The sequence below is a fragment of the Dendrobates tinctorius genome, unplaced genomic scaffold (assembly GCF_039654945.1).
Source record: "Dendrobates tinctorius isolate UK_male_01 unplaced genomic scaffold, ASM3965494v1 ptg000197l, whole genome shotgun sequence".
Taxonomy (NCBI): domain Eukaryota; kingdom Metazoa; phylum Chordata; class Amphibia; order Anura; family Dendrobatidae; genus Dendrobates; species Dendrobates tinctorius.
Window position 1 is genome coordinate 4,927,031 of NW_027361864.1, and position 232,970 is coordinate 5,160,000.

General features: G+C 44.9%; 4 protein-coding genes and 1 long non-coding RNA gene across 8 annotated transcripts in view; 3 read left to right on the forward strand and 2 right to left on the reverse strand.

Annotated features, from left to right (window-relative positions):
- The first annotated feature begins 1,561 nt into the window (after window positions 1–1,561).
- Window positions 1,562–94,968, forward strand: LOC141056388 (uncharacterized). Of its 2 annotated transcripts, none has more exons than XM_073553168.1 (6): window positions 1,562–1,847; window positions 40,984–41,469; window positions 45,416–45,526; window positions 46,639–46,704; window positions 61,820–61,910; window positions 93,010–94,968. In XM_073553168.1, exons 1-6 carry the CDS (start codon window positions 1,796–1,798, stop codon window positions 93,026–93,028), a joined length of 825 nt encoding a protein of 274 aa, XP_073409269.1. In that variant the 5' UTR covers window positions 1,562–1,795; the 3' UTR covers window positions 93,029–94,968. The 2 variants fall into 2 exon arrangements, with proteins under 2 accessions (XP_073409269.1, XP_073409268.1); XM_073553167.1 differs by lacking the exon at window positions 93,010–94,968 and adding an exon at window positions 62,410–62,695 and having other exon boundaries at window positions 1,563–1,847.
- Window positions 94,969–96,846: 1,878 nt separating this feature from the next.
- Window positions 96,847–100,982, reverse strand: NUDT2 (nudix hydrolase 2). Of its 3 annotated transcripts, none has more exons than XM_073553170.1 (3): window positions 100,891–100,982; window positions 100,061–100,186; window positions 96,847–97,256 (listed from the first exon to the last, which is right to left on the reverse strand). In XM_073553170.1, the coding sequence occupies exons 1-3, from the start codon at window positions 100,913–100,915 to the stop codon at window positions 96,937–96,939; spliced, it is 471 nt and encodes a 156-aa protein (XP_073409271.1). In that variant the 5' UTR covers window positions 100,916–100,982; the 3' UTR covers window positions 96,847–96,936. The 3 variants fall into 3 exon arrangements, with proteins under 3 accessions (XP_073409271.1, XP_073409270.1, XP_073409272.1); XM_073553169.1 differs by lacking the exon at window positions 100,891–100,982 and adding an exon at window positions 100,700–100,873; XM_073553171.1 differs by lacking the exon at window positions 100,891–100,982 and adding an exon at window positions 100,339–100,480.
- A 27-nt stretch (window positions 100,983–101,009) lies between these two features.
- KIF24 (kinesin family member 24) lies at window positions 101,010–153,784 on the forward strand. The gene is made up of 13 exons (XM_073553166.1): window positions 101,010–101,095; window positions 116,192–116,772; window positions 117,006–117,186; window positions 117,876–117,973; window positions 119,536–119,751; window positions 126,417–126,504; window positions 126,574–126,695; window positions 128,155–128,260; window positions 131,628–131,699; window positions 133,052–133,161; window positions 134,402–136,492; window positions 136,597–136,690; window positions 147,670–153,784. The coding sequence occupies exons 2-13, from the start codon at window positions 116,213–116,215 to the stop codon at window positions 147,844–147,846; spliced, it is 3,915 nt and encodes a 1,304-aa protein (XP_073409267.1). The 5' UTR covers window positions 101,010–101,095; window positions 116,192–116,212; the 3' UTR covers window positions 147,847–153,784.
- A 3,484-nt stretch (window positions 153,785–157,268) lies between these two features.
- Window positions 157,269–232,970, reverse strand: part of UBAP1 (ubiquitin associated protein 1) — an 87,691-nt gene continuing 11,989 nt past the window's right edge. The window contains exons 2-7 of the mRNA XM_073553172.1: window positions 232,824–232,864; window positions 221,264–221,388; window positions 219,180–220,058; window positions 175,260–175,460; window positions 162,402–162,503; window positions 157,269–158,834 (exon numbers count right to left, since the gene is read on the reverse strand). Coding sequence (XP_073409273.1) covers window positions 158,694–158,834; window positions 162,402–162,503; window positions 175,260–175,460; window positions 219,180–220,058; window positions 221,264–221,388; window positions 232,824–232,857 — 1,482 coding nt within the window. The 5' untranslated portion in view covers window positions 232,858–232,864 and the 3' untranslated portion in view covers window positions 157,269–158,693. The remainder of the gene's footprint in view (window positions 158,835–162,401; window positions 162,504–175,259; window positions 175,461–219,179; window positions 220,059–221,263; window positions 221,389–232,823; window positions 232,865–232,970) is intronic.
- Window positions 199,375–207,606, forward strand: LOC141056392 (uncharacterized). Its single transcript, XR_012221625.1, has 3 exons — window positions 199,375–199,879; window positions 202,915–203,038; window positions 204,917–207,606. It is a non-coding gene; the product is annotated as an uncharacterized lncRNA (long non-coding RNA).

Consider the following 232,970-nt stretch of genomic DNA (forward strand, 5'->3'; position numbering starts at 1 on the left):
TGACACATTGTTAAGGAAGTTCATGAAGTACCGTGCTCGGTGGTGGTGAAAACAGAGGACTGAGTAAGGCAGAACTGAGTCATTCTGGGAAGGACAGAGAGCATGTATATGAAGATGTTCATGAAGTTAAACACCCGCTATCTGTTGTACATAATATCCACTAAGTTACTGTTTAGTAAAAGACCATTTGAGTAGTGGCCTTCCTCATTGAACTTTACAAGACCTGTTTCTGGCCAGCTGAAGTCACCGGCGTCATGCGGCCTGCAAAGTCATAGTGCCCACAAGTCCAAACACCCAGCCAGGACACCCATTTCCATGTATCGTGCTACCACCAGACGCCATGTTACAGATCCAGAGCTGAGAATCTCCCAAAACACCTTTATCTATAAGTGTGACTGATGTCAGCTGCTAGACATACAACCTTGATGCATTATTATAAATTCTACATATTTGGTAAAGTTGTCCCTTACAAATTAGGATAGGACTAAAAGGAGTAGTATGAAGGATATGTTATACCCTATAGATGTCCCATAGTTGGGATATTGATTGCTGGGGACCCACCTGCTGGGACCCGGTAGCGATCCCAAGAATGGGGATCTGCAGAGTTCCATTTTATATACAGTAATGGCAAACTCAACAGAGACTTCTACCACTGATCTAAGAACAATTCAGTGATTACCAATGGTATTCCAAGCATGATGGAGACCACGTCGCAAGGGAAAAGTGATTACTACGTGACTCGGTGAAGAAAACATTGAAGTTTTGGGTCTTTGGCCAGGAAAATCCCCAGGACTCAATACCATTGAAAACCTGTGGTCAATTCTCAAAAATCAGGATAAAAATACCAAAATTGTGATAAACTCCAAGCACTGATTAGACAGGAATGGGATTGGTCATCAGTCAGGATTTGGTCCAGAAGCTGATATCCAGCTGCCAATGTGAAGGGCAGAAGTCTTGTAAAATAAGGGTCAACACTGGAAATGTTGAGTCTTTGCAGAAACTTGATGTATTTGTCAATAAAAGTATAAAAACTTCTGTTATGTTGATAATTGTCCTTCAAGAACAATAGAAACCTCCGACTTGAAGATCTAAAAACACTAAAGGAGCAAACTGTGTGACCACCAAAATTTGTGTCAGTCTCAAAACTTTTCCTCATGGCTGTAGAGCGGCTGTCAAGCATGCATACCCGCACTCAATTCATTCTCTAGTGGACTTCCAGAGATAGCCGCATTCTTGGGATTGATGACCGTCAACAATCAATACAATTATCGAAGGATGGTTAGATCCCATTCTTTATTCATGGCATTTGTATGTTGGTAACCATAGAACCATCTGACTAAAAGATCTGAGAATAGTGAAGAAGAAAACGTTACGAAAACCCAAATTTGTGTCAGTCTCAAAACTTTTGGCCACAAGTGCACTTTTATAAATCTGACGACCGAGGACACATGAACATCTTTGCCAGAAAACATCTTGATAAATCTACGCATAAGAGAATTCTGATGATGATACGGGAATGGATGGGAGGGGATAATGGATTCTGAGTTCAGTCTTCCTGATTAACATTCTTCCCTCAACCTCTGGCTGCTGCCGTCTAGCAAAAGAAAACTCCTAAGTTTTTTCTTTTCCACACGCCAAGGCCTGATTTCCCATCATTGTGCAGACCTCCTTCCCTTACAGGAATGGGCGCTCCACCCTGACACTGAAAAGCCCGGACTCTGTGTGGCCCCGAGGATTTAATATCGCCCAGAACTCAGGTCCAGACACAGAATTTAGTCTGTTATTACAGGAGATAATGGGGATTCCCAGTCTATGGCTGCTGGCGTCTCTCTGCATCCTCCCCAAGGGTAAGTAAGAAGTATTATTTTATAAAAATGATACAAAATACTACCCATATAAATAATTTTATGGTGATTATTATTAATATCCCCCAAGAATTATACAGTTATATTTTTATTTATTTTATTGCATTGCTATGCATATATTATTATTATTATTATTATTATTATTATTATTATTATTATTCTATTGTTATATATGTTATACTTTTAGATTATCATATACAGTATATACTGTTATTAATATATTATTACGATTATTAATATTACTATTATTATTCTATATAGTATATACTGTTGTTATTAATATATTATTATTAATACTATTATTAATTATTATTATATATACGGTATACATATATTATTTACTGTTGTTTTTAATATATTATTTATTATTATTAATATTACTATTATTATTATTATTATTATTATATACAGTATGTACACTTGTTATTAATGTATTATTAATATTACTATTATTTTATTATTGTATACAGTATATACTATTATTAATTTATTATTATTAATATTACTATTATATACCGTATATACTGTTATTATTAATTCATTATTATTTTTATTATACAGTTAGTTTAAAGAGTCAAGCTAATCAATTTGCAGGGCCCTGGTCCAGCGGCCATGTCTGTAATCCATAGCAGCCGCACCAGAACATCGCGAACTTCCTACTACCCCCTGGCATCCTGGGCTCCTCTTCTGACTTATAGGCCCTGTAATATTATGACGTTGTGACACAATATACCGTATGTTATGACATAGTCACATTGTTCTGGGGGCCTGCTAGTGAGAAGGGGCAGGACGATTCTTAAAAATCGAGCACTTTTTTTGCCCTGTCCATAAAATTTTTTGAATTTCTTTTGGGATTTTTTTAAAACTTATACAGATTATTCTGACTGTAAGGGCAGGTGCAGACGAGCATATTTTCGGTCCGAGTGCGACCCAATAAAACATCGGATCGCACCCGGACTAATATTATGCTATCGGGCCATGTGTATGTCCAATCTTCTTGGACAGAGCCGGACCGGGGAAATGAGGGGGGGGGGACGCTGCATGCCAGAATTTGATCAGATAGTCAACGAGTCTGTGGAAACCATTTCACTGACATCTGAGTGCAATCTGATTTCAACGGACTCACGGAATGCAGAAGATGGAGATATTTTTCCACAACATTCCTCGATTCTGATTATCAAAGGTTGTGGAGCCTCTTTCTGCAGCATCATAGGCTTTTAGAAGCAGCCACTCCTGGTTCCCGCTGTGCTCCGCGACACCCGGCAATTATGATGAGTGGTGACGTCAGCTATCTGCTTTACCTTGGCTGGTTAGGTTACCTAAAAACCAGGCTAAACACCCTTTAGTTCCACATAAAAGGCAGTAAAAGGGTGCTAGTTTTAATATGTAGGGGGCTTGTGACATTAAATATCTACAGGATATCTATCCTATCTATCTGTCAAACTAAAGAGAGTCATTGCCCTATTATTAGGCACAATGTGTGGACTGTATTAGCCTATGTAGCGACGTTTCTGTCCTATCACAGAACCTTTCTCAAACAAGTGAATATAACCATCAAGTCCAAGCAAATTCAGTGACCAATTAGTCCATAATTTACACCAAAAAATTTAAAACCTCACAAACAATTCCATAATAGTTAATTTAATGTGTGTAATCCCATGTGACATATTGTATCATAGCAAATCCATTTTTTACATACTGTGTATATCCATAATGATGTGCATTTGTGCATAAACAGAGTAAATAGTATACATGGGCTAAGTACCTTAAGCCCCCTTTACACATAGCGATATCGCTAGTGATATCGCTAAAGCGTCACCGATTTTGTGACGCAACAGCGATATCGCCAGCGATCTCGCTACATGTGCCACGTACCTCCGACCGCCCCCCCCGCTGGATATTGCTGATCGCGCTCGAACGTCCCAGGCCGTTTTCTCCTCGTTGGCGTCCCGTTGGCGCCGACTAGCGACGCATGGACGCAGGCAGAAGTTGTTGTCATCGCTGCCGTGTGACAGGTAAGAGCTTATCGCTGCTGCATTGCTAGTGAGATCTGCCTGTGTGGCAGCTCACTAGCGACCATTTAGCGATGCACCAGCGATCCTGACCGGGTCGTATTGTTGTCAGGATCGCTGGTGCATCGCTAAATGTAACGGGACCCTTAGAATAATGACTCACCCAGCACAGATGTAAAAGCAAACCACACAAGCTGGGTTTTACATGTCTGCGTCCCTCCCAGTCATTGTAAAATAAGAGGGAATCAATGGTGTTTCATGGAGCATGCTCTCTGCAGCTTAGGAACTCAAATCCTCCATCTTGGTTGTGGGTAAGCTTCCCCTTCAACACAATCCCAGTGTGCATGCTCCTAGACACTAAAATCTCCACCTTTACTCTGGGAAACCCAACAATCAAGCCCTCAATATTATCGTCAGTACAAATATACAATTAATAATCCTATGTAACACATCTCATAGTATACATCATATATTCATTCATCTGATGCACTATACCACATGGATAACTATGGGCTGCACATTGTACTACATGGCTGACTATGAGCTGTGCATTATATTACATTTATGATAATGGGCTGTGCATTATACTACATGGATGACTATGGGCTGTGCATTATACTACATGGATAACTATGGGCTGTACATTATACTACATGGAGGACTATGGGCTGTACATTATACTACATGAATAACTATGGGCTGTTCATTATACTTTATGGATGACTGTGGGCTGTGCATTATACTACATGGATGACTATGGGCTGTGCATTATATTACATGTATGATAATGCGCTGTGCATTATACTTTATGGATGACTATGGGCTAAGCATTATACTACATGGATAACTATGGGCTGTGCATTATACTACATGGCTGACTACGGGCTGTGCATTATATTACATGTATGATAATGCGCTGTGCATTATACTTTATGGATGACTATGGGCTAAGCATTATACTACATGGATAACTATGGGCTGTGCATTATACTACATGGCTGACTATGGGCTGTGCATTATATTACATTTATGATAATGGGCTGTGCATTATACTTTATGGATGACTGTGGGCTGTGTATTATACTTTATGGCTGACTATGGGGTGAGCATTATACTACATGGATGATTATTGGCTGTGCATTATACTTTATGGATGATTATGGGCTGAGCATTATACTACATGGATGATTATGGGCTGTGCATTATACTTTATGGCTGACTATGGGCTGAGCATTATACTACATGGATGATTATGGGCTGTGCATTATACTTTATGGATGATTATGGGCTGTGCATTATATTACATTTATGATTATGGGCTGTGCATTATACTTTATGGCTGACTATGGGCTGAGCATTATACTACATGGATGATTATGGGCTGTGCATTATACTTTATGGCTGACTATGGGCTGAGCATTATACTACATGGATGACTGTGGACTGTGCATTATACTTTATGGATGATTATGGGCTGAGCATTATACTACATGGATGATTATGGGCTGTGCATTATACTTTATGGATGATTATGGGCTGTGCTATATATTACATTTATGATTATGGGCTGTGCATTATACTACATGGATGATTATGGGCTGTGCATTATACTTTATGGCTGACTATGGGCTGAGCATTATACTACATGGATGATTATGGGCTGTGCATTATACTTTATGGCTGACTATGGGCTGAGCATTATACTACATGGATGACTGTGGGCTGTGCATTATACTTTATGGATGATTATGGGCTGAGCATTATACTACATGGATGATTATGGGCTGTGCATTATACTTTATGGATGATTATGGGCTGAGCATTATACTACATGGATGACTATGGGCTGTGCATTATACTTTATGGCTGACTATGGGCTGAGCATTATACTACATGGATGACTGTGGGCTGTGCATTATACTTTATGGATGATTATGGGCTGAGCATTATACTACATGGATGATTATGGGCTGTGCATTATACTTTATGGATGATTATGGGCTGAGCATTATACTACATGGATGACTATGGGCTGTGCATTATACTTTATGGCTGACTATGGGCTGAGCATTATACTACATGGATGACTGTGGGCTGTGCATTATACTTTATGGATGATTATGGGCTGAGCATTATACTTTGTGGATGACTCTGGACTGTACATTATACTGCATGTATCCCTATGGGCTGTACATTATAATACATGGATGTCCATGGGCTCTGCATTATATTATATGGATGACTGTGGGCTCTGCAATATAGTACATGTATGACTATGAGCAGTGCATTGTACTTTGTGAAGAACTATATGGGGTGCATTGTACTGTATGGAAGGCTATTGGGAGTTCTCTATACTATAGGGAGGGCTATGGGGAGTGTATTATACTTCAAGAAACAGTGGCAGAACGGGAGACATATACCAGGATGGGGGATATATACTGTATACCATGATGGGGCCAGGATGAGGGGCATAAATACCAGGATGGAGGAAATTATAGATGGAGAGGGCCCGGTCCAAATCTTGCTTCTTTAGTTACGCCACTAATTAATAAAGTCCAGTTTTTGCCTAATAATGGAGTGCTGCCTCTTATCTTTATATATCTGAAGGATTATGGGATTGTCCAGGAGGCTTGCACCATGAGTTTATTTTTAAATGTTTTGCATGTTGTGCTGCTTCATTTTTATCTATCTAATATCTTTCTGTCATCTATCTATAGCTTTATATATATTTTTTTGGATTTTTTTCTCGCATCTATTGACCTGCATTGGTGAGTCTCGGCTGTTTTATGTGACCACACACAGATTAAAAAAAAGTGGGCAGTTTTTATGCACCAGAAAAATCACTGACGTCTGAATGAGGCCTTAGTTGCAGATATTTCTACAACAAAGTTACCACACAAGAACATATCATCAACCACAAATGATGGTGATGTGATGTTTGGGTGTGTTCACACTTAGGTTTTGTGGGTATGTAAAGTGCCCAGGGTGGCAGCCATGGATGAGCTGCTGCTTCTCCACACCCTGACACCCCACAAATACCCAGTGTCACAGTCCATCGGTGTTGTGCTGAGCACAATGTAGTGTACTCACTTTCAGGCCGGAGGCCTCAGCTACATCCACGTCCTCAATTCCACGACCAGCCGCACAAGCATCAGGGAACACCGGCTTCATTATAACAAGTAACATAACTGGACAGTTCAGATACATCAGTCTTTAGCACGCAGAGTCGGACACAGCGCCCTCCGGTTCTAGTTTCACCAATACAGTACATTTCAAGCTTCTGCTTATGTTCAGCTCGGACTGTCCCTACGCTTGATCCTCCTGTCAGCCCCAGGAATTTCCCATCCGGTCCAACAGCAGCCCCGAGATCCGCTACATTTCACTCGTATGGTTCCCAGTCCTGCTTCCTCTGTATGGAAGGGATTAAGGCAAACTAATCAGTGCCTAGTTCAGGCCGTAGGTCCCAGAAGTTACAGCAAGGTCTGCAGGAAATTTGGTGGAACGTCATGCTGCCAGTTTGATATGTACTCTAGTTGCGTCCACCCCACTGCAGCTTGAACCTCAACTTCACACGAACCTCTCATTAACTCAGTCTGAGTAAACCAGGAAATAATTCCCTTTTTTGTTTGACCTATTCCTTTCCCATGCTGGGCTGGTCACAAACATTTAACTGCAACTTGTTCTGCAGTCTGTTGCTGGGATGATCTAACCTTTCACCTACATTCTAGCACATAGCTTGAATTACTCTCCTATATTAACACTATACTAACAATACTTATACTAACTAACTAATAGGCCCACCACTGCCTATCTTAATCTATCTGTAACTACTCTGGGTCCTGGTTCCTATCTATCACTACCTATATACTAACTTATATCCTATTTTTTCCCTAAACCTGAGCTGAGTGTACAGTTACTTTAGGCATTACCAATGCAGTACCCACACAGCAGCATCAGTACTTATAACATTCAATGCATTTCACATTACACCATAAACCTCAATGAAACCACATGTCACAGTACACACTTTACAATTGTTGTCTTCAAGGGCAGTTGCACAACGGTGTCTGTCACACCCTTACAGGTACGCTGAGTTTTTGAGTTTTATGTGGGGATTTTCCCATAGAATTGAATTAGATGCAGAGAATCCACGAGTAAAAACCGCACATGCGCTTTTAGTGCGTTTCATCAAAAATGCATGTAATCTTTATTAATAACGTTAATAAAAAAATGTAAAGAATGCAAGTAACTACTGTAATTTACTCATTAGGTGCAGAAAATATGCAACATTATAAATCGCACAAGTGCTATCTGATTTTTTAGTGGACAGCACTCTGACCATGTATTCAATGGGGCAGTGCCGATGACCAATTTTTCTTTTTTTACTGACAGAATCTAAAAAAAATTGCAGCATGCTCAGATTTCACTCTGAAATCGGATGGCTGCAAGAAAAAAAAAATCGGATGCCGTACGGACTGATTTTGTTTTTATAACATTCATTATATGGTAAAAATGACCTGGCAGTATGATTTTTCAGGTCAGTACAATTACGTGATACCAAACATGAAAAGTTTATTTTATTTAAGTGGTGAAAAAATTGGAAATTCATGAAAAAAGCAAAATGTTTCGCCTTTTCTGAGAACCGGAATGTTTCCAATTTTCAGTCGGTGTGGCTTTGTGAGAGCTTGTTTTTTGCTCCCGATGTTTTAATTGATCTATTGTTTGGGATAGGTACAATGCCTATTATTGCATTATTTTTAGGTGTTGTGGCAACCAAGAAAATGCAATTCTGGCTTTTTAATTTTTTTCCTCATTACAATACTGCTCCTATGTACAAGAATATAACCACTATAAGGCCGGTGTCACACTAACCGACGCAAAATACGGTCAGTATTTTACATGTGTAATACGGATGAATGGCCCCTAAACAGTGCTCCGTATGTCATCCGTAATCAAGGTGTGGTCGCGTATTTTGCGCATGTCAGCATCCGTATGTAATCCGTATGGCGAGATTTTTTCGCAGGCTTGCAAAATGGACATATAATGGAGCCCTATGACAAGGTTTATAACACAAACCAAAGAATAGATATGGACACATAGAATGCATATATATATATGCTATACAGTAAACTCACACTGACAGTTTTAATAAAGAAACGAATGAATAGATATATACACATAGAATACATATATATATATATATATATATGTATTCTATGTGTATATATCTATTCATTCGTTTCTTTATTAAAACTGTCAGTGTGAGTTTACTGTATAGCGCACTGAATTGCCAGCTTTGCTAAAAGACACCGGGTGCGTATTTCTCGAAAGTCACATGTGTGGTCCGTATTTTTTGCGCACCCATAGACTTGCATTGGCGTACTACGGGCGTAGTACGCTGACAATCGCAGCATGCTGCGATTGGCACGGACCGTAGAATACGGATGAGAAATATACGGCTGGTGCGAGGGACCCCATAGAGAATTATTGGTCCGTGTCTAATGCGTGCTTTTAGCGCCTCTCACTCGGCCGTATTCCTCACCAGTGTGACCCCGGCCTAATACTGAAAATATACAAAAAAAAGTTTAGTGTCTGTTCACCTCCTCCTGAAGCACGCGGATCCTGCTGTGCGGCAAGTTTTCAGTGCTTAGAAAAACAAGTCCAGTGCTGTAAGTCCATTTTATGGACTTACAGCGCTGGACTTATTTTTTCTAAATACTATAAATACTATAATACTGCCTCCTATGTACAAGAATATAACTACCATAATACTGCCCCTATATACAGGAATATAACTACTATAATACTGCCCCTATGTACAAGAATATAACTACTATAATACTGCCCCTATGTACAAGAATATAACTACTATAATACTGCCCCTATGTACAAGAATATAACTACTATAATACTGCTCCTATGTACAAGAATATAACTACTATAATACTGCCCCCTATGTACAAGAATATAACTACTGTAATACTGCTCCTATGTACAAGAATATATAACTACTATAATACTGCCCCTATGTACAAGAATATAACTACTATAATACTGCTCCTATGTACAAGAATATAACTACTATAATGCTGCTCCTATGTACAAGAATATGACTACTATAATACTGCCCCCTATGTACAAGAATATAACTACAATAATACTGCTCCTATGTACAAGAATATAACTACTATTATACTGCCCCTATATGCAAGAATATAACTACTATAATACTGCTCCTATGTACAAGAATATAACTACTATAATACTGCCCCCTATGTACAAGCATATAACCACTATATTACTGCTCCTATGTACAAGAATATATAACTACTATAATACTGCCCCTATGTACAATAATATAACTACTATAATACTGCTCCTATGTACAAGAATATAACTACTATAATACTGCTCCTATGTAAAAGAATATAACTACTATTACACTGCCCCTATATACAAGAATATAACTACTATAATACTGCTCCTATGTACAAGAATATAACTACTATAATACTGCCCCTATGTACAAGAATATAACTACTATAATACTGCTCCTATGTACAAGAATATATAACTACTATAATACTGCCCCTATGTACAATAATATAACTACTATAATACTGCCCCCTATGTACAAGAATATAACTACTATAATACTGCTCCTATGTACAAGAATATAACTGCTATAATACTGAAAAGATACAAAAAAGTTTAGTGTCTGCTCACCTCCTCCTGGAGCGCACGGATCCTGTTGTGCGGCAAGTTTTCAGAACTTAGAAAAAATAAGTCCAGCGCTGTAAGTCCATAACATCCATTTTTCTTTTATTGACATTTTGAGTCTAAAATGTTCACTCTGCCATTAGATGTCTGTCAATGATTAAGACGCATGGTTTTGCGTTGAAACACGTTTGATTTTAATGTTTTGGACTATGACGTAATTTTATACTACTGGAAGTGATGGAATAAAAGAAAAATGGATTTTATGGACTTACAGCGCTGGACTTATTTTTTCTAAGTACTATAATACTGCTCTTATGTACAAGAATATAACTACTATAGTACTGCCCCTATGTACAAGAATATAACTACTATAATACTGCTCCAATGTACAAGAATATAACTACAATAATACTGCCCCTATGTACAAGAATATAACTACTACAATACTGCCCCTTATGTACAAGAATATAATTACTATAATACTGTCCCCTATGTACAAGAATATAACTACTATAATACTGCCGCTATGTACAAGAATATGATTACTATAATACTACCCCCTATGTACAAGAATATAACTACTATAATACTGCTCCTATGTACAAGAATATAACTACTAGAATACTGCCCCTATGTACAAGAATATAACTACTTGACAATTGGGTATTCGTGATACCTGAGAGCCTACCCATACCCCAAGTGCCACCCAACCAATCCATCCAACCAACCACTACCAGACCTAGGTGTGAAATAAAACAACTCACTCCTTTGGATAAATTGGCCACAGCAGCCGTTTTATTAACAATTGACATAGCAATTTAAACATTTTTATACATTCTTCCAAGGAGGGGATGGTCATCGAAGCCCTAAAATTAAAACATCCTCATGTTAAAGCCCAAATCTGGTCCAATGTAGAGTCCTGCCTTCAGCCATTAAACACCAGCTCGAAGACATGAAACAAGACTCTCCTGGCCAGTGACCACCAAAAACCCGCAGGTTTACAAACACATTCCTGTCCACTTTATCCACCTAAGGGGAAGTCCAGGACCTGTAGAGATCCCCCCCCCCCGAGCCGCCATTTCCTGTTATCACCAACTTCGAGGACCTCCCCCCCACGCCATGCTGCCGCGACAAAATGACAATAACAATGAAACTGCAGATACTCCCCACTTAAGTGCTAACAGAAATAACTGATTATTCAACCTAAACTGTATTGCCCCTTCCATAATAAAACCCCACTCCCCCTAAATAGGGATGGGTGGGTGGGAGCTTGCTATTCGTGTGTTAAGGGCACCTAAAATAGTTGCCCTTACAAAGATAGTCCCCTCCCTAAAGCCTCCCCATTAAGCTCCACCTATCACCCCTCCTAAGCCATTCAGACCGCCCTAAACCTCCATGAACCCATTAACCCTAACTCTGCCAAAACTAACACCTGTCCGGCTCATTAACTGTCCCCTCAACCCTGTCATGTAGGCCTTCCCTTTAACAGCCTAAGGCCTAGTCCGGCCTAACTTGACAACTGGGTATTCGTGATACCTGTGAGCCTACCCATACCCCAAGTGCCACCCAACCAATCCATCCAACCACTACCAGACCTAGGTGTGAAATAACGAAACAACTCACTCCTTTGGATAAATTGGCCACAGCAGCCATTTTATAAACAATTAACATAACAATTTAAACATTTTTATACATTCTTCCAAGGAGGGGACGGTCCTCGAAGCCCCAAAATTAAAACATTCTCATGTTAAAGCCCAAATCTGGTCCAATCTAGAGTCCTGCCTTCAGCCGCTAAACACCAGCTCGAAGACATGAAACAAGACTCTCCTGGCCAGTGCCACCAAAAATCCACAGGTTTACCAACACGTTCCCGTTCACTTACTCCACCTAAGGGGGAGTCCAGTAGAGATCCCCCCCCCCGAGCTGCCATTTCCTGTTATAACCAACTTCGAGGAACTCCCCCCCACGCCACCAACATAAATGTCCTGATCCCCTCAGACATTTATGTCCCTCCACACTTTCAACCCCTTTTCAATGCCCTCCTGTATGGCTAGACACCACAAGTCCAACCCCACCGCATTCAAATGGACCCCATCCTTTCTCCAAAATTCCCCTTCCCCTGACTCCAGGTCCCAATGGCGCACTACAACTGCATTCCTCACCATAAAGCGGGATACTTCCCTGTTCACTTTTATCCTGGCCCTATTTACACCTTGGACCGCCCTTGCCCCATACCAGACTTTTCTCGGAATGATGTCCGACCACACTACTAAAAGTTTTTGGGAACATAGACCACAATCGCAACATGTCAAACTTGATGTCTTTGATCAAGTCTCTGCGTGGTCGTGTACCTAGATCTTTCCCGGCCAAATATATGACTAAAATGTCCGGTGTCCGATCTAAACGAACAAACCTGTGGAACTTGGGCAATAAACGGGTCCAAATCATGCCCCAGCTTCCCAATCCACTGTACAACCAACAAAGTCCTTGATATACCCAACTGCCACCCATCCGGATGAACCGCAGCCCTCAGCGCTGCCCAGAAGACAAAGGAGTGCCCCATAATCCACGTGAGAAGCTGCTCAGGTTCTGAAATGAAAACTGACAAAACACAAACCACAAAAGTTCAAGTCAATATGCAAGTATACAGTAATATAGAGGAAGACAAATAAAAGAGAGAACTTATAACAAGGATGGGCGCACATATGATCGAAATCTAATCGACTCCCAGCGCCCAATCCGCTTGACCACTTCTTCACCCAAACCCTGCTTGGCTGCCTCCGTAGCCGCACCTATGCGAAAAGAATGCCCAGTGTAGTCCTTTGGTGAAATTGAAAGCGGGATAGAAATGACCCATCCTCATGCACCAGCAACGGACCAGACCAAGTATTCCTGACTTTCAAAAAATTCCTCTTGGATTTTACCGGGCATAGGGGGGAACCCGTTACTTCGAAGAGTACTACCGAACAACCCTTCCCCACCGTATCGGTCTTGGATGACCGCAGGAATATCACCAGCCTATCTTTGAATAACTCGACATCTTGCCTCAAAAGACCTCCTCTTTTATCCCTAGAAGGACTAAGCAATTCCCCCAAACGAAAAGCCCCAAAAATGCTAATAAAAAGGCCAATTCAAAGAGAGTTATTTCCCACCGGGAATAACACACCTCCTTTGACCTTGCACCTAAAATCAACAAAACCTCGTACGATACCGGACGCCTTCTATCCACCCTTTTTTCCAACCCTTAACTGTGTGTAGAACCAAAAATGATTTTGTCACATCCTGCAGCCCCCGAATTTGGAACCAAAAGACAAACCCGACAAAAATGTAGTGAGTTTCGGAACCGTCCAACCTAACTCCCAATGATAACCCAGAAACAATAGCAACCTGCTCTCATCACCCATGTCACCACCCAACTTTGTACCCCAATCCTCCCACATTTCCCAAGCCCTGGTATAATGCGCCCACATTCCCGATGCCAAAGATCTGGTTAGCAACTTCCTCACTGCCCGAACAGTAGGCTCCACAAAGCTTCTGGACAGATCATCGCACGGACTCGACTGGAGAGGAAAATTCCCGTGCCCGCTCCTGTTGTAAACAAAAAAGAGATTCCATGTTTGGGGCAACCGCTGCCTGACCCACCGTAATCCAGACATTCAGGCTCAAACTCAACCAAACCAGATGCTGCAACACTCTCAATACCGCTTGATCTGGTGACGACAGAGAATTAATGGTCTTTACTGACCCAGCTGATTCACAGCCGTAACAGATCTTCCTATCGCGGACGCTCTCTGACCACAACGAAAGTGCGACAACACCTGATTGGTTATCCAACCCTTATCTTTCCAAACCTGTGGCCATTGTTCATCCAGCCATGCACCCCGAAAGAACAGCCCGAAACCTTGCTTGCCAACCGAGTCCACCAAAAGGCCCAAAGCCTCTGCAGACACAACCTGTGCGATCCAAAGCGACCTTCCGTTGTATGACTCTAAGAAAAGAGCCCAAACCCGTAGATCATCTTTCAGATCCTTCGTAAGTCTGATAAAATGCGTGGGGGACCTGACCCCACCGTCGCCAATGACAGCCGACGGCAAAAAGCTCTTCCCATCGGCATGATCCGACAAGCGAAATTCAACTTGCCCAACAGTGATTACACTTCCTTCAACATCAATTTCTTCGCTTCGCCTGCTCATCTCACCTTCAATCTCAAATCCAACACTTTGTCCATAAGCAATCTGCATTCCATGGCGATTGAATCAATCTCAATGCCTAAAAAACTCAAACAAGTAACCGGGCCGACCGTCTTTTCAGCCGCCAACGGAACCCCAAAACTGTGCGCTATCCTTTCCATTGTATGCAGCAACACCGAACAATCAGAAGACTGCGCCACCCCAATAAACAAAAAATCATCCAAGTAGTGTATACATGAACGCAAACCCGACACCTCCTTCACTGTCCATTACAAAAACGTGCTGAATGTTTCAAAATGGTCCACGAAAAAAACACCCGTTCCAAAAACAACCTAACAAATGCATACTATCGGGGTGAACTGGCAACAAACGAAAAGCTGCCTCTATATCGGTCTTCGCCAACAATGCCCCTTGACCGCACTCCCGAACCAACACAAACGCAGAATCGAATGATGTGTACAAAACCGAACACAACTGGGGGTCGATGCCATCATTGACCGACGAACCTTTTGGAAGGGAAAGGTGATGTATTAGTCTAAATTTGTTAGGTTCTTTTTTGGGCACGACCCCCAATGGTGAAACTCGCAAATTGATGACAAGAGCGGAATCAAAAGGGCCAGCCATCCGCCCCAATGACACCTCCTTATTCAATTTTTCCGAAACAATGTCAGTAAATTCGATATGCGGATTTCAAATTTTTAGTTGATAACTTCACAGGAACGTTTACAAATGGGATTTTAAACCCATCCCTGAAACCCTCCCTCAATAATGTTGCCGCCTCTTGATCAGGGCATTTACTTAAAAATCGATCCATCTTTTCCAGTCGGACCAGAGTCAGTCCTTTTTCCAGCACCATCTGACCCCCTTTGTCCACTGCCCTTATGGCATCTTGAGACCCCATGGTTACCTCCTCAGGAGGAACACTCGTGCTTAAATTTGCATTTTGCCTCAAATCTACAGGCTCCTTCATTAATCGAGAAACACAGCCGTTTTTGCAATGCCACCGAGTGTCCTGACTGTCCCAAACCCCCGGTGCTTCCGTGAAAGGACTGGACACCCTGGCCTGGTCTGCTCGGGGCAGTTACCCTCATCCATAATGCAATGACCTTATGGTCCCACCTAATGCTAGGCCGCGCTGCCTTCCGTTAACGGAATTGCTCGTCATATCTGAGCCAACCCTCACCCCCGTACACCCTGTACTCCTCCCCTATCGTATCCATATAGCAAAAAAGCGCTGAACAATTCTCAGGCGACTTCTCCCCGATGACACAGGCTAGAATCGTGAAGGCCTGCAATCAGTTATTAAATGTACATGGAATCAGCCGATATCTCCTCCTTTCCTCATCCTCTCTTATTGACTCATCCCTTCTTACCCTATCCAGATTGAAACGCTCCAGGGGGAGCAAAGAGAATATGTCTACATGCTCTCCTTTCCAAATCCTTTCCTTCAGTTCCATTTTCAAATGCATACCTAAAGGCCCCTCAAAACACACGTAAACCTCTCCTCTGGCCGCATCCTCTAGCCGAGGTGCATCATCTTTCCCATCACTAGCCTGCGATACCCGTTCAGGCACTGCACCGTCATCCGCTGCCGACACACTAACAGTCGCCGAACCCCCCGGCATCAAATCCACTGCTAAATTGGATGAACCCACCACCCCGGCACCACCCAAAAGTCCACACGAGTTACCTAGCCACGCTGACACAGCCCCATCAGATTCTCATAACTTCCATAACTAACTCAGACCCCGAAAAAATGCACCCATACCGACACCAGCACCTCTTTCACTCACCCCCGCATTTGCACTTGCAACTGATGCTAGCACCGGTTGTACAAAGGGTAATGGTTCTGCCTCACCTGACTGCCTGGGCGCTGTGTTCCCAGCAGCCGCTGATCCGGAATCCAGATGCTGACGCTCCCTTCCAGGGTCCACGGTGTTCTAAAGACTGTCGTTCCCCGAGAATCCAAATGTGGTAAGGGCCAGGATTGGGGGGTGGTCCACTGCTTACCGCGAACAGGCAATGCAAAGATGAGACGGAAACAGATTTCAGTTGTAACAGGTCCGAGTTTATTGTCCGTCCTCCTGACGACCGTAGCCATACACCGCAGCACATTTACAGCTCTCCGTATCCATACACCGCAGCACCTTTACAGCTCTCCGTATCCAGGCCCGGGTACCTTCACCTATCCTTCAGTCGAAGTGACGTTCCTCGCGGATCTTTCACTGGGGCTGTCCTAGACCAATCTACTGCCAGTGCTTCACCTGCCCGAGGTCCTCGTCCAATCGGTACCCCCGGGGCCTCGACTGTCCTGCGGTTCATTGTGTCAGGGCCACCCCCCTGACTGTCTCCTCCTGTCAGTCCCCTGGTCGAGCTCTCCACCGTCGTCAATCTTCTGTACTGAGTCTCTTCCACCTGAGCTCCTCCCGGGACTAGCCTAGCCTGGAACCCTGTCCTGTCCTAATTATCCCCTTTCTTGGGAATTTCCCTCCTGGATTCCTATCTCCCCGCCCCCCATGACTAAGCGGTTTCCTAAGCCCTAAGCTGATGTCAAGTCCTGAACTACGCTCCCCCTGCCATTTTGTGGTCAATTCTAGGTATTGCACTCCCTTTTCCATCTACCCCCAGCTGTCTCCCTTCTGTCATTTCTACCTTCCGTCTCCAGTGCACAAACATCCCTCCTCCCTCCAGTCAAGTCCGTCCGTCAAGTCACCTTCCCCTCACTCTCCCTTCCTTTGTCCATTGTCGTCCCTGACACTCGTATTCCCTACCTACGTCATTCCGAAGCTTGTCCACCGTCTGTTGTCGGACCGGTTGTTGGGCCAAACCCGCCACACGCGGGGGGCCGAACCAAGCCGGGAGCACTATGCTCCGAGCAGCCTATTGCTACTCGTCGGCGCGCACGCCACGTGACAACTTCTTTCAGGTTGGCGAGGTCCACCCGGACTACTCTACGGCGTGTACCTCCCACTACTCTCCCCTCCTGTTACTGTCCAGAATGCCACGACCGAGTCCTTTCGCCAACCAGGTCACTGTTGGCGCCCGCCCTTCCTTTTGGGGTGTCCGTGGTGTCGGGGACCTGACTGACGGACCACTGTCTGGTTCGAAATCTCTCGTCTCCTTGTCCTTCACTTAAAACGAGTCATGGTCAGCGTTTTTATCCTACCCCATACCCGGGACCTGTTACACACATTTTTTTTTGTGTTAGGGTACCGTTACACCTAGCGATGGACCAGCGATCCCGACCAGCAATATGACGCGGTCAGGATCGCTGGTGCATCGCTAGGTGGTCGCTAGTGAGCTGCCACACAGGCAGATCTCACCAGCGACATCGCTGGGGACAGGGATCGCTACTTACCTGTCAGACGCGGCGATCCTGCGTCCTCCCGCCCGGCTCCACGCGTCGCTCGTCGGCGCCACAGGAAGCACAGCAGGAAGTGACCGACGAGGAATGGTCAAGGAGCTTCTCGCGCGATCAGCGATAACCAGCGGGGGAGCCGGTCGGAGGTAAGTATCACATGCAGCAATATCGCTGCAACGTCACAAAATCGGTGACTTTACAGCGATATTGCTAGCGATATCGCAGTGTGTAACGGGGGCTTTACACACACTACTCATTAAATCAACATACCGTTACCTCTACTTTAATAACAATAGGAGTTACTCAACCAGAGTAACCCCTTTTTCTTTGTTTGTTTTTTTTGTCTTTTTTTTCTTTAACTCCTTCTTTAAACACACTATTTCAAACATAAAATGGAAGTACTCCCCCTTCCTTTAACATTAACACTTCCCCCTTCGCATCCTTTTACGGGGGCTCGTGGCTTTCGGGACAGTACTCCTTGTAGTATGACACCAAGTCCCCCTCCTGCAAAGCCCGGCCGTGACGGATGGAAGTCACATTGATATATACCTTCTGGCTGGTTGCGAGGTCCCGAATGAACCCGTAACCTTTTTCCAGATTGGTATACACGAGCCGCCCTGTGGATCAGGAAGCCGCCATGCCAGCCTCCCCTCTCTCGAGGGGCAGGTTCCAGACCTCCCACTCTCTGGCCTTCTTCTTCTGTATGACCTCCGTGACCCAAACGGAGGGTGCGGTGTAGGACGCGGAGTCCAATGGGCGGGACGCGGCCGGGGTTGAGAGCGGGGCAGAGGTGGCCGTAGGTTCCGGCGGTCCAGCAGCCGCTGGGGCCGGATGACGGGCAGGGGCAGCAGTGGTTCCCGCTGGGTAGGCCGCAGAGCCCGACAAGCAGGCCGCAGCCGACTCCGGGGGTGACGCAGATGCGACCGCGGGGCAGGCCGCAGCCGGAGTCGCGGACGGGGCCGGAGTGGCGGCCGGCTTCGGGTGATAGGCCGCTGCTGGCAGATGGGACACAGCAGCGCCGGCTGCGGGCTAGTTCAGCACCGGCGACGCGGGCCGATGCGCCGCCGGGCGGGGTGGCTCAGGGCGGAGGATGAGAGTGTCGGTCGGCCCAGCGGAGGCCGCAAAGCCCTCCGCAACCTGGGCCGTTGGAATGTGGGAGGCCACTCGGGAAAGCCGAGTGGTGGGGGCCGCTTGCAGAGCCGGGTGAACTCTCACCTTCCCCGGCGCCGCGGCCTCCGACAGGCCACACCGCGACTCCTCCCGCAGCCTCCGATCTTCACCCCGCCGTCCGGCAGGGCTAGCCTCCAGGCTCGTGGGTCCCGGGGGGAGGCTTCCCGGCAATGTCTTCGGCGGCTGCTCCAGCAGAGCCTGCAGTCGCTCCTCCTCTCCGCCCGATGTCAGGGGTGCTGTTAGCGGCTCCCGAAAGCAGGTCTCCCAGCGTGATTCGACCTCTTGACGCCACCACCATTCCAGGCGTCCGAGGCCACGACAGCTGCAGCGTCGCATCCTGTCTGGTGTACAGCAGTCGAATGGTGCCAAACAGCCGCAGCCGGCCTTCCCACCTGGGCCACTCCCGCCATTGGGTGGAGCGGTGGTCGGCTTCTCCACCCATCTTCCCGGGTCCAGTATGAGGGGGCAGTGGTTTCCAGATATACACCGCTTCACCCAGGGGTGAATTTGAGACAGCCCCAGTCCGTCCAGAGCAGCGGCAAACACCTACTCCTCTTCCTGGCGTTGGAGTACCACGGCCATGTGGTCCGGCTTCTGGTACCGCCCCGGATCTTCTGATGACAGCCAAGGATCTGCAATCAAGTCTCAAATTTGTAATCCACAGGTGAGCAAATTTGTAATCCACAGGTGAGCTGCTCAATTCCTTGTGGGGTTCTCCTGGCACAGGCCTTGCCGCTGAAGGTAGAGTATTGGCGGCGGCTATCCTGCCGACTATGCCAAATGTGGTAAGGGCCAGGATTGGGGGGTGGTCCACTGTTTACCGCGAACAGACGATGCAAAGACGAGACGGAGACAGATTTCAGTTGTAACAGGTCCGAGTTTATTGGCCGTCCTCCTGACGACCATAGCCATACACCACAGCACCTTTACAGCTCTCCGTATCCAGGCCCGGGTACCTTCACCTTTCCTTCAGTCGAAGTGACGTTCCTCGTGGACCTTTCGTTGTCTGATGTCAAGTCCTGAACTACGCTCCTCCCTGCCATCTTGTGGTCAATTCTAGGTATTGCACTCCCTTTTCCATCTACCCCCAGCTGTCTCCCTTTTGTCATTACTACCATCCGTCTCCAGTGCACAAACCATCCCTCCTCCCTCCAGTCAAGTCCGTCCATCAAGTCACCTTCCCCACACATACAGCCGGACCCCATGATCCGCTGCGATGCTTGTTGATGGCGTGCTCCCTTGATGTAATGGCTGCACGGCTGCAGAGCTGGGGCCAGCCGAATGCTGCCCATGACCATAACTGCTGCCGTCTCTCCCCCGTCCCATACTAGCCTCCCCTGGGGCTTCATAACCGAGATGGACCCCCTTCTGCTGGTACCCCCCTCCCCAACAACCTCTGCTTGACTCTGTGCAACATACATAAGGGTTCCTATAGCAACTGGTGAATAGGCTGCACTACTAAGCGTTTGCTCACCAGCCACTCCATGCCCTGCAGCTTGCAGTGATCCAGCTCCCCTGGTCTCTGTATGTTGCTGAGCGGCGAACTGACGCTGAGCTGACATCGCAGCTCCCTGGCTTGGATTTGAATTTACCGCCACTGCCGGTGGGTGTGCGGGGTCACCGCGCCGAGTCCTCTGACAAGGCGCCCAGCTTGCAGGCCCTCGTGACGCCTGCCTCACATCCTGGCGCTGCAGAGCGGGGCCCGTTCCTGGCTGGGCACCCGCCGCTCCACTACCCGGGTCCGCTCCTACCCCCTCCGCGTCTGAAGAGGGGGGGCTGACACCTCTCCCTGTTGCAGGTCCCGCCATGCGCGCGGATTCCTCCTGATTCCTGGATCACGAGCCCTCGGCCTGCGACCCGCGTTCCCCGCCGGAGGGTCCCTGGAGGGGCTCCTTACTCTGCGTCGGACCCGTGGGGTCATTTCCGAACTCAGGCGCTCCGGAGGTCTGGACCTCCAAGGCCGGTGTCCATCCCCATCATCTTGAAGCAGGCCATGGATGGAAGCCTGCAGCCAGTCGGAACCCTTGGACCCCGCAGCCACCCTCAGCCGTTTTAACACTGCCTCAGTATCCTTGAAGAGGGGTAAGTAACAGCAGCTTGCTATTCGTGTGTTAGGGGCACCTAAAATGGTTGCCCCTACAAAGATAGCCCCTCCTTAAAGCCTCCCCATTAAGCTCCACCTATCACCCCTCCTAAGCCATTCAGCCTGCCATAAACCTCTATGAGCCCATTAACCCTAACTCTGCCAAAACTAACCCCTGTCCGGCTCATTAACTGTCCCCTCAACCCTGTCATGTAGGCCTCCCCTTTATCGGCCTAAGACCTAGTCCGGCCAGCTATACTACTGCTCCTATGTACAAGAATATAACTACTATAATACTGCCTCCTATGTACAAGAATATAACTACTATAATACTGTCCCTATGTACAAGAATATAACTGCTATAATACTGCCTCCTATGTACAAGAATATAACTACTATAATACTGCCACTATGTACAAGAATATAACTGCTATAATACTGCCCCTATGGACAAGAATATAACTACTATAATACTGCTCCTATGTACAAGAATATAACTACTATAATACTGCTCCTATGTACAAGAATATAACTACTATAATACTGCCCCTATGTACAGGAATATAATTACTATAATACTGCTCCTATGTACAAGAATATAACTACTATAATACTGCCCCTATGTACAGGAATATAATTACTATAATACTGCTCCTATGTACAAGAATATAACTACTATAATACTTCTCCTATGTACAAGAATATAACTACTATAATACTGCCCCTATGTACAGGAATATAACTACTATAATACTGATCCTATGTACAAGAATATAACTACTATAATACTGCCCCTATGTACAAGAATATAACTACTATAATACTGCTCCTATGTACAAGAATATAACTACTATAATACTGCTCCTATGTACAAGAATATAACTACTATAATACTGCTCCTATGTACAAGAATATAACTACTATAATACTGCTCCTATGTAAAGGAATATAACTAATACTGCAACCTATGTGAAAGAATAAATATAACTACTATAATACTGCCACATGTAGAAGAATATATAATACTATTAGAGAGCTCCTTACTGTCAAGAATTCAACACTGCTAATTTTGAATATTTGTTATACTCACTTATATAGCACCATTAATTTCACAGCACTTTACATACATTATCATCACTGTCCCCATTGGCCCTCACAATCTCCATTCCCTATCAGTAAGTCTTTAGAGTGTGGGAGGAAACCAGAGACCCCGGGGGAAACCCACACAAACACGGGGAGAACATACAAACTCCTTGCAGATGTTGTTCTTGGGGGGATTTGATCCCAGGACTTCAATGGTGCAAGATTTCAGTGCTAACCACTGAGCCACCATGCAGTCTCTATATAGGTGTATCTTTTTTGTTAAGATAATACTAAAGCTCTGCTCAGTTTCTTGTGCCAAATTGTCCTCTGGCCATGGTATATATAATCTAGAGATAGTAGTAGGAATGCTGCAGGACAAATAGCATGGAGGAGACTTCTTTATCTAGATGGCTTCTGAGTTCTTGTTCTGGTATTACAGCCCCTCTGTCTGTGCTCAGCAGCTCAGAAATAATCACTGGGTGACTTCTTGATTTACAGCTTTTCTAGGTGCAGCCGCTTTATTGGAGAGTGAAGGATTGCATTTTTTTTAGCTTCTTTCTTTGTGTTTCCTATACACATTACAATATATATGTACAGTATATTTATATTTCTTTGTGATAAGATTCAGATTGCACCATGTTGCGGCTGTGGAAGGAAGGTTTAAAATGTCCAAATCCCAATGTTTGTCAAGTGTGTCAATACTGTGTAATATTACGCTGTGTGATGAATCCGGCACAGCTTTACAACCTCATGTCTAAGTTTACAACTCATTTTAGTTGTCTTACTTTGTGCCAGAAATTGAAGCCAAAATTTTTAGCGCATTTCATTCATAGAATCATAGAATCGTAGAGTTGGAAGGGACCTCCTGAGCCATCTGGTCCAATCCCCTGCTCAAAAGCAGGATTCGCTAAATCATCCCAGTCAGATGTCTGTCCAGCCTCTGTTTGAAGACTTCTATTGAAGGAGAACTCACCACTTCTCGTGGCAGCCTGTTCCACTCATTGATCACTCTAATTGTCAAAAAGTTTTTTCTAATATCTAATCTGTGTCTCCTCCCATTCAGTTTCATCCCATTGCTTCTAGTCTTTCCTTGTGCAAATGAGAATAAAGATGATCCTTCTACAATGTGACAGCCCTTCAGATATTTGTAATGATAATATAATTCACCGCACACTCAGAGGGGTTTTTTTATGCAAATAAGTGCTTATTTTTATTATATACAAAACATGTGGGAGCCAAACAAGTATATATAGCACGAAGTAGAAGCGATGTAATTTAGTACGACGTTTCGGCTCAATCCGAGCCTTTATCACTTTTATCGCTGTAAATAAAGAGAGATACATCAGAAAATGAAAAAATAAACACAAGAGAATTACAACACCATACAAAAAAAAAAAAAAAAAAAAAAAAAAATAATCCCAATAAACAACAATAGTAAAACAATATATACAGAGCATATACAAATATACAATATGATACATGTAGAACATTCAAGCAAAGAAGGTTCAGTGAACCAACTCCATCTTAGGTACAATAGGAGAAAAGGTGATTACCTGAATTGAAATTCGGATCTTTGAATAAGGAAGAACAGAACTCCCAAGAGAATAGCCCAAGAAAGATGGCTGAAAGGAATTGTCAAAATCGTAGTTAGTAGATTCATATGTGTAGACACCATGATGTCTCTATAAGGTCATAAAGCAGGCCATCTACACAAGGGGAATACAATGTTTTGCTGTTATATAAAGGTGGATGTGTTCCTTATGACAGATAATATAGTGTTCAGGATGTCCGTAATACCGCAATATACTGTGCACGGAGCAGGCATAGTTGTATGTAGTTTTTAAATGGTATATATATGCTATACGATATGACTGTTGGTTACATAGGCGTCCCTAGATAGTACCATATATCGCAGTATACTTTGCATGAAAAGGTTGCTGTATCTAAATAGTATGTGCTGGTGTGCACACTCTCAGATGATAGTCAGTTAAAAAAGCGTCCCTGAATAGTGCCACTAAAGATGGCCATGTGTACAGTACCTGGTGCAGTGGTGCTAGATAGCGGCGCTCCCACGCCTAGCTGCAGTGGCGTCATGCTAATACAATCAGGGTGAAGTGGTATTTAAATAGGGACCGGGTGGTAGCGTCAGACCGGAAGTGAACCTCTGAACCGGAAGTGACGTCGCGCTGTCCCAATAGGAGCACTGCGCATGTCTAAGGACTATACTATTAAGCTGTACACATACAGCGGTTGCCCTGGTGATAGGGAAAATAGCGATTTTTTTCATCCTATCAGAAGGAAAGCGGTATAATGTTGTCATTATGTATGGATTACATAGGATACAGACTAGGTAAATGTACTATTGATCAAGAACAGATAATTAGTAAAAATTGCATAATTATGGTTAGGACATCTAGACAAATAGTGAATCCTAAAAAAGAAAACCGTAGAAAAATAAGTAAAAAGAGGGAAGAAAATAAAAATAATAGTAAAAAAAAAAAAAAAATATAAAGTAAAAATAAAAATAAAATAAAAAGAGGTAGATGGAAAATAATGAAAAATCAGCAAAACATTGTTAACTCATGTAAAATACCTTATGTATGGACATGTAGACATAAGTGTATCAATATATATATATATATATATATACACAAAAAATTATATATATATACATATATACACACACACAGGGGCAAATATCTCAATCTAAGACAGAGTCCAGTGGGCGGAGCAAACTCACCTAGGGTTAAAGTGTACTAACGAGTCTGCAAAAATAACAGAAAAAGGTTGTTAGTCATTATATAAGCCAGTCTATTTCTCTATTCAGCCCTCTAGGGGTCAGAGTGTCAAGCTTATATATCCAGTATGTTTCCCTCTCTCTTAATAATTTGATATGGTCACCACCCCTCCTCGGACGGGGTACATGCTCAATTACCTGGTATTTCAACTGTGCAACTGAGTGTCGGTATTTAGTAAAGTGCTCAGGCAGGGGTAACCAGTTTTTTTGACATCTAATCGTTGACTTATGGCTGGCAATACGGTCTTTGACGTGTTGGGTTGTTTCCCCTACATAGAGGAGGCCACATGGGCATTTCACCAAATAAACCACGAAGTTTGAATCGCACGTATAATAGCCACGTATCGGAAAAGACTTGCCTGTCCTAGGGTGAGTGATATTGTCTGACCTGATCACATTCGAACAGGCTGCACAGTTGAGGCAGGGAAATGTGCCACAACGGCGAGGGGCAAGTAACCTCTGGGTAGTAGTAGAAACTTTACTGCCTATGTCAGCCCTTACCACCTTGTCACGGACATTGGTGGGACGTTTAGTACAGATCAATACAGGGGCCTCAAAAGAACCGATGTCCGGGTAAGCTTTATAAAGGAGAGGTCAGTGTTTCTTAATAATAGAGTATACTTTAGGCATCAGCGGATGAAAAGTGTGAACAAAGGGGATCCTTTCTCTAGGATATCTTGTAGGTGGAGGGGAAGGGGGTGTTAGTACCCGTTGTTTTTCGATCTCCAGCAATTTGGATGGATACCGTCTGTCCCTAAATTTCCTAGCCATTGTGTCGAGCCTCTCATTGCGGACGTCCTGATCCGATACAATACGTGCTACCCTGTTGAACTGTGAACGTGGTAGACTGTTCTTAGTGGCTCTTGGGTGACAACTCGAGTAATGTAAAAGACTGTTACTATCGGTAGGTTTACAATATAGGTCCGTTGAGAGAGTACCCTCACTATCCTGTAAAACTCTCGTGTCCAAAAAAGGAACTGATTCCATACTGAAATGTAGCGTGAATTGTAGTTCTGGATAAATGGAGTTGAGATACAGATGGAAATCCTGTAAGGATGATATCGTACCTGTCCAGACAAAGAAGATATCATCGATATAGCGATGATATTCTATAGCATATTGTGAAAAAAGATTATTGCAGAAAACATGATTAATCTCGAACAGGTTCATGTAGGCATTAGCGTAAGCCGGCGCTATGTTCGCGCCCATTGCAGTCCCGCACCTCTGTACATAGTAGGTGTCCTCATATAGAAAGTAGTTTTCATGCAATACTAGTTTAAGTAGGTCTATACAGAATTCCATGGAGTCTGTGGACAGGTCTGAAGAATTAAGTAAGAATCTTGCGGCTTCTATTCCTTTATCGTGGGTTATCGATGTGTATAGGCTATTGACATCTAGGGTGGTAAGGATACTGCCTGGTGGTACATTACCCAATTTTTGAATGACTTCCAAGAAATGCCCTGTGTCCAAGAGGAAAGACCTTGTCTGTTTGACTAGAGGTGTGAATATTTTCTCAAGGAAAATGGATAATGGAGATAGAACTGAATCCGTAGATGCTACAATCGGTCTGCCTGGTGGATTTTGTAAGGACTTATGTATCTTGGGTAGTATATAAAAAACCGGTGTAATCGGATGAGGGTTAATCAGAAAATTGGCAGTTTTTTGGTCAATTGTATGACTGTCTAGATAAGTTTTGGTCAGTTCCTTGATTTTGTGAGTAATGGTGGAAACCGGATCCCTAGGGATAATCCTATAGGTATTAGTGTCAGATAACTGCCTATTCACTTCCTTATTATAATCAGTGTAGTTCATAACCACTAAAGCACCGCCTTTATCAGCCGGTTTGATTACGATGTTCTTATTATTGTGAATAGAATTGAGAGCTTGTTTTTCAGTAGGTGACAGATTAGAGTGAGTATGGAAGAGACCGAGTTGTGCCTGATGAGAGAGTAGTTTGACCTCACGGTCCACCAGCGAAATGAATGTCTCCGCCGCATGGTATGTGCTAGGAGGACAGAATTTACTCGGGTTACGAAGACCAAGTGCAGAAATAGACAATTTAGGAACCTGAATATCGCAAGATAATGGTGTCCCCTCACCCATAGGGTTAGGAGACAAGCCAAAATGGGTCTTAAGTCTAATAGTTCGATAAAATCGCTTGAGGTCTTTTTCGAGTTGGAACGAGTTCCACATGGGAGTGGGACAAAAAGAAAGTCCCTTCTGTAGCACGGAGAGTTCTGACGGGGAGAGGAGATAGTCTGAAATGTTGATCACCAGGTCCGATGCTATATCTGTTGTCTCACCTGTGAGCGGGTTGCCATCCTTTCTCCTGCCTCGCCTGGTGGGTCTGTGGTACGCTGATTCCCCCTGCGGCTTCTTCCTAAAAAACGTTGTCTGCCAGAGTTTGTGGAGGAGTCGCTTCCGGAACTGAAGGACCCATTTCTTCGTTGGTAATAAGGTCTGCGCCAGGGACCCGTAGTAGCGGATGTATCGTTCCATTTGTATACTCTGTTCATAGAATAGTCGTCTGAATCACGCTGAAATTTCTGCCTCTTACGTTCCTGTAGAGACTTTTGATGTTCGGACAGGGCTTTCTCTGTTTTGGTTTTGAGAGATGTCCACTCCGTTGAGGAGATAGAGGTGGAGAGTTGCGCTTCAATGGCCTGTATATTTTGTTTAGTTTCCACTATGGCCCTCTGCAGATATTCCACCGTCAATATAATAATGTCTAATGAACATTTATTAAGTATCTTTTTATACTTTTCACAATACTCTGAATTGTCAGAGAAGAGAGTAGGGCGGAGATTACTCCTAAGCCCCCTTGGAATCTTATTCTGTCTATGGTACTCTGCCAGTGTAGTACAGTGTAAATCATACGAGATCAATCTACGTTTTGCTTTTTCATAGTCACGGGTCCTAAGCTCTTGGACTGGAGTTCTCAAAAACTCGTTGGAGCTAGTAACTTGAGCCAAAATATTGGTGCTCGTAGCCAAATCATATGCAGATGTGTCCGTAGACATATGGAGATAGGGGAGTGACTGGTGCAAACGCCAATATAGCAAACGTAACCAGGAGGTTAGCGTGCACTCAAGTCCAATAGCGAGGTGCAGGTGTAACAGACCTGTAGGTCCTATTACCAATGATAATATAATTCACCGCACACTCAGAGGGGTTTTTTTATGCAAATAAGTGCTTATTTTTATTATATACAAAACATGTGGGAGCCAAACAAGTATATATAGCACGAAGTAGAAGCGATATAATTTAGTACGACGTTTCGGCTCAATCCGAGCCTTTATCACTTTTATCGCTGTAAATAATTTACAGCGATAAAAGTGATAAAGGCTCGGATTGAGCCGAAACGTCGTACTAAATTATATCGCTTCTACTTCGTGCTATATATACTTGTTTGGCTCCCACATGTTTTGTATATAATAAAAATAAGCACTTATTTGCATAAAAAAACCCCTCTGAGTGTGCGGTGAATTATATTATCATTGGTAATAGGACCTACAGGTCTGTTACACCTGCACCTCGCTATTGGACTTGAGTGCACGCTAACCTCCTGGTTACTTCAGATATTTGTAGACAGCTATTAAGTCTCCTCTCAGTCTTCTCTTCTGCAAGCTAAACATTCCCAAATCCTGTAACCTTTCCTCTTAAGACAGGGTTTGCAGACGGGTCACCATTCTGGTCACTCTTTTCTGAACGTGCTCCAGTTTGTTGATGTCTTTTTTAAAATGTGGTGCCCAAAACTAGACACAGTATTCCAGATGAGGTCTAACCAAAGAGGAGTAGAGGGCAATAATGACGTCACGTGATCTAGACTGTATGCTTCTGTTAATACATCCTAGAATTGCATTTGTCATTTTTGCTGCTGCATCACACTGTTGACTCATATTCAGTCTGTAATCTATTAGTATACCCAAGTCTTTTTCACATGTGCTGTTTCTTAGCCCTATTCCTGTATATGCTTTTTTCATTTGTATTGCCTAGATGTAGTACTTTGCATTTTTCCCTGTTAAAAACCATTCTGTTAGTTGCTGCCCACTGCTCCAGTTTATTTATATCTTTTTGAATCCTCTCTTCTCTAGTATTAGCTATCCCTCGTAACTTTGTGTCATCAGCAAATTTAGTCAGTTTACCCTCAATTCCTTCTTCTAAATCGTTGATAAAGATGTTGAACAATACAGGGTCCAGGACAGAGCCCTGTGGTACCCCACTTGAGACATTCTTCCAACTGGATGTGCAGCCATTTGCGACCACTTTTTGGGTCAGATCACTAAGCCAGTTATGAATCCACCTAACAGTTGCCTTGTCTATTCCATACTTAGTCATTTTTCCAATAAGGATTGTGTGAGATACTTTGTCAAATGCTTTGCTGAAGTCAAGATATACTATATCTACAGCATTTCCCTGATCCACCCAATCAGTGATTCTGTCATAGAAGGAAATTAAGTTAGTCTGACATGACTTATTAGTTACAAACCCATGCTGACTCTGTTTAATCACTTCATTCTTATCCAGGTACTGACATATATGTTGTTTAATAATTTGTTCAAAGATCTTTCCTGGTATAGAAGTCAGACATACTGGCCTGTAGTTGCCTGGGTCCACCTTCTTCCCCTTTTTGAACATAGGAACAACATTTGCTCTTCTCCAGTCATCTGGGACTTCTCCTGTTCTCCAAGAATTTTCAAAGATTATGAAGAGAGGTTCAGAAATTTCTTCTGCTATCTCCTTCAGTACTCTGGGGTGTAATTCATCTGGACCTGGAGACTTGAATTCATTTAGGTTAGCTAAGTGTTTCTTCACTATCTTTCTGTTTATAGATATCCTGGATTCTTCTATTCCCTTAATAGGACAGCGAAGAACAGTTGATGTTACATTTCCTTTCTGAGAGAAAACAGATGCAAAATAGGAATTTAAAAGTTCGGCCTTCTCAACATCCTGTCTTACCATTTTATCATTTTCATCCTGTAAGAATCCTATAGCATCTTTGACTTTTCTTTTACTTTTGACATATCCCCAAAATCCTTTTTTATTGCTTTTATATCCCCAAAATCCTTTTTTATTGCTTTTGACATCTCTTGCAAGCCTCAATTCATTGTCAGCTTTAGACAATTCCTATAATACTGTTTTTTTTCTGCAGTAAATTGCACCAAAATTCTGCTGCATTTAGCTTTATAATTCTCCCACACATTGTCATGTAAGATCAGAGCAGTAATTGTATTATATTTACCCGGCCATTACTATATTCCATTTTACAATATCAAGACCTTTATGAGGCTAAAAGTTCACAATGAGCGTCATTTGGTGCAATGCACTATACTATTTTTGTGTTCAGTAATAAAAATCAGCACCAGGGGCGTAACTAAAATACAATGGGCCCCGGTGCAAGAATTGAACCTGCCCCTCCCCCTTCCTGTCCCCGAATGTTCCTCAGCTGTATAGACCCTTGTAGTGTACTAAATCATATAGGGACATATAAGTTGCACCTCATCCCAAATTATGTGGTAATGTCCACCATCTTGGGCTGGTATATTTGTCACTCATGCAGGTATATATATGTCCCTCATCCTGGCCCCATCATGGTATATATATCCCCCATTTTCTGGTATACATGTCCCACATTTTGCTGCTGTTCTACTCACCTCCTCTCTGATCCCCCCACTGTGCGGCATCCTCTTCTGAAGCGGGCAGCTGATTTCAGTGTGCAAGCAATGGGAATGCATGACATCACTGCCATGCGTGTCACGTGCACGCCTATGTCAGCTGCTGGCATCTGATTGGCCAGCTGCGTGTATTGCCTTGCACAGACCTGGCGGGTCTCTGCGGCGCAATATACTACACCTGAATGTGCAACCTCCAGTTGAAACTTGCGCTGGCGTCTGTGAATCCCCTCACCGCCTAGGCCCGATCGTGGTCGTGACCCCTGCAACTGCGATTGTTACGCCTCTTTCCAGCGTTAACTAGGTGTATGAACAACAGGTAGCCCAAGTGTTAAAATGTTTCTGCCATCTAGTGGCGAAATATCAAACTGCATAAACTTTATTATAAGCCACATGTTAGGCGTCAGGTTTCTGCATCTGCTCTGCAGGAATCCAGAGCCTCACATTCTGCGATCTCCTGCTATCTATCTACCGCAGAGGAGATTACTTTGCAGCAGATCGCTCCAGAGACTAAGTCCCTCTGTTCTCCTACTGGGCATGCTCACGAGACGATCTCCCATTGGAGATCGGGAGTCATGTGCCCAGGTCCTGCTCCAGATCTCATTGGTCCTTCTCGGAGATCTGGAAGCTTCCGGAAGGTCCCGGCTATAAAAAGCGCGCATGACCATTCGGACATGCACTAGTATAGTCTCTAGTTGCTACTGTGTGAATGATGATGGATGTATGAACTTGCGAATGACTCATTAAGATCCCCTCCCTCTGATATTACGAATGTGTACAGGGACTTAGAGTCAGCGCCAGCGTGTGGCAAGCCTCAAGCCATTACAGCATCATCCACAGTGCTAGCGTCCGACATTGTGCCAGCTTCCTTGCTTTGTCAACCAGCGGCAGTGTCCTACGCCGCGCTGCAGTTGCAGCCCTCTTTGGCGTCCGCAGTAGCGACGCTGCACGCACGGTAGGTCTAGACGGACGCAGCTCCTCTGTCTTAGGTCCTGCTCCTGTGACCAGATACCGTGTGTGCATTTACCTGAGACCTGTGACTCTAACAGGCTCAGCCTTTTGCGTTTACCTCTGCTGACATCTCTGTGAGCAAACAGAGATTGCTTAGCGCACTTGGGTGACGTTCAACCTGTGTGCGCATTTCCGCCATATTGCTCACCTGTCACTACTTAGCAGCAGTGTTTACATCTACTGCACGGTGGACCCCGAGTTGCGAACGCACTTTATTATTTATTTTTATTTAGAGCGTTCCGCCGTTCCTAACACCACAATTCCCTGGATATAAAAATCTAGTCAGAGTTCATTCTTGATAATGGCATTGTGGTAAAAAAAAAATCACATCTCTACAAACTGAAAAACTATACACATTTTGCTGTTTGTGTTTTTCCTATTAAATAAAGCTGCAATTCTAGAAATCAGAAAAAAAGTAAAATCCAACATAATGTCCCCCCCGAAAGAAAACCCCAAACATATTCTTTATCACAATATTTGAATGGAATTTATGAAAAATAACATTCACTTCAAGAGTAAGTTCCATAATGGACCTATAGAAATAATGTAGAGCTATTCAGTTCATATTCATTCATATTATTACTTTTTGTAATCAAAGAGCGTTTGCCCCGTTCAGTCTGATGGCTCCTCAGTAGTGTTAGGCTATGCTCACATAAAGTTTTTGAGGTGCTAAAAAACAGCAAATTTTTCAAGCTCTATTTTTAGGCTGGGGAGGTGTTTTAGGATCAACTTTTCTTTTCATGAAGTTTTTTTTTTTGCAGATCTTTTGATTGGATAGTGCCTAGTTTGGAGACATTTCCAGCAATTCAGGTATTCAGGAAAAAAAAACTAAAAAAAACCCTCTTCATATTCACAGCATAGTGGACTTCCCATAGAAATAAATAGGAAGAGATTTCAAAGCACTTTATAAACACTTTTGGGAAGGTTTTTTTTTACATTATTTGCTGTAAAAAACCTCTTCAGAAATTTGTACTGTGCATTTCAAGTCAATACAACTTTTGTAGTGTTTTGTAATCATTTTTGCTTTAAAAAAAACACTATTGGTTTCTTCATCTTTGAAAGGAGTAAGAAAACTACAGTAAAAAAAAATCACAAAAACCATGGGGAAATCCAGATACCTTGCTTGAGCACACCAGATAGGCAGATGCTCTTGTAGAATGACTTTCTCTTCCGGCTCATAGTTGGGATCCCAAGTGGAAGCCCTCCTGTATAATATCCATATTTATGCAATAAAAGTGCATTAAACTTAATATATCTGGGAAAGTATGGAATAAATTGAATTTTCCGCATTGAATAACTCAGACACATATATCAGAAAGAAGCTGCAAAGCAAATATATAATCATAGAATGTCAGAGATTAAAGGGACCTCCTGGGTCATCTGGTCCAACCCTTTGCTCAAAGCAGGATTCACTAAATCATCCCAGTCAGAGGTCTGTCCAGCCTCTGTTTGAAGACTTCCATTGAAGGAGAACTCACCACCTCTCCTGGCAGCCTGTTCCACTCATTGATTACTGTCACAGGGCAGTTTCTAGGGAATTTTGCCAACAGGGCGAACATCGAAAAAGCCCCCCCCCCCCCAAACATCGATAATACACACACACACAAACACGGGCTAAGTACCCCAGATATTACCACCAACCGCCACCCCACCGATATTACACACACACAAACAGAAGGCTAAGCACCACAGATATTACCACAAAATCCTTCCCCCCGCCCCGATATAATATAACAAACACAAACAGTAGGGTAAGCACCCCAGATATTGCCTTCAAACACCCCCCACCCCCCGATATTACACACAAAGACAGCAGGCTAAGCACCACAGATACTGCCACCAAACAACCCCCCCAATATTATACACAAAGGCAGCAGGCTAAGTACCCCAGATATTGCCAGTGCCACAACCCTCCCCCATATTACACAAAAAAACAGCAGGCTAAGCTGAGCACCACAGATACTGCCAACAAACAACCCCCTGATATTACCAGAAAAAACATCAGGCTAAGCACCCCAGATCATGCCACAAAATACCGCAATACAGAATACCTCAATCCGGGCCAGGCACGGATTGATCATTCATTGATATAGCAGCAAAGACCATGGATCCAAACAGTAGCGATCAGGCAGCGTCCGTCTCTCACTATCCTTCCTGTGTGAGAGTATGGGGGCGTTCCTCGGCCAGTCGCAGAAGCAGAGGAGCTCAGGAACAGGCAAGTGAGTTATAGGAGTGAGTGTGACGTCACTCACTTACACTATCTCTGTGCGCGGCACCCTGCTGGCTGAGCTGCTGCCTGTCACTGTGAATGATTATTTTCTGCCAGCTGTTTCACTTCAGGGAGGGGGGGTTATCGCGCGCCTGCCTGGGCTTGTAGGGAGACAGACACAGGCAGCTAGGCACTAGGCAGCAGGGCTGCCACTAGGAATTTCGGGGGCCCCATACTGGTAAAATTTCCGGGGTCCCCTTGAGACTCCGCCTAGGCTCCACCCCAGCCCCGCCTCCACCCCTCGAACTGTCCAAAGTCCCACCGCTCTCTCTTGGAAAAACTCCACTTCTCACCAATCACACATTAACAGTTCCCATCACCAGATCACACATATAGCTGGCAGCTTTTGTTTTGGCCAAAAGATTTTTTAAGCCGCCACCATAACAGGGTAGACTCTTTTGGCAGAGCTCTATTCTACTGTAACCTAAATATTTGTTAAAATGTGATACAATTTAGGTTTTTTCTATTTTTCAATTTTTAAAATGACCAATAATATCACATACAAGGGAAAAATACCACCGCACCATGTCCAGACCACATAGTGACCTATAATACCACACACAAGGAACAAATACCGCCAGACCATGACCAGACCACATATTACCACCACAGTGACCGAATATCACATACAAGGAACAGCACCGCACCTTGACCAGACCACGCATTACCACCACAGTGACTGAATACTACAATACTGATCAGTAATAAGTGCCATTATACACTGGAGATCTGTACTTAGCATGCAGTGTCTGTGTACGGGTAATACAGTGATCAATGACATTATACACAAGGCCTCTATACAGTGTATAGTGTCAGTGTATTGGTGACACACTAACTCACCAGTGACGTCTCTAGGTGAAGTCCTTCATCTTTGCTTTTCATCTTTCATCCAGCACAGACCGCCATCACTTCTCCCAGCCGGGGCTCGTCTCTGCAGGAAATAACACAGTTACCTAGAGCTCCGCTTGCAGAACATATTACTTAATTTTCCCAACTTCTACATTACATCACATGAAGAAAAAAGGCAACATAGTGTCACTCTACACAGTAACAGGACCGCCCTCCCCCCATTTAAAACAGTATACTCAAAAAATAAATACATCACTGCAGTAATAATATCCCTTAATTAGACCCTGTGGTAATAATATCCCCCATCCTAGCCCCCGTGTGTCTCATTCCTGGCTTCAGCCATCCGTTCTCCCATCCCGCCCTCATAAGTATCCATTCTGCCCCATATGATCTCCCCATCCTGCCCAATCTGTCTCCATCGTATCCATCCTGCCCCATGATCCTGCACGATCTGTCTCCAATCTTGCCCCATCTGTCTCCAATCCTGCCCCCAGTGTTTCCAGTCATGCCCCCATGTCTTTGATCCTGCCCCCTGTGTCTCCAATCATGCCCTGTATCTCATTCTGCCCCTTCCTGTGTCTCACTGTCACATTCTGCCCCCGTGTCCACTCAGCCCCCTCCTGTGTCTCACTGTCACATTCTGCCCCCGTATCCATTCAGCCCCCTCCTGTGTCTCACTGTCACATTCTGCCCCTATCGTGTCCAGCAATCTGCCCCCATAGTCTCCAGCAATCTGCCCCATCGTGCCCAGCAATCTGCCCCATCGTGTACAGCATTCTGCCCCCATCGTGTCCAGCAATCTGCCCCATCGTGTCCAGCAATCTGCCCCATCGTGTCCAGCAATCTGCCCCATCGTGTCCAGCAATCTGCCCCCATCGTGTCCAGCAATCTGCCCCCATCGTGTCCAGCATTCTGCCCCCATCGTGTCCAGCATTCTGCCCCCATCGTGTCCAGCATTCTGCCCCATAGTGTCCAGCATTCTGCCCCATAGTGTCCAGCAATCTGCCCCATTGGGTCCAGCATTCTGCCCCCATCGTGTCCAGCATTCTGCCCCCATCGTGTCCAGCATTCTGCCCCCATCGTGTCCAGCATTCTGCCCCCATCGTGTCCAGCATTCTGCCCCCATCGTGTCTAGCAATCTGCCCCATCGTGTCCAGCAATCTGCCCCATCGTGCCCAACATTCTGCCCCATGTCCAGCAATCTGCCCCAGTGTTCATCATTCTGCCCCATGTCCAGCAATCTGCCCCAGCGTTCAGCATTCTGCCCATGTCCAGCATTCTGCCCCCATGTCTCAGTCTACCCCGGGCCCCCCGGATTGCCGCTCTTAAAAATTCAAAAAAATTTAAAAAAGTTCTTCTTACCTGGCCGCGGTCCAGCGGCGGGCGACGCTTGCGCTCCCTCCACACACTGCAGCGCGTCCCAGCTGGCGACTGACAGTGACATCAGACGCCGGCGAGGTGCGCGCTGCGGCTGACGTCAGCTGCCAGCCTCCTATTGGCTGGCGGCTGTTAACTATTGATGTGCGGGCCGGCGGGCCCGCATTGTCAATAGCGTTTAGCTGCGGCAGCGCCGAGGGCCCGGTTTACCTACCGGTAGGGGACCTGGCGTATGGGGCCCTCTGCCCACCGGGCCCCATACGCCAGTCAGGGCAGTAATGCCTTGATGATGGCGGCCCTGCTAGGCAGGCGCCCCCTGGCTTGGGTGGCGCCCCGGGCGATCGCACCCCCATCCCCCCTAAAAACGGCCCTGCACTGTCAAAAAAGTTTTTTCTAATATCTAATCTGTATCTTCTCACTTTCAGTTTCATTCCATTGCTTCTTGTGTTTCTATGTAAGAAAACAGCTCAAAAAAAGGTATCAGTATCATGATTTAGAAAGCAGCAATATAGATCAAATTACAGAATATTGATACTGCAATAATGGACCCAAATGTGGACTGATCGCAAAACATCAATGAAAAGCAAGAGAAAAAAAAACAAACGATCACAAAGTCCATATTGTATTCAAAAATAGAAAATTAATTTATTGATAAATACACATACAGGTAAAAGCTAAGAACACCACGGTGTTATAGCAGCTCAAAAACGGGACACAGGTGAAGTGACTTGGTAACCCTTCATAAATACAATAAATCATTAAATGGGAAATACCAATTACAGTCATGGCCAAAAGTATTAACACCCCTGCAATTCTGTCAGATAATACTCAGTTTCTTACTGAAAATGATTGCAAACACAAATTCTTTGTTATTATTATCTTCATTTAATTTGTCTTAAATGAAAAAACACAAAAAGAATTGTCCTAAAGCCAAATTGGATATAATTCCACACCAAACATAAAAAAGAGGGGGGACAAAAGTATTGGCACTGTGCGAAAAATCATGTGATGCTTCTCTAGTTTGTGTAATTAACAGCACCTGTAACTTACCTGTGGCACCTAACAGGTGTTGGCAATAACTAAATCACACTTGCAGCCAGTTGACATGGATTAAAGTTGACTCAACCTCTGTCCTGTGTCCTTGTGTGTACCACATTGAGCATGGAGAAAAGAAAGAAGACCAAAGAACTGTCTGAGGACTTGAGAAACCAAATTGTGAGGAAGCATGAGAAATCTCAAGGCTACAAGTCCATCTCCAAAGACCTGAATGTTCCTGTGTCTACCGTGCGCAGTGTCATCAAGAAGTTTAAAGCCCATGGCACTGTGGCTAACCTCCCTAGATGTGGCCGGAAAAGAAAAATTGACAAGAGATTTCAACGCAAGATTGTGCGGATGTTGGATAAAGAACCTCCACTAACATCCAAACAAGTTCAAGCTGCCCTGCAGTCCGAGGGTACAACGGTGTCAACCCGTACTATCCATCGGCATCTGAATGAAAAGGGACTGTATGGTAGGAGACCTAGGAAGACTCCACTTCTTACCCCGAGACATAAAAAAGCCAGGCTGGAGTTTGCCAAAACTTACCTAAAAAAGCCTAAAACATTTTGGAAGAATATTCTTTGGTCAGATGAGACAAAAGTAGAGCTTTTAGGGCAAAAGCATCAACATAGAGTTTACAGGAGAAAAAAGAGGCATTCAAAGAAAAGTACACGGTCCCTACAGTCAAACATGGCGGAGGTTCCCTGATGTTTTGGGGTTGCTTTGCTGCCTCTGGCACTGGACTGCTTGACCATGTGCATGGCATTATGAAGTCAGAAGACTACCAACAAATTTTGCAGCATAATTTAGGGCCCAGTGTGAGAAAGCTGGGTCTACCTCAGAGGTCATGGGTCTTCCAGCAGGACAATGACCCAAAACACACTTCAAAAAGCACTAGAAAATGGTTTGAGAGAAAGGACTGGAGACTTCTAAGGTGGCCAACAATGAGTCCAGACCTGAATCCCATAGAACACCTGTGGAGAGATCTAAAAATGGCAGTTTGGAGAAGGCACCCTTCAAATATCAGGGACCTGGAGTAGTTTGCCAAAGAAGAATGGTCTAAAATTCCAGCAGAGCATTGTAAGAAACTCATTGATGGTTACCGGAAGCGGTTGGTCGCAGTTATTTTGGCTAAAGGTTGTGCAACCAAGTATTAGGCTGAGGGTGCCAATACTTTTGTCCGGCCCATTTTTGGAGTTTTGTGTGAAATGATCAATGTTTTGCTTTTTGCTTCATTCTCTTTTGTGTTTTTTCATTTAAGACAAATTAAATGAAGATAATAATACCAAAGAATTTGTGTTTGCAATCATTTTCAGGAAGAAACTGAATATTATCTGACAGAATTGCAGGGGTGTCAATACTTTTGGCCATGACTGTATATATGTTAGATACTCCCCATAGAGCAAATTCCCAGACCATTAGATATAACATGAGATATTTTAAAGGTATATATCAATATCCCCAAGGTATGATACAACTTTATGAAGACCTAATGTAGTCAAAAACATCCCTTGATATCACCAAGGCAGCGCAATCATAATCTATGTATATACCAAATAAGTAAAGTAATGCACATACCAGTGGATATCTCACAAGTGGTCCGGGGAGCACATGGGGAGAAGGATGAGGGCTGTCAGGACACCAGCGTCACCCCATCTTGACAGCCCTCATCCTATCAAGGGATGTTTTGCACTTTGACACCCCTCCATATATTTGTAGACCGCTATTATGTCTCTTCTCAGTCTTCTTTTTTGCAGACTAAACATTCTCAGGTCCTTTAACCATTCCTCGTAGGACATACTTTGCAGTCCGCTCTTTATTCTGTTTGCCCTTCTCTGAACTCCAGTTTTACAATGTCTTTTTAAAAATGTGGTGCCCAGAACTGGACACAGTATTCTAGATGAGGCCTGAACAAGGAGGAGTAGAGGGGGATAATTACTTCACATGATCTAGACTCTATGCTTCTCTTAATACATCCTAGAACCGTGTTTGCCTTTTTTGATGCTGCATCACACTGTTGACTCATGTGCAGTCTGTGATCTATTAGTATACCCAAATCTTTTTCACACGTGCTGTTGCTTAGTTCTATTCCTCCATTCGATAGATGTAATTTTCGTTTTTCTTGCCCAGATGTAGAATCTTGCATTTCTCCCTGTTAAATAGCATTCTATTAGTCGCATCCCATTGTTGAAGCTTAATGTCATTGTCCTCCTGCTGTAGTTGTCCTGGCAGTAGCAGGTATTTCCTGTCTGACTTCTTAATGTTACTGTTTCTTCCCATCTTGTGATCTCTGAGACAATGACCGTCCCTCAGGGCTCCTAACAACTTTTATCTATGGCAGCCAAAGTTTACATTTCTTATCAGTATATCCATCGCTTGCAATCTGTGCTGATGTTAAGAAAACAAATATGCGCCAATGAAAAAAAATATTTCTGGACAAACAAGATGTAATAAGAATTCCCATAAGTGCAAGAACAATAGTGGACACATTCTAGTATCGCAGTATCAGAGCGTGCACATACTGTTATCAGGAGTATCCATGACGGGGCATGTGTGACCACTGCGCACTGCAGTATAATAGGTCGGACATTATATTATCAGGTTCTAACATCACTGCACTACTATCATATAACGATTTGTGGAAATTCTGCATTTCTGGTGAATGAAGGGCAAATTCAGGTACACACAAGGAGGGTATGCATCTTTTCTTAATGTCTACGCCTTTCAAAGTACCGGAACTTACTTCTTCCTCCGGACAAAAAACAAATTTATTTTAATTTTTAATCTTCATAGCTGAGCAGTGCTACTCCCTGGCTGTTAGATATTTTATTACACAGGGTCTTTAGGTGATCTGAGCATAACCCGACCAACAGCATTAGAACTTCTGGAGGACAATTGATCAATGGGCGACAAAGGGTGACAAAAGCCCTGGGGTCATTATTAGGGGGTGATAGCTGCAAATCAGTGCAGATTTTAAAATAGGTTACATTGGAGCAAATTATTAATTTTTGCCAGAAATGATTAATTCTGTAAGTACAGATACAGCAATCTGATTTTGGGTAATAAACTCTTTAACGGTGCTGAACACTTCAGAACAAAGAGGTTACAGTAGTCCAAGTGGGTAATGAGGAACACACTTTTATTTGGGCAGCACGGTGGCTCAGTGGTTAGCGGGTCCTGGGTTCGAATCCCACCAAGGACAACATCTGCAAGGAGTTTGTATGTTCTCCCCGTGTTTGCGTGGGTTTCCTCCGGGCACTCCGGTTTCCTCCCACACTCCAAAAGACATACTGATAGGGAATTTAGATTGTGCGCCCCATCGGGGACAGTGATGAAAATGTGTGCAAACTGTAAAGCGCTGCGGAATATGTTAGCGCTATATAAAAATAAAGATTATTATTTATTTTATGTTTTTCCCTGTAATGAGTTGTGAGTTGGATAAGATGTGACACAACAAGTTTTTATAGTATTTTTCTTTATCTACAGTCACCCAAGGTCAGAACTTCATGATAAGAAACCTCCAGCTGCAGAAGTGTATCCATGCGGCTGAAGACACCGGCAGAGTATCATTGGCCAAGTGTAAAATTACTTCTGATCATCAGTATTGGACCTGGGACCTAGGCACCAAATCCATGATCAATGTCTATAGTAACAAGTGCCTAACAGTGATGAAATCCCACAACCTTCACACCCTGAAGATAGAACCTTGTGAGGGGAGAAGGAACCAGGCCTGGCTGTGTGACCCAAGGGGTTACCTTACGCTATATGGTCATAACTTACATCTGACTGCCAAGCAAGGTACCAAAAAAGTGTTCATGTCAAGTGGAGTGGATAAGTTCAGCAAATGGAAAACACTATTGGATTTATCAGTTTGTGGAGAGAGCCATAGTCCAGGAAGCTCCACTCCAGTATCGTCTCCCGAGCAAAGTACCAAGAAGTATCCAGAGCAAGTGACAACAGTATACTACGAAAGTAAGACAAGAAATTAATTACAGGGGCCAGCTCTCATCTAAAGTGCTTTATTAGCAGTTACAACATGGATAATGATAATACATTTACTGTAATATTAATCACGTGACGATTTAATTACAGCTGGAAACTCACATGTAGTTTTTAATACAGGTTTTAAGAAAAAGCCAGAAATTTCTGTAGTGCATACCATAGGGAAATTTCCCAGCACATGCTCAAAATGTAAAGGCTTGATGTATTCCCCTGTTTGCCATAATATGGCAAATGTCACCCATAGGTTCATGGACAAGTACTTGTGAAAAGGCACATTCATTGTAATCGGTCCATGATCTATTCGTGAAAAGAACAGCTAGCATATGTACCGAAAAACTGGTGTGTGAAAGAGGCCATTAAGGGAGTCTGCAACCCAAATAAACCACATCGCCTTGAAGGAGACGGAGTAATTAAAAAAATTGCTCTGTTTTCAAATCTGTTACTCCGTTGCACCAAAATAAAAGTTTATTGTATATATGTGTAGCAGTGGCGGAGGTGATGGTCTGCTCCCTGCACTTTAGGGGGGTTAAATGTGTGTTTCTGAAGGTTGAACCCTCTGGGGCTGCAGTCTGACCTGGGTAGGGTTAACTGTAAAGGCCGGCTCAGTTGAGAGAGGGGGGAACTGAGAGTTAAGGCCCCGTTACACATAACGATGTCCCAGCGATCCCACCAACGATCCGACATGGATGGGATCGCTGGGACATCGTTAGGGTAATCCCTGGTGAGCTGTCACATAGACAGCCCCTCCAGCGATTAGGACCAGCGAACAAGATGGTTTCCAAGGTAAACAGCGGGTAACCAAGAGCCGTGGCTCTTAGATACCCACTGTTTATATTGGAAACCAGCGTCCAGTGTCCCTGATCGCTGGTCTCTCGCTGCCACACGCAGCGATGCGCACTGGCCAGCAGGAGACCAACGATCAAAAAATGGCCCAGGACGATCCTGCGCGATCAGCGATACCCGGCAGGGGGGTCAGTCGCTGATCCATGTCACACACGGAGATATTACTGGCGATATCGCTGTGGCATAACAAAATCAGCGATCTCGCTGGCGATATCGCTGTGTGTGACGGGGCCTTTAGTGTTAAGTTCAGGAAGTGACAATATATTGAGAGGAGTAATCAATAACAGTTACAGGACAAAGGCTGCTAGGGACAACGTGGGCCTTAGGCTAGGTTCACATAGTGTTAACACAGCCCGTTAAACGCATAGCATTGACGGGCTGCATTAACGCTATAGCATAGCGCGATATGTGTTATGCTATATCACTAGCGCTGATGATTCATGCATGCATCGCGATGCGCCACATAATGGGGGTCAATGGCAGCGTTAATGGACTGCGCTACACCGCGTTATACCACGGTGTAACGCAGTCCGTTAAATGGACTGCCATAACGCCGTGTAACCCCAGCCTAATACTCGGGGCAGTGGATTGCCAGAGAACCCTTCCACACGAGTCCCTTAGCCAGCCTGGGAATCTCGAGATAGACATCATGGCCTCTGGGCACACTCTTCCTGCGGAGCTGCAGGAGATATCAAGGGAAGATAGCAAGCGGGCTACTCTACTCATACCATAAACCTGGTCTGAACTTGTGTCCAGTACCTGTGGTAAAGTCGACAGCCCGTTGGGCCTTATCCTGTGTGCCTGTTTGTAAATTGTTTTTATGGAATCCGTGACCCCTGGATTTATTAATGACGAGGTTCCAGAAGAGGAAAGCCTGGAGCCAATGGAGGCCTTCGGCCTTGAAGTGTGATGCACCCCACACTCAGCAGTACACCACGACAGGGACACGTGTTACATGTAGGATGCCAGAGCGAGTTGAAGTGAAAGCTCGCCCATGACTACCTCTCCTGGGCATCTTACATATGCAAATGGTGCGTAGCGTGCCCGTTGCATGGCTAAATGTCTCTGTGCATCGTTCCACCCACTTATTTAAACTATTGCAACTTCTATAATGATTGTCAGCACAGGTTTGCCTGGAGTCAGCACTGTATGAAAATAGATTTCCTTTATGTGGTCACTGTCCTTGTGCAGGAGAGCACACGAATAACAATCTCGTTGCAGCTGATATTACAACGCAGGTATACATGAGCGATGTAATCAGCGAGAAAAGAGTAAATTGTGAGCTGTCTTCTGCACTGAGGTCATAAAAGAGAACACAAGCAATATCATCAGTGAGGAAAGAGTGAATTGTGAGCTCTCTTCTGCACTGAAGTCATAGCAGAGAACACAAAGTCAGCAGCGAGGAGAGAGTGATTTGTGAGCTCTTTTCTGCACTGAGATCATAGCAGAGAACACAGTGTCAGAAGCGAGGAGAGAGTAAATTGTGAGCTCTCTTCTGCACTGAAGTCATAGCAGAGAACACAAAGTCAGAAGCGAGGAGAGAGTGATTTGTGAGCTCTCTTCTGCACTGAAGTCATAGCAGAGAACACAAAGTCAGAAGCGAGGAGAGAGTGAATTGTGAGCTCTCTTTTGCACTGAGGTCATAGCAGAGAACACAAGCAATGCCAGAAGCGAGGAGATAGTGATTTGTGTGCTCTTTTCTGCAAAGTGATTACAGGATGGAGATTTATCTTCAGACTGCACTGGCTTTGGGCAAGCCAGCAATGTCAATCAATATAGAATTAGTGGCAGTAACCTAAATAAGTAGGTTAAACGATGAACCAAGCATTTTGTGACTCTATGAATACACTGAGCACCCTCATTTGCAAATTACAAGAAAGTTTCTTGTTGAGGGCTTATGTAGGAACAGGTTTAAAATCAAAAAGAATGATTTTTATTGTTGCTCCATCTCCTACAAAGTTGTGTAATTAGTTTAAAGTGTCAATTTGGGGTGACAGACTCCTATTAACCAATTTACAGTGGGGCTATTTTGTCCGTTCCTGACCAGACACATTTTCGGGTTTTAGCTTAAATACATAATAAGTACTTTAACTTTTTTAATTTGAATATTAAAACAATGTTTGACTCTTTTGCTTGGCACATTGGGCTTAATTTGTATGTCATTTTTATAAATGGAAAGAAAAATAAGGAACATGTGTCTATTTTTCACATTTTTTGTTCTTGACTACCAAGGACTGCTAAACAAAAATTACCTTGCGTTTCCCTTTCCATAGAAATGATTTTCATAAATTGGACAGTTTATTTTATTATGAGAGCAGGGCTAGAGACAGCTATTCATACTGGAAGTAAGTCATTTAGCTTTTTGTTTTACTTAATTTTTTTTTTAAATTTATTTCTCATACTGTACCCCCATAAAATTTTAAAAGACCTGGAGGTGGGAGGGGGTATTTTAACATATTAACAACATATTTTCAGCATCCTGGCTACATAGCAGAGCTGACTGCATTTCCATCTCCTGCTCCTTTTCTTCACTCAGTGAACTGGGTCCGGAGGAGGAAGAACTGTCAGTGTTTCCTAATTTCTAACGAAGTTCAAAGTGCCACACCTAGTGTAATTGAGGTGCAAGTGGAGTCACAGGATGTCATTGAGAATACTCACTGCACACTCAGTTCATCCAAAATTGTAAAGTTTATTAACATAGTGCAAGTTACAGTATATTGAAGAATTCTGTAGCGCTCCTTAATTGTGACTGTAATGATGTTTTGATTTGGCAATTTTTTTTGCAAACTGTCGCTGTAGTAGGAGTAAAGGAATATATCGGTAATGACTAGGTCAGTAATACAAACAGATAAAGAGACACTATGGATTCATACTGTGCACAAATAGATATAAAAAAGGCATATATGGAAAATAACAGTATAAGTACATACAGCGCATAATACTGTATGTATAAAATGGAAAACCTAATGAAAAATGAGATAAAACGGACTATATACAGTATAAAAATCTTCTTAGATATATCTTTCCTTGTTCAATGATCCATCATATAACAGTGATTGTTGTATTTTAAAAGTAAAATCCAGCAACATCACAGATGGAATAAAATCTACAACTCGTCTGCCAAACATGAGTGAGAGGATCACAGCGACGCAGATGCCTGCACTGACTTACACAACAAACACCAGTAAGTATAATGGAATGCTATAAATACTGCTGAATACCTTTATTATGGAATTTCTATATGAAGTATTACTCTTACAAATAGGTAGACATCATTTTTATAAAGAGCTCCCTGATACCAATGCGGTCATGTAATAGTAGCCACTGGGGTAACAAGTCATGACATTTCTTCTCCCCAAAATCTTCATCATCACCTGTGAGTGATATTATTGAGAAGCGGAAGGAGCCACAGTAAGTCAGTCACAAAGTGGAGACCCCGTAACGTTACAGAGCGGGGTCACAACGTGCTGAGGAGCAGAGGGCAGAAAAGTCACCAACGCTCTGCTGACTCCATAACTGACCTCCTCTGGTATTAATGTAAGAGTGGTGGATTGTACTGTCACGTTTCTACTCCTGAAGCCACCAATCGGGTTGTAACAAAATGTGAGTAATGTTATGTGTATTTTATATAACTATTGTCATATTGCAATGTGTAAAGTATAGAGTAAGACATACTGTAGGTTAAGTTTTAGGGCTTAAGGTAGTGACTATAGATAGACTTTGATAAGCATTGCAAGTGCGACATGTTTAGTATAAAGAAAGGTAGTGCTTAGTATTTGTGAGGGACAGATATAGCTAAAGTTTGGGACTAGCCCAAAGTGGGATAGAAAGGCTGCAGTAAAAAAGGGACTGCTTCCTGATAGGCAGTCAGATAGGGAAGTTCTTTCACCAAGGTCAAGTTCAGGGTGCAGTGGGCTGATAGCAAAAGCGAGAACCTATTGTTTGAGGCAGTAGGAGGCCTTACAGAAATTCCCTGCCAACATTTCTGCAACGTGGGGAGCTCAAGGCTGCATACAGGGACAAAGACTGAAGATAGGGCCCATTATGAAGACCCTGCCTTTGGGCTACAGATAAGCTTGTCTTGCTTGGCACAGTGACTGCCACTTGCCGTATAATATGCCTGGTAGGAATGGATCTGTCGGTCCTCCTCAACCCAACCCAAATCAAGTCTGAAATTTGGATTTTAGCTAAGCCTATCAGCTGTAAACCAGAGAATTTGGAGCTACACAGTATCTGCAATGTCAGGTATGAATCCATCTTGAGGTCTCATTTGCTTTTCACCATTAATACTTTTAGGTAATGAGTGGGAGGTCAGTCCCTGGGAGAATTTAACTGAAAGGATCTATGTCGTGGAGGAAGATGGTGAGTCACGTTTTAGATGTTTTTTTTCGTAGCATAAGTTTTTGTGATTTATACAATTTATGGGTTAACTTTTATTAATTTTTTAGTGGAAACATAGTTAAAAAAACAGCAATATCTCAACTGTTTGTTTTTTTTCAATTTTTGTTCCCTTTTGTAGCAATTGATAAAATTTTTAATCAACTGTTAGTTGATACTTTGGTGGCAAATCCAATGATGAATTTCTTTTTTACTGTGAACAATTACCCCTTTATGACATGTGACTTACATGTATGTTACATGGATGCTTCCCACTCCAGACATAGCCGGTGCTGACTGTGTTACACAGGTGACATCTGTCTGCTGCTACTGTGGTCAGAGATTATTCCAATTGTGGGAATTTAATAAACGTCAATAGCGGCCACATCATCAAAGGGGTTAAGCGGAGTACGGTGTCCCCGCTTTGTCAACTGAAAAGTATTGCAATGTACTGTACCAGCAAATTAAGGATTGCAGGTTCAGGTCCTCTAAGATGTAGAAATTTTTTTTTTTTTTTTTAAAACACAACAAAGCTTTCCACCACCCTTTCCTAAATATAAAAATTAAGCATACTTGACATTATTGTGTCAGGAAAGGTACAAATTATTAAACTATCATATATTTTTATCAAGCATAGTGTAAAAAAAAATTGCAGAATTGCTGTTTTTCATTCACCTCACTGAAACGTGGTATAAAATTGAGCAAAAGTTGTACACACCCAATGCTAAAATATAATAGGGCCATTACTCAGTACAGCTTACCCCACAATAAAAAAAAACAAACAAAACAAGTTCTCAAAAAAAGTTATAGATTTTAAAACATGACAAAAGAATAGGGCAGCAAGGTGGCTCAGTAGATAGCACAGTGGTTTACTGGTTAGCACAGTGACTCAGTGAGTAAAATAAATACATTTTTCTTTTAAAAATTTTTTTATAATTTGTAAAATTAGTAAACTGTAAAGAAACAATATACACATGTGGTCAAAATTGTTGGTATCCCTCGTTTAATGACAGAAAAACCGACAATGGTCACAGAAATAACTTGAATCTGACAAAAGTAATAATAAATAAAAAAAAACTATGAAAATGAACAAATAAAGGTCAGACATTGCTTTTCAACCATGCTGTGGCGAATCGCACAGGGAAAGGGGGTGTCGTCTTCACTCATCTTGGGGGAGGGGAGAGAAAGACCCAGTAGGGATCGTCTCTCTGGCGCCACCACTTGCCCCAGGTCAGTCAGGGAACTGCACCGAGGACAAATAGTCACCGGAAAGGCTTCCCTTGTAGGTACAAGTTAATGAGGCGCTCCCAGTGAGGGGGAATATATATCACCAGTCCAGGGTGGGGATATATATATAAACCTCCCGGCCGTCACTGCCAGAGTTCCTCACTAAAACAGTACGGTTTGCTGCCACCAGTTCCTCGATCGAAATAAGCCCCGTCCGACAGTCGGCTTATATCAGGTCAGAAACCAACCCGGGTAGCGTATAATAACCAACAGAGCGTGCGGACATGGGGATTCGTGTATCAAGATAAAAGAGCAGCCCAACATTAATTTTATATTTAATCGCCAAAAAGCACACTAGAAATAAACAGGTATATATTTACATGAACAATATACAGGTATACAGTCAGGAGTGTAGTACAAGGATATTATATAGATAGGTTGCAATTACCGTGTTATGTAGCATGTGACCACAGGAAGGCGCTGATGGATCATAGGTCCAAATCTTAGTTGCGTGGTTTTCCTGGCAGCGCCAGCTAACGGATCCTCCTGCCAGTAGAAAACTAAGCTCAAAATGAGGAGCTGCCACTTATCTCCTAGGCTGTTGCCTCCCACACTCTGCACCAACCCCTGAGCTGGGCTCCCATATCTGAGAGTCTGACATACCAGGCAGAACCATGGATGGCCCATAACTTTCCGCCCGTAGCTCCAAATGGGTCAGCAGCGGTGCCACTGGGTTCCGCTGGATTTTATCTGTGCAGGGAGACGAAATATGCCTACTGTATGTAATTCCTGCTAGCTATGCTTCATAACTCCATAACACAGGGGTCTACAGGTGGCTTCCGTGCACGGGCATGTGGGGGAAGGAATGCCGGTTCCGAGAATGTGCTCGGCTAGGCTCAGAGATATTGAATTCTGTTATTATAGGTCATTTTCCAGATTTAATATCTCAGAGGCTTGCTGTGACCTATGGTGCCACAATGTCTCCATGTGCTTGAGTCAGACAAAGGAATCCAGTTTGACTGTAGCTGCAGGAGAATTCACACCCTTGTGATAATTGGTGAGGACCAGAGCTTCAAAAGGCTTGTCCTTGGAGTTAATTAAAGAAAAACATTGATCCTGGGGAATGAATGCCAAGGGAGGGGGGCTGACTGGTATGAAGCAAGTATTTTTGGGCCAAACTGTATCTTGATGGGGAATTTCATCAGAAATCAAAATGATATCATTTAGATATCATTTTATGATCTCACACATGCTTCCACAGAATTAAAAAAAAATAACTAAAACTCATGAAATAGCCCTGAGCAGAAATGATGGTCCCTTAACTTAATATTTTGTTGCACAACCTTTTGAGGCAATCACTGCAATCAAATGATTCCTGTAACTGTCAATGAGAATTCTGCACCTCTCGACAGGTATTTTGGCTCACTTCTCAAGAGCAAACTGCTCCAGTTGTCTCGTGTTTGAAGGTTGTCTTTTCCAGACGGCATGTTTCAGCTCTTTCCAAAGATGCTCAATTGGATTTAGGTTATGGCTCATAGAAGGCCACTTAAAAATAGTCCAATGTTTTCCTCTTAGCCATTCTTAGGTGTTTTTAGCTGTGTGTTTTGGGTCATTATTCTTTTGCAAGACCCATGACCTACGACTGAGATCAAGCTTTCTGACACTGGGCAGCACATTACTCTTTAGAATCCCTTGATAGTCTTGAGATTTTATTGTACCCTGCACAGATTCTAGACACCATGTGCCAGATGCAGCAAAGCAGCCCCAGAACATAACAGAGCCTCCCCCATGTTTCACAGTAGGGGCAGTGTTCTTTTCTTGTTATGTTTAATTTTTCCATCTGTGAAAATAGAGCTAATGTGCCTTGCCTAAAAGTTCATTTTTTGTCTCATCTGTCCATAGGACATTCTCCTAGAAGCTTTGTCTCATGTCAACATGTAGTTTGGCAAATTCCAGTCTGGCTTTTTTATGTTTTTTTTCTGGTGTCCTCATTGGTTGTCTCCCATAAAGTCCACTTTGGCTCATACAACGATGGATAGTGCGATCTGACACTGATGTTCCTTGAGCTTGAAGTTCACCCTTAACCCCTTCACGACCAATGACATAGGCGTCATGAAAACTGGTACCAATCTGACCAGTGATGCTTATGTGGCGTCATGACTTTAAAGCCCCCCTGCGGGTCAGGTGACCTAGGTCACTGAAAGGTCACCCGACCCGCAGATACAGGGGGCTTTGTACTTCACCATGGGGGGGTGTGGCTTTGCCCCCACATGGCTACGATCGCTCTGATTGGCTGTTAAAAGTGAAACAGCCAATCAGAGCGATAGTAATATTTCATCAATGAAAATTGATGAAATATTACAATCCAGCCAAGTCCGACGCTGCTGTAGCATCGGACATGGCTGGTGACACCGATCCGACCCCCCTCCACCGGTTAACGGGGGCGATCTGCCCCCCGCCACTGAATGACAGCGGCGATGTGCCGCCGCTGTCATCTGCCCCCCCTGCCTTCCCTCCGCTCCCCCCGCCTTCCGATCGCCCCCTCCCACCCCCAGTACTCACCGAGTGCCGCTATGGCTCCCGGTGTCCCGCGGTCCCGGACCAAGGGCGGCGCCATATTGGAAAATGGCGGGCGCATGCACAGTGCGCCCGCCGGCTGCAATTTCCTTTCATTCATTTTGATCACTGTGATAAACTCTCACAGTGATCAAAATAGAATGAAAAGTAAATAAACCCCCCCGATTATCACCCCCATAGACAGGAACAACTAATAAAATAAAGAAATTATTTTTATTTTTATTTTTCCATTAGGGTTAGGGTTGGAAAGAGGGTTAGGGTTGGAACGAGGGTTAGGGTTGGAAAGAGGGTTAGGGTTGGAAAGAGGGTTAGGGATGGAAATAGGGTTAGGGATGGAATTAGGGTTAGGGATGGAATTAGGGTTAGGGTTGGAATTAGGGTTAGGGTTGGAATTAGGGTTGGAATTAGGGTTAGGGTTGGAATTAGGGTTAGGCTTGTGGATAGGGTTGGGATTAGGGTTAGGGTTGGGATTAGGGTTAGGGATGTGTTGGGGTTAGGGCTGTGGTTAGGGGTGTGTTGGGGTTAGGGTTGAAGTTAGAATTGAGGGGTTTCCACTGTTTAGGCACATCAGCGGGTCTCCAAACGTGACATGGTGCAACCATTGATTCCAGCCAATTTTGCGTTCAAAAAGTCAAACAGTGGTTTACCCCAACATATGGGGTATCAGCGTACTCAGGAAAAATTGCACAACAACTTTGGGGGTCTAATTTCTCCTGGTATCCTTGGGAAAATAAAAAATTGGGGGCTAAAAAATTATTTTTGTGGAAAACTTTTTTTTTTTTAATTTTCACGTCTCTGCGTTATAAACTTCTGTGAAGCACTTGGGGGTTGAAAGTGCTCACCAGGCATCTAGATAAGTTCTTTGGGGGATCTAGTTTCCAAAATGGGGTCACTTGTGGGGGGTTTCTATTGTTTAGGCACATCAGGGGCTCTGCAAACGTAACAACGACCGCGGACCATTTAATCAAAGTCTGCATTTCAAAACGTCACTACTTCCATTCCGAGCCCTTACGTGTGCCCAAACAATGGTTCCCCCCCATATATGGGGTACCAGCGTACTCAGGACAAACTGGACAACAACTTTTGGGGTCCAATTTATCCTGGTACCCTTGTGAAAAAAAAATTGCTGGCTAAAAATCATTTTTTTAGGAAAAAAAATTATTTTTTATTTTCACGGCTCTGCGTTATAAACTTCTGTGAAGCACTTGGGGGTTCAAGGTGCTCACCACACATCTAGATAAGTTCCTTGGGGGGTCTAGTTTCCAAAATGGGGTAACTTGTGGGAGTATTCCACAGTTTAGGTACATCAGGGGCTCTGCAAATGTAACATGATCCCTGCAGACCATTCCATCAAAGTCAGCATTTCAAAATGTCACTACTTCCCTTCCGAGCCCCGACGTGTGCCCAAACAGTGGTTCCCCCCACATATGGGGTACCAGCGTACTCAGGACAAACTGGACAACAACTTTTGGGGTCCAATTTATCCTGGTACCCTTGTGAAAATAAAAAATTGTGCACTAAAAATAATTTTTTGAGGAAAAAAAATATTTTTTATTTTCACGGCTCTGCGTTATAAACTTTTGTGAAGCACTTGGGGGTTCAAAGTGCTCACTATGCATCTAGATAAGTTCCTTAGGGAGTCTAGTTTCCAAAATGGGGTCATTTGTGGGGGAGCTCCAATGTTTAGGTACACAGGGGCTCTCCAAACAAGCTAATGATTAGAAGTAATTTGCATTTCAAAAGTCAAATGGCACTCCTTCCCTTCTGAGCCCTGCCGTGCGCCCAAACAGTAGTCCCCCCCACATATGGGGTACCAGCGTACTCAGGACAAACTGGACAACAACTTTCGTGGTCCAATTTCTCCTGTTAGCCTTGTGAAAATTAAAAATAGCGTGCTAAAAAATCGTTTTTGAGGAAAAAATATTTTTTATTTTCACTGCTCTGTGTTATAAACTTTTGTGAAGCACTTGGGGGCTCAAAGTGCTCACCACACATCTAGATAAGTTCCATAAGGGGTCTAGTTTCCAAAATGGGGTCACTTGTGGGGGAGCTCCAATGTTTAGATGCACAGGGGCTCTCTAAATGCGACATGGCGTCCGATAGCGATTGGAGGAAATTTTCTATTCAAAAAGTCAAATGGTGCTCCTTCCCTTCTGGACCCTGCCGTACGCCCAAACAGTGGTTTATGACCACATATGTGGTATCGGTGTACTCAGGAGAAATTGTTCAACAAATTATTTTAGGATCCATTTTATCCTGTTGCCCATGTGAAAATGAAAAAACTGAGGCTAAAAGACAATTTTTGTTGGAAAAATTAAAATGTCAATTTTTTTCTTTCCACGTTGCTTTAGTTCCTGTGAAACACCTGAAGGGTTGATAATCTTCTTGAATGTAGTTTTGAGTAGCTTCAGGGGTGCAGTTTTTAGAATGGTGTGACTTTTGGGTATTCTCTGCCATATAGACCCCTCAAAGTGACTTCAAATGTGAGGTGGTCCCTAAAAAAAAATGGTTTTGTAAATTTTGCTGTAAAAATAAGAAATCGCTGGTCAACTTTTAACCCTTATAACTTCCTAACAAAAAATATTTTTCTTCCAAAATTGTGCTGATGTAAAGTAGACATGTGGGAAATGTTATTTAGTAACTATTTTGTGTCACATAACTCTCTGGTTTAACAGAATAAAAATTCAAAATTTGAAAATTGCAAAATTTTCTATATTTTTGCCAAATTTCTGATTTTTTTCACAAATAAACGCAAAAATTATCGACCTAAATTTACCACTAACATGAAGCCCAATATGTCACGAAAAAACATTCTCAGAATTGCTAGGAACCGATGAAGCGTTCCTGAGTTATTACCTCATAAAGGGACACTGGTCAGAATTGCAAAAAATGGCCTGGTCATTAAGGTCAAAATAGGCTTGGTCATGAAGGGGTTAATCTGTTTAGAAGTTATTCTGGGCTCTTTTGTTACCATTCGTATTATCCGTCTCTTTGATTTGTCATCAATTTTCCTCCTGCGGCCACGTCCAGGGAAGTTGGCTACAGTCCCATGGAGCTTAAATTTCAGAATAATATGTGCAACTGTAGTCACAGGAACATCAAGCTGCTTGGAGATGGTCTTATAACTTTTACCTTTAACATGTTTGTCTATAATTTTGTTTCTAATCTCCTGAGACAACTCTTTCCTTCGCTTCCTCCGGTCCATGCTGAGTGTGATACACACCATGTCACCAAACAGCACAGTGAGTATCTGTAGCCCTCTATACAGGCCACTCACTGATTCCAAGATTGTAGACACCTGTGATGCTAATTAGTGGACACACCATGATTTAACATGTCCCTTTCATCACATTATTTTCTGTCCAGGCCAATTTCATGAGTTTTATTTATTTTTTATAATTCTGTGGAAGCATGGTTGTAAAGCAATGTCTGACTTCCATTTGTTCAGCTACAAAAAAAAGTAAAACTTGTAATTTTTTGCCACACTTTGACTACAGTAAAAATGTAACCCCGAAACCAATGGCAGAATTACTTTTTTCCCTTTCTTAATCCGACCCCAGAAATAATGGTTTCCTGTATTTCAGCACATAATATGCTACAATAAACTGTGCCATTAACAACTGACACTTGTCCAGCAAAAAAATCCTCACTACACTATGTCCCCCCCCTAAAAAAAGATGTCTCTTAAACGGCATAGATTAAAAAAAAAAACACCCTTAAGAAAAGTGGCCAGCCATGTACCAAATTTCCATAAAGTCTACATATCGTAAAGCTTGTTTGGTCAATTGAAATTTTTAGCTTACTGAGGACTGATTATTAAAGGGGGTTTTCCAAGGACCCCTGGCTGCAGTTTGTTTAAAAAAGCAAACTGTTTGAATCACCCTCCACCGGTCCAGCACTGAGTTTCTGCTGCTGCTCTCGAAGTTTGTATCTGTCTGCAGAACTGAAGTCATCTCGACAGCACTGCATGTGTCATGGCAGCAGTGACCCGATCCGTGGCCCTGGGCGCCCAAGTAATGGGGGAATGTAGTTAAGGGAATGGAATAGTTTGTGACGCCACCTGTGGTGTTTGGCAAGCAAGATGTTAAGCCAACTGTCATGGGAAGCCTAGGTAACTTAGGCTGAAACCCCGGAGCCCCTGCAGTGTCCCTCAGACTAGGGGAAACCCTGTCTGTCCCTCAACCCAGGGTTTACACTGAAGGTGTGCCTGCCTGGGCCTCCACCCTGTCCTTGTCTCCTGTCCAGCCCTAAGCTGAACCCACCACCCTCCACCCAGTGAGGAGACCAAACACCAGACCCCACAAATAAGTATGGACAGGGATAACTGAAACGCACCACACCGCGTACACACAGGGGAATACAGTAATGTGCAAGGGAAACCAAATAATACAACACAGGGAGGCAAAATGGCAACAATGGAATATACTACACCAGCAACCGTATGCTCCTTAGACCACCACTCCAGACCGGTATCGCTTAGCACAAGGCAAGAGCTATAGTCGGCGACGCCCATAGTCACACAGGGCAATTTAAAGACAGAGGGCGTGGCTAAACCCTCAGCCAGAATGACAACCTGGTTAACCCAATCCAAGCCGGATCAGAAGACCAACCAGTGCCGCTGAGAACCATGTGGTAGGATGGGGTATTACCGCTGTCTGCCGGACACCCTGGTGCGAACAGTGTCCGACATGACAGTACCCCGCCTTCTACGAGGGACCCCAGGAACCTCACAATGTCGAGGACCCGGCTTGTCCGGATGGTGGCGATGAAACACTGTAATCAGTCGGTCCGCATGTATGTCCGAGGCCAGTGGACCAGGTACTGTAGAGTGCGACGCACTAACCGAGAGACAACCACCTTGGACACCTCAAACTCCAACGTGCCATCCACCAAGACGGGAGGTGGTGGCACGGGAGAAACATCAACAGCACCCATGACTTTCTTAAGTAACGCCTTGTGAAACACATTATGTATCTTGTATACGGCAGGTAACTCTAAACGAAATGCAACAGGGTTGATAATTGCGGAGATCCTAAATGGACCAATGAACCTGGGCCCCAACTTAAGCGATGGTATTTTGAGTTTGATGTTCCTTGTAGACAACCACACCCAATCACCCACACACAGGTCCGGACCAGGCACACGTCTACCGTCAGCCACACGTTTATACCTAGAACCTACATTCAGCAAGCGCTGCTTTACTCTCCTCCAAACGGATGACAATTGTGCTCCCAACTGGTCCTCCTCAGGGACGCCCGCAGAGCTCCCTTGGCGCAAGGTACAGAATTGGGGATGTTGACCATAAACACAAAAGAAAGGAGATTCCCCAGACGATTCCTGATAATGATTGTTTATCGCGAATTCAGCCAGAGGAAGAAACGCCGACCACTCTTCCTGATTGTCAGACACAAAACAGCGTAAGTATTGTTCCAGGTTTTGGTTCATACGCTCAGTCTGCCCATTCGACTGAGGATGGAAAGCCGATGAATGAGACAATTTAATCCCTAGGCGTGAACAAAAAGCTCTCCAAAATTTTGCCACAAATTGTGTACCTCTATCAGATACAATGTCAGACGGGAGTCCATGAAGTCTGACCACCTCGCGAATAAATACCTGAGCAAGGGTCTTCGCATTGGGCAAAGATGGCAAAGCAACGAAATGCGACATTTTAGAGAACCGATCAACTATTACCAGAATGACCGTATTCCCAGCCGAGGAGGGCAAATCCGTAATGAAATCCATGGAAATCTCAGTCCATGGCTTACTGGGCACAAGGAGAGGATGCAATGTGCCAGCAGGACGGGAGCGTGGTGTCTTGGCCCGTGCGCACGTGGTACAGGCTGACACATATGAGGCCACGTCCTGCCGGATTTTGGGCCACCAAAAACGACGTGATACAAGTTCCAGAGTGCCCTTAACTCCTGGGTGACCCGCCAGGACAGTATCGTGATGTTCCCCTAACACTTTTAAGCGTAGGTGTAGTGGCACAAACGATTTATTAGGAGGCAGATCCGGCGGTACCTCCTCCTGAGCATCAGCAATCTCTGCCTCAACCTCTGTCGTGAGAGCTGAGACCACAACTCCCTTTTGGAGGATAGGCACCGGATCCTCACGTGGCTCTCCACCCGGAAAACATCTGGACAAGGCGTCCGCCTTAGTATTCTTAGAACCTGGTCGGTATGTCACAAAAAAATTGAACCGGGTGAAGACTAACGCCCAGCGAGCCTGTCTGGGGGACAGGCGTTTAGCAGACTCTAAATAAAGCAGATTCTTATGGTCTGTTATAACAGTAATCTGATGGACAGCCCCCTCCAAGAAGTGTCACCATTCCTCAAATGTCAACTTGATGGCCAACAATTCCCTGTTATCAATATCGTAATTACGCTCGGCCGGCGACAGTTTCTTGGAGAAGTAGGCACACGGATGCAATTCGCCCAAGGATGGACCCTGAGACAGTACCGCCCCCACTCCAACCTCAGATGCATCCACCTCCACGGTAAATAGTAGGGAGACATCAGGCTGAACCAGGATGGGAGCTGAAGCAAAACTGTTTTTGAGGAATTCAAACGCGCGCACAGCAGCCTCAGACCAGTCAGAAAAATTGGTACCTTTTTTAGTCATGTCGGTGAGCGGCTTAGCAATCATAGAAAAATTCTTAATAAATTTCCTATAATAGTTGGAAAAGCCCAGGAATCGCTGAAGCGCCTTGAGATTATCAGGCCGATCCCACTGCAGCACCGCTTGCACCTTAGCGGTGTCCATTTTAAACCCTGAGGCGGAAATTACATAACCCAAAAAAGGTAATTCTTGGACGACAAATACACATTTCTCAAGCTTGGCATAGAGCTTGTTTTATCTGAGCAACTGCAACACCTACCTAACATGCTCTATGTGTGCATCACGGTCGCGTGAGTAAATAAGAATGTCATCAAGGTATATAATAACAAATTTCCCCAAGAGATGAGAAAAGACATCATTTATGAAATGTTGAAATACTGCTGGCGCGCCCGTCAACCCAAATGGCATCACCAAATTCTCAAAATGACCCTCAGGGGTATTAAATGCTGTCTTCCATTCATCCCCTTGACGGACTCTTATGAGATTGTACGCCCCCTGAGGTCAAGCTTGGAAAACCATTTGGCACCAGACACCTGGTTGAACAAATCGGGTATCAGTGGCATCGGGTAGGGGTCACGAACCGTAATCTGGTTGAGTTCCCTGAAATCCAGACACGGGCGTAATCCGCCATCTTTCTTCTTGACAAAGAAGAACCCCGCCGCCAATGGAGATGATGAAGGCCTGATGTGCCCTTTGCTTAGACTTTCTGCAATGTATTTTTTGAGAGCTTGCCTCTCAGGACCTGAGATATTAAACATCCTGGCTTTTGGTAACTTGGCCCCCGGTTTTAACCTAATAGCACAGTCATAGGGTCGGTGCGGTGGCAGCTCTGAACAACCTCTTTCAGAAAATACATCAGCAAAGTCCAGCAGTGGCTCCGGGATGCTGGGAGTCACAGCGGAGATACACGTGGCCAGACAACTCTCCTGGCAGTATCTGCTCCACTGAATTATGTCCTGGGTTTTCCAATCAATCACCGGATTGTGCATAGACAACCATGGAAACCCCAGAACTACCTGAGTAGGTAAATTACTGAGCACCTTACATGTTACCCGCTCAGAGTGTAGGACCCCAATGTGGAGTTTTACATCAGCCACAAACTCTTTAATCTCCCCTTGTGAGAGAGGGGAGGCATTGATGGTAACCACCCGGATAGGATTAGGCAGCGTCTCCACCTTAAATCCCGCAGTACGCGCAAACTTTTCATCAATAAGATTAGCGGCTGAACCACTTTCTACAAATACAGTAATCGACAGCTCTTGGCCCCCGATAACTACCTTGGCAGGGAGCATACACAGGGAGACCACCACGGAGGATATGAAAAGGCTCAGACTAGACTCCTCCAAACCCTCTGAGCCTAGCAGTTTTCCGCCGGCACGTCTTTCTTAGGTACCAGGGGGCAAGCATTAATAAAATGTCCTTTTTTGCCACAAAAAAAACAGACCCCTTGCTTTCTGGGCAAGGGACATTTATGCTTGTTATTATGTGTATGTGATATACCAGCGATCTGCATAGGTTCCACGGATTCATCTGAGGCAACCTCACCAGAGACTGCCCCTCCCCCACAGGCAATGTCTCCTGCGACCTCTGACGAAAACGGCGATCAATGCGTACTACAAGCACCATAGCAGCCTCCAGAGAAGCGGGAGTCTCATACATTAGCAGAGCTTGTTTAACCCTTTCAGAAACCCCATGCAAAAATTGACTCCTTAGTGCAGGGTCATTCCATTGCGTGTCCACAGCCCAGCGACGAAATTCCGTACAATAATCCTCCGCCAGTCGCTCACCCTGGAGTAGAGAGCGTATTTTAGACTCTGCTAACGCCAGTCTGTCAGGATCGTCATAGATTAAACCCAGAGCAGAAAAAAAAGGTCTACGGACTCAAATACAGGTGAATCAGAAGGCAGTGAAAAAGCCCATGCTTGTGGATCACCACCCAGCAAGGAAACTACCAAGCCCACACGCTGAGCCTCATTTCCTGAGGAGAGAGGACGCATGCGAAAATACAATTTGCAGGATTCACGAAATACAACAAACTTACAGCGATCACCAGAAAATCGTTCAGGAAGAGGTAACTTGGCATCAGCTGCCCTGACTGCTGCCTCAGTTTGCACAGCAGGAACTGAGAGGCCTTATTGCTGGACCGCCCCCCTCAGTTCAGTGACCTGTATGGACAGAGCTTCCAGCTGCTTGGTTATGGAGACTATAGGATCCATGGTAAATAATTCCTTTTTTTTTTTTTTTTTTGGGCCGACTATAATGTCATGGGAAGCCTAGGTAACTTAGGCTGAAACCCCGGGGCCCCTGCGGTATCCCTCAGACTAGGGGAAACCCTGTCTGTCCCTCAACCCAGGGTTTACACTGAAGGTGTGCCTGCCTGGGCCTCCACCCTGTCCTTGTCTCCTGTCCAGCCCTAAGCTGAACCCACCACCCTCCACCCAGTGAGGAGACCAAACACCAGACCCCACAAATAAGTATGGACAGGGATAACGGAAATGCACCACACCGCGTACACACAGGGGAATACAGTAATGTGCAAGGGAAACCAAATAATACAACACAGGGAGGCAAAATGGCAACAATGGAATATACTACACCAGCAACCGTATGCTCCTTAGACCACCACTCCAGACCGGTATCGCTTAGCACAAGGCAAGAGCTATAGTCGGCGACGCCCATAGTCACACAGGGCAATTTAAAGACAGAGGGCGTGGCTAAGCCCTCAGCCAGAATGATAACCTGGTTAACCCAATCCAAGCCGGATCAGAAGACCAACCAGCGCCGCTGAGAACCATGTGGTAGGATGGGGTATTACCTCTGTCTGCCGGACACCCTGGTGCGAACAGTGTCCAACATGACACCAACATCCTCTGGGGTTGATGGTGTGTTGCAGCATAGATGGTATAGCTCCCCACAGGTGAAGCTGTAACCCCAGGGCAGTGTGTAGGCGCAGGTAGTGTAAAGGATGATACCCAGATGTAGCGGTGCTGACGGTGTTGGCGCACAATGACTGGAAGACACCAGGGCTTGTAGTTCCAAAGCTTTACTCACAGTTCGTGGTACACACTGGTGCCTGCCTCCGTGCCGTGTCCTCCAGGGTAGAGACTTAATCAACCTCCTGGGCAAGTCAGGCTTCTCCTCTCCAACACTCCGCCAACATGCACCTGTCCTGAACTACTCCTATATTGCGCTTTTGGTGTGAAGAGCTCCAGTACCGTGGTACTCTGAAGTTCCTCCTGTCAGATGTTCCTAACAACTCTTCCTTGTACGGCAGACAGCTGTAGCCTACTTCGGGGACTCCCTTTCTCCTGAGTCCCGGCTCCCTATACAGATGCTGTTGTGCCCCAAGTCTTGGATGGGAGTAATGCATTTACAGCCAACTACTCCACCGGTGTCTGCTGCAGAACCATAAGTGTCCATACAACCTCGGGGACCGGGCCCCAGCCTTGCGCTGAGAACCTATAGGCAGGGTTCCTCTTCCAACCCACAACTCCTCTCTGTTCTCCTTCTCCTTCGTTCCGCGCTGTTCCTTCTCTCTCTTATGGAAGCTTAGGTTGCAGTTCTACGTCTTCCTCCTTCTGTTCCTTTCCCGTGCCAGCTGGCTCAGATCACTGAGGCAGCTGCAGCACTCCTTCTTCTCTCCTCTCCTTGGGAGTTCGTTCCACTAAGACCAGTCCTCAGCCTCTCCTGACAGACTGTCTTCCTCCGCCTTGACCTCCCGTCAGGCTGACCTCCTGTCAGCCTGCTCTCTGCTCTCGCCTGACCTCCCGCCAGACTGTCCTGTAATTCTAAACTTTCCCACTCCTTTTTATATCTAACTCCACTCACCTCCCAGCACATCTTGTGTTACAAAGCAAGGACCCACGAAAGGTGCTCTGCTAACCTCTAAGCATGGAGCCGCAATCTGGTCCATTGCTGAACTATCCTGTGTGTGGGTGCAGGTGTTGGAGTATGGAAAGAAGTTCCCAACTTACCTAGTTGGTGGGGCACTACACCTTAGAAGAAGGTGCAGTACCTCTGTGGCGACTGAGCCTCAGGGGCGCCACACAACCAGTCAGTGAGCACAGCAGCTCTGAGCGTTTTGTAGCAGCACTATTGACGTGCCCGTGGCACTGCAGACAATAATAAGCACCGCTAGCAGAGTCGGAATCTTAGTGCTGAACGGAAGGGTGGCAGAAGGAACAGTACAGTTTAGTCTTATTAAACCAATAGCTGCAGGGGGCTAGGGGTTTCTGAAATCTGAAAACCTGTTGGATACTGAGTTCTGTGAGAGCTGTCTACAGTGAGCTCCCCCTACTGGTGACTGCAGACCAAAAACATTTTGTAAACTCTTTAGCCCTACAAATGAAACCAAGGGATATGGGACCCTGTATACAGTATATTAGAAAGGACACCACTCGAGAACTTTCTCTAGCACTTTAGAAAAGTTTTTATTTTGGCTTTCTTTCAAATACACAGTGAATAAAGAAAAACATATTCACTCTAAGTTACAACTGTGCAATCATTCCCTTACGTTTCGGGGGTCTACCCCCTCTTTCAGTGATGCATGAGGTTTTATTTGGGGCTGTGTAGTAGAAAAATAAATTTCTGTTCTCTATAGAGTTATATGATGAAATTAATTTACAAAGTATTGAGGACTATGAATCAACATTATTCAATATTCCTCCTCTTCTCACAGGCAGTGGATGGAGAATCGCCATGTTGATTTTAAGCCCCTTTACATTCATCCTGGGGGTGATCATAATTGTACTGAATGTCCGTGTCAACAAGTAAGTCTAATTTAAAGAGAACCCGTCACCAGGTCAAAAGTGGGTAGTTTTTGCTCTTATTTTATTCCTAATGCTGTCCTGAAGATTCCTTCTTTATTTTTCTTTTAATCTACCATACAGTGCCAGAGATATGGGTCTTTTTATCTAGCTCTAATTTTCATGGTCTTTACTAAAGGGGCGTGGCTCACATAATTCTCCGGGGCGTGTCTTTGGACTTGAATGCATTATTACCCTATGAGCCAAGCCCCCTTAGTAAAGGCTATAAAAATTTGCCCTAAATAAAAGGCCAATATCTCTGGAACGGTATGGAGGATTTTTAAAAAACAGAAAACAGATACCACAAGGAAGTAGCGAGACTATAATAGAAACAGGAACTGGCCACTTTTGACCTGATGACAATTACTCTTTAAATACTCATTACAAGGCTAGTACAGAATATATAATAAATGTTATACATAAATTTAAAGTTGGAATATTAAAATATTATTTTACCTTCCAGGAAACGGAAACTTTTATCAGTGTTACCAAATCATGTCAAACCTCACCATAAATTTGGTTCTCCCTATGAGCAATCCCCTTTAACCAGCAAGGTCGACCTGTCAGAGTATTCGGGTCCAGATTCTAACACAACCACCCTGAGACATGGAGAGATCCTGATCGAGTGGAAGGACGGAACAATCACTCCACTGTATGATCAGCAGTAAGAGGATAACCTAGATTTATGCACATCGTGATCAAACCATGGCTGACCCAGACTCCTCAATAAATACGCTCTCCTTGACTTTCTAACGGTTGAATAACCATTACTGTAATCCCAACCACTAAATATTCATCCTCTTATTTTTAGTATTTGGAGGCACAGCAATGTCTTTTTTAGACCATCCAAGGCTTTTAAGATCGTTAGATTCCTAACTTCCCACCTAATTTATACTCGTACACATCCATGTGTCTACACTGTGTGCAGAATTATTAGGCAGTGAGTATTTTGACCATATCATTATTTTTATGCAGATTTTCCCACTCCAAGCTGTGTAAACTTGATGCTTATTGGATGAAGCAGATTGGGTGATATGTATTTGTATTCAGGTAAAATGGGCAAAAAAAAAGATTTCACTAACTGAAAAATAAAAAAAATGTATACAAGTGTTAGGCTGAGTTCACACGTGGCGTTTTTTTCGCGTTTCCATGGCGGTTTTTACCGTGCGATTTTGCCGCGAAAACGCGAAAAATAAGCATCCCATGCAATCCTATGGGATTCTGCAATGCTGTGCTAATGCTGCGGTTTTTACCGCGGCGGAATCGCTTTGCGGTAAAAAATGCAGCATGCTCATTAATTTCGCGGAATCGCGGCGATCCCGCACCCATAGGAATGCATTGTTCTGCTTACTTTCCGCATGTGGCTGTGCACACCATGCGAAAAGTAAGCAGAACATTTGCGGATGGTACCCACGGTCCGGAGGAGAGGAGACTGTCCTCTGGGCTCTGGGTACCATATCCCTGTAAAAAATAGAATTAAAAAAATATATAATGTTATTCTCACCTTCCGATGTCCCGCGCAGCCTTCCCGCCTCTCTCCACGCTCCCGGTCCCAGTAAGCCTTTGCGAGCGATGACGTCCATTCTCGCGGGATCGCGAAGTCTCACGGTCATTCGCGCGACGTCATCGCGAATGACCGCGAGACGTTGCGATCCCGCGAGAACGGACGTCATCGCGGTAATTGTCGCAAAGGATTACTGGGACCGGGAGTGTGGAGGCGGGAAGGCTGCGCGGGACGTCGGAAGGTGAGAATAACAATATTTTCCCGCGGAATGGAATGCGATTTTCCTGCGGAATGGAATTCCGGAATTCTCGCGGTAATATCCGCAAGAGTTCCGCTACGTGTGAACCCAGCCTTAGAGAGGAATGCAGTACTCCTGAAATTGCTAAAATATTGGGACGTCATCACAGAACCAAAAGTTTTGTTTCAAATGGTGAATGGGGTCACAAAAACATGGATTGAGCAAATTAGCTGCAAGTTGTGAGAAAAGTCAAATGTAAAGCGACCAGGAAGCCATCATCTTCCAATGCTGTCATATTGTAGAACTGTAGCCTCCCTGGGGGCCCAGAAGTACAGTGTGATCAAGGCTCAGAGACATGGCCGAGGTAAGGAAGGCTGAACCCGACCACCACTGAACAAGCCACAGAAATACAAGGTGCTCAGAGACATGGCCAAGGTAAGGGAGGCTGTACCCGACCACCACTGAGCAACACACAGAAGTGCAATTTGCTCATAGACATGGTCGAGGTAAGAAAGGCTGAACCCGACCACCCCTGAGCAAGACACAGAAGTGCAAGGTGCTCAAAGACATGGCCGAGGTAAGGAAGACTGAAACCTGACCACCACTGAGCAAGACACAGAAGTACAAGGTGTTCAAAGACATAGTCTGGGCCAAGAAATATGTGAAGTCAGATTTTTCAAGGGTTTAATGAACTGATGAGATAAGAGTGACCCTTGACAAACCGTGGGCACACACCTCCACCTCTACTCAGACACCAGCAATGCATTGCTATGGGCTGGTATTGTTAAAGATGAGCTAGTTGGACCTTTCGAGGCTGAAGATGGAATAAAAATCAACTGCCAAGGGGGGGCGTGGCTATGTAGCGACGGAGTGAGGACACGCTGGGCAAGAGCTCCTGCCATCCTGACGACATTCGTCCAGCAGATCCTTACGTTTGCGGCACATTTGTTAGTCCTCGGACCCCTCTGGACTCTGTGGCACTCCTGGACCCCAGCGGGAGAGCGGGGTTGGATTCATGGGTGCCTGCGGCTGTGAAGACCGGGGCAGCCGGTGGGGCCTGCACGGGGCGGCGGCCATCTTGGAGGCGCGCGCTCTGCCTGTGAGACACGGCGCTGGGCTCCCTCGCTAAAGGCGCTGACAGACGGTGAGCAGACACCCTGAATTCTTGTGAGGGACAAGCGGTGTGTGCCCTGAAAGATTGGGCCCCGCGTTCCCCTCTTTGCTATATCACCTGGCCTGCCAGCGCCATTACTGTAGGGACTTGGATCCCTCTCTGACTGCTGTTCCTGTGGGGTGCTGAGGGTCTCCCCCTGGGCTATAAGGGCCCTTGTCTGGTGCTCGGAGCTGGACATTGCCTCCCTGTGTGACTCTGCAGGTCTGTGCTGCTCCTGGGACCCTGTAGCCACCATCTGATAATTTTTCTCCATCTATAACCTTGATTCAGGGGACTCCAGAGTGCACTGTCTCTGATATCCGGCTGTGCCCTATTGCTATTAAAATGAGTCGTTCCAAGGGGTCTGGGGCGGCTGAAAAGCTGAAGGAATATGCCAGAATAGATCATGCTGAAGGCTCAAGATCTCTTAAAATAATCCCTCACAGGCTCAGCGTAAGAACTGCCCTTCTGTGGGTGGGGAGGAGAGTGAGCAAGAGGAATTAACCCTTAAGCAGGCATCTGAACAACTTATGCAGGCTATCTCCTTAACCAGGACGTCTCTGTCTGGGAAGATAGAGGACGTGCACACCGAGGTGGGACGCCTCCGACAAGACATGCAAGCCATGAAGGGCCGCATTACGGAGGTGGAAACAAGGGTATCCCAGGTAGAAGACACCATCACACCCATGGAAGTCAAATTAACGAAAGTAATATGTGACCGTCCACCTTTCTTTGCTACTTCAAGTGACATTGTTGTCTCTTCTAGATCTTACAAATTTTACATTTCCAAACAATATATGACCTTCATCACATCTTCACTCATTGGAATTCTATGTCTCCATTAGATCTTTCTATGGTTGAATGATCATTAGATATCCATCATCACAAATAATAAATATATCTGATATAATTCGATGAAGTAACAGCAATGTATGGTTCTCCTATTGCTTCCATAAATTCTATTACTATTACATTCATGACCAACTATCCAAAATATGATGTGTCCTCACTACTACATGGAGAGCTAATAAACGATTCTTTTATATCCGTCTGGGTAGTGTATGATATAATAATTGCCATTAACAAGCTGCCATAATAAATTGATGATCTATAAAATGTACTGGATGTAGTGGATGAATCTCTGAGCAGACTGGATGTGTTCTGAAGTTGAAGAGAGAAACAAGCCAGAATCTCTTTGAGAAGAGTCTGCACAGGCCATGTGCACCAAACTGCAAGTAGCCGTGGTTTCTATGGCCAAGAGCAGCTTTGTTTAACTGGGGCTAGCGCAGTAGTGTCTGAAGTATACTGTTTAGTTAGCACCTGGAAGAGGCTAGGGATTTATGTTTATGATTTTGTTGTTTTGGTGCTGTGCAACCTGGGGAAAGCAATAAGAACATCATGTGTTTGGACCAAAAGTGCTTTGCTTGTGTGAATGCTACCTAAGGCTACAATTGGTGACTGTAATGTGGGTGTTAGGTCCCAGAGAACCCAGTCTGAAAGCATGGAGGAGCTAGTTAAGCATAATCCAGGTGCAGCAACAGCAGCAGCAAGTACAACAGGATAAAAACTGCTGTTCCAGCAGTATCACCAGCAGAAGTTAAAGCAGCAGCTTCTGCAGCAGAAGCAGTTTCAGCAGCAGTTACAGCAGCAGCAGATGGCTCTCCTGCCAGAAACTGTTTAAGCAAGGGAGACGGCGAACGATACGGGAGGCCTTACAGAAGATGACTCTGGAGGTCGATGCTGTCCTGACTGAACTTGAGAGGCTGGCAGAGAAAAACTGGCAGTCCTTCACAACAGATGCACCTCTGGCGCTTCCAAAGTGACAAACACCACACAGTTCCAGATGTTACACCTGGTGCAAAAATGGATGCAGTCCAGGACCTACTCTCCAGCACAGATAGTGGAAATAGTGGTAGTGGACTGATTTATCCAGTCACTACCGAAATCCGTGCAAAACTGGGTCGCCCAAAGAGATCTCCAAAATGCAGATGACCTAGTAAGCCTGGTGGAAAGATAAGTGGCCATGGAGAACTCCCTGAGCAACCAAGGGAGCCTAAGGTCATATTTCTGGGAGACCCAAAAGAGGGGGCCCAGACCTCGTCTGAGGGACGGAAAAAGACCCAGGAGGGGTTCAAAGATTACATCTTGTACCTTTATCTGTTGGAGGTGCCAAGTCCCAGGCCATATATCAGCCATTTGTCCATTGACCTCGTAGCCGGAGGACTGCAGTGTAGGCCGGCGCTACTCCTACTTCATCTACCTGGCCGGCAGTGCTATTCCTCATCTTGGCGAGGGGCCTCTGGTATGCTGGATGACTGTGAACGGTGTCCAAGTAATGGGTCTTCTGGACTGAGGGAGTTTGGTGACCTTGGTGGGGGCCACACTTCCAAATGTGCTGAGAAGGGGGGTGGGAGTAAGGTGTATCCATGGAGACGCCAAGAACTATACCATGGCCCAGGTTGACATATGTACAGATGGTGATTCTGTGTCCCATGAAATGGGAGTGGTCAATGACTTATTGAATGATATTTTTATCGGACATGACTTTCCATTGCTGTGGGACTTAAAGCTTTAGCACCTAGTAGTCCAATATGCCACCAGAAGTCGGCTATGGTAAGAAAGTCACATGGTGCAAAAGGTGAATTGTCTTTCACTGTACTTGGTAGAAAGGGGGATGAGGAATCATCCCTTGAAGCCAATGTCCCTGACCTGGAGGAGTCCTAGGACAACTTTGGGACAGGCCGTCTTAGATACTTAACACTAAAAGGTACCAAGGAAAATGTAAATGGCTTTCCCCAGCAGATGGGAGCCAGTAGTTAGTTTGCGCAAAGAGCCAGGCATAATGTTTTATTGTGTTGTAAGGACAAAGTGAAAGGATAAGTAAAAGAGCGCCACCTCAAGGTCCAAGAGGAAAAATCCATGGAGTATAAGGCGTTTCCTATGTACTCATATTATGGCAGCCTATTAAAACCCTGGAAAAGTATGGACCCACTTGAAAGTTCTTGCAGGTTGGCCCAGTCATGGGCCAATCTTGTGAGTGACAAAGAGGCAGGAACTTTCCCTACAAAAAAAATGGGGATGACCGAAAATCAATACTCAAAAATAATTGCAGATTTGTGAAGTTACTAGGTTACCCTCATGTCATCAAGCATAAGCCTCACATTTGGGTCAATTTAAACACCTGTAGGCTGTTTGTTGGCAGATGATACCCAGTCCTCGCCTTTGGACAGAGGGGGAGGGTATGTGGCAGTACCAGCTAAGCTAGGGTCAAATCCTAGTTCAGCAGACTTTGATTAGTACACCTGGCTAGCTGTGTGAATAAACAGGCTAGGTGTTCATCTAAGTTAGTCAGCTGGGGAGGCTGAGCACACTGGATGTGTTTTGAAGTTGAAGAGAGAAACAAGTCGGAATCTCATTGAGAAGAGTCTCTACAGGCCATGTACACCAAGCTGCAAGTATCAGTGGTTGCTATGGATGATAGAAGTTTTGTTTGAACAAACTGGGGCTAGCTCTGCCATGTCTGAGGTATTAGGGGTCTATACTGTTTAGTTAGTGCCTGGACAAGGCTAGGGATTTGTTTATGATTTTGTTTTGGTGCTTTTGCAACCTGTGGAAAGCAATAAAAACTGCACGTTTGAACCAAACTGCATTGCCTGTGTGAACACTACGTAAAGCCTAATGACTAATGCCTGCCAAAGTGAATCCCTACAGAGTTTAGCACATTAGTGAGTGACAGTAATACAAAACGGGACAATACACTTCTGTACAATCATGTAGTATAGCATAACCAAGAAGAATGAAGATATTAGTCTATATACAATATGTGTCTTTCTTGTAATCTGGTGGGAACAAATTCTGAAACCAACAAATGCTTCCATACATGAGATACTATAAGATAGAAAAGGCAGCACCCCACCATCTGTTTAGACCCCATAAATAGTTCGGTTGGAGGCATCTCTAGTTGATGGATACCTGTGATGTTCACCAACACAGGTCAAGAAACTGAAAATTTGCTTCCAGTGAAGAAAGTCTAGGAAATTTGTCTACTAAGTCAGCAAAAATCAATCTGACATTTTGTGGGTGATTCAAATGTGACCATTGGTTCCTTCTGTAAGGGTGGTGGACAATGGCTATCGCATTCCTACCTCTGAAGACACCAATCGCGTTGTGTGTATTATGTATATTATTTCCTGCATCTTTGTATATATTGTGTCATGAAAAGTGTAATTTTTTGCCTGTATAATGTGTAGTAATGTTAGTAGTGTGCATTAAGACAAAGTTTAGGGCTTAGAATATAGGGTAGGTAGTATAAGGTAGTTGACTGTGGTTAAGTATCGACATTAGGGTAAGTTAGGAGCTAATGTTTGGGGCTAACCCATAGTGGGAGGGGCTTAGCGTTAGGGAAAGATACCGCTTCCTGTAGATAATGTCGAGTTCAAGTGCAAGTTTGAAGTGTTCTGTGAGTAGTGCTGCCGTTTTGGGTGAACTACAGGAAAGCTAGACTTAGAGGTCAAGGGCCTAGCGTAACATGGATCCGACCAACGAGACAGAGTAGCCTTTCAAAGAAATGGGGTCCTTGGATAGGACGACTTGTGACGAGAAACTCTGAACTTGCTAAATGCCGAAGGTAACGGGCCTAACACGACTGAGTTTGTGAGACTAGTGGGTGGTCCCGAGTGGTAGATCCAGGACACGGAACCGCTGAGCAGGTAGAGAGACTTACTGATCTGGACTGTGGCGACAAGCTAGGCTGTGATGAAGTAGGGTGAAACAGTGTGCTTCACTGGCCCTGGAGAAGACTACATTGGAAGGATACAGTGCGTATGAAAATGTTTTATACTGCAAAAGAAAAGTCCATGAGACTTTGTACCTGTTATTCCTTGTATATAACCCTTACCAAGTTACCGGTCAGTAAAGACTGTGTTTTAGAATGGAAGTCACCTTTATTGAACTGTGGAACCTATGGTTCAGGCCAACCAACACCACCGGCTAGAGGAGGTCTTCACGGGCACAAGGCCTTCACAGCATCAACTCACACACCCAGCCAGGACCCCCACTTTCATGTATCGCGCTGAGGCGAAAAAAGGAGGAGACGAGAGCTTCGGCCGCGGCTACCAGCTCTACACTGCACTACATGTCCATCGGCCATACATCACATTCAGACTCTGCCAGGTAGACACTTGTATGACTTTTTTGCTTGATAAGGTTGTATTTATGGCCGGCAAATATCCAATATTTTGATCGAGCGAAAAACAGAAAAAAATATATTAAAATGTAAAATAAAGTTTCTTCTTATAGCACAAAAAAAATGTAGAAGACATAAAATGCCATTACATGCAATGCAGAAACATAAATACAAGAACAGAAATACATAAGCAACAAATACAAATAAATACTGTAGAAAAACACACACAAAACCTTAAGGTTTAGAGATTGAAAAGCTACATTTGTCATAACAAGAAAAAACAATGGGCCGACTCATTATTGCATTTGAGGCTTGAACTTGCTTTTTATTTGCTTGCACTAAATTCATTGTTCCATTTACTCCTTTTTTATGTCTATTTTCTAGGTTTTGCTTGTTTTTTATTTTTAACTTCGCCATTTGTGGGCAGAGTTTAGAGTTTTCAGACATTTTTGCCTGATTCATCATTTGTGACTTTTCAACAAGTTGCAAAATTTGACGCAAATGGACTGATTTTATTTACATCAGATATTTTTTGAGTAATTGTTACAACTTTTTGAAGAACATGGTCAAAAACAGGAAACTGGAATATTATTTACCGTACTTTATGCAAAATTCATGAACTGTGTGAACTGGGATGAATTTGGTGCAAAAAACATAATTGAATACTACAAGACAAAAAAAAAAGAAACGCGACTTTAAAACCCCTCACAAATGAGTCAGACTCAATATCTATTCTTTAGTCAATGACTGGATCCTGAGCAAGGTAAGTGTGCCGTAGAAATTTATCTTACGGAACGTGCACATAAAGTTTATTGAGCAGTTTTTGGAGCAGAAACTGGCTATGTGGATGCAACGACTTTTTCATGCAAATTCTGCCTGGAATCCACCAGAAAAAGCGCAGCAAAACTGCCACAAAAATGGGCATAATGCGCAGCAATGTCAAAACAACATTGCTGTGTGCATGTTTAGTCTTTTGTTACTTCTTTTAACCATTCAGAAACCCTGGAGCAGTTAAAAGTAGTAGCATGTGCATTCTTTGGGCAGCTTAGATTTGATGCCACCCACTCTCTCACCGCTAAGATGTAGCAGTGCTATGAATGGTGAGCTGTGTATAACCCCGCCCACACCAGTGATTTACAACGTCCTGTGTCCAATGTGCAGTGTCCGCAAGCTGCCAATCAGTGGTGGGTGTGGGGTTACACAGATTATCTTGACTGGCCTGCAAGTGACACTTAGTCCTGCAGTGATAATCTCCTGTGGATAAAACACTGATTGTATGGAAACTACAGTCCACAGCCTAATAAGTGACACATCCCTGGAATTATGATCTCTGGCTTTATATTATGGTGTTCTCAGATTAAATAGCAAAAACCCGCTGACAGATTCTTTTTAATGTAAGATACAAGAAGGTTTTCAGTTGGGTATCACTGTCCTAGGTAGTAGTCATTGGAAAAGTCTCAGGACCTAAATTATTAAATGGATTCAAATATATACAGTGGTTGCATCCTTGTGAACTAGGCATAATCCTATTTAGGGCGATGTCATACAGTACAGACCAAAAGTTTGGACACACCTTCTCATTCAAAGAGTTTTCTTTATTTTCATGACTATGAAAATTGTAGATTCACTCTGAAGGCATCAAAACAATGAATTAACACATGTGGAATTATATAATTAACAAAAAAGTGTGAAACAACTGAAAATATGTCTTATATTCTAGGTTCTTCAAAGTAGCCACCTTTTGCTTTGATTTCTGCTTTGCACACTCTTGGCCTTCTCTTGATGAGCTTCAAGAGGTAGTCACCGGAAATGGTCTTCACTTCACAGGTGTGCCCTGTCAGGTTTAATAAGTGGGATTTCTTGCCTTATAAATGGGGTTGGGACCATCAGTTGTGTTGTGCAGAAGTCTGGTGGATACACAGCTGATAGTCGCACTGAATAAACTGTTAGAATTTGTATTATGGCAAGAAAAAAGCAGCTAAGTAAAGGAAAACGAGTGGCCATCATTACTTTAAGAAATGAAGGTTAGTCAGTCCAAAAAATTGGGAACACTTTGAAAGTGTCCCCAAGTGCAGTGGCAAAAACCATCAAGCGCTACAGAGAAACTGGCTCACATGAGGACCGCCCCAGGAAAGGGGCGGAGGATAAGTTCATCCGAGTCACCAGCCTCAGAAATCGCCGGTTAACAGCAGCTCAGATTAGAGACCAGGTCAATGCCACACAGAGTTCTAGCAGCAGACACATCTCTACAACAACTGTTAAGAGGAGACTTTGTGCAGCAGGCCTTCATGGTAAAATAGCTGCTAGGAAACCACTGCTAAGGACAGGCAACAAGCAGAAGAGACTTGTTTGGGCTAAAGAACACAAGGAATGAACATTAGACCAGTGGAAACCTGTGCTTTGGTCTGATGAGTCCAAATTTGAGATCTTTGGTTCCAACCACCGTGTCTTTGTGCGACGCAGAAAAGGTGAACGGATGGACTCTACATGCCTGGCTCCCACCGTGAAGCATGGAGGAGGTGTGATGGTGTGGGGGGGCTTTACTGGTGACACTGTTGGGGATTTATTCAAAATTGAAGGCATACTGAACCAGCATGGCTACCACAGCATCTTGCAGCGGCATGCTATTCCATCCGGTTTGCGTTTAGTTGGACCATCATTTATTTTTCAACAGGACAATGACCCCAAACACACCTCCAGGCTGTGTAAGGGCTATTTCACCAAGAAGGAGAGTGATGGGGTGCTACACCAGATGACCTGGCCTCCACAATCACCAGACCTGAACCCAATCGAGATGGTTTGGGGTGAGCTGGACCGCAGAGTGAAGGCAAAAGGGCCAACAAGTGCTAAGCATCTCTGGGAACTCTTTCAAGACTGTTGGAAGACCATTTCCGGTGACTACCTCTTGAAGCTCATCAAGAGAATGCCAAGAGTGTGCAAAGCAGTAATCAAAGCAAAAGGTGGCTACTTTGAAGAACCTAGAATATAAGACATATTTTCAGTTGTTTCACACTTTTATGCTAATTATATAATTCCACATGTGTTAATTCATAGTTTTGATGCCTTCAGAGTGAATCTACAATTTTCATAGTCATGAAAATAAAGAAAACTCTTTGAATGAGAAGGTGTGTCCAAACTTTTGGTCTGTACTGTATGCTTGGAGGCACATGACATCATCAGTGTCTAGATGATGGGTGCAGGAGTCTATACTTATCACATTTTTTAATCTCTTTCTTGGTGATAAAACAAAAACTTCAAAGAGCTCCAGTGGACCAGTCATCAAATCTAGTACCAAACCCTATTCTCAACTTTGTATGTGTCTCTTGATTTTGCTAATATTTGCACAAACCTGCTGTGAGCCTGATCCTATCACTTCAGTATGACCTAATGTAACAGAAAATTAATCCTGTAAAGGATCATTTCTTATCTTATAGGTAATCCCTCTCTGCACAGTGACTATTTATATGCAAATATCCGCTTCAGAGAGGAAGAGGATTTGAACTCTAGCACCACCTACTGGAAGTAGCAATCCTAAAAGTCAATATGGACCCTTTAACGAGTCTTGCAATATGATTTAGGATAAAAATCAAAACCAGGGTGTTGTCCAGGGTCGTACAGGCCCACCAGAGAACTGGAGGATTCTCCGATGGGCCCAGACACTGACACCTGCTGGCATACTGGCCAGCAGCTGCCTAGGGCCTCCCAGCCAGTGGCTATAGGGCCACTCAGTGAAGGGGGCCCCCCCGTATGCCAGCGGAGCAGCAGCTGGAGACAGGATCCTGTCCCCGCTGCTAAAGAGAAATGAATATTCATGCTTCCCCACGTCCCCATGGGCGTGGACAGGAGTGAATACCATTTCACTTTAATAGTGGGCAGCGTTAGCCACAGGCTGCAGCTAACACTGCCTGAATGTACCACTGCTCCACTCTCTCACACTCACACATATAAACACGCACGCAGACAGACACACAGCCCCCCCACCTCCCCGCAAGTTCTCCACAGCACATCCCAGCGTCCTGCTTCCTGCCCGGCGCTTCCTGTCTGAGACAGCCCAGCTGGATTACGTCATCATTCAGCGCGCGGCTGTTTCAGACAGAAAGCTGCCGGCGAGGAAGAGGCTGCAGGGATGTGCTGCAGGGAACTTGCGGAGAGATAATAATAATAATAATAATTTTTATTTATATAGCGCCAACATATTCCGCAGCACTTTACAATTAAGCGGGGACATGTACAGACAATAAATTCAATACAAGTTAAGACAATTCAAACAGTGACATTAGGAGTGAGGTCCCTGCTCGCAAGCTTACAATCTACAAGGAAATGGGGGGACACAGTAGGTGAGAAATGCTTGTTAATTCAGGTCTGGCAATTATAATAGGGATTTTCATATAAAGCTGCATGATCCGGTCATCAGCCCGTGTGTTTAAGTGCAATAGACAAGTATCAAGTGCAGTTATCATGTGCATGAAGGGTGTGGAGACAGATGAATAGTAGGGTGCAGATTCAGAATAATATTTGGAAGGAGGGAACAGGGCAAAGTTAGCTTGCTGAGTAGTTGATGTGGTAGGCTTGTTTGAAGAGATGGGTTTTCAAAGCACGCTTGAATAGGTCAGGGCTAGGTATCAGTCTGATCGTCTGGGGAAGTGCATTCCAGAGAGCTGGAGCAGCACGAGAGAAGTCTTGGAGACGGAGGTGCGAGGTTCGGATTATGGGGGATGTTAGTCTTAGGTCATTTGTAGAACGGAGGGCACGTGTAGGGCGATAGACAGAGATGAGAGAGGAGATATAAGGCGGTGCAGAACAGTGGAGAGCTTTGTGGGTGAGAGAGATGAGTTTATACTGGACCCTGTAGCGAATAGGTAGCCAGTGTAATGACTGGCACAAGATGGAGGCAACGGTGAAGCGGCTGGACAGAAATATGACCCTGGCTGCCGCATTCAAGATGGATTGGAGAGGAGAAAGTTTGGTAAGAGGGAGACCGATCAGAAGAGAGTTGCAGTAGTCCAGACGAGAATGAATAAGAGCGACAGTAAGAGTCTTAGCAGTTTCAAAGGTGAGAAAAGGTCGGATTCTGGAGATGTTTTTAAGATGCAGGTGACAAGAGCGAGTGAGTGATCGGATATAGAGAGTAAAGGAAAGTTTGGTGTCGAATATGACCCCAAGACAGTGGGCATGGTGCTTGGGAGTTATGGTTGAACCCTCCAGGGTTATTTCGATGTTAGGTAGAGTGAGGTTAGTAGAGGGGAGAAACACAAGAAGTTCAGTTTTAGAGAGATTTAGTTTCAGATAGAGGGAGGACATGATGCTAGAGACAGCAGACAGACAATCCTTGGTATTTTGAATTAAGGTAGGAGTGATGTCAGGGGAAGAAGTGTATAATTGGGTGTCATCAGCATAGAGATGATACTGGAACCCAAATCTGCTGATTGTTTGTCCAATAGGGGCAGTGTATAAAGAGAAGAGGAGGGGGCCTAGGACTGAGCCCTGCGGGACCCCGATAGTAAGGGTATGTGCACACGTTGCAGAAAATTTCTGCACAGAAACCTGAATCCCTTCCCAGAAACCGCACCTATTTTTCCGCGGCGGTTTTTGCGCGGTTTTGATGCGTTTTTTACCGCAGTGGTTTCTAAATGCATGGGAGAAGCCTAAACCGTGGAAAAAACCGCAAAATTAATGTGCATGCTGCGTTTTTTACCGCGATGCGGTTTTTTCGCAGTAAAAAACGCATCAATGTGCACAGAAAGTGCAAAATGCATAGAAATGAATGGGAAGCTTATTTTTAGCGGTTTTATAGCGGTTTTATAGTGAAAACCGAGGTAAAAACCGCTAAAAAAACGCTGTGTGTGAACACAGCCTAAGGGGACGAGAAGAGGAAGAGGAGCCGGAAAAAGATACAGTGAAGGAGCGGTCAGAGAGGTAGGAGGAGAACCAAGAGAGGGCTGTGTCCTTGAGGCCTATAGAGCGGAGCATAGTGAGGAGATGCTGGTGATCCACAGTGTCAAATGCGGCAGAGAGATCCAGGAGAATCAGCAGGGAGCAATGACCTTTCGATTTAGCTGTTATTAAATCATTAGAGACTTTAGTGAGGGCAGTTTCAGTAGAGTGTAAAGAGCGCAAACCAGATTGTAAGGGGTCGAGAAGAGAGTTATCCGAGAGATAGCGGATTAGACGGGAGTGGACCAGGCGTTCCAGGAGTTTAGAGATGAAGGGAAGGTTAGAGACAGGTCTGTAGTTAGCAGTGCAGTTCTGGTCCAGGGATGGCTTTTTAAGTAAAGGGGTTATGATGGCATATTTAAATGAGGAGGGAAATATACCTGAAGAAAGAGAGAGGTTAAATATTTTAGTCAGGTGAGTGGTAACCACTGGTGAGAGAGACTGCAGGAGCTGTGAAGGAATAGGGTCACTGTTGCAGGTTGTAGGCCGAGCAGAAGCGAGGAGCTTGGAAACTTCTTCTTCTGTAACAGGCTCAAAGATGTCTAGTGAGCTTGAGGTGCGGCAGGGAAGGGGATCCAGACACTGAGGAGAAAGGGCTGAGATATCCTGATGGATGTGGTTGATTTTTTCTAGGAAATAAGTGGCCAGATCCTCACCGCTGAGGTTGGTGATGGGGGCCTGTACTTTAGGTTTCAGGAGGGAGTTTAAGGTTTCAAAAAGTCGTCTTGGGTTGTTGGATAGTGAGGTGATGAGGGTGGTGAAGTAGGATTGTTTGGCCAGATGAAGGGCAGAGTTATAGGTTTTGAGCATGAACTTATAGTGGATGAAGTCTTCTGCTAAGAGAGATTTTCTCCACTGCCGCTCTGCACACCTCGAGCAGCGCTGAAGAAAGCGTGTTTGCGTTGTGTGCCAGGGCTGCCGTTGTCTGTGTCGGGTCTTTCTGCGTATAGAAGGTGCTGCTTCATCTAGGGCATTCTTCAGTGTATTATTGAAGTGTGACAATGCTATGTCTGGACAGGAGAGGGTGGAGATGGGGGCTAAAGATGTGTGGAGATTGTCCCTAAGCTGTTGGGTATTAATGGTACGTGTATTCCGATAAGTGTGGTAAGTGGGGGTGTCCCGGGTGAGGAGACAATTCTTGACAGAGAAGGAAAGAAGGTTGTGGTCCGAGAGCGGGAGAGGTGAGTTAGTAAAGTCGTGCAGCGAGCCGGGACGGGAGAAAACCAGGTCCAGAGTATTCCCGTCCTCATGTGTAGGAGAATTAGTAAACTGTGAGAGGCCGAATGAAGAAGTTAGAGAAAGAAGATGAGAGGCAGACTGGGAGAGCGGATCATTGATGGGGATGTTAAAGTCTCCCATGATGAGGGTGGGGATGTCACAGGATAGAAAGTGAGTAAGCCAGGTGGTGAAGTGGTCTAGAAACTGGCGGGGTACGAGCCTGGAGGGCGATAAACAACCGCCACTCGTAAGGAGAAGGGCTTAAAGAGTCTGACGGCGTGGACTTCAAAGGAAGGAAATGTAAGTGAGGGAACCGGGGGGATGACCTGGAAAGCACATTGTGATGAAAGGAGCAAACCAACACCTCCACCCTGTCTGTTCTCAGGTCTGGGGGTATGTGAAAATTTCAGCCCACCAAACGAGAGAGCGGCAGCAGCGGTGGTGTCTGAATGCTGGATCCAGGTTTCTGTAATAGCCAGAAGGTTAAGGGAATTAGAGAGAAAAAGATCGTGAATGTAAGTCAGTTTGTTACACACAGACCGTGCATTCCAGAGAGCACATTGGAAAGTGAGAGGAGAAGGCATGCACTGAATGTTAATAAGATTAGCAGGGTTTCTATATGCAGCTGGAGGAGAGTAACGTATGCTGGTGGAGGGAGGCCCAGGGTTGGGGGAGATGTCACCTGCAACTATTAAAAGGAGAAAAAACAGAAAAAGCAGGTGGTGGGATGATTTGTATGAACGTTTTGAGTGCTGCATGGTGGTTTTGGATGGTTTGGTGTGGGTAAGAAATGTCAATAGAGCCTCAGAGTTATACATGGGAGAGGGGAAAAGGGAGGGGTGGATATGCAGAGAGTGCACAGAATGTGTAAAAGGGCAGGCGAGTTGTTAGAAAGCAGAGGTGAAGACAAAAAAGCAGCAGGTTGATATGATCAATGCAAATGTAGTACGACTGACCAAGAAGCATGCGTGCATGAAAAGCTTATGCACCTTACCTGTCTCCTGCCCTGTCCAACTGCATTGTCTAACTGCAAAGCACTTTATCCTGTTGCACTTAATATCTGTTGCACGCGTGCTATCCCAGCCAGAGCTAAATATATATGAAATGAAATGTCTGCTAGCTTCAGCCACCAAAAGGCCACAATCAGTAATTAACCAATTAGCACAAGGCCAGAGCAGGCATTACTATGCAGGGTAAATAACTAATGCTGGACAAGGCCATCAAACAGAGAAAGGGACAAAAACAAACAAAACCTTTCTACACTTCAAAGCAGAAACCAAATAGATAAAAAAAGAAAGACCCACCACAGGAGTGATGGAATGAAATACCATAAAAATATCTGGCAATATATGATGCAGTTCACACTTGTCAGACAGCACACATGGATGATGGAATGAAATACCTGTGCGAAGAAGAGAAGAGAGGAACATCAGCTTCAATGCATTGTCTAACTGCAAAGCACTTTATCCTGTTGCACTTAATATCTGTTGCACGCGTGAGCCCGCACAGAGATGAGTGGTGCTGTGTGAGAATGATAGGGGTGGTGTGGGAGAAGGCAGAGATGGGGGTGGTGATGAGGACAATGATGGGGGTGGAGGGGGAGAACAATGATGGCGGTGGAGAGGGGCTGCATTATACCCTATGAGGAGGCTACATTATATTCTGTGGCTGGACTGCATTATTCTCTCAGGGGACTAGATTATATTCTGGGGGGCTACAGTATAGTCTATGGGGGGCTGCATTATATTCTGTGAGAGGGGGCTGCTTTATAATCTATGAGAGTGGGCTGCATTATATTCTATGAGGAAGGCTACATTATATTGTATGAGGGGGCTACCCCAACCCCTGCTACATAATTAAGACATGTACTACCTTATATTATAACTTGATATTAACGTGTTTTACCACACAATTAGTGGTTTATTTCTATGTAGCTACATAGTGGGCCCCAAGAATGATTTTCTCTAGTGGGCCCAAGGTGCTTCAGTCCGACGCTGGTGATGTCCCTCAGCGCAAAGCATGAGATCTCATTTGGCTGAATGAAAGACATGGCTTACAAGCCTCCTTACCCTGGCATGTCAGGCTTGAAACTCTTCACTAGGAGAAATGTCAGAAGCCACTCGTATAGCCAAATCAGATCTCATGCTTTGCACTGAGGAGGTTCAACACCCCTAAACACATGTCTACAAATTAAGATTCCGGTTTGGCATTGATCTTAAGTGATATGGCAAGGCTAGTTAAAAGGTCAATATTGACTTTTAGGCTATGTGCACACATAGTTTTCTGGGTGTGTGGATTTTGGAGAGAAAACCGCAGGTAAATCCGCAGGACAAAAGTACCCTTAGGGTATGTGCACACGTAGTGAAATCTGCTGCGGTTTTGGCTCTGTGGAAACGCAGCAGATTCTGCTGCGTTGTACAGTACCTTTATTTTCAATGGAAAAAAAAAACGCTGTGCACATGCTGTGGATTTTTCCGCGCGGTTTACAATCCGCAGCATGTCAATTGTTTGGTGCAGAAACACTGCAGTTTTACACCTCATCCACTTTTGTCCTGCAGATTTACCTGCGGTTTTCTCTCCAAAATCCGCGCACCCAAAAAACTACGTGTGCACATACCCTTAAGCTGGAGTCACACATAGCGACTTACCAGCGATCCCGACAACGATATCAACGTGTCAGGATCGCTGGTAAGTCGCTATGTGATCGCTGATGAGCTGTCAAACAGACAGCTTCACCAGCGATTAGCACAGCGACGCCGCGCGCGCGGCATCGCTGTGTTCGTTAGCGCTGATGCCATCCCTGTAAAAAAATAGAATTAAAATAAAAAATATTGTTATTCTCACGTTCTGACGTCCCGCGCAGCATTCCCGCCTCTCTCCACGCTCCGGTCCCAGTAATCCTTTGGGAGAATAAGGCCGGGGTCACATTAGCGAGGGATACGGACGAGTGAGAGGCGCTAAAAGCACGCATTACACACGGACAAATGATTCTCTATGGGTTTGCTCCCAACAGCCGTATATTTCTCATCCGTATCCTACGCTCCGTGCCACTCGCAGCATGCTGCGATTGTCAGCGTACTACGCCCATAGTACACCAATGCAAGTCTATGGGTGCGCAAAAAATACGGATTACCCACGGACCACACGTGTGACCTGCGAGCAATACACAGGTCTTTTGGCTGCTGACAGGAAATGGTCCAATCCATCATCAGGAAGCCTAGACATGCAAATGAGCTCAAAAACCGCTCCAGACATCCAGGAAGTACGCCTCCACGGAGTACAGCAGCAGCATGGCGCCATATTTCCTTAATGTGGAGATGCTTGTAGTATTAGTGCAGGAGCGGCCAGAGCTTTAGGACCAAAGGGATGCCAATTATGCCAACCGCGCAAGAAAGGAGGCGTCATGGAGGCGCATATGTCGCCAGATGTTCCATAACTTTGGTGATCGGCCACGTGAGGAGCAGCAGAAACTGAGTAAGTACAAGCCAAAAAATTATTTAAAATACCTCACAAACAAAACTGATTACAGATTCTGCCCCCCTCCCCTTCCTGTGCTTGTACTTTTTTCCTCATGAGACGGGTAGATTTTTATGTGACACATGGTTTCACACTGCCATAATTTTGCCCAGGCCACAAGCTCCTCATCCTCTTAGGCAACCTAGTTATTAAGTGTAGTTACTTGATACATGAACTATTCAGACCCTGTTTATCTGGCCTGGATGGGCCAATTAGATATGGCAGCCTGGCTACAAAGCACACCCCAGAAGGCCACATGCCTAGGCTACTGGTAGCAAATGTGACCGATCAAATATGTGAAATTGATAATATTTCCTGTCACATTGCAGTGGAAGATGTGATGAAACGCTGGCGAAGCATGCGAGACCAATACCGCCGGGAACGTCAGCAGCGGTCCAGGAGTGGGGATGCGGGCTACGTGAAACGAAAATATGTGTATTACGACTGGCTCTCCTTCCTCGCCCCAATTCTGGATCTGAGACCGTAAGTATATACCTGACACTACATTACACCGATACTTTACAGGGCCAAAAATATTGATGTATTTTTGCCTCTGTTCTATTTCATAACAGAACTCAATCCAACCTTACGGATCGAGGAACGGGCTCAGAGCCCATAATTGATCCTGTAGGGGATGAGGTGGCTGGCCCATCTTCTCCCCCTACAAGAAGCATGGGTGAAGATGAGTCATCACAGGAGAACCCATTGGCTGCCCAACAAACCACACCACCAGGACCGTCTGCTGCTGCCCCATCACCCATCCTGGAAGAGCAGGGCAACTTGAGCAGCAGCCCAACTGCCCAGATCCGGGGATCCCCACAGGCTGCTGTTACATCCCGGCGAGGCCGAAGAAGGCGCCAGGTCGCTGTTCAAGAGAGCAGGACCAATGTGGACACAGAGGTCCTAAATTATTTATCTAAAGTCACTACAGATGATGGGGAGGAGGCCTACTCACATAGCCTGACCCTTTATCTCAGTGCCCTTTCCCGTGAGGTCAGGCTCCGTATTAGGGGATGTTTTCAGATCCTGCTTGATGCAAGCACCCCCCCCAATACCCCATATGAGCTTTTCGAATATCTGGAGAGGTGGCAGCTTTCCCCCAGAAATCTAATGCGCATGAGACCACCCACACAGATGCTTGCTCAAGCAGGGTCTGAACATCCTCTAATACGTGGGCCTACACCTCACCCCCTTCCTCCCCCTACCCAACCTTCACAACAGCAGCAACAGATTTCTGGCTCTAGCCAACCCCACCAATATGGCCACTTATTCCCACCCAGTGTTGGAGGCTGGTCCCAACCTGGTTGGGGACGACATGGCTATATTGGTGGGTATGAGACACGGGCCTACCCGCCCCAACAAGATGCCCCTCAGCAGTATTACTATGGCCCCTACCCCCAACAAGCACAGGAGGAAGGTCATTACCAACAGCATGGGCAACAGTATGCACCCACACAGGGCGATGTTGCTCAAAGTAGTCAGCAGCAACCACAGGCTGCTCCTCCGCCTTCTCCTTTCCCAACATTCCACAATTTATAAGTGGCTAAAAACATGGAATTAGTAAACCCATACTGTACATGAGTGTTCTTAAGCGGACTGATGGGAGGAGATGTCCAGTGTGTTTGAGCTGGTGGTTAAAATCCCAAGGCAAAGTAAAAAAGAGGTTTTCTCCATCATCAAAATGAGCTAAAACAGATAATACTAACATTTCTTATGACGGTTTTCAAATCATATGATTAAGACACCATGACAGGCAAGGCTACCTTATGCGTTTCTGAGACATATTACATGTCTGTTAAAAATACAATATTTCACGGGGCTATACTGGCAAAGTCAAAGGATCAAAATAGACTACTCACTTGATAATGCATAGAAAAGGCATGCTGTCCATATTCACTTAGTCCAATTTAGTCCAGCTAACTATATTCCAAAATCAAGGCAAACAGCCTCAAGACCATCACGCTCTCTCTATGTATTATCAAGTCAGTCTTCTAATTTGATCCTTTGACTTTCCCAGTATAGTGTGGTGAAATATTGTGTTTATTACAGACATGTAATATGTGTCAGAAACGCGTAAGGTAGCCTTGCCTGTCATGGTGGCTTATTAATATGATTTGAAAACCTTCAGAATAAATGTTAGTATTATCTTTTGTAGCTCATTTTGATGATGGATAACTCCTCTTTTTTACTTTGGATTACAAATGTGTAAAGTTGCAATGTTGTTATTGCACTATGTATGTTGTAGGATATGTTTGCAATTTTGTTTTAACAACAATGTTGAAATATGCCAAAAGACCAATTTGGGCCATTGCCCAAGTTTTTCATTGGGCAAGAATATATTTACCTTACAAACGAAAAAAAAATACCAAAAAAAAAGGCGAAAGTAAAAATTTGGCAACTACACTTTACGTCTCTGTCTTAATTGTCCAAACCCCTATCAAAATACGCTTACCAAATCAATTCAACAGTCATAGATTCAGAAGCGGTAGAAATATATATATTTTGACACACATCAAACCAACACTGCCAACATAGATCCAGCATGCTCTTGCCAAGAAGGTTCCCCCTGAGGTGCCATAAAGTAATTAGTGAAAAGATCACGCACTTTGAGGCCAGAGATCGGTCTACGTTGATGGTTGATAGGTGGTCTCACCCTACGCACATTGTCCGGACTACGCACAACACCAGCAGAGGAGGAACAATCATGTATCCTGGTGAAGTGATGAAGAACCACACAGGCTTTCACTACTTCATTAACATTTTGTTCACTCAGCTGAATGGCAGACTGGAGTACCCGCCATTTGGCAAAAAGAATGGCAAAGGAACACTCCAATCCAAGGATCCAATGGCTGGATATCCTTAAAGACAAAAATGTCCAGGAAGGATGGGAAATCTTGAAAAATGAAATTCTCAATGCACAGTTGTTAACAATTCCGAAAAGAGGGAAGAATAGGAAGCATTTAAGGAAACCAGGATGGATGAACACAGAACTTAAGCACATGCTAAAAAGGAAGAAAAAAATGTTTATAAAATGGAAAGAGGGAGACATATCTAAAGAAGAATATAATGCTGTCTGCAGAACCTGCAGGGCACAAATCAGATTATCTAAAGCTGAAAATGAACTGAGGCTTGCAAGAGATGTCAAAAGCAATAATAAAGGATTTTGGGGATATGTCAAAAGTAAAAGAAAAGTCAAAGATGCTATAGTATTTTTACAGGATGAAAATGATGAAATGGTAAGACAGGATGTTGAGAAGGCTGAACTTTTAAATTCCTATTTTGCATCTGTTTTCTCTCAGAAAGGAAATGCAACATCAACTGTTATTCACTGTCCTATTAAGGGAATAGAAGAATCCAGGATATCTATAAACAGAAAGATAGTGAGGAAACACTTAGCTAACCTAAATGAATTCAAGTCTCCAGGTCCAGATGAATTACACCCCAGAGTACTGAAGGAGATAGCAGAAGAAATTTTTGAACCCCTCTCCATAATCTTTGAAAATTCTTGGAGAACAGGAGAAGTGCCAGAAGACTGGAGAAGAGCAAATGTTGTTCCTATCTTCAAAAAGGGGAAGAAGGTGGACCCAGGCAACTATAGGCCGGTGAGTCTGACTTCTATACCAGGAAAGATCTTTGAACAAATTATTAAACAACATGTATGTCAATACCTGGATAAGAATGAAGTGATTAAACAGAGTCAGCATGGGTTTGTAACTGATAAGTCATGTCAGACTAACTTAATTTCCTTCTATGACGGTATCACTGATTGGGTGGATCAAGGAAATGCTGTAGATATAGTATATCTTGACTTCAGCAAAGCATTTGACAAAGTCTCTCATACAATCCTTATTGAAAAAATGACTAAGTATGGAATGGACAAGGCAACTGTTAGGTGGATTCATAACTGGCTTAGTGATCGGACCCAAAGAGTGGTCGTAAATGGCTGCACATCCACTTGGAAGAATGTCTCAAGTGGGGTACCACAGGGCTCTGTCCTGGGCCCTGTATTGTTCAACATCTTTATCAACGATTTAGATGAAGGAATTGAGGGTAAACTGATTAAATTTGCTGATGACACAAAGCTAGGAGGGATAGCTAATACTAGAGAGGAGAGAGAGATGATTCAAAAAGATTTAAATAAACTGGAGAAGTGGGCAGCAACTAACAGAATGGTTTTTAACAGGGAGAAATGCAAAGTACTACATCTGGGCAATAAAAATGAAAAAAGTATATATAGAATGGGAGGAATAGGGCTAAGTGACAGCACATGTGAAAAAGACTTGGGTATACTAATAGATCACAGACTGAATATGAGTCAACAGTGTGATGCAGCAGCAAAAAAGGCAAATGCAATTCTAGGATGTATTAACAGAAGCATACAGTCTAGATCACGTGAAGTCATTATTTCCCTCTACTCCTCTTTGGTCAGACCTCATCTGGAATATTGTGTCCAGTTTTGGGCACCACATTTTAAAAAAGACATCAACAAACTGGAGCAAGTTCAGAAAAGAGCGACCAGAATGGTGACCGGTCTGCAAACCCTGTCTTATGAGGAAAGGTTGCAGGATTTGGGAATGTTTAGTTTGCAAAAGAGAAGACTGAGAGGAGACTTAATAGCTGTCTACAAATATCTAAAGGGCTGTCACATTGTAGAAGGATCAACTTTATTCTCATTTGCACAAGGAAAGACTAGAAGCAATGGGATGAAACTGAATGGGAAGAGACACAGATTAGATATTAGAAAAAACTTTTTGACAGTTAGAGTGATCAATGAGTGGAACAGGCTGCCACGAGAAGTGGTGAGTTAATAATAATAATAATAATAAATTTTATTTTTATAGCGCCGACATATTCCGCAGCACTTTACATTTCAGAGGGGATTTGTACAGACAATAGACATTACAGCATAACAATAATCACATACAGTAGATTATAACAAATACCAAGAGGAGTGAGGGCCCTGCTCGCAAGCTTACAGTCTATGAGGAAAGAGGTAGACACGAAAGGTGGGTGGTAACAGTTGCCCTGATTGTATGGACCAGCCATAATGTTAAGTGTGTAACAGTACAGACACAGAGGGCTAATGGATGCATAAAGCATGTGGGAACATGATGCTGGGAACCTGGTTATGGTAAAATTTTTGGCTCTGCCACACAGGGATAGGTTAGGTTAATGTGTTGAGGCGATAGGCCAGTCTGAATAAATGCGTTTTCAGGACACGCTTAAAATTGTGGGGACTGGGGACTAATCGTATTGACCTGGGAAGTGCATTCCAAAGAATTGGCGCGGCACGTGTAAAGTCTTGGAGACGGGAGTGGGAGGTTCTGACTATTGAGGATACTAACCTCAGGTCATCAGCAGAACGGAGGGCGCGGGTAGGGTGGTATACTGAAACAAGGGAGGAGATGTAGGGTGGTGCTGAGCCATGGAGGGCTTTGTGGGTGAGGGTAATAAGTTTATACTGAATTCTGGAGTGGATGGGTAGCCAGTGTAATGACTGGCACAAGGTAGAGGCATCGGTGTAACGATTGGTGAGGAATATGATCCTGGCTGCAGCATTCAAGACAGATTGGAGAGGGGAGAGTTTTGTAAGAGGGAGACCGATTAGAAGAGAGTTACAATAGTCGAGACGAGAATGAATAAGAGAAACAGTAAGAGTTTTTGCAGAGTCAAAAGTAAGAAAAGGTCGAATTCTAGAAATGTTTTTGAGGTGCAGATGACAAGAGCGAGCCAGTGATCGAATGTGGGGGGCAAAGGAAAGCTCGGAATCAAGTATGACCCCAAGACAGCGGGCATGTTGCTGGGGAGTAATAGTGGAACCACAGACGGAAATGGCAATGTCGGGTGTAGGTACATTAGTAGCGGGAGGAAACACAAGGAGTTCAGTCTTTGATAGGTTCAGTTTCAGATATAGTGAGGACATGATATTAGACACAGCGTTTAGACAATCGCCAGTGTTTTCTAGAAAGGCTGGCGTGATGTCAGGAGAAGAAGCGTATAATTGGGTGTCATCAGCATAGAGATGGTACTGGAAACCAAATCTACTGATTGTTTGACCAATAGGGGCAGTGTACAAGGAGAAGAGGAGGGGGCCTAGAACCGATCCTTGAGGAACCCCAACAGTAAGAGGAAGGTGAGAGGAGGAGGAACCGGCAAAAGAAACAGTAAAGGAGCGGTCGGAGAGATAGGAGGAGAACCAGGAGAGAACGGTGTCCTTGAGGCCAATGGAACGGAGCATAGTGAGGAGGAGCTGATGATCCACAGTGTCGAATGCTGCAGAGAGATCCAAGAGAATTAGCATGGAGTAATGACCATTTGATTTAGCTGTTAGCAGATCATTAGAGACTTTAGTGAGGGCAGTTTCAGTGGAGTGTAAAGAGCGGAAACCGGATTGGAGAGGGTCGAGAACAGAGTTTTCTGAGAGATAGCGGATAAGACGGGAGTGGACCAGGCGTTCCAGGAGTTTAGAGATGAAGGGAAGATTAGAGACAGGTCTATAGTTAGCGGCACAATTTTGGTCGAGGGATGGTTTTTTAAGTAGTGGATGTATGATGGCATGCTTAAATGAGGAGGGAAAAATACCAGAAGAGAGAGAGGTTAAATATTTTAGTTAGGTGAGGGGTGACAGCAGGGGAAAGGGACTGGAGGAGATGTGACGGAAATGGGTCACTGGTGCAAGTAGTTGGGCGAGAAGATGCAAGGAGCCTGCTTACTTCTTCTTCTGTGACTGGTTCAAAATCAGAGAGTGAGTTAGATGCAGTGGGGGAGGGAGGACAGTGCATGGTATGAGGGGATTTGGAGATAATTTCCTGTCGGATCTGGTCAATTTTTTCTTTGAAGTAATTGGCCAGATCGTCAGCTCGGAGCTCAGTGGTTGGGGCCTGTACTCTTGGATTGAGTAGAGAATGAAAAGTGTCAAAGAGACGTTTCGGGTTATTGGACAGTGAGATGATGAGGGTGTTGAAATAGGTTTGTTTGGAGAGGTGAAGGGCAGTGTTGTATGTTCTAAGCATAAACTTAAAATGGATGAAATCTTCGTGTAGATTGGATTTTCTCCACAGACGTTCGGCGCACCTGGAGCACCGCTGCAGGAAACGTGTTTGCACCGTGTGCCAGGGTTGTCGCCGTCTGCGTTGTGGTGTTCTATTTATAGGGGGTGCAAATTCATCCAGGGCAGTTTGAAGTGTTTCATTGTAATGCTTCAATGCAGAATCAGGACATGAGAGGGAGGAGATAGGGGCCAATGAAGACTGCAAGTTCTTCAGAAGTTTCTGGGTGTTAATGGCCTGTGTGTTTCTATAAGTCTGGACAGTGGGGGTGACCTGAGCAGCCTGGCAGTTCTTTATAGAGAATGAAAGAAGATTGTGGTCAGAGAGCGGGAGAGGGGAGTTTGCAAAATCATCCACTGCACAAAGCCGAGAGAAGACCAAGTCGAGGGAGTTTCCGTCTTCATGCGTTGGAGAATTAGTAAGCTGCGAAAGGCCAAATGAGGAGGTTAGAGATAAAAGGTGAGTAGCAGATGGGGAGAGGGGAAGAGCAATGGGGATGTTGAAATCTCCCATGAGGAGGGTAGGGATGTCACAGGAGAGAAAATGTGGAAGCCAAGTGGCAAAATGATCCAGGAACTGATGGGAGGGGCCGGGAGGACGATATACCACCGCCACTCGCATGGAGAAGGGGGTGTAGAGTCTGACGGCATGGACCTCAAAAGAAGGGAAGACAAGTGAGGGTAGTTGAGGGATAACCTGAAAGGTACATTTTGGTGATAGGAGCAGACCAACGCCTCCACCAGCTCTATTGTCTGATCTTGGGGTATGAGAGAAGTGTAGCCCCCCGTATGAAAGAGCAGCAGCAGCGGTAGTATCTGACTGCTGGATCCAGGTTTCAGTAAGAGCCAGAAGGTTAAGAGAATTAGAAAGGAAGAAGTCATGAATGAAGGAGAGTTTGTGAGTTCTCCTTCAATGGAAGTCTTCAAACAGAGGCTGGACAGACATCTGACTGGGATGATTTAGCGAATCCTGCTTTGAGCAGGGGGTTGGACCAGATGGCCCAGGAGGTCCCTTCCAACTCTACGATTCTATGATTCTATGATTCTATGATTCCACCAGTCGCCGAGCTCGTGATAGGCGCAACTTAAATATCCTGCGCCTGTGGTGAAGGTTGCGCCGGGGATATGGTCTCATGACATTGCGTGGTAACTGAAAGGCCTCATCTGCAACAAGGACATAAGGGACACATTCTTGAGTGGAGCCTGGTAGCTGGCGTGGTGGTGGTAGATCCAACTGGTTGGTGCATAGCCATAATGGAAGTATTGAAGACTCTAGAGTCTCCAGTCCTTCCATAGGCCCCAATGTCAACAATTATAAACTTGTATTGAGGGTCTACCAGAACCAACAATACTACAGAAAAGTATTGTTTATTATTGAAGAATTGGGAGCCAGAGTTCGGCGGCTTACGCACCCAGATATGTTTGCCATCAAGTGCCCCAATACAATTTGGAAACTGGCATTCCTCCTCAAAGTCCCTTGATATCCTCAACCAGTCTTCCATCCTGGGCTCGGGCATGACGACTTGATATAGTCTTGTCCATATTTCAATACATGTTGACCTGACTATGCCAGAAATGGTAGATCTTCCAATCAGAAACTCATGGTGGAGGGCGGCATAAGACAGGCCAGTGGACAGGAAGCTGAAGAACAACAGAAAAGGATGATTGTTGAATGCACATATTTACAAAACAAACAGGTCCATACATAACAATCTTGGTAAGATTTCAGAGCAAATAACACACACATCTTGCTTTGCACAATGAGTAAGTGATATTCAGTACATATTCCACATAACATTCGGGTCTGTAAGTTGAAACATATGTGGACTAAGATGAGGGCTTAAAACTTACTCAAAAAAGGCAAAAATTCAAACTTTGCCCAACACATCAAGAACATAGAGAATGTGGTTGTGTAGTACATACCGTATTGTGAGTAGAAGTCGCTCCTCTGCAGATATCGCTTTGCGCATCCTTGTATCCTGAAAGGTTATCCCAGGGCGCACTGTCTCCAAGAGTCGATCAAATGTGGCAATGCTCATGCGACAGTATTGGTAGAATTTGACAGGATGCTCCCGCAGAGAAGAATAGAGGTGGTGAAAATTAACTCTTGTGAGTCGTTGCCTCAAAAGTGGATGGACCCACATGCGTCTCCTCCTCCGCGGATCCACTATCACAGGGTATGGTTGGACAAAGCGGCATGACAAAAGCCAGTTGAAGAGAACCTGCTCAGTTGTGTTGAAAGTCAGAATGTCTGCCATGTTGCACATCCAACACCAACACACCTCGTGAAGGCAAGGTGACAAATGGCCAGAATGGAGGCTGCCACCTGTTCCTGAGCCAATAAATAGGGTGCAGGCTAATGATTTAAATAGTTAGCAGGCCTCAAAACCGTTAAATGTCCATTTTGCAAGGCTGCGAGAAAATCTCGCCATACAGATTACATACGGATGCTCACATGCGCAAAATACGCGACCGCACCTTGCTTACGGATGACCTACGGAGCACTATTTAGGGGGCATTCATCCGTATTACGCATGTAAACTACGGACCGTATTTTGCGCAGGTTAGTGTGACCCCGGCCTTACAGCGATGACGTCCGTTCTCGCGGTCATTCTTGCAAAGGATTACTGGGACCGGAGCGTGGAGAGAGGCGGGATGGCTGCGCGGGACGCCGGAAGGTGAGAGTAACAATATTTTTTTTTAATTATTTTACAGCTGATCGCTGGTCTCCCGCCTGTCACACGCAGCGATGCGTGCTGGCCAGCGGGAGATCAGCGACGAAAAAAATGTCCAGAGGTTTCTTGCAGCGATCAGCGATACCGGCGGGGGGGGGGGGGGCGGTCGCTGATCGCTGTCACACAAGAGTTGTGACTCAGCAGCGATCTCGCTAGCGAGATTGCTATGTGTGACGGGGCCTTTAGTATTACTACTTCCAATAGTTAGCACCAGAGTTCAAGCTCTCTTCCTCTGTAATGAGGTAATTTGCATATTAGCTGAAAACCATGGGAGAACGAGCTGCTGTGAACGCAGCTTCAGTGCCGAGCAGTGACAACATTGTGGATACCGCAGGTCACTGAAACTGCGTTCCCACACTCACTTCACTGTGAGTCATGATGATGATTGGCGGTGACGTCAATGAGATGGTAAAACAGGATGTGGATTTTTATTTCAAATAAAGGGCTTTATTCTGGGTGTTTTTTAATTTACAACTAGCTGAAGAGTGTAACTAACTGTGGTTAGTTATAACAAATTATGATTATCCTCCATCCCATAGTCCCGTGCCCATATACCCATCACACATCCTCCATCCCATAGTCCCGTGCCCATATACCCATCACACATCCTCCATCCCATAGTCCCGCGCCCATATACCCATCATACATATCCTCCATCCCATAGTCCTGCGCCCATATACCCATCACACATCCTCCATCCCATAGTCCCGCACCCATATACCCATCATACATATCCTCCATCCCATAGTCCCGTGCCCATATACCCATCACACATCCTCCATCCCATAGTCCCGTGCCCATATACCCGTCACACATCCTCCATCCCATAGTCCCGTGCCCATATACCCATCACACATCCTCCATCCCATAGTCCAGTGCCCATATACCCATCAAACATATTCTCCATCCCATAGTCCTGCGCCCATATACCCATCATACATATCTTCCATCCCATAGTCCTGCGCCCATATACCCATCATACATATCCTCCATCCCATAGTCCCGTGCCCATATACCCATCACACATCCTCCATCCCATAGTCCAGTGCCCATATACCCATCACACATCCTCCATCCCATAGTCCCGTGCCCATATACCCATCACACATCGCAACCATTTTGACATCATCGTCGATACACAAACATACACTCGTTTATATATATATATATATTGTAAATAATATGACCATGGGGTCAGTAATATGGGCGTCTTATAGACGCCTCTCCATTACCAACCCATGGGCTTGATGTAAGCTGACAATACAAAGCTGACATGAACCCTAACCCTATTACCTCATTTGCCACCACCACAGGGCAAGTGGGAAGAGTGAGGTTAGGTGCCATATTTGGTGCATCTTATGAATGCGCTATTTCTGGACCAGCTGAAGGCTGATGTTGGTAGCCTGGAGGGGCAATATCTATGACCCCTTGTGAGGCTATTAATAATAACCCACAGCTGTCTGTTTGGCCTTTGCTGGTTTTAATTTATAATGGGACCCTACATCATTTTTTTCTGGGATCCCCGGTAGATTCACCATTAAAGGCTAAGCAAACAGCTGTTATTAATAGCATTGGAAGCTTTTAGGATATTGCCCCTTTTCTCAGATTATTAACATCAGCCCCCAGCAATCGGCTTTCCCCCTGCTGGTTATGAAAATTGCGTGGGAGCCCACACCGTTTTTTTTGTTTGTTTGTTTAATTATTTATTATACACAGGAGTTACACAGCTGCTGCTGAATACAACTCCCATCATTAACAAATATATTCAGCTCACCTTTTTTATTTGTCACGTTGGAGGCAGTTCTTTGATGAAGGTGCTAAGAAATGTCACAAGCTGACATAAGTACAAAAATCCAAATATTGCAGCACATCTTCTTACTTAAAAATAGAAATTTTATTGAGAAATCTTCATAAAAATCCGAAAGCAGGATACAGGTTAAAAAACCAGGGTAAAGACAGGCATTTACTCGTTTCAACTCGACAGAGTCTTACTCATAATGAACACATACTAAAAATTCCCAACCATATATCCTACGCTAGGAACTGAAGACAAATCAGTATGCACCTGATGAATTAACTCCATGTGAACCCCTAATAAAAAGAATCATATGCTTGCAAAAAGTACCATCAAACCATCTACATATAAAGGCAACCAACCCAGTGTATATTATAAACAGAATTGAAAACGCATGAGAAAAAAAAAACAAAAAAAAACGCATGGGTCTCATGCGTTTTCAATTCTATTCACCTGCTGCTGAATATAACTCCCATCATTGTCTCCTGGTTGCACTGATCTCAGCGGGAGCAGTAGACAATGATGAGACCTGCCTTCAGCACCCGGCGACAGGGAACAGCATGAACTGTACCTCTTCTTCCCAGGTGCCGGTACGTATCACACTAATGACAACTCCCATCATTGTCTCCTGATCTCTTCTATTCACAGGCGCCGGTATGTGTCACACGGACGGCACATGGATGCCACATAAGTACGCTGGGACATGGACCTCACCAGTACTGGTTTTTCCTTTACAGGGATCACCAGGACGTGTGAAGGAGGCCTAACCCTGAGAGGAGAGGAGAGCAGAGAGAGCTGTCAGAACCGGGTGCAGGAGTTCTGACAAATTTGCAACATTTTTGCAGATTACACAACTAAAGGATTTATAGACACTGCAGCTGCAAAATGGTAGCACATTTTTAACGAAGACTATTTAGGAAAACGCTCAGTGCGCAAGTATACATAGTGTTTGATTTCAGATGTCGAGTAGATGAATGAGCCTGGCTGCCCGGATTATAATTCTAACTCTGTGGATATTTTGCAAAGTGTGTGGGGATCGGGTGTCTTTGGTGGTCACATTCACTGGAAGAACTGGAACAATCCCCTGATAACAGATGGTGCGCTGCCATTTTAAATGTGATATTTGAGAAGATCGTATAGTGATACGTCCAGACAGGATAAGACATGAAAGAAATATCCGCCTGCTCACATTTATTTTCTTCTGGAAGAATTCAGGATTTTCAAGGACATAAGAGTCAAATTTTAAAAAAAGAAAATATTAAATAACTTACAATGTAATTTATAGATAAAATTAGCATCTGGCTCCTACAACGGAAAGACGGCGGCCACGAGACCAGTACGAACATGTGAACGCCCGGTACACAGGGACAGCCTATATATGTTGAAAACAAAATGTCTTGATTTTTTGTCATGTGGATTTTGGTGGCTAAAAAGTCCACGTTGGCTTTTGGTGTGGTTTTGTAAAGACTTACATTTTTTTCATGCTATTTTGTGGTTTTTGGCACTTTTTTGCAGCATGATTGTCGGTGTTTTTCCGCTAATGCTATAATATGGGGTGTAGCAATAGTGTGTTTTGCCAAGGACATTTTTTTAAACTCTGTTTTGTTGTGGATTTCTGCACGTTTTTAGTGGGGTTTTCTTTCATTCTAATCTTGGGTGTAGCAACAGTCAGTGTTTTGCCATAATTTATGTACAGAAAATGTGCCAAAGAATTGATAAGAGGATTTTTGGTACTCATCCCAAAATCTTTTACTGGTAGCCTTCATTGGGGTACTCAGGAAACCATGGGTGTAAACTGCTGTACCCAGGAGGTTGACTCTTAGGCTATGTGCACACGCTGCGGATTGGTCTGCGGATTTTTTATCTGCGGAACCGCAGGTAAAACCACAGGTAAAATGACCTGCGGTTTTACCTGCGGTTTTCCCTGTGGTTTATCATCTCTATAATGGAGGAGATGGTAAACCGCAGCAGAATCCGCAGAAAAGAATTGACATGTCATTTCTTTCTGCGGATTCAAAACCGCAGCTTTTCCGCAGTTAAAAATCCGCAGCATGTGCACAGAAAATTGTAAATCCCATAGGATAACATGCTATCTGCTGCAGAACTGCTGCGGCCAAAACCGCAGCGAATCCGCGGCGTGTGCACATAGCCTAAGGCCGGGATCACACATGCAAGAAACCCGGCCGAGTCTCACATCTTAATACTCGGCACTTGGATCGGAGCGTGTGGCTGCATAGAAATACATGCAGCTGAACGCTCCGCTCCTGAGTGCCTAAGATGCGAGACTCGTCCGAGTTTCTCGCATGTGTGACCCCGGCCTAAGAAATACACTTAGGTCGGGGTTACACTTGTGAGAAACTCGCAAAAGTCTTGCATTTCAATACCCCGCACTCGGGAACGAAGTGTGCGGCTGCATGTATTTCTATGCAGCTGAGTGCTCCTGTCCCGAGTGCCGGCGGCAGTGCCAGGTATTGAAACACAAGACTCGTGAGTTTCTCGCAAGTGTGCGCGGGCGGCATTCCATCATCCATCGGACTGCACGCTAATAAAGGACAGCAGAGTCACAATAAGTTGAATTTGATAGCAAGACTGTTGGGTTGTATCACATTAACAGTTTTCACCTGCTTGTCCCCTTTCTGTTATCTCCTTGTAAGGAGTTTGTTGCTGTAAATTAAACTGCACTCTTGTTAACCCTTGCTCTGCATCCCCTTACCTGCTAACATATACACAATTGTTGAACTAGTGCAGTCATGTGCATGTGATCATTGGGTGTAGGGAAAGAACCGGAACTGCTACAGGACAACCTACAATCTGGCTTCCGTCCCCACCATTCCACTGAGACTGCCCTGATCAAACTTACTAATGACTTACAGCCAAAGCTAAGACAATTCTCTATACTCCTCCTTCTAGACCTGTCCTTGGCCTTCGACACAGTTGACCACTGCCTCCTACTGCAGATCCTCTCTTCCTTTGGTGTCAAAGCCCTTTCCCCCTCTGTTGGTGTCCCTCAAGGCTCTGTCCTAGGACCCCTTCTCTTCTCGATCTTTACCCTTGGCCTGGGACAACTCAAAGTCCTATGACTTCCAGTACCATCCATATGCTGATGACACTCAGATCTACCACTCTGGCCCAGACGTCACCTCTATGCTGTCCAGAATCCCAGAGTGTCTATCAGCCATATCCTCCTTCTCCTCTTGCTTCCTCAAGTTCAATGTGGACAAATCTGAACTAATTATCTTTCCTCCATCTCGCATATCTTCCCTAAATGATCTATCACAATAAATGAAACCACACTTTCCTCTGTCCCGTACATCCGCTGCCTCGGAGTAACCCTTGACTCTGCTCTGTCCTTCAAACCGCACATCCAAGCTCACGCCACCTCCTGCTCAAAAATATTTCCAGAATCTGTCCTTTCCTCAACCATCACTCTACCAAAATTATTGTGCATGCCCTAATCATCTCCCACCTAACTACTGCAACATCCTCCTCTGTGGCCTACCTTCTAACACTCTCGCACCTCTCCAGTCCGTCCTTAACTCTGCTGCCTGACTAATTAATCTCTCTCCTCGCTATACTCCTGCTTCCCCTCTTTGCAAATCCCTTAACTGGCTACCAAATTCCTAGCGTATCCAGTTTAAACTACTAACACTGACCTACAAAGCCATCCATAACCTTTCTCCTCCGTATATTTCCGAACTAATCTCTCAATATCTTCCCTCATGTAATCTCTGGTCCTCCCAAGACCACCTTCTCTCTTCCACGGTTATTCGCTCCTCACCCGATCGCCTCCAAGATTTCTCCTGAATAGCCCCCATCTTCTGGAATTCTGTGCCCCAACACGTCCGGTTATTCACCACATTTGCTACTGCAATCCTCGACCTACTGTCTCCTTCCCCATAATCCTGTAGAATGTAAGCCCACAGGGCAGAGTCCTCTTCCTTCTGTATCAGTCTGTCATTGTTAGTTTGTTTACTGTAAGTGACATTTGTAGTTTGAAGTAACCCCGTCTCATGTACAGCACTATGGAATCAATGCTGCTATATAAATAAATAATAACTGCTGGGTCCAAGGAGACCAAGTCAGTTCTGCTATCCAGGCAGGAGGCTGAACTTCCCCTGCAACTGAGGCTAATATACCAGTTCCAGGGGAAATCAGCAATAAACAGAATGTATTAATATGTCCAAATTCCCCCCCAGATACCTTTTAAAACCTTATAGAGGGAAGAATGTGTGTAATAAATAAAAAAAGAAAATAAAATAGAAAAAAAAAAAAGAATTATAAAACAAAACTAAAAAAAAGAAACAGAGTTCAAATCACTGTTTATAGCCCCGCCCCCATTTAAAAAAATAAATACAATACATAAAACAATTTAATAAAAGGGGAACACAATTTAAAAATTGTAAAAAATAGACACGTTTCCTATTCTTCTTCACATTGATCATCACAAGAAAAAAATACAGAAATTACAGATATTATGCCCCATGTATCGTGAAACAAAGGGTTAAAATTATTTGACTATCCGAACGAGAAAACTAGCAACTACTATATACCCCAAAAATGTGCCTGGTCAGGAATTGGTTTATTTTTTTATTTTATATTGGTTTAAAAAACCATGAGACAAAAAAATATGAAATATAATTTATGATGAGGCTATAGGTGAAACATCAAGGTTTATTGTGGCTCTGCAGGAACTGATACGCCTCATTCAGTGCTTCCTGCATGTCCTGGAAGCCGGAGTAGGCACAAGCCTCCTGCAGCCGCAGCCAGCGAAAATCCTGGTGCTCGTGCGAAAGCTTCACCGACACGCTTCGGTCTTCCAGCTCCCCGAGCCAGTACACCACGGTCTTTGGCTTGTTGTTGACCTTGTAATTTAATTCCTTCCTGAATCCATCCACAATACGGAACTGGTTGGGGAGCAGGCCGGCCTCCTCCTCCGTCTCACGTAACGCCGTCGTCATGTCATCTTCTCCGGGGTCAACATGGCCTGGAATAAAGAAATAGGGAAAACCTGGTTTGCGCCTTTCCTTATTTAACTCTGCATCCTTCTCATCCATCGTAAGGTGTAGAAAGCCTCATAGCCGGGCAGCAAGTGTTCAATGTCTGGAGGAGTAGAGTAAATGGGCACCACTAAAAATAGAGCGTGGGTAAACTGGGGTGCAACTGTCGCGCTAAGGAAAGTAGGACCAACATAGAGAAAGTAACGCAAAGGAATAGTGCACACTCCAAGAAAATGAAAGGTGAAAAAAGCTTTACTGAAATACAGTAGTGCCAAAAACATTAAAAACAACAGACATAAAGAGGATCATGATAGAAGCATCAATAAACAAGCATACGGGACAAATTATCCCAAAAAGGACTCCAATACAAAGTGTTTAGGAAGATACATAAAATACAATTCAAAAATGTATGTGGCAAGGAAAAGATCTCAAAAGCAATGAACAACAAAATACGTATGAGATCAAAATTGCTAATGAACAATATGCACACAGTGATGAATTGATATTCACATCATATAAGAATGACCCAAATCTGAAAGTAATCAAATATACACCGCACTATAGTGCCAAGACATGCACTGTATGGAAGCAGCCAATGTTTTGGAGCAGAATAAACTACCGCACTATAGTGCCAGGACCAGCCGTATAGTGTGAAACGCTGAAAAGTGCAAAGTGCAGAGTGATGCAAAAGCATTACAATCATAATATTAAAAAGGAAAAGGATAAATGGGTAAGAGCGACAATGAAAACGTCAAAACAAACTAGCCACAAACCGGAGCCCACAACGCCTGCCAGACCCAACGTGTGTCGCTAATACATTTAGCTTCGTCAGGGGAAGTATAAATATAGGTAAGTGCACTTACTGATCATCCAATGATCGCCAACACGTGGGTGGCGTGCATAGGATATGTAAAAGAGATACCGTAAATGTAAAAGATATCCTATCCTGCTGACTGGTTCCCTTTAAAAGAGATGAGTGAAAGAGAAAGACTCTTTAAAACCACTTTTTCCTCTGGATTAGAGAATATGATATGAATAGAAGACCCCACGTATTTCTGGATTCCCCATCGCAGGGTATATACGGTACATTTTATTTTTTTTTACTAAAATGGACAACCTCTTACAATCAGCAAAAAAGAACTCTACAGGGTGGGCCATTTATATGGATACACCTAAATAAAATTGGAATGGCTGGTGATATCAACTTCCTGTTTGTGGCACAATAGTATATGGGAGGGGGGAAACTTTTCAAGATGGGTGGTGACCATGGCGGCCATTTTGAAGTCGGCCATTTTGGATCCAACTTTATTTTTTCCAATGTGAAGAGGGTCATGTGACACATCAGACTTATTGAGAATTTCACAAGAAAAACTGTGGTGTGCTTGGTTTTAATATAACTTTATTCTTTCATGAGTTATTTACAAGTTTATGATCACTTGTAAAATGTGTTCAAAGTGCTGCCTATTGTGTTGGATTGTCAATGCAACCCTCTTCTCCCGCTCTTGACACACGGATAGCCACACCGCAGATTAAATGCTAGCACAGGCTTCCAGTATCCGTTGTTTCAGATGCTGCACATCTCGTATCTTCACAGCATAGACTACTGCCTTCAGATGACCCCAAAGATAAGAGTCTAAGGGGGTCAGATCGGGACACCTTGGTGGCCATTCAACTGGCCCACGACGACCAATCCACTTTCCAGGAAACTGTTCATGTAGGAATGCTCGGACCTGACCCCCATAATTGATGGTATGTTGTGGTATATGGGGTACAAAGATAGGGGGGCCATTCTTCATCAGTGCAAACCTCAATGCCACTGGATATCTGAAATTGCCACATGATGATGTGTTGCCCTCTTTATGCACTGAAGATGGCACGTTCCCTGAGTTTTTCCAGCAAGATGGTGCACCACCACATTATGGGTGTCAGGTCCGAGAATTCCTACAAGGAATCTGACCTCCTTAGCAACACCGCAGAAGAAATGCTAGTCTATCAGTGTCAAGAGTGGGAGAAGAGGGTTGCATTGACAATCCAACACAATGGGCAGCACTTTGAACACATTTTATAAGTGGTCATAAACTTGTAAATACCTCATGAAAGAATAAAGTTATGTTAAAATCAAGCACACCATTGTTTTTCTAGTGAAATTCTCAACAAGTTTGATGTGTCTCATGACCCTCTTCCCATTGGAAAAAATAAAGTTGGATCCAAAATGGCCAATTTCAAAATGGCCGCGCCACCCATCTTGAAAAGTTTCCCCCCCTCTCATATACTAATGTGCCACAAACAGGAAGATGATATCACCAACCATTCCCATATTATTTTGGTGTATCCATATAAATGGCCCACCCTGTACCTCTAGGTCTTAGAAGAACCCATGAGAGATCAATGGTCGGCCCCCGGTCATCGTCCCCACGGCACTGCAATCCCAAGAGAACGTGCACTCGTTCAGTGAAATGGGGACCGGACAGCTGACGATGGCGTGTGGAGCCGATTATCTCTGGGCCAACAAAGTATTTTAAGGGTAAAAAAACCCCCAAAATGTCTGAACTATATGTTCTTTGTTAGCAGATAGCTGCGGATTGTCACTACAAAGCAAACACGTCACCCAAAACCTGCAGAGGAGTCTGCTCATCCTCTACAGCCGGAGCAACTGCTAGTGGTGCATGTGCCGCCGACATGAATAGAAACCGCCCTGATTCTCCTGCCCGGTAACGTTCAGCCAGCACTATATGTATTGGACTCTCCTTTCCCTCAGCTCTCCCGATCTTTCTCCGTCCGACGTTCTTACCTTTGGGAGGGGTCCAGTGATGTGTCCCATAGGACGTCTGAAGGAGGAGAAACTCGACGTCGCCGGCAGAGGCCTCCGGGATCCTTCTGAAGATAATCAGACCGCAGGCCCTCAGCGCCATGGTCCCTGCACAACAATACCGATTATTCAGGGAGGCGAGACGAACGCCCGCACCTCAGTATGAAGACGTCAGCCATGAAATCTCCAACATTCCCACTTTATACACATTTATAGCAATATAAACCCCTCCCCCACACCCCACTGTAAAAAACACACACCGTATATAAAATGTGGACAATCCCTTCAAACAGGCTGCGTGGACCTATCGGAGCATCATTCTAATGCTTTGGGCGCAGTTTATCACTTAACACATTTCTTTTGTTATTTGTTGATATTTCTTTGCGCCAAATTCTTCAAAAATGATTACAAAATTGTGCGCGACATCATAAAATACACATAGCGACATCGGAAAGGAGTCTTCACAGTTACAGCCGTGACTCTGAGAAGCAGCCATTATTACTGTCCTTGTGGGGTCACAAAGGATCTTTCCCCATACACTGCTCATCCTCCCGCCCTGGATGACAGCAGTGCTCTATCTATGAGAAGATTACACACTGTCCCAGCAGCTTCCATACCTACCCAGGAAATTACAGAACTGCGCATGCGCGGCAGGAAACTGAGCCGCAGGTGTCACGTGACACAGCACCGTGCCGGCCATCTTTCGCGTGGGCAAGTGAACAAATTTTGGCGCAGTATCACGTGATGCAGCTCCGCCGTTTGTGGTCGGAAAGTGTCGGCGCCAATACAGATAGAAGCGCTGGAAAACTTACAGCCCCGTGTCCGGTCCGCACACATAGTGCACAGCCGGAAATTCCGACTGTCACGTGGGTGTATTTCACTATATCCCGCCCCTAGAGCGCGGGGATTGGCTGACTTGCAGCGGCGTTGTCATGGAGACGGGAACAGCTGTACTAGTACTGACGGTTGGTGGTAGAGCGGGGGAAGGAGAGTGAACGGTGCAGAGCGGCCGGACAGGTACGGAGACACTGACAGCAAGAGAACCGCCACGGCCTGCGTGTGAGAACAGGGCGCAAGGCGGTGTGGTACAGGGGCTCCGCGTGCAGATGTAGGGGCAGCATAGTGGGGAGAAGAGGCACTGTGCTGGGAGAGAGAGGAGGCATAGGAGGCACTGTGATGGGGGAGAGAGGAGACACTGTGCTGGGGGAGAGGAGGCATAGGAGGCACTGTGCTGGGAGAGAGAGGAGGCATAGGAGGCACTGTGCTGGGGGAGAGAGGAGGCATAGGAGGCACTGTGCTGGGGGAGGGGAGGCACTGTGCTGGGGGAGAGAGGAGGCATAGGAGGCACTGTGCTGGGAGAGAGAGGAGGCATAGGAGGCACTGTGCTGGGAGAGAGAGGAGGCATAGGAGGCACTGTGCTGGGGGAGAGAGGAGGCATAGGAGGCACTGTGCTGGGGGAGAGAGGAGGCATAGGAGGCACTGTGCTGGGGGAGGGGAGGCACTGTGCTGGGGAGAGAGGAGGCATAGGAGGCTCTGTGCTGGGGAGAGAGAAGAGGCATAGGAGGCTCTGTGCTGGGGAGAGAGAGGAGGCATAGGAGGCACTGTGCTGGGAGAGAGAGGAGGCATAGGAGGCACTGTGCTGGGGGAGAGAGGAGGCATAGGAGGCACTGTGCTGGGGGACATAGGAGGTACTGTGCTGGGGGAGCGGAGGCACTGTGCTGGGGAGAGAGGAGGCATAGGAGGCTCTGTGCTGGGGGAGGGGAGGCACTGTGCTGGGGGAGAGAGGAGGCATAGGAGGCTCTGTGCTGGGGAGAGAGAAGAGGCATAGGAGGCTCTGTGCTGGGGAGAGAGAAGAGGCATAGGAGGCTCTGTGCTGGGGAGAGAGAAGAGGCATAGGAGGCTCTGTGCTGGGGAGAGAGAAGAGGCATAGGAGGCTCTGTGCTGGGGAGAGAGAAGAGGCATAGGAGGCTCTGTGCTGGGGAGAGAGAAGAGGCATAGGAGGCTCTGTGCTGGGGAGAGAGAAGAGGCATAGGAGGCTCTGTGCTGGGGAGAGAGAAGAGGCATAGGAGGCTCTGTGCTGGGGAGAGAGAAGAGGCATAGGAGGCTCTGTGCTGGGGAGAGAGAAGAGGCATAGGAGGCACTGTGCTGGGGGAGAGGAGGCATAGGAGGCACTGTGCTGGGGGAGAGGAGGCATAGGAGGCACTGTGCTGGGGGAGAGGAGGCATAGGAGGCACTGTGGTGGGAGCGAGAGGAGGCATAGGAGGCACTGTGCTGGGGGAGAGAGGAGGCATAGGAAGTACTGTGCTGGGGAAGCATTGGGGCACTGTGCTGGGGGAGAGATAGGAGGCACTGTGCTGGGGGGAGAGAGAGGAGGCATAGGAGGCACTGTGCTGGGGGGAGAGAGAGGAGGCATAGGAGGCACTGTGCTGGGGGGAGAGAGAGGAGGCATAGGAGGCACTGTGCTGGGGGGAGAGAGAGGAGGCATAGGAGGCACTGTGCTGGGGGGAGAGAGAGGAGGCATAGGAGGCACTGTGCTGGGGAGGCATTGGGGCACTGTGCTGGGGACCCCATAGTTTTTGTGGAGCACATACAGGGTTGTATACATTGTGCTCTGCATATGTATATACCCCAGGGTGCTTTATCTTCCGCTGAGGATCCATGTGCACTGTAAGCTCCTGTATACTGTTGTGCTTGCTCTGTAGGGTCATACAGAGGGGTATATTGTGTGCTGTAGAGTCTGTGTGTATAGGATTGTGCAGAGCTGCTGTATACACCACAGCTCTGCAACCAATGACCACGGACATCTGCCCAGGAGATGTATGATCAGACCATGCCCCTGCACGGTCGGACACGACCATTACACAGTACATAGCAGCGGCACATTTATAAGATTATCTCAGCACAGGAATATTTTATTTAAACACATCCTATTGTGGAAATTATTATTATTCCAAGATCTATTGATTAAAATGTTGACTAAAATGAACTTTGTTCTAGGGAAACCCTTTTAACTGCAGAGGTCCTGTCGTGGCCCGCAGCCGTACTCTGCACCTGAATGTATTGCCCTAATAGGCCTTCTGTAATGTAGGAGCCGGATGATAATATCCTAAGCGCAATGAAGTTTAATACTAGCATCAAAGCTGGCGTGTCCACGTATTAATGAGTAGTTGTAGGTCCTTACTCACAGACCAGTGTCCTCTTCGTCATTATTCATCATCGGATTATCCTCTGATGATCGGGAGTGATCCAATAATGGCTTTACAAGGTGTCGGGCTGTCAGCAGAAACTTTCATCCCATGGCCGTTCCTGATGACATTTTCTAGCACTCATATGACTTGTATCTCATGCATAGGAATGATGAGGGGCTCGTGGACCGGTCGGGCTGTAAGCCTCCGTCCATTGGACTTTATATGGACCCCTCTGCGTCCATGCAGTGCGGACAGTCTCTGATGGGCAGGTGGATGCGGGGATCTCCAGCGTCTGGGGTTGGTTCACTCATATTTTTGGGGGGTGGATTCTGTGGCAATATCTAGATACAAAAACCCTACTTCATATCCGTTCGCCACAAGCTTCCCATTCATTGACCTCAGAAAACCTGCCTATGGTGCACCCGCAGCTTTCAATTCCCGGGTGCGTTTATTAACTCGCGTTTAAAACAAAAAACAAAACACGTTACGTGAATCCTTTGGTGCATTTTCTGTGTGTAAATCGTGGCAAAACGCAAGAATTAATGACGTTATTGCTACTTTTGATGTGTTTGCTTTTTTTGGGGGTGGTTTTCTGCAGGTGAAATGTGCCAAAAATACTCGATTGTTAAAGTAAGAGAGTGCCTCAAAAAAATACTCAAAAAACACATCAAAACCACATTAAAGTAGCATAAAAAAACAGAAAAAACAATGTGTTCTTAGTAAAAAAAAAAATAAATTTTAAGTTTCCTATAAGAGGGGGGCTTTGGAGTATGTCCACACAGATTTATTTATTTTTTTAATGGGGATTCTACTTCCGATTAAATGCCAGAATCTGCTTGAAATCTGTTCACTTTTTTTTTTCCGTTGTGTAAATTGTGGCCAAACATGCATGCGTTTTTTTTATGCTTTGTGAGGTTTTTCATGGGGAAGGGCGTAAATAAACCCACTATTGTTACATTCCCAATTAAATATGGATCAAAGATCGTACTAAAAAATTATAGAAAGCTCCTCAAAGACGAAGTGTTCTTACAAAACTCTGCCAAAAACCAGGTCTTTTAGAAGCAGTTTTTAGATTACTTAGGGTATGTGCACACGCTGCGGATTGGAGTGCGGATTTGGCCGTGCAGATTTTGTAAAATCCGCAGGTAAAAATACCTGCGGTTTTACCTGCGGATTGCTCTGCGGTTTTGCCCTGCGGTTTTTCATCTCCTCAAACCGCAGCAGAATCCACAGAAATAATTGACATGTCAATTCTTTCTGCGGTTTAAAAACCGCGTGGGAAAAATCCGCACCGTCTGCACTGCGGTTTTGTATTCCCATAGGGAATAATGGCACTGTACACCGCAGCAAAAACTGCTGCGGACCCGCAGCGGCCAAATCTGCTGCGGAACCGCAGCAGAATCCGCAGCGTGTGCACACACCCTCAGAGCACAAATCAATGGGAAAGCTAAAAAGTTGCCGAGAATATTTTTTTTTTTTTTTTTTGTGCTTTCTTTCCGAGTTTCTGCTGCAGAAAAGGCCAGTGTCTCCTTCATTGCTTTTTGCATTAAGCCCACTTGTGCCCGTGGTCGTCCTGCGGGAGCGGTGGGCAGGGCTCGTACAGTTGCTGCCAGCAGACAGCTGTCCCCGATATCAGCTGTGATCTTCCCGGATTAGCAAGTTATTATAGGAGCACTGAAATAGGCAGCTGTGTATGGTGAGGAGCGCACTGCCCTGTGTGTGCCGGATGTGGTACCTGAGCCCCGCGCCCGCAGCCTGGCATCTCTGCGCAGGAGATGGGTGTGTTACAGGACCGGGCAGCGCTGGAACATCTTCCCTTTCATCTCATCTATCACTGACCACTGACAACATCCATAACCTGCTTTCATTTTCTTCAAACACTGGTGTCAGCGCTTCCCTGCCCTATATTCAGCGGGTGTTCCCTTTATTGCCTGTCACGGTCCTTCACTGTATGGACATGTCGGTCATCAGGGCTTCAGCCCTTTACATTGCACAGGGGTATAATGTGCTCTCTGCCCCATCCCTGCAGTGTTAGCAGCACAGAGCTCTTCTGAAATACTATGTGCTGCTGTGGGGACCGGCCAAGTCTGCTCTTTACAGTCACTAAATGTCGGTACAAGACAGTTCCCTATGTCCTCTCAATGCCCACAGAATCGTCCTATTAATATTGATGATGCCAGGGTGTGGGTGGGGGACAGCTGTCTTGCTGTGTGACATGCAACACGGGAAGATCTACTGTTTTAGCTTGTCAGGGTGTATTTTTACACTACTCCAATAACCCTCACCCCTCTTATATGATCAGGGTCTCGACCTTCAGTAGCCAGGAGCAGCTGCTGGTACACTCACTGTGTAGATACATTATATTACTGATCCTGAGTTACATCCTGTATTATACTCCAGAGCTGCACTCACTGTTCTGCTGGTGCAGTCACTGTGTACATACATTACATTACTGATCCTGAGTTACATCCTGCATTATACTCCAGAGCTGCACTCACTATTCTGCTGGTGCAGTCACTGTGTACATACATTACATTACTGATCCTGTACTGATCCTGAGTTACATCCTGTATTATACCCCAGAGCTGCACTCACTATTCTGCTGGTGCAGTCACTGTGTACATACATTACAGTCATGGCCAAAAGTTTTGAGAATGACGCAAATATTAATTTTTACAAAGTCTACTGCTTCATTTTTTCTAATGGCAATTTGCATTTACTCCAGAATGTTATAAAGAGTGATCAGCTTAACAGCAATTACTTGCAAAGTCAATACTTGCCTAGAAAATTAACTTTATCCCCCAAAACACATTTCAACATCATTGCAGCCCTGCCTTAAAAGGACCAGCTAACATCGTTTCAGTGATTGCTCCATTAACACAGGTGTGGGTGTTGATGAGGACAGGGCTGGAGATCAATCTGTCATGATTAAGTAAGAATGACACCACTGGGCACTTTAAAAGGAGGCTGGTGCTTGGCATCATTGTTTCTCTTCTGTTAACCATGGTTATCTCTAAAGAAACACGTGCAGTCATCATTGCACTGCACAAAAATGGCCTAACAGGGAAGAGTATCGCAGCTAGAAAGATTGCACCTCAGTCAACAATCTATCGCATCATCAAGAACTTCAAGGAGAGAGGTTCCCTTGTTGCCAAAAAGGCTCCAGGGCGCCCAATTAAGACCAGCAAGCTCCAGGACCGTCTCTTAAAAGTGTTTCAGCTGCGGGATCGGGCTACCAGCAGTGCAGAGCTTGCTCAGGAATGGCAGCAGGCAGGTGTGAGTGCATCTGCACGCACTGTGAGGCGGAGACTCTTGGAGCAAGGCCTGGTCTCAAGGAGGGCAGCAAAGAAGCCACTTCTCTCCAGAAAAAACATCATGGACAGGCTGATATTCTGCAAGAGGTAGAGGGAGTGGACTGCTGAGGACTGGGGTAAAGTCATTTTCTCTGATGAATCCCCTTTTCGATTGTTTGGGACATCTGGAAAACGGCTTATTCGGAGAAGACGAGGTGAGCGCTACCACCAGTCTTGTCTCATGCCAACTGTCAAGCATCCTGAAACCATTCATGTGTGGGGTGGCTTCTCAGCCAAGGGAATGGGCTCTCTCTCAGTCTTGCCTAAAAACACAGCCATGAATAAAGAATGGTACCAAAATGTCCTCCAAGAGCAACTTCTCCCAACCGTCCAAGAGCAGTTTGGCGAACAATGCCTTTTTCAACATGATGGAGCACCTTGCCATAAAGCAAAGGTGAAAACTAAATGGCTCAGGGAACAAAACATAGAGATTTTGGGACCATGGCCTGGAAACTCCCCAGATCTTAATCCCAATGAGAACTTGTGGTCAATCATCAAGAGACGGGTGGACAAACAAAAACCTTCAAATTCAGACAAAATAAAAGCATTGATTTTGCAAGAATGGACTGCTATCAGTCAGGATTTGATCCAGAAGTTGATTGAGAGCATGCCAGGGAGAATTGCAGAGGTCCTGAAGAAGAAGGGTCAACACTGCAAATATTGACTTGCTGCATTAACTCATTCTAACTGTCAATATAACCTTTTGTTACTCATAATATTGTTGCAATTATATTTCTGTATGTGATAAAAACATCTGACAAACACACATAAAAACCAGAGGCCAGCAGATCATGTGAAAATATAATATTTGTGTCATTCTCAAAACTTTTGGCGATGACTGTACATTACTGATCCTGAGTTACATCCTGTATTATACTCCAGAGCTGCACTCACTATTCTGCTGGTGCAGTCACTGTGTACATACATTACTGATCCTGAATTACATCCTGTATTATACTCCAGAGCTGCACTCACTATTCTGCTGGTGCAGTCCTGTGTACATACATTACATTACTGATCCTGAGTTACATCCTGTAACTTTTTTTTTTATTATTATAAAAGTACAAAACAAAACTTACAGTCAAACCTACAGATAAGCTCAATAAAAAAAAACATTACTCAGAATCCCCAAAAGTCCAATGTCCAGCAGATTTATGGAAACAAAATGTTCCTCCATTTCATTAAAACCCCCCCAGCAAGGAAAGAGACCTCAACCTATATCCTTTTCTTCCCATTCTATGTACCTTTCATACTTCCTTCCTCCTGGCGTGGTCTCTGCAGAGACCACGCCAGGAGGAGGTAAGTATTTGCAGTATTCACCTTTCCCCGGTCCAACGCTGCTCGCTGCTGTCTGTCGGGTCCTCTGTCAGTGACGTTCAGGCAGCAGAGGGCGCGATGACGTAGTTAGTGCGCACCCTCTGCCTGAACAGTCGCTGACAGAGGGACCCAGCAGACAGCAGCAGCAGGGAACAGGTGAATATCTCAGGTGCTGGGGCCCTGAGCCAGCGGTGACACCGGCACCTGGCCCCCATAGCGCGCCGGTGTCTCTGCCTGCTCAGCACACCGGCACCTGGCCGCCAGCAACGAGAGGTGAGTGCCATTTTTTTTTTTTTATTTGCAGCAGCATATGGGGGCATAATGTATGGAGCATCTTACGGGGCAGCATATGGGGCCATAACCTTTATGGAGCATCTTATGGGGCCATAACCTATATGGAGCGGCATATGGGGCATATTATTCTATGGGGCATCTTATGGGGCCATTATTAACCTTTGTGCAGCATTATATGGGGTGTATTTTGTATGGAGCATCTTATGGGGCCATCATGAACTGTATGGAGCATTATATGGGGCTCCTGATTCAATATGGATATTCAAAAACATTTAACCTACTGATGTCTCAATTAATTTTACTTTTATTAGTATCTGTTTTTATTTTTGAAATTTACCAGTAGCTGCTGCATTTTCCACCCTAGGTTTATACGCGAGTCAATTAGTTTTCCCAGTTTTTTTGTGGCAAAATTAGGAGTCGGCTTATACACGAGTATATACGGTGTGTGTGTGTATATATGTGTGTATATATATATATATATATATATATATATATATATATATATATATAATTTTTAATTTATTTATTTTTTTTCTCCTAAACTAAACCTCCACCATTCCCCCAAAGGTCCCACGAAAGTTTGTGGCCTATCACACCAGGTTCCACAAGAGTTTGTGGCCTTTCCTACACAGCAAGGGCCATAAAAGTTTATGGCTTTTTTTTTTCCCCATCTTCTTGGCATCCCGCCGAAGTCCATTCTCCAAAACCCATCCCCCCCTACACGCATCATAGTACACATGCAACATATATATATACACCCTTATAATAACACATCAATAATAACAGCATATGCCAATAATCTATGAATTTTCCACTATACACCTTAACCATGACCAAAGAACAGGCCTAAGTTGAATGCTTGGAAGCCCTATACCTGGGTTACCAATTACAAAACAAAAATCTATAAGTGAGAGTTGCAGTCCACCACCAGGAACTGGAGACCATAGAGGCTCTCACCCTAATCTACCGCACATCACCCTGACCCTCCCTAACAACACAAAAAAGAAAATCCTGTCCCTATAGCCCTACCAATCTCTCCCTACCTGTCCCTCACTACCAACCTAATACTAACTACCTATCCCTAAGAACGGTCCCTATCTGTTCCTCCCTGTCCCTACACATCTATCTGACCCTACAAAATAAAGATAAAAGGATAAAAAAAGACTAACTCAACCCTATCATAGGCACACAGAACCTAGCTCTCCCTAGGGCACATTAAAGGAGAAACCATTCCATAGAAGAGAGGCCCTCCCTGCACCCAGCCTCTCAAACTCCAGCGAGCGCACTTTTTGGGCCGGAGTCCATCAATCGCCCGTCTCACTTCCTCTTCCCTGATTGCTTCTGCCAAAATATGAATAGAGGGGTCATCCCCCGGTTCAGGGATGGTTTCAGCCAGGAAAGCTGACATCTCATCCCGATCAGGATCCCTCCTCCCCAAGAGGTGTGAATAGAAGGATCTGACCACCTCCAGGATCCCTGATTTGGATCTGTTCATGGACCCCGTACTGTCGATCAGTCCTGTCACCATCTTACAATTCACTAACATCCTGCAGTTTCTGTAAGGGTTGGGCGAGCAGTACCTCCCAAAATCCCTCTCAAAAACCAAGGATCGTTCTGGCACCCCTTGAGCAAGGTCTTCACCCTGGAGATTTCCTGTCGGTCCCCTCCAGTCAAGACGAGCTGCTTGAGTTTCCTCCCAAGCTGCCGACACAGGCGGTACCTGTTCAGGCCCCTGAGGCTCGAGAGCTGACGGAAGAATCTTGCGACCCTACTTTTGAAGATCTCAGTCTTACTGCTACAAAGACCCAAGAGAGGTACCTGGCTCTGAAGAAATTCCTCAAAGGACTGTCTTACTTCCGTTTCTTCCAGAAGGGACGAATTCAGCTTCCATAGGCCTCTCCCCATCCGGGGAGTCTCTGTAACATTCAAAGTAAAGAAAATTAAACAGTGATCGGAGAACTCCACCTCAGCAGCGGACACAGCAGAAGAGACGGTTTCCTCGTTTAAAAAACCTATCTATCCTAGACCTACTGCTTCCCCTATAAAAGGTGAAACCCCCGTGACCTGGGGTGTGCTGGATGTGGACATCCACCAGGCGAGCTTCGCTTACTATGCTATTCAAGGCTATGCTATCATAAGCCAGCCGGTCTCCGATGCCTCCCCTATCACGGAGTCTGGTTATAGTATTAAAATCCCCACTGAATACCACCTGTCGGTTCGTAAAAAGATAGGGCTTGATCCTCAGGAGGAAGAGACATTTACGGTCCCACTTAGATTGCGGGCTATAGATATTGATGAGCCGAAGCTCCTGTCCCCTCATGAAGACGTCAAGGACCAACATCTCCCATTTCTACCTCGATCACTCGTATGCATTCCACCTCCGCGGTCTTAAAAAGGACCGCTACCCCGCTATACGGCTCAGCCGCAAGAGACCAGTATGAGGGCCCACTCCTCCATTCCCTCTGCTTTGTAGATGGACCCCAGCAAAAATAAAATATCAGCCTCAACCCGGGTGAAAAAATCAGAGGCCGTAAATCTAGCCGTATGCGACTTTATGCTGGTGCCAACGGTGTAGGCTCCGCCATCATGGGTGATTGAGTTAGACAGCCTGTTTTTTAACCGTACCCCCCCCCCCCCCCCGACTTCCAATCCCCCCCTGAGGAGGAGCCCGACTCGCCCCTCCTCTTTAAAGACACTGAGGTGTCCATATCCTCGTTTACAGCACTGGACACTTCCTTCCCTGAACTAGACTCCTTGACCCTGGACCCCGAGGTAGTCCCCCCCCCCCCCCCCCCCAGAGGAGTGTGAATCCACCAGAGGAAGAACCTCGCCACTCCCCGAAGGCTCCCCAGATGTTGTGTCCGGCCCCTCACCCCGACCTCCGACACAGCAGAGTCATCGAGGGCTTGGAACCGATTGGAGAGGGGGATCAGAGGGGAGCCTTTGAGCCCTTTCGTAGGCACTCTAGCGATTGGGGGGGCATTAATTTTTTTTTTTAGCCTTGTTCCTCTTCTTCCGACTCTTACCGGTACCTCTTCATCCAAACTTTCGTACTGGGAAGAGTTATCAGAAGCAGCCAACTCCTCCCTCTCCATCCTCCGGATCTCCTCGCTCACCGCCTTCTCCCCCAGGGCCTCAGAAGCTTCGGCTGCTGCCTCCAGAGTGGGGGCAGTCATCACCCCAGTTGCCTGAGCCTTATCCTGCCCCCTGCCCTTACGGCGCCTCACCTGTTGCCACTGGTGGGCAGATGTACCAACTTTGCCTTTCCTCACTGACCTCTCAGCTCCCCTCAGGCCTCCACCCTCATCCCCAGCAGAAGTTGCACCACCAGAGACAAACCCCTTGGCTCCCAGTTGCAGGGCCAGAGATGTTGCTGGAAAAGGAACGGGGGCAGCGGCTGTACGGGTGACCTAGGTCACCACACCGGTGACACCTAATGTCACCACAGGCCGTGGCAAGATGGCCTACCCCACAACACAAGGCACACTTCTGCACCTTGCAGCCTGCGCTGAAGTGGTGGGGATCCCCGCACCTGTGGCAGACCTTCGGTTGCCCCTGGTAGAAGATCTGGATTCTGTCCCTCCCCAGAAATGCTGAGGAGGGGATGTGGTTGACTGTACCTCCTGAAACCTTCAACTTTACCATGAAGGTCCAGCCCCCTGACCAAATGCCAAACTCATCCCTATTTTTCTTAGGGACCTCCATTACTTCCCCATAATGGGAAAGCCACGTCATAATGTCGACCCCAGAGAGTGACTCGTTACTTGTCAGATCGGTCACCCTCTTTACACTATTTTAGCAAGACGCCGCCTGTACGGCAAAGTCTCGCCCTTGCCAGTTCAAAATTTGACCAGAAAAGCTCTAAGCCCTCTGGCCGAACAAAACTGACATCGAAGAAGGAGGTGCCAAGCTGTTGAATCAGGGTTAAAGATGTCCGTCGCCCTGAAGTCCATCTTCAGAAGGAGCTCCACAACCCTCACCCTTGGCGGGAAGCTTCATTGCCCCACCACCGAAGACGGACCACATTCCGCCTGGCCACCCCCTGCCCAGCTGTCGGGAGGGACCGAGCCGTTTCCCCCTCCCCTTCATCTTGGAAAGCAGCCAGGTCGTATCTATCCAGCCAAAAGGCCAAGTCCACCTCTCTTCCCTCTACTTCGATCGTCCGTTCTCCCTTTTTGAGGGCCTCCAGGAAACTGCGCTGCAAGACGCTATCCCTGAGGCCGAGAGGCGAGGAAACCCCCTGAGTAGACCCCCGAGGCTCCAGCCACCACCCCCGAATAACTCAAAGGGCCGGGGGGGGGCAGATGGACTGTCCCCCTCCCCCCTCCTCCCACTGCCATCAGACACCCCATTCACACTTGCCACCTTAGACACACCGCCACTCGCATCCTCAACCACAGACACTTCCATACCCACACCCTCCTCATCCACTCCATCACTCACCCCACTCTCACTCACATGCACACTGGGGTCAATATCATTTTGCCTCACTTTTTGGGTATTTCCAGGTTCTGTTTCCCCACTGCTACCGCCACCTACTGGTGGCATTTTCCCTGCCGGGGGGTTCTGCACACACAGTGCTGCTGTCCCTTTAAGAATCATGCTGCCATAGGGTTTAAGCAGCACTGCCCCCACAGTATGCACAGAGCTTTCTCCCTCACTGGCAGGGAGGAAGCCAGGAGCAGTCCCGCCTCCAGCTCCATCCTGCCTTGTCGCCGTAACCCCCACCGCAGGTAAGCCCCCAGACTCAGGGGACCCCGCCAGGCAAGCGCCCTTACTGCTGCCTGCTGCAGCTGCAGTCTTTGCTCCATTGCTGACTGCAGCTAAGACTGTTTGTTTTTTTTCTTTTGCTTGGGAAGCCACGCCTTCAGCTGCACATCAACCCAAAGCCGCACCCACATGGGCAGCGGTAGCCGAGGAGGCCACGCCCCCCCAAGACTGGCTGCACCGGGACCCCAGGGCCCCCCCCCCCGGCGGTACCAGTCCCCTGGGGCATAGAGCCTCCCACCACCACACCCTGGGCCACAAACAGCCTGGCCACAGCAACTCTGGCGGCCGGCCCCAGGCTAGGCCACTCCCCCTCAGAGTCCACGGCGGCGGGGCCCTCAGCCCCGACTTCACCGCAGACCCCTCCAGGGGAGCCGAACTCACCATTTTCTTTTTATGAGCCGGCTCTGCCGGAGCCGCAAGCCCCTTCACTTTGCTAGGTGCCTCGTACCCCAGAAGCGATCCAGCTTTAACGGATCCGTAAGTGAGGGACCTAGACACCCTAGCGCTCACCGCCTGAAATGCCGTCCCGGCTGTCACTCTCCTGCCCACCACTGGGCCACCCTCCACATTATGCTCCATATCAGACACATCACTACCCCCTCCGTTACCACAAACAGAGGCAGCACCCTGCATGTCATGGCCTGTAATCTCCCCACTCCCTTGATGTGGACCCACAACAGAGCCTGAGCTGGGGTGGGTAGCGGGTGCCGCACAGTGGGACCGAGGGGCCCCAGAGAGGGGGACATACACAAATTTCTGCACAACAGATGTTTTCTTCTTTACCTTTTTCTTTGCTTTTCTCTTCAACCCCCTCCTGGTTGCCTCGTCTTCACAGATCTCATCCCCGAACCTTAGCTGGTTAAAACGGATCGGGGACTTGATCTGCCGGATCTGCTGCATGACGAGGCAGCCCCCCTCACTGTTACTACTACCACCATCCTCATCCTCCCCCTCACTCCTGCTGCCCTCTGAAGGGCTAGAATCTGACGGGATAGCCACTTCCTCGGGGGCTATCCCGCTATGCGACGCCTACTGTGGCCTCTACAACAGTCCGAGTATCTCATATGGCCTGCAGTGACAATGAATTTCTCACAGCTAATATAAACGGTGATTCTACCAGCAGAATAGGGAGTTCAGCTCTGGGGTATAATACAGGATGTAACTCAGGATCAGTAATGTATGTACACAGTGACTGCACCAGCAGAATAGTGAGGGCAGCTCTGGGGTATAATACAGGATGTAACTCAGGATCAGTAATGTAATGTATGTACACAGTGACTGCACCAGCAGAATAGTGAGTGCAGCTCTGAGTATAATACAGGATGTAACTCGGGATCAGTACAGGATCAGTAATGTAATGCATGTACACAGTAACTGCACCAGCAGAATAGTGAGGGCAGTTCTGGGGTATAATACAGGATGTAACTCCGGATCAGTAATGTATGTACACAGTGACTGCACCAGCAGAATAGTGAGTGCAGCTCTGAGTATAATACAGGCTGTAACTCGGGATCAGTACAGGATCAGTAATGTAATGCATGTACACAGTAACTGCACCAGCAGAATAGTGAGGGCAGCTCTGGGGTATAATACAGGATGTAACTCCGGATCAGTAATGTATGTACACAGTGACTGTACCAGCAGAATAGTGAGTGCAGCTCTGGAGTATAATACAGAATGTAACTCAGGATCAGTAATGTAATGCATGTACACAGTGACTGCACCTGCAGAATAGTGAGTGCAGCTCTGGGGTATAATACAGGATGTAACTCAGGATCAGTAATGTATGTACACAGTGACTGCACCAGCAGAATAGTGAGTGCAGCTCTGGAGTATAATACAGGATGTAACGCAGGATCAGTAATGTAATGCATGTACACAGTGACTCCACCAGCAGAATAGTGAGCGCAGCTATGGGGTATAATACAGGATGTGACTCAGGATCAGTAATGTAATGTATGTACACAGTGACTGCACCAGCAGAATAGTGAGTGCTGCTCTGGGGTATAATACAGGATGTAACTTAGGATCAGTAATGTAATGTATGTACACAGTGACTGCACCAGCAGAATAGTGAGTGCAGCTCTGGGGTATAATTCAGGATGTAAATCAGGATCAGTAATGTAATGTATGTACACAGTGACTGCACCAGCAGAATAGTGAGTGCAGCTCTGGGGTATAATTCAGGATGTAAATCAGGATCATAAATGTAATGTATGTACACAGTGACTGCACCAGCAGAATAGTGAGTGCAGCTCTGGGGTATAATACAGGATGTAACTCAGGATCAGTACATGGTCAGTAATGTAATGTATGTACACAGTGACTGCACCATCAGAATAATGAGTGCAGCTCTGGAGTATAATACAGGATGTAACTCAGGATCAGTACAAGATCAGTAATGCATGTACACAGTGACTCCACCAGCAGAATAGTGAGCACAGCTATGGGGTATAATACAGGATGTAACTCAGGATCAGTAATGTATGTACACAGTGACTGCACCAGCAGAATAGTGAGTGCAGCTCTGGAGTATAATACAGGATGTAACTCAGGATCAGTACAAGATCAGTAATGCATGTACACAGTGACTCCACCAGCAGAATAGTGAGCGCAGCTATGGGGTATAATACAGGATGTAACTCAGGATCAGTAATGTATGTACACAGTGACTGCACCAGCAGAATAGTGAGTGCAGCTCTGGAGTATAATACAGGATGTAATTCAGGATCAGTACAAGATCAGTAATGCATGTACACAGTGACTCCACCAGCAGAATAGTGAGCGCAGCTCTGGAGTATAATACAGGATGTAACTCAGGATCAGTAATGTAATGTATGTACACAGTGAATGCACCAGCAGAATAGTGAGTGCACCTCTGGAGTATAATACAGGATGTAACTCAGGATTAGTAATGTAATGTATGTACACGGTGACTGCACCAGCAGAATAGTGAGTGCAGCTCTGGAGTATAATACAGGATGAGTACATTGTAGGTAATGTAATGTCGTTTTCTATGATCTCTGTACATGAATATCTGGTTTCGTTATTAGCCGGTCTTCTCGTCTCGGGATGACGCTGTGCTTGGTGTGATGTGATTAACCTTTCATAATGTAACTCCTGTGAACATTACACAACCTATTTGCTGGATTTAATAGTAGAATTGACTTTGTGATTTCCTCCATTCCCAGCAGTACGCGGTGCTCCTGACGATGGCCTCCTGCCTCCTGGAGTGCCTCTGTGAAGCTAATCTGGAGCAGTATTATCCCAAATTCGTCTCCATTGGACTTCAGAAGATTGAGGAGTTGGCGCAGGTGACGATGAGGGATTACTCCAAGCTGGGTGTTCACCGAATGGAGGACCGCAAACGCCTCTTCCAGCTGATTAAAATCATTCAGAGCGTGGCAGCTGAAGACTGCAATGATAGCCGGACCCCTCCACTGCAGCCAGGCTGCGTCTACCTCCAGCCCCCCAATAACAGATCTGCCACCCGGAGACAGCTGCAATTCGACATCTCCTTCGACCCAGACAGAAGCACGGTTCCCTCTCATCCCATGAAACATGTCGCTGAAGTGTGTGAGACGGCGCCACCTGCTGACCAGAAAATCTTCACGCCAAAGGGAGAGGAGAGTCCCAGCTCTTCGGGCGAGGAGACCTGTGTGAAAGTTGTGGGGGGCGCAGCAGCGGGCTCGAGGGACCATGAGGGCCCCATCGTACATAGAGTGGTGCATGTGTCCGGGTACAACTATGGCGTGCCGCAGACCTGTGTACGGTAAGGAAGGTACTTGTACTTTAGTCCTATGAGCCCTTTGTTCACCTTCTTTAGAATGATTGATCATTTCACTGTCTGTTCTGAAATCATCCTTGAGGGGGAAGAAAAAATGAAACCCAGAAATTTCAGGATCCTTTCATGAAAAGGGTTTTCTTTTTCAAAAACCACAATATAATAAATGATATTGTGAGATCGTATAAAAAAAGTGACTTTTTTTTTTTCTTTTTGGACAGGCCCAGCAAGGAGGTACCCTGGACCGACAACGATAAAATCCGAGTGTGCGTCCGCAAACGTCCTCTGGGCTCGAGGGAAGAAAGACGCGGGGAAGTGAGTGTGGTGACAGCAGAGGACAAGGAGACCATTGCGATATATGAGAGGAAAGAGGCTGTTAACCTGAAAGAATACATTCTGCAGGTATGACCATAATCTGAGGGCGTGGGCTGTCTGTTAGGTCATCAATATGTTGGACTGTACCTTTAAAGGGAATCTGTCACCAGGTTTTTGCTTCCCCATGTGAGAGCAACACAATGTAGAGACAGCTACCCTGATGCCAGTGATATGTCACTTACTAGGCTGCTTGCTATATTTTTTTTTATAAAATCTAAGTTTTATCTGCAGGAGATTATCACTAGAGGATTAGTAAACCTACCGCCATGAAGTGTTCCATATTCATGAGCTCTGTATGTCCCCACCTCCAAAACTGATTGGCAGCTTGCTGCCTATGCAAAGTGTACACAGAAATCTGCCAATCAGTGGTGTGGGCGGGGTTATACAGAACTCAGCATTCAGAGAACTGCAGCAGATAAAACATTGGCTTTATCAAAACTGCAGCTTGCAGCCCAGTAAGCGACACATCGCTGGAATCCTATGCCTCATCCTCAGTCCTTGTCTCGCTAGTTTATGTACCCACCTTTATCATAGCGGTGCCCGAAGTACTATTCACATATTGGTCACCACGGGATAGGGCACTGTTCTGTGGTCGGTAGACCTTGCAGTTGTATCAGCGCAATGCTATGCCATAGTAAAAGCCTCCATTGCCTTTTTTTTTTACTCCGTCTCTATTTTTTGTGCCCTCCTCACTGGGTTTACATTTCCCTTTTCAGCACGTGTTTTATTTTGACGAGGTGTTTAGTGAGACGTTCAGCAATCAGGACGTGTACATGAAGACGGCGTATCCTCTGATCCAGCATGTGTTTAACAGGTAGGCGGCCATTGTGTCATGTATTCTCTACTCTTCTATTTGTTCATCCATCACATCTGCACTCATCATATTATCAGTTATGTTAGTTTGTGGTTTTGGAATATCAGTATGTATGAATGAATGTGGAGTGTTATGAGCTTGCGTCCCTTGTCACATGTATGTCACCACGGAATGAATGGAGCTTAAAGATAAATAATGACATGTCAATGTCAGGTTGAAGAAGGGCAGAATTAAAGGGATTGTGCCGGGGTATTCTGCGTGATCTCATGTTAGGTAAGGAGAAACACAGCCGCACACTGGAGGGGTCCGAGATCCAAGTCCTCTGTCCAGACCTCATTGAGTATCGTGCACTCATCTCTTTGGTGACAATGTTGGGTCTGCACAAGGCTCACGTGAGTAACCGGACCATCTGGCATCATTCTCTCCACCCATGATGGGAGAGTACGCCTGCACAACCCTTTGAATGAGGTAAAGAAAAAAAGCGATCATATTTTTCGGACTTTGAGATGCACCCTCATTTAGACGGCAGAGAATAAGAAACACAAATGTTCCTACTAATTATAACTTCCCTGGTGGTGTAAAGTGGAGGGGTCAGAATCACTAATTTTAATGCTCCAGGGTAGAAGAGAGTGTCAATAGATGTAATGTTTAGTGTTTATCTGTAGTGTGTGTCACATACACACAGCTCTGCTACATATACATGGTTACATACACACAGCGCTGCTAGGGGCACATTTGCAGACATGCGCAGCGATACTAGGGGCATATTTGCAGATACGCAACTCAGCTAGGGGCACGTATGCAGACACGCGCAGAGCTTTTAGGGGCACATTTGCAGATGCGCAGCGCAGCTAGGGGCACATTTGCAGATGCGCAGCTAGGGGCACGTATGCAGACACGCGCAGAGCTTTTAGGGGCACATTTGCAGATGCGCAGCTAGGGGCACGTATGCAGACACGCGCAGAGCTTTTAGGGGCACATTTGCAGACATGCAGCTAGGGGCACATTTGCAGATGCGCAGCGCAGCTAGGGGCACATTTGCAGATGCGCAGTGCAACTAGGGGCACATTTTCAGACATGCGCAGTGCAACTAGGGGCACATTTTCAGACATGCGCAGCTAGCGGGACATCTGCAGACAAACACACACACTATACATTAACATATCTTGTTGCAGTTCCTTCTAGGGATGTGAGAAATCACATAACCTGAAAGGTCCAGGATCTAGCTGGGTGGAATGTCCAGCAGCTGCTTGGCTTGTGCAGCCTCTACTGAGGTCTTGGTAGCTTCCTCTCCTGCTCTGCAGCGAGCACATAGATCAGTGCGGGGCAGGAGGAGAGAGAGCAGCTCTCTATGATCGGGAATGCTGTGTTCTCCATCACAGGAAGCTGCATCAGGACTATAAGACGCACACAAGATTTTTTTTTTTTTCTTGCTAAAAAGCGCGTCTTATGGTTCAATAAATACAGTAATTCCTTGTTTAATTTCCAAATGCCCCCTCATCACCTCTTGGTATTATTCCTGCCTTAGGATATCTTTTTTTTTTTTTTTTTTTTTTTTCCAGGGGAAATGCTACTTGTTTTGCTTATGGCCAGACAGGAGCTGGTAAAACATACACCATGATTGGCACGCCCAAAAACCCTGGTCTGTACGCGTTAGCCGCCAAAGACATCTTCCGGGAGCTGGAGACGAATTATCAGAGAACAGACCATTCTGTGTGGATCAGTTTCTATGAGATCTACTGTGGTCAGCTGTATGACTTGCTAAATGGGAGAAAAAGGTTGGTGTGAACTGAAGTGGATGCGCTCTGTCATGTCACACTGTGTCCATCATTATGACCCTATAGATGTGACGCTAATCCTTGCATCTAAAGTATAACCTAAATCCCACGAAAACCATGGAGTCATTGTCCAGAAAAATAATTGTTATTAATATCAAAAAGTTTATTCAAACATAAGGCATAATACATGTAGCAAAAACATATACCGTAAGATACTAAGAACAGATAAGGCTCAGGTGTAGAAGAAATCAAAACATCATTAGTATAGCAGGGTAGTGAAAAACTGGGCAATTAGGTCATCAAAAAAACAAGATTGGGGGCGTGGCCTGCTTGCTAATGGCACCGGTCACTTAGCTGCTGAGCTCCAGCCACTTCGACTCCTAATCGGCTCATTGCGGCTCGTCAGCGGCACCAATCTCTCTGCACACGGGGGGGGAGTGCTGCGGAGGTATCCAGGATCGTAGCATGCCAAGGGGAAAATCCCAGAAGAAGCCGTCCCCGGCGAAAGTTACAGACTTCTTCTCCAGCACGGGGCGAGGGAAAATGGCGGCAGCATCCTCCTCCACAGCTTCCTCACGCTCATCCAGGAGGGGATCCACAGCAGGCCCAGACTTGGACACAGACGCTGCAGATATACCGCTTACCAAAGGTACAATGCAGAAACTGCTCAGTGCCCTCCGCTCATCACTGCAGCAGGATTGGAAAGATATGGTGGCTGAGCTGAGGGGAGATATCACTGCCATAGGCAGCCGTACAGCACATATTGAATCTAAAATGGGGGAGCTGACAAAGTCACACAATAGCCTCATTGATGCCAATGCAGCACTGGAGGAACAAGTGCAAAAGCTCCATACCAAGGTCTTGGATTTAGAGGACAGGTCCCGCCGAAATAATATAAGAATCAGAGGAATTCCAGAGGCCATACCAGACAAGGGGCTGCAGAGTTTTCTGGGCTCCTTGCTGCAGGAGCTGCTCCCAGACCTGACTGCAACTGATTTCCTGGTGGACAGAATACACAGAGTCCCTAAGCCTAAATCCCTCGGTGCTGATGTCCCTCGGGACACTTTAGCTCGCCTGCACTTTTACAAGACCAAAGAAGCCCTGCTGCAAGCCCTGAGAAAGAGACCCCCTCTGTCTGAGCAATTCCGGCACCTGTCCATTTTTCCAGATCTGTCTGCAGGAACCCTGGCAAAAAGGAGGGAATTTGCTCCTTATACCAAAGTTCTCAGGGATGAAGCTATATCCTATAGATGGGGTTTCCTTGTAAAGATCCTGCTTTTCCGAGCAGGAAATACCCACGCCTGCCATTCCCCACAGCAGTTGGCAAAGCTCCTATCCTCATGGAACTTGGCAAATCTCCCGGCCAGATCTCCAAGAGCTACAGGATCATCCCAACAGGATAAAGTGAATGAAGATTGGTCCGTCGTGTGAGTTATGTGATATGTTTGAGTCGCGGCTGAGACTTAGTTGCTACTTTTAAGGTCCGCTGGTTCTGTTCAACCAGGACCCTGAACCCCCATGGCGGTAAATTTCCACCATACCGCAGGCCCCTTTTTTGGGCTTTTTTCTTTGTGGACTGATGCTCCCTACATCAGTAATGTTAGTGATGTCAATATTGTTAGTGTTATCTCTTTCCTGCCTAACCTTCCTTTTCCCCCTGCAGCTCTAGGCAAGAAACTTTTTTTTCATGTACAATGGTACTGAACTGTATGTCTATAGATGTTAGGGGTCTGAACTCGCCAGCCAAGAGATCCATGTTTTGGCGGGAAGTGGTTAAATCCAAATGTGATGTAATATGTGGTCAGGAGTCTCATCTCCTCCAAGGGGACTCGCACAGGTTAAATAATGCTAAATTTCCTTTCATACTGCTGGCTTGTGGAAAAAAAAAAAAAGGCTGGAGTATTCATTTGTGTAAAAAATACTGTTGCGTTCACACTACATTCACAACATTTAGACCCTGACGGTAGATACGCCATTATTAATTGCTCCATAAATGGATCTAAGTATACTATTGCAACCGTTTACGCCCCCAACTCTGGTCAGATCAGCTTTTTGCGAGGTTTCTTTCCAAGCTTTCATCCGTTAAAGAGGGTAAGCAAATAATCTGCGGGGATTTTAACATGGTAATGTCCAGCACTCTGGATTGCTCCAATACTGCTGTGGGGAGGAAGGAGATGAGCACAATAATTTCAGAAAGGCATCTCCATGATATATGGAGATACCAACATGCAAATGAGAGGGACTACACATTCTTCTCGCCTCGGTTCACCTCTTACAGCAGATTGGACTACTTTCTGGTTGATAGCTCACTTATTATGGATTGCTCAGATTCAAAAATTGGACTTATAGCTTGGTCGGACCACGCCCCCATATACCTGACAGTTCAGGAGCAAAACCGCACGCCTGTTTTTACCCGGTGGCGCATGAATGACTCCCTCCTAGCCTGTAGACAAATCTCTGAGGAGTTGCAGGCCGACCTCGCAGAGTTTTTTAACTTTAATGATAACAAGGAGGTGACAGAGGAAACGCTTTGGTCTGCACACAAGGCCTATATTAGGGGGTCATTCATCAAAATTGCCACTAGGGAGAAAAGGAGGCGTCAGGCAACTTACAAAGCTCTACTATCCCACATAGTACTTTTGGAAGCCCACAATAAATCTGCCCCAAACTTGTCGACATCTGACGAACTCAGGAAACTAAGAACACATATCCGCCAGGTGTTGATGGCAGACTATGAGAAAAACTTAAGGTCCCTCAAACAGCGGTACTATGTCATGGGTGACAGGGCGGGTGCCTTACTAGCCAGGAGGGTTAAAAAACGAGAAATGCAAAATAAAATTGAATACCTCGTGACGGGTTCTAATGCCACAATACGCAACCCAACGGAAATAGCCAACGCATTCGCTGACTTTTACCAGTCTCTCTACAACCTTAAAAATGACCCCACTGCCCCAAAGCCTACCCAAACGGCAATTAATTCCTTCTTAAACAATATTAATCTTCCTCGGTTATCTGCAGTACAGCTGGAGCAACTAAATTCCCCTTTTTCTCTGGAAGAGGTTCGCCAGGCGATGACCACAGCCAAATGAAATTCAGCTCCAGGCCCAGACGGCCTCACTAACTCCTATTATAGGCAATTCACTGAAACCGTGTCTCCTTTCCTCCTGAGACTTTTCTCCTCTTGGCGAGCCACAGCAGATATTTCACCAAATAATCTAGAGGCCATTATAACTACCCTGCCAAAACCAGGAAAACCCCCTATTTCACCAGGAAACTTCAGGCCAATATCCCTCCTAAACTTGCGACTTAAAATTGTACGCCAAAATAATCTCAGCTAGAATACATAAAGTTCTTCCATCACTGATTTCCCCGGATCAAGTGGGGTTTGTGGCGGGGAGGCGAAAGATGGGACGAGACGTATGCTGGATCTGATTGCGGTGGCTGAGGGGAGGAAAATCCCCAGTGTATTCCTGTCCCTGGACGCAGAGAAGGCGTTCGACAGGGTGCACTGGGGATATCTGAAATCTGTTCTGGCCAAGTTTGGTTTCAAAGGCCCCATACTTAATGCCATAATGGCGCTGTACTCTAACCCTAACGCCAAAGTTCTGGCATCCGGATTTATATCTCGGAGTTTTGAATTAACCAATGGGACACGCCAGGGGTGTCCGCTCTCCCCTATCATCTATGCCCTTGCTATAGAGCCTCTGGCACAGACTATCCGTGAATGCCCTCGGATCTCGGGGATTCGAGTGGGGAGTATAAATCATGTGGTCAGTCTATATGCAGATGACGTGATTTTATCTTGCACTAATGTAGAGGTGTCCCTACAACACGTAATGGAGATCCTGTCCTCCTTCGCTCAAGTCTCGTATTACAAGCTTAATATTACCAAGGCCTTAATTTTTCCGCTCTTCTTGCCAGCCTCTACCAGAGCCACTCTTTCTCATCTTTACCCTTTCAAATGGGAAGACGAGGGAATCCCCTACCTGGGTATTATACTGGCCCCGCTACACTCCGTGATCCGGAAAAATCTGCTGACCCTGCACACCTCATTGGATAAAGAACTTACTCGCCTTTCTCTTCTCCCGCTCTCTTGGGTGGCGAGAATGCAGACTTTTAAAATGATCTGTCTCCCAAAAATTATCTACTTACTTCGGTGCCTGCCCCTAACAATTCCGCAACGGTATCTCACCAAAATTCATTCGCTAATGAGTAAATTTATATGGGCTGGGAAAAAACCTAGAATAGCCCTGAGATGTATGCATGCCCCGTTCAGTGGTGGAGGAATGGGTATTCCTAATATTCTAACATATCACAGAGCTGCTATCCTGGAACCGGCTCGAGATTGGTGGAAGAATGATTCAGACTTGAGATGGTTACAGATTGAGTACACCTGGGCACAGGCCCACTCCCCTAAACAATTCATAGACTCCCTGCTCCTAACCCCTTCGCCCCCCGGCGATCTTCTACCCACCACAGCAGCTCTAAAGAAAGCTTGGTCCTTATGGAGCAAGCCAGTGTCACAGGCTCTAGGTCCCAGCCTTCCCCTTAGATCGCTGGAAGCCTTCATTCCGAATTTGAATCTTGCCGCCTGGACACGTGGAGGTCCAATTACCCTAGCAGATCTCTATAGAGAAGGCGTCCTACTCCCGTACTCAGAAATGTGTGTTAAATTTAACCTCCCCCGACACAGTTTATTCCAGTTTTTTCATATACGTCACTTCCTTCAGTCCGCTCCTCACCTACCGGTTCCCACAACAGCCGACCACGCCGCAATTAAAAAATTCTTTCAAAATAGCAAAATCAAAGACCTTTCATACATCCATAACCTGCTAAACTCCCCGGAACCGGACAAACAATTGCCGTATATGCTCAAATGGGAAAAAGATCTAGCCTCTCAGCTTCCGTCGCAAGAATGGTTCGCGGCCTCAAAATGGATCCACAAATTCTCTTCATGTCTCAATCACATAGAGCAATTAAAAAAGGTTCATCTGCGGTGGTACAACTCCCCTACTAAACTGGCTTCTTTTTCCCCACATATGTCACCTTTGTGCTGGAGGGGATGCAACCACAGGGGCACCTTGTGTCATATGTGGTGGTTTTGCCCTAAGTTATCTAACTTCTGGCAGGAGGTGTTCAATCTAATCCATGAGGTTACTAGTCTCCGTCTTTCCCCAAACCCAACCTTAGCGGTGCTACACATTGACCTAGATGGGATCCCGGATCTTTTAAAAAATATCATTTCTCACATTCTCATAGCCGGCAGGTACTGTGTGGCATACAAGTGGAGGTCGGTGAGCCCCCCTACAAAAACAGAACTAATTTGAGAGGACCAACCTACACTGGCTATACGAAACCAACTTGACCCCCAATCTAGAGAAGAGAACGGTGAGACTTAAACAATGGCATCCGTGGGCCACTTCCCTTTATGCAACGGCCCTCCCCCAGATACAGACACCTACACCATAAACAAATTGATTGTGCCTAAGAATGCCATGCATGTAGAGCTGCTTCCCCCCCCCCTCTCCCCGCTTCTATGTTCAAGTTGTTGTTGGAAGGGGTATTTAATGTCCCAGATTGATATTCTAATAATGGCTCGAGGTTATTCCACCTCTTGCTACTCATTGCTCCTGTTCTTGATGTTTTTGTATGAGAAGTTTGTATTTTTTCTGAAAACTCAATAAAAACCTTTATGATAAAAAAAACAAAAAAAAAACAAGATTAATGGTAGCCTAAAGTGCCCTGAGTGAACATGCCCAAACCATGGAGATGAGCTAAGCAAGAGCTAGTACCAGAATAAAATAACATGTAATGGGTAATAACTTATGTAGGAGTGTGCATGGAACACTATACATAGCAAAAGCTAAGTCAAAAGTCTGATTAATCAGAAAAGGCCCAATTTATCCATACTAATGTCTGCCAATGTGATGTCCAGTGCAGCCCCGACGCACGTTTTGGTGGGCTTCCTCAGGGGGTTTAGCTTTTGCTATACCTAGTGTTCCATTTACACTACAGAAGTTATTACCTATTACATGTGACTCTATTCTGGTACTAGTTCTTGTTTAGCTCATCTCCATGGTTTGGGCGTGTTCACTAAAGGCACTTTTTGCTGCACATTGTATGCACTAAGCAGTTTAGGTTACCATTAATAATGTTTTTTTTGATGACCTAATTGCCCAGTTTTCCCTACCCTGCTATACTAATGATGTTTTGATGTCCTCTACACCTGAGCCTTATCTGTACTTTTGTATTTTTATGTTCTTGCTACATGTATTATGCCTTATGTTTTGAATAAGCTTTTTTTTTTATATTAATAATTACATTTCTGGACAATGACTCCATGTTTTTTGTAGGATTTGGAGTGTCCTTGTTATACCTATTCTGACCCTCTAGATAGGCATATTGCTAGTTGGACATTTATATACTACAGTATGTATCAGTGGATTCCATCTAATGTATAACAATAATATTCTCTCCTACGCCGTGCGTCAGGTTCATAGGAATTAAATGCGTCGCTCCCTGTGATTTTGAATAGGATATAGTTTTGTGGCGGGATGAATAAGCCATGCATCATACCCTGATGTCTGCCATGCACCCCGCTATTATTGCAAGTCTCATGGTATTTAATCTCTGATCTAATGAAGTTTTGCATTGTCATCCTTCAGACTCTACGCTAGAGAAGATGGGAAGCACATCGTGCAGGTCGTGGGCCTGCGAGATATTCAAGTTATTAGCGTTGAGTTCCTCCTAGAGGTAAGCAATCCACAACGTTATCCAGCATTGCCGATAAGTACAGCAAAATAAGGAAGGGTAACTCCTTAGGTGATCCTGAAGGGAAGCAGAGAGCGCAGCACCGGTGCCACCGGGGTGAATTCTGACTCTTCTCGATCACATGCGGTCATTCAGATCCAGCTCAAAGATGCCAGGAACCGCAGACTCGGAAGGTGAGATGATCACAGGGTGAACAGTCTTGGTTTCTTTTTTTTTTTTTTTTTTATACTATTATCAGTACCATAGCACTAGGCCAATCTTTAGTTTTCAGGCTCCAAATAAAAATTATTTCTGTTGACAATGTGTAGCCACCACCAGGGGGAGCTCGCTACATACAGGCTTATACAGTCAGTACTAGATGGAACTCGCTGCATACAGATTTATACAGCCACCACCAGGAGGAGCTCACTGCATAAAGAGTTAGACAGCCACCACTAGAGGGAGCTCACTGTATACAGATTTATACAGCCACCACTAGGAGGAGCTCACTGTATACAGATTTATACAGCCACCACTAGAGGGAGCTCACTGTATACAGATTTATACAGCCACCACTAGGAGGAGCTCACTGCATAAAGAGTTAGACAGCCACCACTAGAGGGAGCTCACTGTATACAGATTTATACAGCCACCACTAGGAGGAGCTCACTGTATACAGATTTATACAGCCACCACTAGAGGGAGCTCACTGTATACAGATTTATACAGCCACCACTAGGAGGAGCTCACTGTATACAGATTTATACAAGTTACATACAACTGCATAGTAAATTCAATCACAGAGAAAACAAGCGATCAGAAAAATCAAAAAAGGGGGGGTTATGCTGGAGTGGACTGCTATATACTACTAAAACAGGTATTAAGTTTGTCATTGGACATTTGCTCATTATTTGCATTTATGTATTTGTCCTGTTTTGTCACACTCTTTATTCCTTTAGGAACTTGCAAAAAAATTTTTTGTTTTCAATTATGTCATCTAGTTACATGCCTTGTATTGATGTTCCTATTAGGTTTTTCCACTCCATGCTTACCCCATTTGGTTGCTTGCACGCTGCCATGGTCAATCTATGACTCCACTTCCTGCCGTTTCCCTGTTTTCTGAATAAACTTTTATATGTTTCATACATATGTAGTTATTTGGATTTTTCTGATCGCTTGTTTTCTCTGTGATTTAATTCATTTTGCGATTATCCTTGTATATATATCCTCTACTTTATCCCACTTTTCTATATTTTTAGCAAAGGATTGGTATATTCATATCTACGTGAATGGGATTGTTATCCTTACTATGGTTATGCATAGTAAATTCGTACGGTGTGTACTCCTATGCTCCTTCTAATGGTGGCTGTGGGGAGACAGGAATGTCATCCTTTAGCCCTATTACTATGTGAGGAGACAGTGCTTTGGCTTCTGTATCAGGACATGGTGCTCTAACAATGGTAAAGGTTTATTTTGAAATCAATTGGTGCAAACTTTTAACTCTAAAAACTAGATGATGTTTAGATTTGGTGTAACAGTAACAAATTTCTGGGATTAGGAAAAAGGGTTACTTTATTTTTTCTTTAAAAACCCCCACCCCGTGGCGATACACTAACCTGTAGGATGTATTTTTCTTCCATGCTTCTGCTCCAGAATGTCCTTCATTGATTTAGCTGGAAGTGAACGAGCTTCTGATGCCCGCGAATCTGATAAACAGACCAAAATGGAAGGCGCAGAAATAAACCAGAGCCTCCTGGCAGTAAGTCGACATCTCCGTAGGTTCAGCTGTATGGTCACGCGTACGTCGTAGCTGTGATCGAACAATCACAGACTCAAAGCTCCTGATGGGACTAGAAAAATGGGAAGAATAGTGTAAGCGCTTAAGGACGCAGCCAATTTTCCATTTTTCCCCTCCTTTTTTATAGAGCCATCACTTTTTTTTTTTTTCTCCTATACACATACAGAAGCAAATGACAAAAACGGATCTGCAAACACTAGGGTAAAAGAAAAAAGTAGCACACACCAGTATAACTGCCATATGGGGGATTTATTATAATATAGACACTGTAACAGAATATTGCCCCATAACACTCACAATACTGTGGACTGTAAAGAGACCAATTGTCAAACTGACATAAGGGGAGGGGGAAGATAAGCAACTTCCAGAAGACAATGAAGGTCAAAGTATAAAATTGCTTTATTGGACACAGGGCAAGGAACAATACAAGATTTAAAATAAAAGCTGATAGCTCATCGCAGAAATATCAAAACACCGTTGTCCACACATGCTGCTTCAATGTATCCCATAAAGGGAGGACAAAAAAGTGAGACCACCATTCGATATAATATATAAAGGCATAGCCTGCTCAAATTAAAGGTAGTAACACATAAGAACACTGCAGATAAACATATTAAACAGTAAACATGTCCTACATTACCTAATATGTGCTTGTGCACGCAGACAAGTGGGTAGACCTAGTGCACCCCCTGACGAAGGTTCCCGAAACGCGCGTCGGGGCGGGCACCAGGGATACATTGAAGCAGCATGTGTGGACAACGGTGTTTTGATTTTTCTGTGATGAGCTATCAGCTTTTTATTTTAAATCTTGTATTGTTCCTTGCCCTGTGTCCCTTCATTGTCTTCTGGAAGTTGCTTATCTTCCCCCTCCCCTTAAAACACTAGGGTAATAAAAATTGGTGAAACAATGAGCACAGGGTGGTTTTCCCTCGTGTGAATTGGACTCCTATTCATTAGGTCCAACAAAAAAAGAAAACCGGAGGAATTTTCTTAGGACAAATGTATGTACAATTAGTGCTTGTGATTACTGACCCCAAAGGAAGAAGCTAGTGTGAAACGCGCGTCGGGGTGCCACTCTGCAACCAGGTCATGTATACTTTTGATTTTTAGAGCTCCTTTTTACCTCCTTACTATCTGCTTACCGGTAAATAACTTTAATGGCACTGTGCACCTCAGCACTATGCACTTTCCAGATATTATAGGATTCTTCCCAGGTACTCTTTGCTGCCATAAACCTCATTTTAGAGTCATTGAGCATTGCAGGGTGCACCTTTAATTATAATTCTGGATATATGAGAGCTATGTGCTTTGCTTTTTTGTGAGGAATAGGGTGCTCTTTGCATTTATTTTAAGAGCACTAACTGGGATATCAAACAAACACTCTCCCTGTAGTGAATTGTGTTTCAGAATCTTTCATAACCTATACCTCTATATCAGAGATTTGTGTGCTTTACCATCTGTGAGAAATAGGCCATTCCTTGCATTTAATTTCATGAGCACTAACTGTGATGCTAAATAAATTAGACTGAATAGATATTTTTCATTATTTTTCCTACCTGTGGGATATTGCACGAAGTGTCCTCACTAATTATATCATGGCATTATTGCATTTGTCTGAGATCTCGTAGGAATTATATGCTGCTCCACATACAGCTATTGACTGAGATTTTGTTGTAATTATATTATTTGCTGCTCCATTTACAATTATACTTTGATTGTTTAACTTTGTTTAAATCCATTTGATCTATTTATATCAGGGCTTATTAGCAAATCTTTTACGTTGACTCTCACAAGCACTAACTGTACATACGTTTGTCCTAAGAAAATTGAAAATGTCTCCGTTTTTTTGTTTGTTGTTGTTGTTGTACCTAATGAATACGAGTCCAATTCACACGAGGGAAATGTAATAACCACCCTGTGCTCATTCTTTCAGCAATTTTTATTACCCCAGTGTTTGCAGACCCATTTTTGTTCATTGTGTTTTCCATTGGAATTTTACATTCTATGTAATTTTGTGCTCAATAAAGATTTATGTACCATTTTTAAAAATACTTGGCATTTGCTTCCGTATGTGTATAGGTACATATTGAGTTGTGGAAGTGCCACCTAGAGCTAGGCCTTTATTTTTCGTTTGTGTCTTTTATTTCTCCATTGACGTATCAGTAGGAGGGCTTGTTTGTTTGCTGCACGAGTTCTGGTTTTAAATGACGCCATTCATTTTACCATTTAAAGTAAGGGATAGTTGTAAAAAAAAAAAAAAAAGTGCGGTGAAATGATGAAAAAAAAAAATGCATTTCTGACAGTTTTTTGAGGGTCTATTTTTACTGAATTAATTGTGCAGTTGAAAAAAATTGCCAAATTACATGATTCTCCGGGTCAGTACAATTACAGAGATACTAAACTTATATTGTATTTTTTTTTTTTTTTTTTTTTTTTAACCACAGTGGCTTAAAAAAAAAAAAAAATTCTGAACTTTTTTTTTTTTTTTCCTCAAAGTGTGTTGCCATTTACTGTCTTGACGTTTTTTTGAGATTCTTAACTTTTTTTTGCTGTTGTGTCAACGGAGCTGTGGTGAGGGCTTGTTTTTTTTTGCATGGCATGCTGGTGTTTTTATGCATACCATTTTGGGTTACTTAAATATACTGAATCCTTCATGTTGAATTTTTTTTTTTTTGTGTGCTGTCGCAGTACTAGAAAATGGCAATTCAGTTATCCCTCAAAACCCCTTTACAGCATTTACTAATTGGGGATAACCAATGTTATATTTTGATAGATGGGACTTTTATTAAAATAAAATTCTGTGTCTGTCTTAAGAAAAAAAAAAAAAAAAAGTGTAGATTAGTCTGAAAGCATTCATGGGCTGCACCCGAAAAGTGGAAAAATCGCCAGCCATACAGCTGGTTGGGACACTTGGCTTGAGCCAATGAAGGATCTGTGAGGTTATAATATGTAATGAAGCTGCATGATTTAAAGGGCTATTCCCATCTCCAAACACCTATCCCAATATCTAGTAGGTATAATAATAATAATATTTGCAAATACCTCCAATTAGCAATGTAGTATAGTTCCTCTGATTCGCTATGTCGCTTACCCCATGTGCAGGGCATTGCAGTAGATGGGTCTCCATGGTTGCAACCATTCATAGTGACAGTTAGTGTCGTAACCATGGATACCCAGGCAATGCCCTGCACATGGGGTAAGAGACAGAGCGAATCAGAAGACTACATTTTTAATTGGAAGTATTTGCTAATATTATTACTACATATGGGGATCGGATCTTGGAGATGGAGAATCCCTTTAAGGCTCTGTGTCTCTGCGTCTTTTTCAGCTGAAGGAGTGTATTCGTGCGCTGGATCAGGAGCAGGCCCATACACCTTTCAGACAGAGCAAATTGACCCAGGTAGGAACAAAATATGCAGCAAATGTCTAATTGAAAAGCTACATTGAGGCCTTCCTTGTGGCCCCATCACAGAGTATAATTCTGTATCCTTACTGAAATCTATTGCAGAAGATCACATGCGTTCCTCACCCATTATGTTCTGCACTGTGTGCCTGCTTTCTGGTGTTTTATAAGGTGAAGCTATGACATCAGAGTGATGGCAATTGACAGCCAGCGCTGTGCAAGATGACCTCATGTGAACCGAATGCTTCACCTCCACTGCATTATAGGGTTTTCCCCACAAAGTACATTTTAATAGATTTTGGAAAAAAAAACCACTTCTACAATGTGTATATATAAAAAAAATGTTCCTGTGCAAGATAATTTTATAAATGTGCCCCTGCTGTGTAATGGTCGTGTCTGACCATACAGGAACATGGTCTGATCATACCACAGCTCCTGGGCAGGGGAGGAAGCAAAAGAGAGTATACAGACATCACAGCAGGGGATCACAAATGAACCTTTTTGAGAGTTAAAACATTTCCCTGCATGTTTTTAAGCAATGTTTTACCTCTTAGATCAGCTGTGATCCCATACTGTCCTGTCTTTATACTTTTCTTTTGCACAGCAGGTGCACATTTATAAGATTATCTCAGCACAGGAACATTTTTTTTTTAACTCGTCCAATTGTGGAAATTATTATTATTGATTAAAATGTTGACTTAAAATTAATTTTGTTTGTGGGGAAAACTCCTTAATAATTGGCTCTGCGAAGCCCCATTCTTGGGATCGGCGGGGTCAGATTTTTTGAGCCATCAGAATGTTATAGATAGACAATAACTTTAAAACTTCTTGCACCCCTTTAAAATGTGTTATATATGGTCTCTTATCTTCTGATAAATAACCGTACAGGCTATTTTTTTTCCTCTTTATTGTGTGTATTAAAGGGGTTATCCGAAGAGAGAAGAATATAACTTAATGTATCTTATTTATCAAATATGTGCCCATTGTGTTTCAGACACTTCTCTTGGTCCCATATTAATTCGCACTCTTTATGGAGTTTCTTCTGCCCATTCTGTGACAGTGATGTGTTTGATTCCGTTTATCAGCTAAGCCAGCCCCCTTCAGACAGCCCCATCTATACACATCCCTGACATGGGGGGGAAGCTCAACAAATGGAGAGGAGGAGGACTGAAATTGGGTGTCGGGTGCAGATGTAATAACTAAGTTATATTGATAAGTTCCTTTTATTTTAATTTGACTTAGAATAAAAATCCTTTTCTCCCATAGCGCAACCTTGTTAGGCGGTTTCTACATGGAGATATTTACCATTCTAATTTCTAAAGGCCATAATTCTTGTATCTGATCTCCAGGTGCTGAAAGATTCCTTTATTGGAAACTCCAAGACCTGCATGATCGCCAATATATCCCCAAGTCACATCGCTACCGAGCACACACTAAACACTCTGCGCTATGCAGATAGGTAAGTAGTCGTGTGATGTGGAAGAAGAGTTACCGTCCGATACTTCATGATAAATGCTGTCAACTCCAGGATCTACAACTCCTGTTACACCTAATATTAGTGTCAGGTCTGCAATTAATGCACAAGAAACAGCTCCAAGTGAAACGCCATGAACATTTTAACATTTTGGCAAATCACATGGAGCCCTACATCCCCACAAAATGTGACTCTCCTGAATGCCACCTTTTCAGACATAAGCCACTGTCATCTACTGGGCTATTAATGCCTGTACTGGCTTTGATAACCAAGCTGAACAGGTATGAGTTGAAAGCCATTTTTTTTTCTTATTGTTTCAAATCATTCAAGAAAGGTGGTTTTGTATGTACAACGCCTATAATGCAGACTTATGTACTACACACCAACTTGCACGTCCTTTCCTGTACTACATACCAGCTCTCTCGTGCGCCCCCCCTTCCTGTGCTACATACCAACTCGTGCGCGCGCCCCCCCTTCCTGTGCTACATACCAGCTCGCTCTCGCGCTCCCTTCCTGTGCTACATACCAGCTCTCGCGCACGCACCCCCTTCCTGTGCTACATACCAGCTCTCGCGCCCCCTTCCTGTGCTACGTACCAGCTCTCGCTCCCCCTTCCTGTGCTACGTACCAGCTCTCGCGCACGCACCCCCTTCCTGTGCTACATACCAGCTCTCGCGCACACACCCCCTTCCTGTGCTACGTACCAGCTCTCGCGCCCCCTTCCTGTGCTACGTACCAGCTCTTGCGCCCCCTTCCTGTGCTACGTACCAGCTCTCGCGCCCCCTTCCTGTGCTACGTACCAGCTCTTGCGCCCCCTTCCTGTGCTACGTACCAGCTCTCGCTCTCCCTTCCTGTGCTACATACCAGCTCTCGCGCACGCACCCCCTTCCTGTGCTACATACCAGCTCTCGCGCACGCGCCCCCTTCCTGTTCTACATACCAGCTCTCGCGCACGCGCCTCCTTCCTGTGCTACATACCAGCTCTCACGCGAGTGCCCCCTTCCTGTGCTACATGCCAGTTTACATAGCATTAGACAAGCAGATGAATGAGAATATCTTGACTGAAGTCTTATGTGATGCAAAATATTTCTTTAGTTTGTAACCATGGGCTTACTAGCACATGGAAAGCCTGGAAGATGTCTTTCTCCACTGAGTGTACTGTTGATTTATGCATCGGTTTTTAGTATAGCTACTACCACCTAAAATGTGTAATGTTGTATTCTAGAGTAAAGGAGCTGAAAAAAGGAATGAAGTGCACCGCAACCTGCAGCAGTCGGGGCAGGTCTGCTCCATGTCTGTCTCCTAAACGAGGTCAAAGTTCTGCATCTGTCTTGGGTGAAAAAATATCTCCAAAAAAAGTAAAACTTGGGCTGCCAAACTCCTCTCCTACGATCGTTAAGCACAAATCTTGTCCATCGGTTTTCCATCCATCCAATGTCCCCTTGTCATCCACTCCAAAAATCTGCACAAAGCAAAATACCGGGGGGAGATGCGGTTCAACCCAAGCTTGGCTAAGCCATACTACTCCAGTCAAAGGCTCAATAAAGACTGGCAGGAAAAAAAATGAAAACCAGGATAAGATCCCCATCTCCAGGAATCCTCAAAGTATCAAGGCAGACATGGGCTATGAACCTAAAGAAGATCGCAGTCGGCAGTCTTTACAGAAAGTACAAGCTGTGCAGCCAGTGCAAAAGCAAATTATCTCCCGAAGTGGGATGTGTACAGATATGACGGCAAGATTGTGGGATGATAATGATGACTCCACTTGTAATAAGACGGCTGGTGACTATAGGGGTCACCCAGAGCAAAAGGAAAGGGAGGAACACTTGAGATACTATCACCAGAAGATTCAGCACCCTCCCATCCTTCTTCAGAAGCTTCAATATCAACCACTTGAAAAACTTTTAGACAAATATAAACCCCAAGAGGTCACAGTGGGTCATCTCAGAAGCTCTGCATCACAACGTGAAGGAACTCCAGTAGATGATCCCGATGACAGTGACTTTAGCGAAGACTCCTTCTCATTCACCTCCAACCAAAAGAAAGGAAGAAAAGAAGAGATGGTTCGAGAAAGGCTTTCTTTTTTTCTTCACCAGGGTTCAGCAAGCTTAGACTCCAGGAAGCTGTCGGGAATGGGGCAATCGAAGGAGAACAGAAGTACACTAAACGGCAAATGCAGTTGTGGGCTGTCAGACAGGAAGAGAGCGGAAACCGACGATCACTCTATATGGAGTTCTGGAGAAGAATCCACCAATCCTCGAGATTCATCCAATGTCAGCAATACTCCAGAAAAACCATATTCTTCTCAGGAAGACTTAGAAAATCAGGAATCAGCTTTGTCTCGCAATTTAATCAGTGACTTTAATCCATTACAAGAGAAATGTAGTCGAACTCTGTCTTTGGATGATTCTCCGACAACAGGAACACAATTGGTTGTAGAAAGAAGTCCAGACATTAATACCTCGTGCGAGTCGTCAGTCATGGCGCCCCTCACTGTGTCTCTGTTGAAAGATAACTGGTCACTGGAGTCTACACACAACCTCGAGACTCACGATCTTCCCAGATTTAATGATGGATCAAATAGTGCAAATTCAGATAAAGTCTTGAGTGTTGAATTTCACTCCAAGGACCAATCTGTTGAGAAGAACCTCTCGGATTTGGTTAAGAAAATGCTTCAGTATAATGAAAGTTTACGTATAGATAGCCCCCAATACCAGTGCAAGGACTGGTTTCCGGACAGCAGCTATGAATCCAAGTCTAATTCTGCTGGTTCTCCGCTGTCCCTGAAACAATCCGGCTTGGCTGAAAAGAGGTCTTCCAGACTCGACCATATTGGACAGTCACTAGCCTATGCGAAAAAGGAATCCTACAGCAATAGCGATTCTTTTTTAGATTTTTCTCAGTCCAGATGTAGGGATCAGGTTAGCCATTATGACGCAGATACTGAGGACAGTGGTGCAAAAGTCAATGCTCAAGGAATACTAAGTCCATCACTGGTATTTGGAAGGAAAAAATCAGAAGATGCAGCTGGAGCTGCCATAGACTGTGAGGTCTCGCCCGCCAGTATCAGTCCCGTACCTCTTCAGGCCAGTCCGGTGGACTCTGAAGACTCCTTCAAGCTGCCATTAAGGGATGGCGAACTGGAAGATTTTAAAAACAAACTGATGAACTGCATATTTGCCCACTGTGATGCCAAGGAGATGCCAAAATGTGCCTTCATCAGAGATGAACGATGTCCAGGAACGCCAACCTCGAGTAGCCCGATACTTTCTCCCCATGTAACAAGTCAACAGGTGAAGAATATTGAAAAGGCTCAGTAAGTAAATAGGTCGGGATCTGTTTAATAATGAAACTCTCATTGGGTAATTTCCAGACTTTTGTATTAACCTTCACAGATTTTTTTTTTTTTTAATTTTTCAGGCAGGTTGTCCTTCAAGCTCATTGCAAACAACTAAGTGAGATGGCGGTTTTGAGCTCCCAGGAGGAAATGCTGCTGAATCACACGTCCCATGCAGTGAGTGGATTCTTGCTACCCTGTATTTAAGGTTTTAAACGTTTGAGTAGAGAAAACGTGAGGTTTTGTACCACCTATGATGGCTGTCAGCCATACACATGAGCACTCGGCTTTGCTGAGAGTGTGTGTTTTCAATGGGGAGAGAGAAGAAAGCTGCTTCCGTACATGGCTGTCAGCTGCTTATATCCCTGAAAACGACAGGCACGGGCGTTTAAGTTGGGGCATAGAGAATTTCGTATGTCCATCATACACTTTATACGGTGGGTGGGTTTGGCCGACTTTCAGCTATGGAGGGTAAAATACAGATACAGTGGGGCAAAAAAGTATTTAGTCAGTCAGCAATAATGCAAGTTCCACCACTTAAAAAGATGAGAGGCGTCTGTAATTTACATCATAGGTAGACCTCAACTATGGGAGACAAACTGAGAAAAAAAAATCCAGAAAATCACATTGTTTTTTTTTCATTTTATTTGCATATTATGGTGGAAAATAAGTATTTGGTCAGAAACAAGCAATCAAGATTTCTGGCTCTCACAGACCTGTAACTTCTTCTTTAAGAGAGTCTCCTCTTTCCTCCACTCATTACCTGTAGTAATGGCACCTGTTTAAACTTGTTATCAGTATAAAAAGACACCTGTGCACACCCTCAAACAGTCTGACTCCAAACTCCACTATGGTGAAGACCAAAGAGCTGTCAAAGGACACCAGAAACAAAATTGTAGCCCTGCACCAGGCTGGGAAGACTGAATCTGCAATAGCCAACCAGCTTGGAGTGAAGAAATCAACTGTGGGAGCAATAATTAGAAAATGGAAGACATACAAGACCACTGATAATCTCCCTCGATCTGGTGCTCCACGCAAAATCCCACCCCGTGGGGTCAGAATGATCACAAGAATGGTGAGCAAAAATCCCAGAACCACGCGGGGGGACCTAGTGAATGAACTGCAGAGAGCTGGGACCAATGTAACAAGGCCTACCATAAGTAACACACTACGCCACCATGGACTCAGATCCTGCAGTGCCAGACGTGTCCCACTGCTTAAGCCTGTACATGTCCGGGCCCGTCTGAAGTTTGCTAGAGAGCATTTGGATGATCCAGAGGAGTTTTGGGAGAATGTCCTATGGTCTGATGAAACCAAACTGGAACTGTTTGGTAGAAACACAACTTGTCGTGTTTGGAGGAAAAAGAATACTGAGTTGCATCCATCAAACACCATACCTACTGTAAAGCATGGTGGTGGAAACATCATGCTTTGGGGCTGTTTCTCTGCAAAGGGGCCAGGACGACTGATCCGGGTACATGAAAGAATGAATGGGGCCATGTATTGTGAGATTTTGAGTGCAAACCTCCTTCCATCAGCAAGGGCATTGAATATGAAACGTGGCTGGGTCTTTCAACATGACAATGATTCAAAGCACACCGCCAGGGCAACGAAGGAGTGGCTTCGTAAGAAGCATTTCAAGGTCCTGGAGTGGCCTAGCCAGTCTCCAGATCTCAACCCTATAGAAAACCTTTGGAGGGAGTTGAAAGTCCGTGTTGCCAAGCGAAAAGCCAAAAACATCACTGCTCTAGAGGAGATCTGCATGGAGGAATGGGCCAACATACCAACAACAGTGTGTGGCAACCTTGTGAAGACTTACAGAAAACGTTTGACCTCTGTCATTGCCAACAAAGGATATATCACAAAGTATTGAGATGAAATTTTGTTTCTGACCAAATACTTATTTTCCACCATAATATGCAAATAAAATGAAAAAAAACCAGAAAATGTGATTTTCAGGATTTTTTTTTCTCAGTTTGTCTCCCATAGTTGAGGTCTACCTATGATGTAAATTACAGACGCCTCTCATCTTTTTAAGTGGTGGAACTTGCACTATTGCTGACTGACTAAATACTTTTTTGCCCCACTGTATATTGTCTTTTATGGTGAAATATGAGTTCATGAGACAATGCACCGTTTGGTGAATTTGACACATTTTGCACGTCTGATGCGCAGCTTTTTATCACCTTATTCACTTGGTGGCCTTATATAGTCGGTGCTGTCAATCACATCTGTACTTTTGCTTTATCGAATCAGATTAAATCCTTCTATGATGCAGTAAGAAGAGGTCAAACAAGCAGTTTTTTGCCTTTATCGTGCTGGTGCAGAAAGCTTGGAAGTCTTATTGAAGGACTGCATAGTGTATATTTAAAGGGAATCTGTCAGCAGGTTATGCAATGTAATCTGAGGGCAGTATGGCGTAGAAGCAGAGAGGCTGGTTCCAGGGATGTATCACTTAGTTTACTGAGTGCAGTAGTTCTTATTAAATCCCTATTTTCTCTGCTTCAGGTCTAGCAGTTCTCTAAATGCTGAGCTCTGTATAACTCCGCCCACATCGCTGATTGGCAGCTTTCTGTGTATATATCCCTTTTAAAGCTTGGATTTTCATTTCAATCTGTGCAGCATGTATTAAGGGTATATACCTAATTTATCTGCTGTTTAATCACTGGGTCTGTAAGGGTGTCTCACTTACTTTAACAGTTTATGATCCATGTTGAGCTGCAAGATTTTTTGTCTATGTAGTTTATTGTCTCCTGCTGTCTTCAGCCAGCTGATTGCTATATATCTGGCCTTAGCCAATGGGATTGCACTTGTGCAGATTTTTTCTAAGTGCCAGGGCAGTTAAACATGGCATTTGGGCAGGGCAGGAGGCAGATAGGACATTCAAACAAACTTCCTACCAAGTCATCTGATTTGCAAAGAATATTCTCCATAGGTATTTGTGCCATTTATGTTCTGGCTGCTGCACCCATTCACAACTACAGTCATTTCACAAGCTCTGTATACTCCATCCATATCACCCCCTCTCTCCTCCTATGTATAGCTCTCATGCTCTCTTCACAATTTTAAAACTCACATATCCATTCACTCCCAACACAAGAGACGCTCTCACAAGTCACTCAACCATCTGCTCACTCTCTATTCTCCTAATCCTAACCGTTCTTGTAATAACCCTTCTTCCCTGCTACACTCAGAAATCTCGCAAATCTCATTAATGTTCCTTGCATGTCCACTGTCTCTTTACTGTGCCCTCGGGAATGCATGATCAGCGTGTGACAAGCACTCCAACATCCATTACTTTTTACTTTCACATTCCCTTAACCTTCAGGTTCTTACTGAAACCTAGATCCAGCTGTTGGACACCACCACCACTGCTGCGACACATATGTTGGCCTACATTTCTTATACCCCGAAACCTCACTAGAGATCAGGTGAAGGTGTTCGTCTGCTCCTCTCAGCAAAATATACTTTTCAGGTCACCCTCCCTTATCTTCCCTTTTTTGAGGTCCACACTGTCAGACTCTACCAACCTTTCTTCCTGCAAGTGACGGTTGTGTATCACCCTCCATACTCCTCCGGTCAGTTCCTGTATCTCTTTCCCCCTTCATTTCAAACTTTATATCCTGGGCCATCCTCGCCTCATCATGGGGAACTTTAACATCCCCGTTGGTGATACCATCTCCCCATCTACATCCTACCTTTCATTGCTAATTTCCTCCATCAGCCTTTCACAACTTTCTAACTCACCTACACTTGATGACGGAAATACACTGGACCTGGTTTTCTCTCAGCACTGCTCAGTGTATGACTTTACTAACTCCCCTCTTTTGCTCTCTGACAGTAATTGTCACCTCGCTCAGGACACCCCCATTTTCCACACATATTGAAATATACTGTCACGACTCAGCTGTCGGGTGACCTGGGACCAGGGGCTCCTTCCCTGTCCCTAACACTATGGAGCTCCCTAGCTCGCCCTATTCCCCAGGATACTTCTGAAGGTGAAGATGCTAGGGCCTCCACACTTACTTTATCTCCTGAACCAGCCCTCCATCTGTTCCCTTCCCCCACCCAGGGAAGAGGGGAGCTGCTGTGTACCGCAGTACACCACCCTACGAACAAGGCAACACAAACAAGGGTAACTGAAAATAACAGGTATACAAATATTCACTCACATATAACAGAGGAATGCCGCGGGGTGTGGAGGTTGGGGAAAAAACAAAGTAAGAGGAGGGAAGAGCATTATCACACTTACAAACCCAACCACATAGAACACCTTGGCACAGACGGCGTCAACCCTGGAAAACACTGAAAACATGTTTTCTCCAGTGGTGCTCCTGGTGCGCCGAATGTCTGTGGAGAAAATCCAATCTGGCAGAAGACTTCATCCTTTATAAGTTTATGCCTAAAACGTACAACTCTATCCTTCACCTCTCCAAACAAACCTACTTCAACACCCTCATCACCGCACTATCCAATAATCCTAAACTACTTTTTGATACTTTTCACTCTCTCCTCAATCAAAGCGTGCAGGCTCCGACCTCAGCGCTGATGATCTGGCCATTTATTTCATAGAAAAAATTGACCATATCAAAGTGGAAATTTTTTCCCAATCCCATAACGTTATACTTTCTTCTCCCTCCTGCACTGCATGTTGCTCACTTTTCTGTCAAGCAACATGCCTGCTGTCTTGGGATCGTATTTGTTTCAGATCTCTCCTTTACCCCCTACATCAGATCACTCGCCCTTTCGTGTTACCTACACCTATAAAACATATCTAGAATTTGACCTTTTCTTACCTTTTGACTTTGTAAAAACTCTTACTGTTTCTCTTATTCATTCTCATCTGGACTATTGCAAATCTCTACTAATCGGTCTCCCTTTTACCAAACTCTCCCCTCTCCAATCTATCCTGAATGCAGCATCCAAGATCATATTACTTTCCAAACATTACACTGATGCCTCTACCCTTTGCCAGTATTTGCACTGGTTGCCCATCCACTACAGAGTCCAATATAAACTTATCACTCTCAAACACTAAGCCTTCTACGGTTCAGCACATCCCTACATCTCATCCCTCGTCTGTCTACCACCCTACCCGTGCCCTCTGTTCTGCTAATGAATTGAAACAAAAATCCTCAATAATGTGAACCTCCTACTCCCGTCTCCACGACTTCTCATGTGCTGCACCAATTCATTGGAATACACTACTCAGGCCAATTTGATTAATTCCCAACATGCACAGTTTTATGCGTAGCCTAATAATAATAATCTTTATTTATATAGCGCCAACATATTCCGCAGCGCTTTACAGTTTAACAGTTTCAAAACACAAGTCATAAGTAACAACGTTAACAATACGATAATTAAAGCTAAATAAGACGACCCTGCTCGTGAGAGCTTACAATCTACCATGAGGTGAGGGAGATACAAAGTACAGGTGTGTATTTACAATTGTATATTTACAATGAAGGTCCAGCCATCTTGAGGGAGTGAAGGATGGAGATGGTGAATGGGCTATACACGCACACTTACACATAGAATGACTTTGATTAGTGAACATGATAAGCCGCTCTGAACAAATGTGTTTTGAGGGAGCGCCTAAAACGATGCAAATTGTGGTAAGTCCTAATTTCTTGGGGTAGAGCATTCCAGAGGATAGGAGCAGCACGGGAGAAGTCTTGGAGGCGGGAGTGGGAGGTACGGATTAGTGCAGAGGTAAGTCGAAAGTCGATTGCAGAGCGCAGTGATCGGCTAGGCCGATAGACAGAAATGAGGGAGGAGATGTAGGGGGTGCTGCACTGTGGAGAGCTTTGTGGGTGAGAACAAGTACTTTGAATTGGATCCTATAATGAATGGGCAGCCAGAGTAATGACTGACGAAGAGCGGACACGTCCGAGTACCGATTAGCCAGATGGACGACCCTGGCTGCTGCATTAATTATGGACTGGAGAGGGGATAGTAGAGTGACGGGGAGGCCAATTAATAGAGCGTTGCAGTAATCCAGGCGGGAGTGGATCAATGCTACAGTGAGGGTTTTTGTTGTTTCCATGGTGAGAAAAGGGCGGATTCTAGAGATGTTCTTTAGGTGTAAGCGGCAAGAGCGGGCAAGAGATTGTATATGGGATGTGAAGGAGAGATTGGTGTCAAACATAACACCCAGACAGCGCGCCTGCTGCCGGGGAGTTATTGTGGTACCACCCACGGAAAGGGAACTGTCAGATTTAGGGAGGTTAGTAGACGGCGGGAGCAGAAGAAGTTCAGTTTTGGAGAGGTTGAGTTTCAGATAGAGAGTGGACATGATATTGGAGACTGCGGACAGACAGTCACTGGCGTTCTGTAGTACAGAGGGGGTAAGGTCGGGGGAAGACGTATATAGTTGTGTGTCATCAGCATAAAGATGGTACCGAAAGCCAAATCTGCTGATGGTCTGTCCAATTGGGGCTGTGTAGAGAGAGAAGAAAAGGGTACCCCGACAGCAAGAGGAAGAAGAGATGAAGTGGAGCCAGAGAACAAAACACTGAAGGAGCGGTCAGAGAGATGGGAAGAGAACCAGGAGAGAGCAGTGTCCTTAATGCCTAGTGACTGGAGCCTAGAGAGTAGGAGATGGTGGTCAACAGTATCGAAAGCTGCAGATAGGTCAAGAAGAATGAGCAGAGAGTGGTGACCATTACGTTTTGCTGTCAGAAGGTCATTGGTCACTTTGATGAGTGCAGTTTCAGTCGAATGTAGGGGGCGGAAGCGGGACTGTGAAGGGTCTAGAAGGAAGTGAGTGGAGAGGTAACGGGTAAGGCAGGAGTAAACTAGGCGCTCCAAAAATTTAGAGATGAAGGGGAGATTGGAGACTGGTCTGTAGTTGTTTGTGCAGGATGGGTCGAGAGCGGGTTTCTTTAGTAATGGAGTAACGATGGCGTGTTTGAAGGAGGATGGGAAAATGCCCGAGGAGAGGGAGAGATTAAAGATTGTAGTTAGGTGGGTTGTGACGACTGGAGAGAGAGACTGGAGGAGATGTGAGGGGATGGGGTCGGTAGTGCATGTAGTCGGACGAGAAGAAGAGAGGAGTCTGGAGACTTCTTCTGTGATGGGATCAAATGTGGAAAGTGAGCCAGGGGAGATGCAGGAAGGGATGGGAGTCACAGCACTTGGTGGTTGGGAGCGGATTTCCTGACGGATATTATCTATTTTTTTGTAAAGTGGGAGGTCAGGTCATCAGCACAAATGTCTGTGATAGGGGCTTGTGCTTTTGGCCTGAGAAGGGAGTGAAAACGGTCAAAAAGTTTCTTGGGGTTGTTGGCTAGTGAGGAGATCAGGGTGGTGAAGTAGGTCTGTTTGGCGAGGTGAAGGGCAGCGTTATATGTTCTTTACATAAATTTGAAGTGGATGAAGTCTTCTGGTGTGCGGGTTTTTCTCCATAGGCGTTCAGCACTCCTAGGGCATCGCTGGAGAAGTTGAGTTTGCGATTTGAGCCAGGGCTGTTTTAGTCTGTGCTTGGAGGTTCTGAGGGTCAGGGGAGCTACTTGGTCAAGGGTCCTTCTAAGAGTGTCATTGTAGTGATGAACAGCCAGATTAGGACAGGAAAAAGAGGAGATTGGGGACAGTGATGAGTGTAGGGAGTCTGAAAGTGTCTGAGGGTTAATGGCTTGTAGATTTCTGACTGTGTGGTAGGTAGGAGTGAGCTGGGGTGGGCTAGGATTTGTGAGCGTGAAGGAGAGAATGTTGTGGTCAGAGAGTGAAAGCGGTGAGTTGTTTAGGTGGGATATTGAACAGAGCCAGACGAAGACCAGATCAAGGGTGTTACCGTCCTTGTGTGTCTCAGAGGTTGAAAGCTGTGAGAGGCCTAGAGAGGTGGTTAGTGATAGAATCTGGGATGCAGATGTGGAAGTAGGGCTGTTAATGGGGATGTTGAAGTCTCCCAGGATAAAGGTTGGATGTTCTGAGGACATGAAGTGCGGCAGCTAGGCTGAAAAGTGGTCAAGGAAGTGGGTGGGTGAGCCTGGGGGCCGGTATATGACCGCTACTCTGAGGGAGAGGGGACGGAAGAGCCTGATGGTGTGGACTTCAAAAGAAGGGAATAAGAGTGATGGAACTGGGGGGGATGACCTGGAAAGTGCATTGTGGGGACAGGAGTATGCCGACTCCACCACCATGTCTGTTTGTGGGTCTCGGGGAGTGAGAGAATTGTAAGCCACCGTAGGAAATGGCAGCAGGAGAGACCGTGTCAGAATCCTGAATCCAGGTTTCAGTGAGGGCCAACAGATTGAGAGTTGTTCAGAAGGTAGTTGTGTAGGAAAGGAAGCTTGTTACAAGCAGACAGTGAATTCCAGAGGGCACAATTAAAAGATGTAGATGAGGGAGTGCAATAATATTAATAAGATTATTATGGTTTCGATATGAGGTAGGGTAGGGGTTGAGGTTGGGGGGATGGTGGACCAGGGTTGGGGGAGATGTCCCCTGAAATCAGTAGGAGTAGGAAGATAAAGAGAAAATAGTTGTTGGAATTGTAAATAGTTTTTTTCTGCGATGTGTTTGGGCAAGATGGGCTGAGGTTTCTCAGGAAGGTGAGGAGTGCATGGGAGCTGTACATGGGAAAGCGAAGTATAGAGGGGCTGATGTGTATGAGTCATGATGGAGGGGGGATAGGGTGGTGGATGTGGATGGCAAGGGAACACAGGAGGATAGAAATAAAGCACATGGTTAAAGGGGAGAGCAAAGTGTGGGTTACCTGACTCCTGCCCTGACTAACTGCCATGTATAACTGCCATTTTCCTGATGCTTAGCTTCTGTGATGCCTAAACACGCATTTCTTTAGACTGGCCTATCACCTCACTTATCTAACTATCCCTAATTGCCATCTGTATCTGTACTGCACACACTGTCTGGTGACCAGTTCATGCAGCACTATGTAGTTACCCTATTAATTATATTGATGGCTGGACCATACATGACTAGTATTTGTTTTTACCATCCACCTTTTGTGTCTCCCCTATTTCCTGCGAGCAGGGCCCTCACTCCTTTTGGTATCTGAGTTATGTTTATTATGTAATGACTGTCTCTACAAGTCATTGCTAAATAAATATTATTATTGACAGAAAGCTGTTAATCTGTAGTGGGGGCAGGGTTACACAGAGCAGCAGGACTAGGAGGCACGTGATACCTGGTCCTGAATTGATCATCTCCTGCTGATAAAGCACTGATTATATTGAAACAATACACAACATAGTATGTTACACATCTTTGGAATCTGAGTCTTGGCCCCTACATCATGGTGCTCTCAGATTACATAGTAAAAACCTACTGACAGATTCCCTTTAACCCCTTCATGACCGGAGGTATTTTCACTTTTCGTTTTTTGCTCCCCTTCTTGCCAGAGCCATAACTTTTTTTTATTTTTTTGTCAAAATGGCCATGTGAGGGCTTGTTTTTTGCAGGACAAGTTGTAATTTTGAACGACACCATTGGTTTTAACATATCGTGTACTGGAAAACGGGAAAAAAAAATTCCAAGTGCGGTGAAATTGCTAAAAATAAAAAGTGCAATTCCAGTTTTTTTTTTTTTTTGTTTTTTTTTACTGTGTTCACTAAATGGTAAAACTGACCTGCCATCATGATTCTCCAGGTCATTACGAGCTCACAGACACCAAACATGTCTAGGTTCTTTTTTATTTAAGGGGGTGAAAAAAATCCAAACCCGTTAGTATAAAAAAACCCCGCAATTTACTGAGACCCGTAGCATCTCCATTTTTCGTGATCTCTGGTTGGGTGAGGGCTTATTTTTTTCCACGTTGAGCTGCCGTTTTTGATACCATTTTGGTGCAGATATGATCTTTTGATCACCCGTTATTGCATTTTATTGCAATGTAGCGGCGACCAGAAAAATGTAATCCTGATGTTTTGAATTTTTTTCTCATTATGCCTTTTAGTGATCAGGTTTTTTTTTTTTTTTTTGTATGTTTCAATAGCCTCCATGGGAGACTAGAAGCTGCAGCTGTCCGATCGCCTCTGCTACTTACAGGTGATAATCAGATTGCCTGTGTGTAGTAGAAATTCTCACTTGCTATGAGCGGCGACCACTGGGCGACGCTCATAGCAATCCGGCTATGACAACCGTAGCGGTCTGTTGAAAATCTCTGGTTGTCATACCAACCTATCGGTGAACTGATTACGTGACGGGGTCACAGATTGGCGGGATTTTCGGTGCGCTTCCGATAAGCGTAAGTTAAATGCCACTGTCAGATTGATAGCAGCATTTAACAGGTTGACAGCCATGATTGGATCGCGATTCCATCCGTGGCTGTTAGAGGCACTTGTAAGGGTAGTTTCACATTTGCGATAAAGGCCTGCGCACGGCCGCCGCTAAGCCCCCCCCGCCGCGCCTCCGCCAGTATCTCCGCCTACGGTCGCATGACGCTGCATGCGTCCTGCGTCCCATATCTTTAGCACTGGGGGCGCAGGCCGTACGCGTCCTTTTGACGCTGCGCCGAGCGCAACAAATTGCTACAGGTTGCGTTTGGCGCAGGTCGGCGCAGCGTCAAAAGGACGCATGCCCCGTCAAATGCATACCTGCGCACAGCCTGCATCCCCAGTGCTAAAGATATGGGACGCATGCAGCGTCATGCGACCATAGGCGGAGCTACTGGCGGAGGCGCGGCAGGGGGCGGGTCTTAGCGGCGGCCGTGCGCAGGCCGCTGCTGCGGCCTTAAACGCAAATGTGAAACTACCCTAAGCTGTTCAAAACAGCTGACATGTGGCAGAAATGATGTGGGCTCAGCGCCGGAGCCCACATCAAAGGGATCGATTTGGATGTGGGCGTACTATTACACCCAATGTTGGAAAAGGGTTAATATACACCTGGTAATAAAGCGTTCTTACTGCTGTGTTGTAGTAAAAATTCTGACCTTCACAATCTGTGCAAGAAAAACTTTGTAGATCCTAAAGAGGTTAAATAAATAATTTCCGTGATAGATTTCCATGTGTATCTGTCCTCGGTTCCAGGTAATGTTTATAAGCATAAAGGGGGCCCTTTTGGATTTTGTTTTCCAGGCGTGGTGCCACTCTCGTTAATGGGTTGTGTCTAATATTGCATTCATTTTGAGTACCAGTCACAATTGGCCGGGGCTCTAAGGAATATCTTCTAAAACAATGGCTTAATTTTGTCTGTAGGATTTTCAGGAATATGTGAAGGAGCTGGATGAGATCCTGGCCATCAAGTGCAAACACATCGAGACCCTGAGAGGTCAGCTGCAGAGGTTCCTGGAAAACCAACCGGCAGAGACGCCGACTCTGCAGGTCCACGAAAAGAACGCGCAAAAGTTGGACGACTGTCTCTGCTGCGCCTAACCCGTCATCAGATGAGAGGTCCCAAGCCCAGGACACCAATGAACAGCCCATAATCCCAAAATAAAGTGACCCTTTTATCACTCACAGTTTTCTTGGACTGGATCCGGACACGGACTGAGAGAAAAAGGGGCAATGAAAATAGGAATGATTTCAGGGGCAACTAAAGAGATGTTTTTTTATTTTGACTATGCACAAGAGCTGGTAGAAATCCTTCACCATATTCTGATTGTTCCGTTAATGAATTGGAAAGTTTCAGGAAGTGTTCAGATTTCTCCACTTTTATAGAATACGACTCAAAGCAGAAGACCCGAAATAAAATGATCCGAGCGGTGATGCTAGAGGGGAACATGAGTATTGTTAAGGGTCTGTGCACCACTATGGTATTTGTAGCTGATTTTTTTTCTCCTGCAGAAAAATAATTGTTGCCAGGAAAACCGCTGAGGCTGAGCGCATTGACATGCTGCAGACTTGAAAAAGAAAAAAAAAAAAAACGCTTTGATGGCTCAAACGAATAAAACCCGCTTGTGGGATGTTTCAGAAGTCACATTTGCTTTGCTGGTACAGTAAAAGCTGCATTTTTTCCATGGTAAAATGCAATGTATGAGCAAGTCATGATCCAGTAAAAAGCCTTTAATCCAGCATAAGTGAGACCACATAGGATTTTCTAGTATTCTAATTTATTGGACTGGCATAGAAACTTCAGGAGGATCAGGAGTACAAATTTAGATGTTAAAGGAAGATTCCCCATCTCCGAGATCCGATTCCAGTGTGTAGCAGGTGTAACAATAATAATATTAGCAAATAGCATTTAGATATGTCGTATAGTTCTTCTAATTCACTATGTCTCTTACCCCACGTGCTGGGCATTGCCGTAGCTTTGGTATCCATGGTCACAACCACTCATATTGACAGCTGTTAGTGGTTTTAACCATGGATCCCAAAGTTACGGCAATGCCCTGCACGTGGGGTGAGACAAGTTCCCATAACCTCCTTTCTGGGAATTAGTTCATTGCAATGAACGACTGCACCCATTGGTGTTAATGAGAGCAGGGTTTGCACCTCGTGGTTGGAGCATTGAGGATGTTTTGGATGGCGGATATCGCGTGGCAGGGTTTAACAAAATTTACCTAAGAGCGGTATCTGTTACCTGATAAAAAAGTGGAAAAGATGTACGAGCCGTCGTTGTGCGCTTACCGAGTTCTTCGGTTATCGCTCTGTCTGCTGGGTCGTCGGTGAGATTCCACAAATCTTCCCGGGAAACAATAACCTGAAATAAGAGAATTATACTGTTCTCTATTAAAGTGGGGCGCTGCCATGGAGGCCCTCCTTAGAAGACATTGGCATATTGCCTTATTAGCAGCTGCTTAGTTCAAGGTGAATGATGAACTCAAAAAGGAGAATAAGAGCTCGGCCTCAGTGTTTGTCAGACGGCAGCAACTTTCAGAACATGGGACATACGGGAACACGGCACAGATGAGAAGTAGTCAGTGCTTTAACGGATGAAAATCTGATTATTTTACATACGCTCGTCTGAACCACCGCATACAGAGGTAGGAAATGCTTAAAGGGAATCTATCACCCTATTTTTCGCCTATCAGCTGCCGGTACCGCCACCATTCTGTAATGCTGTAGATAAGCCCCCGATGTAACCTGAAAGATAAGAAAAACGAGTTATATTATACTCACCCAGGGGCGGTCCGGCTCCTCCCATCTTCTAACGGTGACATCTTCTTTGCTGCCTGTCGCGGCTCTTGCGCAGGGGTACTGCTCTGCCCTGTTGAGAGCAGAGTCCTGCAGGTGCTGTGAGAGGTCCTGCGCACTGCAGTATTCTGCTCTGCCCTCAACAGGGCAGAGCAGTGCGGCTGCGCAGGAGCCACGACAGGCAGCAAAGAAGAAGATGTCATCGTTGGAAGTTGGGAGGCACCGCACCGGATTGCGACACTCATCGAACCAAGACCGAACCCGGATAATATTATAACTCGTTTTTCTTATCTTTCAGGTTACATCGGAGGCTTATCTACAGCATTACAGAATGCTGTAGATAAGCCCCTGCTGTCGGTGCCGGCAGCTGATACTCGAAAAATGGGGTGACAAATTCCCTTTAAATAACAAAATAAGCATTACCACTGTTTGTTCTATCACAGGAAGGCAGCAGTGATGCCACATCTATAACACGCGACCGATGCAGGCAATCGCTGGCTTCGACAGTCCTGAACCCTCTTAACTTGGCTAGACCACTCAGACCAGTGAATGGCTGTTACTTTGTTAAATGGAAATGATAGTTTTTATATCACAATCCATATTTAAAAAAAAAAACAAAAAAAATAAATAAATTCAGCCCGGCCACTTGGCTTATTTCAAGACTTCAAGCCACATTGATGTTAGCAGCAACAGACTGACTCAGTCTTCACTTTGTTATATTGAAGTATATAATGAGCATGCTGTGACATCACTTACCTACTTTATATAAAGTTTGAAAAGTCCTCCGTGAAGAACTGGAAATATGTGTCTACAATTAGGTGTAATGGCCAGTGTGAAAGTGGCTAAATTTTAGGTTTTTTTTTGTTACTGTAATTGAAAAAAATTTTTTTAAAAAACACATTCAATATAAACACATGACTAAAACAGCTCATTTTCTGACGACACATTCCACCATTACCATTTTGTTTTTTCTTAAACAGTCATCCTCTTTTAAGTTGATTTTAAGATATAGAACTTTTTTTTTACCCTCATAATAACGTATGTCACAGGGATAGGACGCAGCTCCTAAACTGGAAGCGTAGGTGTGTGGTGTAGCCAAACGCTAACCCCGCAGCACAGGCCACATTCAGTGAACGTGGCCATGAACCTATTGGTTTAAGTTTAGTCCCTCATTAATATGTAAATGGATTCGTGTTTCGTTGTGACCCCAGAAACGAGGCCAGTGTTCTCAGCGTCTTCTGTAGGACTGGGGAAACTGCGTAAAATTCTTCATCTACCATCTCTCCTACTCAGTCACGGGTGAATCAGTAGCAACTAATAATCACTCGTCCTGATATGTTTAAAGGGACGTACACATTAGATTAGTGATGAGCGGACTCGTGGAGGGTCGGGTTCGGCCCAACTGTAGTCCAAAGTTCAGTTTGGTACCAGAACTGTACGCGAACTTGAAATCAATTGGGGCCCAAACTTTGGAACTATAAAATCTCTCTTTACAGTTCGGGTTTCCTAATCTCTACTTTTGATACTTGTCTTTAATCTGAACCATCTTTAAAAAAAAACAAAAAACCCACGCAATTTAAATATTCCGTTTTGTGTGCGCCGTACACGTGTGGTTTGATCCTGAAGTCTTGGGAACCTCTTCTTGATGAAATGTAGATTTTTTTTTTTTTTTTTTTTAAAAAGCAGGAGTTCTGTTACTATGGAGACACAAACCGGGAAGAGATTTCTTTAAAGATGCTACAAAAAAAAATTCTGATATTTTATATATGTGATATTTATTTGCATAAGAATAAAAATGGTTTACAAAATAAAAAAGATACGTGATCCACAGGATAAGAAAAAAACGTTTGTGGTAGTTTTACTAGCATTATGGAAAAACTCTTGAACCAGTGTCCCGCAATGGAGAAAATGTAAAACGTAGCATTGAAGCTATTTGAAATGATGGATCTTGTGCCTAATAGAGGCAAAGTGGAACCTCTGCCTGGACACGTTTTGAGAAGAGACTGCTATTTATCATTTTTGCGTTTGTTTTGAATTTTAGGCATTTTATTTTTTTTTTTTTAAATTTGAAGCAAAGTCCACCTGCAAAGATGAATGAACTGTGCCGATTCATTAAGTGGTGTATTACGCCAGTTTTGATGCAGGGTGCGCTGGAATAAAGATGTAACAAATTAAGGCAAATAATTTGTCAAATCTGTCATCTGCTCACTACAGTACATCTGTCGTAATTTGCATTTTTGTGATGTAAGAAATGAAAAATTCGGCGAGCCGTTCTCTTCTACGTCCCTCCCAATAAATACTCCCTTTTCAAAAAGTTGGCAAAAGTCGCATCATTTTTTGCTTGGAGTACCTGACATTTGAGGCTGCCCTTTTTATTGATATTTAGAAAAATCACCAATTTGCTAAAGTGGCCTTTATGCCTCTCAAAAGGGCCCAATTTTTGCTAGAAAACATCCATGTTGTAAGTTCGCAGCCCATCGTAGTTAAAAGTGTGAGATCTTGGTCTTTGTTCGGGTATAACTTTTAAAGAGAAACATCTCGCTCGTTCACTGCCACAGGAGCCGCGTAGGGTTGTGGGATCCCGCAGTGGATTCTAAATTCTCACAATCTGGAAGTTCGGGTCACACTTTTGCTACAAAGTCAGGCCTTTTTTCTGAGCACTTGTTCAGTGGCATCGCGTTTATAGCACGAGTGATCGGACAATCGCATCTTCAAGACCCTTAAGGGGATTCACAGTGAAAAATAAAAAAGAAAATAAAAATTAAGAAAAAAAGCTTAAACGTTCAAATGATCCCCTTTTTCCACTATTAAAAAAAAAATTCATCTTTATTTTCAAAATACATATTTGGCATTACTGCATTCATAAGTGTGATCTATTAAAAAGTAACAATTAACCCAACACAAAAAACAAAAAGAATTTTATTTTTGGTCTCCATAATTCCACAAAAAAAAATTTGTAACAATCAATCAAAAATGATATTAATAAAAACCTGTCTCATCCTGCAAAATATAAGCAATTGCAGAAAGAAAAAAAATGTGACAAGTCTCGGAAAATGGTGATAGAACCCCCCTGCAAAAAAAAAAAAAAATGTTTTTGCAAACCTCAGTTTTTTTTTTTCCACCACTAAAATAAAAAACATTGGACATATTTGGCGTCAGGGAAGAAGGGGAGGGAAAAAAATGGAAATTGAAAATTGGTAGCGGGGTGAAGGGGTTAATGTGCCTGCTAAATTTGAAACAAAGAAAGAAAAAAAAAAAACTTAGTTACCGTACTCTAACTTTTAAAAATTGTTAGCTTTTATTCTACTGATCCTAAAAGAGCATATTAGTTCTCCTGATGTGTCTATTTTGGTAAAATGTTACTTGGGAATACAAGTATTTTGTGAAAGGGCTTTCCACTATTAGGACAACCCCTTCTTGATCTAAACATTTGGCCTTGATAAAGTAAAGCCTAAATTCACATCCCATGCTGGCGTCATTCCCCCGGTGTCAGCACTTGCTCTCCCCGGGGCTCCCGTGCTGATGCTGTGACACCTTGTGCCCGGCCCCCAATCAGCGCTGGTGTCACTGTCCCGGCCTCCTGTCGAATTGAACATGAAGAGGAAACCAGAGATCAGCTGCAGCCCGGACTTCCTCTTCATGTTCGATTCGACAGAAGCCAGGGACAGTGATGGCAGCGCTGATTGGGTGCTGGCATCAACCGCAAGAGAGCCCCGGGACCGCGAATGCCGATACCACCGTAACGGCGCCAGCACGTGAGGGAAGTGTAGGCTTTTTATTGGGGCCAAATATTTAGTTCAAAAAGGGGTTGTCCTATTAGTGGACAACACTTTTAAGACTTTGATTTTGTGCTGTTTCGATGCAATTCTTCCTGGAAATGTAAGTTAATATTTCCTCTACACACTCCAACCCTATCGTAGTGTCAGATTTCTCCTGGTCATCCAGGTGTACAAAGACTAACTAGTTTCTGCATTTCCAGGAAGAATAATCGAACAGTACAGTGTTCTGAGAAAGAAGTGCTGCAGAATGGTCCGGTCAACCCTCGGATCCATCAAAAAGTAACATGTTCTGACCCATCCACTTCTATGATGGTTTTGATATAGTACAATCAAAAATAACCCTTCATAGCCCAGAAATAAGGTCAGGGTTATGTGTGATACGAGATGGTTGACTTATTTATTACATTATTTTTAAAGTTTAATGATTGTGATATCCATAATAAAAAAAATAAGATGCACTTTCCAGTGTTGTGAATTTTTATACTTTTTTTTTTTTCCCCTCGATCCAGCCTGGATCTCTGGGAAGGTGGAGGTTGGTCGTAGATTTATTAACTAAGAAAACTCACGGTCTATAATAATGAGAAATAAAAGATTCTAAGGCCATGTGCACACGCTGCGGATCTGCAGCAGTTCTGCAGACAGTGTACAGTACAATGTAAGTCTGTGATTTACAATCTGCTGTGCACATGCTGCAGATTTTCAACTGCGGAAAAGCTGCGGTTTTGAATCCCCAGAAAGAATTGACATATCAAGTCTTTCTGCGGATTCCGCTGCGGTTTGCCACCTATTCCATTGTCCAGGTGTCAAACCGCAGGTCATTTTAGCTGCGGTTTTACCTGCGGATCTGCAGATACGAATCCGCAGCGTGTGCATATATCCTAACACGAAACCAACACAGAAGCATCCCAAATGTTATTCTTTTATTAATTGATGGCTCATTGGTTAGCAGTGCAGCCTTGTAGTTCTGCGGTCCCACGTTCAAATCCCACCAAGGACAACATTTACAAGGAATGATTGCACAGTGGGTATGGAAAGTTTTCAGACCCCTTTAAATTTTTTACTCTGTTTCATTGCAGCCATTTGGTAAATTCAAAAAAGTTCATATTTTTTCTCATTAATGTACACTCTGCACCCCATCTTGACTGAAGAAAAAAAAAAAAAAAGTAGAAATTTTTGCAAATTTATATAAAAACTAATATCACATGGTCATAAGTCTTCAGACCCTTTGCTCAGTATTGAGTAGAAACACCCTTTTGAGCTAGTACAGCCATGAGTCTTCTTGGGAATGATGCAACAAGTTTGTTACACCTGGATTTGAGGATCCTCTGCCATTCTTCCTTGCAGATCCTCTCCAGTTCCGTCAGGTTGGATGGTGAACGTTGGTGGACAGCCATTTTCAGGTCTCTCCAGAGATGCTCAGTTGGGTTTAGGTCAGGGCTCTGGCTGGGCCAGTCAAGAATGGTCACAGAGTTATGAAGCCACTCCTTTGTTATTTTAGCGGTGTGCTTAGGGTTATTGTCTTGTTGGAAGGTGAACTTTTGGCCAAGTCTGAGGTCCAGAGAGCTCAGGAAGAGGTTTTCATCCAGAATATCTCTGTACTTGGCCACATTCAGGTTTCCTTCAGTTGCAACCAGTCGTCCTGTCCCTGCAGCTGAAAAACACCCCCATAGCATGATGCTGCCTCCACCATATTTCACTGTTGGGATTGTATTGGGCAGGTGATGAGCAGTGCCTGGTTTTCTCCACACACACACCGCTTATAATTATCACCAAAAGTTCTATCTTCGTCTCATCAGACCAGAGAATCTTATTTCTCATAGTCTGGGAGTCCTTCATGTGTTTTTTAGCAAACTCTATGCGGGCTTTCATGTCTGGCACTGAGGAGAGGCTTCCGTCAGGCCACTCTGCCATAAAGGCCCGACTGGTGGAGGGCTGCAGTGATAGTTGACTTTGTGGAACTTTCTCCCATCTCCCTACTGCATTTGTGGAGCACAGCCACAGTGATCTTGGGGTTCTTTACCTCTCTCATCAAGGCGCTTCTCCCAGATTAGCTGGCTGGCCAGATCTAGGAAGACTTCTGATGACCCCAAACTTCTTCCAGTTAAGGATTATGGAGGCCACTGTGCTCTTAGGAACCTTGAGTACTGCAGAAATTCTTTTGTAACCTTGGCCAGATTTGTGCCTTGCCACATTTCTGTCTCTGAGCTCCTTGGCCAGTTCCTTTGACCTCATGATTCTCATTTGGTCTGACATGCACTGTAAGCTTATATAGACAGGTGTGTGCCTTTACAAATCAAGTCCTATCAATTTAAAACAGCGGGACTCCAATGAAGGAGTAGAACCATCTCAAGTAGGATCACAAGGAAATGGACAGCATGTGACTTAAATATGAGTGTCTGAGAAAAGGGTCTGAATACTGATATTTCACTTTTTCTTTAATAAATTTGCAAAAATTTCTACATTTCTGGTTTTATCACTCAAGATGGGGTGCAGAGTGTACATTAATGAGAAAAAAAATGAACTTTTTTGCATTTACCAAATGGCTGCAATGAAACAGTGAAAAATTTAAAGGGGTCTGAATACTTTTCAAACCCACTGTATGTTTTCCCTATGTTTACAAGGGTTTCCTCTTGGTTCTCAGGTACGCCCCAGTGTGATTACAGAGCATAAGAGGTAATCGCACCGTTAAAGGCAAACAGTGCAACTGGGATGAGCTTCCCTCCCCACACTCCGTGAAAAGAGGGAAGAATATTTCACCACCAGAAACAAAGAGAAAATTAGCACTGTGCTGGCATGGTTAGGGAGAATCAAGTTACCATTAAGTATTTACTAATTATGTTTTCATAACACCACTAGAGGGGTTAAAATAGAAGGAAACCCTATTGTCCAGGGACCAGCACTCAAAGAACTTTTCTTCCAAAAGAGGTCCGAGCACCCCAAATCAAACTTGTAGTGCTTAAAGAAGGTAAAGGGGGCGACTAGACTATAGCGCTGAAGATTTGATCAATGGAAGCATTAGTTTCTGCCCAGGAGGTAGCCATGGCTCTTGTAGAATGAGCCTTAATATTCAGAGGAGGATCTAGTCCCGAGGCACAGTAAGCCAAGGTTATGGGTATCCTAACCCACCTATCGATGGTGGACTTAGTAGCCCCTTACCTTTAATGGGGTCCTAAAACAAAACATGGAAGAAAACTTCCGCCAGGCGCTTGTGACTTCAATGAGGCACCTTCTGACTTCTAATGCCCCTTGAGATTCTGGATTGTTACAGAAGGAAGGGAGGACTATTTTCTGAGAGCTAGGAAATCTGGAGACTAGGTTAGGGCTACTAAAAAGGCCGTTTTCAGAGTGAGAACCTTAACAATGGTAGACGAAAAAAGTTCAAAGGGGTCTTGAGTAAGCGCATTCAGAACTGGAGTTAAATCCCAGGAAGCTATTCTAGGGTCACTTACTGGCCTAGAAGAAAAGGAAGCCTTGGATGAGCCGCAGAAATCTTTTGATCAAACAGCCTTCATGACAAAGGCCTGCACTTTTAATGTACTAGTGGATAAGCCCTTTTTAGGCCTTTCTGTGAGAACACTTACGTAAGGGGCACTTCTTGTGTTGACAGGTTTCTTCTCGAGAAGTCCAAAAATTATTCCACATTGTATATTTAAGGGAAGTAACCCCTTTCCTACTTACTACTGCCCTTGGGAGTGGTACCTGGCAGCCACCTGCAGCTCAAGCCTACATAACTCCACCATCAGGAGCTGCAGCGAAAACCAAGCGGCTGCTTAGCCACGCTCCTCCAAGGGCGAGCCTGGACTGTGGCTCAGTGGATCCACGTGCGTGACAATTGCCTGCCAGACATTAGGCAGTTGGACTGGCAGCTATCCTATCCGCATGAGACGTTAGGTGGGGAAGGGGAGCTGGACAAATTCAAGGAAAAAATGAAGCACACAATGATTGTTCTTTTAGAGTTTTATTAGTACCTCTGTAGGGAGAAAGAAAATATTTAGCAAATTACTTATATATTCATCAAGACTTAAGATTTACAAGTTCTTTCTTTTATCTTTAAACAATGTACAACATGATACACTTTGTACTATCAAAAAGATGATTTGAATACTAGATATAATTCTGGGAAGGAACAGAAGCGGGGAGAACAAAGTGCTTAAAGAAACTTGGTTCACGTGGACAGGTGGTGCTAGCTTTACATCTGGGTCTAGTGGCTACTGAGCTGCAGGGGCCATCAATTCTCAAGCTTGTTAATTAAAACTTACCATGTGCCAACAGTCACCAGCTAGAGGCCAAATTACAACTCCAACAAGGCCCAGAAACCATAAGCAGTCAAGGTATGAGGAGAGCTGTAGTAGTTTTGCAAATGTTGGAGCCGGCAGCAATTGTTCTTTTAACCTTTAGACCGTCCCCTGAGGTTCGTCCTTTCCTCCCCTTCTTTCGCGAATGATCATTTGGGATCCCCATTTTGCAGTAGGATAGCTCAAATAATCCAAACACCTTATGAGCATTATCTCTGTCTTTTCCACACCAATAGCCAACATTGTTATCTCAACCAAAATTGACCATGTTTGAGAAAAAAAGTAACATTAATGGACTACAACCTGCTTTCCTTGCGCAGTTCAACAGCTGCTAGAACCAGACAACGTATCAACCTGTTTTACGTTAACACCTTATAAATTTTGGGTCCTTTGAGAGGAGGTGGGTGTATAATGTCCTTTGATGCACAAATAAAGCTCTGAAAATGCAATAACTTATAGCATATAAACAATCCCGATAATCAGTCACAGCTTTACCAGTGCTAAACTGTAACCACCACCAAGCAGCCGCTCGAGTCAGGGACGAGCCAGTGGTGGAGACAGAACAGGTTAGTCTGCATCTTACTTTTATGCTCCCACGAGTATTTCATGACCAGTGTAGCACTAACTATTAAAAAAAAAAATAATAATAATAATTGCACTAATATTTGCCATATCAGGGTACATCTGTCCGTATTCCAGTATAAGCGACCGCAGCTTCACACATCAATCCTTCTCAGTTCCCATTTACACTGCAAAGAAATAGAAATGACAAAATGTAACTCCCCTCCCCACTGCCGTGCATATAAAGGTTCAGGAACCTCCTCATTCCTTGGATGGGGGTGAAGGTTTGGGTGTAAAAGGGCACTTCTTACAATATTTCTGTTGCTGGCGGTTTTGTGTTTTTTTTTGTGTGTGAAAAGGGAAAAACCAAGCAGAACACATTATAACATGGTAGGTCGCAGCAGGTCTCTCTGCGCGCTCCTTGCACTCCTTTGAACGGAAAGCTTGTCGTAGGATTCTCCTATCCCAACATTTATTAAGAGCTTATAGTGATAGCGGAGGGGACAGGGATTCAGCTTGGGCCGGCGCGTGCCATTAGCTCTTCCAATGCCTTGTCCTGATCGTTGTTATGTAGTAACAAAACTTCCTTTATCTCTTTCTGTTCAAAACCCATCTCTTTAAATTTACTCATCAACTGAAGAAAAACCATCGTCTGGGGGGGAAAAAAAAAAAAAGAAAACTAATGTTTACATAAAAGAAACAACATCTTATTGTTACATTACATATTATAGTAGGGGCAGTATTATAGTAGTTATAGTCTTGTACATAGGGGCAGTATTATAGTAGTTATATTCTTGTACATAGCGGCAGTATTATAGTAGTTATATTCTTGCAGTATTATAGTAGTTATATTCTTGTACATAGGGGGCAGTATTATAGTAGTTATATTCTTGTACATACATAGGGGCAGTATTATAGTAGTTATAATCTTGTACATGGGGGCAGTATTATAGTAGTTATATTCTTGTACATGGGGGCAGTATTATAGTAGTTATATTCTTGTACATAGGGGCAGTATTATAGTAGTTATATTCTTGTACATAGGAGCAGTATTATAGTAGTTATATTCTTGTACATAGGGGCAGTATTATAGTAGTTATATTCTTGCAGTATTATAGTAGTTATATTCTTGTACATAGGAGCAGTATTATAGTAGTTATATTCTTGTACATAGGGGCAGTATTATAGTAGTTATATTCTTGTACATAGGGGCAGTATTATAGTAGTTATATTCTTGCAGTATTATAGTAGTTATATTCTTGTACATAGGGGCAGTATTATAGTAGTTATATTCTTGCAGTATTATAGTAGTTATATTCTTGTACATAGGGGCAGTATTATAGTAGTTATATTCTTGCAGTATTATAGTAGTTATATTCTTGTACATAGGAGCAGTATTATAGTAGTTATATTCTTGTACATAGGGGCAGTATTATAGTAGTTATATTCTTGTACATAGGGGCAGTATTATAGTAGTTATATTCTTGTACATAGGGGCAGTATTATAGTAGTTATATTCTTGCAGTATTATAGTAGTTATATTCTTGTACATAGGAGCAGTATTATAGTAGTTATATTCTTGTACATAGGAGCAGTATTATAGTAGTTATATTCTTGTACATAGGGGCAGTATTATAGTAGTTATATTCTTGTACATAGGGGCAGTATTATAGTAGTTATATTCTTGCAGTATTATAGTAGTTATATTCTTGTACATAGGAGCAGTATTATAGTAGTTATATTCTTGTACATAGGGGCAGTATTATAGTAGTTATATTCTTATACATAGGGGCAGTATTATAGTAGTTATATTCTTGCAGTATTATAGTAGTTATATTCTTGTACATAGGAGCAGTATTATAGTAGTTATATTCTTGTACATAGGAGCAGTATTATAGTAGTTATATTCTTGTACATAGGGGCAGTATTATAGTAGTTATATTCTTGTACATAGGGGCAGTATTATAGTAGTTATATTCTTGCAGTATTATAGTAGTTATATTCTTGTACATAGGAGCAGTATTATAGTAGTTATATTCTTGTACATAGGGGCAGTATTATAGTAGTTATATTCTTGTACATAGGGGCAGTATTATAGTAGTTATATTCTTGCAGTATTATAGTAGTTATATTCTTGTACATAGGAGCAGTATTATAGTAGTTATATTCTTGTACATAGGGGCAGTATTATAGTAGTTATATTCTTGTACATAGGGGCAGTATTATAGTAGTTATATTCTTGCAGTATTATAGTAGTTATATTCTTGTACATAGGAGCAGTATTATAGTAGTTATATTCTTGTACATAGGAGCAGTATTATAGTAGTTATATTCTTGTACATAGGGGCAGTATTATAGTAGTTATATTCTTGTACATAGGGGCAGTATTATAGTAGTTATATTCTTGCAGTATTATAGTAGTTATATTCTTGTACATAGGAGCAGTATTATAGTAGTTATATTCTTGTACATAGGGGCAGTATTATAGTAGTTATATTCTTGTACATAGGGGCAGTATTATAGTAGTTATATTCTTGTACATGGGGGCAGTATTATAGTAGTTATATTCTTGTACATGGGGCAGTATTATAGTAGTTATATTCTTGTACATGGGGGCAGTATTATAGTAGTTATATTCTTGTACATGGGGGCAGTATTATAGTAGTTATATTCTTGTACATAGGGGGCAGTATTATAGTAGTTATATTCTTGCATTATTATAGTAGTTATATTCTTGTATATAGGGGCAGTATTATAGTAGTTATATTCTTGTACATGGGGGCAGTATTATAGTAGTTATATTCTTGTACATAGGGGGCAGTATTATAGTAGTTATATTCTTGTACATAGGGGGCAGTATTATAGTAGTTATATTCTTGTACATAGGGGGCAGTATTATAGTAGTTATATTCTTGCAGTATTATAGTAGTTATATTCTTGTATATAGGGGCAGTATTATAGTAGTTATATTCTTGTACATGGGGCAGTATTATAGTAGTTATATTCTTGTACATGGGGGCAGTATTATAGTAGTTATATTCTTGTACATGGGGGCAGTATTATAGTAGTTATATTCTTGTACATGGGGGCAGTATTATAGTAGTTATATTCTTGTACATGGGGGCAGTATTATAGTAGTTATATTCTTGTACATAGGGGGCAGTATTATAGTAGTTATATTCTTGCATTATTATAGTAGTTATATTCTTGTATATAGGGGCAGTATTATAGTAGTTATATTCTTGTACATGGGGGCAGTATTATAGTAGTTATATTCTTGTACATAGGGGGCAGTATTATAGTAGTTATATTCTTGTACATAGGGGGCAGTATTATAGTAGTTATATTCTTGCAGTATTATAGTAGTTATATTCTTGTATATAGGGGCAGTATTATAGTAGTTATATTCTTGTACATAGGGGGCAGTATTATAGTAGTTATATTCTTGTACATAGGGGGCAGTATTATAGTAGTTATATTATTGTACATAGGGGGCAGTATTATAGTAGTTATATTCTTGTACATAGGGGGCAGTATTATAGTAGTTATATTCTTGTACATAGGGGGCAGTATTATAGTAGTTATATTCTTGTACATAGGGGGCAGTATTATAGTAGTTATATTCTTGTACATAGGGGCAGTATTATAGTAGTTATATTCTTGTACATAGGGGGCAGTATTATAGTAGTTATATTCTTGTACATAGGGGGCAGTATTATAGTAGTTACATTCTTGTACATAGGAGCAGTATTATAGTAGTTATATTCTTGTACATAGGGGGCAGTATTATAGTAGTTATATTCTTGTACATAGGGGGCAGTATTATAGTAGTTACATTCTTGTACATAGGAGCAGTATTATAGTAGTTATATTCTTGTACATAGGGGCAGTATTATAGTAGTTATATTCTTGTCTGCAGAGGGGAAAATATTACACTAGTAAAATAGGGGCCTGCAGGTTGTAAAAAAAAAAAAAAAAAAAAAAAAAGGAGAACACAGATATGGCAGGAAACATCTTTGAAGATTCAAATGTGATCCAGACAGAATGCAAGACAAAGTGAATGTGATCAGGATATACCTGAGTGAGCGCACCTATATCCGGTGCTTTGTAGATTATGCTTACATTACAGGGTGGTGTGATTCAGGAGAGTTTATTTCAACAGCAGTAACGTCAGGCAGGAAAGATAGCAGGACTGTAGAGCCAAACACTGGACACATACCTTCTCCTCTGAACACTGATGCATCTCTAGAGCCTCATCCACCAGCAATGGATCGAAACCCTTTTCACACAGTTGGGAGTGGATGAACAAGTACTCCAGCACCTGCCATAAAATGCATAAATTGTCAACATCAATATAATCCACCAGAATGTGATCTGGTAAGCAATAAAACCTGTATAATTCACAACTTCACTTCTCATAAGCTCAGGTGAAGTAATAGCTGAATCTACCATAAAGCGTAACTTGCTCAAAATTTTAGGGAAATTCCACCAACCACAAAAGTCTACCCAGAAGGGCTCAAATACACAGTCCTAGAACACTTCTTAGTTAGTCCGAGAAGCACCAGGGGAAAATGACAATTGCTTTTTCAATGGATTCCGCTACTTCACTCAGGACTTAAAAAGTGAACCTGTCAGAAGGATTTTGCTACGTAAATTACAGGTATTGGCAGGTTGGCAGTGTTAAACGGATTAAAATGACACCTGGGGTGAAGAAATCCATCTAGTGGTTCTTGTGTAATCAGTGTTACCAGTTTTCAGTTAGTGATATTCCCGTGCTCCATGGTGGGACTGTAGGCAGAGTCTTATCTTCCTGCTGAAAGCCAGAGAAACCAAGGAAAGACCTGCCCACCAGCCGCCCAAAGCACAAACTGTCTGTCTCGCTCTCTGGCTCTATGATGAAGAACATGTTTGTGCTTCGGAGCGGCCTGTGGGCAGGTCTTTCCTTGGCGTCTCTGGCTTAGTGCAGGAAGATAAGACTCGGGCTACAGTCCTGACCAAGAGCATGGACATCTCATTAACTGAAAACTTCTAACACTGATTACAAAAGAACCACAAGACGGATTTCTTCACCCCAGATATTTTAATCAGGTTAACACTGCCAGCCTGACAGTGTCTGTAGTTAACTTAGCAAAATCCTGATCACAAGTTCGCTTTAAAAGGGAGCCTTGCAAGGTCTCTAACTGTCCTTGAATGCTACTACAGTGGTACGGGTGGTAGAATTCTATATTTTTAACTTTACTTTTAACTTGCTAACGTTGCAATCTTTCAAGAATTCAGTTTTATCCGCTATGTCCTATGTGCTGAGAAAGGACTAATCCAGTGAGGTATCTCCTCCCCCTGGAACAGTCCTGCCATAGATCCTCCATCCAGACCTCCCTGGGTGTTACCAACAGCCTTCATAGTGGGCCTATCAGAACGAGTATTGTATGCCGGCTCATATTGGCAGGACGTTCTCTTTCTAAAGATTTATGGGGACCGATTTCTTCCAGCCCGAAAACGTGTCCTGTGTGCCCGGACATTAGGGAAGGTAAAATCAGATCCTTGGTTGCAGAGCTCAAGGTATAAACTGTATATATAGAGTAATTGTGATTCTATTGTATACAGCTTTAGGGCTCGCTCATACCAGCGTACACATCGCATAGCACTCGAATCAATGTTATCTAAGGAGGCAAGGCTGATGCACAATTCTTTTCATTGACCCCATTCAAGTCTATGGGTGTGGAAAACATTGGAATACACACAGATGACAACTGACTGCAGCCTGATTTAATGGAGAAGATGGAGAAATTTTGTTCTCAGTGTGATCTATACTCTGGGATAAGAGGAGGAGACTATGCTGACACCGGGATCACATTCTGATCGGGGGGAGGGTCACTAACATAATCCAACCGATTCTCTCGGAAGAGAGAACATACGGCCGTCTGACCGTAGTGAGATCATATCTGGAGTACTGGGGCAGATTTACTAAACTGTGTTCAAAATTATTATGCAAAAAGAGTTTAGGAGTGATAAGGTTAGAATTTTTTTGTTTGTCATTTAAACTCATTGATGGTGATGTGTGTCAGGGCTCTTTATATCACTGAAAGCAATTGCAGATACCTGTGCAAATTAGTTTGGCAGGTGTGTCCAAATAAAAGGCAAGACTACTTAAGAAGGCTGTTCCACATTATTAAGCAGCCTACATTTTTTGCCAAAATGGGAAAGACAAAGGATGTGTCGGCTGCTGAGAAGCAACAAATTGTGGAGTATTTAGGTCAAGGCATGACTACAATCAACATTGCCAAGACACGTCATCATGATCATCGCACAATCAAGAAGTATGTAGCCGATTCCCAGCACACACGTGTGCGTGCTGATAAGGAAAAATTGAGGACTCTTTCCAACAGGCAATTGCGTCAGGTTAAAAGAGCAGCTGCAAAAATGCCTTGTCATAGCAGCAGACAAGTTTTTGAAGCTGCTGGTGCCTCCAACGTCCCCCTAACAACAAGATGCAGGGTCCTTCAGAGGTTTGCAGCTGTGCGTAAGCCATCCTGTCGACCACCTCTATCCACTGCACACAAGCAGAAACTGCTCCAGTGGGCCAAACGATACAAGAAGACTGACTTCCAAACTGTTTTGTTCACCGATGAGTGCCGTGCAAAGCTCGATGGTCCAGATGGATGGAGTGGAGGATGGCTGGTTGATGGACACCCCATGAAAACACGGCTAAGGCGCCAACAAGGAGGAGGTGGAGTAATGTTTTGGGCTGGAATCATGGGGAGAGAGATTGTCGGCCCCGTTAGGATCCCTGAAGGGGTAAAGATGAACTCCATAATCTATGTGGAGTTTCTAAAACAGCACTTCCTGCCATGGTTCAAGAGGAAGAACCGTGCTTTCCGCAGTAAGATCATTTTCATGCATGATAATGCACCGTCTCATGCTGCAAATAACACATCTGCATCTCTGGCTGCTATGGGCATAAAAGAGGACAAACTTATGGTGTGGCCACCATCTTCCCCTGACCTCAACCCCATTGAGAACCTCTGGAGCATCATCAAAAGGAGTGTCTATGATGGCGGGAGGCAGTTCACATCTAAGCAACAGCTCTTGGAGGGCATTCTGTCCACAGGCAAAACAATTGAAAAACAAACCATCCAAAAACTGACAAATTCAATGGACGAGAGAGTTCAGAAGCTTCTTTCCAACAAGGGGTCCTATGTGCAAATGTAACATCACCTAGAATAAAGTTTTGACTTGAAAACTGTTTGATTTCATCTTGTAATAAGCTGATAATGCTTATAATTTCACAATTGACCATTTTTTTGTTCAAAATAAAAATAAAAAAGGTTGAAAACTCTGCTGTACATAATTTGGAACATGAATTTTGAGTGTTTCTTATTTTTAAAAATATACTGTTTTCATAGGCAGTTTGTTCAAAAACATTGCAATTATACTAGAATATTAGATGACTGGAAAACAATGACTGCAATTCATATAGGTAATTTAGAGAAAATATGAGGAAATATTTTTTGCATAATAATTTGGAACAGTGTACAGTGAGTGGGGCCTTGACAATGGCAGAAAATGTACCAAATTTTGGTGCCGTCGTTTAGACCGGTGTTTATAACGCTGTAAAAGCTCAGACAGAAATGGTTAATCCTCTGACTGTAAGACTGCGTTCACACGTTGCGGTTTTTCGCCGCAAAAAAAACCACAGCATCCCATACATTCCTATGGGTTTCCGCAATGCTGTGCTAATGCTGTGGATTTTCCCGCGGCGGAATCGCAGAAAAAAGTAAGCAGAACATCTGCGGATGGTACCCACGGTCCGGAGGAGAGGAGATTCTCATCCAGGCTCTGGGTACCATATCCCTGTAAAAAAATAGAATTAAAATAAAAAAATTGTCATATTCTCACCTTCCGATGTCCCTCGCAGCTTCAGCGATGCCGACAGGCAGGTCCTGTTCCCAGTGATGCATTGTGATAATGACCTTTGATGACGTCAAAGTCTTGCGAGACATTGACGTCATCAAAGGTCATTGTCGCAATGCATCACTAGGAACGGGACCTGCCGGGAGCCTCGTGATCGGGAAGGCTGCGCGGGACGTCGGAAGGTGAGAATAACACCATTTTTTATTTTTTTTTTTTATTATTTTTAACATTAGATCTTTTTACTACTGATGCCGCATAGGCAGCCTCAATAGTAAAAAGTTGGTCACACTCGTCAAACACTATGTTTGACGAGCGTGACCAACCTGTCACAGTTTTCCAAGCGATGCTACAGATCGCTTGGAAAACGCTAGCAATTCTGCAAGCTAATTACGCTTGCAAATCGCTAGTTTTTCCGCGGGAAAATCGCGGGAATTTAAAATGCAGTTTTCCCGCTGAATGGAATTGCTGCGGTAACTTCTGCGGGAATTCCGTAACTTGTGCACATAGCCTAAGAGGAGACCTGTGTTATAGCAACGTGAATAGACATCTCCCATTTCACAAGAACAAGCGTCTGCTACCACAATGGATGTCAGAGAAAATTCACAGTTTAACCCCTTAAGCCCCAAGGGTGGTTTGCATATTAATGCCCGGGCCAATTTTTACAATTCTGACCACTGTCCTTTTATGAGGTAATAACTCTGAAACGCTTCCATGGATCCCGGTGATTCTGACATTGTTTTCTCGTGACATATTGTACTTCATGTTAGTGGTAAAATTTCACTCAAATAACTTGCGTTTATTTGTGAAAAAAAAAAACGGAAATTTGGCGAAAATTTTGAAAATGTCGCAATTTTCCAACTTTGAATTTTTATGCCCTTAAATCAGAGAGATACGGCACACAAATACTTAATAAATAACATTTCCCACATGTTTACATCAGCACAATTTAGGAACCAAAATTTTTTTTTGTTAGGAAGTTATAAGGGTTAAAAGTTGACCAGCGATTTCAAATTTTTGCAACACCATTTTATTTTTAGGGACCACATCACATTTGAAGTCACTTTGAGGGGTCTATATGCCAGAAAATACCCAAAAGTGACACCATTCTAAAAACTGCACCCCTCAAGGTGCTCAAAACCACATTCAAGAAGTTTATTAACCCTTCAGGTGCGTCACAGGAATTTTTTGAATGTTTAAAAAAAAAATAACTAACATTTAACTTCTTCACAAAAAAATTACTTCAGGTCCAATTTTTTTTATTTTACCAAGGTTAACAGGAGAAATTGGACTGCAAAAGTTATTGTGCAATTTGTCCTGGGTACGCTGATACCTGATATGTGGGGGGGAACCACTGTTTCGGAGCATGGCAGAGCCCAGAAGGGAAGGAACGCCGTTTGACTTTTTCAATGCAAAATTGGCTGGAATTCAGATCGGACGCCATGTCATGTTTGGAGAGCACCTGATGTACCTAAACAGTGGAAAACCCCCCACAATTGACCCCATTTTGGAAACTAGACCCCCCCAAGAAACTTATCTAGATATGTGGTGAGAACTTTGAACCCACAAGGGCTTTACAGAAGTTTATAACGTACAGCCATACAATTAAAAAATCATTTTTTCCACAAAAAAGATCGTTTCACCCCCAATTTTTATTTTCCCCAAGGGTAACAGGACCCTAAAAGTTATTGTGCAATTTGTCCTGAGTACGCTGATACCCCACATGTGAGGGTAAACCACTATTTGAGCGCATGGCAGAGCTCGGAAGGGAAGCAGAGCCATTTGACTTTTTTGGCTGGAATTGAGATCGGACACCACGCCGCATTTGGAAAGCCCCTGATGTGCCAAAACAGTGGAAACTAGACCCCCCAAGGAACTTATCTAGCTGTGTGGTGAGCACTTTGAACCCCCAAGGGCTTCACAGAAGTTTATAACGCCCGGGCGTGAAAATGAAAAAAATCATTTTTTCCCAAGGGTAACGGGAGAAATTGGACACCAAAAGTTGTTGTCCAATTTGTCCTGAGTACTCTGATACCCCATATGTGGGAGAAGACTACTGTATGGGCACACGTCAGGGCTCGGAAGGGAAGTAGTGACGTTTTGGAATGCAGACTTTGATGGAATGGTCTGTGGGTGTCATGTCACGTTTGGAGAGCCTCTGATGTACCTAAACTGTTGAAACTCCCCAAAAGTGACCTGATTTTGAAAACTAGACCCCCTAAGGAACTTATCTAGATGTGTGGTGAGCACTTTGATCCCCCCAGTGCTTCACAGAAGTTTATAACGCCCAGGCGTGAAAATAAAAAATTTTTTTTTCCACAAAAATGATATTTTTGCCCTCAATTTTTTATTTCCCTAAAGGTATCAGGAGAAATTGGACCCCAAAAGTTGTTTTGCAATTTGTCCTGAGTAGGCTGATAGAATCATAGAATCGTAGAGTTGGGAGGGACCTCCTGGGCCATCTGGTCCAACCCCCTGCTCAAAGCAGGATTCGCTAAATCATCCCAGTTAGATGTCTGTCCAGCCTCTGTTTGAAGACTTCCATTGAAGGAGAACTCACCACTTCTCGTGGCAGCCTGTTCCACTCATTGATCACTCTAACTGTCAAAAAGTTTTTTCTAATATCTAATCTGTGTCTCCTCCCATTCAGCTTCATCCCATTGCTTCTAGTCTTTCCTTGTGCAAATGAGAATAAAGTTGATCCTTCTACAATGTGACAGCCCTTTAGATATTTGTAGACAGCTATTAAGTCTCCTCTCAGTCTTCTCTTTTGCAAACTAAACATTCCCAAATCCTGCAACCTTTCCTCATAAGACAGGGTTTGCAGACCGGTCACCATTCTGGTCGCTCTTTTCTGAACTTGCTCCAGTTTGTTGATGTCTTTTTTAAAATGTGGTGCCCAAAATTGGACACAATATTCCAGATGAGGTCTGACCAAAGAGGAGTAGAGGGAAATAATTACTTCACGTGATCTAGACTGTATGCTTCTGTTAATACATCCTAGAATTGCATTTGCCTTTTTTGCTGCTGCATCACACTGTTGACTCATATTCAGTCTGTGATCTATTAGTATACCCAAGTCTTTTTCACATGTGCTGTCACTTAGCCCTATTCCTCCCATTCTATATATGCTTTTTTCATTTTTATTGCCCAGATGTAGTACTTTGCATTTCTCCCTGTTAAAAACCATTCTGTTAGTTGCTGCCCACTTCTCCAGTTTATTTAAATCTTTTTGAATCCTCTCTCTCTCTTCTCTAGTATTAGCTTTCCCTCCTAGCTTTGTCTCATCAGCAAATTTAATCAGTTTACCCTCAATTCCTTCATCTAAATCGTTGATAAAGATGTTGAACAATACAGGGCCCAGGACAGAGCCCTGTGGTACCCCACTTGAGACATTCTTCCAACTGGATGTGCAGCCATTTACGACCACTCTTTGGGTCCGATCACTAAGCCAGTTATGAATCCACCTAACAGTTGCCTTGTCCATTCCATACTTAGTCATTTTTTCAATAAGGATTGTATGAGAGACTGTGTCAAATGCTTTGCTGAAGTCAAGATATACTATATCTACAGCATTTCCTTGATCCACCCAATCAGTAATACCGTCATAGAAGGAAATTAAATTAGTCTGACATGACTTATTAGTTACAAACCCATGCGGACTCTGTTTAATCACTTCATTCTTATCCAGGTATTGACATACATGTTGTTTAATAATTTGTTCAAAGATCTTTCCTGGTATAGAAGTCAGACTCACCGGCCTATAGTTGCCTGGGTCCACCTTCTTCCCCTTTTTGAAGATAGGAACAACATTTGCTCTTCTCCAGTCTTCTGGCACTTCTCCTGTTCTCCAAGAATTTTCAAAGATTATGGAGAGGGGTTCAAAAATTTCTTCTGCTATCTCCTTCAGTACTCTGGGGTGTAATTCATCTGGACCTGGAGACTTGAATTCATTTAGGTTAGCTAAGTGTTTCCTCACTATCTTTCTGTTTATATATATCCTGGATTCTTCTATTCCCTTAATAGGACAGTGAAGAACAGTTGATGTTACATTTCCTTTCTGAGAGAAAACAGATGCAAAATAGGAATTTAAAAGTTCAGCCTTCTCAACATCCTGTATTACCATTTCATCATTTTCATCCTGTAAAAATCCTATAGCATCTTTGACTTTTCTTTTACTTTTGACATATCCCCAAAATCCTTTATTATTGCTTTTGACATCTCTTGCAAGCCTCAATTCATTTTCAGCTTTAGCTAATCTGATTTGTGCCCTGCAGGTTCTGCAGACAGCATTATATTCGTCTTTAGATATGCCTCCTTCTTGCCATTTTATAAACATTTTTTTCTTCCTTTTTAGCATGTGCTTAAATTCTGTGTTCATCCATCCTGGTTTCCTTAAATGCTTCCTATTTTTCCCTCTTTTCGGAATTGTTAACAACTGTGCTTTGAGAATTTCATTTTTCAAGATTTCCCATCCTTCCTGGACATTTTTGTCTTTAAGGATATCCAGCCATTGGATCCCTCCAATTCTCTTTCTGAATCCCTTAAAATCTGCCTTTCTGAAATCTAACCTTGACGTCTGAGTCTTCACAGGTCTTCCGCCTCTAGTTATCCAAAATTCTAAAATAGCATGGTCGCTACCTCCTAGGGTCCCAGCCACTTTTACCTCCTCAACCATTTCCTCCCTGTTTATAAGGATTAGATCCAAGGTAGCAGTTCCCCTTGTTTTCTCCTTTACCTTTTGGAAGATAAAGTTGTCAGCAAGAGAGGATAAGAATTTCCTTGACCTGTTAGTTTTGCCTGAGAGAGATTCCCAACAAATGTCTGGATAGTTGAAATCTCCCATGACAACTATGTCATATTTTTTGGAGAACTTGGCCATTTGATGCATAAAGAGTTCATCCATATCTTCAGCTTGCACAGGCGGCCTGTAGTAAATGCCTACAATGGTGTCCGTTCCATTGTTCTGTCCTTGTATTCTTACCCAGACAGTTTCCACAGAACTCCCAGTCTCTGAAGCTTCAATCTCTGTGCAGATATACGCATTTCTAACATACAATGCGACACCCCCTCCTCATTTATCAAGTCTGTTTCTTGCAAATAAGTTGTATCCTTCTAGTCTTGTGTTCCAATCATGTGTATTGTCCCACCAAGTTTCAGTGATTCCAATGACATCATATTTCTTTTCCTGTGTTAGTAGTTCCAATTCTCCTTGTTTGTTGCCCATGCTTTGTGCATTAGTATAGAAACATTTTAGTTTGTGATTGGTTTCTCTTTCTCCAATATTTTTATTAATTAGATTCTTTCGTCTTTGTTCTTCCTTTCCACTTCTAATAGCAGAGTTCTCAATAGCATTTGTCAGGTGTATGGCTTTTTCTGGTCTTTTGCTTCCCTTCCCATGTTGTTCTAGTTTAAAGCTCTCCTTACAAGTGTAGCAAGGCGACTTCCAAATACCTGCTTTCCATATGTGGGGGTAAAACACTGTTTTGGCGCATGGCAGAGCTTGGAAGGGAAGGAGCACAATTTGACTTTTTCAACGCAGAATTGGCTGGAATTGAGATCAGACGCCATGTTGCGTTTGGAGAGCCCCTGATATGCCCATGAAGAGGAGGATGAATGAACTCATGGAGATCAACATCCGACACTGCGGAGACACCATCACGTGTTTCTCAACGCAGTGATTCTAGAGCACTGCCCCCATCCCTTATGGGAAATATGCAAAACATGCAAAACAGAAGCCGCGGAGACACCATCACGTGTTTCTCAACGCAAGCAATGCCCAAACAGTGGAAACCCCCAATTATAACTCCAACCCTAATCCCAACACACCCCTAACCCTTATCTCAGCCCTAACTCTAGCCCTAATGTGAAAATGGAAATAAATACATTTTCTTTTAATTTTATTATTTTTCCATAACTAAGGGGGTGATAACGGGGGGTTTGATTTACTATTTATGGCGAGTTTTTATGTTTGGCTGCTGTCACACGCTAAGGCCTGTTTCACACTTCCGTTTTTTCAAATCCGTCAAAATCCGTTGGTTTCCGTAAAAAAACGGATCCGCCATTTTTTTGCAGGATCCGTTTTTTTTGTCCCATAGACTTCCATTAGTGGTTACCGCGGATCCGTCAAAAAAACGGATCCGTTTGCATCAGTTTCCGTCAAAAAAACGGAAACGGATCCGTTTGGCGGACACAAAAACGGAAGTGTGAAACAGGCCTAAAAGACGCTTTTTATTGTAAAAATAATTTTTGCATCACCACATATTGAGAGCTATAATTTTTCGATATTTTGACCCACTGAGTCACGTGAGGTCTTATTTTTTGCGGAACGAGTTGATGTTTTTATTGGTACCATTTTCGGGAACGTGACATTTTTTGATCGCTTTTTATTCTGATTTTTGGGACACAGAATGAACAAAAACCAGCAATTCAAAAACTTCTTTTGGGGTGTGCGTTTACACCGCTACGCGTGCGGTAAAATTGATAAGGCGGTTTTATTCTTGGGGTCAGTACGATTACAGCGATACCAAGATTTAGATTTTTTTTGTGTTTTGGCGCTTTTATGCAATAAAAACAATTTTATATAAAAAATTATTATTTTTGCATCGCTTTATTCTGCGAGCTATAACTTTTTTACTTTTTCGCTGATGCTGTATGGCGGCTCTTTTTTTCCGGGACAAGATGACGTTTTCAGTGGTACCATGGATATTTATATGCGTCTTTTTGATCGCGCGTTATTGCACTTTTTGTTTGGCGGTATGATATGTGGTGTAGTGACCACTATGTCTGCTAGGGGGCGCTGTGTGGGTGTCCCATGACGGGCCTACAGGCATATCCATTGTGGTAATGGGTATAGGATGCTGAAGGAGCGTGGCCTTGAGATTGAGACTTGTGTTGCTTCAATGTGTTGCTTCAATGTGTCAGGGAGAAGTCTCCAGGTAACTAGAGAGATGGGTGGGCCTGGTTACCTACAAAGCCACCCAGGGGTGTGTTTAAGAGTGTCATAATAAAGTATGTGTGTGGCTGGGTGTAATAGGCCCTTTAGTGAGGTCATAGCCATGTGATCACCTGTGGGTGTGGTTATGGACCATATAAGGTACCTGAGGTCTGGTCACATGAGAGAGCGCATGGATCTGATTGGGCCATGTGGAAGGTCCCGGCAGGCCTATGTGGAGGAAGGTGTGCTACCTTCCTGAAGACCACGTGCTGAGGCTGCTGACCCGGTGAGGCTTGTGGATATTGGCTGTATGTGAGGATGGATAAGCCTCCTGTGTTTGCTGAGGCTCCAGGACTGAGCCTGAAATCATGGACACTTATACTTGCTTTCGCCTGAGCTAAAGGCTATTCCTTATGTTTTGTGCTGGTTTATGGGTTATGGAGCAATAAACCCTATGAACTTTTAAAGGAACGTGCCTTCTGATTGATTCCCGTAGCTCCTGAGCGAGTTGAATCCCTACAGATAATAAAGCATTATTTTTTTATTTGTTTATTTTTATTTTTTAAGTGGTTTGCTAAAGGGGTTATCTAATGGGAAAGTTTTATAGGGCAGGTCGTTACGGACGCGGCGATACTAAATATGTGTACTTTAGTTTTTTTTATTTCCAAAAAATGAATTTTAGGGAATATTTTTTTTAATTTAGCGATTTTTTATAAATTATTTTTACACTTTTTTTTAACTTTATTATACTGTCCCAGGGGGGACATCACTGTCATGTGACAGATTGCTGATCTGTCACAAAAACAGATCGCTGTGACAGATCAGCGATCTGACACAGGCTTCCTCATGCCTGCGCTCTGCAGGCAGTGAGGAAGCCGGCTCCCTGCAGGCCCCCCGAAGGTCCCCGCCGCCATATTGGATCCAGGGACCTGCAGGGAAGGAGGCCCCCGGAGCAGTGCTGCACATCGCGCTTCTGCAGGGGTCTCAGGGAAGCATGGAGGGAGCCCCCTCCCTGCCGATGCTTCCCTAAACCCCTGGTACACTGCAATCGTGTTTGATCGCAGTGTGCCTGGGGTTAACGTGTCGGGGGCGGTCTGTGACCGCCCGACATATAGTGCCGGGTGTCAACTGTGATAATCAGCTGACACCCGGCCGCGATCAGCGGCGCTCACCCTGTGAGCGCCGCTGATCGCTATGACGTACTATCCCGTCCTTGGGAATTAAGTCCCAGGGCACATGGACGGGATAGTACGTCATATGGCAGAAAGGGGTTAAAGGGAATCTGTCCGTGGGTTTGTGCTATTTAATTAGAGGGCAGCATAAGGTAAGGGCTGAGACACTGATTTCAGCAATGTGCCTCTTATTAGGCTGTGTTCTGTTGTGTCAATACAATGAGTGTTTTATCAGCAGGAAATTACATAGAGCTCCCTAAAAAAAAATTTCCGGTTTCAAATTTGTATTATTTTTTTTTAATTGATTAGGGTATTTTTAGGGCGATGAATTAAAAAAAATCCCATTAAATTTGCTGAATTGGTTCTAATTTTTGAGATAATTAATGAAAATTACACATTTCCCCCAATGTGACTTGTGCGTAATGAATGAAATAGCTTTTGGTCTTTTGAGTCTATAACAGGGTCTTAGGTAATGAAATATCCCATATAATTTTCTGTATTTCAATTTGTAGCTTACAGTGCTATAAAGCAACTTTTTGAAGTCAGAAATCTACTGAAATTAGCTATTAAAATATCTCAGAAATTAGATCCAACGTGAAAAAAAACAAATTCATATTCTTAATCGGCAACAAACATAATATAAAACTGTTCAGACATGAAAATCCCTGATACCAGTGTTATCATTGCTGGACTAGGTGCCGCCCTTGTGATTCCTGGTCCAATTTCTCCCCCAGCACTAATTCGGCAGCTTTCTGCCAATAGACAATGTACAGAAACTGCTTATCAGGGGTGTGGGCAGGGACAGCTTTCTGAGCTCTGCTACATCTTAGAACTCTGTCACAACCATGGCACCCAGTAATCTAAGTGATACATTGCTGGAATCAGGGTCTCTTTCTCTACGTTATGCTGCTCTCAGATCACAGAGAAGACACCTGCTGACAGTTTCCCTTTGAGTCATTCTTCCTGCAATACATCCTTCTGTTGAGACCAAGCTCTCCAGCAGGTTGGCATATCCAGCATAACACAAGGTCTCCTCCCCAGGTCAGGCCGGCTCGCTCACCTGCTCCACATTCTGTCCTTGCTTCTGCATGGCTCTCATCACGTGTTCATAGGAATAGCCCATACTGACAATGGTCTCGGCACATTGCCGCTCGCTGCTGGACAGCGCCTGTAGAAGCTCCTCGTAGCCCGGGACACTGAGCCGCCTCACATTTGTTACACTATTGGGCACTTTGCACACCGAGACCTGATGAGCCGACGTCTGTGAATGAGAAATAGAAAATGCAAGAAAACATAATTACATTTCATTTTTCACAATTACTCAAAGCACCCGTCATATGTATATGAAGAATACAACTATCTGGCTGCTGTGCGACTTGTAGCCTGTATTTTTCATCAATACCACCATATCTAAGTTAGTGAGTGGAGACTAGCCGCTATAATGTCCCCCATACACAAGACATGAGGGAATCCTGCTATATGCCACACATGTTCCGAAGCAGCAGGAAGAAGACAATTACCTAGCCAAAACTGGATTCCCAGCTACACTGCTCAGAACAGCAGAGATCAACGCTTACTAGAAAGCTGCAGCACCATCTATGCGAGTCTCTCTCACTCTGCTGCTCCCCCTCCAACAATACGCCATAAACTTCAAGAGGCAGCTCCGATCCCTTGGTGAGCCAACAGTCCTTCTTGCCTTCAGCAAGATGCACTTTAGTGATTTTTCAAAGTGAATGATGAGTTCAGGAGATGGGGGAATGAAAAGTAGCTCATTAGTGGTAAAAGCAATTATATAAAGATTCTTATACCTGTTCAAAGTGACCATTTAAGGGGAATCTGTCAGCAGGCTTTTGCTATTTAATCGGAGAACAGTATAATATGGGGGCAGAGAGCCTGACTCCAGGGATGTGTCCCTTGATCAACATCTTACTGTTTTTTTTTTCCTTCAATAAAATCAGTGTTTTATCATCAGTAAATCACTGCAGGACTAGGCGTCACGTGCAGGCCAGCCAGGCTGATGTGTAACCCCGCCCCCACCACTGATTGGCAGCTTGTTGACAATGCATAGTGTACACACGAAGCGGCCAATCAGGGGTGTGGGCGGGGTTACACAAGGCTCAGCATTTGAGCACTGCTACATACACATAACCAAAAAAAAAAAAAAGGAGATATCAAAGCAGCTCCCAAACTGTAGAAATATAAGCTAAAAAAGGACCTTCCTTATATTTACAATAACATTATTAGATAAAAAGGAGGAGGGCGGCTCAGTCTTAATCATGGAGGTTACAGATAGGGTAAGGGTACCGCTACCCCTAAGACAGACCTAGATTGTACCCTGCCTCAACAGAGACTGGTACCCTAAATCACCAATGTGGCCCTCCCGCTCACCGTAAACGCACCCCGAGGGTGGGGAATTTTTTCTGCCAATGGCCACTTGTATATTTACACCATCCTTCGTGGGCCGTACAAACTCCGCCCACAAAGTACATCCCGACTCTGGCACTGGTTTCATGACTTAATCTTTCATTGCATGCCCTTCAGTGTTCAGTAGTGAATACTGCGTGTGTGTGCAAACAGAGCAAGAAGAAATAATGAGCTTGTGGCAATCAAAATGCATCTCCCTGCCCAAGAATGCAGTCCCTGAGAATCTGCTCGGGGGCCTGATAAAAGGTCATCAAGGGCCGTAAATGGCCCTGGGGCCTGAGGTTCCCCACCCCTGCTTTAAGACAAACACCAACGACACAAACAGCCCTCCCTGTTTAAAACCATGAGTCCACTCTTTATCTAGCCAAGTGCAAGATAAATTGTTAGGACTTTTGGCAGTTTGAATAAGCTGCGTCAAAATGGGAGGAGCCGGAAGAGGGGAGTAGCCACATCCACCTGTCAATCATCAAGAGTGCCAGCGTTCAGTACGGCAGAAATCCGCAGAGCATGGAGGAGTATGACACTCAGAAGAGCTGCCGAATTTATTAAGTGATGTGCACCTCTTAGCCAAACTGTCTTACCACAAGCGTGTACTACACGAGTCTTGATGAATCGGCCCCACTGTGTACACACATAGCTTACTGCATCTGGAACTGATCCCAAGTCATACCCTGTATTAATTCCACTCTAGAGCTGCACTCACTATTCTGCAGGTGCAGTTACTGTGTACATACATTACTGATCCTGAGTTACCTCCTGTATTATACCCCAGAGCTGCACTCACTATTCTGCTGGTGCAGTCACTGTGTACATACATTACATTACTGATCCTGTACTGATCCTGAGTTACATCCTGTATTATACTCCAGAGCAGCACTCCCTATTCTGCTGATGCAGTCACTGTGTACGTACATTACATTAGTGATCCTGTAATGATCCTGAGTTACATCCTGTATTATACTCCAGAGCTGCACTCACTATTCTGCTGGTGCAGTCACTGTGTACATACATTACTGATCCTGAGTTACCTCCTGTATTATACCCCAGAGCTGCACTCACTATTCTGCTGGTGCAGTCACTGTGTACATACATTACTGATCCTGAGTTACATCCTGTATTATACCCCAGAGCTGCACTCACTATGCTGCTGATGCAGTCACTGTGTACATACATTACTGATCCTGTACTGATCCTGAGTTACATCCTGTATTATACCCCAGAACTGCACTCACTATTCTGCTGATGCAGTCACTGTGTACATACATTACATTACTGATCCTGTACTGATTCTGAGTTACATCCTGTATTATACCCCAGAGCTGCACTCACTATTCTGCAGGTGCAGTCACTGTGTACATACATTACATTACTGATCCTGTACTGATCCTGAGTTACATCCTGTATTAGGCTGTGTGCACACGCTGCGGATTTTGATGCGGTTCCGCAGCGGTTTTGGCCGCTGCGGACCCGCAGCAGTTTTTGCTGCGGTGTACAGTACCATGATTCCCTATGGGAATCAAAAACCGCAGTGCAGACGGTGCGGAATTTTCCGCGCGGATTATCTGCGGTTTCTCAATCCATTGAGGAGATGAAAAACCGCAGGGCAAAACCGCAGAGCAATCCGCAGGTAAAACCGCAGGTCTTTTGACCTGCGGTTTCACCTGCGGATTTAACAAAATCTGCGCGGATGAATCCGCACATAATCCGCAGCGTGTGCACACAGCCTTATACTCCAGAGCAGCACTCCCTATTCTGCTGATGCAGTCACTGTGTACGTACATTACATGCAAAAACATAACCGGAAACAACCATAAAACCAAAGAAAAAAAAACGACCCACAGTCCATATAGTACAGAATAATATACACTTTTATTAGTATCACAGATTAATAACCGGAAACAAGCAAAGGTCAGGGCAGGCGGCAGTGCAGAAACATAAATCCATTGAGCAAGCTGAGGTCAGGGCAGGCGGCAGTTCAAAAGCATAATCCATTGAGCAAGCAGAGGGCAGGCAGGCGGTAGTGCGAAACATAATCCATTGAGCAAGCAGAGGTCAGGGCAGGCGGCAGTTCAAAAACATAATCCATTGAGCAAGCAGAGGTCAGGGCAGGCGGCAGTTCAAAAACATAATCCATTGAGCAAGCAGAGGTCAGGGCAGGCGGCAGTTCAAAAACATAATCCATTGAGCAAGCAAAGGTCAGGGCAGGCGGCAGTGTAGAAGCATAACTGGAAACAAGCAGAGGTCAGGGCAGGCGGCAGTATAGAAACATAATCCATTGATCAAGCCATAGTCAAAACCGGAAAATCTGTCTGAGAAGCAGCAGTGTAGAAGATGTTATGTGCTTGCTGCAAGCAACTCGCCACTACATTTTCCGCTGGCTAAATGAAAGTGCCGCGGAATTCTCTTCTCGGGAGAATGATCTTCCTAGGACTTGGAAGGAAACCCAAATCTCTCTTGTAGGCACGTTGTACATCCTGTGGGCTCATCAGCATTACTTGCATGATCTTTCCAGTGGCATAGCTGACTGGCAGGTGTGGTGTAGGATTGTAGCCTTGTTTAGCAGTCACCTTAATACGCGGTTGATAGTCGTAAGGCATACTGAGGAGTATACGTGCTTGAGTGGGAGTTAGCTCCATCCAGGTGCATGGGGATGGGCTCCTGGGCAATGTGGCTGTTGTCTCTTCCTCATCTACTGTTCTGGTGAGTATCAGGCGTTCCTTCATACCCTCTGGCTCTGCGCTGATGTTTGCTGCAGGTTTTACAAATCGGCCTATTTCGGGCATTGTAGGATATGGTGGTGGACTTTTCAGTCTGGAATATCGGTCCTTTGCCTTTTCCGGTGTTTTGAACAGGCATTTAATAAATGACACGATATAATAAAGCGCTGCCATCACATACCCCGTGAAGCCAGTTGGCCTTTGGTGGTGTTCAGGCCTCTGACTGTATGGGGATGTCCTGGCATGTGGGAGACGTCTCCGTGGTTGGAACTTTCCTCCAGCTACGGGTGCAGCCATTAGGCTGCCTTCCCCTCCACACACACAAAAGTGTGTGTGGATGGTAGAAAACACTCCCAAAAAAAAGTAAAAAAAAAAACACAAGTAAAAAGTGATTTACAAGTCGCTCTGGGTTAGTGTTCAGCTCTCCTCTCTATCTCTGCTTGCCTCGCACTGACCGTTCTTGTGGAACATTCCATGACTCGTGGACAACGCTTCTGTGATGTCATAAAGACGAACATGGCAATGGGTCTAATATAGGAGAACTAGTTATGTTACCCATGGCAGACCATCCAATAGCAGCTGCCACTGTACGGATAGGGGTTAGCTGGATTGGGATGAGATGTATAAAAACTTACCGGTACAAGAGCGCAAGTCATTGCTTTGTTACTTACTGTTTTTGCTTTTTTTACCTGTTTACAGGCAAATCTCTCTATTTGATATTTTCAAACCTGTATAATTCTGTATCCTCATATGTGAGATAATGTGATGTATCTATTGCCAGCTCCTTCCAGGAATGTCTCCTCCTCACTTCCCGGTAACACGGATCACCCGTGATGGGCACAGACCATTGCTGTAGTCGGAATTATTTCATATAGCTTCAGAATAAATATTAAATAATATTGTATTTTTTCCATATAATTGGCTCAGATCACGTTTTTTTTAATTTGTCTGTAATTCCAAGTAGTGATAAAAAAATAAAAAAAAACCAAGTGTGAAGCTGGTGTAGAACGTACAAATTGTCCAGAGTCTCTCCTGGGCCATGTTCACACGTGCAGAAGTGCTGCATTGTTTCCATAGGTATTCGCACTAAAGCAATCGAAACTTTTTATTGTATTTTTTTGTGGCAGTTTTTTCGAATGCATTTTTTTTTTTAGTAGAGGAATGCTTCACTTCCACAATTGGAGACTTCATTGGAATTTTGCATGCGTTTTTTATGCTCGCCATATATTATAGTGGAAATTATTAAACAAAAGCATCAAAAAGTTCACACTTCTGCTGCACCATTAGCCCCTGTATGTAGTACAGCTTAGGGAGCGATAAATGAAGTGAAAAGAAAAATAAAACAAAAAAAGATTTAAACAAAGACGAAAAAAAAACCTCATAAAAGTTCAATTTTCCTCCATTGAAAATGAACATAAAAAAATGCCAAGTGATATCGCCGCATCCAGCAAAGTCCGAGCTATCAAAATATAAAAATAACTAGATGTGTATTTCCTGAAGGAAGTACAGATAGTGGTTTGAAATGGTGCCCGGGCTGCCCCTTTAAGAGAGACTTGCCTGCTGCCCCTGCAAGACTTTCAACTCAGGATCCGTTTTAACTGTGAGTGCCTCTCAGAGGCCACTTTGGCCTCATGGTCCGGTTTTGTGGTTGGGTCCCCTCAGGGTCCGATTTTGTGGTTGGGTCCCCCTCAGGGTCCGATTTTGTGGTTGGGTCCCCCTCAGGGTCCAATTTTGTGGTTGGGTCCCCCTCAGGGTCCAATTTTGTGGTTGGGTGCCCCTCAGGGTCCAATTTTGTGGTTGGGTGCCCCTCAGGGTCCAATTTGGAGGCCGGGGCCCCCTCAGGGTCCGATTTGGAGGCCGGGGCCCCCTCAGGGTCCGATTTGGAGGCCGGGGCCCCCTCAGGGTCCGATTTGGAGGCCGGGGCCCCCTCAGGGTCCGATTTGGAGGCCGGGGCCCCCTCAGGGTCCGATTTGGAGGCCGGGGCCCCCTCAGGGTCCGATTTGGAGGCCGGGGCCCCCTCAGGGTCCGATTTGGAGGCCGGGGCCCCCTCAGGGTCCGATTTGGAGGCCGGGGCCCCCTCAGGGTCCGATTTGGAGGCCGGGGCCCCCTCAGGGTCCGATTTGGAGGCCGGGGCCCCCTCAGGGTCCGATTTGGAGGCCGGGGCCCCCTCAGGGTCCGATTTGGAGGCCGGGGCCCCCTCAGGGTCCGATTTGGAGGCCGGGGCCCCCTCAGGGTCCGATTTGGAGGCCGGGGCCCCCTCAGGGTCCGATTTGGAGGCCGGGGCCCCCTCAGGGTCCGATTTGGAGGCCGGGGCCCCCTCAGGGTCCGATTTGGAGGCCGGGGCCCCCTCAGGGTCCGATTTGGAGGCCGGGGCCCCCTCAGGGTCCGATTTGGAGGCCGGGGCCCCCTCAGGGTCCGATTTGGAGGCCGGGGCCCCCTCAGGGTCCGATTTGGAGGCCGGGGCCCCCTCAGGGTCCGATTTGGAGGCCGGGGCCCCCTCAGGGTCCGATTTGGAGGCCGGGGCCCCCTCAGGGTCCGATTTGGAGGCCGGGGCCCCCTCAGGGTCCGATTTGGAGGCCGGGGCCCCCTCAGGGTCCGATTTGGAGGCCGGGGCCCCCTCAGGGTCCGATTTGGAGGCCGGGGCCCCCTCAGGGTCCGATTTGGAGGCCGGGGCCCCCTCAGGGTCCGATTTGGAGGCCGGGGCCCCCTCAGGGTCCGATTTGGAGGCCGGGGCCCCCTCAGGGTCCGATTTGGAGGCCGGGGCCCCCTCAGGGTCCGATTTGGAGGCCGGGGCCCCCTCAGGGTCCGATTTGGAGGCCGGGGCCCCCTCAGGGTCCGATTTGGAGGCCGGGGCCCCCTCAGGGTCCGATTTGGAGGCCGGGGCCCCCTCAGGGTCCGATTTGGAGGCCGGGGCCCCTCACCCCGATTTGGAGGCCGGGGCGGATCAGCCTCCGATTTGGAGGCCGGGGCGGATCAGCCTCCGATTTGGAGGCCGGGGCGGATCAGCCTCCGATTTGGAGGCCGGGGCGGATCAGCCTCCGATTTGGAGGCCGGGGCGGCTCAGCCTCCTATTTGGAGGCCGGGGCGGATCAGCCTCCGATTTGGAGGCCGGGGCGGATCAGCCTCCGATTTGGAGGCCGGGGCGGATCAGCCTCCGATTTGGAGGCCGGGGCGGCTCAGCCTCCTATTTGGAGGCCGGGGCGGCTCAGCCTCCGATTTGGAGGCCGGGGCGGATCAGCCTCCGATTTGGAGGCCGGGGCGGCTCAGCCTCCGATTTGGAGGCCGGGGCGGCTCAGCCTCCGATTTGGAGGCCGGGGCGGCTCAGCCTCCGATTTGGAGGCCGGGGCGGCTCAGCCTCCGATTTGGAGGCCGGGGCGGCTCAGCCTCCGATTTGGAGGCCGGGGCGGCTCAGCCTCCGATTTGGAGGCCGGGGCGGCTCAGCCTCCGATTTGGAGGCCGGGGCGGCTCAGCCTCCGATTTGGAGGCCGGGGCGGCTCAGCCTCCGATTTGGAGGCCGGGGCGGCTCAGCCTCCGATTTGGAGGCCGGGGCGGCTCAGCCTCCGATTTGGAGGCCGGGGCGGCTCAGCCTCCGATTTGGAGGCCGGGGCGGCTCAGCCTCCGATTTGGAGGCCGGGGCGGCTCAGCCTCCGATTTGGAGGCCGGGGCGGCTCAGCCTCCGATTTGGAGGCCGGGGCGGCTCAGCCTCCGATTTGGAGGCCGGGGCGGCTCAGCCTCCGATTTGGAGGCCGGGGCGGCTCAGCCTCCGATTTGGAGGCCGGGGCGGCTCAGCCTCCGATTTGGAGGCCGGGGCGGCTCAGCCTCCGATTTGGAGGCCGGGGCGGCTCAGCCTCCGATTTGGAGGCCGGGGCGGCTCAGCCTCCGATTTGGAGGCCGGGGCGGCTCATAGTCTGATTTGGAGGCCGGGGCGGCTCATAGTCCGATCTGGAGGCCGGGGCGGCTCAGCCTCCGATTTGGAGGCCGGGGCGGCTCAGCCTCCGATTTGGAGGCCGGGGCGGCTCATAGTCTGATTTGGAGGCCGGGGCGGCTCATAGTCCGATTTGGAGGCCGGGGCGGCTCATAGTCCGATTTGGAGGCCGGGGTCGATCAACCTCCGATTTGGAGGCCGGGGTGGCTCAGCCTCCTATTTGGAGGCCGGGGTGGCTCAGCCTCCTATTTGGAGGCCGGGGTGGCTCAGCCTCCTATTTGGAGGCCGGGGTGGCTCAGCCTCCTATTTGGAGGCCGGGGTGGATCAGCCTCCGATTTGGAGGCCGGGGTGGATCAGCCTCCGATTTGGAGGCCGGGGTGGATCAGCCTCCGATTTGGAGGCCGGGGTGGATCAGCCTCCGATTTGGAGGCCGGGGTGGATCAGCCTCCGATTTGGAGGCCGGGGTGGATCAGCCTCCGATTTGGAGGCCGGGGTGGATCAGCCTCCGATTTGGAGGCCGGGGTGGATCAGCCTCCGATTTGGAGGCCGGGGTGGATCAGCCTCCGATTTGGAGGCCGGGGTGGATCAGCCTCCGATTTGGAGGCCGGGGTGGATCAGCCTCCGATTTGGAGGCCGGGGTGGATCAGCCTCCGATTTGGAGGCCGGGGTGGATCAGCCTCCGATTTGGAGGCCGGGGTGGATCAGCCTCCGATTTGGAGGCCGGGGTGGCTCATTGTCCGATTTGGAGGCCGGGGTGGCTCAGCCTCCGATTTGGAGGCCGGGGTCGATCAACCTCCGATTTGGAGGCCGGGGTCGATCAACCTCCGATTTGGAGGCCGGGGTCGATCAACCTCCGATTTGGAGGCCGGGGTGGCTCAGCCTCCTATTTGGAGGCCGGGGTGGCTCAGCCTCCTATTTGGAGGCCGGGGTCGATCAGCCTCCTATTTGGAGGCCGGGGTGGCTCATTGTCCGATTTGGAGGCCGGGGTGGCTCAGCCTCCTATTTGGAGGCCGGGGTCGATCAGCCTCCTATTTGGAGGCCGGGGTGGCTCATTGTCCGATTTGGAGGCCGGGGTGGCTCAGCCTCCGATTTGGAGGCCGGGGTGGCTCAGTCTCCGATTTGGTGTGTCAGCCCTTTAAGACTCATTTGGGTGCGCTGGCCCTTTAACAATCACTTTGGCGCGTTGGCCCTTTAAGAGCTAGTTTGGCTCACTGGGCTTCTTTTAAATCCACTTTGGCGCACACATTCTCTCTCAGGGGCATGTGTCATGTGATGAAGCTAGATTTGCATTTGTGCTGTGGGTTTCGCTTTAAGAGCTGATATTATGTGGCAGAGGCTCTGTGCTGGGGTTCAAGTGAAGTTCGTAGGCGTTGGCATAGTAGCTGGGTCTGCCTGCGCATATCAATGAGCTCAACTGTCATTTCAATCGCCTCAGGGCACGTTTTGCCATTTCCTATTGAAAAGCATTGGAGACAGTGCATTCCAATGACGGGAAAAAAAATTTTCAAACGCAAATTGCGCAAAAACTACAAATCCGATCGACACAAAAAATACTTAGCACACCTCTCATGGACGCTGGCTTCGAAACGACACCTCAACGGAGTCTGTGCGTGTAGCGGTTCGGGCCGCATTAATTGCGGAAATCAACTTAATAATAATAATAATAAGAAGAAGAATAAGTTAGCAGCGTTCGGATTACAATATAGTGGTTTTTTCAAACCACTATAATTAACCCAATTGGTAAACACAAAAAATTTAAAAACGCCAACATTGCGGTATTTTTTGGTCGCTGCAATACCACTTAAAATATGTAAGAATTAACTAAAATGTCATATCTATCCCAAAGTAATATCCATAATAACGTCTCGCCTTACGAAAAAATAATCCCTCTCATAGCTCTATTGAACGAAAAATTAAAACTACGGGTCTCGGAAAATGGCAACACAAACTCCAAATTTTTTTTATTTCAAAGTCTTGATTTTTTTTCTACCACTTAAATAATTTAAAAATCTGGGCACGTTTAGTATCACTGTAATCATACTGATGAGGAGAATCATATTACATGGTCATTTTTACCACATAATGTACGCCGTAAACATAATTAAGGTCAGAATTGCATTTTTTTTCACAATTTTCCCATTTCCCTGTACATTGTGTGTCAAGATAAGTCACAACCACTGCCACCAATATTTCTTGAACACCACTTGCTCACGACACACCTGCCCTGGGATGTTACTTTAAAGGTGAACTTCCCATACTCTTTTGTCCACTCACCTAAGCGCACCCCGCAGACAGTTCTCACATCCACATCACACTGTTTGCTGCTATCACTCACTGTTTTGATAGGCCAGTGAGACACCTGCGCTGGGTCACACACTAGCACACATGCCACCCAGCTTTTCTGAGCCCCTGATAGGTGCTCTTCTTGTACTTTTGTATACACATACAGCAAAACACAACCAAGGTATACTCGCTGTCCTCAGGGTTTGGGTGATGAAATGCATCTTGTGGTTGTTGTGTAATCTGTATTTGTAAATTTCAGTTATTGAGATTCTGGTACTCCGGGTGTTTGTGGGGTTACAAAAAAAGGTTTGCATTCATCCAAATGGTGCCTGCGCTGTAGTATAATACATGACTAATATCAATATGTGTAAGGGGTTGAGAGTCTTACCCCTTTAAACCCCCATGTTGCTGTTGTGCTTGAATATATATTTATATATATGTTATACCATTGTTGCGCATTATCGTATATTTCATGTTGCTGTATTATTTATATAGTATAAGTTATGTTTCTGCACCTTGTACTTGGTAGGGACAGTGCAGTCTGGGCTATGGTCACTAGATGGGGCACTGAGCTCATTGCACAGTAGATGTAGCTGTAGGACATATAGGAGTTAACTGTAGGAGGGGATAGCTAGCGAATAAGCCAGGATGGTCTTCCTGTTTCAGTCAGTCAGAGGCCTGACCCCTTTGTGCTCGGGTGGGCTATATGCCTGAGCTGCCTAACTACCCCGTGATGTTAAAGCTGATGCCCAGCCATCCAGAGAAGAACACGGTACAGCAGAACCAGCAATAAAGTGGAAAAGAGTGTAAGGAAACAGAGGAAGATTGAAGGTTACCGTAAAAGGGTACGGGCAGGTCACTCCAGAATGTGGTGGAAAGCTACGTGGGCTCAATCTCTGATGTCCGGGCGAAACATGCTGGAGAGCGCTTCACCGTGGTGACGCTATACAGGGAGGACACTGAGGAGCCATCTGAGACGCTCCATCAAACGGAAACACTGCAAGGAACAGTGAAGGGAAAGATGAAGTAATGTGCTGTCTTTCCTGTGATTAAAATGCTGGAAACTATGTGCATGTGCTGTGTCCTGAAGTAAATAAATTTGTTCAGTTAAGAGTTGCCCTGGACTGTGTCTCTATTCATTGGGATCAAGGATCAGCATCAAGTCGGCGTAGCAAAGGGGACGCTGACGGCACGGTGAGTATTGACCGTACCATGCAAGAGAAGAGGTACCGTTTTCCTGTAGAGGGAGGTCAGGGTATACAATGCCCGAACCCGAAATACTCAGCCACGACTAGTGCCCTGGCTGACCTTTACACATAAAGTGTAGATGTCGGGGGGGGGGGGGGAGTGGGGAATGTGGTCTAGAAGAGATCAAGTATAGTGTGTTTTCTGAAGCAAACGTGTCCTGGCTGGAAGAGGAAGAAAAGCGAAGATGAATCGCTACAAATACAGAGGTCACTGGTAAGTCAGTGTTTTACCTGGACACTTACATTATATAGTATATACAGAGTTCCTGTGTATAATGTCACTGGTGATCCTTGTATTACCTGTATGCTGACTATATGCAGAGCTCCTGTGTATAATGTCACTGGTGAATCACTGTATTACCTGTACACTATATACAGAACTCCTGTGTATGTCTCCAGTGATCATTCTATTACTTGTACACTGACATTATATATACAGACAGACAGCGTCGGACTGGCCCACCGGAGAATCGGAGGATTCTCCGGTGGGCCCTGGCATCTGGTGGGCCCTGGCACCTCTACTGGTATACAGGGCCAGCAGTTGCCTAGGGCCCCCACTGCTCCAGGGGTCCCCAGCCAGTGCCACACAGCTGCTATGGGGGCCCATGCCAGTGGAGCAGCAGCGGGTGACAGGAGGCAGGAGCCCCTGTCCCCACTACTAAAGAGAAATGAATTTTCACTGCTTCAGCAGTGAATATTTCATTCTCGGCCTCCACTCACCCCGGGGCCCTGCTCCCCAACCTAGGCAGCTGGCGCCCCCCTCAATTGCAGTGGAAGAGAGAGCGTCTCTCTCCCATCAGTCCCCTCTGCTCCTGACTCACAGCCGGTGCGCGATGACGTCACTTCATCGCGCACCCGCTGTGTGTCTGGCAGACGGGGCGGGGCAGCTCTTGACACTGAAGCCGGCATCAGCGTGGGAGCAGGAGGAGAGGCGAGTATTGTGGTTTGTTTGTTTTTTATATCTCTATCTCTCTATCTATATCTATCTATATCTCTATCTCTGTCTATCTCTATCTTAGATATAGAGATAGATAGAGAAAGATATAGAGGTAGAGAGATAGATATAAATAGTCTATGTCTATCTATCTCTATACCTATGTATATCTATCTATTATCTTTATATCTATCATCTATCCATATATCTATTTATCCCCTATTTATCTATCTATATCTATCTATCTCTATAACTATCTATAGCTATCTATATCTATTATCTTTATATATATCCATCTATCCATAGATCGATCTATCTCTATACCTATCTATAGCTATCTATATCTATCACTATCTATCTTTCTATCTATCTACCTATCTTATATCTATGTCTATCTATATCTCTCACTATCTATTATCTTTATATTTATCTATCTATCCATAGATCTATTTATTTATCCCCTATCTATGAGGGGGCAGCGTTATACCTTATCGGGGGTGCGTTATACCCTATGAGGGGGCAGCGTTATATCCTATGAGGGGGCAGCGTTATACCCTATGGGGGGGCAGCGTTATACCCTATGGGGGGGCAGCGTTATACCCTATGAGGGGGGCAGCGTTATACCCTATGAGGGGGGCAGCGTTATACCCTATGAGGGGGGCAGCGTTATACCCTATGAGGGGGGCAGCGTTATACCCTATGAGGGGGGCAGCGTTATACCCTATGAGGGGGGCAGCGTTATACCCTATGAGGGGGGCAGCGTTATACCCTATGAGGGGGGCAGCGTTATACCCTATGAGGGGGGCAGCGTTATACCCTATGAGGGGGGCAGCATTATATTCTATGAGATGGCTGCCTTATATTCTATGTGGAGGCTGCATTATACTATATGAGGGGGCTGCTTTATATTCTATGAGCGAGGCTACCCCAACTCCTGCTACATAATTAAGACATGTACTACCTTATATTATACCCTGATATTAGCGCGCTTTACCGCACAATTGGTGGTGTTGTATTCCTTTCTATGCAGCTACATAGTGGGCCCCAAGAATGATTTTCTCTGGTGGGCCCAAGGTGTTGCAGTCCGACGCTGCAGACAGGGTCGGACTGGGGCACCTGGACACCAGAGAATCCTCCGGTGGGCCCAGTCCCAGCCACCCACAAAGGGGGCCCCCTGCATCTGCAGCCCCTATATGAAGTGCACAACATTCCTTACAGTGAATAGCGCTGTGCATGCTCTGAAATCCTTGCTCGTATTTCCCATACCCCCCTACATCACCTCTATTTATTGGCTAATTATTATTATTGTTCACTATTATAGCGCCATTTATTGCATGGCACTTTACATGTGAACAAGGGGCAGATATAGACAAGTACAATAAACATGATCAATATAAGGCACACACAAGTACAGAAGGAGAGCGGGCCCTGCCCGCGAGTTCTCACATTTAAAGGGGATGGGTGAGGATACAGTAGGAGAGGGGAGAGCTGGTCATGCGGTGGTTCAGTAGACTGAGGATCACTGCAGGTTGTAGGCTTGTCGGAAGAGGTGGGTCTTCAGGTTCCTTTTGAAGGTTACCGTGGTAGGCTAATAAACACTTTGTTTGATATTACCTCATTTTGCAGCAGAATTGGTATTATTTCTATATAACTGCAAGGTGGGCCCCCAGAATGATTTTTCTCCGATGCTGACCGCCAGTATGAAAATCTCATATGAGCAGTCACATGACGACTACTCAAACCACTTAAGCTGTGTAAAGAAGTACCAAACTGAATTTGTGCCTTGGGTGAAGGCACACCTAGATTCAACTCTGGACAAAAAGAATGTAGTGGTTTTGCGTGATTACCATCTAACTTAGAGGAAAAATAAAATGCCTTCTTCAAAGTCCAAATATGAGTCTAGTTTTGGATGATTTTAAGCCCACACGCACCTTCTATGATTGCTGTACAGCCTTTACGTTTGTAAAGAGGGCAATGCCTCTGCACGCACCTTGGGTTGTTGTAACTCCCTTGTGCATTGTGAACTTTACTCGGACTAACAGACATGATGTTTCTTCAAGGCTCGTCACCCTGAGTCACTCACAAACACTGCAAATGTATGAGGGAGAAACATGGATTTTTGTGAGTACTCACCGTAAAATCCTTTTCTCCGAGACTCTCATTGGGGGACACAGAGACTGTGGGTGTGTGCTTCTGCCGTCTGGAGGCCGACACTAAGTGTACAAAAAAAGAGTTAGCTCCTCCTCCGCCGCATACACCCTCGCCCCTAGGCCGGGCGTAACTCAGTTTAGTGCATAAGCAGTAGGAGAACGCGCCTTAAACTCAGGCAAGAAACTATATGTCTGAAAAAGGGGGCCACCCTAAACCTTGTACAAGGATTTGTAAAACTCAAAATAAGTAAATGCCAACTGGCTGATAGGGTGGGTGCTGTGTCCCCCAATGAGCGTCTCGGAGAAAAGGATTTTACGGTGAGTACTCACAAAAATCCATGTTTCTCCTTCGTCTCATTGGGGGACACAGAGACTGTGGGACGTCCTAAAGCAGTCCTCTGGGCGGGATCTTAGCTCACCCAATCCCTGCTAATTTGCGCCCCTGATTAGAGGTGCGCAACTGCTGCCTGGAGAATCTTTCTTCCCAGGCTTGCATCCGAGGATGCCTGGGTATGTACGTTATAATGTTTGACAAACGTATGTAAACTGGACCAGGTAGCTGCTTTGCATACCTGCTCCGCTGAAGCCTGGTGTCGTAGTGCCCATGAGGCACCCACTGCCCGTGCCGAGTGAGCCTTGATCCCTGCCGGAACCGGCGTGCCACTGATTTGATAAGCTTCTTGGACCGTCAGGCGAACCCATCTGGCCAAAGTCGCTCTGGACGCAGCGAGCCCCTTCCGCCGTCCCTCTGGAACCACGAATAGAGCGTCTGTCTGGCGGAATGGCGCCGTCCTTGTCACATACCTCCTAAGAGCTCTTACCAGATCCAGGGTGTGCAAAGCCTTCTCTACCCTGTGCACCGGTGCCGGGCAAAACGAGGGTAAAACGATGTCTTCGTTGATATGAAATGCAGACACAACCTTCGGCAAGAAGGGGGGAGCTGGCCTTAAAACTACCTTATCCTTATAAAAGGTTAGGAACGGTGGTTTACAAGATAAGGCCGCCAATTCCGAAACCCGCCTAATAGACGTTATGGCTACTAGAAAAACGACCTTTCTGGACAGGTAAGGTAAGGAGACCTCTTGCAATGGTTCGAAAGGGGCCTCCTGAAGGGCTCTGAGCACCAAGTTCAGGTCCCATGATTCCGTTGGCGCCTTATAGGGGGGTACTAAATGTGCGACCCCCTGCATAAACGTCCTAACCTGCCAGACGGAAGCGACTTTTCGTTGGAAAAGTACCGACAGGGCCGAGATTTGCGTTCTGAGGGAACTCGGGGCCAACCCTGCGTCCAGCCCTGCCTGTAGAAAAGCCAGTACGTTGGGGATCGAAAAAACCAGAGGAGCCACTTCACGATCCCTACACCAACGGAAGAAAACTTCCCAAGTTCGATGATACACCCTCGCCGAGGAAGGCTTTCGGGCACTCACCATCGTGGCCGCCACATCGCGTCTGAATCCTGCCTGTGTTAACAGCCAAGATTCAATGGCCACGCCGTCAAACACAGGGCCCCTAAGTTCGGATGGCAGATCGGCCCTTGGGACAGTAAGTCCGGCCGATCTGGAAGACGCCAGGGTACGTCCACCACTAGTTGGACCAGATCTGCGTACCAGGCCCGCCGGGGCCAGTCTGGGGCCAGCAGAATTGCTGGAACCTTCTCTCTCCTTATTTTCCTGATAACTCTTGGAAGCAGCGGCAGCGGGGGGAACAAGTACGGGAGACGAAACTGGCTCCACGGGAGCACCAGCGCGTCTGCTGCGATTGCCTGCGGATCGAGGGATCGAGCGACAAACCTTAGTACTTTGGCATTCTCTCTGGATGCCATAAGGTCCACGTCTGGTGTCCCCCACCGTTGGCAGATCTGCTGAAAGATCTCGGGGTGCAGGGACCATTCCCCTGCCGCGACCCCCTGTCGGCTGAGAAAATCTGCCGCCCAGTTTTCGACTCCTGGAATGTGCACCGCTGAAATTACCACGCGGTTCTTCTCCGCCCAACGTAGTACCAGTCCGACCTCGCGCATGGCTGCCTGGCTGCGCGTGCCCCCTTGATGGTTGACATATGCTACTGCTGTAGCATTGTCCGTCTGGATGCGCACCGGCCGGTGTCTCAGGAAACACTGGAAATGTTGTAGGGCCAATCGTATTGCCCGTATCTCCAGAATGTTGATCGGGAGAACTATCTCCTGAACGGACCACCGCCCCTGGGCTATGTGACTCTGGAAAACTGCTCCCCAACCTTGCAGGCTTGCATCGGTCGTCACCACCAACCATTGTTCCGGGGGAAAGGGTTTCCCCTGGACCAGAGACGAGTCGCGAGTCCACCACCGGAGTGAACCCCGTACCAGCGGAGACAACTTGCACCGATGACTGAGAGACAGCAGCCTCCGGTCCCATGCTGTCAAGAGCGCATGCTGAAGCGGACGGAGATGGAACTGGGCAAACGGGATTGCTTCTATCGCCGCCACCATTCTGCCCAAAACACTCATGCCATACCGGATGGATCTGGAGCCCGGCTGTAGAAGGTTCCGTATCCCTTGCTTGATTTTTTGCGCCTTGTCCTGAGGGAGGATCACCAGCCCCCGGGAGGTGTCGAAAATCATGCCCAGGAACACGATTTTTTGGGCTGGAACCAAAGACGACTTGCTCCAATTGATCAGCCAGCCCAGACGGGCCAGGGTATCCAGAGTAATACTGACATTGTCCTGGCACTCCTGAAACGACGGCCCCTTTACCAAAAGGTCGTCCAGGTAAGGTAACACCGTTATGCCCCGTGCATGCAGGATGGCCATAACCACCGCCATTATCTTTGTAAAGACTCTGGGGGCAGTGGCCAGACCGAAGGGCAGAGCCACGAATTGGAAGTGACGTCCTCCGATCGCAAATCGCAGGAACCTCTGGTGTGGGGGGAATATCGGAATATGCAGATATGCATCCTGCACATCGATTGAGGCCAGGAATTCCCCTGGATCCATGGCTGCAATGACCGAGCGGAGGGATTCCATCCGGAATCGCCTGACCCTGATGAATCTGTTTAGGATCTTTAGATCCAGAACCGGCCTCACAGTCCCGTCTTTTTTGGGGACCGAAAAAAGATTGGAGTAAAACCCCTGCGACTCTTCGCCCTGCGGCACTGGGGCGATGACCCCTTTGTGCTGTAGCGATGTTACAGCCTGTAACAAACTCTCCGCCTGCGAATCTGTTTTGGAAAGTCGCGAACGGAAGAATCGCTGAGGTGGCCGTCCGACAAACTCTATCTTGTACCCGGACGATACAAGTTCTGCCACCCAAGTGTCGCGTGTCACTGCGACCCAAACGTGGCTGAACCTTAGTAGGCGTCCGCCCACTCTGTCGTCCGTAGGTACGGAGTGCCTCCAGTCATTTAGCTGGAGGCTTTTGGGGCTTGGCCCCCTTCGCTCTGGGTAAATGGCCTCGGCCTCTACCCAGCGGATTGGCCCTGTAAGAGACTTGTTTTTCCCTACTCTGGCCATCGTTTGCGGAGGAGTACGCCCTGGCCGAAGTCCCCCCCCAGGGGCTACGAAAGGGTCGAAAACGCCTTTGCGTTTGCCTGAATGCCGGGCAACTTCTCTGCTGCGGAAGGAAACTACTTTTCCCCCCTGTGGCTTCTGAGATAAGCCTATCCAGCTTCTCACCGAACAGTCGATTGCCCTGAAACGGCAATGAGGTTAAGGATTTTTTAGAGATAGAATCCGCTTTCCACAGTCTCAGCCATAATGCACGCCTAATGGCGATCGCATTCGCCACCGCCACCGCCGAGCACTCGGCCGCGTCCAGTGAGGCGCTGACAAGATAATCACTTGCTCCTGACATCTGATTTGCCACCTCTAAGACCTCCGCGGGGAGATCCCTGTCCTGGAGGGCCTTATACAGAGCGTCCCCCCACGAAACCATGGCCTAGCCACCCAAGTCGCCGCAAAGGAGGGGGCCAGAGCCGACCCTGCTGCCTCATATACCGAGCGGGCAAGCCCGTCCATGAGGCGATCAGTTGGGTCCTTTATAGAGGAAACACTGGGTATCGACAATAGCGATCTTGATGCTAAACGTGATACCGGAGGGTCCACTACTGGCGACTCTACCCAAGCCTTATGGAGCTCAGGGGGAAACGGATACTTTGCCTGCAGCGCTTTTTGCATTGCAAAACGCTTATCCGGGTGATCTCTATGTTTCTGGACTAGCTCCTCAAACTCCGGATGCGTGGCAAATCTTCTATGTGGTCGCCTGGATTTCTTAAAAGAGACCTTGTGACCTGAGGCTGTGGGCACATCGTCCTCGATCTCTAATGTCTGGTTGACTGCCTCAATGAGACTGTCCACCGAATCCTGGAACCCCAGACTTTCTAGATTCCAGGCCTCTTCCTCCTCTCCTTCATCCTGATCGCTCCCAGAGCTCAGTGACGGGGAACGGGATGCCCTAATACCCGCCGCCGAAGCCCCGGAGGGTCCGGCCGACGGGGAACGAACCCTCTTGATATGAGCTTGCCTGGTACTGGAGCGACCTCTAATGGTTGGAGGGTCCTGAGACGAGGACGAGCTCTCTTCCGCTGGCAGACCCCCCTCCCTGTTCCTGCCCGGGCCCTGAAGGGATTCAATTGCCCTTGTAAGGGACAGCATAGACTGCGATAAGGACACCGCCCATTCCGGGGGGTCCTGACCCCTGGGTTCAGAAACAGTGGGGGGCTCCTGGGCGCGCTCCGACTCACAGGCTTCACAATATTTACCCGCCTGTGCCTTTGGCAGCCTGACCCCACAGGACACGCAAACCGCGTAAAGGAAAGAGTGAGCTTTCCCTTTGGCAGACATACTTGCACAGGCTGAAGGCAGAGTAGAAGGAGGAGGAGGGTAACCTCTTCCCTGACAAGCAGCGTGGTTCTCCAAACGGAGTTACACTCACCCACCGGCTCCTGTCTGCAGTACCCCTGCGTGGATGCGAGGTGTTAGGGCGGAAGTCTCTCCGGAACCTATATCGCGCGTCTCCGCATTCGCCGCCGCCACCGCCGCGTCAGCGGGCGGGATTTCCGGCTACCACCGGAAGTCAGCGGGCGGGACTTCCGGCTACCACCGGAAGTCGGCGCGCGGCTTCGCGCGATTGCAGCGGGGCCCTCCGATACACGCGGCGTGCGGAGCCCGGGAGCAACGCCCTAGCTACCGCTACTCACCAGCGCCAACTTGCGGTGCGCTCGAGGAGCGGATCCCCCATATATTAAAAGGTGAGCAGGACCATCCGCCGTGCAGGGGGGGGGGGGGGGGCTCTGTCGGTTTTACTCGCGGCCTCTTCCCCCTGTACCGGATCCCCCGCTCCTGGGCGCGCTCTCACCTGCGCCTCCGACTCAGCCCCCTGGACTCACAACCAAGGGGTGGACGGGGCCTCCATACACTGCTGTTGTAGGAGAGGAACAACGTGGAGGCTGACCACTGGTTCTGCTCACACGCGCCTGATGAAGTTGTGGGGAAACCGAGTCCTCTAATCAGGACGCGTTGCCCCTCTTTCGTTAAAAAATAGATGTCTGGAAAAAAGTCCCAGATGTGTCCCTCGGTGCGGGAGAGGACACGTGGAGGGTTACTCACACGTGGTCGCCCGTTGGTGATTTGGGGAGATCGGATCCTCTCTATAGGATCCGTCGCCCCTATCTTATCTTCATAGAAAAAAGGGAAGGGAAAAAAAAAAAAAAAAAAATCTAGTCTGGAACTCCAGACTGCGTGTGCCTCCATCAGACACTAAGCAAAAACTGAGTTACGCCCGGCCTAGGGGCGAGGGTGTATGCGGCGGAGGAGGAGCTAACTCTTTTTTTGTACACTTAGTGTCGGCCTCCAGACGGCAGAAGCACACACCCACAGTCTCTGTGTCCCCCAATGAGACGAAGGAGAAATATATTTGACACTCTACATTCTCATAAGCCATTGGAGGACTAGAGCTTATGTACATAGAATATATCTCGATGGTTAGATAATTCTGAATCACTCATCTGTGCAGCACAAATAAAGACTGTCATAGCGTCACCTGCTACACCCTCACCAGCAGAAAATAAACAGCCGTCAGCCTGTAGTCCTCTACTGTCATATACTTCTACATAACGATCAACTTTAGCTACGTAGATGGAATATTTCGTTTTAATATTTACATATACTTTTTCCAGCACTCCCAATTACAATACTCTCGTGGTCATTTTGTGACCAAGAAACAGTGTCACTCTTATCTATGGGCTGTGGCAGGCATTGCACTTATTCCCATTCAAGTATAGGCTGGGCCGCAATGGACAAGAGTGGAGCAGACCTCTTTTGCTACTAAGCAAAAACCCCTTTATATTTCCGATATTGGTTGCACTATTACCGGGAGAATGCATCATATCATCCTTCCTTTAACCTCTCATTGATCTACAGTGTACATTTTTGTCATAGGTCAGTTTGGGAAGTATGAAGCCAGCACAGGAGCTGAGCCTGACTCATGCTAGCCATCTGGATTCATGCTAGCCAGATGCCAACTGTGTCCAAAAATTTGGAGACTGATGTCCATTTTAATTTCAGATGTTTCTATGGTTACTGAAGTACAATTATAAGCAGTTAATAAGTTTTTAAACTTCTATTGACAAATACATCAAGTTTATACAAAGACTCAATATTTACAGCTTTGACCCTAAGGCTATGTGCACACGTTGCGGATTCTGCTGCGTTTCCGCAGCGTTTTTGGCCCTGCGGAAACGCAGCAGTTCCGCAGACATGGTACAGTACCATGTTAGCCTATGGCATTTCAAACCCGCTGTGCTCATGCTGCAGTTTTTTCCACGCGGTTTTGCTGCGGTTTACAAACCGTAGCATGCCAATTGTTTGTGCGGATTCCGCAGCGGTTTCACACCTTTAACATTGTAGTGGTGTGAAACCGCAGGGTAAAACTACAGGCTAATCCGCTGGAAAACCGCAGGTCACTTTACCTGTGGTTTTACCTGCGGATCCGCGCGGAAAAACCCGCAGGTGAATCCGCAGCGTGTGCACGTAGCCTTAGGGTATGTGCACACACTGCGGATTCTGCTGCGGATTCACAGCGGATTTGGCCCTGCGGATACGCAGTGTACAGTACCATGTAAGTCTATGGGATTTACAATCCGCTGTGCACATGCTGCGGTTTTAGATCCGCAGAAAGAATTGACATGTCCATTCTTTCTGCGGATTCCGCTGTGGTTTGACACCTATTCCATTGTCCAGGTCACTTTACCTGCAGTTTTACCTGCGGATCCGCAGATACAAATCCGCGGGTGAATCCGCTGCGTGTGCACATAGCCTAAGGGTATGTGTAGACGATCAGTAAACGCTGCGGGTTGGACGCTGCATACTTGCATCTGACTCCAGCAAGTCCCATCATCAAGACAGGCGTGAACAACGCTGGTCTTCATGAATCGGGCACATAGCCCACAGAGTGGAAAATGGATCTAAATACACAGAAATAGCAAAAAATAGTGTTATTCTACATGTAAAAACACAGGATAGTTTACTCTAATAAGTTATTTCAAAGTACAATTGCTCATTAAAAATATATTGATTCTGTCTGACAGTGGATGACCATTTGAGGTTATTTCTGAAGCACTTCATACCGCATACCGTAGATATCATGAATAAATACTGATGCTAGGAAGCCATCTATTGTCAGTATAATAAAACTGCAGCGCCTCTCATGTCACTACTATGTTTCCTACAACAGACATTCCATGATTTCTTCAAGACACTATATAGGGCCAAAAGATCTTTTGATCATGAAATACGTAGAGAATAAGATAATTGAATTGTCCTCATTATATAATATCATTAATGGCCAAAATGTCTACAATAAAATTGAAGTGGTGCCCAATAGCAAGCCTTCCAGTTTACAGAAAGGGGTTGTCCATTTAGAAAACCGTTGAGGGACAAGCAGTTAATGCTGAAAAATATCAAAATAAGAATTATTTACGGTAACCTCTGGTGTTCCCTTCCAGACGGTGTTTGTATACAGGGCTGCAGTGGTGGCGCCACTTCTATAACACGTGACTGCAGCAGCAAATTACTGGTCTCGGCAATCTTGTGCCATGAAGATCAGCAATGCCTTTGAGCCCAGTCGTTTGCTGCAGCGGTCTTGTGTTGTACATGGAATGTCACTGCTACAGCGCTGCACATAGGCTGGTAGCAATGAAACGGCAGTCGCTTTGATAGATAAGGAAGGATTATTTTGTTTTTTTCCTAACCTATTCCCAACATGCTCCAAACAGGGCAGCTGGCAGTTGGGTTATACAGCTGGCATCTACAGCTGGCATCTGTGTGTCACAGCAGCAATCGGAGTTTGCTCTGATGGATGCCATCAATCTCTGGCAGCAACTTTTAAGTAGAGCATCACTTTCCTCACAATGCGGTCATGTGGTGTTGATGGGTGACAATTGCAGCCGATGGCCCACTGATTAGCTAGTTTTGGAGAATTGTGGTAAAATAAAAAAGGGAACTCTGATGGCTATAAGGATAAATTACAAAAAAAAAATTGCACAAACGTTTTAACCTCTTTACGCTCCGATCACATTTCTGTCAAAAGTTCAGATTCGAGATTTAACTTATACAATGGAAAGAGATGCGACTAAATGACAGAAACCACAACAGAACCAGAAGGACCCCAATAATGGGGTCATTCAGTAAGTGGTACCATCCGTCACACTATGGATCTGGTGCTAAAATAGCTTTAGATACGGCACATACAGTGGGTAAGGAAAGTATTCAGACCCCTTTAAATTTTTCACTCTTTGTTTCATTGCAGCCATTTGGTAAATTCAAAAAAGTTTTTTTTCTCATTTATGTACACTCTGCACCCCAACTTGACTGAAAAAAACAACAACCCAGAAATGTAGAGATTTTTGGAAATACCCCCTAGTTATTGGAGTATTCAGGAGAAATTGCACAACAAATTGTATGATGCAATTCCTCCTGTTACTCTTATAAAAATGCAAAATTTGAGGCTAATAAACTTTTTTGTGGGGAAAATGTGATTTTTTATTTTTTTTCACGGCTCAATGTTAAAAACTTCTGAGATGCACCTGGGGGTTCATGGTGTTCACCATACATCTTGATATGGTCCCTGAGGGGCCTAGTTTTCAAAATGGTGTAACTTATGAGGGTTTTCCACTGTTTAGGCACATCAGGAGCTCTCCAAACGCGACATGGCGTCCACTAATTGTTTCAGCAAATTTTGCATTTAGAAATGTCAAACAGTGATCCTTCCCAGCCATGCCTGGGAAGGGAAGGAGTGCTATTTAACTTTTTGAATGCAAAATTTATTGGAATAATTAGTGGATGCCATGTCGTGTTTGAAAAGCCCATGATGTGCCTAAACAGTGGAAACATCTCCCAAATGACACCTGCTATGAATGAGTCACCGTAGGAGGCAAAAACAGAAATACTAGCTAAGTCCAGAAAACCAGAGAAGTTGGCAGCTATCGGATTGCAGACCCCTGAACCTATCAACAACAACTAGCAGTAGCCGTGGGGGGTTCCCACGGTGCCCTAGACCCCTCGATCACAGTGTGATACCTATGTGATATGTATGGTGTGTGCATGAAGAAGATAGGTATCCAGATTCCAGATTAGGTGATCACGAGTCTTATTGTTCACTTTTTGCATTTAATTCAGCACAAGTTTAGAAGAGCTGAACTTGACCGATATATGACCTGTTAGGAACACGGTGGTTTCAGTGAAAAACAACCACAATGCGCCTGCGTAACACGAGCTGGCCACGAGCTCAAAGATTAACCACGCAGGCGCCAAGCATGAACGTGTTATATAAGCATTACTTGCAGAAAGTACTGCGCATGGTTGAACTGATATCTGATTATAAACAATATAAAACAAAGGGGACTTTCACTGGTAGGGAGGGACGTTTCCAGAAGGCTTTATGGACGCATAACTTCTGTGATGTTGTGTTAAATGGATGTTGCCTCTTTACCCGTCGAGTCCCCCGAGGGAGGAGTGATGCTACAATATCCGGTAAAAAACGAATTGATGCTTACTTTTCTCTATTTTATAGATGATGATCATCAATGTAATGCTAGACTAGTGCTGCTATAATTCATGTGCCTATAACACACATATCAAAGTGTTACCTAAGTCATTACTTCCTTAAATATTTTTTCTGTTATCTCATTATTAATAAAATATAAATTGTTTTACCGAAATAAAGACCTAGCAGTCTTTTTGCCTAATTAGTATATTAGTGAGCGCTACGTAAGTAAGGGGCTTGCCCCTCTCAAAGTGAAAATTCGGTAAGACATAAATTGGCGTAGTCGGCAGGATCTTTTTCAATATGTTTAAGAAACGAAAGGAAAAGCAGGAGGATGTAGTGGATGTGCCCGGTTGGACTGAGGCACCGTATAATATATTGGCACATGAGTTGAGCAGTTCTGGACTGGCGGAACAGTGGTCTAGTAAGCTTAAAGGTAGTGAACCCACTGATGTTGTTAAAGTACTCAGGGGTGATGTAGAGTCTTTAGGACGGCGTATGTGGATTTGTTTTCCCTGCGAAGGCAGGTGATGCAGTTAACCCATGATGTTGTTGGTTTACTCATGGGGATCTCTGCAAAGGCAGGTGATGCAGATAACCCCTCGATGTTGTTTAGTTACTCGAGGTTTTCCCTGCAAAGGCAGGTGATGCAGTCAACCCGGGATGTTGTTAATGTACTCAGGGGTGTCCCCGCCAAGGCGGGTGATGTTGTGTCGCTTGGGCGACGAACTTGGATCCTGCTCAGTGCATATCGCGCGATGCATGAGCGGAATCAACAAATGCAGAGGAAGTACTCTCAATTGGAACAAAAAGTTGCAGAGCTAGGAGGGCAGAAAGTGGTGCTGGATTGCAATACCCGTCTGCTCAAAGATAAGTTGGAACATTACCAGAGTGTAGCAGAGAAAGCTGCTATCATAGTTGCTCAAAATAAATATCGCAAGAGAAGAGGAAAAATTGATAAAGAAAAAGTATTCCCACAAAATTCAAAGGTCCAAAAATTAAAATTGCCGGACTAGGAGGACAGGTAATTACCGGAGTACAAACACAAGTTGCTTTGAAAATAGGAAATCTACCGATAAGAAATTACCGTGTTTTAGTAGTACCCATTCCGGAATATATATTGGGAATTGATGTTTTAAAAGGAATGACTTTAAATTTATCGGCTGGCAAATTCTCCTTTGGAGTAAAAAGGGTAGAAATACAAATGAGACCTGTAACGGTAGGAAAAGTAAAAATGCCCCCTGTACATATCCCTCCTGCTACCAAAATGGTGGCAATGAAACAGTATCGAATACCAGGGGGACACAAAGAGATTACTGAAACAATTAAAAATCTGGTGGACGCAGGAGTCATGCGTACCACTACTACTGCATGGAATAATCCAGTCTGGCCAGTTAAAAAGAGTGATGGCTCCTGGCGTATGACAGTGGATTACAGGGAATTGAACAAATGTACCCCTCCATTAACAGCTGCAGTGCCAGATACTATCACTATAATAGAAAATATACAGAGTCATAATGGAACTTGGTATGCAGTGATTGATTTGGCTAATGCTTTCTTTACAATTCCAATAGAGGAAAAGGCGCAGGATCAATTTGCTTTTACCTGGTTAGGTCGACAGTATACCATGACCAGATTGCCTCAAGGATGGCTTCATAGCCCTACTATTTGTCACCGGACGGTGGCAGAACATCTAGATCAGTTCTCCTTGCCCTCAGATATGCAAGTTTCACACTATATTGATGATATGATACAAGGAAATGAGGAGCAGGCAGTGAAATCACAATTGGAAAAACTTTTGGTGCATATGAGGAGCAAAGGATGGGAAATAAATGAAGCAAAGGTCCAAGGACCGGCTCAAGTTGTAAAATTTCTTGGAATACAATGGAATAAAGGACATAGGGAAATTTTACCAAAAGTAAAACAGAAGATTATTAATTTCCCTACTCTCAAGTCTAAGCAAGAGACTCAATCTTATATTGGGCTATTTGGATTTTGGAGACAGCATATACCTCATTTAGGACAGATGCTGTCCCCTTTGTATAAAGTTACGAGAAAGAAATATGAATTTCATTGGGGGGGAAGAACAACAAACCGCCTTTGAAATGGTAAAAGAGGCCATACAGCAAGCTGTAGATTTATGGCCAATGACAGCAGGGAGTGTAGAATTGCATGTATCAGTACAAAATATGTATGCAAGTTGGTCATTATGGCAAAAACAAGGGGGAAAAAAGAGTCCCCTTAGGATTTTGGAATCGAAAACTCCCTGATGCTGGAGAAAAGTATACTCCATTAGAACAACAATTGCTAGCTTGTTATTGGGCATTGGTAGAAACAGAACAGCTAACTTTAGGACATGAAGTCTTATTAAGACCAGCAATACCTATAATGCAATGGGTATTGTCTAACCCTAAAACCAATAGGGTAGGATATGCATAGGAACAAAGTATCATAAAATGGAAATGGTACATTTCTGAAAGAGCAAAGAAAGGAGAAGGCGGGATCGCCTCCCTCCATGAGAAAATAGCCGAAATAGGGGAAGAAATCAAATCCCCTGTGAAACCAACTGTCCGGGAAGAGTCCCCTGTAAAATGGGGAAAATCTTATCAAGATTTAACAGAACAACAACTTGCTTGGTTCACTGATGGGTCAGCTCGATATGTCAATGGAAAGCGACACTGAAAGGGTGTGGCTTCTAACCCGAAACTAGAAAAACATTTGGTTATGGAAGGTCACGGTAAAAGTAGCCAATATGCAGAATTATATGCTATCTTTCTGGCATTGAGTTTTGAACAAGGGAAGGAGTGTCACCTTTTCACAGACTCGTGGTCTGTGGCTAATGGTCTTGCAACTTGGATGATGGGATGGAAGAAATATGGTTGGTTAATACATGGTAAGGAAGTGTGGGGAAAAGAGGTGTGGGAATTTATAGAAGAAATGGTTCAAATCACACTTACTACTGTTTTTCATGTTGATGCACATATGCCTGCTGACTCACTTGATCGTTTGTTTAATTCTGAAGCAGATAAAGCCGCCGCTATTAGACAGACTTCTGAGGTTGATCAAGAAAAAGAAAAATGGCTGCAAGGTACAGCTGTTTGGGCGCACAACAAGAGTGGACACCTTGGAGAAAAAGCCACTTACAGGTGGGCCCAAGAAAGAGGTGTTCCACTAAGTATGGACATAATAAAACAAGTCATTGCACAGTGTCCAGTATGTCAACATTCACAAAGAAGGGAAGTTCCACATACAGTAATGGGACATATAGCTCGAGGGCAATTACCAGCTCAAATTTGGCAAATGGATTTTATTGGTCCACTTACTGAGAGTAGGGGATGTAAATATGTCTGCACAGTGGTAGACACCTACTCAGGACTCATGATAGGATTCCCTTGCAAAGCTGCCACACAATGGAGCACATTACGTACACTGGAGATTAATCACACAATACTATGGTGTTCCACTGCAGATACAGACTGACAATGGGTAAAGGCCCCATCTCACTGCTGAGTCACAACTTTTGTGATGTAACAGCGATCTCACCAGCGAGATCGCTGTGTGTGACAGCGATCAGCGAGCGGCCCCCCTGCCGGTATCGCTGATCGCTGGAAGAAACCTCTGGACATTTCTTTGGTCGCTGGTCTCCCGCTGGCCAGCACGCATCGCTGTGTGTGACAGGCGGGAGACCAGCGATCAGCTGTAAAAAATAATAAAAAATAGTTATTCTCACCTTCCGACGTCCCGTTCAGCCATCCTGTCTCTCTCCACGCTCCGGTCCCAGTGATCCTTTGCACGAATGACCGCGAGACTTCGCGCTCCCGCGAGACCGTGACATCTCGCGGTCATTCGTGCAAAGGATCACTGGGACCGGAGCGTGGAGACAGGCAGGATGGCTGAACGGGACGTCGGAAGGTGAGAATAACAATATTTATTTTGATTCTATTTTTTACAGCGATGGCAAGCGATGCCGGGCGCTCGGCATCGCTGTGCAGATCGCTGGTGAAGCTGTCTGTGTGACAGCTCACCAGCGATCACATATCGACTTACTAGCGATCCTGACACCTTGATATCGGTGTCGGGATCGCTGGTAAGTCGCTTAGTGTGACGGGGCCTTTACACTTCACTGGTCAACAGATAAAGGATTATGCTAATGAGCATAATGTCCAATGGGTATATCATATGCCTTACTTATCCCCAAGTTGCAGGGTTAGTGGAAAGGATGAATGGACTCTTGAAGTCTACTCTGAAAAAGATACACAATATGGAAGGAGGATATGGCCAGTGGAGAGATAATCTAAGTGAGGCTTTACAAATTATCAACAATAGGCCAATTACTGATTCCATGACACCATTGATGAGAATGCTGACACCCAACCTTACCATACACGAAACTCATATTGTACATACAATTACTTGGTGGAAGATGAATCAAGAGGCTAAAATTCCTGAAAGAGCAACTCCCCTATCTGCGGGATTGGATCTCAGTGCAATAGAAGTGACTATTGTACCTCCAGGTAAGACTGTTCCTATACTAACAGGATTGGGATGTCAAATGCCTAAAGGACATTATGGTCAGTTGGCAACTCAGTCTAGTTTTGCTTTAAGAGGGGCCATAGTGGTGGGAGGAGTAATTGATGCTGATTATCAAGGAGAAATTAAAGTTATTATGTCCAATCTAAGACAAGAGCCGCTAGTTATCTCTAAAGGACAGAAGATGGCTCAAATGTTGGTAATACCTATTAGTTTAGATCAAGCCATCGAAGGACAAGCTCCACTAGAACTCTCCTTACGGGGGGGATAAAGCATTCGGGTCATCAGATGTGACCAATGTAGGAGATAGAATTTGGGTACAGAGTCCTCAAGGACCGCCATCGGCAGCTGAAGTCATTGCTGTGGGCAAGGATCGTACTTTGCTAATCATGAGACCAGGAGTGGAGAAATGGGAATATGTTCCCCAGGAAAAAAAAAAAAAAATGTTATTTGCGTGAATAAAATCATGCTTTGTTTTTTTTTTTCCCTAACAGATATTTCTGGGAATATGTGGAATTATTGGAATCCTTGGAAGCGAGTGTTTGGTGAAAGTTGAAGGATGAACACCGGGTACTCAAATCCAAAGTCAAAACACCAGTCGGATAAGGTGGTTGTGGAAGAAAAGCACAAAAGAACGAAAACAAGAGGATTTTATTTGCCCAGAAGGACAGAACTGTAACATAGCTAATGTAACAGTGGAAGGATATGTATGGATAGGCCCCCGTGGGACCACCTCATTTCAAGTAGCATATATGTTACACAATATGCACGGAACTGTGAATATTACCGCTAAGGTGAACTTAACATGTTGTAACGCCGGTGGGGGTTTTGAGTCTTTGTCTTCAACTCAACAAACACGGATCTATAAGAACTGCACCCCCACCATTGGAAGTGGAACAGAATTAGTATTCAATATTAGTGTCCTACAGACTTTACTTTGTCATAATGCTACTAGTATAACAAATAGAGGTACTTGGGCACAAAGTATAACGTTTGTTAATATGAATTCGTCAAAAACGGATCCGGGACATATGAAGAGGATCCCCTCGTCCTGTGTAAAGACTGGAACTCAATCACAGAAGACTGTAGTAACAGCTATAGTGATATTTCCATCTAATGTTCTCTGCCCTATAAGACAAAAAAGGGCATGGTATGATACGTTGCTGGGGGGAGTGGGAACTGTTACTGGGACTTTGAATTCTTTTGATATTGAAACTCTAGCAAATCGCATGAGTAAAGCAGGTGCAGGAATACAAGATGTTTTAACTTTACAAGGTAAATGGATGCCTACAATATGGCACCCACTGACACAAGCTTGGCAAGCAGATAAATTTTTACTAGATATGCAGAATATTTCAAATTCTTTTATATTCAAGGAAGGATCAAATATTAGTGCGATTCTTAATTGGACCATGTGTACAATGCAGGCTATTTATCAGATGCAGCAGAAGGCAACAATGCAGACTCGTCTTATGACAGGAAATGAATGGGTATGGAGGACTATGTTTAATAACACAATCCCTGGAGTTTCATGGTTTAAAATTGAAGCTCCCAAAATGGTTTGCAATGACACAGTATGTCAAGGGATATTGAATATATATAATGTAACCAACCACCAAGTAATGTGTAGATATGTAGTTTTACCACTATTATTGGGACCCCCAGGGGATCAATGGTTGTGGATGCCTAAAATGAATGGTTTATACATTGATGACAATAATCGCACGCATGATTTAAGCTTATGTGAAGACACATTAGAAGGTAAAATTTGTAGGTTGCTTTCTGCTGTATATGAACCATGTTTGCTACAAGAGACTGTGAATATTTGTGAGTTCACCATTCTACCAATATCCTACAAGATGTTGGTGGAGATAGGTTCACAAGAAATTTGTGTAATAACTGATGTCCCTATTGTTCCTGGGATGAAAGTTCCTTATGTGGGGTGTTTACAGAATGTTTCCGCTTTACAGTGGGAAGACCAAACCTTCCTTCTCATTCATGACTGGGAGGTACAGGAAAAAGTGCAGTGGCAACCGACCAAGTTGCAGGTAAACAACTGGGAATTGAATATGACCCGGCTCAGGAATATTATGGAGACATCTGAAGAAGGGAGTAGAATAATTCAAATGTTAAATAAAACAATACAATATCATGTTGTTAGTACCACCATGGTGGCAGGGAAAATTGTTAAAATGGGTTCGGCAATTGCTGATGCCACTTCTCATCATTGGTATGATATTTTCATGGGTCATTCTCCTTCGGCTCAAAGGATGTTAAATTGGATCATTCACCCAGTGTTGGTGCTTGTCCTTGTAGTAATACTTCTATCTATATGGAGTTGCTACATGGCATACAAAATCTTCTGTAGGCGACCAAAAGTGCTGATGGTGACCTATAGAAGTGGAAAATAATTCCCGTGATCAAGGACCGATTGTGATACCTATGTGATATGTATGGTGTGTGTATGAAGATAGGTATCCAGATTCCAGATTAGGTGATCACGAGTCTTATTGTTCATTTTTTGCATTTAATTCAGCACAAGTTTAGAAGAGCTGAACTTGACCGATATATGACCTGTTAGGAACACGGTGGTTTCAGTGAAAAACAACCACAATGCATTCAATGCGTTCATGCTTGGCGCCTGCGTGGTTAATCTTTGAGCTCGTGGCCAGCTCGTGTTACGCAGGCGCCAAGCTTGAACGTGTTATATAAGCATTACTTGCAGAAAGTACTGCGCATCGTTGAACTGATATCTGATTATAAACAATATAAAACAAAGGGGACTTTCACTGGTAGGGAGGGACGTTTCCAGAAGGCTTTATGGACGCATAACTTCTGTGATGTTGTGTTAACTGGATGTTGCCTCTTTACCCGTCGAGTCCCCCGAGGGAGGAGTGATGCTACAATATCCGGAAAAAACGAATTGATGCTTACTTTTCTCTATTTTATAGATGATGATGATGATCAATGTAATGCTAGACTAGTGCTGCTATAATTCATGTGCCTAACACACACATATCAAAGTGTTACCCAAGTCATTACTTGCTTAAATATTTTTTCTGTTATCTCATTATTAATAAAATATAAATTGTTTTACCGAAATAAAGACCTAGCAGTCTTTTTGCCTAATTAGTATATTAGTGAGCGCTACGTAAGTAAGGGGCTTGCCCCTCTCAAAGTGAAAATTCGGTAAGACACACAGCCGGAGAACTAAATAGCCTAAAGACAGAAAGGGAAATCTAAACTGCCCCAGAGCAGACCCCAAAGCAATAGGCAGCCCCCAACATATAATGACGGTGAAGCAAGATGAAAAAACACTCACACAGATAGAAAGATAGGCTGAGCAAATGATGGGGCCCAAGCTAACTAAATAGGACAGGATAGAAAAGCTGCTGTCTGCAATCTGCCAAAACCCTATCAAAACAAGAGCCAACAGACTGATAGGGAAAAAAGCCCTGAAGACGCTAGGCTTCAAAAAGACTATATCAGTACTCAGGTATTTTCTGAAGACAGAGCAAAAGGAATTCCGCTCACCCCAGCAGGGAATGGCAGAAATCGAGAAAAACAAGGCAATACAAAACCAAAACACAAATGCAAAAAGCAGCGCAGAAAACTTAGCTTTTGAGGAGCAGGAATCAGACTGGTCTCCTAGAATCCCTCTGAGAAATCACCAGCAAGGCAGAAGGGCGTCGGCTGCCTTGGTTCCGTCCACCATTGTAGTGAGTGAGCTGTTACGGGTGAAATATCTAACTGCCCTTCTAAATTTCCGTGAAGAGAAATTTCTGTCGCTAGTATCTCCCACTGGAGAACTCTTGTATGTGCTTGGGCCCACTGGACAGCTGGTAGGCAGGCTGTCATTGAGCCGAGCAGGGACATGGCCTTCCTGAGTGTCATTACTGTGTGTGTCATTGCTCCTGCTGCTCGCTGCTGTATGTGTAGCGTTTTCCCCTCCGGTAGACGACACTCTTGTCTGAGGGAATCTATGGTTATACCCAAATATTTGTGTACTTGGCTCGGAATCAACCGAGATTTCGGCAGGTTTAGTAACCAACCTAGGTTGGACAATGATTCCATAGTCTGGTTCAACTGGTCTCTGCAATGAGAGGGGGAGTTGCCTATCACTAGGAAGTCGTCCAAGTATGGAACTATCAGGACGTCCCGCTCTCAAGTGTGCCATGACCTCTGCTATGATCTTTGTAAAATACTCTCGGGGCGATGGCCAGCCTGAATGGGAGAGCTTTGAATTGATAATGCCTTATTTCTCCCCCTATGGTGACTGCTATCCTGAGGAAACGGCGGTAGTCCATGTGTATGGGGACATGATAGTACGCGTCTTAAGTCAAGTACCGCCATGTAACAAGATGGAAACAGCACCTTTACTGCGGATTTTATTGTTTCCATTTTGAATGGAGGAATCACTAGGCATTTGTTCAATCTTTTCAGGTTCACTATTGTCCTGAATGTCCCATCTGGTTTCTTCCACAGGAAGATAGCGGAATAGAAGCCTTGTCCATGGGGTCTTTCAGCGTCCCCATGTCCTCAAAGGGCAGAGAGAATTTTTTGAGGCCTTTGCTATGGCCACATCCACCTTCAGTGCTTTGTCCCAAAAGGAGCAGCATGGCTCCTCAAAGGGATATTTCCTTTTTGGTGCTAGGAGGCCCTTGTTTTCTGGCCTTTTCCATTCCCTCTGTATAAGCGCCTGGATTTTATCATTCATGGGAAATGATCTCCTCTTCTTCTGCTCTAACCCGCTGAACAAGGCATCCTGAATGGGTCTTTTGGGCCTGGTGTCTACTAGCCCCATAGTGGTTCTGATTGCCTTTATTAGGTTGCCCGTTTCCTCTATAGTGAAACAGCTGCGACCCTCTTCCGCAGAGGACGAGGAGTCGGATGATGTGCTATCTGTGCCTGACGAAGATGATTCGCTCTCCCTATCACTATGGTCTGACTTAGGATCCTTTCTTTTAGGCTTCTTTCTTTGCTTTTTCCCCTGAAGGGTTTTGAAGGAGTTTTCTACTTGGTGAACAATTAGGGCTCTAGGGTCAGAAGCGAACCCTGGGGATTCCTTGCATATTGTATGTTCAATGCAGGATTGGCAGAGCCTTTTCCCCCATGCTGTGGGGAGCTCCTCCTTGCAAAGTGGGCAAATCTTGTGGTTGGCCTTCTGCGTGCACTTCCTCCCCCATAAGAGAAGGACAGGCACTAGTTACAGTATATACGTTCACATAGTCCACTTAACCACCAGACCGAAGAAGGATACCGTATCAGAAGTGGGCCCCCGCTCTGGTTGCGGTTTGTCTTTTGGGACCGCTGTCCCACCGGACTCTTTGCTGCGTCGGTACTCCGAGCGGCTGCTGCTGCTGTGTCGCTGTGCCTGGTCCTTGGCATCCTTCTTGCGGGGCTGCTGCAGTGATTTCCGCGTTTGCTGATGGTGCCCTGTGTCAGAGGCCACGTCTAGCAGCTGTTGCTCTTCTGGAGGCTCGGAACTCATGGTGTCAGAAATCGACCGCGCTGTTCCCCCTGCGCTCTATTAATGAAGTGGGGGGGCCCCCTCTCCCCCCGGGGTGAGCGACACCTGCATATCCAATGGGCCTCCCCGAGATGCTTTTCCTAGAAGGGCGCTGGCGCCCACGTCATCCAGTGGCGCCCGCCCCCCTGAGCACGCGCACTGGCCCGGCCTACCCAGAGATGCCTTGCGACGTCGTTCAGGCCAAGCTCCGCCCCCGGCTCCCAGTGATGCATTACGCTGAGGCCTGTGGCGTCTCCTCCGCTGCCGGCACGCATGGGGGATACCGCGCCCGCTGACGCTCTCCCAACCCGGTACCTGCTCCGGCCCAGGGCCGCCCCAGCCGCACATGGAGGAGACTATCCCGGGAAAGGCGGTCTTCTGGAAGCGCTTCTGCCGCCTCTCCCCCCCGCACACCCTGGAGGCCTGCTGACCTCAGGGGGCTCCCGCTGTCATCCTCCATACTGGTCGGCCCAGGATCTGATGGCAAGTCCGTAGGTTCCCGAAACTATCTGTAGGTTTCCTGTCCCCTTGGGGCGGATCCCCTCTCTCCGTGGTGCCGTCATAGGGGAAAGAGAAAACTACTTCCCTTATGTGAATTTAACTCATATTCATTACATCAAGAAAAGGGGTTAGACTCTCTCAGGACAAATATTTGCATGGTTAGTGCTTGTGAGAGTCAACTTACAAAATCCAAGTACTAGAAAAAATGAGATTTTCTGATATAGTCAGATTAAATTTTTAAGGCCTAATACGAGTCATTGGAAGTCCAAAGATTGCTATATGTTGAACAGCAGTTAGTATACAGCCAAATGGACACAAATTGAGTGCAATAATGCGGAGGTCTAATTTAGAGAGGACACTAGTATGAAATTCAACACCAAGAAATAAAAATGGGTATTCAATCAGACATATTTGATATCACGGTTAGTGCTCATAAAATTGACGTATAGAGCAACCTACTCCTCACTGAAAGTAATGCACATGGACCATCCAATAGGTAAAGTATACTAGAAGGTACAATTTACAATGCTCAAAGCTTCCAAATGAAGTTAATGGCAGTAAATAGTATCTGGGATGAGTCCCATAGTATCAAGAGTATGCATAGTGCTAAGGTGCATGGTCACGACCACTGACCCCCACAGGATGAAGCTAACATCAAACTTGCATCGGGGCACTACTATGCAACCAGGTCATGTATACCTTTTGTTTCTAAGAGCTTTCCTCTCTCCCTTACCATCTACCTAACCGGCTAGCACTTATAGTGGCACCATGCACCTTAGCCCTATGTATACTCTTGATACTACGGGACTTTGTTTTTGTAAGTTGACTCTCACAAGCACTAACCATGCAAATATATGTCCTTAGAACTTCTAATCCCTTTTCTTGATGTAATGAACATGGGTTAAATTCACATAAGTACTTTTTTGCTCATTTTTACCACCTTTTCATCCTTTATATACAAAGAATTTTAATTACTTCTAAAGGTGATATCAAACATACCATATACTTTAGGTATAGCTACCCCTGTGTTTGCAGATCCGTTTTGTAACTTGTGTTTCCCATTGAAATTTTACATTTTTTGTAATTTTTTGTTCAATAAAGTACTTTTTTTTTTTTTTTTTTTTTTTTTAAATATTTGGCATTTGCTTCCGTATGTTTGTAAGTATATGTTTAATTGTGGAAGTACCACTAATAGCTAGGCCATCTTTCGTTTGCTTGTATAACATATATACAGCAGTCACAGTATCACCTATATAATGTATATACACCAATCTTCTGCTGTATATACATTATATAAGTGATTCTGCGACTATACACAGCAGTTGCAGTAGAATCATAGAATCTTAGAGTTGGAAGGGACCTCCTGGCCCATCTGGTCCAACCCCCTGCTCAAAGCAGGATTCGCTAAATCATCCCAGTCAGATGTCTGTCCAGCCTCTGTTTGAAGATTTCCATTGAAGGAGAACTCACCACTTCTCGTGGTAGCTTGTTCCACTCATTGATCACTCTAACTGTCAAAAAGTTTTTTCTAATATCTAATCTGTGTCTCCTCCCATTCAGTTTCATCCCATTGCTTCTAGTCATAGTATCACCTATGTAATGTATATAAAGCAGTCTGAATGTGATAGGACACACCGCATGTGCTGAATATATATCACATTGAGACTACTGCATATACATTATTTAGATGATACTACAACTGCTGCGTGTAGTTGCAGAATCACTTATATAATGTATATACAGCAGTATCACCTATATAATGAATATAGATTGGTGTATATTATATAGGTGATACTGTGACTAGTGTGTATATGTCATGTAGGTGACACTGCAATTATACGCAGTAGTCTATCTAGATTACAGCAACTGCTTTGTATAATTGCAGTATCACCTATATGTGTACAGAATGCTGTATATACAATATAAAGGTGATACTACTGTTTATACAATATGTAGGAAATAATGTGCAGTATCACTTATATAATATATAGAGACACAGCAGTATGACCTACATAATGTACAGTGAGCATATCATCCTACAAAATGGAGAACAGGAGCACATAGCTCACAAGAAAGAAAATAGTACATTAGTCAAAGTCAGTATAAAAATGTTAAAAAGTCTTCAATTACTCACATACAGTGGGGAAAAAAAGTATTTAGTCTGTCAGCAATAGTGAAAGTTCCACCACTTAAAAAGATGAGAGGCGTCTGTAATTTACATCATAGGTAGACCTCAACTATGGGAGACAAACTGAGAAAAAAAAAATCCAGAAAATCACATTGTCTGTTTTTTTTTCATTTTATTTGCATATTATGGTGGAAAATAAGTATTTGGTCAGAAACAAGCAATCAAGATTTCTGGCTCTCACAGACCTGTAACTTCTTCTTTAAGAGTCTCCTCTTTCCTCCACTCATTACCTGTAGTAATGGCACCTGTTTAAACTTGTTATCAGTATAAAAAGACACCTGTGCACACCCTCAAACAGTCTGACTCCAAACTCCACTATGGTGAAGACCAAAGAGCTGTCAAAGGACACCAGAAACAAAATTGTAGCCCTGCACCAGGCTGGGAAGACTGAATCTGCAATAGCCAACCAGCTTGGAGTGAAGAAATCAACTGTGGGAGCAATAATTAGAAAATGGAAGACATACAAGACCACTCATAATCTCCCTCGATCTGGTGCTCCACGCAAAATCCCACCCCGTGGGGTCAGAATGATCACAAGAACGGTGAGCAAAAATCCCAGAACCACGCGGGGGGACCTAGAGAATGAACTGCAGAGAGCTGGGACCAATGTAACAAGGCCTACCATAAGTAACACACTACGCCACCATGGACTCAGATCCTGCAGTGCCAGACGTGTCCCACTGCTTAAGCCTGTACATGTCCGGGCCCATCTGAAGTTTGCTAGAGAGCATTTGGATGATCCAGAGGAGTTTTGGGAGAATGTCCTATGGTCTGATGAAACCAAACTGGAACTGTTTGGTAGAAACACAACTTGTCGTGTTTGGAGGAAAAAGAATACTGAGTTGCATCCATCAAACACCATACCTACTGTAAAGCATGGTGGTGGAAACATCATGCTTTGGGGCTGTTTCTCTGCAAAGGGGCCAGGACAACTGATCCGGGTACATGAAAGAATGAATGGGGCCATGTATCGTGAGATTTTGAGTGCAAACCTCCTTCCATCAGCAAGGGCATTGAAGATGAAACGTGGCTGGGTCTTTCAACATGACAATGATCCAAGGCACACCGCCAGGGCAACGAAGGAGTGGCTTCGTAAGAAGCATTTCAAGGTCCTGGAGTGGCCTAGCCAGTCTCCAGATCTCAACCCTATAGAAAACCTTTGGAGGGAGTTGAAAGTCCGTGTTGCCAAGCGAAAAGCCAAAAACATCACTGCTCTAGAGGAGATCTGCATGGAGGAATGGGCCAACATACCAACAACAGTGTGTGGCAACCTTGTGAAGACTTACAGAAAACGTTTGACCTCTGTCATTAACAAAGGATATATCACAAAGTATTGAGATGAAATTTTGTTTCTGACCAAATACTTATTTTCCATCATAATATGCAAATAAAATGAAAAAAAAAAAAACCAGACAATGTGATTTTCTGGATTTTTTTTTCTCAGTTTGTCTCCCATAGTTGAGGTCTACCTATGATGTAAATTACAGACGCCTCTCATCTTTTTAAGTGGTGGAACTTGCACTATTGCTGACTGACTAAATACTTTTTTTCCCCACTGTACAAAAGGTATGGGCATAAATAGCCCACAAACTACAACAGGAAGAGAATAAGAGGGTTAGGAAACTAGGTGGCACTGGTCACACTGAGCCTCTCATACTTTTTACTGGTGTATAATGATATGCCCTGAGCACCCCCATAAAGTTGGCCAGCCCCAGACAACAGGGTACAAACAAATCACTATTACTATCAGACAATTATGTACGTAAAGTTAATGATGTCCCTGTGCCAAGCAGTGCGGAGGATCAGAATACACTGAGGAGACCAGAGCAGTGGGGTATGAGAAGAATTACATGGGGCCCATTATGCTGTATGAAGTAATATATGGGGCCCATTATGCTGTATGAAGTAATATATGGGGCCCATTATGCTGTATGAAGTAATATATGGGGCCCATTATGCTGTATGAAGTAATATATGGGGCCCATTATGCTGTATGAAGTAATATATGGGGCCAATTATGCTGTATGAAGTAATATATGGGGCCCATTATGCTGTATGAAGTAATATATGGCGCCAATTATGCTGTATGAAGTAATATATGGGGCCCATTATACTGTATGAAGTAATATATGGGGCCCATTATGCTGTATGAAGTAATATATGGGGATAAGGGATGACTGTTGTGGATCTGACCGCTGGGACTCCCATGATCCTGGGAAACGTAGCTTTGATGAGCACCATGTAAATAGAGCTGTGGTCAATCATACGCACTGTGGCGCCATTCACATGTGGCTCTTCAAATAACTCCTTTAAGAGAGTGATGAGGGGACGACAAAGTATAGCAAAAATTCACTGATCGGGGCTGATGAGTGTTATAGTTTGTGGGCTGTGGGATTTGCGTGGCACGGCTGCTTTTTTGTCCCAGTCCGGCCCTGTGCCAGTCCTACCATTGCCATTAATGACCCTTGTTCTGGATACTTCTGTGTTCTTTTTGCTGTTCGCCTCAGGCAGCAGAGAGGCTAGGTTCACCCTTGCCCTGCACTGCCGCCGACACTCGGGAGCGGAGCGTGTGGCTCCATGTATTGCTATGCGGCCGCACGCTATGCTCCCAAGTGTCAGCGACAGTACCAGGTATTAACATGCGAGACTCGGCCGTATTCCTCGCATGTGTGATCCCGGCCAAAAAGTGAGCAGAGCTGGGACAGGATGAAGTGTGGCAGAGAACACCGACAAACTCATCACAATTTACGCTAATTAAAAAAAAACACAAAAAAACACAAACAACTTTCAGGCGGGGCCACTCGGCAGATGTAAGATGCGCTAATTCCTAAGCCACTTAATGAGTTAGGAGCGCCTTATTCCAAGGCTTTCATTACAACTAATGTACAAAACACAAGTCTTAATGAATCGGGCTATTCGTTTTTTTATCATTGCATTCCAGAAGTCAAAGTTTTCTTCCATTTTGCTGATCTACCAATGTAGGGTTTGTTTTTTTGAGACATGAGTTGTATGTTAGTGGGCCATTTTGGAGAACATATAACTTAGTAACTAAACTTATCATTGAACTTATCAGCTTTTGCAAAGTTATGTGTCTTTATAATATACTCAATTTTCCTTATTTTTGACTCCGCTCCCAAACATCATGGTGAAAGTGCTGTTTTAACTTCTTAGTTCATTCTCTTTTTGAAGCGGCTTTGAACTGCTGCTTCAGCAAGAATTCAAACTGAAGCAATATTTACAATATTTACAAAGTATGAGCTTCTCCGCTTCACCCACATGCTCAGACAGGAAAGTTTTTGTGATCAAAGTTCGGATTCTTGCAAGATCAGCAGTTCAAAGCTGCGTGTAAACGAGCAAGAATTAGGCAATTAAAACAGCATTTTCAGCATGATAATGGAGAGAGAAAAGCAAAATAGGTTAATAGGTTAATGAAGTACATTACAAACACTCATAACATTGCAATGCCTGGAAGGTATGTTTACATTAACCCCTTAATAAGAAACTGGGTCTGAGCAGAAAAAGTAAATTCATGTGCATGCAAAATGTAATTGCATATGAACACATGACCTTTACACAGAGAAAACCAAAAGCAAAACACAAAACAAATATCCTGGAATAAAAAAGTAAAAAAATATATTGCAAAAATTGCATGAAGGTAGTAATATTAGTAATAATAAGGGTATTTAGTTAGCATAATTTTGATCAAAATAATGTAGAAGCCATCCCGCCACGTCACGGCAACCCTTGTGGGACAGTCCTAACTCTTGTATTTAAAACCTTTCCACTTGTCAAGTGACATAAATGTGAACAAGGACAGAGGGACTGAACCACCAGTAATAGTATAGGCCAGACAGGATGGATTTTCCAACTCAGAAACAGGGCGGTCACACCCTTATATGCACAGAATGCACATTGAAACAAATAAGAAACTGGGTCTGAGCAGAAAAAGTAAATTAATGTGCATGCAAAATGTAATTGCATATGAACACATGACCTTTACACAGAGAAAACCAAAAGCAAAGCACAAAACAAATATCCTGGAATAAAAAAGTAAAAAAATATATTGCAAAAATTGCATGAAGGTAGTAATAATAAGGGTATTTAGTTAACATAATTTTGATCAAAATAATGTAGAAGCCATCCCGCCACGTCACGGCAACCCTCTGTGTAAAGGTCATGTGTTCATATGCAATTACATTTTGCATGCACATTAATTTACTTTTTCTGCTCAGACCCAGTTTCTTATTTGTTTCAATGTGCATTCTGTGCATATAAGGGTGTGACCGCCCTGTTTCTGAGTTGGAAAATCCATCCTGTCTGGCCTATACTATTACTGGTGGTTCAGTCCCTCTGTCCTTGTTCACATTTACGTCACTTGACAAGTGGAAAGGTTTTAAATACAAGAGTTAGGACTGTCCCACAAGGGTTGCCGTGACGTGGCGGGATGGCTTCTACATTATTTTGATCAAAATTATGTTAACTAAATACCCTTATTATTACTATTATTACTACCTTCATGCAATTTTTGCAATATATTTTTTTACTTTTTTATTCCAGGATATTTGTTTTGTGTTTTGCTTTTGATTAACCCCTTAATGTCCAATGACGGACACAGTCCGTCATCAGACATTTCCCCTGCTTTGATGAGGGCTCCGGCGCTGAGCCCGCATCAAAGCCGGGACATGTCAGCTGTTATGAACAGCTGACATGTGCCCGCAATAGGCGCGAGCGGAATCGCCGTCCGCCCGCGCCTATTAACTAGTTAAATGCCGCTGTCAAAGCTGACAGCGTGCATTTAAATAGCATTTCCGGCCGCCGGGCCGGAAATGACGTCACCGCCGACCCCCGTCACGTGATCGGGGGTCGGCGTCATGTTGCCTGGACAACCAGAGGTCTCTATGAGACCTCCATGGTTGTTCCAGGCATATGGCTTTCAGCGCCACCCGGTGGTCGGCGCTGAAAGCACAGCAGTAAATCTGCCACATATGGGCGATCTGCTCATCGCCCATATGTAGCAGAGCCGATCGGGTTGCACAAGCTTCTAGCCTCCTATGGAGGCTATTGAAGCATGCCAAAAGTAAAAAAAAAAAGTTTAAAAAACCTAAAAGTTCAAATCACCCCCCTTTCGCCCCAATCAAAATAAAACAGTAAAAAAAAAAATCCCACATACACATATTAGGTATCGCCGCGTTCAGAATCTCCCGATCAATAAAAAAAAAAAAAAGCATTAACCCGATCGCTAAACGGCGTAGCGAGAAAAAAATTAAAAACGCCAGAATTACGTTTTTTTGGTCACCAAGACATTGCATTAAAATGCAATAACGGGCGATCAAAAGAACGTATCTGCACAAAAGTGGTATCATTAAAAACGTCAGTCCGGCACGGAAAAAATAAGCCCTCACCCGACCCCAGATCATGAAAAATGGAGACGCTACGGGTTTCGGAAAATTGCGCAATTTTTTTTTTTTTAGCAAACTTTGGAATTTTTTTTTCACCACTTAGATAAAAGAGAACATAGACATGTTTGGTGTCTATGAACTCGTAATGACCTGGAGAATCATAATGGCAGGTGAGATTTAGCATCTAGTGAACCTAACAAAAAAGCCAAGCAAAAAAGTGTGGGATTGCACTTTTTTTGCAATTTCACCGCACTTGGAATTTTGTTCCCGTTTTCGAGTACACGATATGGTAAAACCAATGATGTCATTTAAAAGTACAACTCGTCCCGCAAAAAATAAGCCCTCACATGGCCATATAAACGGAAAAATAAAAAAGTTATGACTCTGGAAAGAAGGGGAGGGAAAAATGAAAATGTAAAACCAAAAATACCCCTGGTCATTAAGGGGTTAAAAAAAAAATGTAAAAAATAAAAATACATACACACACACACCACACGTACACCTTACTTTGCTTCCTTCTCAAACACCATGCTGAAAGTACAAGCTGGAGCAAAACATTTTTTTTTTTTTTTTTTTTTTTTTTTTTTTTTTTTATTAGTGGCTGGTCCAGCTGATAAAACATAAAAAAAAAAAAAAAAAAAAGTTACGCAAATGTGGCTTAAAGGGGTTATCCACATATGCTTGCCACCAGTATAACAACAACACTTATTACTCCCCTACAAAGCAGCGATTCTGACACGGTCTCCTCTGGGGCTCGTGTCACATTGTTACATCCACGATCAATGGCAGCTTCACTCCCGCCTTTAGCCAGATCACATACATCCAGAAGATACGAGAGCTGCTGCTCTCTTTTAACATATCAGGTAGTATGTCCAAAGATGGAGAGAGTGAAGTGAACACTAATGGACTGCTGGGAAGTTGCTACATCACACGACCCCTGGGAGAGCAAGAGCCGACACCACTGGAACGGCGCCGGCACCCAGGTATATGTGGTTTTATTTTATTGGGTGTCCAAACATACGAATTGAGAAGGGGGTTGTCCAAGTATTGGACAACCCGTTTTACCAAAAATGGGCTATTCTTTTAGTACAGAGAACTGACCTACACACAAACTCCATCATGGAGTCCTATAACATCTCTATAGGAAACAACCATCTTACCTTTGTGTCACCGCTTAGGCAGGTCCTCGAAATGCCTTCGGTACCAGTGACTGGTCCTACAGTGGAAGGCTGTAATGCACACTTCATGATCCCACTGTCTGACAACGGGGAGGAGCCCCACACGAGGTGTCCATTCAGTTCATCACCATTATGAGGCGAGCGGGATGTTAAGGAATTAAGGAAAGTGCCATTTGGCAGGCAGTTAGTGCTTGCATGTGCCATCTTCTGACTGCTCTCGTCAGAGTCTAGTTTGGGAAACGACAGGGATTTGATATTGCTGACTGTAGTCATGGGGGCAAGTGACACTTTGGAAGACGGGGGCAATTCACAGTTTTCCAACTGTGGTAAAGTGATAAAACCATTGGGTTTGTGGAGATACTTAAAGTCTAAAGCTTCTTCTTTTAGGTGAGAGAGGGCATCCTTGTCCTTCAGCGGTGACGGGGAGCCCTGAACTGCGTCAGCATTACTCGAGTCTGGGCTCACGACAGGCCTCACGTGAATGTCAAGAATTGTCTTTAACTCTTCTTTATCATCAATGGTTTTTAATTCCAACTTGTCAAACGGGTCCTCCTCACACTCAAAGTCGGCAGGGTTAAAATCTGCCTTGCCATGAGGGGGGCTCAGCACTTTTTGTGGTATGGCACTACTGTTGGCGGGCGTTGGGGTCAGGATGCTGTTGTGTTGGAGGCTTGCCCTGAGGATATGGTTGATAGGGGGAGGGAATCCTACACCTTCATCAGCCCCTTTCTCTGCCTGAGTATCGGAAAAAGCTTGGGAACGGGCTGCTTCAGCTTTCCTTTCGGCTTCCCTCTGCGCAGCTTTGATCTGTTTTACTTCGTCTGCCCACTGGACAGTTTTCTTCTCCAAGGTAAAGTCATACTGTCAAGAAGAAAAAAAAAAAAAAAAGTGTTTCATCAATATATCCATGGATAAAACCACAGCATTCCGATTTGTTTACTAGAAAATACATATGTTGGAGGGGGAAGAAAGAGTGGGAGGCCAATGGCTTTAAATAGGTGAAATGTAATTCTTAAGATCCTTTATAAACAAGATAAAAGTTGGCTAAATTAAATCTTCATCCCTACACATGGCATAGTAAGTTTTCTGAAATTCACCTGAATCTCTAAAAACCATTTCATAAAAAAAAAAAAAAAATGTTATTGGGTATTTACACTGACAAGACTACTACATTTATACTACAGAGCTGTAATTCTGAAGGCTTCAGAGCTAAACTCTCTGGGCCAGATCCAATATTTCATTTTCACTCTTTTTTGGTGGCTTGTACATTTTTTTTTTTTTGTTTGCACCAACTTGAGCTTTCCTTTTAGCTGATTTTTGAAGTCTATTTTATGTTTGTATTCTTTCTGGGGGGGGGGGGGGGTTTGCATTTCTTTCTTTATTTCGCCATTGCTGGTGCAGTTTAGGGCTTCCAGATGTTTTCAAAAAGGTTGCAAAATTTGGTGGAGACTGAAGTACATGTGCAACAGAGTGACTGATTTTATGTACACCAAATTTTTTTTTTGTGTAAGCAATTTTTGAGACATTTTGAAAAACTTAAATTTTTGAACTAAAAACAAAAAAAGTGATTAAAAAGAAAAAAAAAAAAAAAATGTTTGACTTGCCACAAAAGCCATGAACCAGGTACACCATTTTGATCAATTTGGCAAAAAAAAAAAAAAAAAAAGGAAAAAGGAAAAAAAAAAAAAAAACTGACAAAAACCTCCCCCGCAAAATGATGAATTTGTTGAGTGTCTGCTCTGTCAATTTCCCAGACACTGGGTGCTGTACAGCCATTTAATGGAGAAAAATAACAGTATATAAAAAGATGCAAGATTATAGATGGGTGAAGTTGTAAGTGGTGCCTGACAACACTCTTACTGACCGTCTATGGAATGATGAGAATTTTGACGGCAGCTCTGGACTATAAAAACACCCGCAGTAGCCCAGCAGTGATACAGCAGAGATAAAGTAGTAAATGATGTAACATATACCTTACAGAGGAGGATTTGGAAGAACATTGAAGAAGTATACATATTGCCAATTAGACAATTGCTGGCTTTCACACAATGAATACAGACCCTTACCTGGACTTCACTGATGAGCTGGCCGATGTCCGGCACACAGAAACCAACAGGCAAACCCACTTTATCCGGTACTCTGAACTTGTCACCGATCTTAAACGGGACGTCCTCTAGGTAACTGAAAGGCCCTAGAAGAAAGAAATAGAGAGGAGCATTAGCCAGGGATCAAGATATTGTGTCACAGGAAAGTAATGTGCAGCCACCCTGGAAAACAGACATTTTTCTAAAAGTAAATTAGAAACTTTAATCCCTTCATGACCCAGCCTATTTTGACCTTAACGACCTGGCCATTTTTTGCAATTCTGACCAATGTCCCTTTATGAGGTAATAACTCAGGAACGCTTCAACGCATCCTAGCGATTCCGAGATTGTTTTTTCGTGACATATTGGGCTTCATGTTAGTGGTAAATTTAGGTCGATAATTTTTGCGTTTATTTGTGAAAAAAATGGAAATTTGGTGAAAATTTTGCAATTTTCAAATTTTGAAATTTTATTCTGTTAAACCAGAGAGTTATGTGACACAAAATAGTTAATAAATAACATTTCCCACATGTCTACTTTACATCAGCACAATTTTGGAAACTTTTTTTCGTTAGAAAGTTATAAGGGTTAAAAGTTGACCAGCAATTTCTCATTTTTACAACACAATTTACAAAACCATTTTTTTTCTTAGAGACCACCTCACATTTGAAGTCACAGAAAATACCCAAAAGTGACACCATTCTAAAAACAGCACCCCTCAAGCTACTCAAAACTACATTCAAGAAGATTATTAACCCTTCAGGTGCTTCACAGGAACTAAAGCAACATGGAAAGAAAAAATGGACATTTTAATTTTTCCAACCAAAATTTTCTTTTAGCATCAATTTTTTCATTTTCACATGGGTAACAGGATAAAATGGATCCTAAAATTTGTTGGGCAATTTCTCCTGAGTACATCGATACCTCATATGTGGTCATAAACCACTGTTTGGGCACACGGCAGGGCCCGGAAGGGAAGGAGCGCCATGTGACTTTTTGATAGGAAAATTAGCTCCAATCGTTAGCGGACACCATGTCGCATTTGGAGAGCCCCTGTGTGCCTAAACGTTGGAGCTCCCCCACAAGTGACCCCATTTTGGAAACTAGACCCCCTAAGGGACTTATCTAGATGTGTGGTGAGCACTTTGAACCCCCAAGTGCTTCACAGAAGTTTATAACGCAGAGCTCAAAAATGATTTTTTAGCCCGCTATTTTTTATTTTCACAAGGGTAACAGGAGAAATTGGACCACAAAAGTTGTTGTGCAATTTGTCCTGAGTACACCGATACCGCATATGTGGGGGGGAACCACTGTTTGGGAGCACGGGAGAGCTCAGAAGGGAAGGAGCGCCATTTTGGAATGCAGACTTTGATGGAATGTTCTGCGGGCGTCATGTTGCGTCTAAACAGTAGAAACCCCCCACAAGTGACCCCATTTTGGAAACTAGAACCCCCAAGGAGCTTATCTAGATGTGTAGTGAGCACTCTGAATCCCCAAGTGCTTCACAGAAGTTTATAAAGTTTATAACTGCAGAGCCATGAAAATAACATAATATTTTTTTTTCCTCAAAAATGATTTTTTAGCCCGCTATTTTTTATTTTCCCAAGGGTAACAGGATAAATTGGACCCCAAAATTTGTTGTCCAGTTTGTCCTGAGTACACTGGTACCCCGTATGTGGGGGGAAACCACTGTTTGAGCGCACGGCATGGCTCAGAAGGGAAGGAGCGTCATTTGACTTTTTGAATGGAAAATTAGCTCCAATCGTCAGCGGACACCATGTCGTGTTTGCAGAGCCCCTGTGTGCCTAAACTTTGGAGCTCCCCCACAAATGACCCCATTTTGGAAACTAGACCCCCCAAGGAACTTATCTAGATGCATAGTGAGCACTTTGAACCCCAGATGCTACACAGAAGTTTATAACGCAGAGCCGTTAAAATAAAAATATATTTTTTTTTTCCTCAAAAAATAAATTTTTAGCCTGCTATTTTTTATTTTCACAAGGGTAACAGGATAAATTGGACCCCAAAAGTTGTTGTCCAGCTTGTCCCGAGTACGCTGGTATCCCATATGTGGGGGGGGAGACCACTGTTTGGGCACACATTGGGGCTCGGAAGGGAAGTAGTGACATTTTGAAATGCCGACTTGATGGAATGGTCTGTGGGCGTCATGTCACGTTTGGAGAGCCCCTGATGTACCTAAACAGTGCAAACCCCCCACAAATGACCCCATTTTGGAAACTAGATCACCCAAGGAACTAATATAGATGTGTGGTGAGCACTTTGAACCCCCAAGTGCTTCACAGAAGTTTATAACCCAGAACCGTGAAAATAAAAAATCATTTTTTTTCCACAAAAATAATTATTTTAGCCCCCATGTTTTATTTTCCCAAGGGTAACAGGAGAAATTAGACCCCCAAAGTTGTTGTGCAATTTTTCCTGAGTACCGATACCCCATAAGTGGGGGTACACCACTGTTTGGGCACATGTCGGGGCTCGAAATGGAGGGAGCACCATTTGACTTTTTGAACGCAAAATTGGCTGGAATAAATGGTGGCTCCATGTCGCGTTTGGAGACCCCGTGATGTGCCTAAACAGTGGAAACCCCTCAATTCTATCTCCAACCCTAATCCCGACCCACCCCCAACCCTAATCCCGTCCCACCCCCAACCCTTAGTCCCACCCTAACCCTAGCCCTAATGGAAAAAAAAAATATATATATTTTTTTTTTTATTATTTGTCCCTACCTATGGGGGTGATAAGGGGGGCGGTGATTTACTTTTTTTTTAGTTTGATAACTATGAAAGTTTATTATAGTGATCAAAATAAATGAATCTGCAGCGTTGCAGATTCGATTCGGCGCACTGCACTTCCAAGATGACGGCGCCCATGACGCTGGACAGCGGGACGGATAGCGGGAGATCGGAGGCACAAAGGAGGGTGAGAGGGGGTGATCGGAGGGCTGAGGGGGTGGGCGGAGGGAAGGCGGGGGGGCAGATTATGACGGCGGCTGCCGATCAGTGCCGTCAGACGGTGTGTGTGTGTGTGTGTGTGTGGGTCAGGTCTCGGTGTCCAGCCATGTCCGATGCTATTTCAGCATCGGCCATGGCTGGATTGTAATATTTCACCAATTTTCATTGGTGAAATATTACAATCGCTCTGATTGGCTGTTAAAAGTGAAACTGCCAATCAGAGCGATCGTAGGCACGTGGGGGCTAAGCCACACCCCCAGGTGTTAACTCTGAAGGGTCCTTTGTGTGTGGGTCAGGTGACCTTTCAGTGGCCCCGGTCACCCGAGCCGCAGGGGGGGGCCTACGTGGCGTCAAAGGTCGTGAAGGGGTTAAGCTGGAGTTTTCTATAGCCAAATTTAAATCAGTAATAAAAAAAATAAAATAAAAAAAGACACTTGGGAGAACCACACTAATATGAAAGTGGCACTGAAGTCTGATATACAGACCCCTTCATCAACCTGGCCGCTCCATGTCTACATACTTTCCAATACAGTCAGACAGTCCCCCTCTATGTAGAGAGTTAGTTAAGCAAGTCCCCTTTCTCATCATGGCTGAAGGAGAGACAGAAAATAGGGCTCAGTTTACCATCAGAGTCTGAGGGGGGGGGGCTTTGTGAAGGAACAGATGAGGAAGTGGAGCTACAGGGACAGCAACAAGGACCAGAAATCATGACAATGGAGCCAAAAAGTATCTGTTTCCATATGGAAACCACCATGGTTACTTACCGGTAGCCGGTTTTTCCGGAACCCATGACAGCACCACATGAGAGAGGGATCCGCCCCGCCAGGACAGGAACCTACTGAAACATAAGGGGCGGCACCTCTCCCCCGCTTCAGTTGGATTACAGAGCACTTGAGAGGACTTCCCGGTTAGTTACATATTTATCCAACACCACATCACACAAATACACCCGACTATTGTGCACACCCAAACGGTGAAAAGGGGGGGAAATATACGGGTGCTGTCATGGGTTCCGGAAAAACCGGCTACCGGTAAGTAACCATGGTGGTTTTCCCTTCACCCATGACAGCACCACATGAGAGATTCTGGAGACTTCGAACACCTTAGGGAGGGACCACCGCTTGCAGCACCCTTCTACCAAAGGTCAAGTCAGCCGAGGAGGATAGATTTAGTCTATAGTGTCTAAAGAAAGTTGAGGGTGAGGCCCAGGTAGCGGCCTTACAAATTTGCTCTATTGATACCTCTGCTTTCTCAGCCCAGGAGGTCGCCACGGCTCTGGTGGAATGAGCCTTGATGCAGTCAGGAACCGGGACGCCACTAGCTGAATAGGCTACACTAATGGCCTCCCTAATCCATCGGGCAATAGTCCCCTTTGACACTCCATAACCTTTCCTGGCACCCTGGAAGGCTACAAATAGGGACTGGGACCTCCTCCACTGGCTGGTTATAGACATATACTCTACTAGGGTTCTTTTAACGTCTAGGCTATGAAATTTCTCCTCCCCTGGGTTTTTCGGATTCTCGCAAAAGGAAGGGAGGACAATTTCTTGGTTTCGGTGAAAGTTAGTTACTACTTTCGGCAAGTAAGCAGGGTCTGTTCTCATAACCACCCTATCCTGGTATATCTGGGTATATGGTGGGTTGACTGAAAGGGCCTGCAAGTCACTAACTCTACGTGCCGACGTTAGAGCTACCAAAATGATGGTTTTTAGGGTGAGATTTTTAGTTGAAATCTGCTGTATGGGTTCAAACGGCTCCTTCGTAAGGGATTCCAGTACCAGATTTAGATCCCATGGAGCTATTTTCGGTAAGGAAACTGGCCTAGATCTGTGGCAAGATTTTATGAACCTGGCTACCCATCTGTTTGCCGCTATATTGCAATTGTATAATGCACCCAGCGCTGAAACCTGTACCTTGAGGGTATTAACCGCCAGGCCTAGCTGTAGGCCTGCCTGCAAGAACTCCAAGATGGACTCGATTGGGGGTTCTTGACCTAACGGTTTTCCCAGGAATTGTAGGAATTTCTTCCACGTCCTGCCATATATGTTGGTTGTTATTGGTTTTCTACTTTTCATTAGAGTAGTCACCAACCCCGGGGAAAACCCTTTATCTCTCAAAAGTGCCCTCTCAAATTTCACGCCGTCAGATGGAGCCCCTTGACTTGTTTGTGGAATATCGGCCCCTGAGCTAATAAATCTGGAATTTCTGGCAGTACCCACGGGTCCGAGAGAGACATTTGTAGTAGTGAAAACCACGGTCTTTTTGGCCAGAACGGGGCTATGAGGATTACTCTGGCTTGCTCGTCTCTTATCTTTTTTACCACTGCCGGGATTAACGCTACTGGGGGAAAGGCATAGCTCAGTTTGAACAGCCACGGGATTTGTAGAGCGTTTACTGCCCACGGGTTTTCCCCTGGGTTTAATGAGCAGAACCTCCTCACTTGCCGGTTGTTTTTGGTGGCAAAGAGGTCGATCACTGGCTGCCCCCATAACTGTACTATCCTCTGGAATATTACACGATTAAAGGCCCACTCTCCCTGTTTTAATTTTGTTAGGGAGGTTAGATGTTGTTCTGCTTTGAGGAAGATTCTTTTGGCTTCGTCCATTAGGGAGTTTGACCTTGTCCCTCCCTGGTGGTTGACATACGCCACTGCCACCCTGTTGTCTGACATAATTCGGACGTTTTGAACCTGTAACATGGGAATGAATGCCTCTAGGGCTCTGTTTATCGCTCTTAACTCTCTTAAGTTGGAGGAATCCTTCTGCTCTATGTGACCCCAGGACCCTTGGGCCATATGTTCTCTCAGGTGTGCCCCCCATCCCGGAGGAGCTTGCGTCCGTCAATATTACATTGGACACGGGCCTGTGCCACAAAGTTCCCCCTGCTAAATTTGTGCCGTCTAGCCAAGTGAGAGAGTTTTTCCCCCTTTCGGAAAGTTCCAGCTTCCCTTCTAAACGCCCTTTCAATCGTCTCTGGGCTGACAAGATTTCCGCCTGCAGTTGTCGGGTATGAAACTGTGCCCAGTTGACCGCCAGGATACAGGCTGTTAGCGTGCCCAACAGGGACATTGCCCTTCTTAGGGTCATGTGAGGATGCTGTATTGCCGTAAGGGTCATTTCTCTCACCTTCTCTAGTTTTTTCTCTGGCAAGAGACAAACTTGACGGTCGGAGTCCAAGACGAAACCTAGAAATGTTTGTTTCCTTAGGGGTTGAAGTTTTGATTTTTTTAAGTTTACCATCCAACCCAGTTCTTGCAGGGTCTCTTATTTTCTCTACCTGATGTGCGCAGTGATGTTCTGAATTGCCAATGACCAAAAAATCGTCCAAGTAAGGCACCATAATCACATTGTGGATTCGAAGGAAAGCTGTCATTTCCGCTATTACTTTTGTAAAAATCCTTGGCGCTATGGAGATGCCAAACGGAAGAGCTGTAAATTGAAAATGCCTGAGGTCGCCCTGGATGTATAGGGCTACCCTCAGGTATTTCTGGTATTCTTGGTGCATCGGGATATGGTAATAGGCATCCTTCAAATCTATTACGGCCATGAAGCAGTTGTGGTGTAACAGCTTTATGGCCGAAGTCACTGATTCCATTTTGAATGTTTGGTTCATAATCCATTGATTGAGGCGCATGAGATTTATTATCGTTCTGAAGGAAAGGTCGGGTTTTTTTATTAGGAAGAGGGGAGAATAGAACCCCCATCTCTCGATCTTTTGGGACCTCTATCAGAACTTGTTTCTCCAACAGTCCTAAGATTTCTGTTTCTATGGCTGATTGCTCTCCTGGTTCCTTTCTGACGGGGGTCACCACAAATGAAGCTCTTGGATGCTGGAAGAAGGGGATTTTTAGGCCTTTCTTTATAATGTTCACAATCCAATTGTTGGCCGATATTTTCTCCCATTCTTGGGAAAAGAGCCTCAATCTTCCCCCCACAGGAGGGCTGGTGTCATTGCGGGGATTTTTTGGCGGTTGAGGTAGTTCCCCCAAACATGAACCCTGGTTCTTTTTTCCTCTTGTCGTCCCACCTTTTCCGCTCTCCCGGGGGACGGCCTCGATTGAACCTTCCCCTCCGAAAGGGCGGTCTCCTCTGATCACCCATGAATCTGGGGAAGCCCTTTTTATCACCGGCTTTTTCCAGGATGTCATCCAGGTTTTTTCCAAACAGGAACTGCCCTTCACATGGTAACGAGCATAATTTCGCCTTAGATTGAATGTCCCCAGGGCAGCCTTTGAGCCATAACGCCCGTCTTGCGGCGTTCGATAGCCCCGCTGCTCTTGCCGTTAACCTCATCGAGTCGGCAGAGGTGTCAGCCAAGAAGGCGGCAGCTCCGTGTAGCAGGTACATTTCTCCTAATATTTTCTCTCTTGGTACTTTGGAGACTAATTTTTCTTCAAGTTGTTGCAACCAGACCATTAATGACCGGGCTGTGCAGGTGCCGGCTATTGCTGGTTTCAGACCCCCTGCCGCTGCCTCCCAAGTGTGCCTTAGGTATGAGTCCGCTTTTTTATCCAAGGGATCTCTCAAAACCCCTGAATCCTCCAGGGGCAGGGCCGACTTCTTGGAAGACCTAGACACTGCTGCGTCAATCTTTGGGACCTTGTCCCAGACGTCCGTGTCTTTAGCCTCGAAGGGGTATCTTCGCTTTGAAGAGGAGAGAAGGCTACCTGATTTCTCCGGTTTCTTCCACTCTCTATCGATTAGGGCCTGAACCTTGTCATTGACCGGAAAGGTACGCTTTTTCCTTTCTTGCAGGCCGCCAAACATTACATCCTCCAGTGATCTCTCTACCTTCTCCTCCTGCAGGCCCATAGTGGACCTGATGGCTTTAAGGAAAGCGTCCGTATCTTCTACGGGAAAGCAAGGTCTGCCCCCCGTATCACTGTCTGAGGATGAAGATGACCCGTGCTCAACTTGATACTCCGAAGAGGAGGAGCCTGACAAGGAACTCGGGGAGGCTTTCCTACTCTTACTCTTCTTTTTTAATAATTTTTTAAGTGAGCCCTGTACCTCAGATTTTATTATCGATCTGAGGTTTGTTGCCAGGCTCGGCACCTCTTCAGCCATAGTCCGCTGGATACAGCTGACACATAAGTCCTTTGGGTAGTCTTTCGCTAAAGGGCTGTGGCATATGGCACATTCTCTATTTTTCTTTTTGCTTATGGCTTTTTTGCCTCCCTAATAAAAAAAAAAAAGACATAGGAAAGCCTATTATAATATTGTCTAACTTTCACGGAGATCACTCACCACCCAGGAAAGACTGATACCGGGCTCTGGGGCTGCGAAGGAGCGTGCGCTCTGCGCTCTTTTGACCTCGAGGAATTCCTCGATCGGTGACTTGGACGGCTGCTGCTTTTGCCGCTCGAGCGGCTCTTGCGACCAGAAGCTTGCGATGGGGGCAGGGACAATGGGGACGGTGAGCGATCCTCCTGAGACGCCATTGTCACCCCTGCAGCCGCTTCTGCTCCTTTTATCGGTGAGTGATCCCCTCATTACCCCTCCCCCCCGCGACCGCCAGCCGCTCCTGGCCGGCGTCGCGCCCGGCGCCATGACCGTCGCGTCCTGATGATGTCAGCGGTCGCGCTCCCAGAATCCTCTGCGCCGCTGACGTCAGACGCCGGTCTCCGCTCCCAGCTTCCCCTGCATGCAGGCGAAGGACGGGCGCACGCGCAGGGGGAGGGCGGCACGGGGAGGACCTCCGAAGGGAGGACATCGGGACGTGCCCGCACGAACCCGGGGCCCGAATCAGGCAAAACCCCGGGGACTGCGCTACCAGCTGCCGACGGCCGGCGTCGCAGGTAAGCTAGCCCTGCAATTTTTACCCGCCGGGACGGCCCTGCGTCTTTTCATCCTGACAGGCACCGCCGCTGTCAGAGGGATTCCTTTCCAGGACAGGAACCCAACTGAAGCGGGGGAGAGGTGCCGCCCCTTATGTTTCAGTAGGTTCCTGTCCTGGCGGGGCGGATCCCTCTCTCATGTGGTGCTGTCATGGGTGAAGGGAAAACACTATTTTCTTCGAGAACCCAGAGACATACCTTGAGTGCGACTCTAATATGCGATTTAACTCCTCAAGATGACATACAAGGCTTGGCATGACACTCTCCACAAGGAGAAACGATACCCGTTAGACCCAAACACCAAGAAGTAAAAGTCATGTAGTTACGGCGATTATCTGATCTATAGACACGTTAATGATATACACGTGGTCTCCAGATGGAGACCGAAGGGTGGAATGGAGGTCTATTCTCTTCAGCAATGCTTCCTGTTTATCTCTTGGACACAATGATACTCAGAGATTTGTCTGAAGACCACATGGCCAACACCATGAAGATTCCTTCACCAGGAAATGTCACACCACTCCCATTTCTTAAATGTTACTGTTGGGTTGCAAATGGACTGTAGTCAGACCCCTCTAGTCTCCTTTCCAGGTACACCAACAGCTTGGCGATACATTGATTTGGTCGTGGAAACAGTGGTACGGCCATTTCTCCAACGTGTCCCAAAAACAGTTTTCAACACAAAAATGCCAAGGAGCATGTTGCTCACGGTACAGCAAGCAGCCTGTATGGCCTACAGTGTCTCCGGACTTATCTCCCATCGAGCATATCTGGGATGTCACTGGTTGGCAATTACACAGGAGCTGACACCGGTGCTCAGGAAGGATATAATGGCACTAGAGTGAGTACAAAGGAGAGCAACAAAATTAATAAAGGGGATGGGGGAACTACAATACCCAGAGAGATTAGCAAAATTAGGATTATTCAGTCTAGAAAAAAAGGCGACTGAGGGGCGATCTAACAACCATGTATAAGTATATAAGGGGACAATACAAATATCTCTCCGAGGATCTGTTTATACCAAGGAAGGTGACGGTCACAAGGGGGCATTCTCTGTGTCTGGAGGAGAAAAGGTTTTTCCACCAACATAGAAGAGGACTCTTTACTGTTAGGGCAATTAGAATCTGGAATTCCCTGCCTGAGGAGGTGGTGATGGCGAACTCAGTCGAAGGGTTCAAGAGAGGTCTTGGATGTCTTCCTGGAGCGTAACAATATTGTATCTCATAGAATCGTAGAGTTGGAAGGGACCTCCTGGGCCATCTGGTCCAACCCCCTGCTCAAAGCAGGATTCTCTAAATCATCCCAGTCAGATGTCTGTCCAGCCTCTGTTTGAAGACTTCCATTGAAGGAGAACTCACCACTTCTCGTGGCAGCCTGTTCCACTCATTGATCACTCTAACTGTCAAAGTTTTTTCTAATATCTAATCTGTGTCTCCTCCCATTCAGTTTCTTTCCATTGCTTCTAGTCTTTCCTTGTGCAAATGAGAATAAAGTTGATCCTTCTACAATGTGACAGCCCTTTAGATATTTGTAGACAGCTATTAAGTCTCCTCTCAGTCTTCTCTTTTGCAAACTAAACATTCCCAAATCCTGCAGCCTTTCCTCATAAGACAGGGTTTGCAGACCGGTCACCATTCTGGTCGCTCTTTTCTGAACTTGCTCCAGTTTGTTGATGTCTTTTTTAAAATGTGGTGCCCAAAACTGGACACAATATTCCAGATGAGGTCTGACCAAAGAGGAGTAGAGGGAAATAATGACTTCACGTGATCTAGACTGTATGCTTCTGTTAATACATCCTAGAATTGCATTTGCCTTTTTTGCTGCTGCATCACACTGTTGACTCATATTCAGTCTGTGATCTATTAGTATACCCAAGTCTTTTTCACATGTGCTGTCACTTAGCCCTATTCCTCCCATTCTGTATATGCTTTTTTCATTTTTATTGCCCAGATGTAGTACTTTGCATTTCTCCCTGTTAAAAACCATTCTCACAGTTATTAGGTTCTTTAGAAGGACGTAGATCTGGGGATTTATTCTGACAGAATATAGGTTGAACTGGGACGGACAAATGTCTTTTTTCGGCCTTGCTAACTATGTTAAGGGTTTTTTTTTTGTTTTTTTTTGTTTTGTTTTTTTTTTTTTTTTTACACATAGCGATATCGCTAAAGTGTCACCGATTTTGTGACGCAACAGCAATATCGCTAGCGATATCGCTACATGTGACACTTACCTCCGACCGCCCCAACCCCCCCCCCGCTGGATATCGCTGATCGCGGGAGAACGTCCCGGGCCGCTATCTCTTCGTCGGCTTCCTGCTGGCGCCAACGAGCGACTCATGGACACAGGAAGAAGTCATCAGAACTGCCGTCTGACAGGTAAGTAACGACCGCCGTCGCGTTGCTGGGGAGATCTGCCTGTGTGGCAGCTGACTAGCGACCATTTAGCGATGCACCAGCGATCCAGGCCGGGTCATATCGTTGTCGGGATCGCTGGTGCATCGCTAAATGTAACGGGACCTTTACTATGACCACAAGACGGATTTCATCAACCAAGGTATCATTTTAATCAGTATAATGGCACCGGCCTTACACTGTCTGTAGGTTAGTGTGCACAATTCTGCTGACAGGTTCCCTTTAAATATAGATTTGTTTTGGAATAGAACACACATACAGCACATCAGAATACATTTACATACGGGTTAACACTGGGCAGATGACAAACCAGCCTCTAGTCTTACCGTGTAAATCTGAAGCCGACTTCCTAGAAGCCATTTAGAGTCTGGAAGAACAAAAAGATTGGAGTGAGCACAGAGCAACTTAGGATTCACATGAAAGCCACATGACAAGCAAACTAGAAATATTCACTTAATGGGTATTAGGCTGTC

Excerpts from the sequence above, each read along its gene's own strand:
- LOC141056388 (XM_073553167.1), top strand. The coding sequence starts at position 1,796 with ATGGGGATTCCCAGTCTATGGCTGCTGGCGTCTCTCTGCATCCTCCCC. Across the intron at positions 1,848-40,983 it reads TCTCTGCATCCTCCCCAAGG|TCACCCAAGGTCAGAACTTC; the intron begins GTAAGTAAGAAG and ends CTTTATCTACAG. Across the intron at positions 61,911-62,409 it reads CTGAATGTCCGTGTCAACAA|GAAACGGAAACTTTTATCAG; the intron begins GTAAGTCTAATT and ends TTTACCTTCCAG.
- KIF24 (XM_073553166.1), top strand. The coding sequence starts at position 116,213 with ATGGCCTCCTGCCTCCTGGAGTGCCTCTGTGAAGCTAATCTGGAGCAG. Across the intron at positions 117,187-117,875 it reads TGAAAGAATACATTCTGCAG|CACGTGTTTTATTTTGACGA; the intron begins GTATGACCATAA and ends TTCCCTTTTCAG. Across the intron at positions 119,752-126,416 it reads TTGCTAAATGGGAGAAAAAG|ACTCTACGCTAGAGAAGATG; the intron begins GTTGGTGTGAAC and ends GTCATCCTTCAG.
- NUDT2 (XM_073553169.1), bottom strand. The coding sequence starts at position 100,778 with ATGGCCGGCACGGTGCTGTGTCACGTGACACCTGCGGCTCAGTTTCCT. Across the intron at positions 100,187-100,699 it reads GCAGTTCTGTAATTTCCTGG|GGACCATGGCGCTGAGGGCC; the intron begins GTAGGTATGGAA and ends ATTGTTGTGCAG. Across the intron at positions 97,257-100,060 it reads TCACTGGACCCCTCCCAAAG|GCCATGTTGACCCCGGAGAA; the intron begins GTAAGAACGTCG and ends TCTTTATTCCAG.